Raw genomic sequence first — 288358 nt, 5'->3', positions numbered from 1 at the left:
AAGAAAACACCCCACTGACATCACTAAAGAAATAAAATAGTCAAACTCGAAGATGGTATCCCGCTGGGCGTAGCCATCCACATGTTACTTAGCAATTAAGTTAGGAAAATTTACCAAATGTCCAGCTGGACACATTGTAAAGTACAAATTAAATAATAATAAAAAAAACCGTTAATATCAACAAACGAAAAGAAGTACGGCCATCTATTCCTCGAAAATATGGTCGTTTCTCGCAATTGTTCCAGACAGATGAGCACATTAGTTATTTTTGTGAAAATTAACGGTGATTGTCGATTTTTCGATTAGAACAGGGAAGAAATTATCAAATTCATCGTGAATGCTGGAAAAACTTGTTGCAGTTTTAAAATAACGTGTTTGTCATACACACAGTTAAAGAAGTCAAATTAATTCCGATACTGCTGATATAAGAGCAAGCTAATTCATTATCTTCTCCTTTGTTTTCCATGAATACTAGCGTGTTCCAACGTGAATCGCGATCTGGCCGATCACCGATACCATCAATCGATTTTACATACAAAATAATTTAGTTGGCCATCTATTCTGAAATTACCTCAGTGAAATTTGACCAGGCGCAAGTCACAAGAAAATTAAAAAACGTACAAGTAACTCGATTATTCTATTTGATGAAATATTATGGAATTATCAAGTTATGAGGTCCCTGGAAAAGTTTGTAATAAATAAACTGCTTGATATTTAGACAATTCCATGCTTTTGTCGATGCAAGTTACGCGCATAAAATTACGTTTTTTTCATCGCACATTCATCGAATTAAAAAACACTAACAATCTAAAAGTATTAAAGAAATTTGTCGTTGTCGCTACTTATCACGAACGATCGTGATAATTACCACAAAGGCGGAAGAAAAGAGCTGGTTTCAGGATTGATTTCCAGATAGGGGAAATTACGATGTTTTACGAGAAGCAGTTTGAAATCGGATAGGGGCGTGTTTAAAACTATTCGGGTTTATGGAACGGAAGTAAACGGAGGGCAAATAAATGTTCGTGCAACCTTTGAGCGTTACGACAATTGCCTCCTAAATCACCGTAATGAATTAATTACGCGATAAAGCTCGCTAGATTATAGTGGTTCGCATTGAACGTCGAAATTAAAGGCAACTAAACCGTGAACGTAGTTGCGGTACGTCAGATCGATAGTCACCAAGTACCTTTTCCTTCTCTTCGGATCAACGTGCTTTTTTACGTTTGTCGTGGAAAAATCAAACTTCCCTTACTCTTCGACTAACACAGTTTCGTCCTTGCAAGCATATATTTTCCAAGGTTACGTCGTACGATAAAGTATTTATCGGTGAACAGAAACAAGAGTAAGGCCGCCTGAACGATGCGCACGGATTTAGGAAACGGGAATATACACTCTGGTTGATTTCTTCGATCCCTCGCGGCTTCCCGTAAATCTCAATCCTTTGTTACTTTACCAAGAAAATGGAATCGTTCAGCACAGTATAATTCCTAATCTAGGAATGTTTGTTTGTAGGCAGAACTTTAAATTATATTTACAGCGAATTATAAAGTGAAAATTATATTTGGCAATGACAATACATACGATAATTCTCGAAATTCCATCCTTTTTTCTTTGGTCGTCGTATATTTCTTGTTTGAATTTAATCTCGAAATTAAGATTAATAATCTGTGGAAGACACAATGTTTATGCTGAAATAATATTATGTGATATTTATTAAACAAAATTACAGAAAATACAAGTGAGTGTTGTGGAATGTTGACAGTTCATATTCTCTGTTGACATATGTTGACATATTCTCAGGCTGACTGACTTGGTGACCCATGGCCCCTGAAAAAATTTTGAACCCCACTCTCTATACAGTAATGAGTGTGACCTGTGTAAGTGCCCTGTTCAAATGGCTGTGTAGATGTCTGTGTGACGGTATGTGCCACGGAACCTTCCAGCAGCGAAAATCTGTGCAAGCCTGTGTTATACTAAATTACGTTGACATAATACATCACGTTATAATTACATTACATTAATATTATATTTCAACTATAATTCATAATTATTGATACAATGTATCGGCGTTATCGTTCTCTGCTCCCGTATTCCAACTGTACTCCAAGCAAGTACTCCAGTAATTACTACCAAGTACTCTAATAAAACTATTCACTCAATTCTCAGTGACTCGTCTTCCATACGAGTTTTCATTCTCCAACGATCGATACATTCTACAACGAGTACAACGGTGACAAATTTCTGGAAAATTCGCGTGTTCCACGGAGAGTCGCTAACGAAACTGGGTCTGGGCTCGATATTTCAAGCGGTCGAAGATTCCCATTGACAAAAGTTCGCCCGATACATTTGGAACTTCCGAGCGACGACTTAATTACTTCCGTCCCGATCAGAAGGAGCGCCGTTAGCGATGGAAACAGAGCAACAGTCGCTCGATACGTTCCACCGACCCTTTTTCTCTCCCGTAGTCCACCGCAGCCAATTTAAAACGTAGTTTTCCGCGCGATTTCATTTAGCCGGACGACAGGAAACGGTCGTTCGTGAAGCCGGGAACCGCAAACCGTTCGAAAAGTTTCCGTCTTCTCTGAATATCTCGATTCTCTTCCGCGGATCGTTTTCCCTCTTCGATATCCACTCGCGCGGACCAGTCGTTCTTCCCGCGTTCCAGACGCGGCGAACTTTCCGCGACGTTTCCGATCCAACTTCTCGATGCTAACATTTTTCCGATCGACCTTGCTCACTCGATTCTTCCGTAGGTAGCCATCTCTCCTGCAGCCATAATCGAACGCTCTTTATTATCGTAGAACCTGTTCTTTCGCGCAGAATCGAAGAAACACGTTTCTCGAAGGGAACTTTCGTCCCTCGAAGATCTAATTTTTTTTTTATTAAGTAGCTTGCTTTTATTGATTAATTTAGCTTTATTATGTGGTGGATTGTGTAGAGGATTAATAAAACGGGAACGAGAGATTGCTGTTGCAACCCGTCAAATATATTTGAAATAAATTAAATAAATTAATGAATATAAATACTGTCGAGAGACAGTGCGATCGCTCGCAGATAACTCGATAATTCGTATAACTCGTATAACTCCGCTAATAACTGTTAATAACTGATCGACAACTGACTGTAACTGTAACTGTTTTCCTTACGATCTCGTCCGCTTATCTATACCGGTCTGGGGAGAGTCGGAAAATTCAAATTCGCCTTTGTTCGGCCCGGTTGTTTTGCCCGGAGTTTATTTATCGTTTTTACGTTTCGTGCGTCAAGGCGGTGTCAATGTCCCGAGGCAAAATAACAACATGAGTCGCTCTCGATTCGCATCGTTCTCTGACTCATGTGCCACTACACTAGACTTTGAATTTTCGCTCGGTAGGCGTGCACTTTATCACGTTTCGTTATAACGGATCTCGCTGTAGATCGTTGTCTCGATTGACGTTATTTTTAAAATTTTTAAATTTTTAAATTTTTAAATTTTTAAATTTTTAAATTTTTAAATTTTTAAATTTTTAAATTTTTAAATTTTTAAATTTTTATTCTATAACCCCCTTTCCGCTTGTAGCACCAGTTACCAACCACCCTGTATAATTCGGAGAAAACACTGTGCTATGGAAGTAACTTTCTACAGTCTTTGTTAATGGATAAAGCATAGATCGTAAGAAAAAGTTGTAAATACTTGACTTGCGACAAATGCTTCTAAATTATTGAAATCATGTTGTAGATTATGTATATCAACTTTTTGTTATAGGCTACGAGTTTCCATCGTTTTATCGTAGTTTACCTTCGTTCAGCTGATCCATAACATTGTCACTCCGTTTGCTCTACTGACCATGTCTCTAACGTTCGTTACTACATAGATCGAGTTGAAGGCAAGTTGAGATCTTTGGAAATGGTGTTCTGAGTGGTGGCGACAGTTACGAAACTTGCGTTCCTGGTATTAATTCCAGTCAACGGGGCGGTCGGCTCAAGGTTAACTCGACCAGAGTAAAGGATTAAGGCCGAAATAGGATAAAGAGCGACAGTTGCCTGTTGATTAACCAAAGTCGACAAAGTTAGAGGTAAATTGGCATTTTGCTAAGGTGTTCGAGTTTAGGGTTGCTATTTCTATCAAACTGGGATGACTACGTTTCGTAACTACAAACCATCCTAAGGATTTTCTATTTTTATACACGAGGCATACACAGGATTTAATACAACAAAATCTGATGAATTTTTGTATATTAAATGTTGAGGATCAGGTTGATTGATTGAAGAACGAGTGAATGAATTTGTAATAGAAAAGTATATTGAAATAATTAAAGATATAAGTATAAGTATAATGTACAAGTATAAGTTTATGTTGATTCAGATCTTTACTCTCTTAGTGTTACTAAACAATGGAATAATAGGGAGCACGTTCATATATTTATAGCAAAAGGACATTACCAAAAAAGTTGAGCTTGTAGCTTTGGCTAGAGGCTACAGGGAACATAAATAGAAATTTGTTTATTAGTTTCTTTATTCCTAGACCTTGCAGCTCAAAACATAATGTGTACTCAAGGATACAATAATATGCACCGCTCCTTATTTAGAATATTTCTGCGTAATAGTAATCTCCAGGTTACGAATATACATAAATAAAGATGTAGAGTTTTTCTTGAAGTAATTACTTCAACATTAAAATATCCGGTTCAGATGATTTTATAGCTATAAAGCATGAATAAATTTGTTTTCTATCGTCTTCCATTTTTTCCAGTGAATATAATCTATCTTTTCTGAAGAATAGAATAAATTGCTTTTCAATACGATTTCATATATGGCATACTTTGTTCCTTGTCACTGGACCGCCGTTTTCTCTGTATTTTTGGAAAATTTAAAGACGCAGAAATGTGCACGTAAAATACACAATACATAATGTCTATTAGATCGAACAATTTTCCACGTAGGTTCGATTTTTTAAATTATATTTGTAAGAATATATAACAATGTATTTATTAAAATTGAAAGTACTCGCGTAGTTGTATAGTTGTGACACACGGTATATTATCTAACCCATAAAAGGTACAGAAAAGGAAAAACCATAACTCGTGAATTTTATTGTCGGTTCTCTCTACCAGATAGTCTTTTTCTTAAAAGAAATGGAATTATTGTAGATCAGAAATAGGTACAGATGGAGATCAATGCAGATTGAGGCAACTTGTTTGGAAGTAGCGAAAAGGCAGAAGGAATGGAAAGGATTCGAGGGTGTAAACGGAGGTTACGTAAGAGATCGGTTGTCGTCTGATTTATAGCTAACAATGGATTGTCTTCACTCGCTGTTTACGTCGTCGTAATTTTTCTCCAGCGATCCTCCATCGATCGTGTTTTCCTCTGTTATTCCATCGAGTTCCGTCTCGTTTCACTCGCCCTTTCGGCGTTTCTTTTTCCTTGCGTTGCTGTCTTCTACGTTGCGTTATCATTCATTATGTAAACATTTCTTACAAATGTTTACATTTTACCAGCAACAAAGATATAAATACCATACACATGGCCAACTCGATTTTTAACCAGATCGCGAATTCTCGTCATTTTTTTATTGGCCTTAAAAACACACAATAATCTTGTAATATTAAAGTTTGATCAATGAAATCAAACGTTCAAATAAAAGGTTTATCCTGGGAATATCGTACCGTAAAAGGATTAAAATCGTAGTTAAACCTGACAAACTATCCGATTCGCAATTTCGCGAGGCGGAAGCAGGGAATTGTTCAGCGACCAATTCGGCCAAATCGAAGTATTCGGCGTGTCCCGCGAGGAACGTCACGGAAGCGTCGGAGCGTTCACCGAAACGGCGAAGCGTTTCATCGGCTCCGGAAACATCAACAGCGCCGATCGAAAGGAAACAAAAAACTTGTCCAAGAGCAGTCCCCAGAGTAGCAACGATTCAGCAATCACCTCGACTCGAAGCATTTCAAAGAGAGACGCGGGTAAAAAGCTTACGAGGAACGATGAAATCCATGGAAGGAGCCGTCTGGCCGAGATTCGATCTCGTAGACGGTCTGCAACAATTTATTTCCGAGTCGCAGAAAATCCGAGTGAAAAACGAAGCAGTCAACGTAGCTGCTGCTTTAATTAAAATTCGAGTGACCCAGATCGAGCAAAAACTCGGTCGCTGGTCTTACAAAATTATAAGCCGCTCGAGCGTGACCGCGATTAACAACATCCTGTCTAATAACCGTCATCGCGATCCATCTCTGACATTTCTGCGGGAAAAACGTATCTACGAGAAGCATCGATGATTTGTTATTGCAACGATGCAATGGCTCGGAACGACAGAGCGATTGCTCTATACTCGTCTTTCTGTCGGTTGAAAAAAAGAGGAAAAACGGGAAGGAAGAGAGAATGTGACGCGATTACCAAAGAACTTTTCACTGGAAACAGAGAAAATATAGTCTGTCTGAACGGTAAAGGGATTGTTATTATATTCGTTGAAATAGCGATCATGATTGCGAAAATTGTTTATTTTATTCAAAGTGTACCACCTGTTGAATTTACCTGTCCATTGACAATTGTATTTCGTCACGGTAAAGGCGAGGTAATTGAAGGAAATATGCGTAAAAATACTTAATACGTAATATGAAACACCCCTATTGTAAACGATCAAAAATTAAAGCACCTTTGTGCACAAGCTAGAAGAATATAAAAATAAATGAAATACATCGTACGAGTAAACACGATGGGCATAATTCAATTGACACATTTCCATTGAATTTGCAGATCACAGATCGTGTCAATGACCTACGTAGGTCAATCCTAAAACAGATTTAACGTTCTTACGTTAATGACGAATTTAGTTTTCATGTAAACGTACGTTTTTATAATGATCGAGATCGAGAGGTATAAACATACATAGTAAAGAAGAGTACAGTATTTCTAAATATTCTTTTGATTTCTCATAAAAAGAACTGCGTCAGCGTATTCTCCAGACGAGAAAACTCGAGTTTCTTCGGTCTATCGCAATGGAAGCGCATCTTTTGCACGGTACAGAATGCAATAAGCGGGTGTAAGTGGCGACAGAAATGAACGGTTTCATTTGCAGGTTGGCGCATTAGCGGTCTCTGCCTTGGGTCACTCGTTAGAGGCAGCTATCTCGTTGCTAATTAGTGACGGCACAACCGAAGGCGCTACGCCATGAGACTCCCGTTGACCGACTACATTAGTCTGGCAATTTCACGGTAACGATGATTGTAACTGTCAGGTTATAATTATCGTCGGCGTAATTGACTTACTACAGTTTCGAGGCACGCGCGTTTCCTCTAACGTGGCTGGCTAGCTTCAAGCATAAATCTAAGACGTTCGCGGTAAATTGGTTGTGCGGCGAGGTATTGGCAATTGTTTCCGAACATTAGTTACTTGGCAATCTATGATACTGAATGGAAATCGAAGGATACATGTTCCCTTTGTTACAAATAATTGGAGATTGTTAATGGACTGCTGTAACACTGTACCCACGTTATTGGTCAAAAGTATTTGGATAGTTGCTTATTTGCAACGAGAAATATTTTTATCCTAAAATTATGAATTATAATTATACACAGGGTATAATAGAATAGTGAGTTGGCTTTTAGGAATCAATGTACAATAGTAACACTCGTATTGAAGAATTTGTTTGTTACTTGACAAACACTCCATTTCCAGATTTTTTAAATTTTAAATTATGAATCGGATTAAAAAGATTCTTCTAAACTGGTAGAAAGATTCTCGACGTAAATGCAGGCGGTGATATCTAAATAGCAAATGGATATAATAGTATATACCGTAAATAGTAAATTATATTATTGATACGTGTTTTAATTGGTAATTTAAATTTATAGTGTACTGATTCCATAACAAGGTAATATAAATGCTTTTTAATTGCTAATTCATCGTTAATTTGTACACGCGATATTACAATACTATTATTATATATCGATCGAAATGTCCGTGTAGATAGTGTACGTCTATATAGTACAATGGAAAGTACCTGTATAGTAAAAGGATATATTTATTATGTAGAATGGCGCGGCGGCCTTACAGTAGAAACGGTCGACGCGCTGTCAGACACGGTCAAACGCGATCGATTCGAAACGCGGTGTATTCTGATGCAAACGTACGGTTCTCATATTTGGTTTTTTACTAGTGTTATTATGAGAAGAATTTTCCAGGATTAAACATGAAAACAACTGAAATAAAATCACAACAGAGTCTCTGTAACGAAATATACGCGTACCATGAATAATTAAACTGTTAGGAACGATGATTACACGGGAGAAACATGATAAATCATATTTTCTCTTTTATCGGAAAGCCATTTTAAAATTCCATACGCTTCCAATTAATTCTGTATTACCTAAATTGTTTTTTACTTGATTTCATTTAATTTTGATTGGTTTTTACTTGATACTTTTGCCTCCCGAATATTCAAAAAATATATATTTGATCATTTTCTTAAGTTTATATAGAACTTTATGATGGTATCATTAAATTTAAAAGGTCACTTAGAATAATCTCTTATAACAGTGTATTTTCTCTTCAAATAAATCGATTAGCTATCGAGCGATACGTAAATAAAAAAAACCAACATACACTTATTATGTTTTCCCCCATGTGGATTTCAAATTACAAATCTATTGAACATCCGTGCTAGTAACACTCCTGCTACAACCATAAACGAACGTATACGTAAGAACAGATACACGAATCACGATACTATATTCGCGAAACTTCCACAACTCCACGAGGACTCGTTTCGTTTCTTATTCCTCGTCGAAACATCCACCGGCGTTGTTCGCTAATCGGCGATTTTACTCGCGATAAAAACCAACGAACGTTGTTCGTCGTGGTTCGCCAAAGAAAGCAACTAATTAAACCAAGCTCGGTAAAAGCCAGCTTTGATGTATGGCAGTTTCGACTCTCGTAACAGTTCTCTGTCCACGAAAACTTACTCTGTTCAATTGCGGTTTCCGTTCCTCTTATATCTCAGTCACAGAACTGTATTTTCACCTGGCTGGCCACCGCATTCACGTACAGTTCGTCGTCACGACTTCCATGTGGCGATGAAGATCTGACACGAAGGAATTCGTCCAGCTACCCTCGAGATACCACGATGAAAATGTCGATAATGAGCGCACCATCCATTCTCCGATGTTCATTGCTACGTAGCTGCAGCTACACGCTACTCTCTGGTTTGCAAGACGTTCACACAGACTAGTGAATCAGCGTAAACAGAGGAAATATTTACCTTTTTGTGGCGTGAAAAATATATGGCTGAAATAACGGAGTGTAGTTCTGTCAAGGGATAACAAGAACGAGATCCTCTTGGGTTTAGCTAGTGTCTTGTTCAAACGTGTAGTATATCTAGGGTTGGTAGTTTGGTGATGTTTAACACAAATATTTTTGTTATTCGTAGGGATACATTAAATTTGCAAATAACTCCCTGTAAGAGAGAAACATAGAAGATAAATATCGATATTTATGCTCGGTAGAACTCCGTTTATATAAGCCTGTCCAAGTTGATTCACATACATACATATAAATAATATAAAGCTTCAAAAATGCACAGTGTTGTAATATTTGGCTTACGATAAATCCTCCTCTTCTATCGTCAACAATAAACTATCGTGTCTTAGATCATGTTGAATATCCGTACTTCAAAACATTATCGTAACAAAATTCAGTGAATAACAATCGTATTCGCTTGAACACTCGACGTTCTATCTACAGCTTGATTGACACCATCTCCATAACAGAGTCGCGCTATCACAACGCAAAATCGCAACATCGTTGTAACCTAAGAAATGCTTCGCGATCAAATTTTCTAAGAAACATAATTCACTTTATCCATTCTTTTCCAACGAGATCGTGTGACTTATTGATTCGCCTGCTTATTCGTACGCCGCGGGCTTTGACGTTCGTTTAACGCGATAAGTCGTGGCAGTGGAAGAAACAACGAAAGGCCGGCCCAAGAAAAACCAAGTTACCATGCGGCGGACTTTAATGTACCAGCGGGAACCGTTGTCGCATGAAATATCGCGCGTCTTCCTCTGTCTTTCTACCGTATAGCGTCCCAACGAAAACGAACAACTGAACGTTCGTACGATCGTATCGCGTTTCGTGACTGAAAACGATGCAACGGCGATACGGATCGCCGCGCGTTTATCCCCGAACCTTCTAAATCGCGGGTAGGATCGGTCGATGCTGCTTGGATATTCCGTACGAGTTTTCTTCTCCGTCCCTTCCGCCTTCGTTTCTCTGGGTCGATTGTAAATAGCACGATATTCGTGAATCTATAGCCGAGAGCATAATAGGTTGGCCGTGCCGAGCGGAGACGCTGTCGGAAGACGCGAAAGAGAGGATAAAAAACGAGTGTACAAAAATAAGTGTACGAAGGATCGCGCAGCGACCGATTAGTCAGCTGGTATTCGACTGTGAGTTCTTATGCATTTACATTTACGCAAAATACGCGAAATTTAAGGGCGTAGAAATGTTTATAATATACAAAAACTAAAAATTATGAAGCTGTTAAGTAGATTTTTTGAAGTAACGTGTAACGATATAATTGACGTTTATGATTGTCCAGCTTCGTAAAAATCTCCCTACTCGACGATTTCTTTATCTCTAGAACTTTTAATCGTTGAATTGTAAATCAGATTAAGCGTTTAAGCGTGTAAATCAGATTAAGAAGATGTGAACGCAAAGGTTCGTATTTAAACAGTAAGTGTACACATATATACTAGCACTATTGTACATATTGTAGATCAACATACATCATTGATACGTATTTCAGTGGGTAATTTAAATTTATAGCGTGTTGATTCCATAATAAGGTAGTAAATACTGCTTCTAATTAGTAATTCATCATTAATTTGTACATTTTCGTTAAACTCAAATACTCTTGTTATATATTGATCAAAATGTCCGCGTGTTTATGAGCGACAGCTTATGTCTGCGTATAAGCATTGTGGAGTGCCAAATTAGTTGCAAATGTAATAAAAAGAACCGCTTGAGCCCGCAGTAGAAACGGTCGATGTGACATCAAACACAGGCAAACGTGCTCGACAAACAATTTCTCGTACAAAAATTTCCATTCTCTCGTATTTGGTTATTGAATACTGCCATTATCGAAAGAATGTTTCGAGATTGAACGTGATGTGATGGGAGCGTAATGGCGCGGCCGTGCCGACCGGAGACGCTGTTAGAAAATGCGAAAAAGGGGAATAAAAAAAAGTGCACGAAGAGAAAGAGTTGAGACAGTAGGTTGGGGGTAGAGGATACACGAACGTATTCGTCACGCGAGCGGAAAATATATCATACGTGGAGGGTACGGCTCGCTAATGTAATCTCTCAGAACGCACACATGTTCTCGTTGGTCAGCCTGTACTGTCGAGCAACTTTTCTACGCTATTATTTCGATTAATCCGAAATTTAATCTGGCTACCCGTCGTTTCTTTGTCGCGTAAACAAGGGATAGACACAAAGAGGGAGGAAACGAGCGTTTGGTCGAATCGATTGTGTTACGCGAAATCATTCGTTTGGTCGAAGCGATTGTGTTACGCGAAATCATTCGTTCAGATCGAATGATCATTGTTGGTGAGTTTTGTGTTTCATTTAACTCTTTTCCGGCGATATATCGAACCGGTCTTGACATTCTATTTCATTCTCGATTCTTCCAAGCTTTAATATATAAAATATATTGCATGTTTCGTGAGTTTAATAGAAACATACAAACATTGATGTATCGTTGTATCATCGTATTATGAAAATTCAAAACAGCTTATTAAGTATAAATCAGTCGAGATGAAATGTTAACTAACGTTCCGGCTACAGAGGATTAACTGTGACGAATTGTATCATACTGTGTTGTTTGGGAAGTTTGTAACGAAATTAAGAAACATTTAAAGCAACTTTGACTGAAAAAATTTTACAAATATAGAAATAATTCATTTTGATACTGTGTTATATTCAACGAATAGATTCAATATCTTCTTGTTGAGAGGCGAATTTTTCTCTTTCCAATCAGGAGCAATGTTTGTTCAGATTTTATTAGCATTTGATTAATATTTCAATATTCGATAAAGATTCATGATAAATAATTTTCCACCGATCCTACCTATTCGACAATAGATCATTTATTTAAAACAAGGAATTTGATTGATTCCTTTCCTTCAAACAAAGACGATACAGTTATTAATATACATTATTATTACAGATATTACGTTGGAATATTTCACCATGAAAGTTGATCATATTTCCAACGAAATTCTGTACAAAGGAGAATAGTGTTCGAGAAGAATATCTGGTCGTTAACCGACATGTAAATCGACCGTTCGATTCTGCATCCGGGCAGCCAGAGAATTTAATACCTCGCCTAAGAAACTCTATCCTATTGACGAAGAGAAGGAGGGAGAATATCCGAGAGAAGAGTCTGAGAGAAAAACGAGAAACGCGAAATAAAATGTCGACGCTGCTAATGGGCTTCGCGCCGCACTCGTGAAACGATTTACAAGAAACGTTTACAAGAACGCGACGAACGTCTTGAAATTCTTTTTCTCGATTCTTGTTCCGACAATTTCCTCGTCGAATGTGCCGATTCGAACGTTATCCGCTACAAGATTATTTTTTCTCCTCCTATTTTACATATTCAACTAATTATTCCTAATTATTTGAACAACAGTTTCAATTTCCATCCCTTTACCGATTATCAGAAAATAATATCTGGAAATATTTTAATAAACGTATAATCATCTGGATGTGCGAGCGATACCGGACGAGCAACAGTTTTCCACAGTTAAAAGAACGTCAATTAGAATTTTCGTCAAATTTTATCCGACAATTACGTACCCGTGAGTTATTCCAGATGCGTTTGACAAAAATGTAATTCACGGTTCGTCGAACCGCTTTAATCATCGACGATGAAACAAAACGTCGCTGCCAAAAATATTGGACACGTATAAATCGCGACAACAGGAGCAGGGAATTTCCCGAGTTTCCAGTAATCATCCGCACTTTTCGTACGGTTTTTTTTTTCCTGGAAATAACGAAGTCTTGTTAACGAAAACGATTTCCGTTTAGGGACGGATCTCAACTTTCCCAAGTCGTTTCTATTATTCGATTAGCATCAATTCGTTCGAAGGAAGAATTCTGCGGAAACAATTCCGTAGCCCAGGTGGGACATGGGCGTGCCAATCGTCCTTGGAATCTTTCCCAGCTGGTCGAATTATTTTAGCGAGCTTAAAACGATCTTTGAAATATTCAACGACAAACGTTCCACCTGTGCAAACGGTGGTGGGAACGTTCGTTGGAAATAAACGCGTGAAACTGTTCCTCGTTACGGGGCTGTTTATTTGTTTCAATGTACGATAACTACGGTCTTTAATGAACATTGTTTTAAAATGATTATTTGATCGCTTGAATAATGAACAGAATAACAACGACGATAATGACAGCAAGCTACGGCTGATATCGATTGTTATCGGATATATTTTCGTGCGCATCGTCGAAAAAAGAATGTACCAGTCGATATCGTAATTCGAAGTATACGCGAGGCGAATATCGACTAGAGTATCAGTATTTATGGAAAAAGTAGCGAAGAGACAAATATTAAACGAATTTTTAGAATTCTCTTTCATAGCCATAGTTTTATGTTCATATTACTTTACGAGAGAATTTATAGAAATCGATATGAATACCAATGGAAAATTTTTTTTTATGAAATTCATGGTTTTACCATAACCGAACAAACGACATCCCTACATTCTCACGATTAAGACCGGTTTGATCGAGAATTAAATCGATAACTCTATCAAACATATTATTCCACGCTTCATCGTTAAGAACAGAGGCTATCGTTAGAAACACAAGATTCAGCACATCTTCGTTATAAGAAAACCCGTGCATGCTAATGCATATTTCCCTTGACATAGGCAGCAGTATCAGTCAGCATTTCTGCACCATGCTAACGGCGACAAAACGGGGAAACTCTCGCAGCGACGAAATTCATGTTGGCCAGCAGCTAGATAAATTTTCGATAGTTCGCTACAGTAGCTTTCTTTAAAGGACCGACTACCTCTACATTAAAGGTTCAAGTCCACAGAATATCTTCCACGGAGTCGTTTTCCTACCGTGCAACCTAATACTCACGAAGGTTGTTCGCGTTGTTTTCATCGGGATTTTTATTTCGAAGATCTGCGCGCTTTCTGAATTGACTCGCGTTTGAATTTCAAACGACACCACCGTCCGCTTAATGCTCCACCGAAATGTCTCGCGGTTCGAGCAGTGTTTCGACAGAAGGAATGCAAAAAGGAGAGGGAGAAACAAAACGGTGAGATATATGTTAATGACTTAAGCGACCTAAACGATTCGTTCAGTGGGCTGGTTACTTGCCAGAAGTTCAAAGTTCTCTGACTAAAAATCTACTTGGCAAACGAGACACCATCAACCAGTTAATCATTTAACGCGGTGCATTTACGAAGTTTAGGAATAACTTTCTTCACAGAATATTATCGATTAATGGCTAATAATCAGATTATTATTTATTATACGAATAAAATTTTGCCTAACCCTCGGGTGCGTAGATTTATAAGGAGATTATGCTGGAAAGAGAAATAAAGTTGTTTCCTTCGGAGTTTCATGTTTTATGAAGTCTTAAAACTTTGTAGACGCACCGTGTACTTTGGAAGTATATACACCATATGGATATACACTATGGAAGTATACGCAAGTGTATGCACCATAGCTGTATACTTCTTTTTGCATCTTCAACGAACGTTCCTCAAAGTAGAATTAGCGACAGTATCGACAAGGAAACTACGAGATTCTCTTCCAACGTCGATTTCGAGAGTTTTACGAAAATTGGTACACCCTTCGTCGACGACCACTTCCACCACGTCCACGGAATTCTGACCGCAAGAAACGCCACGAACACGAGAAGAAGATGTCGGGAAAAGGCAGGAAAAACGATGATGGATGATTGAGAAGTTGGATGTTGATACCACGCTGGCTGCTATACCGGAGTCGAAGAGGTAAAACATTTACCGGTTACTTCTGGCTGTTGTATTTTTTAGAGATCCTAGCTGCAAAAGGTAAATAATTCAGAAGTTCTCGGGTGAGATGGAGAGGTTACTGCGTATAAAAATTTGGTTGCTTGAATGTTGAGGAAAAGCGCAGAATTTTAATCCGATAAGAAACGATTAAGTATAACATGGTAGAACTTTTGACAAAAATATCCGAATAATAGAATTTTTCGATAATAGAATAAATAAATTTATTTAAACAGAGATGAAGAAATTTTGCAGTTTGTTTCGATATTTAAGAAGCGTACTTAGTCCTCTATATTTATACTGTATCTTTATCGCATATACCGTATACTTATTATATTTTTGGTTACTGAATTATCTAAATTTGTTAACATAGGTAAATTTGAAAAACAGTGTTTGTACAGGAATAAAAATTTTTGTTATCAGCAAACATTCTCTTCGGATAACAGACATTCGGATATTAAGGTATTTGAATAATGGAGATTCAAACGTGAAAAGCTCTAATTACTTTTCTACTAAATGCATGATGTTGTTAATCTTCAATATCCCCCTGCTATATCATACTCCTTTGGTTCAACAAATATTTACTGTTATGTAGTTAGAATGAAACGAAAGCAATTTATGCTTAAGTCTAGCTCAAATAAAATTTACTTGGAAAAGAAAGATTAATAATAATACTATCTATCGTTGTTAATGTCGGTAATGAATTATAGAATTAGGAATTATAGAATACTGAATTATAAAAGTCATATTGATAATTCAGTAATTCTTTCGCTGATAGCAGAGTATGGATGGAATTATGGAAGGAATAACGTCGCTAAAAATATTTTTAGTTTGCAGTTCTACGTTCTTCCCCGTATTAAAATTTATATGACACGACAGCTTTAAATCTGTTCCAATTCTGGGAGAAAAAACGATCGCATTTATTAATAAATTTGAAGTAATATTAATAATTATTTGAATAAACATAAATAATACTGCTTGCTTTTGTCAAAAAATTTCAATATATATTTTATATTTAAGGTAAAAGATACTAAATTCATTGACGATTTATAATTAATTTACTAGGTAATTAATTTGTTTGTTTTCATATTGAACAAGAGACCTTTCATTTAACTTACTGTGCAGTACTGCTTTGTAGTACATAATTTTCGTGGAAAAGTGACTTCAAAGGAAATATTGGGAGTAAACCTTCGTGATTGTTTGTAGTTTAAACGTTCAAAAACACAAATAACTCTTGAAAAGTATAAAACCTGATAAAAAAAATCAATTCATTGTAACACAAGAGTATACCTCAGTACTTTTTGCATCTTGTGAATTTTCTCCTGTTACTTGGTCCATTCAAAACATCATAAATCGCAGAATCAAGGGTTGAAGCTATCGTAATTTATTTCCAATTCATAGCTATCTATTTCAATATTATCTAACAATATTTTGTCCTCTTCAGGGTCTTAAATATCGCTAATTGAATTTATAACGTCATCGAACAAAATGTTTCGAAAATATTCCCCCAATTTTCCCCAACTTCGTCTAAACCAAATGACTGGCACTCACTGATCGAATTCAAAACTATTCCAATTGCATCGAACTCGCTAAATTATTTACATCGCGGTTACGAAAGGTATTTGCAAGTGTCCCGAGCAAAACGTTCCAGGGCATCTGATCCATTCAGAATTTCTCCACCTCGTTTCTCCAGCTGTTTCTGGAAAACAGCAAATGAAATTAGTCGTCGTTCTGACACCATCAACAATCCCTCCCTCTGTGTTTCTTCTTTCATTCAATCGATCTCCCTCTAGTCATTCCTTCCTTTTACATTGAAAGGTCAATCCCACAAAAACCTCGCACGCCTACGAGCACGCATGTCGTCTCTCCCTTTGCTGATTCACCCCAACGTACATGAAAAAAGATGTCTTCATTATAATCATGTCTCTACACTATCTGTTGCTATTTCCTTCTCTTCGATTTCTCTTCTGGTTTCTTCGTCATCTTCGTTCGTAACTCACGTTATCTTCTTCGTACCACTTTTTTCTTCATCTTTTCTAATCTGCTTACTTTGCGCAGAAAAGAGCATACCTCGTCGATTTAATTAACCAATTTTATTCTAGTATTTTATGGTAGAAATCCTGCACAACGTGTATTTTTCTTTTTCTTCTTTTTTTCTCCTTTTTCTGCTTCGTTCATATTCTCTTCCATTTCTCACTTTTGACGATTCACTTTCCTTCGCTTTCTCTGTTTTTATCTTCTCGCTGGTTATCTACTCTTCCTCCACTTCTTCTTTCATCGTTCTCTCTGTTTGCGCTTCTCCCTTCTGCGTTTCTCAGCGTCTCTAACTTTTTGTACAACTTCTACAATTTCCTCGCTGTTTCAACGGTTCGTTTCTCTCTCGCTCTTTTGATACGTCGAGTAAACCAGATACACGAAGCAAAACAGAAAATTATCAAGTTTCCTGGGTAATCTTTTCAAGAATACAAAGTCTGGTCCATTCAAATGTGGTGAAAATAACGTACAAAGACGAGAATATCAAACGTGAGAGAACTAACGAACCGTCTATACGACAGCTAGCGAAAATAAAATGCACTACACCGGAGAGGATTTCTGTTTTCGGATTCCCTGGAGAAGCTGCTTTCGAGAACCTTATAAGGACACCCGACAAGTCCAGTAGGGCTTATTGTGGCTTTCAAGAGTCCTACGGGCGATAAATAACTACGGACAAAGCTGGGTCCAACTGATTCCTTCCACTCTTTCTTTCTACATTTTTTTGCCTTTTTCTTCGCGCCCCCCTTGTTCGTACGATATCTAACTTACGATTAGCAGGAATTTACGAGCCGTTCGATTCGTATGTTCTCACTGTTTGTTTCGAGGGGAAAGTAACATGTGTAACGCTGAAATCGTATATCTTTGTCAGAGAAAAGAAACTAGTTTTGCACATGCGTCTTTCCTTAAATCCTCTGAACCTTGTCCATTCAGAATAAAGGAAAACCTTTCAAAGATTCAATAACAAAGTTATTTATAATGTAAACGCGTCGCTTAATTCTTAGATAGCGTAACAAGAATTTTACGTTATCGTATTATTCATATAAATGGACGTTTTAATTTTAACGATCACTTTTATTATGATTAATCGATGTACATGAATAATGTATGTGAATTTTTAATTCAATCGCGGACATTACGCGTGTCTTACACGGTATACATTATACAATATATCATCGCTATACGAATGTGTAACGGTATTGATTAAGGATTCGCGTTTCATCAAATCGATCAAAAATACATCCATCGAATTTCATTTCTCGCGACACAAGTCGCCGAGGGGTTAAACTCGAACGAATTGACCATAACAAATCGTGGTATAACATTCGTGGATAATTTGTTATAAATAAAAAAAAAGCTCTAGCAACAACTTTTCGTCCCAATAATCAACCACAAGTTTAATTTCGCTCACACCAATACGCGTCACCAAAGGGTTAGATCTATGTACCTGTATACAGCGTATCTTACAATTCACAGACATGAGAGTACGTACAACATGCGAACAGCGGATTAAATTGAGACCCTTTAACAAACACATTTCGCTTCTCGTAACCAAAAAATATAAATCCCAGATAATCCACGTCGACGTAACTCCTCTCGGATTTTATACCATACGCCACCCATACCTCGTGTTACGATCTACGTATACGCGAGTATGTATACACATAGTATACAGTACATCGTTCACGGAACGTCCCTCAAGACGATTCCACCAATACTCGGAAGACCGTGTACGCCGCGTTAAGATCGGCAAGCAACCGATAGACCCGCGCGCGCTTTACAAGTCGAGCAAGAGGCTGATTGCAGCGTTGAAAGCAGCGCAGCATGCAATCTCGCGCACGCCCCTCTCGCGTTTACTCGCGCTTTATCGCAGCCCGAGCATAATTCCACCGGATTCCACGGATCGATTCCGCTTCCATCCTCCGTGAACTTTTATCCCTTAAAAAAGATTCAGTCGTCGATCGATGTTTGTTTCTGGCGTTGTCGACTCGACGTCGCGGCTCGTAAAATTCTGACAGTCGCGAGTTTACGAGCCACAACAATTTCGTCAGCTTCTGAATCTCGTCCACTGACGACCGGCCATTAAATCGTGCGACAAAAGGAAAAGGTTAAGGGATAGGGAAATTTCCTAGAGACATTGTTATTGCCGGTCGTTTGCCGGATTTACTGCGGCCTCTTCGTATTTTACGCATCTTTCGAGGACAGTTAACCCGCGAATTTTTATTTTCCGTTCCTGCAACGCAATTAATCTAATCCTTTGATCGACAAGATACTATCGTGGCGGTTACGACGGACAAGGGTGTGTGAGCGGGGTTGTTACTGTCAGGGACGTTATAACGGTCGATTGGTATTACGGCAATTTTTATTTCTACGTGGAAGCTTTAATTTTCAGCAAGGTTCATCCTATCGCGGTTCTTGAATTTTTATAGCGCGATTATCGATGATAAACTCGACACATTTGACGATAAACTCTGGCGCAAGATTGACAGTACACAGTAATTCACGCGTGTCGACGACGTTGCTTTCGTGTTTTCTTCGCGTTCGAAGAAACGTTAATAATTTATGTAAAATTATATGTAAAACTTAAGAAACGTTAATAATTAGAACGATTAAGAATTTGTTAAAAATCGAACGAGGTGAGAAAAAGATTATTTACATTACGCGTTGAAATTATGGTCGACGATGATCTATTGTGCGGAACGCTGGAATATGAGAATTGTTAAAATTGTTTAGCACTTCGTTCGACCGGTGTTCGTTAGACTCGTTGGTTAAACGAGGAAAGAGAAACGTTGCTAGAACCTTTGAAGCGTTGGGCATGAAAATTAATCAAGCACATTTACGCGAGTGGCGATGGCTGGAATTGATGTGACAAAGCGCGGCGAACAGAGGTTACTTTAATTCACAAGTAATATAGCATTCCTGCTACGGGAAAATGGAAAAATATAAGCGTACGAGCAAATATTGTCGTAATACTGGAAAGGAAGGAAAACGCATATATTTGCAGAACAGCTGCTAGCGAACATCAAAGCACGCAGGATCTGTAAAATATTTTATTTCTTCTACGATACAGAAATAATTAACCGCGATTTTGTTTAAACGTGGCCGGCTAAATTTACAAAGGTAATCGGCTTTTAACTCTTCAACTCCCATTGGCATTTACAGGTGCTATTATTTATTCTATACACGAATAAATTGATTTTACTGTTACATTTACGAGAAATACACAGATAACAGATCCGTATGGAATCTCCATATTTGATATTTGAAATGGCACCGGCAGAGATACCTTTAGGCACACTGATGCAATACTGATACGATATTGATATTGTAATTTAGCGTACCTATCGCTATTTGTATTGCCTTATCCATTTTTCCATCGTAGAACTAGGCTTGTTATTCGGTAAAACGAAAGATGGTAAAAATATTTGTAATTCGTAACGAAAACAAATATTCCAAAATAAACTCTTAAAGTCTGTCTTACATGAACAGAGTGTAAAATAAAAATATAGACTCTGCCACGGTGCCTTATAATCAGAGGAAATCTACAATGAACAATACGATAATTCGACGCTTCGAAAACTTCATTGCATCCTCGTCCGAGTACGTAGCGGTGATTCAGTGATTAATTAACATTAAGTAAACGTGCTCCGTGCAACGTATTGTAAAATTTAACCGTTCCATTAGCGAGCTCTGTTTTCCATCGTTACATCTGTCCCATATTCCCCATTAGCGAGTGAAATAACGATCGGATCCATACAGACAGACAGATTGATCGAAACAAAATGAAATTCTAAGTATCAGGTGAGGGTAGAGAGATAATTCTGCTGGTGTTCGGACCAGGGAATCAATTAAACGTGCTCGTTTCGGGGTATTAGCAAAACTCGCTAGGATTCATTAACGTTCAACATTCGTGCAATCTACGTTCCTATCAATTAACGTTAAACCGATATCGCGTTATACGAGGCTGTACGCAATTCCGATTATACTCACGTTCACGGGGGTAGACGGTGGCCAAGCAGCGGCAGCTCGAATTAGAGATACCTAGTAATTACATTATAACGAATTAATTTCTGTTAGTCGTCGAACAACATCACCCGCATTCATGGAATTACCTGGCATTTCTGTTTTCCTTTCCGACAAATTACACGCGTAATATCGTTTCTAGCGGTGGACTAGAGGATTCCACAGCTTCTATAGGAACCGTGCGTCTACGTGGTATTCACCGAACCACTGCCACCCTTCAAGTCGAGGATGCTTCGTGACGCATCCAGCAGCACCGACGTTCCCAGGCTGTTCCAAGCCGGGATCCTGCATTCATCCTTTTGTTCAGGTCCTTGGCATTGTCTATGGATCCAGCTTGGTCTCTCGAATCTCGGGAAATCCCGTCCCCGTGGCGCTTTCGATTCCTGATATCCCCGGGGAACGAATCGTACGTACGTACATACGAGCAATAGGACTACCAGTTTACTGGCTGAAGGTTAAATATTTACCTACACATGCTTCCCTCCTCCCAACCTAAACAATGTCGATGACTGGTACGACCTTTGGGAATAAGTCACGTTACTCCCACCAGTCGACAAACCGATCCTACGCATCCATTTAGAAATTTATCCGGCAGGCTGAAGCTCTGAGACGCACAATGAAGTCTGGTCACGATGGCTGTAGACTGATTATTGTTGTTGAGTTATCGAACTCTCGTGAATCGTCTACGTACGCGCCTATGTACTACGTACTACGTACTACGCGCTACGTACTACGTTATCGCTGACTGTTCCGCTGTTTTGACAACAATTCCGCGGAACTCTCTGTCAACTATATTCAGCTTCTTGCATTTAATTGTATGCGTATATTTTTGCTCGTAAGGATACTTCTCACTTTCACGTGGCGTATGACGATTGGTTCGATTGATTAACCAACCGTGATTTTTATATTCGCGCAAGATAACGATGTACGAGTTTGTTCAAACTATTTGTAGAAGCCGAAGAACACATGTACTGTATAAATTAAATGCACAACTTAGAGAAGCTAATCTAAAATCGAAATTGAAGTTTGAAATTATATAGAAACATATTGTAGGATCTTATACTACAATTAATTTATTTATAATAAATGGATTAAACAGATGTTGATTAAACAGGAAACGATGGTTGTTTAACGTGAACTAATCACAATAACGTGCTATAATTAAAACGACTAGATAGTTAATTTGCAACTCTCGTCACCACTGATCCAACGCTCTCTCTCACACGAACCACACTCTCTCAACGACGCAGTTCGCACTCTCCGGCTTCTCCACTGACACTGACTGTTAATTCGTCTTTCTCCCTTAGCATCCCTTTGTCTTTTGTCTTAGCCCCACCACGCACGTGTCCCGCAACCGCTCGTGGCCAGAATCACGTAGGACTTTTGCACGAAGCTATTCGATTGAAGGACGGACGACACATTGATGGGCCTGTCGGCACTTCGGCTTTCTCGCGACATTGTTTATGGTTCACCCGATATCTCTTAGGCCTTTCGTCCACGATACTACAATATTAATAACACGAGTGCCAGAATTGGTTAAAGCAACGTTGGAGGAACATGCTTGATGCGAACCAGAAGAGATTTAACGTCGTTAGACACAAAGATACGATTTTTAATATCGAATATAATTATCCTTTCCTACTTGTCGCTGTTAGTGCGTATATTCCTAATTCAGTTCTTCCTTCCTCAAGTCCCTACACGAAAAAATAACAACAAACCGTAATCTGTATGCACCTTCGCACAAGTCGTGATATGAGTTCAGTCGAGTATGATCGATTTCTACATGCGAATGGAATAAAACCGAAATAAGGAAAGAACGTCAGGTTCGAAGGTCAAGGAGCCGATTTCTTTTGAAAATCGATATCGACGATTTACAATTAAAATCCAACGAAACCTTCCCTCGGAGTATCTTTAAGTTTGAATCTCAAGATGATCCTTTTCTCGTCCTCCTTCTGGAAAGAAAAAGTTTCGTTTCAGCGGCTAGGTGGTCGATCTTGGATCCTCGAGAGCTGACGAATCGCCGAACAGTCGACTTATGGACCTCTCGATTCCAGTTCGAGTCGAAATGAAATATGCAGGCGGATCGCTTGCCGCGGCTACCTGGGACGATCGTCGCCCCATTTATGTCCGTCGACCGGAAGCCAGCGGTGCATTATTAATGCGCGGGCCCGATAGTTCTCTGCCGCGGAAGCTGCACGTGACACGTACAAATGTCCGTAGCCGCGTCATTAGTCCCGAATACACCCGGATATGCTGTCTGACTTTTCTCCGCAAACATCCACGCCCTTCCTTCAAAAACGTTTCGTCTCGTGCTTGTTTTCCCTTAAAGAAAAATTCTCCGCAAAGTTCAAGAGTCGATGACACAAATACCCACCTACCTGATCGAGCACAAGAAACAATCACGTTTGCAGTGAAATTTTAGCGATTGACAAACACGATTCATCTGTTTGATAGTTATTTGCCGAATCAGGAATAAACAAGTAACTTCCGGTTGATTTTCGAGCCACTGTATGTGTTACATAATAATACATTTGATTAATACTGTATTTAGTCACGCTCTGATAACAGCGGAATGAATATTTTTGCCACATTTATGTCTTGTTTTATACCACGTACAACTCTCTTTTTATTTATACCGAACAACTTATATTTCAATATTTATTAATGTGAAAAAAAACAACACACGTTTATGAATTTATTAAGTATTGGAAAATTAAATAAAGTGATTCGATCAATCGTCGATTACATTGCAATTCTATTAAACGCGAGGTATCACGATAGCTTGCGCAAATACAGGTAAACAAGGGAAAGAAGTTTGCTTGGTATTTGAGCACCAATTATACGAATATTAATAACCGTTGTACTGAAAGTATTTTATTACAGTTGAGGAAATAACTGTTATATTCATTCGTTACTCTTGTCTACTGTAATTCCGTTCCATAAAATTGTAGCGTTCTTCTCGAAATTTCCTTTCTTCCCTGTTATATGTTCGTATAATAGCAATTACGAATATTGGTAGCTTCTGAGAGATTCCTAATAACAGAAGATATACTTACAGATATGAACGAGAAAGCAAACTTCTTGATTATTTCAAAGTTGGAACGACCAATGAAATGGATAGAAATAATCAGTAAAGTAGAAAGTTAAATATGTAGTTTCGAAGAACTACGCGTTGTGATATCACGCGATATTATTACGAGAATCTCGACCAGAGCGAAAATACCAGCGAATTCATTCGCGGTTTCATGCGGATCCCTAATAGAAACGACGAACGATGACGTTCGATATTATCTTAGACTTGATCGAAGAGGAAGGCACGTAGATGGCCCCGAGTACTTTAATCTTTACCATTCAATCGAGCTCTGGCAGAGAGATTCGACATTACGGGCAGTTACTCCCGAACTTTCCTTCTAGAGAAACTCAGCGCCTCGGAAAACTTGTTCGTCCGTATTTATGACAGCTGCGGCGACACTGGTGCGGCAGAGAGACTCTGATATTCCCCTTTTACCCCCTTCCTCTTCTCTGATCGGCGAACCAGAAGAGAAAAAAAAAGCCGTGAGGGTTTAGGTGAAGAATTATCCTCTTTGCGCCTCTTGGTTTTTTCCCTCGTGGCAATAAAAACTTATCGTGGTCTTCAATTTGTGACATTTTCCGCCACCATAGGGCACTGTCAAGTTGTTTCGGGTAAAAAGGAAATCAAATTTCTTAGGAAAAAAATCTCCACTTAAAATAGTTTAATCGTACACACGAAGAAAATCGTCTAATATACATCTATTTATTCTTATTAATTTTTCAGGGCGCTAAATGTCTGTGTAAAAGTGCGTAATTTAAGAGAAAAAATAGACTTTCATCTATTGTGTTTTATGGTCAATTCAAAATAACTTCACAAATTTTTCATTTTCGTAGACGAATAAATAATAATTATCGTATTATTGAAACAGTTTAATGTTAAGAAGAATGTAAACCACGTAACCAAATATGACTGTTTATAGTTAAGAGAATTAAGTAAATGAAGTTTCATTTCAAAAACTCTTCGAAGGCGAAAAGGGATCATGGATGGACAGACAGGATTTCCGGCGACGTCGTTCGTCTTCGTTACATTAATTCAACGCCTCTGGATCTCGGACCTGAAGCCTTTAACCCGCTCTTTCTTTCGTTCTGAACCGCAGCCTTTCATCAGGACCTCACCTCTAATCATTCATTATTTCGTAATTCTAGAAAAGAACTTTGCGAAGGGAGATGCAACCAGAAAATACAGAAAGAAGGAGAGATGCTACTGTTTCTGCTTAATGAAGCTATCTTGACGACATTTCCTTTTCCTAATCTTTTCTTCAACTTGTAATTCTCCGAGGTGAAGTTTTATGTCGCCACTCAACAATTCTAGTATATCCTCGTGAGAAAAGAACTCGTAAATATTCCATGTTTATGACCACCATTTCTTCCCCTATTTCGCAGTTGCTGATTTTGCTTGTGTGGAAAATGTGCTTGTAGAATAAACAAACGATGGTAGGATTAGGCATAGTTTGTTTTCGTTTAATATTGTAAAAAATGACATCAAGCGTAGCAATGTGAAAGAATTATCGATTGCAAATTCAAGCGTGAAAATATAAAGAAAACATTCTACTGCTGAACAAAAAACTGGAGAAAAGATCTCGTTGTTTATAAGGAAATATCTCCATCATGAATCAGCCAAACCAACATCGTTCCTCCTTTGTTTCAACATTCGCTGAAAACATTTTTCGATTACACCGAGTCTATTGATCAAGTCCTGTTTTTCTATCTAACACTTGCTTATTTTATTTCCGTGAAATATACTTGCGAACAAAGAGACAGATGGTAGAGTTGCTAATAATTTTCTATCCTTTAAGGTTATAAAAGATGATGCCAACAGCAACAGTACGAAAAAATTACTTGTTATGAATTCTATCGATAAATACGTATAAAGAAAAGGCATTTTCATGAAATTTTATTTCCAAGGAAAGATTGTAAACATTTTACGATTACATCAAATTTTCTTCGATCACGAATAATTCGTAATTCCTGAAACTATTCGGCGCCGTACCGAGCGGCGACTACTTCTTCGATCCTAGTTAAGCCGCGTCAAAGTCATCGAGCATTTCACAAATTCCCATCTCTTTCGTTTTCGCCTAATGCAAAACTCTACAGTTTCTGATGGAAGAAGAAAGGGAGGATGGGTGGATGGGATCGACAAAATGATTCATTGATTCAACGGTGTTCTAGTCCTCGGTCGCGTCCTCTTTTTCCTCTTCATTTCGTCGGAAGGCAAGCTTCCACTTCTGGCCCTCTTCCGCAAACTTTTCCTCCTATTCCATCTCTTTGTCGCTCCCGGAGGGAAACGAGGACGCATAAACGTCCCGGAAGAAATCTTTGCTTCCCTCTACTCTCCGTAGTCGCCTTCTATAGGCGCCTGGATCGCGATTGGATTACATGCTAACTGAATCAAACTGGCGCTCGTGAATTACGATTTCGCTGGAAAGACGATGGATCTCGAATTGGGACGTAGGAATTAATATTTCCGCGGGAAAAATTCGCCAAAAGGAAATATAGAATTTGTAATCCGCTGATGGCGCCCGATTTTGTAGTCTGAGAGACAAAATCTCATTTGCTTATATCTTTCCTCTCTCCGCTGCGAGCTTTTCGTTAGAGTTTGACAGTTTTCACCGATCGATTGGCGTAGAAGATGAGACAAGAGGGATCCAGTGTGTTGTTGTTTCGTGTCGGGATTAATATTTTGCTTGGAAGCTGCTGCTGCTATTGGAGAGAAGCAAAAGCGGCAGGATCAAGGAGAACGGGCCTTCGAATAGAGACGAAACGCTCTCACTGTTCGGTGCATTCATTTTCATTGTAGCAGAAGTTTGCGCGCGTTTTTTACAATCACGCCCTTTCTATCCACTCTCCATCCTTTACAATTTCCGCGACGATTCTTCGAAAGAGCAGTCTTTTTTCCATCTCCGTGTCCCAAAATGTCTCAGGCGACATTTGAAGGAATGAAACGTCGAAAATACTCGCCCACTCACCTTTCTCGGCTCTTTTTGCCATCGGTGTCGTCCTTGTCGTTCTGTTCTATTCTTTCCTCGCGGAACGTCCGATAAAATGACGAACCGGACCGCGTCACGATTTTGCCAACGTCTCTCGCCCATGTTTCTTGCGCTCGTCGGCAAAACGACGACGCCCCCGTTTGCGAAATCTTTTTACGAGCGCTCTTTCTTTTCGTCCGTTCATTCTATTTTCCCCGCGGAAAACCACGAAACAAGTCTGCGTAGCAATTCCTTCCCTCTTCCAACGACTCCGCCAACCGATAAAACCTTACGAATTAGTATTTTCTTGAACGATATAGACTGTAGCTATTGGTGGTGACACCGCTGTCTGGCTGGAAGGTTTTTTATTCTTTATCTTCTTTTCGCTGAAATTCCTTCTTAAGTGTATTATTTTGTCCAAGTTTCAGATTTATTGTTCCTTATTGCCTCGTATTAGGAATTTTGAGCGATTTTTTATTGTAAGCGTGTCTCCGTGCGACAGAGAAGCGTCGATGAAGCAAGTGTTTGAGAATAGGGTGCGAAGGAAGAGGGCATAACCATCCAATGAATGACTGAATAGATATACAGTACGACTGAGTAAGTTCATCGCAATAAATGAAAAGGAAGAAATCCGATAAAGCTCGGAGAAAGTCAATTTGATTCAGAGGACGAGTATCGTTAACCAACAGATTAAGAAGAGCATTACTTTGCGTTGCAACTATCGGTCCTTTCGAGTCGAAGAATGATTGAAAGAACATCAACTTCGTTATAACTTCGAATTGTTTTAATATCGTCCCATCCGTGTGAATTACAGAAAAAGTCGCAATTAGATCACGGCAAGTGGTTGTTGAAAAGATCCCAAGATTTTTCAATCAGTCACAGAAGTCAGTAACAGTTTGTAGGCACTGGCGCGTTCGACTCTCGTTGAGATATTTGCCGTATGTCCCCGTCTAATTCCAAATGTTACCGTGTTAGCCCTGTCAACAGAGCAACGGACAGAGCTCGCGATGAATCAGCTGGACGTGCTTCACCGGTAATTTTGGATGAAGTACGGCCGCCACGGGAAATCTGGCGACGAGTGACGCCTCGCGTCCCAACGGAACGTCGGAAATATCCTAGTTCTGTCCTCATCATTGGGCCTGCGCTTCACCCATCGTTCCTTCTACTCGAAACTGTATCGGACGTGTTCCCATCATCGCCATCGACATTTACTTTCCAAAAATATTGCGTTCCAATTTTCACCAAAATTTTCTATTTGACCGCGTAACGGAACCGTTCAAAAACACCGCACAAAAATACCATGTACGTCCACGAGTGCAAAGTTCTGAAGAGATCAACTTGTTCCTATTCGAGTCGGATAGTTCAAAACGCTTTAACTTTCCTCGAAATTTCCCAGCATCTCGAGTTAAGTAAAACAACACGTCAGCGTTAGTCGAGTGCCTGGAATTAAATATGGAAATTAAGCGATTCGATTAACGAGGCTAAGAACAAGAAGCAAGGACATTTCAAAGCGAGCGATCTTGGTAAACATGTTTCAAGTTGCTCGATTAGTCCGAACGAAGCTTCCCTTCTTTCTTCTCGGGAAAAATCTTCAGAGAAGAAAATTCATTTCGACCTGCTCTTCGCGCTAAAAAAAAGGTTCAAATTCTTCGAGTACGAAGAATTACCGTGTCCGTGGAAAGAAGGACGCGTCATATCCGGAAGATTGCGCGGCTATAAAGTTCTACGAGCTCTCTATAGTCAAATAGCAACAAGGAAGCCACGGAACGACGAAAAGGAAGGACAATCGAGTATTCAAGTATCCCTCGACGTGGTATACACACAGAAGAAAGGACCGCTGGCAATTCGGGAGGGAGAGAATCCCTCCTTCCCTTAATACCTGAACAATGCGTGCACGGTGTTTACCAGCCGAATATATCCGACAATGGGAACACTTTATCCGGTCGAGCTTCTTCGAGCGTTTCCGTTTCAGCCGCCATGCACCAGCCGCATCGTCTTCGAGGTTGCGCATCCCGCGTAGCAATTCCATTCGTTGCGCTCCACATGCCTGCCCGTGTTACCCCATATTACGCCATATTACCGTGCTATCATACACCGGGGCTAAATTGAACCTAGCGTTCCACGGGTATGTTCTTCCTCTACCTTCCTCTATTCCCTTTCACCAGTCTCTTTCATGTTTCACTTTATTTTTCCTATGCAATGCCCGTTATGCGAAAGTACATCGAACTTGGCCAGATCTTAGGCGAAACAGAATTTCTTGCCCAATCTGGAGCTCTTAAACGTTTGAATAATTTTTCAAAGCCGCAAGCAAGAAACCAGATAACTCACACTTCCCATGCTTTATAGGAGAACAATTTCAAAACTCAATATACTGTCAACCGATCCTGCATTAAAACTACGTTTACGTTTGATTTTGGATTATTTTTAATAATATTCGTCGTTGCAACACACTCGTGGATTTATCATTTATTATTAAAAAGCTTACATCTTCGTCGAGCTTACTCCATTCCGCAACAACTTCGTGTGACGTAAAAATTCCTTTCAGCCACCGAGTGATATAAAAGTAAAAAGAACCAGAAAAATGAACGATTAATCATATTGCTCCGGTATGGTCTTTAAATAATAACATTGTATAATTACGTATGACAGAGCGACGATATTAAGACAACACTCGTACGAAGTGAAATTTCATCCACGATAGCTCTTAATGGTTAAGTTTGATCCTGTGCTGTGTAAATTCACGAGCGAGGTTGCTTCCAGAAGGAATCCTTCTTGCAGCGAGTCAATGTAAAACACCATGAATCTGTGTGTAATGCGCGTTCCAACGTACCGTGAAACGGCTGGATGCTTTTTCGCCTCGCTCTGTCTTCCTCTTACATTTCGTTGATGGTGAAACAGAGGCTTTTATTATGCGCTCTGTTCGTTACTGAAATACTCGCGAGGCGATTGTTCGCGGCGAAAGCGCGACTACGAGCTGTAAAATAGAATCGCGCGAATACCTCGCGTCTCGCGAGACGCTCCTTTCTTCCATCGAGCTTAATAACGAGCTGCAAATGAGCGGAGAGGACACGTCACTTTGAGTCTGTTAAAAAACGATGACTATAATTCATTCATATAGCGTTTAAAAATTCACTCTATATCTGTACGTTCCATTTCTTTAATTGTATTCATAAAAATATGAATTTACGTAAATATTCGCAATTTAACCGTCAGAAACCGTTCACTGTATTAATCATTTCCACGGGAATCTAACTCCGTTTACGCTTGAATGACCCTACGAATTTTCCAAGAGAAATTCAGAGGGAAACCATCTTGTAATATCCAGGGTGCATTGAAATTTTTATGTCTTTAAAAAAAAAAATTTCACGTAGTACGTTTCCCAAGAACGTATCAAACACGTTGAAAGGAATCAGAGAAGAATTTAAAGGAAAGGAACGCCGTTCCTTTGGTAAAATAACGGCCGAATTAAATATTTAACTTGCACGGATTCTACCCTAGGTATTATCAGACTGTATCCTTTTATTCGCAGCACGAACGAATGAAGTTTGAACCTCACGTACTTCGAAGGAACCGTGCGCAGCTAAAAATTTAATAAAGGGAACAACAATAAAACAATCGCAGCGGATCGTCCTTCGGCTAGCTAGCGCGGTTGCTATTTGCATAAGAAACGCGAAAAAAAAAGAAAACGGTTAACGAACCAAGTAAAAATCAGTTGTAGGAAAATAGGATTTTTTTTCAAGGCTATATCGAGAGAAACGAGTTCGTGCATCCGAATTAACAAAATTACTCGTACGACAGGGCTCTGTTATATAGTTTGCGTTAATACATTGTTTTCCGATTGAAGTTCCATTGTTTTCTGAAATCGATGCGAAACATCTCTCGCTGTATCCAGATTCTCTGATCGTTGAAATTTTCAGAGAAAATGATCACTGTTTTGTAGCAGGGGCGATGATCGAAAATTGGATTGGTTGGAGATTTCCAAAATTTCGTAAAAATAGAGATGGAGGAACGAATCTGAAGATTTTCGAATAGTTTCACTAAACGTATTCGTGAGATCATTTATTGATACATCGTGTAAACTTGTTGGAGTAAGTTACAACCTCCATTCTAAACTCAAGTCTAGTCTAGTAAACTTGTTGCAAACTTCTTTGCTAACTGTAACTCTCGAATTACAAATCCAGTAGATCGTACGCTTTTAGTAGTCCGTGTCTGATCAAGCATGTCCGTTGCTACTTGTAACCGGACTTGATCCGACAGCAGATCCAACCACTTACCGCTTTGCGAGCCGTTTGCAAACTAGCAAAATCAAACAATAAAAGTCACGTAAGAGGAGGAATGATATTCGCTATAGTTATCGAATCGAGGAACACCGGTTTTACGATTTCTGAAAAAGCAAACTGTATGGAGGGAACGAAACAACAGAACAATGCCAATTACCTTTCAGCAGCCAGATCCCAACCCCATAACTCTTTCTGAAAGTGTTCCAATTTTGTTTTCGTAGTACTATACAAACAATCGAAAAATAGCGTTTCGTTCCTTAAAATTTCCTGCATTTTATATTTTTCTATTAACAGATTCGTGTTTTGAAGAAAGTGTAGTTTTCAGTTAACTTACAACTTAGTAGTATTGCAGTATCGTAAATATAATATTATGATTTATTTACAATAAATGGATTGTACAGATGTTGATTAAACGGAAGAACGATGGTTGTTTAACGTGAACTAATAACAATAACGTACTATAATCTAGACAACTCAATAGTTAATTTGCAACCCTCGTCACAACGGATCCAACGCTCTCCCTCTTTCACGCGGACCACACTCTCACGACAACGCAATTCGCACTCTCTGACTTCTCGATTCACACTCTCTGGCTTCTCCGCTGACATTCACTGTTCTAGCATCCCTTTGTGTTTTCTTAGACCCACCACGCACGTGTTCCGCAACCACTCGTGGCCAGGGTCACGTAGGCCTTTTCTACGAAACTATTTAATTGAAGGACCGACGACACATTGATGGGCCTGTCGGCACTTCGGCTTTTTCACGACATTGTTTATGGTTTAACCGATATCTCTTAAGCCTTTTTGTTCACGATACTACAGTATCATCTTTTTAGTTTCTGTTGGCTTGGCAACTAAGTGACTGCGGATTTTGTCAATACCGCCTAATGATAAAATCCGCAATCACTTAGTTGCCAACCCAATACTACGTTTCTACGACTGAAAAGATATAATGAATCTTTCTATGATAACAACACTATTCGACGAAAATTAACAACCATGAATTGGCTCACGTTATGATTTTCTACTTTCCATACGTGAATCGTAGCAGCGTTACCATAACTTTATAGCGTGAATAGGATTAGTACAAAGCTTTATAACATACGATTATTTCTCTGTTTACGTATATTTCAATTACTCGAATGTATCAACCCCACGAACCTTTCGTTCGAATCCTACAACCTATGAACCCTACAATCTCTTTTATTTCCAGGGCAATTCTATAATTACTCGCTTGAAAATTGCTGCTCTAATAGTCACGAATTTCTTCTCCACGATTGAAACCCGATTACCTTGTCCTTCCTTGAGCCCTCTTCATTCCATCGCCCCCAACTTTCTCCCGGAGCATTGTACGAAGAAAATGAACTGTAACCCCTTGGTTTCGTCGATTCGCCTTTAATTCGAGCTCGTGATGGCGAAGAAACAGCAATCTCCGGTCGATGGCGCGCCGCAAACCAGTGTTAGCTAAGTGGAAAATCAAAGGTAACGAGAAATCGATTCCCCGGACAGCCGGTTTGCTTGTGCCGCGTTCGTACCTCTGTTCCGCGAGATATATGGCACCGTGTCGGTGTGGGCGGAAACTCGTGTCGGGCCATAGCTGATGAAACAAGAACGAGCTTGGACGAACCTGGCTGCGTTGCTAACATCGGGAACAGGGAACATCGCCGAAGAAGATGCTCGTGTAGAGAAAGACGGAGCACGATAGAACGACCGATAGAATCGGAACTGTTTCAGAGTTTTCGTTCGTTCGTTCGTGCTTTGAAAATAATCACGGACAGACGCCTGCTTGTGCTCTGTTTGCGACTCCATTTCGTTGAAATCTCCGATTTTATACGTAAAACGTAAATGAAATTGAATTTCGACGCGTAATCGTTGCGAGTTACATAGACGAAGGTACGAAGTGGTGTATAGCGCTTGAGCCTTTGACGGTCGAAGATTCAAAACTCGAGTTTTAATCCTGTTTTAATGGCAACATTTTTAAGATCGATATCGTGTGAAGTTCAGCTTCTCGAAGTTTCAGGTGAAATTTTAAAGAGAAGCTCGTCATTCTCGGGCGTGTTGAAACAGCTAAAGTTTAGACACTTTTTAAATGAATAATCGCGAAATCTCAAGTTGAAACTTTTCCAGATTACATTAATGTAGCTTTTAGCTTTACGATCTAATCATCTTAAAAGTAAAATATTACAAAACGGCGGAGCTGTTCGATGTATTTGAAGATTCTTCTGCTAGAACTTCGGGAGGCTGTTGCTTCCATTTACTTCCCACGACGATTAGAACGACTTAAAATAGAAAGCTCTTTTTGATTTATAAATTAGAAGGTAACATAGTTCTCTCCTTCAAGTTCAGATCTCGGTGCTTTTCGTATTATAGACAGAGCTTCTAATTTAATAGTGGCCGATGGATTTTAATAAACGAAATGGATAATCGATATGACGAATTTTTAAACATTTATTATAATGTTAGTAATTAATTAATATAATTATAAATTATGAATTATTTATTTACAAGTCACAAATTATTAATTATTTTTATGAATGGATAAAAAATTATGAATATTCAATAATAATCTTTTTATTCTAAAAAGATAAAATTTTGTTTACGATGGAACGCAACGATTGATTAATATGAAAATGGCTAATATACAGATTCAATTTTAATGTTATACCGTAGAGACGATTATTCCCAGTTTCGTTTATCTTTAAGGCTTGTAATATAGAAGACGTCAAGAGCAATCTACGAGACCCGGTGTCGAAAATTGCTTCGAGACTCGGATTTTATTAAACATCGAACGTCTCAGGGCGACGCGTGTAACTAAATCAATTTTACCACCGTTGCAATGTGTGTTTCCGTATCGCGACCGTGCATGATCCTTCCATTAGAGTTTAAAGTGTCTGAAATTCTGCGAACGAAGCCGAAATGCCCGACCAGCTTCGACGTAAACTGACTTCTATTAAAACACAACACGATAGTAATCCCGTTCCGAAACGCGTGAGCGCGTTTAGCCCTCGAGCGACTCTTCGGTGGTCGCTTTCAACGGCTAATGAAACCAGACAGCTGAAACAAAATCCTACGAGGGAAACCTAATCTTCGACGTTACCAACACGAGTGAAGTAACGAGGCGGAACCACGCTGCCAAGAGTCTGTTTTACTAAAAGGCGCCGAGCTCTTTAGGAATTACGGGTGGAAGACGATAAATCAACTAACACGAAGCATGGAAAGGGGTTTGTTAGTGTTGGACGTTAGGTCGCGCAAACTTACGATACGGTCAGAAAAGATTGCTATGTTTGAGGAGTAAATCTTCCTTCTTTTACCATCTTAGGCGTCAACGCTCAGATGATACGCGACTCACAGAAATTCTAACGGATTTAAACACTATGCTTTCCTAATTTTCGCATTTTCGTGTCTCGGTATTAAATACCGTACTATACAGTGCGTCAAAGAAATATCTTCGCAATTTTTTCTTGTGACACGCAAAGGAAGAAAACAGAATTTCTAATTAAACGTTAAATTAAATAATTTGCAATATTTGAATAGTACATTAAACATTTTCCCGAATGAAAATTCTCAGAGTTTCAAGGGAATAAATTTGAGTTACAATCAAGTTTCAATAAACAATTATCCAACAGTCAAGCGTTATTTCTTCGCGGCTCTAATTCCGTAAAATTAACCGGCTTTTTTTTTGAAGGAGTTAAGAATTTTAAGTCGACATTATCGTGCGTTATTGCGGAACAATGTACTTGGAGAAGGGAGTCTTTCAATTTTGCTTTAACCCTCGTGTAACAAATTCCGTTTCAACGTGACGCGTTTAATGAAAAGATATTAATTAAATAAGCGAGACTGTGCGTCGAGCTTTTTACGAGGACGGCTGTGGGTTTTAGGTTGTTACGACGCTTGCGTTAATTACAACGCGTAAATAAGCAGCGTTGCCTTCCTCGAATTAATTAATTAGGGCAAAGTGTTCAGGGAGAAGGGAAAATACGGTAGCTAGAAAAATGGGTGTCTGTCGCGTGGAAAAGGTTGAGTAAACGCGTAGCAGATGTTCGTAATCCGTGGCTAAGCTCCGGCGAGCTTTCGTTTCTTTCCGCTTGTTACCGATTTCACGTTTGAGAGGTAAATACCGGCTTGTACAGGTTATATCCATTTTCGCGAGATTATTATCCGTCAATGTTTCCATCTGTGAGAAACGGAAATTAAATATCTCGAGTCTGAGTGGCCCTACTCGAATGTACAAGGAACAAAGGAGAACTAAGAAGGGCGATAATTGAAGGAACGAAGAACAAAGCTCGGCGAGTAAAAGCTTCCGCTTGTATCGTTATTTTCATGCATTCGCGTAAGAAGTACAATTACGATCCCTTCGCAACTGAATTCTCGAATATAGTTTGCATTTTAATTTTGACTTTTCTAGCGAAATTTAACCTTCTCTCTCAACGTTACACGTTTCGATCGAGATACAATCTCCAGCTGAAAAATGTAACGAATACACGAATAACCATTAACGCGAATATAATTATTTATAATTATATTACTATTTTATAAACTCAGCTAAGGAAGTGGGACTTAACCAGAATCTCGATATAATTTCTGGCGTCTGTTTTTGCTTTCGCGCGATGTCTTACTACTGCGCCGGTGTCTGTTTTCACTTAACGAGTAACTTCTTCCCCATCTGTCGCGGCCCATTAATTGCATCATATAAATTCGTACGTTGGTGTTATTAAATAAATATGAAGCTCTGATTTAACGAGTTCTATTACTTTTCGTTGATGAAAAGTGGTTGAACAAGTTATAAAAAACTGGAATTCTTTACTCAATAATAAATCATTCTGTATTTCCAAGCATAACGGGCGACAGAAAATACGTTTTTGAAATCCACAGAGAAGCCAATAACGGACTGGAATATTCATTCTACAAAGCGAAAATAAACGAGAAACGAAATTGCAGGATGCTTCACAATGTTTTAACGGTTTTCCACGTTGTGAATTCGCATATCACACGATAAATTGTTTGGAAAACGATACATCGTTTATTAATCAAGCCTTACTATCGACTAGAAGCGAACCCATGTTTTCATATCATCCAAAACAGAATAAAAAGTCATGCATATGCCTTGTCCAAAGGAAGCATCTTTTTTTCAGCGTAACCGCACTATTTCAGCATTGATGGATTTGTCGCGACGCTCACACCGATTCGGATATCGTGAACACGGTTGAACACCGGTTCTACCGGCTCCATTTCACGCGTATTGGGTTATCCAGATTTCCAGTGGCGCGGAGCAAGCGTCGCAAAAATCTCGCTGGCAGGAAACAAAGTTACAACGACGCGTGAACGGGGGGACTCGCTTTGAAGTTCGATGAAAAGAAAAAAAAAAAAGGAGAGAAAAAAGGGAAGAGAGGAGGGACGGGGTCGTGTTCGAGCGACATACGATCTTTGATAGCAACGTGGAATCGAAAACGTTTGCTATTTAAAAGAACGATGGAAAAGAGAGAAAAGAAAGGGAAAGAGAGAACGATCTCAATCAACGCGTGTGGAGATATCGCGAAGAGAAGGAGAGATCAAACCATCGAAAATTACCGTTTCGCGATGATCGCGTCGAATACGTGATTCAAAAGGTTCCCATTGTATGCTCGTCGTGCCACAAAATCCCCGGTAAAAGACCTGTTACAGCCTAGTCGAGACCAAGTTTAAGCTCTGCTTTGAACCAGGTGCCAACCGATGCATCGCGATATTCGAATTTTCCCGTTCAATGCAAAAAGCTATTGAACGCTCTTGACCAGGCGGTTGTCGTCGCTCGTGGACTTGTAACTTGATCACAGTCTTGGTCAACGTACTCGAAATTCAAACCGTGTCATATCCTCGAAGATGACCGAGTTGCCTGCGCGTTAAAGGCGATTTAATCACGCAAGTTTCACGCCACTAGCGATTTCTAAGAGGAAGGTTCGCGTTGAAGACACCGAGAAACTTGACGGGGGTCGTTATCCGAGGCTCGTTGAACGCAAGAATCGATTCCAAGGACGTGTCGTTCTCGAACGACGACACTGAGTACTTCTGGCCATTTGCATTAATCATTGCGTGCGCGTCGCGTCGTATAACTCGTCGTCCCGACGTGGTCTCGTGCAAACTCCATCGTCGTTCCTGAAGAACGGGACTAACCGGACGGCGTATCAATTATTTACGCGTTGTTTGCTTCTTCGAGAAAGAACGTTGAATTAAAGATCGAGTTTCCAGATTGCTTGAAGAACTTGCACAACTTGTGTCTTCCAGCTGTCGAATTCATCTAGATGGGATCTCCAACTTGAAGACCTCTATGTCGGGACGATGTTTTTTTGATAAAAAAAAAAGTTTCTTCCTCTCATCTGAAGAACAGAGAAAGCAACGTCGATCTTTTTCACGGATTTTCAAACGCCTGGTGATTTTATTTCTCGATAGTATACCACAAAATATACGGATTATATCAGAGAATATTAATTTAGAAGGTTGTTTGTAGACATCGAAACGACGAGACAAGCACGAAGATATCGTTCGAGGCGTATTTTTCAAGTTACAAATAATTTCATTTTACGCTAGAAACGTACTGACATCAGTCAGACGACCAACCTTTCTCTGTATCTCACTCGACATTTCATACTTCTCACTCTGATACAAAGGCGAAATCTTATCGATACCCTGTGTCAAAGTAAAACGGACTTTCTTCGTCGTTTCGTCTGCGACACTACGTACATGAGAAACGAAGAGTGAAAATGAATTGTTGCACATCCGACGGTTTATCTAAGAGAATACCTAACTTCCGGTAATTGCGTCATCAACTTCGAACGAAGTTTGTTAACTGGCCGAGAATTAATCACTCAACGCCGACAGGCTCGATGTAACGAGGCCGCCCCACGAAATCGGCTCGCTGGATAAATTGAGGAAGAGAATAGGAAAAGTAGTAGGAACGCGATTTCACGGTTGTAGAAGCGTGTCGAGAGAGGTTTGAGCGTCCCTTCGTGTCTGCAAACTTACCGAAAACGATTAAGGAATTTGCATCCGGCCCACCTAGCCTCGAGTGATGTCGGTCACCATAACAGCTGCTTTTGACGCCGCTCGATAGTTTGCTTAATCGCTGGTGTAATGGTTAAATTGCTTCTAATTAATGCATCAGCAACCTTGCCCCTGGTGGATCTTCGTCCACCAGTTCCTTACGATGAATCTTTAATAAATCATCGACCGTCCAATGTTTGTTGTAGACTCGCCGGATATCAGCGATTGTTTGGATTCTATTACCAAACTATCTATAAGTATAATATATTAAACAACTTCTGATTTGGTAAATAGCATTCGAAGATTTGGAATTCTGATGTTTTAGCATTAGGAAAATTGTTTCCTGGTAATATGGAATAGAGTATAACAATTTTTATGGCAAAATGATGAAGATTCACGATTGTTTTCACGTATAATTAATTAGCATCCGGTTGTAGTTTCTTTCCCCAGAATTGCACGACTTCCTCGTTAATTAAAAGAAGAATAAGAAGGAAAGATGGTGGTTTTGTGGAATCCAATAACAATGGATGAATTTCTTGTCCGTTAATTTCCGCTTCGAAATTAATTAGCACGGGGAATCGAAACGTTCTCATCGATAACGCGATCTGCAAACTCGTCCCAACTTTGCCTGCGTAATCGCCAACTCGACTCTTATTCGAGCCACTAATTCACCTCGCAATGAATGGCTACACGGCGAGCTGATATTGGAAATCGGAACGTTGCGCTTGATAATTACAAACGCTTGTAAATTCGCGCCGAGTTCGTGTCGGAATTTATAGGGAAACGCTACTTCGAATCACATCCGACGTGCGAATCGCAATTCGGAAAACACTTGAACTTCGAAACGAACAAAGAACGAGGATGCAGGAAATTGGCAATCGAACCGAGAAAAGCATCGTTTGTAGGCACAGAGATTCGCGAAATTGAACATTTGTCCGATGTGATCGTCGTTATAATACTATAGCAGCCCATGGCGGCAGAGAAAGTTTCAGGTTTGAAGCACATGTGTTGGCCACATGGCCCGCTAAACGACGTCCGAGCACAGGACGTCGTAAAAGAATAAATCCTGTGACTTACTAAAAAACTCATGAGATTTCGAGGAGAAAATTTATTGTTTTATTGCCTACAGGTTTTTCCATCCCCGCCTCGGAAGACAACTGTCTCTTCCGAGGACCTCGACACCCTATAAAAAGGGAAAACGAGGAGAACCTCGAGATAGTCGTTTAAAGTCGTTCGTAGTCGTTCATAATCGTTCATAATCGTTTTATAGTCGTTCATAGTCGTTCATAGTCGTTTTATAGTCGTTCATAGTCGTTTTATAGTCGTTCATAGTCGTTCATAGTCGTTCATAGTCGTTCATAGTCGTTTATAATCGTTCATAGTCGTTTATAATCGTTCATAGTCGTTTTATAGTCGTTTTATAGTCGTTTTATAGTCGTTTTATAGTCGTTTTATAGTCGTTTTATAGTCGTTTTATAGTCGTTTTATAGTCGTTTTATAGTCGTTCATAGTCGTTCATAGTCGTTCATAGTCATTCATAGTCGTTTATAGTCGTTTATAGTCGTTCATAGTCGTTTGATAGTCGATGATAGTGGTTCACGGTAGTCGCTGGTAGTCGCATGGTTAGTCAGTCGGACAGATAGTCACTGTTAGTTCGTATCGAGTCTGCATCGATTCTGTATCAAGTCTGTGTCAAGTCCGCATCGAATTTGTATTAATTCTGTATGGTCATCGCTTGAGCTCGACGTACGTCACGTTACGATATAAAACGACATCAAAATAAACATTGTTGAAATTAGACACCGGAGTACTTTAATAACAGCCAACATGTCCTACCACCTCAATACAGTAGAACTCGAACGTTCTGAACGTTTTGCAATATTATCTAAATAATATATTTTCTATTAGAATACGGAACTTATTCTTCTCATAAGTTTCGCAACTTCGTTATTCAAGTTCAAGATCAACGTTCAATTCTAAAGAAACGAATGATTTACTTCCATCAGCTCCTTTCTTGCAAAAAGTTGGTACAGATCCCAATGTTTATAACCTCATCGCTTTCCTCTGCTTTACAATTTTGAAATGGGTCAATATAGCTTCTCAATTAAGAACTCGCGTCATCGATTAAATCCAACTTTACTCTTATGCTGTTTGAATAATGCTTGGTCCGTTTCACTGCATTCTGCTAATGAGAATTAAGAGCTACCAAGGCACAAGAGTATAAAAGAAAAAGTCGTTGTTGTATCTTCTTATCGACTTGAATATCCGAGATATTTGATCGATCAATAGGATCCATTCCGAATCTCGAGTATACGTCAACTAGCACAGTGAAAGCAAGAACCAAAAAATATTTCTCTTTCTTTTCTCTCAACTTCTCGCCTTCTCCGTCAGACTGTAAATGCTTTTGGTTCAAAGCAACGATCACGCGGAGTAGCGAGCGTTTCTATCTGCAATCCGAAGCCACCCATGTGACGAGTGAATAAACGTCGATAAACGAGGTCGCTTTATGCTCAAACACCGTGGACGTTATACGCTGCGATCATTTAAACGCTTCTATCGCTCGGACGATCGTTTTAATAACCGTGAACGAGCAATCGCTATCGGCCAATACGAGCTGCGAATTTTCGGCCAAGATTAACAACGAACCGGCGGCGATGAAAATCGCGATAGAGAAGTATACGACGATCTTAGGAATATTACCTCATGGACCAATTACGAGCTTTGCAACAGCGTTGCAAGATAACCGCGATCCTCGTTCAAGATTTATAGAGAAACTCTGTCCTTGCGACGATGTTGAACCCAGCGCAAACCTACTCCGACCATTCTGAATTTCTTGGTGCAAATTTTGGCCGCTGTGACGACGTTTCGCGACATTGTAAACCGTCTCACTGTATTGTACAATGCTCGTCGCTTGCCCGCAAACGTCTCAACAACGCTTCAACCGAATGTACAATTACCATCGTCTGTGCAACGAAACCGAAGCATCGATGCATAGCCTCACGAACTACGAGTCTCTGTTAGCACTAATTATGTTTACGTATATGTACGATTTGGCTTGATCGAGGATGAACAATTTTGAAGAAACTCACTTTGATAATATGATAAGGAAGAAAATTCCATGGATAATGGAGAATTATGGATAAAGGGGAAAGAGATTAATACAGAATACTAGCGACTGCACGAAAACGACTAAACGTTCGCGAACAATGCTCCGACATTAACGGCCGACTCATAAGTTTGGTCTAATTTAATACAGTGAGACATCGCTACGTAAGTATGTCCCTACTGGAACAATTCCACTTTCGTGAAGAAGTTACCTTGAAATGGAAGTTACTAAGAGACCAGCAAGATTTTCGGAAACTATAAAATAATGACGTTCATTTACATTTCCTAATGTATTTAATTAAGACTTCGTTTGGAACAATATATTCTTGCTTGAATATTGAATATTCTTTACAATATAGTTTACATAGTGCAAATATAGTTTACATAGTGCAAATATAGTTTACATATTGCATGTGTATGCGTCATGGAAATGGGCGTAAGGAACATGGAAATGGAAGAAGAGTCTCTCGGTAAAGGTTTTGCTTTTGTACTCGTCTAGAGTTAAGAGAGATGCAGCTACAACGAATGGTCTCAGATGTTTGGTCCAGATACGAGCCTTAACCATCTTAACTGCGACACGTATATTGTTAACTGTAAAACGACACAATATAGTGTAACATCTCCTGCAATTTACCTTAACAGATACTAACATATTTTAAATAAAAAAAATAATATTCCATTTATAAAAAGATTAATTTAACCACCGAAATCTCCCGAAGCGCTTGCAACAAAATCATTCCTATCATATACCGCGGTCTTAAATATAATTCCGAAAGATCAACGACTGTGAAACTAAAGATTCGCAGGTCCGATAGATGACGAGAACGAGGTCCGGAAGATCGTGCCGCAAACAACGGTATCGCCATCCTAAAATTTCCTAAGAACAATTACACGAACCACCACGTACGCTCCATCCAATCAAACTAACAAAAGATGATGCAACAACTACGGAACTAAAGATTCGCAGGTCAGATAGATGACGAGAACTTGGGCCGCAAGATCGTGTCGCGAATAACGGAATCGCGATATCAAATGGATTATTGTCCGTTGCTGTGTCCTTCGAGCGTTTCGTGTTCAGCTACGGCGCAAACGTTAACACCGGCGTGGATTTCGAGTGGCTATTACACGCCAGTGCCCTTTACAAATTCCGCTCGTGCCGTGCCACGACCTCGTTCACGTTGCAACTTGTAATCAAAATTACCGAGGGCCGGGACCGTGTTGGCCGGAGATCTACGCACGTTGCTGGCAAGTTTACACGTATGTAAACCCGATCGGCATTTGCATCGAGTCAACCACGAAACGCCAACCACGATGCTGTCTCCCTCCTATGCGACCAACCGAGACTCTACCCCGTATCAACTGTGTTTTCGAGGACCTCGCGCTCCAGTTTCCCACTCGCGTCACCCTCCTTCAGTTACTTTTCAGTTTTATCCGCGATCCATCTCGTCCTCTATTTCTCGTACCGTCTCTGTTTGTAATTAGTTGCGTACATTCGCCGATGGTGATGCCGCGCGAATTCGCATCACCAGGATCGCGTAGATTTTTAATTGGTTGCGAAACTTTATGGTACGATGGTTCGCGAAGTGTTGAAACTTCAAGTTTCAACGATAGATAATGGTTTAGAATTTTTGATTGGATTTTTTTTGATTTATCGGATTGTTTGATAAGTTTGTACCAATTTTTAAATAGTTTCCAATCTTGTATTATGGAAAGTACATTTTAATACAATATTTGTCGTTTTGTTCTATTACTTTCTTATCGTTCTACAAAGAACATTCTTTCGAAACCTTTTTTGCTTCCTCACGGATACAGTTGTCGAGATATCTTGAAAAGTTTTCGAGATATCTTTAAAAGTTGTCGAAAGAATGAAATTTTTTCCAGTTAGAGGATTTTGTAAGGGAATTCTTTGGTTCTTTCATGAAAACCACTTTCCTCGTACGTAGTACGCACTTCGTTCGCTATTTGTGTTACATCTCCCCTTCGGAGAAGAGGAAAACATCAAATACGTTTTCTAATTTAATTTCTGTCACTTTAAATCTGTCACAAAATTCGTGTAAATCGATTTATTTCAAGTATTCCTAATGTACCAATTATATGCCATTTTTACACTATTTTATGCCATAAACAAGCACAGGTATTCTAAGAGCCACTAATCGACAAAAACCGATAGAACACTAATTCGAATTTCGCGCCAATAGATGAAATTCGGATAAATGGAATTTTGTTGCAAGTTTTCTTTCGATCGTGATTTTCAAATTTTTTATAGGAATTAAAAGAGCAACAACAGATTCATATTGGAAAGCGACTATACGTATACATACATATACAGACAGCTCTTAAAATAAATTATCACATATGACAATTTACAAACGCTACGTGCAGATAGTATACGCGATCGTCCATCGAAATTGTATTTTCCATCGCGGCTATTATATGCAGAACAAATAAAATCCTTCAGGGCTTCGATTGTAACCATGTGACGGTGGTTAAATCGCAATAACAATTAATCTCTCTCGTTTATTATCGAACATTCTAAAACACAAGTGTCTCCGCTTTGATTAACAAATTAAGTAACGAACAAAGTTGACAGTTAAGACTTTCGTTGATCATCAATTTAGCGTTTCGTATAATCATCAAAAATTACAAAAATCTTTCTCACAAATAGATTTATGAAAATTTGTCAAAAGAACGAAGATTCGTTGTGTTTAGAGAATTCTAAATAGCACACATCTGTAAACAAAAATATCATACAATAAATCTCTTCGCTTTAGACTATTTTTCTTCCCAACCGATTAAATAATGATTAGCTCGTGTTTATTCTCAAACGGTCAAAAACACCAATCAACTTGCCAAGTATTATGGTTTCGATTAACCACTTCACTCATATCCAAGTAGCAAAAGGAAACTACGAATGTCGTTGTAGATCTCGAGAAATATCAATAGAATCTCTAATACCATAGCTCTTTAATTTCCGAGGATTTTTCTCCTCAACTGATCAAACTACCGGCTCGAGCTTTTCGCATTTCTCATCCACCATCCCTCGTGGTCAGATTAATCTGCGGAAGAAGACTGGCAAAGTTTAAAACGGTTGCGATTAACCGACCAACGGGAGCATCGGCTTTTCGGGTTTCAAACCTCGCCGTTCGATTAAAATGCGAATTCCACACGGTCCCATGTGGAATCTCGCGAATCTTCTCTGTCACTTGCCACGGAGAAACTTTCCCAGCAAAAGAGAAAACTGTTCTTTTTCTTCCGCTTACTGCATAACGGACTACTATCATGAAAATTCAACGTCTCTGTCCGCTTTCTTCTTCTTCAATCGTATCACTGCGCTCCACTGACGTGTGAGTCAACAATTGAAAGCGATTAGATCGCGTACAATGCAGCTGCTGTTGTTACTTTAACACGAAAAATAGAGAAATAGTTCAGTTGGAGATTAGGACGTTGTCTTTTGTTTGAACAACAGGGTAGGTTATTTCCTTTGGAATTTTTTAATCAGTTTGGCAATAATCAGCTTAGGCTTCTTTTAATTTGTAAGAATAAGTAATTGTTTCTTACTAATTATTAATAATAAGAAGATATTTTTTTATTTACCGCAGACAAATACATTTATCGTTTTATTATTTAACAATTTATCAATGTACAATTAACATATCCTTTAAAGTTGTTTTCTTAAACAACTCTGTTAACCGTTTCAAGATCGTTCAGTGGCGCAATTTTCTTTCCACGCGAATTTTTTCAAATTTATTCGTAGATTGATACACCTCTTGATTTATTCATAGATTCTATCTGTATAATACTAAAAAGGAATTGCTATACGCAAAGTTCGAAGCAGGAAATTGTTTACTTGAAACTTGAATTGCTTGAAACCCATAATTAGTCGGCGTTTCGTGAAAGCGTTTGCAGCGACGCACTCTATAAATTACGTTTAAATAATATAGAACAGAGAGAGAGAGAGAGAGAGAGAGAGAGAGAGAGAAAACAAAGTGAGCGGAATGGCCAGGATAGGAAAGGATGAAAGGGGTGAGTTCGGTCATAGCCAATTACCGCGAAAATTCGCCTCTGCCAATTTCGTTTTTCCCGCGATACCGGATTTGATAGTGATGTAGTGATTGCATCGATGCGATGGATACAACGCTACGTAAATTGGACCGCTGGAAATAGTCGATTAAGCTAATAATTAGCACCGACATCGTGACATCTTTTCAACCAATTCTTCTTTCTTCGATTCAGCTATTTCGTTATTGTTTCCTTAACGGCCGCGATCGTAATCATCCGCAGAAGAAGAGGAAATACGAAGTTTGTAAAATTGCTGCTCGAACGAACCAAGACTTTCTTTTGGCCTCTTAACTGCTTCCTGGGAGTTTCATCGAATGCACCGTAACCAATATTCTTTTAAATCGATTCACTTGTTCCAGAAGAAAAGAACATTAAACTACACGGTCTTTCAAATTATATTTCTACCCGTTCATACAGGGTGTTTTACTTAACTTTATCGCCTGAGAATGTCTTTCGTTATAATTCAAATTTTCTAAAAATGTCCCCTTAAAGATTACACAGAGCAAAGGTGAAACTGATCTTTATATTTAAATAAAAAAGCAAATTAACAAGAATCCTGTTTTCGTTTGAAAGTTATCTATGTTTTCATATAACGAACCATATAGTGTTGTGGGGAATAGTGTAGGGTAATAATATTTTGTTAGAAAATGTTAACCAGATAGAAAGATCAGCTTTGCTTTCTTAAATAGAATGAACATCGTATTTTATTTAACACAATAGTCACGTCGATGATATACAATAACAAGTAAATTCTTCGAAATCTCCAAAAATTGTATAAACAAAATTTTCTCTTAACTTTCGTACAGAATATTGTTATAAAATTTTAATTATATCGATGATATTTTAAATGATAAAATTAAATAAAATGTTCCGTATAGCAAGAGACCTCTTTCACAGTATTGAAAAATAATTATACGTCGAAAATGTATTAAGCATCAAACGAAACGCCAAGATAATCCTGCACGTTAATGTTTAAAATCAATAGCTCGTATCTGCATCGAATGCAAACGGCGAACAAAAGCGAGAGAACAACCTGGTTGGAGAGCGACGCCCGTACGATATAAAGAGCGCAGCTCGCAGAACAAACACACGTCGTTAATCCCAACTATACTTAGATATTACCAAAGCCATTCAGTGACTTGTAAAAAAGGGATACAGGTTAGAGAGACAGGTATCGGATATCACATAAATTGCAAAACTATTAATTAAAAAGTCCGTGGAACGTTTCATCGAACTAACACAACGTTTAATCGAATCCTGGTGATTAAAGCGTAGCGTAAAGACAAGCGCTGTGAAAACCGAACGAAAAACGAAAAAAACGAGGAGAAAGAGGAAAGAGGGACGCAAGAAACCGGAAAAGAAATCCGATGGAATAGGAGAGCAAAAGAGTTGAGTTATCGGTAAACATTGTTTACCGATAAAGACAAGGAAAAGTTACAGGCAATGGGTAACGCCCAGCGGCTTTCTGTCCTCGGGAACGATATCGGGAAACTTCAAGATCCTCTCTCTCTCACTCCCTTTCTTGTCTCTTCTATTATTTCCAAGTAGCTAACCTAATACGGGCTATGCCCGTTCATCTAATACGGGCTATGCCCGTTCACATAATACGGGCGTACATGTTACCCATTTGCCGTCCACAAAAGTCTCTACTTTGATTTTTCCTTTGCCGCACGCATCCATGAACGTACCATCGCCTATCTTTATCTTCACCGTGTTGTCGAATTCTTCGAAAACGCTAAACCATTCCCGTCGTCCTGTCGTGTAATCCGTAGCTCCTGAGTCGATTATCCAAACACCAGGGTTTGTCGCTTGTATCGCTGAGGTACTTCCTAATAGACCAATTCCGCTGTGATCTCGATTTTGATTTCTGGGTTCCTGGTTGTCTCTACTGTTGCTTCTTTTATTATTTTTAAAACAATTTTTACTGGTGTGGCCTTTCCTTTTGCATATAAAGCATCTAAAGCAATCCTTCTTTAGATAGCCATCTTTTCCACAGTTGAAGCAGCTTGGTCCTTGTTTCTCGTATTCACGTTCACTTGACTGCTTCTGCTGTTCCCTTTTATAATTATTAACCTTTGTTACCAGTGCCACCGATGTTTCCTGGTCGTCTTTCTTCCATCTGATTTCTTCCGTCATCAGCCTGGTACTAAGCCTGCGAGAAAAAGAGCCCGAGAAACGCTAAACTTTCTCTCTATCGAGGCATTAAGAAGAACGGTCCGAAGTGCAGCGCAATTTCAACCCTCCCCTTACTTCCGGCATGGCAAACTGCGCGCTAGAGTTCATCCTGTGTCGTCCTTGTGTCATATGAAATAATGAAACGTCCAACATCCGAGGGAAACTTCTGGCTTCTTTTCGGAAGTTGGCCGTTTCGCGGTGGCCAGTTGTCTTCGACGAATTATTATCGATCGATAGTGAACGTTTCCAATATTGAACTTGGAAAGACCTGGTTGGTGAAAATTATTAAGTGTAGTTAAAATTGCTTAGAATGTCCTCGATGTAATAGGTATGTACCGTGTTTCAAGGAACAGGATCAGATTACGAATTCGGATGTTCAGAGGAGATGTTTCAATGCTGAATGACGAACGTTTCTAGTATCGGACTCGAGCGTACATATTTAGCTAAATTATTTATTAAACAGATTATTCCTAGATAGATTATTCCTGTCGTAAATAACATTGCCATTGCAAGAACAGCTCGTTATTCAGTGAACAGCAAAACTAGCAAATCTGTCAAAATGACAGGTTTCAGATATAGTACTTTCACGGTGACTGAAAACGTGCGGATGCTTTTAACAAAATCAATCTTGACTTTTACCAAGATTGAAACGTAGCTATGCTTATCCATTTATTTTGATCGTATCACCTTGTGGATATACTCTTAAGTATAATGTATATTACATAAAAGGAACGATATAATATAATACGTCTGTATTAAAAATTTCTAGCTTCAAAGTTACTAATTTTCGTCAGAGCGCGTACAATGCGTAAGATGATATAATCTTTAAGTTTCCACGATCTTTGCCACGTGAAATCAAACGCCTGTTGGAAGAAAGGATTTCATATTATTTTCCCTATCATTTTTGCGGAAACTGTCAAAGAACGTCGAAGAAACAGGGACGAAAGAAGCCCGAACCATCCATATCCGCCATCGAGTGCCTTTGGACACATTTTTTCCGCCTATACGATCCGTTTTTGCTATAACGGCAGAGGGAAAGGGAAAGCTGTGGACAGGTTCGAGTGCCTGTTCCCACTGCATTCTCGTCGTCCGGAATTTATGATCGGCGAACTATCGATAACGGACCGGATGGTCCTCGTGTGAGAACGTTTCAAACGACATACACGTGGACACGATCGATTGCATTCGAGTAAGTGCATTCTTGGATCGATTAAAAGCATTAGAAAAGAAAATTTTATGCATCTTGAATTAACTTTTGTCAAGTGTTATCGCATTATCGATAGTGACATCGCTAGCGTCTATAATCAGATTAGCTTTAGCGCGTATAGTTTTACACGCGTAAAGGAATTTGTCGGCACGTAGACCAGTCAGCGTCTGAAATATATTAATTACTCGCAACATCGCTCTCATCTCTGCTACGTTTCTCGTTCTGAACGTTTCGCGGTATCGTAAAACGACCGTTTAATTACGAAACAATCGTCGTACATTATGCAGACCGATATCGTCTGGGAAACTTAAATGCGTTTCTTCCTCTACAAGATCCGTGGTACATACAACAAAATTCACTGCAAGTATCGCCTTTTACTAGAAGAAGATACATTGATCGTTAAACAGCATATTCTTTAAGACAGTAGAGAGTGTCTTCTGTACTTCTGTGTGTCCATTTCTGTGTTTGTATAATTTTCATAGATAAATAGTATTATATAATGTAGTATTCTAAGTATATATAGTAATATTATAAATTAAAGATTCGTCAAAATATAGAAACTTATGGGGATTGAGAATCAAGTAATCGAATAGAAAATACTAAAAATTACGGTCTTTACTCAGCCAGACAGCTGCTCTCAAACATTGTACGTCGTAAACGTGTGAAGCGAAACGAGGTCACAAGATCCGAAGGGGTTAATCAGCCATCGAACGAGTCTGAGTTTCGAGTTTTATCACACACGATCAACACGTGCCTCGATATCGATTCGTCCATGCCAATCTCGTCGATCTCCTGTTCTTCGACCAATAAACGATTTATCGTTGCGTCAGAGAAGCGAATTTTCCACACTTATCCTCTCCCCTCTCCCCTGTCGCAACAACGTGATTTCCTTCCGATTCCATGTGTTGTGTCGCACGATCGAAAACTTCGAAACGAGAAACAATCGATAAACGAGTATGTCATCGGTAGAAATGTATCGGACGTAGGTGAACGTTTCGCAAAACCATCGTCAGCGCTAGAGGGGCGAAACGATAGTAAAATGTTAATATCTGCAGAAGGCGGGGGTGTACGACGTTGCGTTCGATGCAATCTAATCGAACCGAGATATTCGATCGGTTTAAAGACGAGTAGATATTTTACGAGGCCATCCACAAACGTAGCCTCATAAAATACGCTCTTGGTACCGAGCAACCGTTCGGACCGCAACACAAAAGGGCTCGCGTACGCTGGATAATGCAGCGTTAAAAGACGAAACGAGCTAGCTAGTCCCGGCAACGGTTATGACGCGCGATGTTCCATCGAATATGCATTATTCATCGTAGCCTGTTACTCTTTGTTATCGCTACGTATGCAGGATAAATATTTTTCTGCACTTTGGCTCATTACTTCGCTCACCGCGCGCCACTATCGAAAAATTCCACCAACACGATCCTCTAACCTGTCCTCTTGTTAATTACGCTTAATACATACTTGAGAAAATACAGTAGAATCTCGATTTCTAGACTATCAACTGCTGGAACGATCAATTATCGAAGTATCGATTAATGGAAATTTCGAGGGTAGTCTCTTATAGGAAATATTGTACAATAAGAACAGGGATTGCAAGGAATTCCTATAAAATATGATACTTGACAAGACGCAATAGAAATTCGATCGTCGTTGATTGACGGAACGATCAATTATGGGAACATCGATTCATGGAAATTTGTGGAATAGCCCCTTGTAAGAAAGGAGGAAAACAAGAATTGCAGTCGAAGGAAATTTCAATAAAAAGTAATATCTATTTGAGGAACTACCTACTCGGTGAAAAAGAAAAAAAGAATGAACATTCTATGTTCAACGATACGAATATATTATTGATACGTGTAGGTGGAAATATCATCGGAAAGGTTCTTGAGAAAATTCTTGTTTTCAGGACGGTAATAGTAATCCTAAGGGACCAACGTGTCGTGCATTCTTGAAGGATTGCACTCTTTTGCAATGAGGTCTGAGAAGAAACGACATAGTCGGAGGAGTTATGCGTGTTTGTATGCGCGTCAGTCTTGATTGATACCGAGAATGAATCATGTCACACCCTCCTACCAGCGCTATTTCATCCATATACTCTCTCGATCGTGCCAAAAGATATTCCTATCATTTTTTATGTGCTTTTTATCTGACTCAACTTTGTTCCTAAAAACGATCCTTAACCCTTCAAGATCGATCATCCCATAAGGAACATTCAACGGCGTGGAAGGCGGATTAAAAGGATCTCAAATATAGTACATATAGGTAAATATTGTTCTATATTTATTTCATTATTTTTTCGGAAAATATTTTTAAGCGCCAGTCTACGTAGTGCGATTGTTTGCGCTAATCCTTTTAAATCCAAAGTCATTTTCTTTAAACCTTGTATTTTATATTTTTCAACGATTAAAAAACATAGATTAGCATTCAGGACATTTAGGGTTGTTTGCATTCAAATAGAAAATATTTGCCATGTACATTTATTCCATTTTCGGTACAGTCTATCTTCTAGTGCAATTTGAGTAACTCAACACAAACCAACTAACAAAGTACCACAAATTACTCGTAATAATAAACCTTTGCTCCTTGGAATATGAAACTTGTGCTTTCCCAATAAATACAATTTAAATATTGCAGCTGTTTTCTGTTACTACAAATCCTTCGATCGTAACTTAGAAGTGGAACAAAAATTATAAAACCGTAGTCAAAGGATACAAAATAATAAAACCGAAATTTAAGATACCCAGTTAATCGTTACAACGATATTCGGTGCAAAAGGACCGCATAACTGTCCAAAGGTTAATATTTAATACCAATTACTCCGCCTATAAGATACATACGAAATTTTCAAATAAAATTCATAGCTCCTCGGAACTCGTTAAGTGATCGAACCTGCCTGCGCCGACGGTGTTATATCATCGTTGTTTCGTCATTCTCTCTTTTGTTTTTCCTGTTCTTTTTTTTTCTCGTTCGCAAACGCAATTTTCACGAGGTGTTGATTCACGATCCGCGCAATCCTCGCGGAACGTTAAGCCCACTTACAGTTAGCTGGGAAATTTCACAGCGTACGGGCTCGATACGTCGACACGTAGCATCCGCTTGGTGGAAATTGGCCGACGCTCGGTTCGTCTTTCGGTTGGACGATTCCGCCCCGAAATCGGCGCCCCTCCCCCTCGAAAATCGATTAAACAGGGAATCCCATCCCCGCTAACTCTCTTTCATTCTGTTTCTCTGTTCGTCCAGCACGTACGTGTCTGGCCTGACGATACGATTATCGATATCGACTATGCGTGTAGGATAACGCGCGACGATCACGGTGACGCGCAGCCGATTTCAACGTAAGACAAATTCCATTAGAGGAATCCTTTGAACCACTACTCTAAACCGCGAGACTATGAATGGTTCACGGAAAAGGTTGACCTATCGACGTGGAGACCGTCTCGACACATCGATCCACTCATCAAACTGTACCTGCATGAAAATCTAATAGGGTCAAGTAATTTTTGGCTCGCATAGGATAAAATACTCGTGATAAGATAAAGGAACGGCTGGTTATAAATATCGCTAAGCGTAGGTATAGTGGAAACGATAACGTAGGAGAGCGGTTTATTGTGATAATTTCAACGCAGAGGTTTTCTGTTGGTTTTAAAACGGGACGATTTATATAGTAAATACAAAGAGACAGGGGAATAATGTAAAGGGTGTTTAACCCTTAGGTGAACGTTCTATTTTTTCGCTCGTAAGTGGATTTTCAATCTTAACCCTCAAGTGGATTTTGTATTTTTGTTTTTAAGAGGATTTTCCATTCCATGCGTTAAATGGAATTTTCATTTTTATCCCAAAGTACATTTCGTACTTTTACTCTTAAGTGGACTTTTCATTTTAATTTAATAGTTACATTTTTATGTTCTGCTGCATGCGTAATTATATGAATAAAACGATCTCTTTATTCTACTTTCTGTATACAATGTTTCTCTACAACAATGAATTGTAAATCGTACGGTACAACTTCTAAAGATAATAATATTACAGAGTAATACTTTAGATTTAAGATACGAGAGATAGAAACTACGACTGGTGTTCAGATTTGTTCCTTCACGTAGATATCTTTTATCTTTGATAGTAGATGTGAATCCATTCAAATATCCAATAAAAGAATATATATATATATGTATTTGTAGAGTGCAATAATTAGCGCGGATATATAATTCACAGAAATCGCAAAAGCATTTAAATATTCAGTTACCTATTAGATTAATAAACCTCGATATTCAATGGAACCATCTTTAAAATTGATTATATTTTCAAGATGATTATTTACGCTGTATATTACATTTTGATTAAATAGATACTCGCAGGAAATATTTTATAACTTTTATATAGATCTTTCGATCGATCCCAAATCTTATCAATATGATCATAACACTCATATCTAATTATAGTGCTGTTGGGTTGGCAACTAAGTGATTGCGAATTTTGTCATTAGATGATAAATCACTTAGTTGCCAACCCAATAGTAAGAACACGATTTCTAAATGTTTCACATACGACACAAAATTATACTATACATAAAAGTTTTCTAAAGTATGTGTTTAAATACTTTCGTGAGTCAGTGTATATTTTAGTAGCAGTGAATACGCTCAACGCATCATGAACACGAATCAAGCAATATCGCATAAAGTCTTTAATCCGTCAAAGATGCGCAGGATATTCGATTGCAGCTGTGTACGTCGAGAGGATCTGCGAAGAAGGTGACGAAATTTACTTTAAAAGGTAAATGAATTCCACTAAGAGGAGGAAAGCACATTGGCTGTGTGGCCTGTTTACATATGTCACAAAGCTTCTCCGGGGATTTCGCTATTGGCACACATGGATCGGACGTTGAATTTCTGGCGAGAGTGCCAACTGCAGTTTCGTTTACCGCATTTGCTTACGTCGGTTACGGAATTGCGTGTCACACGCTATAAACGAAAGAAACGAGTTTCTCGGAGTAATACAAATCTTCGAAATCTTTAAAAATTCACATCGAAGAAAGAAAGATCGTTTTTCCAAGAGTATTCCAACGTCCAAGGTTTTCGAACAATCGAGCTTTTGGACGATCCGCGAAATAATGAATTTAATTAACATCGATCACGCGCAATGTGGCAGAAATTTCACGAATAACAGACTGCTTGAAAATATATACAAATAAGGGACAAAAATCGATAGCGAGACAACCGGTGAATAATTGTAGAGACCGCGGTTGGCGTATTTCACGAGCCCGGTAACTGTTTCCGTTGTCCTCTTTACCGAGTCGGTGTTAACATCTTTCACGGGAAAAGGAAAGGAAACTCGTAAAATCGAAACTTACAGGACATTTTTATTCTGAGACTCGCTGTCACGTACTCGCGGCTATGTAAAGTGTGGAAAATTCCGCCGAATCTACCATGTTCTTTGAATTCTAAATTGATGTTGTGTAAATTAAATTTCCGTGGTTCGATGGAAAATTTAATTAATCGGATAAATGAAAAATTTAATTAGTAACATCTTCATGTATATCATATTATTAATGCAATACAGAAGATGTGTAAGATTGAAAGGCTAATTTTTCTTTTTTTTTTCTAATCGTTTGAGACGAATCGCGTTTCAGAGGGATACAAGTTGTCGATCCTTTTTCCAATGTTCATTGCCAACGTTCGCGGGCAACGGAATTTACCAAGAGATATCCAATCGAAGCTGACCCACGTGATTTACCTTTACACAGCGTGCTTCATCTTGCCGTTTCGGCGCAATTGGCGAATTTGCATACCCACACGAGTCCCGATTATTGAAAAGTCAAAAATCCGTCGAGAATCCTCTGTTCTCTGCAAAAACACCCCAACTACGAATGGATACAGAGATTCTGACTACCAACTTGGGATCACGCTCATTTTTTCACCTCTGTTATTTAAATAAATTGAGAGCTATAGGGCATATATCTTATACACAGAAATTGTTGAGCAATAAATCAAGGACCTGATCGACTCCATTTGTTTCATAATTTGTCTATGTTATTATCCACATAGGTTGTCAGTGTTGGGTATCTATCAGTTTATTTATCATAGAAAATAACGTAACAGTAGTAAGTTCCAAATAGAATTGTAAAGCCGTTAATGTTCGGCTTGTCGGAAAAGCAATGATTTATGACAGCGAAGAAAAATCTCCGAATGCCAGCTAACCTAATAAAAATCACAAGGAGAAGGATTCGAAGGCGTAAATCTGTGTTCCATCGTGGAATCAGAGCGTTCTAACACTTTAATGCCTAGAGAGTACTCCCTTTTATCACGCTCATTATCTCCCCATTCAAGTTCTAACACCCGCGGCAGGGTTGTTCACGTACCGATGAGCATCCGTGCTCGCTGGGCCAAAAACGACCAAGCCGGTTGCGCCGTAGTTTAGGGTCAATTAATAAATAAGCTCCAGATGGAGGAAGGAACAGCAGCAACTAGGCCAAATATCAGGACAATTACGAGCAGGTGGAGACCGACCAGCAGCTTAAACTCAGCTTAGATAAACACCATCGTCCCATCCGCATGGGTAGCGGTGGTGCATGAACCTCGCTGTTTGCTACCTCGCGAATTATGCTTGCAGATTTCGACGTCTTTCTACGCTCCGAGAATATTTACGATAAAGAGCACCTGCGCTAGAGCCTCGATATTTTCATGGAAAAACGGGGAAGGCGTATCGAATTTCACAAATTCTTGGATTTGCGTTTAGTTGTTGGACTAATATTTGGGATATTGATATTTTGGTGTCTTTGCGTTCAAGCTATTTTGTTGTAATTTTTTGAAAGAAAATGGCCTGGGTAATTTGATTAAAATGTTGCGGATGTAGAAATTGTAGAGAAACACTCTGATTTCTACTAGGTCGATGCATGTGAAGTGTTTCCTCAAAGGAATCGTCAACCGTATGTAGTTTGCTTGAAAAATGATATGTAACTTTTACATGATTTTAATGCGCTTTCTTAATAACTCAGTAATTTCATTACTTGTCGTACTTTTATTGTTCCTATTACAAATACTTGCCATAACGTTACAGTTTTACATATACATTCCTTTGTTCGTTGCTTTTTTCTACGTAGTTTGCACATCACGAAGTTGTGTAAATGAAAGAAGGAATGTTTTTCATTTTCTCTAGAATAGGTATTTACATTCTTTCCTATTATTTTAGCCTCCGAAAGATCTTGATAAAATTCAAAAATACATTGTATAAATTACTTTAATATGATATTAAATTATTTGTATGTATATGTATATATATGTAACTATTACATCGTATAAATAACAACCGAGATGTTGAACATTCTTTTTAATCAAAATAGGAATTACGAGTAAAGAAATTCAAGATCGTTTCGCTTGGATTTTCCAGCATCTAGTTTTCCTATAGATGTTTGCACATCGAAGAAATTACATTTCATATGCACGAACCTCGTAAAAGAGGAGAAAACTCGGCAATCGTACTCGCTCTAATAATTTTATTACCTTTAACTAGCCTTCTCTGCAACTAATATAACGGATGACAAGCATTTGCCATATAATTATAACAATTACAAGGATAGTAGTTAAAACGAGCGACGTTCGATTAAATGACAAAGATACCGCGAAGCATACCGCAGAAGCAACATTACGGTTGCAAGGTATACGCCCCATACTAGTCATGAATATAGAAATCGGATCCCGTTTTACTGCTGTAAAGCGTAGTTTCGTGTAGCGACATACTGCTTCGTAAACCTCTTACCGTCGTAAACGGTTTACACGGTGCCCGTGCCGTCACAGCGTTTGTCGCGGCGCGCGCAAGGCAGGCCGAAGAATTATGGCAATGGACAATTGGTAACGTTGCGCTGAAACGGTGCCGTAAAACCGATTCTGTTCACTTTAATTAACGTAGGAAGGAAAACTGCGCGTTAACTTTATTTAACCATCCTACCGCGCATTAGCAAAGAAACGAATCTGTACATGGAAGTTTGTATTGTTTTATTTCTTCCTTTCTTCTTTCTGTAGTAGAATTATGAAAAGAAAATAAGGTACAGAAGATATATATATATATATATATATAAGTACACCTAATTGTAAATGGTAGTTGTAACAAAAAGATGTAGTTTTTCAGGGTTTTATAATTAGGCTTTCATTTTATTTTTCCACAAATACTTTTACTCCTGTCGATTATTTTACATATGTCATTTGAAAACTGAGAATTTTCTCTTTCATATTAGTACCTGATCTTTGATTTGTTATTTTTATATATAAAAGTGCTTTTTTTTAGGAACTAGTCAAGTACGAGTGATTAAAAATTGAACATTTCACGTGTTACGATGAAATAAGATGCTGAAACATTGCCATGCGATATGATTACGTTTTGACACTAATTTACACGCATTATCCTACCACGATAGCGGAATTCCGTAATTCAAGCACAATGATACACCGCAGGTTAATTAATGTAGAACGGCTACGAAGCGAGCAGTCGGTGTAAAAAGTCGCGGTCATTTCGCTAGACCTCGTTCATTTACCGATGCCTGCCACTCGTTCATTGGATTTCCACTCGAATCGAGGAGTTCTCGAGTGCGACACGCGATGCCAACCGCAACCGGAAAACCGCGTGAATTTCCCCTCATCGGACGATTCAACCTTCTCGTTCACCGACAAATTTTGGTTTCCCTTTTTGTGAATGGAAAAGTGCAACGAAGACAGCAAACCTTCGTAGGTCACAGTATAAGAATATTCTCGATTCGAATATTTTGTATTTTCGCTCATAATGGCGATAGGTGGAAGCAAAAGTTTTGGTTTGAAAGCTGAGTTGCGTAAAAGAATGCTGTTTGACGCTTGTTATTTTTGTTCTGTTTCCTATAACATGTATAGTATATAGTTCGAGAATAGAAAATTATGGAAGATATTTTGCAAATGGAATTTTTCGGCGGAACGTGAAAGTCAATTTTGGAATATGAGGGAAAGGGGTGGTTATTTCGAAAAACTTTTAGCTGTAACCGATTTGACGCGATTTAACCCCACCCCCTCTCCAACCCCCGGGGATATCGTAATTACGTACAATCCTTTACGAGTTACGATTCTTCTTCAACTGGCTGATCGAGTTTCCACTCGAGTTCCGAACAGCTCACTCGAAATCGGTTTGTTTCGAATACTTTCAATTCGGTCAACCTGCATCTGCTTCTTTTTTTTTTTCTTATGAGTATTTTTCGACGTGAAACTTTACGAATCGCCCTCGAATCGATCTTAAAATGAACCTTAAAATGGACTTTAAAATGGACCTTAAAATCGACCTTAAAATCGATCTTCAAATTAAACATGAAATCGCGTACTTCGTTTACTCGTAACAAGTAGAATCATCCCGTAACTACCCAGATGTTCCGTACTTGATCAGCCACGAACGATATCTATCTATCTATCGTCACAATTATTATTTTATGACTTTACGAGTCGATTATTTTCCCGATCTGTTCTACCTTATTCTCGATGACATTCTCGATAAGAGACTAATATAACTTGTATCGTTCAGCAATTAAGGGAAGATAATCAAGAAAAAGTTGCGATAACGACTTTAAGTATTTAGAAGTAAGCCTGTCACGCAAAATGATCATGTCATTTACGCGTCCATCTTCGTAGGTTTGCCCCATATCGTTCGGCAGCTATCGATCGACAATTAATCCGTTCGATTGAGTGAAACGATGGTCGGGGTAGGACAACGTGCACGATTTCGCGCGGGAAAGGGTAGCGGAAGAAAGTACAGGGAAAAAACGGGGAAAACTAATAGGGTCAGTATGAGGGGACTTTAATGGATGGCAGTTTCCGCGGGGTAATTGGTCTGCCGTGAACGGCCCGTGGAATGTTTTCGCGTCCGACTTCCAACCGTTTTCCCCTCTCGCGACTATTTCCGTTTTCGAGTAATTTCCCCGGCGAACACGAGGAAACTGCACGGGTTTTCACCAGCGTGGAAACAAAAGGGAGCAAAATGTAGGCACGCGACCACGTGCCGTTAACCGAACCGTTGCGCGTTGCTTGATTTTATTTCGATGAAAAACTATCGTTACCATCGTGCGTTTCGTGCAAACGAAAAAAAAAAAAAGAAGAAAAAGAAGAGAAAAAACGGCGAACAGGGAGAGGGTCGAACAGGAAAAGGTTTTCGCGCCAAGTTCGCGATAGAACTAATATTTACTAGGCTCATAATTTAATACGCGCCGACGTCGCATGTTATCGGCGATATCGGGGCTGAAAATTTTATTTCCTCGTCCTGGGCGCCTAGTTCCCATTTATTTCCGTTTTCGTGCTCTCCTTCGCAAATAGAAACGTCGCGTTTCTCGAAAACGAACGGATAAACGTCATGCCGAGAGAATTACGAAAAATCGGACGAGATTCGAAAAGAAAATCGAGTCGATGGCTGAACCATGCAACGTTATTACGTTGACGGTTCGCGCGAACACGAACGATCTAGCTAGATCGCAGGATGCTAGGTTACAGCCCGTTTCTCGCTGGCTTTCCAACGGCTTCCACGGACGCAGCCAATCCCCATTTAATTGGGTTATTAGGCTCCCATTAGATCGGACACGCGTTGCCACTGGCATCGATCAGCCGTGTGCGAACGTCCGCTTCAAAACATCCAGTCAGACGCAATTAAGTCGCTGATAGGGAAATCGCGATCGAACCGTCGCGTCGTTTCAGCTTCCAAACCTAAACGATTAATAATCACTCAACTTGGAATTTCGTTCTGCGCGCCTGTTTCTCGGTAATCGTGTTAACTTGGCCGATTAATATTTACGTTATTACATCGCGAAGATATTTGATGGAACGAAAATGCGTTCCCTGATAATTATGAAAACGCCTGGAAACATTGGATAATTATGGAAATTTAAGAAGCTTATGCTTCACGTTGCTGCAGCTAAAAGAACGCTTTCTTTCGGTTTCTTGCTGTTTCGTCGTTCATCATTTAAACATTTCAATCACAATTTCGATTACAACGATCCTCTGGCTACGTTTTAGCTTGACGTTAGTTGAGAGGAGTTAATGCATCCTCCATTAAGGAGCATATGAGAAGAAGAATGTTACGTACAGTATCTGTCTAGTGCAAGTAACTTCGAAGTGTACTTTAACTTTACTCTTAAGTTTTAATCTAACTTCAAGCTCGAACCAGGCTTTCTTTAATCCCACGACCGTAACTTTCGATACTTTTAACTTGCTTTCGAGAATCAGTTCGGTTTAACGATAACATAGTAGCACGCGCATCATGCTACGGAGAAGAAAGTGGGCATTTCGTGAGAAGTTAACAAGGAAAGAGCCATTCGATCTCGCGAAAGATTCGAATAATCTCCTTTTGACGTGATATCTGATATTCGAATGTTTACGCATGGAAAATAAAAAAAGGATACGTAAAACCGAAATTCAAGATGATCTGCATTGAAAATTCGAGTCGGTGTGACATGCAGCACAGCAACGAATGATTTAGAAAACAGATTTTTCGCCAAGCGTATCCACCGTGTGGTTTGTTCAGGGAACGAAAACAACAGAGCCAGAATATTTTTTGGTTGGCCAGAGGAACGCTGGTCACACTGTTTTCCGACAGAACAACCACGAATGTTTTCGAATATTTGATTCGCACGTTGGATATACCACGTCGGCTATATCGATTTTCTATAAAATTACCATAACACCCGTGTCACCGACAACGGACTTGTTTGGTCAGCTGTTTGTCGTTCAGCCTGACTTCTTCGACATAATCGGACCACGTATTAATCGGCTTTTTCCTTCTCTTTCTTTTATCTTCTTAATGGATCTTTCCGAAATTGTGCCACGCATTAGGTTCATACGACATAGGAAATGTCGATATAAAACCACAATCCTATATGGTTGTTTCGGAAAGTCATATATTTAATCAAAGTAATTCCTATGTATAAGATTCAATGCATCAATTTCTTCTATGACTAATCCCAGTTTCGCTATTCTAAGATGATAAAAATTATCGGGTTTAAAATACAAAAATTCTTGAAACGAAGCTGTCACAGTTTCTTTTAAATCAATTTGTGTATCAAAAGATAATGAGCAACGATAAAATGTTAATTTCTCTAATATTGGACAAACTGTTAAATTTAACCTCTCGAAGGAAACGTATTTTTTGAACGATCGATACGCAAACTGGGTAATTTACGTTCGAACCTAACTTTTCTATCGTATTAGAGTTTAAGAGAATCTGAAAGAAATCCGAGGATATTCATCTGTGTCTACGTTACATCATACACCCTTTTGTTAAGTAAAACACGTTGGAAATTTTGTTTAATAACGATAAAAATTACGAGCAGAGAAATTCAGGACTAAAATGTTGCTTGAGTTTTCAACAATCCAATTTACCTTTGAATTATTAAACTTCGAAGAAACGATATTTCATATCCAGCAATTTAATAAAAATAGGGCTGAACCGAATAACTCTGTCAAGATAAATCGTTTGGTTTCTAGAGAGTCGAGCAACAATCATTAGACTGCGGATGTTTATGCATTTATGGAAAATTGCAAGATACGAAAATATACATAATGCACGTAATATGCAAAAATATATAAAATATTCAAAGTGTAGGATGCATTATGATATTTAACTGGTAGAATAAATCTCTGCTTAGGTTCTGTTTCTTTGGTCGAACAGTCGTTAGTGTTCATAGAAACATGAATTAACATAAATATCAGCACTCTGATAATCATGTACCATGGTAATAACACTTTATCGACGGTGCACGCCTATCGACGTATTATTTCCTATGGGAAATATTCATACTGCGATGTGCAGACATTAATAGCGACTCGACTCTTGTATAAAAGAGCAGAAATTTCAATGGCAACGTATTTAATAATTGTTATTCATAAATTATTGTGGCTGTATGAAATATTTGATGAAAATTGTGGCAATCGGAAGTTAAAGCGATTGTTTCGCGACAAAATATGTAGGTTACTTTCTAGTGGAAATATTGGACATTTAAATATAAATTTTAATAACGGTATACAATGCATAACGAAAAGTAAATTGCATCATTCGCATCGATAATTTCGTCTCTATGAAAACTCTTGGCGGATTTCGAGCAACATAACGTAATAAAAATATCAACTACAAAAAATGGATCAGAAAATATGTGTTTGCTTATCTCATAAAGAAAAAAGCATTCAATATACAAAGAGCGTAAAGTTTCTTTACAGATTGATTACTTCTGTTCAACAGCGCGCGAGAGTTGAATAGAATAAATTATTAATTAAATGAATTTTCTCAGAGATATGTGTTTCAAATAAGAAATATGTAACTGTAAAACATAAATTATACAACAAACAATAGCGAAAGCCAGCCTATTTCGCAGCAGTATTCCAATTCTCTTAAAAGATACAGAAACTCGAAGAAAGCAGTCAATTTTTGTTCCCATTTTCTGCAAACAACGAGGAAGTAGAATTGTAATACAAATATTAATCCTACGAAATTTATCCTACGAAAAATACTAAAAGTGCCACATAAATTTGATTAGATTGTCGCCTAAATTCATGCTGCTTCTGTACAGACATTACATATACTGTAACAAATATAAAGACAGGACGAGTTTCTGTTACAAAGCAATGCTTCACGAATCGAAATGATGCTTTTTGGATGTACACACGACGTAACAAAAATTCATACAGACGTAAAAAGCAAATATCTCAGGTATATGTAGTTCGATACCAAAGAGAACGTGTCAGAAGATCGAAGAAATTCCAGTTTTCCTTTTCGCGAATGGTACGAGAATCTCACGGTTTCTCGCTGATAAAGTTCCTTTCCGGAGAGGGCGCGTAGTTGAAGCATTCTTTGGTCGTTAACGAAAGCCCATTACGCCGGTTTCGGCGAAATAAGGATGCAGAGAAAGTTACAGCCGAGAATTTCGCGATCGCGTAGACGCGCGGCAACTTTCCGCGTTACGCGCCACTCCCGGCGCATCGAAAGCTTATAAAGCTCGCCTCTCCCCCGACAACTTTCCCGCTAAGCCACGATCTATTCCCAGCGAGCCAACACGCTTTTCCGACCAAATCCCATCGGCACTCGTCCGCGTTTTCCCTGCGCCAATTTGATTGATAAGGATTACTCCTCTTCGAATTTCTACTCGCGCAACCAACGAATCGGGAACAGACTTAACCTGATTACACTCGTTTCCACAGACCTTATCGTTTTTTCGATAATTATATAGAAAAGTGCACACCTCATCGACTTTGATAATTTTGAAATATGTTGTCGAAGTCAACATTCTGAACAACTTTTTCCTATACAGAGATTTATAGGAAATTTGTTTTCGTAATATTCGCAAAGAATTTCGATTAAATTCAGTTTCTGCTATACTTCATTCTGACATAATAGATAGATGGGCGTATTTTTATATAGTCCAACCTAACTTTAATTCATCGATGCTAATCGTCTTTGATAGACATAAATGAAGAAAGATAAATGAAATGGTTTATAGCTTTTTACAGTAGAATTATTTGAGTCACCTAAGATTCAGCAGTTTAAAATTTCAATCTTGGATTGCGCACAGAATTGTCAAGTTTCTTGTTATTTGGAACAATCAAATCGCGTACCAAGAAGAAAAAGTATGACAAAGGAGTAGAAAATGATTCGAATAACTCTATGGTAGGATCAATTTAATATTATCTCCTGCTAAATTAAATGCCATCGAACACGAGGGATTTCATTTGGATTTTAAGTCCGTTTTATATGTAATGAAATTCATAATCCGGAATAAAATTAGCGAATTTTTTAAAACATTGATTGGTAAACAAGCTGATTGATTTATATGGTGTGATTTACGTATTTATTTCTTAATAATAATTAATAATAATTAATAATATTTGTTTGATGAGAATAGGTATTATTAATATTTATTAATTTGTATAATAATATGTATGCTTTAAGCGAGCGAAAGTGGAATCTTTAATGTGAATGACTGGAATAAATAAACGCGTAATGTACCAAAATGATTCCTGATATTTCATGACCTCACATAGAATTTTTGGTTGAGACGCTCTCCCTTTTTTTAGTGACTTGTTTACTCGATCAAACATATATATAACGATAATCATATATACAAATATACAAAGGCGATTATTTATTTATCAAATGTTCATCAACATTTTCTACTTCTGTACACCTGCTATAATTTCAGGAAACAACCGATGATATACAGACTGAAAAGTATGGTGAAACAAATACGTTCAGGGAGAGTTAACACTTTACCGACCGCTAGCGGTTCAACAGCATACGCACGTCCGATCGGCAGCTCAGACGCAGATTCTCCCTGGCGCCGGCTCTCTTTCGGTTTAGACTCTCCAATACCATCCTTTTCGTTCATCGCGATCGGTAAGTTTTTCAAACTTGTATAAAACTGTGGGAGCTTACAAAGCGACGCAACTGAGCAAGCTACCTTAGTGCTAAATAACAAATTACTGCTCGAATAATGAGAAAGATCGTCGGCAACAAAAAGCCGATTAATAGGCTTTCAGTCGGTAAGCGTCGGTGATAAAAAACCGATTAATCGGCTATCGATCTGTAAAGTATTAAGAAACGCCAGTAGAGTAACGAGTAGAATCGCTCCTTTACGAGTCAGACATCCTATACTGGGTCAGCCACGAGCGTTATTGGTCGACGCGCTACGATTAACTATTCTATTACTTTATAACGTGAACATTTTCAATTTATTTTCTCCATATATTATTGTCCTGTGTTATGTTCTTTTATATTTGTAGTATTTACTATTACATTAAACTACTTTAGAAATTGTAGTGTAAAATATGTAACGAATATACATTTAGTTTCAGTACATTCTACGAATGTTATAGCTTCTTCTACTCGACTAAATGAGATACAAAAACGCGAGATACATCTCAAATCATTTTCCTAAGATTTTGTCACGTATAGATTTACAATTTCAAAGCGTTTTACCACATGTATCTAGAAAAATCATGACTATAAGGATAAGGGACGATCCAATCAGCAAATTAATAGAACGCAATATAAATGTAGAATTATTCCAGGAACGTAAGAATCGAATCGACGTTGCAGGTCGTAGTGAATTGTGTACGATCGTTATAACGACGAATTTGGTGACGCATTCGCGAGTTCATTCGCTTCGTTTCCGGAGTAATACCCTCGTTAACGATCCTAATTGAGTTCGCCCCACCAGTAATTCGCGCGTAGTGCTTGGTAGACAGCAATATCGTGGAAAACGCAGCAACTAATGCGTTCTTCGTGTAGAGTATACAAATCGTTAAAAATCGAGCGAGAACTTCGACTTTGCTATCCGATAAACATGACTCGCGGCTGAAAGTTGCAGTTGAATGTTTGGCCAACACTGATCGAACGCTTTGAGGGTGTTATCTTGCATCCGCTACCTTTGTATAAGAGGCAAGACGCCTTTATCGAGGTCAAAGATTCTCTTGAACTTCACGAACTTCGATTACCAATAGTGGAGAAGTTCGAGTTATCTTTGATCCAATCATCTTTAGATTAAAATGTTTAAAGTACTAATATGAGACTTCCTATCAACTATGAAATTAAAATACAAATATCTGACAACTATTACTTCCAACTTTCCTACATTTCTAGTTCAAATTATTAGAATATCTAATCTCTACAGTTATTCTCTGATCAGTGATTACTTTTAAACTTGATAACAATTTTGCTCTAACTACTCTTACGACTCTTCAAACTTTAGAGCGTCTCGTTTTCTTTCTTCTTTTTTTCTTTTTCTTCTTTTTTTTTTGTTGAGGGATTGAACATTTAATTTACTTCGGATTTATTACTTTGACTAGTGAGAAAACACTCAACGTTATCGTTTAAACGTTCGACGTTTTCTGTTTAAATGGTAGACATATCGTAATTGTATTCTTAGAATTATAAATTAAATGTGGCAAAGGCAGCACAATGGACAGCTGAAATAACTTCGAGCGCTGGTAATTGATTTTCAAATGCGTTTAATTAACCTGTCCAAAGGTACTCGAAGCGAGCTATTGAAATCATTTCTATAAAAATGCAAAACAGGTTTCAATAAGTATAAATAAAATTAACAGCATGTTAAAGCTTTTTGCTAATAATTTTCTACAATTTATGTAAAATCTTATCGTATATTATTATTATACTTTTCCATGCATTAATTAATTTTTCGGTTATATGCAAAAATGTCTGATTAAATTTGTATTAAGCAACATATTAATGAATAATCGCATAATACATTATTAATATCCTTCCTTATGCTTCTATTTACGAAATAATAGATTACACAAATTTTCTAAGGATCGATAATTTCTCTCTAACCCTTCGTTCTAGTCTCTCCTAAAGAAAAGTCTCACAGTTTGCATTTCAAGTTTGAAACGACAGAGTATTCGAAAGATTTACCAATTAATTGGCGCATTCACGGGTAAAAGCGAGCACATTCAGGTTCACCGAATCGACAGAGGGGGTTCAGTGGCACAGAAAGTTGGCCGGCTCTGGGGGCAAAAGGCGACCAGGTGGCGACCTCCGTATCTAAGCGGCAAGGCATTCGACCTTTCGCCCCAACGACGCCAGCGAACCGCGAAATGAAAATTTTATCGGCGCATCGAACCAGCAGACGAAATCTCCCGATATTACTTAATAACGAGCCACGATGGATGAGAACGCCGGACGTTTGCAGCTGCGCGGAGAAATGAAAAGGCCGCCGTGAATTAAGTCCCGATCGTCGTTTCTCTATCCTTCCGTGTGCTCTGATTCAGAAACGTTCGCAACTATATAGAATTTTTCTGATTTGCATTTGAACCATATGTACGGTAGATTCTTAAGCAGTCTTTTATTCAGCTCCTATGAAACTGATATTAACGAAATATTACAATTTACAAATTATAAATTAATTATTGATTTTCTCATAGGATTGAAATAAATTCGATAATAGAAGAAATGAAATGTTTGCAAATGACAAACCATCCGATTATATCGTTAGGTTGTCGGAAAAGTGTCCTTCTTTTACAGACACGTCTTTTACAACGATGCATCTTTATACAAACATAAAATCTCTTTAATGTTGTGATCTTTATCTTGATAGAAGAAAATGGATCATACGTAATTCGATAAAATAATATAAAACGGAATATATCGTGCATTCATTGTTTCTTTATAAAACGAAAGAAACTTCCCGGACGACCTAATATTTAACATATAACTGTAACAAAAAGTGTAAAATCTATAATCGAAATTTGTCGATACATTGTCAATACACTGATACTGTTTAATATCCATATCTTTTCATCCCTCCAGAGATACTATATGATACGAGTTTCTATATTCTTCTTCTTTTTTGCAAAAACACGAGTAGATAATTATATTTGCCCGTTTCTAAAAGAAACGCATTATAATTTCCTAAATGGAAGAACAGACACGTTTTGCTTTAATGCATGCTGCAATTACGGCTCTTTCATAACGAGATCACTTCGGCTGTTAACGTTCCGAGAATTATACAGGTGACTCGTATCGCGTTTTTCCCGCTCGTATCTCAAATAATCGGTAGATTACAATTTCGTGGCTGAGCGACGAGCGACAAAACAGGATACGCAAAAACCTGCTCGTTAACATAATTTTCAATCGGACGTATAAATCAGTGACCATCCCCCATTCGCCTGGCCTCATCGCCACCAGACCTTATCGAAATCAATGGGTATTTTGTATCGGAATTAAACGCGTGTTATTTGCCTGCCACTGATAATTTAATTTCGCGGTTTCAGCTACTTTATGTTGCGATTCCTATAACTCGATGCCCGTAAACTTTCTCCTAACTGTCGGGTAATTTCATTACACACGTCGAATCTCTCGCTGAAAAACAAGTAACACGATATCCGATTATTGATATGGTGAAACGCAATTATACAGTTTCACGCAATTGAGTCAAGCTATAACTCTGAAGGGATAGAAGACGCTATGTTGTAATAAAATAATATATTCGCTACAGAGGTGGAGACGTCTCGAAGATTTTCAAATCAGACTTGTGGCCTTTTCGATGCAACTAAATATTTTCTTACAGATTTTTCACGATAAATGGGTCGTGTTCGTCTCTATAAAAAATATATTAAGGCACTCAGCTTGAAAATTCACTAGTTTAAAAGGTACTTTGCACAACTTATCACGGTACAACAGATGTACATAAATTTGAATTTTAAAATTTAAATCGCAATTTAGAGTGGCATAAGAATAAATAAAACAGAAGGATTAATAACACGAGTAACAGAATTGGTTAAAGCAATGCTCGAGGCACATGATGGATGCAAACGAGAAGAAATTTAACGTTGTTCGATGTCACGAAATCAGCTGATGATCTCTTAAAATATATTTTCCAAAAGGTATTTTTATAATTTCCTAATCATTTCCAGGATTTATCTGATTTTTTGTAAATTTCGGATACTTATGAACCGGAAGGTATGTCGATGTATCTCAGTGTTCCTCTGCTACGTAATTTCGATGGATCGAAATTCGTTACAGGAGCGTATCGTAAATCTGTTTCGCGGTGGTTACGAGTCGAATTGCAATCTCCGCGAAAAATAAAATGTTGCGGTAGACAGAGACGTTCTGTTGCTTTCGATTATAGGAGAACGTCCGCGTTTTTCGTTCGGCCCATAAATCGCACGGGAATTGGTAATTGGCTTCCAATCGAACACGGAACCAACGCCACAGGGCCAAACGGATTCCAAATTTATTTTCTTCCCCCACGCTTCTCTGACCAACGTGATTTTCTTTTCTATTTCATATACATATTATGTATTTTGGCGATTCATGGAAAAACTGCGCTAACAAAATCATGTGAATGAAATTAATCGAAAATAGAAATAAACTGTTTGAAAGTACTACGATCAGAATAACAGAAGAGTCATTCGATAGAAATCAAATTTCCTTAAGACAAATTGCCAATAATCTTTGAATTGGAAGATTTTTAAGAAACGACAATAAATGTAGAATCAACATTATTCAAATGAAAATCTCTATATTCATTCATGGAAATTAAACATTTCTATTTGATAAATAGTCTAAAACTTGCATACAGTATTGTATATTCTTTGTCAGCGGAATATAAAAGACAGAATAAAGATATAAATAATGTATCAGCTGTGTGGTACATAGTAGAAAATTGACTTGTTATAAAAGGATACTGAGAAAAAACAAGGATTTTATTTTATTCTCGCGCAAAAGCTTCCTTTGTAAAAAAATTAATTAAAAATTTCGCTCTACACTTTCCGCTTATTTCCCGACAAAGAACAGCCGCTCGTTCTTCGTGCGTTGTAGATACACGAGAAACAGAGAAACTCGCACGAAAGAATCGCAGGACGTTCGTCGATGGATACAGGAACGGAGAACGGTTTATGGGTACGCGGTGACGGAAAGAAGCGTGGGCGACATAGTTTATGCAGACGCGTGGAAACGCTGAAAACGCATAAATATGTTGGTAGACGCGAGCAAAGAGAATACGTGCTCGGTGGAAACCAAAAGCGCCACGTTCACGTCACGATTCTCGCATTGCCTCGTCTTCCTGTCTCTTCTTGCCAACTACATTTCACCGTACGATTTACGAAACTTCGACTTTAATTTATGAATTAAACGTAGGTGTCCTTCCGCTAATATTTTGCAATGATTTTCGATCATCGTGTGCCACGATCACGCTTAATCGTTACAATTTTCGTTACAATTTTGAAAGCAAATTGAAACCGTGTAGCTAATCAGCTATCCACTGCAGTTTCAAGAAATTTTGATAACAAGAGATCATGGCACTATGTTGATAAAAATGTTTAGCATTTTTTTACGTTGTTATTATTGAGATATGTATAATTTTGTGTGCTAGAGTAGACTGGCCGCGTAGTAATTACACACGTATGTGAATATGAGTGTGTGGAGTAATGTGTTATGGAAAATGGCGAGACAAAGAAAGTACTGAGACGCGTGCAAATGTATATCGACGAAGATCCTGCAAATCGTTTATTAAATAAATCTAAAACTATTTTAATATGAATTCTAAGTGTAACCTTAGTGTTCCTTTACTTTTATTTCGGCAATTAAGATCCACAATTCTCAATAGTTATATTCGTTGGAAAGTTAGTGTAACAATCTGATTTGGGAATCAACGAGAGTTTCGAAAGAATCAAATATTATCTTGAAAGGTATTATTGAAATTTTGTTAGGAAATATAGTGATATTACTTTACTTCAAAAATTTCTATGGTATACACTCGATCTTTCACGAGAATCTAGTATAAAATTTGACCGTGCGAAAATGATGCGATGCTAGAAAATATGATAGAATCTATCATTTATCGTAATACACGAAGATCGGTCCACGTAGAAGCAATATAAACACGTCGGTCGTAAAATACGCGAGTATTCCGTACGTGCTTACGCGGACACCAAAAATGGCCATTTCGTGGCTGGATTCAAAGACCACAGTGTGAGATTGGCCTTATCTACGTGGCCAAGTTTCCAAGGTCGATTTACAGAGGTCGAAGAAGAGGTTACTTCCCTTCGCCGCAACATTCCGCCCATTACGACTCGTAAAACAGTCGAAAGGGATATTAAAAGAATTTACATGAGAAACTGATCATAATTCCTCGGTATTACAGGCAATAAAGATTTTCGAAATCGAAGCTCTATTCGAACATAAAATCAGACCAGTGGCAAATATTCGCACGGTATCAAGATCGAGCTAACTATACGAGCGGTTTAATCGTCTCTAACACCATCGATATTCTAGGTATAAACATAATGGTACTTATGGGGAAACTTTTTGCAAAGTGACGATACCTTTTTCTATGAACGTTTCTCCGCATGTGAAATCGAAAGCTGTGACTACGTAACAAATGTAGATGTAAATTTATGTTTTTATGAATACGGTTATTGCTATAGAATTATTAAAGTGGTTAAAATAATCAATTGATAGCGAAATTGATAAAATTGTAATTGTAAATTTTATAGATTTACGATATTGTTTTTCGGGGGATTTGAATGATTTTTTGTAAAATATACGAACAAAAATATTTCTGCTAGATATATTGTTTTCAATTTTTCATTCTTTTGGTACAAATATCAAACTCGTATTTTGATGGCCTGTAATTCCATTCCTGAAGGGAATTCGTTTCACCCATTAAATGTTATAACAAATATTTTATTTTAGGAATATTACATATCTTTTTATTTCACGAATTCTAAACTTCCTGCAAATATTTACAAATTCCCGGAGATACAAAACTAAACCAAAATCTAATTACATATAACATCAATAATAATTCCGAAAATGTACTTTAATCTTCAATGTTGCCACTATTTAATTTTCCGGTTATTGTACGAATAATTATCTGCATTAAATAAACAAACTGTTATGTTTCTATTAATCGCGATAGGTATTTTAACGTACTGAAAAGCAATTACTTCGATAACACTATTATAAACAAATATATAGTGCAATAATATCCGGATATCGTAATGTATATAATGTTCTAATATTAATAGAAATCGACGTACATTAACGTCCATAAAAGATTCCTAAAGTTCTTTTACGCTTCGTTTCTCAAAAATCTACCTGGAATTCGAATACATGAGAAGCACGTCGAGAAAGTTCGCTCTTTGCATTCTATGCAACGCAGGCTTTTTAAGCGCACGAAGATCTTTTTGGTGACACGTTCGACGTGTAGCCAAGAAAATGCGGTGCTTCGAGTTTATGCCAGCGAATTCATCGGTATCGTCCTCGAGCAGCAAGCCAGACAATGGAAATAGTGGAATATTCGTCGCGTTAGAAACAATGCGTCGTAGCGATTCTTCTTTTGCATATCAGCGTGACTCCCACTTATTGCATACCTTTCAGCACGCCATGAAGAAATAATACTGATAAAGAGAGATGAGAACCTTTGTTCATCCACTATTATGACGTGTGAAGCGATTGAAAAATAGTCTCGAGAATTCTACAGGTGTGTTTTCGAATCGAACGAGTTTCACTTGATATTTAATGTTCGAATTATGAAACGATATGTACGAGACACTTTAGTGGCGTTTAATTTGCATGTGAATTTAAGCATTTAACGACTCCTTAAGCTTCATATTTTCTACGAGATCCATCGATATCCTGATACCATTAATCTCCATCGATCGTAGCCACGTTATTGGAAGATCTATGTTTTCGAATATATACGAAAGATTTACGAAATGCACGACAAGCAAGTAAACAGAAGAAATAAAAGTATCGAAAGAATCCAAATACATTGCAAGCTGAATGATACGTCGCTAAAAACTTTTTTACGAGGCTTGTCCCTCGAGCTAGCTTTCACGTTGGTAGTATGTCAAATTGCGCGCGAAAACTGTCGCGAAAATGCGTCGCAACAGCCTCGTAAATCTCGGGTATCTACGTATTTCGTGTGTACTCGCATCAAACAGCTCGTGGAATCGTCGGAAACGAGCAGAACGTTCTTCTCTGCTACGTCTCTTGAACTTAATTGAGTCAATTAAATGTCTAATTCTCATAAACCTTCATTACCTTTCGTTTATTCTATGATATCATATTTCACTCTGGATTCGTAAATACACGTGTTTTTCGTGTTATTATTTTTTCATATTAATACGATGCATTAGTATTATAACAATATAATTTCAAATTAAAATGCAGAAATTCTACACGGAAAATGGCATTCTTAACTTAAGCTGTTTAGTTAAGATAATAAAACGTCATGGAAAAATTTATATTTTCTAGTAAAAATAAGGAGAAATGAAATATTTTACAGCCACTTACATTAATTAGAGATATAGATTAACGAAATTTCAGGATTAACACGACTATGGGATAATCGAATTTGTGAAGTCGACTGGTGAAGTTGAGGGAAATATTGAAAAATATTTAACAACTACGCGACGATTACATTTTTTCAAATTCCTCGCTTGCGATTATTTTGTTATACCTTTTAATGTCGCCGCCAGAATTTTATTAAACTGCAACACGTAAAAACTTTCGTTTTATAAGGGAACACTAGATGCACATTTTTTGTTCTATATCATTTTATTGAATTGTGTATGATGCATTTAGTATGTTCCATAATTCAATAAAATAATATAAAACAACAAACGTTGTGCATCTATTATTTCCTTCTAAAACGAAAGGAACTTTTCGGACAACCTAATACGTATAACTGTTATTTAAGAGATGGATAATTTATATTACTAGTGTGTTTATGGTTGCCGCGTATAAATTGCAACATGGTTCGTAAAACTTGAAACGGAGAAAGAAACTGCCGTAACAGGATCGTTGGTAGAACTGTCGGTAAATCAATGTACATGTAGATTAAAGTGTAATGGGGGATGAGTAGTACAAAAAGAAAGATGAATAGAGCTAGCCAATTTAAAATTCCAGTATTTCAACCGCGAGACCATTACAAACATCACAATTCAAAATCTTGTTCGTTAACATAATGTTTTTCCCAAACACGAGAGAAGGACCGATCGTTTCAATTAATTAAGTCGAACAAGGATCTTGCGGTATTCTATCCCCCCATACGCCGTATGGGATCCGACGATAAAACGGGATCGCGGTAATTAATTGAATGGCTGCAGGCTTGCGGGCACGTTGTAAAATTTATTAGGCCGACCAGCTGAGAAAAAATGTTGCCCTCCCCTCCGAGGAAATTTTTCTCCCGATTAGCCGGCCAGGATTTTATTCCCCGCACTGGATTCGTGCCAGGATTTCGGAAAACCTCGGCCTGTCGTAAAAATACTCGGAGTCGAAGCCGAGCTTGTCCAGTACGAATTTTATCGGGACGACCCACTGACCCATATCCCACGGAATTTCTCTTCTTCATCGAAGATCTACCTTGTAGAGTGAAGCCAACGAAGAGATGGAGCAAAAACGTTCGTCGACTAGATGTGATTAATCATCCTCGGAAATCTAACGTGTAACGCGAGGCCTTTCTCTACGCGAATGTCCACGTCGACAGGCTAAAACGAACGAGAATGTCTCCCCTTAATGCCCCGGCTATGGCTCCGGTTTACGTTCTATTTCCGTTCGCGGTAGTAAAGCGACCAGCACGAATAAAATACGACCGTGCTTTCGCGAATCTGAAAACCGATACCACGTGGTGAACACACGGTAGTCCAACGCGAGGTGGCCTCACGTGTGAAATGGCAAAAATGTGACTCCCTCGAGTCCACTGTGCGTTCTTCTCTCCTTTAAGACTACGTCCACCTCTATTCTGCCATTTCCGTCTCGGTCTTTCGTATACAGTTGGCTTAACGAAAAAGTACTGCTCAAATAAATCCCAAGGATTATCCAGGACGAACGTGTTCTACCTTTCGTTCGATTTCCTTTCCTGTCTATTTTCTTCGTCGCCTCCGCGCGGCAGTAAAGGGACCGCTGTTGTGTCGGCCAGTGGAAACGGTCGACGCTGGTCAGACCTAATAGCAAAGATCCGTGGTACAGCGGATACCGGTGCTGGAAACCGCAACCACTTCAGCTCCTGTTACCGTCTTCGATTCGTTGGAAATCATTTCTACGTCATACTTCTTTCTCTTTTGCTTCTTTTCTTTTTTTCTGGTTCTTCATTCGCCGTTTTTCGAAACATACTCTGACACACGGTATTTGTCTTAGCCGTCATTCTTCGCGTTCAATCCCGTTCTGCGATCTGATTTTAACTCGGATCAATCCCGTTTCTGCGATCTGATTTTAACTCAGTTCCCACCATGGTGCGCTGTTTTCAATCGCTCGTGATTAATTAATCGGCAGATACTACGTTTATCTGAATCTAAAGGGATTTTTTTAATTCCTTCTGCCTGTTCCAACTTTTGTACGGGTTTATTTGTAAAAAATAAATGCGTTCTTTTATTCGCGTCATACGTGTTCTTTAATGTAAGAGACACTAAATAAAATGAAGCTTGTAAACAACAAATCTAAATGTTTAATATTTACAGTGTGCCAGATAGATATTTATTTGAATATCCATCACAATCTTCTAAAAATTTCATTGCATAGCATAATGATACTAATTTAGAAGTGAACGATACATATTTCGCGTAAAATTTATCGCCACTCTATACACGCTATACGCGCACAGTGTTCGCAATTTCACGCGTTTCTTCTCCCTATTAACCCGTAAACGAGCTCGCGAATAAAACAGCAAAAAGAGATGCTACCAACTTGTCTGTCTACAACAGAACAAACTACTAGAAGTTAGAATGATTATGCGTCCCTTTACGTTCCGCGATGCTCCAAACTTTTTAATTCCGCTTTTGATCTCTTTTACACCTTCCTGCAACCTGGGTACAGACGTTCCTCGCCCACACCACTTTTTACACGTTCACCGACATCCCACAAACTTTTTCTACGCTTCTCAAATACGTTCTAACTACCTCGCCTCTCGCGGATACATTCTCCTTCCACTGCGTTTCAGATTCACGACCAGAATCAGGTCGAAATTAATTATTCCAGCAGAAGCAACGCGCGCGTGTTTCGACATTCATCAACCATGAAAGACACGGCATAACAGAAAGCCTGAAGCGGGGCGGAAACTGCAAAATCAGCGTGAACCGAGGCGCCATACAGTCACTGATTTATCTGTTTACCGAGCTCCTTCTCGCGAGCAAGATTTCACGGATGAACTACGATCGACCCGCGACAAAAATTTCTCCAGGGTACTGGCGCAACTTTTTCAAACTTTGCCAAGTTTTCGCGCGTCGCGTGTTCCGCGAATCTCGATTCTCCTTGGCCTTCTATCTTTCTTCGATTCGACTGCCCTTCGTCCGCGAGATCTTCGATTCCTTGGAGACGAGTAACATTCTGTCTCGAGATTTATCGTTTCGTTGATCGTAACCCAGTTTCAATCGCCCTCTCTCACTTTCTCTCTCTCTCTCTCTCTCTCCTTCACTCTCCCATACCCCTTTCTCTTTCTTCTTCTACTCTGAGTCGTTGGAGTTTGCTGAATATCTGTAATGGATCGTATCCGGAACTTCCATTAAGCGCTCTCGCGTACCGCGTTTTGTTCCGCGAAACAAAACTCTCCCTTCGCGAGGAGCATGAGCTTGAGACTACGGTTTTTACTCTCGAACGCTTCCAACTTGAGATCCACCGTTCTGCGGCGATAAGACCCGCTTAGTGCGGGAGTGGAAAGTTTGCCGCGATTTTTTCCCTGCTTTTCTCGATCGGCTGTTCTGTGTTTGATATCCGTTTTGCTTGGATTTTTTCGTTATCGAATATTTATTATTGTGATTTCTCTTTTTTTTTTTTACGAATTTTGGAACATGCGGGAAATTTTGTTGGGTATATTGGAATCGATAAAAAATATATGGTCAATGTATGCATATAGTCGAAATGCTATTGGAAATATTTTCTCTCTCGTTGACACATTTAGCATGGTATTGATAGAATGAACGAACAAATCTGTATTTGACAGCCAATATATACACTATCATACTGTTCATTCTTCACTTTATCAGAATAATTTTACAATTTATTTACATCAAGTAAAGAGAAGATTTAACGTATACTGTATTTTAAGTGCAATGTAATCTTACAGACAAACAAAATTTAAGTCCCTCTTGACTGTTAAACGAAGACAAGGCTATAAGTTAGAAATTTTGGTAAGAAGCTTAGACGAGATAAGGTGCATTTACAATTAAAACTCTTAGTTGAATTATGGAAAACAGATTGAAATCTTATTCCATTTGTCCTTCCCTCCCGCCTTTCTTTACAACCTATCTCTATTTTCTCTCTCTCGTCTTTTGCTTTTTTTATTCTCATTCCAGTTCTCTCCTCTCTCGCCTATCCTTTCTTTCAACTCTTTCCCTTCCAGTCTTTTTATTCCTTTTTTCTTATCCTTCCTACCTTTTCTTTCATTCCTCCTCCCATCATTCCCTGTTTCCAACTATTCTGTATCTTCCCTTCCATATCTTCCCACCTTTTCTTCTTTGTCCGCTAAAAATTGCTCTTCTCCTTTCGTTTTATGCTCAATTCTTATTCCACTCTTCCTGATCTTCCAGTTCTTTGTTCCTCCTCACCTTCTTTTTCCATATATTTCCTTTCCTTCTTCTTCTCGGTTCTTTACTGCCCTTTCTACCTTGTAGTCCTACGCCGAAAATGACATTACAATGACCATATCTCACAGGTAAATGACATAACATCGTGAAAATTCGAAACACGTCGGTTTTATATATGTGGCCAATGTGGTCATGCGAAAGTTCTTGCCGAGTTGTTGCTATGTCACGGAATTTTCACGGTGTAGGATGAAAGACTCTCGTGGAAATCGAGACTAACGTCTGACGAAATTTTCAACGGAGGATAGGAAAAGTTGTCGGCGGTGGTGAACGTTTTAATCGTGCCCGCTGCTCGCCTTCGGCCGCCGGCGTTTTCTATTAAAATTAGCGTACATCCTAGAATATTAAAAAGTGTCGGATAATCCGCAAGATTCCCCTGAAAATTCCATGGAGGGTGGAACGTTTCCATTAGCAGTACGGGCGGTGAGCAAGCCGCAAAACTGCACTTTCTACCCCCTGCTACCGTTAGATTTCTCTTCGCTTGGCTAGCCTCCAGGATTTTTAGGAACATCGAGGACGCCGCTTCTACTTACTCCACCGGTTATACAACATCCTCGTTGTGCCGTTCTACAGTTAATTACACACGAGTATATTACTTGGCGAGAATCAGGAGATCGTCTTTTCCTAACACCAAATTCAACATCTTCGTCACTACCATTTTCGCCTATTGTAAGATATTTTTCGTATTTTACGTCCTATTGACGTTTGATTATTAAACGACGGATTTTTAAGAATTTAGCAGAAATTTAAAGTGGCGAACGTATACACAATATACACATAGTCCGTAAAATTGTATAAAATGAATTATTGCAAATATATTATTCGTTGGAATATTTATCGATTGAAACGAATCTTTCTATGTTTTTCGATGATTTTGAACTACGCAAACTGGTAGTATACCAATTGCCAATTTGTCACTGATTTCCGTAATTCGGTGTGTTCACGTCGCTGTAGTAACATTTGAACATAAATTGAGTCGTACAACAAGATTTTTCAGTTTCTTTCGACGCTTGGGAAATCCTCGATCCCTGAATCACGTCAGCAAAAAAATTCAATCTTCGATTCCAGAATCGAAGTCAATTCGTTCGAATCTGACCGCAAAAACTTTGTCGCGATCCCCGATGGAAGAAGATACCTGAATCGAGAAGAACATCGGGAATTTCAATCTCGACGAGTCGATAAACGGAAGTCGGCACTGCGACGCGGAAGTTCACCGGGCGAGGACCGCGTGTTGGAAACAATGGCAGCGGAGCCAACCGACTTCCCACCACCTCTGACAACTTCGACAGTTAATACGATTTCTCGCGTGATGGGCTTCTTTGTGAAATTCTCCTCATGCTCCTGACAATTATCGCTGGATTCGCGAATTATGCGAACCACGGAATGCTTTCTATGAGGTTCGAGGATTGTCGTAGAGTAATTCGGAGAGTAATTCATTTTTATATTGCGTTTCATTCAGCATGAATTTGTTTGAATGTTACTCTTGCCTATATAATGTATCGTATCAGGACAAAGTTAAAATTAACTGATTCAGACTAATGAATATTGTAAGGATTTTCTTTCTTTCAGAATTTTATTGCACAATAATTTATCAATTACTGATATCTGTAAATTGACAAATTACGAATTGTAGATTTTACATTTACAATTTTACAATTTTGTATCAAATAGAATAACCAAATGACTAAGTAGTGTTTAAAATTTAGTTGCAAAGATGAATATTATTTTACGAGTTTTCAATGTAACAGACGTTTTCTTAAGTGAAATTAAAGATTTTTTATACCACAAGATACACATGTTGTATAGACTTGAATGGCGCCAAAAGTAATTGTTATAGAACTGTCGTAGTTTTTTTTTTTTTTGGTAAAGAATATACATTTTTATAAAATATGTTTTTATCTTGAAATATAAATGTATTATTTATTACCTCCTAGGATGATGATAAATGAGGTGTTAGCGAAGGAGACACAATTTAATATGACGAGAATGAAAACGAATAGTAAATGCAAAATGTAATTAAAAACACGTATGTACGCTAGAAGCAATAAGCGATGAGCACGTAAAAGTTATCGAGATATCGAAAATATCGCATTATCGCATACACTACGTTCTTGTTATTACCGGACGACTGACAAAGTAAAACGCGCCAACGAGTATTTATTAGCTGATTGTACATATACGCTGTTGTTATATCCGACCGATCGTCAATCTCGACAGAAAAAAAAGAAAACGAACAACCGCATACATTTGACGCAAGCTTGAAATAATTATACAGATAAAGATGAATCTTTCAATCTCAATTTATAAAAGCCGGATGTGAAATGTTTCCCATATCGCACGTTGAGCCGACAACAGAAAAGAGAACACGCTGCAACGATGAAAAAAAGGAAGGAGAAAATAAAAAAAAAAAGAACGGGGCACTTTTAATAAAACGTCGCCCTCATCCACGTCACGAACGACCGAACTCGCCATTAGAACATAAATCACCGGATTTTTCCACAGCCGCGCGATAAACGTCCTTCATACGCGATTACGTAACGCTAATGCAAACTCAATTCGCGAAAGCGTGCTACAAAATATCGAAACATTAACGAATCGAAGAAGAGGCAATCGTTTGGTAGCCATTTGTTTCTCGTATCGTTTGTCACGAGCACCTCTTCGAAGCCATTTTCCGTTTAATTGAAACGCGATCGAGCACGCCTGTAATTAAAGCGCCATGATCATCGAAATATTTTTTCCATCTAAAGCGATACGTTTCACCATTGGTTATTTCGTGCAAGCCAGCTTCCCGTGTTCGTTGCCATCGTTACCATTATCGCAGCCCGAGCAATTATACTTTCTCCTTGTTTTCTAGAAGGAAACGACTGGTCCGTGACACAGAAATCGCCCCAATTTCCACGAAATTTAATGCTTCGAGACACGCCACCATCGCCACGGCCAAAAATACCTTGCCAGTGGAAAAATAAATCCTCGTTTCGACTTCGTCGCACACAGCTGTGGTCGGTGATTCTTCAACGACGATTTGCATGACTAACGACCGTTATACATTGATAACATATCTTTACTCCGTGTTATCAGTCTTAACTGTATTCTATTGTATCTGTTCTGATATACTGGATGAAAGGAGAGCTACGAGTTCGAAAGGAAGTGTCGATAACTGACATTTCCCAAGAGCTCTTATAGTGACAAACTAAAGCTTATAGTGACAAACCAGAAGACAATCGAGTAAATTCGAACGGACAAGAGATTGACTTATTTATTTGCCTGCATGAAAGACGCGAGCAATCGGATTTCCGTGGAAAACGTTAGTACGTTCCGTCGCATGGTTGCCTTCCCTTTTTTCTCTATAGCGTGTAGCAGCTAAAATTGCGTAATGCCTTATACTCGAACAGATTGCCTAGTGCGTAATGGCACTTTAATTTTAACGAACGAGCGCGCGCTACTGCGCTACTACGCCATTATGCCATTCCATGAAATAATTTCCTTCTTAATTTCCTTACCTCCTCCTTTCCTTGTCTCGTCTACGTATTCAATTTCTTTTCTTCTTTTTTTTTTGTTTCTTTTTTTTTCTCTCTACAACGTATCAATTTCATGGAACGAGAAACATGTAGTTAAAAGCGACAAGGGCATAGCAGTTCTGCAGTCGCCAGTTGAATTCGTAATTTCTACCATCGCGTTCCACGTTAATAACATTTTCTTCTGTGTTATTTGCAATGCTTCTGAACCAATTTCCTGCTCCATTAACGATCGTGTCCGAATTTTCTCTCTTATTTTATTTAATTAGTATAGAAGTACAGTGATTGAGATACGTCTGACCACTAACGTGCCTAATCTACTGTGCTGACTGCCACTTTCGCGATCGATGATAACACCCGTGAACCACACTTATTGCAAATAATTATTTAAGATTTCGTGCTGTAACCGATCAAAGGCGTTATGTTTGAAATTTTGTTGAAAAAGAGACTATTTCTTATAAAGAGCAAAATAAATCGAATTCTAGGTTGATTGAGACATACACGCGATGAATGAATTCTAAAATATTTTAAATAACGTCTGTTTCAACTCTGTTTTATCAGTGTGTTTTATCAATATTCCTACCTAATTATTCTTCTATCCATGTTTTTATGAAGCTATCTTATTTTACGATTAATCTGTATTTTGATTACTGTCGTTTTAGTGGTTCGATAGAAAGAGAAAAAAATTTGTGTCTTTCCCTTTAACAAAGCTTAGTTCGTATAAATATACGTGGTGACAGTAGCATAACGTAGCATCAAAATTATAATTTCCGTTCACGTGCAGCTTACCTGACCAAAGACCTAATTATTCAGGTTTAACTAATCCGCTAATCTAACTACTTTGAAGTCTATGAATGTTAATGATGTCAAGTGACTAAACGGCCAAGATTGTCCTACGTCGAAACGAGATATTTTAATTTCAGATGATTTAAAACAAAAAGTCAAATATTCTTACCGAAACACCAAGGAATCCGAGGAGATAACGCGTCGAACGTCTCCGAAACATCAAGAAATACAACAGGATGTCGTATTTCGGACCTCGTTGTGATAGATTTCTCTTGATGACTCGCATAAATTACGAGCACCTTTGTTCTTGTCGACACGGTACGTGGTCGGAGTCACGCTCGACGATCCTGTGATTGGAACTCGATATTCCAACGATATTATCGATTATCTCCCCTTGTCTTCGGTAAGATTAATGGAAATTAGCGCGCGTCTCACAGCTCGCTTCCCTGTCAGTCCTCCATATAACTTCGACTTCGATGAACAATGTACCCGTTAACATATACGTTTATTTACATTTTCTGGTCGACGTACACAGGCTTACGAAAGTTTTCGAGTACCCGTAGACACCGTGAGTGGACGTATTTTATGTGAAATATTTTGAGATTTCATTAACCCTTTGCACTCCTACGTCGAGTGTGACTCGACATCAGTTTTTATCTCAGGAACTTCTTTGTCGAGTCCACTCGACATTCTTTCAGTCCCGCCCTTTTTTTGTGAAACGTGCGGAAGAAAACCAGGATTGCATCCTGGAAATTGTTTCAAGATATATCATAGACTTAAAAATTACAACAATAGTGTGAATAAAACTGATATTTAAGTGAATTTATTTCTTCCTTTATTTATTTAAATTGTCTTATTTTTTAGTTAAAATAAATTTCAAATAAAACACTTAAAAGCGTTGGAAGCTGCTGGTAACGAGATTGAAATAAAATTCGGAGTGCAAGAGGTTAACGCTATTATGAGACTGGATTATCACGATTACACGAGTAAAGTTTGAAAATGTATTATAAATATTTATTTAGTGCGAGTATACGCATATTTTACAGAAATCACAAAAGTATTTAAACAGAGAATTATTCGTTGTAATGACAAGTGTCAATTTTCAGTGAGATCATCTCTGTCGTTGAAGGAAATTTCGAAATAACATGTATGACATAGACGTACAAATTTTCTGTGATGAATGTACAAATACTATCGTAGTATATAAAATGTATATGTTTTAAATTATCCTTCCAAACTGTCGTATGCAGAGTAACGATGTTTATACGTGTTTATATCAAAACGAAATTTTGACACTGTATCGAAAAAGAATTCTTTTAATCGAGTGCCACCGTTCCGTGCTGTAAGTTTCATGAATATTAAACGAACATGAATATTTATAACGGTGTTGTAATTATGTTGACGAAATCGCCGACGCAACTAAATACTGCGAATAATTACTTCGCAAATAGCCGATTTAATGCATGCTCTACGCAACTGTATTCAACAGACTCTTTGTATAATTATGTACATGGTACATAACGATAAACTGGCATTGTCGAACATTTCAAGCGCGTCTATTAAATGTTCCTCCTAAGCTGAATAACTTGAACCCTTAATTACTATTCTGTGGCTCTGAAATACCAAACGCCGCCATAATTTAAATCTCTAGTAATACGATGCTATATCTTAACACACATTCCAAAACATGATTAACATTTTAAATATGGAAAATGAAGTTTGCTAATTCCAATGTCTATAATAATGAATGATACAAATGACAACTAAACGATTTTGGAACCTTTAATAATTATTTCAAATATTTTTGCTATATTTCACATGAACAATGAGAAATTATATCCCGTGTGTATTGTAGAAGTGAAAAATTATTCGGTCCTACATAGGTTTCATAGTAATAAGTATAATAAACGCACGCTATCAGACGTCCTAGCGCTGAAAGGGTTAATCAAGTAGTAAATTTTTCTCGAGATCTTACAATGAATAGACATGTACTGCATAATTATATAACTTTATACTTCAAAAATATTAATCGTTGGTACATTTATTTCTGCAAATAAGTATGTTCTCCTCGTACTCGAAGATACGCAATCGTTGCAACAATATTTTTATTTCACCGTAACTATTAAGGCTTAGCCCTCGTTCTAATATTATCGTAGTGCAATAATACTATCGTAATGTTATTTACAACCATGCAAACGGTAACTTTTTCATCTTTGCTTCATAGACATTCCATCGTTCTTTGCTCTAGTTGGTTTCTAAAATAAGAAGAACGTACTGTTGCGCAAAATTTCACCTGTGGCAACATTAACCGATTAATTTCCTTCGAAAGCTCTTTTTAAGTGATGAAAAAAATCAGTAAAAGGAGAGAAAAAGATATGTCACTGTTTCCGAAGCATGAATTTGGGAATAAAAATCACACGTCGATTTTATGGGTCGAGCCCCAGAAAGCTGGAGATCGGCCATCGTTCTTGAAACAGATTCCAAGAATTACGAGGCTTCCGGAACGAGGCTGTGCCTCGTAAATTTCCATCGTGCCGCTGGCTAGCCTCACTCTCCCCTGCAATTTCCATCAAATTCGTCTCCTTCGCGTGTAGCCGACACGAATTCAATGAATCTCGTGGCGATCGAACGTGCCACGTGTAATTGACGTTCGGATACTTTTCTATTTCCAACGTGATAAACAACCATCGAAGCTTCGGGATGTTACACACTGTCTATTTGCAACGTAACGGAGAAATATCGATTTAAACAGGACAAGTTTTTAGATTAATTTGTCCATTCTCGATATTATAGAAAGGCAATTATAAACTGCTGGCTATAGACGCTATAGATACGCTTCTCAATATTTCGTTGGATGTTATTTAAACTAACTGGAAACGACTACCTATTGAACCTAATACGTATACTCGCAGCGTAATGTTAAATATTTAACAAAACGAAATATTTACACCGCGTATAAATAATATTCCGTAAATCTCTGCTTTACATGCGAATGAATAACAAAGTAAAAAGATTAAAGGATTACAGTCGGTTGCGTAATTCCAGAATTTATTTTAGCTATCGAAAGCTGCTACACAGTTATACAACTTCGATGGCGAACGAAGCGTCGAATAATACGAAAACGAGGAATTTCACGCAAAACTCTGTTCAACCCCGAACGATGAAATATCAAAGGCCTTCCCGAAGGAGCATCTCCAACACAGATCTCGCCGCTTCATCGACGTAAACTCGATTCCAGAATATAAAATCCAAAGTACGAGTATTTTGCATGAAGGTTTTACTACCAAATGGACGGGAGGAAATAGAACGAACGTCCTTTATGCAGTTCGACCGAGGTCTCTAGATCTACGAGGTCAAACGAGCATCTTCGCAATCTCTGATTCATCCAAAGAGAGAGCGAGAGAGCGAGAGAGAGAGAGAGAACGTCCAAGTAACTTAAACGAACCGTCCCTTGTTTCTTGGCTCCGAAAATGAATTCTTCCTTAAACGTAAAGTAGCTCGCGGTCTAACATTCCCCGAAGACTTATCAGGCCACGAAATCAGTGGGTACGACACAGGACCTTAGGAAATCTAGTTTCCGTGGGATCTACGGGATTTAAATAAATTCCATTCGCACGGGAGTGGCAGTTACAGAACGGACCCTGAGTAAAATGCAAACGCGGCTGAATTATTCTTTTTTTCCAGGAGAGAAAAACGACAGGCAAAAAGAGAGGGAGAAAGAAACGTGGAGAAAGCAAGGAGAGAATAAAGAGAGAAGGGCAATTGTATTCTATCTACGGTGGGGCGGCGCACCTTCCGCTGTTTCATAAGCAACAATTTCGTTTTCGAGGCTGGGAAAAAAACCTTTGCCACCTTCGTAATGCGGACAAAGCAGGCGGACAAAGCAAATCCCACGCGAACCGTCACGAGAACGGTCGAGTTTTCCCTCTAGCAAGACGCATCACGCTCGTTCGTGCAGACCGCGTATACACGTCGGTTAAACGCGAAGCCTACAACGCACAGAACGACGCGAGTCGACTACGAAATTCTACAGTACAATTTATGCTGATTTATATGCATCTAGCGGTCCAAATCGGTACCCCGTACACACGACCCTCCACTGTTCTCTCCATTTCTACCCGCTGCTTGTTTCCACGCATTTCGTTTCACACGATTTCTATTTTTCTTCCTTCTTCCTTTTACTACAAATGTATGTGCTTTGTTCGAGAGCTAACATCGAGTTTCGAAGCTTCTATTCCGCAGTGATATTCTATGAGAAGAATGATACAAACTGTATAGGATCTGTATAGGAACTGTATAGGACTGTCGTATAGGATCAATAGGAAGTAACGCTGTTAGTGATATGGATCTAAATTGAATTAATTTTACTTTCTTTCGTCAATTACTCAATACTTTCTATTCGTCGCTTTGAATTTGTGGTTTCGATTTAGAAAAAAATGTTGTAATGTTATTCGACTTCGTGCCACTTGTTTATATTCGTTTAAATAATTTTTCAATGTGCAAAGATGCGTGTTTACAGAATAGGGAAGATTGAGATTGAAATTCAACTTATCATATTTATATGTTTTCAAAATTCGTAAAACAATGTTCTCTTAAACGGTGATGTACGCATAATTCGAAACTACCTTTCTCAGTAGGATTTCGAAATTAACGTCACTTACGCAATGTAAGATTCGAAAAGATATTCTAAATACCAGAAGAGACATAAAAACTATCACTTACCGTGTGCTTCTCCTTTCCGCCCTTCTGTTCCCTTTCCGCGAAATCTCCGTCGCCAAACTTCTTCTCGTATCACAACACACTCGCGAACTCCGACAAAACAATCGACCAATGTACACACTTATACGAATATGTATATCCATCCAAATTTCGCGAAGAAAATCTTCGACATTAAAGTTTCTCGAGACCGTGTCGGACCGAGGACGTTTTAATCGGCACGCTTTTTACACACATCTACCCCGTGTCTTTTTTCTAACCCAGTTCGCGTCGCGCTGTCTCAGCTTGCCGGGAAACTTGAGCAGTTATCTCGTTGGCACGACTCCGCGATTCCGGTACTGACTGTCGGCACAACAAAGGGCGAGCTTCCCCCGTGAATGCTAATCGTCGCTGGGTCGTCGGATTAAAGCGAACCCCGTTGATCCCCGATGTCTTTTCAACGTTTCTGCCCCCTTACAAGGGATCAAACGTGACTGACGAGAAAACGCTTCGCCTCTCTCGTCTCCTTTTTCTTTTTTCTCTCGTGCAGAAAAGAGCGTGGTTTCTAATCAGAAGTAAGCGACGGGTGGAGAGAGGGAACGATGGATAGAAGTTCGACTGCTACGCCATAGAGACAGCTTCTATTGTCGATGACGAACAAAGGCTTGGGAGTAGCGTGGTTGTAAGATGGTCACGGTATCGTAGGTGCATTGTTGAAATAAAGCCGACCTGAGAGTTACGCGATTATGAACTTGCTCGGGCCAAAGTTTGTTAGACTGTTGCGCAAATCGGAACGTAACTACCAACTAACTCGACCGCGACGCATCGGTCGAAGACCGACGAGAACTGAACGATTTCCTTTCCGTGACCTTCCGATTAGAAGTCGAAATGCACGGAATTTTGAATGTTATTGGTCTACGGAACGTTTCCACAAAGTTTCCTGATTGGTTATCGTCGACCGCGTAAATGTCACGAGTTTCAAATCGCCTTAAGCGACACGTTGCATGGTGCCTGGAACATTTACCGCGATCGATGGACCGAATAACCTTTTGTATTATATTTTAACGAGAAAGGTTTTAATATTAAATCTACCGATTTACAATGTGTATGTAAATGTACTATATATATCGGGATGATTATAATTAAAGTAATATGATGAAGATAAATAGGTACGGTATTATGTAAAAGTCTTAAGCTACTTAAAATGCAACGGTATTTTCTTTTCATGAATGAATATAAGGATACTTGATATTATTATTTTAAATTTATTTCAAGTCCGTTGTTGCTTCTTAATAAGCGTAATATTTCGAAAATTGTTGGTAATTTGATAAAAAAGATATTGATTAATGTCTTGTCGTTCTTTCTGGGATCTTCTCAAATAAATTTTCAATAAACACACGTTATATTATACAATATTTTGTTTTTAGTATTTCAGGCGATTTATGTATGTCTTTAACTTTCTTTTTTCTCATTTTAAATCGTTCGACGTATATGCCGTGTTACGTAACATTTATTTTACCCTTCTACTTGTTGAAATAATTTTCAAAGATCTGTGAACCGGAAAAAATTACAAACGAATAGCGTCACAAAAGAATTGGTTTCTACGTAACGTTGTGTAAAAATATTCCCTTGCTGGATCATCTATCATAGGTAATCCAAGACTTTTGCCCGATACTAGTTCAGTTTCGATGACGAATTAACGTTAATTCCATCGGAAACGCTGTCATGCTGTTATCAATTGCAAAAACCAGAAAAACTTTGTTAGTTCCAGTGTTAAGAACTATTGAGATATGCATAATTTTGTGTGCTAGACTAGACTGGCCGCGTAGTAGTGACACACGTACGTGAATATGAGTGTGTGGAAGTATGTGCGTGCGCGGTGTCTCGAAAAACAAATGAATGTTCCGTTAATAGCGTGGTGCGGAAGATGGTGAGACAAAGAAAGTGCTGAGACGTGCGCTAAAGTATGTCGACGAAGACCCTGAAAATCGTTTATTAAATAAACCTAAAACTATCTTAACTTGAATTCTAAGTGTAACCTCGGTGTTCCTTTACTTTTATTTCGGTAATTAAGATCCACAATTCTCAACAAGAACGTTTACACTTTGCCCGTTATTGTCCATCTCGCGATAACTCAGCGCAGAAAAAAAACCGGAAAGTAAACGATAACGGGCTATCGAAGAAAATTCTACTTCGCGAATACGTGAAGCAAGATTTGCAAGACAAAGGCGGAATACGATTAAAAGGGGTTACGAGCGTGCATTTCCGTTGTTGGACATGAATTATTCGCAAGTGGCGCGAATAGATTCCAGCGAGCCGATAAGCGATAAAAGGGCAAAGCAACGTTTTATCGGGAAAACGTTACTAATGCGGTTTACAAGGCGTTAACGACGATACCGCGTCTCTCCTAATTATCCCTTTTCAACGGGGAGCGTGAGCAGCAGCGTCGAGCTGCGTGTCTCGAACAATTAAGACGCGACTGCTCTCCCTCCTTCTATTTCTCTCGTCCTCCTTCGTCCTGTATTCTCTCGCGATGCTCGCGTTGCAGCCAGCACGAAAACTCGATGGAATAATTTCGTAAGTTCCGACGCGTTATACACCTGACAAGCTGCGCTCTTCCGCTCTCCAACCCCTCTACTACTCAGCCCCTTTTCCCGGAGTAATAAATCAGCTTTCCTCCGTGTTGGAAACTTCTTTATCCTGCGTGCAGCTTACCTCTGTTCGCTCGCTCTGTATTCGATGGAAACACGCATGGTTGGTGTTTGTCACCCCCATCGACTCGACCCAATCATTCAGCTATGTACGTACTTACGTTTCTTTGTCGCGCGATGTACAAGTTTCTTGAAAAACTACCGTACATCGCGAACTTTGCCGAAGCAAATGGGGTAGAGCGTTGGTCCAACTTCACGTTCGTTCGTGTTGCTCAAAACGCGTTCGTTTAACACCATTTTAACGTCCTTCGATCAAGTTGCTGGTGTTAGGACGCGTCGTTCGAACGAAGACTCGGGACAAAAATCAAAATTCGCGGGCCACGCGTTCTCCCGTTCGACGAGCCGCGTACATTTTATGCCACGATACAAAAAAAAAAAAGAGAACGTTGGTCGTTGGAAGAAAAATTTTACAAATAGAAGGAAAATGGAGAATATGGATCGCACAGATAACGAGGAAAGTGGATTTGTTGGAAATACCAATCGGACGCGCTGATTTTTCACAGCGTATCGAAAACACGCGCGTCTTTTAATTTTCGCGCGAACAAACAGCAGGTGATAAACCTGATGATAAACGTTAAAAGCTTCAGCGGATAGACGCAAGTTCCGCGGCGCGAATAAATGCGTCGCCGAGGGATATAGATTATAAATGGGGGACAAAATGGATGAAACGGAACGAATTTCACGATTTTTTTCGGTGACCGCTCCCACCGAAAACTGAATTCCCCTCGCCGCCCGTTCATTTAACAAACTCGTGCGTACTTTTTTTTCACTATGGTTCCATTTATTTTGTATATGACAGCAGTACGATCTGCTTCGTTTCTTCTTATAACAAGAAAAAAAAAAAGACGAAAAACATTAATACTTCCTCTTTGTCGTCATACTGTCTGGAAAATCGCTTGTATAATTACAACTCGACACGCTTTCGATATATAAACAAAAAGAAAAAAAAGGAAAGGAGACGAAGAACAAAAAACGAAAGAGAGAAAATAAAATGAAACACACGCTGCTGCTTTCTTTCGCCGTTTCAAAACACACGCGTGTTGAACCAAGCGATCGTCGCTCGTTCACGTAGATATTTTTGTTTTAAGATCTCTGCCCTTAAGTTACGCTGGCCGCAGCCTTAATCTTAAGCAACGATTTTTCGATATCTTTTACACACTAAAGGTTATCCCTCTTTCTCTCTCTATCTATCTATTTCTCTCTCTCTCTCTCACACACACTCACTCACTCACTCACTTTCATATTCATTCTGCCGTCTAGTGCTCGATCGAATTCTTACGTAATATGTATATCTGTATAATATAATAGTATATTCTCTTTGAAAAGTACATAATAAACCGTAAGCTGAATTTTGATTGGTACAATAAGTCTGAGATGATTTGTTCAACGAATCGAGCACCATGATCGCGATTCAAACGAGAAAGGACATCTAGAACCGTGAATTTCATTAAACGAAATGTCCGTCGAAACGATGTGAAATGATCATCATACGTCATTCAATGCGCTGATCTGATTGTACTTGTTCGTTCTCCCTTTCGATCCGCTTAACATACAGGGTAAGTACACGAGTGAAGCACAACATCGTCGGGTTCTTCCGATCGTACACGGATCCCGGTGATCGTTGTATGCTTGATTCGCAAACATCAGAATGGCGTTTCGATCGCGAAACGCTTGTTCCTGGCTCGAACACGTTCTACATCTACTACGCTGTATTGTCACTATGTTAATAAAGCACTGTTACTTCGATCATCGGGTGTAAATTTTGATCGTAGGCCTTCTTTCGATCGCTCCTTTCGAGATAAATTAAGTACTCTGCGTGGACAACGTCGTTGAAAATCCTCGTACGATCACGCAGGCGCGAGAACGCGTTTCAAGTCTTACTCCTAGATATTAATATTTAGCTGAAGTTGGAAGATACTTTACTTCGTAATAGAGAGATAAAATTTGACAATGATTATTATTAACATTTTAGACAGGTGGAAAAAGTTGATACCGTCAAGTTCTACGAAAAATTGTTATCGTCGCGCCGCGTGTTAAACGTGACCATTCAGGTGGTAAGCCTCGAGGGCAGCCGATGGAATCTTATCGCTAAGTATACCAAGTATGAAGGCACAAGTTCAAGGAAAGTATCTGTCGCGAAGTTCGACCACGGAAATCCAACCACCGCACCGGATGGACGACTTGCCGACATCCGGGAACGCCTCTCCACGCGAACGATACGCTCCTCCTCCGCTAAAACCATCCAACTTTACAAAGATTTCACGTAGTACATCCTTTTGATTCCTTACGAATCGGTGAATCGATCCGAGCCATTTCAAAACTCAACTAGCTATCCGTCTGTCACGACTTTGCTCGTCTTCTTATTCCTGATTTAAATTCAACCTAAGCCCTCCCAGTTCTCTGTTTCCTCCTTTTCCCATCGCGTTCTCTATTTCTAACTATCGCGTTTTTCTTTTTTTTTTTTTTTTTTAGTTGAACACGGAACACGGTTGCTGTTAAGGCACGAAAATTCAACGATTTCTAGTAACGTTCGCCCGATTGACGCAATTGACACGTTGTCCCGTGGATGAATTCGTGTTTTGCGAGCAAGGCAGAGAAAAGAGCGGGATGTATCGCGACGATACGTTCATACATTTTTCATACGTTTGGACGTAGCCCGAAGATTATCGAAGTGGAGGAGGACATCGTCGAGTCGTGCGCGATGTGCCATTTTTCGAAACACCTGTCGCCTCTTGCTCGTCTCTGTCGATGTTGATCAACCCCATAAGTCGATGCGAATATCTTCCTCTCTATCCCACTTTCTCCTTAATTCAATGCACGCGTCTGACTCGCGCGTTTCTTCCATTTCTATCGTATTTATACTGCTATCCTATATAGGAATTCAACAAACGCCTTCACGGTTTCTTTCGGATGGCTAGTTTGGTATTCCTGGCCAACAACGAATCGTTCAGGGGATCGTTCGAGGCCATGCATCGAATCTGATCGCGACTACGTGCCATTCTACGGAATCTTCTCCGTTCGAATGGATCGAGGACTATTGCGTTACTGCGATCTCGCGAGCTTCGCATCGTAAAGGCTATGTAAAAAGAACGAAGACGAAGGAACGGGAATATCGTTTTGGAAAATACAGGCGTAATGTCGATTACGTGTTATCGACAGCGACGCGTTTTATCGTTCGCGCCGTGGTGATTGTTGTTGCGTAACGCGCGAATCGAAAGATCGCTGGTAATCCATCCGACGCGTTTGCGCTACGATTATTCGCTGCTGCGACGCGAAGATCTGTTCCCTGTATCGAAGTTTCGCGTTTCTTGGATCCGTGGCTCGTTCTCTTTTAGGTTGGGCGCGAGAACCGGCATGTAGAAGAGCAAGCACCGTGAAAACGCGAGTGTTTCGACGTCTAATGCACGAACAAAATATCGACGAGACAGCTAATGATATTCAGAGTTAGCTACGAACATCCTCTTCCTTCGAGTTCCTTTTATTTGCCATGTAAAATTGATTCTTAGCAATATCGAGGCACACGAAGAAATTGAAAATACGTATAAATAAAATTGTAAGAAAACTATCGTTGAAAGTCTATGACAAAGTTAAGGGCCAGCTGAGAAGATAAAAGAAGCGTTTGCCGATGTGAAAATTTACGAAAGCTCCGATACGCGTGTCCGTGGACTTTCGTCCGGCGAGTCAATAAAATCTTTGCTATTCTTGTTGCCTTGCTGGAGTTCCTCCATTTCTTACTGCTAACTTCTGACCTACAGGCCTCACACGCCTCCACTGAAACTACTGTCTGCTTCGTCGTTGGGCTGTTTCGCCTCCGAAGCAAGGAGCGTCGATGAGACGCGACTTCACCTTCGTCTCTACTCTATCGCGCTTTCTTGAAGAGTATGCAGATGAGAGTACAGGCCATCCGCTGAAAGCAAATCGTCGTGAGTACCCATCTCCGCGACAGTTCCTTTCTCTAACACGCAGATCACATCGGCGTTTCTTATAGTTGCCAAACGATGCGCTATGGTGATGCACGTCCTGCCCTCCATGGCCTTGTCCAATGCCGCTTGCACGACCTATACAAAATTATCGTTGAATAATAATTTGATTAACTTATCAAACATCTAAGTTACAGTACCGTGCAAAAGTCTTCAATTGTCTATCAAACGCAAATGTTTGACTTTTATCGATGAATAGGGAGGTATTTGATGTTTTAATTTTACGTTTATTTGTCGGAAAGCAATAAATCGAAAAAATAACGTTTGTGTCAAACGATATCGATTAACGAAAAGATGTTTCGAAAATACTGTCAAATAATTATTTTGTATTCAATTCTTAATGTTCATTTATTTCTAGTTCAAACATTCGACCAACTATTTCCAAAAGCTAATAACTTTTACACGATACTGTGTTTTGATTTTTCAATAAATTTATCAACAAGTTCAATGAATTTCTGATCAAGATTAATATGTATTAGGTCGCCCGAAAAGTTTCTTTCGTTTTATAAGGAAATAATGGATGCACAACATTTGTCGTTTTATATTATTTTATCGAATTACGTATGATCCATTTTGTTCTATCAAGATAAAGATCACGACGTTTGGCAGATTAGGTTTTATGTTTGTATAAAGATACATCGTTGTAAAACACGTGTCTGTGAAAGAAAGACACTTTTCCGACAACCTAATATATTATCTCTGAAGACCAAATAGATAACGAAAAGACGTGGTTTCTAAGGATTTCTGATCGTATAAACAACGCGTACAATGGAACCTAAATGAAACCTATTTTCCTATGGAGAATGGCGCACCAAAGAGGAAAACACGGTAGTCAGTAAGCAGCCGCGAAACAATAATTGCCATGAAATTCGTTCGGCACGGGCGAACCGCTTTCCGTCCGCGTGGACAACAATCGAACTCCCTCTCACCGGTTCAGGGTATTTCCGATTGTTACCATAGATAATACTGTTGGATTGTCCTCGATTGTTGGCGATTTTGAGAGGACCGCCACGCTACCGCCAACCTAGAATAATCGATCTTCGTGGCTCTGAAAATTAAGCGTCGAATCGAGATAATCGTTCGACAGCCTTTCGAACAACAATCGCGTTTCGGAATACATCAGCGACGAAAAATACAACAAGCGACGAAAGACACATTGGATAAATCACCTTAAACTAAACTGCGAATATTTACGCATTTGTGAGAAATTTTACAATGCAACAATATATAGAATGCATATAACATGCAAAAGTATCGGATTAAGCAAAAGAGTCTGTTGTTTCTGCCCTTCGTGTTGATTTAACCGAAATATTTATCGATTAGCCTCGAATATAATATTCACTGTTACTTATCCTTGTCTCTCGTCCATCTCTGACAATCTATCTATTCTGTCTATTGTCGATATTAAACATTTTATAAAGATGTGCTTTATTGATAAAAATGTTAATTTCTTCGACAATCTCGTCTCGCTTTTTCGTAGCTTATGTTTCGACTATTAAGACACGTAACGTATAAATTTGCAAATACGTAAGTAAAATCTGATAGAACTTTCCGACCGATTTAATGTACAAAATATCCGAAATAAAGTACTCGTTACAACATTCAGTGTGCAAAACAATTCTCTGTTTAAATTCCATTTCTTTGCTTACGTTCGTAAGAAAAATTTGGTAGAAAGTCTGGCGAAAAAGATCTCCAGTGATAACATTCGCGCATGCAAATTCTGTTCCGCCTTTCTTTATCGTTTTTTCTGTTTTCCTTCATTCGCATCCGTGTATAGGTGATGGAAGGCTGTTTTTTAACTGTACGGATTATCAACAGAGAAAACGAACAGCAAGATATAATATCGTTGTAATGAGATACGATGGCTGAAGCAACGTTTCAATCGTTTACGGTGCCCGAAAACATATGAATTTTAATTTCGGAAAAATTAGCATGTAAAGTATGTCCGTCGCATTGCGTGATGCAGTACGACGGGAGAAACATGGCTGCGGCGTATCTTCCTTCTTTTTTTTTTTTTTTTCGTCGACTTTGGCTCGCGCGTTTTTTTTACTCGTATTGTTCATTAAAATCCATCAGGTTCCATTAATATTCATCAGCCGGTGCGGTATACTCGTAACACTAGCGTTAGTTTACGTTGCTTAACCTCCGCTGTTATTCACATTCGTCGTTCATGGTAACAAACTATTTTGCTGTGCCTTTGGTGCTAGATTCTCATTAAACATCGAAAACCCACGGCTGACATAAACGAGAAAATTTCGCGCGCAAACTTGTCCTGTGCCAGCTTCGTGTAACGTTTTAAGAGATTATTTAGACATCATGTTGCGAGATAAACTTTGCTAATATAAAGTATCCGCTTTAGATTAGCATCATGGTTAATGTAGTAATATTTATGTAACCTACTTATTCGGTAATACGACACAAGAAATTCCGAAGCAATTAGTTATCTCGAGCAACGAATAAATTAAACATTAAACAACACCATCTCTGAGTTTACGTTTCCTTTGCAAATTTTTCATAAGTATTATCTTCGGCCAGGTTACGAAGACGCATAAGCTACATCCAAAGGAGAATTTTCAGATGCTTTTATTCAAGAACGAAGGTGGATTGTTGTTCAAAAGATATTAACGACGAACGGAAATGATAACTGGGCTGTGAATTTTTATTGGAAATTTCAATTTCTTGTCAATTTGATAAACCGTGTTTTCCTTAGTAACCTCGAAATATTGACCCTCGAGGGTCTAAAGATGCAAATATAGTCACATAATACGCAAAGCAATATAAAATATTCAAAGTAGAATACTTGTTATAACATTTAATAAATATCGCAATTTGCATCTCTTCTTTTTTAATTGTATTCGTAAAAATGTGATGTTGCATAATAATTCGTTGTCTAATGATAACGAACATCTGTATAAAATTTCTCAAACGTAATCGTACTGGTTCGATCATACAAAATTCCTGGTGGAACGTCGCGTTAGACAATGACGACGAAAAATGGCCCATCAAGTTACGGGGCTGTTAATTGGTCACGAGGACGAAACAATGCAGCGCGGTGGTAGCGAGACTGGAACGCGAGGCTTTTGTCCTCGTGAGAATTCCTCGCACTTCTTCTGCCTCTCTAGAGGAAGGTTGGTCATTTTTTTCGCCGGCTTTCTGCTTCTGTCCGCGACTAAAAAGCGCCACCGCGTTCCATCGCGTATTATATTACTGAATGGGCGCCGCATCTACTTCAGCCTGATTTCACGACCCATTTTCTCGGTTTGCCTGCGGTGTTTCTCGCCACCATCTCGACGACGGTTTTCGTCCACGGTATTTCTCGTTTAAGCGATTCGCGGAAATACTTTAGAAGAGGATGAACATGCACTATGCATGCGGTAGACGAGAATTGTTGAGACAACGAGGAGACGATTTTAAACGAGCAAACTTACCTTCTCGCTCTGTGTGTCGAGAGCAGATGTAGCCTCGTCCAGAAGTAGAATTCGAGGATTCCTGACCAAGGCACGCGCGATCGCGATACGTTGCTTCTGTCCTCCGGAGAGCTGTGTTCCCTTAGAACCTAACCTAGTGTCGTATCCCTGTAACCAAGATCGAATAACGTGTTGTTGCATTGTTTAATATGCAACTTTCTATCGAAACGATTCAAATTTCCATTGGAATTATTTTGTGTTACGTTGCATAATGTAAAAGTTTCGTTAATTAGTTGGTGTTATCGCGATCGCGTGATTCGAGAAAGTATTGACGTTTCAGTTATATGGAGAACTTTCGTGAATGTGTTACGCGTGTTATACAAAACTTTTAGAAACTTCATTAACGCTGTAATGAGACACGTTTATTGTCGCCTTGGTAAAGTTTGAAACAAACCCGAAAATGTACACGCGAGTTAGAAACGATAGTTTGCAAACACAGGATTCGCGTTCAAGTCTCGCTGGGTACTAAGGCTTATTAATTAATACAATGAATATTATACTATTTTTGTGGGTTATATATTTCCAATATATATGTTGTAAGTTTCTTTCTTTATATATATTTTCATATTCGCTTCAAATTCGACCAACATAATTATGATAGCTACGATGTTTCATCAAAGTACTAACGAAACTTCAACATATAATATATTTAGAAAATAGGACTAGAAGAGGTGAGAAAAGGAGGGACGTAGATAGAAACAGGAGAGATAGAAACTACAGAAACATAGTCAAAGAAAAATTGCCAAAGTACTTAGAAGGGAGGATGAAGTGGAAGGACAGAGGAATACTGACAAGATTCAGATGCGGAAACGAGACCAAAGCAAGGGAATACTGGAAAAAAAGAGGGGGGAAAAGATGCAGAGGAAAAGAAGAAGACCTAGGACATGTAATAGAAGAATGTGAAATAACGGGAGGACCAAAGGACATAGGAAAAACGCTAAACGAGACTGGAGAAGGTTTAGCAGAGCTGAAAGCAATAATAGAGAAGAGAAGGGCAAACGACAAGAAGGAGGCACAGCAAGGAGGCTAAAGACCAAAGTTGCAATAGTTTTTAGTCGTTAGTTGCTAATTTATAGTTCCTAATTTTTAGTTTTTAGAGGTAGAATAAGTAAAGTGCAATAGAATAGGGTGGAAAAGAGGAGAGGTAGACATATAAGAAGAGAAATAGACATAAGAGATATAAAACCGAAAGTTCGTCCAAAGTCGAAATTCACGGACGAAGCAATAATAAATAAATAATAAATAATAATATTTATAAAATACATTCATTGTAAATCTTCAAATCGCTGTACGTAAAAATATATTTCCTTTGGTAAACGATCAACTAAGACCTTAATCCACGGCCAATGAACGAAGCACTACTGTGTTTGTCTTCTCTGAACAGCTAAGCTCCGAGAATACCAATATCAAACAAGAATTGTGCTACTCACTAGTGGTAGAGAGCTGACAAAGCTATGTATGTTGGACTTCTTAGCGGCTTCTATGATTTCCTCCATCGTTACAGTTCGGGAGTTGTCCCCATAAGCAATATTCTGTGCGATCGTTTTATCGAAAAGTACTGGTTCTTGACCGACCACACCAAGCTGAGATCTCAGATTGCGCAACGAAACCGACGAGATGTCACGCCTGTCCATTGTCACGGTACCAGAAATCGGATCGTACAATCGTTGCAACAATTGGATGCAGGTGGATTTGCCACAACCACTTTGGCCTACCAGGGCGACCATCTGGCCCGGTTTCACGATTAGATTCAAGCCTTGTAAAATTTGCATCTCAGGCCTTGTCGGATAATGGAACTCGACTTTCGAAAATTGAATCAAGCCGTCCGCTTTCTGAAATTATACAAATTTCTGATTCTAGATAGGTCTTTTACTCTAATCGAATGTAAAGTGAAAAAAAAATGAAAATTCTTGAAAGATAATAACTGTTTCAAAAGCCTGTCTCGCCTCTCAATTATACTGCACTTTTAAAAATAAAGTTCCCAAACTTTTCTTTATCTAATTCTATTACGCGATATCCGATATGATAAACTGCTTGTTCAATGTTTAACCAGTGATGTATTTACGTTGACACGGTTCTATTAAATAAAGTTATAGCGTGAAAGAATATGCGTTTTATGTTAAAACTGGAAAACATGAAACGAGGTTCCTATCTCCAGTCGAATCTCGTACACTTTCGCCACGTGCGATCAAATGAGAAAATGAAATTATGCATGCAAAATGTCTATGTAAATATCGAAATTTAAATCTAAATCTAAACGTTATTTATAAATTCGAATATCGCTATATTAATTCGTTGCATTACGTTTGTATCAGATAGAAACAAGAATGCATTATAAATATTTGCTAATCAATCGAATTATACGTGGCAGTCGCTTGAGTAGGATAAATCCGAAACATCGTATCGTTTATTTCGTATCGCTTCATTAAACGGTTTGGAATTCTAGAGGGATAATCGCAACCCCAATCAAACAGAGTTTCCCGTTTTGAGTGTAATTAACGTGCATAGCCGGAGGCGTTGCTGTCGGTACGTCATAAATTCGTCGCTTTGCTAAACAGCCGTAATGAAACCTGTCGAAACGAGACATTTGGCCAGCTTTGCCAATCTTTCTCTATACTTTACACGTTGTGTTTACTTTCTTCCTGATAAACTCGCAAAGTAATTGAACTACGTTGTTTCAACCACAGCGATATAATTGATCAAACACCTTATTACTCAATACATCCAACAACGCAACATTAACTACGATAAGATAAAGCTTCCTATTTATAATCTCTTATCAATATCGCGCAATCGGAGTTATAAGCTGACTTATAAATCGTGCACTCACCCAATCCAGATCTTTGTCTTCCGAACCCGGTGGCGAGGTGATCTCCGGAACTCTGTCTAGAAGCTTGAATATCCTTCCGGCCGAAATTTTCGCGGTATTAAAATTGGGAGCGAAGGCAAGGGCTTGTCCCAACATCCAGGATCCAAAGATCAACGCTTCCGACACTTTGATCACGTTCTCGTACCTCAAACCTTCGGTAGCCACCAAAGCACCACCATAATAGAGACTCAAGGCATAACCGAAGAATGGTATGGTCTGACCGCACGAGAATACCAATCCCCTCAGTCTATTTCTAATTCTTGTCGCTTTAGCCACGAGATCCAGTTCCACACAATAACGCTGCAAGAAGGCTTCCTCTTTCCCAAGACTGGCTACAGTTCGAATGTTCGAGATTGCCTCTATGGCGATTCTCGTCGCGGCCTCCATCTTCTTCTTTTCTTGCAGACCTTGGCCACTCATCACTCTCGCCTCGAAGAAGACTGCACCCAGCACCAAAGGTATCGAGACGACGGATACTAACGTCATCTTCCAGGTATAATACATGGATAATCCGATTCCAAGGACTAAGGTCGACAGAGCCTGAAGAATCGCACCGACACGTGTCCCCGTTGCACCCTGAACAGCACCGGCGTCTGTGGATAATCTGGCGCAAAGGGCACCCACGCTATTCGTATCCTCGTCGTACCAGCCCATTTCCTGTCGCAACATCGCGGTGAACGCCATTTTTCTAATCCTCGCGGTCATACGCACACCGGCCAATCCGAACATATACATTTGTAGGAAGGTACCAAGGCCCGTAACAACTCCGACCACTAGGAAGAGAATCGAGAACTTGACACTCTCGTGGCGTACTTCTTCGTCATCCTGAAGACCCAATACAGAGTACACTTCACCAAAGAGAACAGCGAATGCTGGGAACGAGGCGCCCACCATGCCTGCTGCTAAACACCCTGAAACATGGCAATTTTGTTCATTAGTTTCGTTCAGTAGAACTCCTTGAATTGATAAAATTGTACGATTTATGATAGGCGAGGCATCCGATGAAGAGATGGATTATTTTTGTTGTTAGGTATTCTGAAGTATTGAAATGTAATTTCTCTTGATAAATGTGTTAGGATTGCAGAAGCTATAGAAGTTAAAAGGATTTTATCAATCCATGGAGAGAGATTGATCGTTTTTATTGTTGGACATCTTGAGATATGGGAATTTCTTCTTCTTTGTCGACTTTGTTGAGATTGGAGAAATTGTATGATGTAGAAAATTTTTGTTAATAGACAGATAGATTGATTGTTTCTCGTGTTAGATACCCTGAAGTATAGAGATTTCTGTTTTTCTGTCGATAAATCTGTAAGAGTTGTATGGCCTAGAAGAATTATATTCATCGGTGGAGAGACTGATCCATTTTCTCGTTGAAGATGTACGAGTGAATGGTTAAATGAATAGTAATCGAGCTAACTATACCGATCAAATTGTAAGGCCATTCCGGTTTATTGAGCCCGAATATCCTCATCATTGGCGCGTCGTACGGCTTCTCGTGTTCCTCCAGTTGATTCTCCGAGCACTCAGATGCGCCGGCTAACGACAACCGATGAGAGTGCATCGACAGAGTGGAGAATTGCCTCTTCAACGGTGGTTTCTGCTTCGGTATGGCTGCGGTGACCGTCTTTGCGGCTGATGCCGTCGCTTTCGCTGGAAATTCAATCGACACGAAAGCGTAACATCATGCCGTCCGATGTTAAGAGAAGAAAAATATTACAGTTTTATTATCTTAAACTCTGGGACGCTCCCATCGCTCTCAATAATACGTGAAAGTCTATAAAACAAGCTCTTCCTTTTTTTTTTTTTTTTTTGCATTATCTGAAGATCAAGTAACGATATTTAAATTATAAACCAGTCACGATAATATCGCAACGAGACTATACAATTACAACGTTGATACTTTCTTTTTAATTCTTTTTTGGTGAAACTCTAAAAAATGAAAAAAATACTTAGTTACTCGAGCAACAGTAATACGTTATATAATACGTCTATACATTAAAATCCTATTTATACGAATCGTACTTATTCGAACGAAATTTTAGTTGGCGATTAGATAAACTTCTGCTTGTTGAATTTATTTATTTGAACATGAATTCCTATTATATGAACGAGAAGTAACAGATGGTGGGAGAGAACGAATGAACTCTAATTATAGAAACTCTAATCCAGTTATATGAACTTCACCTATACAAACTATTTTGCCCCGAAAATTTCATACATAAAAGCAATTACCTCTAGCAGTGGCACTGGCGTCAGCAGAGACCAATCCGTAATAATGATTTTTCAAGGCGAGCAGTTCCTCGTGCGTACCCTGTTCAACCACCTGACCCTCCTTTATAAACACTATCCTATCAGCATTTGTTATTGTCGACAGCCTGTGAGTGACGACGATCGTTGTTCTACCCTTTGACGCCGCGTCCAAAGCTCTTTGCACAGTGTTTTCGCTATGAACGTCCAGAGCAGACGTAGCTTCATCCAATAAAAGTATAGCCGGTCGTCTAACCAGAGCTCGAGCAATCGCGATCCTTTGTTTCTGTCCACCGGACATTTGCGATCCTCTCTCTCCCACGGGACTATCGTAGGCCTAGAACGAAGACCGTTGATAAAGATTCTTTGATTATTTGACAAGAGTTAATCAATGTGGACATTTTGACAACTTGAAATTTTAATTAACATGTGGAGGATAGATACTGATGTTTAATCAAGAATAAAGATTAATGGATATTTAAATGAAACAAGTTTTAGGTATAATCATGTTCGTTGATAATTATTAGGAGAACACCGTCCGCAAGTAATTTGCCTATTCGATTGCCATACTCGTGGAATTTAATTAACGAAATTACGACGTGACACGTCTACAGTGTGTACGTACCGTGTTGAGATTTAATAAATTTACGAGGTACATCACTTCGCGTACTACAAGTTAAGTCGAGAACAGCAGGAAAATATTTGGTGTTTTATTTAAATACGCATAAAATACTTAATACGATTCAATAACAAACTACATGCCGTATACTAATTTCTAATTGAATATATGTATATTGTGAATACGTTTACAATTACTTATTTTATGATTTCTCGTGATAGTCCCGTTAGAAGTGAAATTTCAAAATGCTTCATAAAACACGTGGATATAAAAGTTTTCCATGGTGAATTTTAATATATATACACTGAGCAAAGTATTCGAAAATAGATTTTCCTGTGAATAAATAAACAATGTATTTAAAAAAATCACAATGCTAATACCGTGTGTGCCGACGTAGTTTGCGTAACTGTCTAATATATCTGATCTCGTAACCAAAGCTTCCATTCATATAAAACCCAATATTGTTCGTCCATCAACGTGCGTGCAGCAAACGGTGCTCGGTTTTCCCGGGTAAAATTTCACGTGCACGATCGTGCCGCATCGATCCGTAAAATAAACTGCCTGGCCTGCACCATAAACTGGAAAATGTCTGGTCCACTTGTTTCCGCGGATCGTTACGGTTCTAAACGCGTCGCGAGACACAACGGATAAAGGCCAAACACACGCGATACACATTCACGACGGTATATACCGATGGGACCGCGGATGAAACCATCGCGAGCGTCGAATACACCTACCGATAATTCGGTAATAAACGCCTAATCGTTGACGCAGCCGTAATCTGGGATACCGTTATTTGCCCGGGCACGGTTTAACGGGTGTTTTATCGTCTGTTTGCACGCGTGTTTCGCGGCTTGTCGCTCACACCTGAGACTATTGTTAGCGCGTTACAACGAGCCGAATTTGTTGAGGGTCAACATGATCTCGATATGCAATAGAATAACTGATAATAGACATTGTTCGATTCTCATAATTTGTCAAACTATTAGATTGTAATATATGAATTATCTACAATAGAACTACGTTTATCCGCATCTCGTTTATGTAAAGAAATTCAGACCCGAGTTCAGATATACGAACTCCTAAGCGAGCCTCTATTATCCGAACTGAGTATTTCCTAAGACTCACTGGTACATTAGGTTGTCCGAAAAGTTTCTTTCATTTTATGAGGAAATAATAGACGCACAACGTTTTATATTATTTTGTCGAATTACGTACGATCCATTTTGTTCTGTTGAGATAAATACCGCGACATTTTACAGACTTGGTTTCACGTTTGTACGAAGGTGCATTGTTGTAGAAAACACGTTTGCGAAAGAAAGACACTTCCCGGACAACCTAATATTTCGTCCTTACGTAATTTTTCCAGAATATTTGCCGTGTAATACGGACATGTGTACATGGTGTAATATTCAGTTACAAGGTAGGAAATATTTAATTTTTAATAAGAATAAAAATCGTAATGAAAAGGTCACTTTTCACCATGGCGAAACCAAAAATCCTGTGATCGTGGAAACGAATTAAAGAAGCTCACATAGCCTGACGCCAGTCTCTCGCATCCGAATTTGTAATATTAAGTTGTCTGAAAGGTTTCTTTCGTTTCATAAGATGATAATAGATGAACAACAATTTCTATTTTATATTATTTTATTGAATTAGGTATGATCCATTTCGTTATATTTCCATTATTATGTTCGTGCATAATTCAATAAACTAATATAAAACAAAAAACATTGTGCGTCTATTATTTCTTTATAGAACGAAAGAAACTTTTCGGACAACCTAATAAAGCCTAATTTTATGAGCCTGTGTCATAAAATTATAAAATCGAAATTCTACGAGAAAGGAAAAATTCGCAGTTTCGATCTACGAGAAAGAAGGTTTAGAAGGAGGTTTAGAAATCGAACGTTTCGAATTTGATATTCTTAAGATCAATATAGCATATATGAAGATAATGATGAAACGCAACGCACACTTGTATCAATGTTGTTCAGTCCGTACCATTTTTGCATTTACGTCAGTGTGTTTTGCGTTGTTCAAAATTTGCTCGATAAATTGCGATTAAAAAAGATTACAACAGACAGTCTTCTTGTCGCAGTTTAGTAATTTGCGTAAATGTTTATAAAACTTTCAGAAATATTCAATATTCTAAATCAAACTGTAGAGACACTGATAAGATATTGAAATTTAAAAAATGGAAAATTCAACCGCAATGGCCATTAAGAAAACGTGCCCTTCCTTATCTCCATGATTAGAATCATCACGACTGCGATGATCAACGAGATAGAAGAGATGGACGAGAGGATACGCAAGGACGAGATTAAAATTCCAAGCGAATTCACGGTTCCTGGACATGATTTTAATTAGACGACTCTTTGGTGCCTGGATCCTAGAGATCCATCGGCACGGAAAGAGTACCACATACCAAGAGCAAGAAAATCTTTCGACATAGGTCTATACTATGTGAACGTAACTCCGCACGCCTAGAGGTTCGAGCGACTGGTTGTTGAAAAGTGACCGAATCAATCGGTTCTCCGTCTGTCACGAACCACGAAAAGGGAAACTGAAATTCCGTTGGACCAGAGAAAACGGCAACGGAATGGAAGAATAGGTACGAAGCTACTCACCTCGGGCAGTTTGCTGATGAAGTCGTGAGCGTTCGCTTCCTTCGCGGCTTTGATCATCTGCTCCTCGGTAATGCTGTCATTTCCGTACCGGATATTCTCCCGTATCGTTGTGTCAAAGAGCACCGGTTCCTGGCCGACCACGCCTATGTGCGAACGGAGCCATTGAACGTTCAACTTCGCCACGTCCACACCGTCCAGTAAAACCTGTTCGAACAGAGAGATCGACGCGTGATCGTTGTGAGAATTGTCTTTGACATTGACCAATGGTGGTCCAGGAGGAACAGGACCACGACGATGCGATGCGAAGAGAAAGATAAGGGCGATCGTTCAACGTCGTTGTCGGCCGTTTTCCTCGGATGAGCGAATTTTAGGCGAAAGCCCCTTTTATCGGCTACGGCGCAACAATGCTATGGAAAATGTAAGTGGAAGGGAAAAGGAGTTCAAGAGCCAGCTCGAAAACATTATGCCAAATATACGGCGTAATATTTTTGGCAGGAGAAACTGCGACGGATGCAGAAACACGAGAAAATTTTACTAGTGAGAGAACTCAGCCGCCGCGAGAAACGCTTCAAACTTGTTCCCTAAAATTCCCATCGCCGCGTTCACGAATACAGATGTAATAATGGAATATATTCACGGTCGGGATATTGTTAACTCGGAACGCACTTAACAAATTCACCCTCGCGAGTCACGCTTGCCTGGATACCGTGGAATTTAATCGAGTTGGAATTCGATGCTACGAAACGGGAATGTTTCTGTATTTTATTCCGAGCGTCTCGTGAAATCTTCATGCGAGATAAAAATTTCGATCGTCTTATTGGCATAGGAAAAGTTCTATCGTTTTGAACAATAATTCTAGCAAGAACGAACGATAATGCTCTTCTGAACGATATACGCGAAAACCGTAATTGCGCGTACATCGAGCTCTCGACGCTCACCATTGTGACTTTGACCGAGAGAAAAACTTCATCGGGTTAATCAGCGAACTCATCGCTTAACCGTGCTCGTTGCGCAACGTCTGCATAAAAATATCGCCAGTTTCTACATTTTAATAAACTACTCCCGTTCCCTCGGTAAACAAACAAATTGAGGAGACGAGTCTACGATTCTCGTGGGATGGAAAATTCATGGCTACCGACCGTGGACATAAAATTACTCTGGGAAACTAAATTATACGGATTAATACGAATAATAAAAATACGAATTATTATTATTATTATTTAATTAACGCGACAGCGAAAGTACCAGCTCGTTACAGTTTTCTAAATTAACAAGGGGAAATCTGATACGAGATATCATTAACGGAAGGCGCCAGCGCAACGGTTCCTATCTCAACAGCCCCGCGATATAATTTTTTAATCGCAATTATAAAAATTTAATATGCAGTTTTTTTATTCTTTAGTTCTTTTCTTCGTCTCTTACTTTTTTCTTTTTTTTTTCTTTTTTTTTTTATCAGCTGTGTAATAAGCACGTTTCGCAGTTCTCCAATTTTCACTGACGCTACGCTTCTTCAATATCGTTCCCGTTTCAACACACACAAATGGAATGTTTCAAGGAAATCTTGAACACAGAATTGAAACGTACAAATTACGCGTATCAATTATATATTCCTTAAATTTGAGCGTCCTTTAAACAATAAAAAAGTTTAACTCAAAGTAAAATGAAGAGAGAAATGCGAACGATCTAATCGCACGATCCAAACCGTTGTTTGATCCAGCGATTCTCTACCTCCGTTTTGCTTCTCGCGCAAACACAAATTTTTCTTTTTACTTGCCTGTCCCTTATGAGGATCGTAGAGACGTTGGATGAGCTGGAGACAAGTAGACTTGCCACAGCCGGACCCGCCGACGAGTGCCACGGTCTCGCCCCGATTGATCTTCAGATTCAAACCTTGCAACACCTTCACGTCCTTTCTAGCGGGATACTGGAAGTGTACGTTCTTGAACTCGATCTCACCATTGACGGATGGAAGCTTCTGACCATCCTTGCTCAAGCTATCGATCGTTGGCACGCGATCAAGCACTTGGAAAATCGCCGCGGCTGAACCACGCGCCACCGCGAACGCTTCGAGATGCGGCGATGTCAGACCCATGTTCTGAGCGCCAGCTAGCACACCGAAGAACACGATCACCAACACTGCTGGTGTATACTCCTTCACATCCTTTGGCCTGTCCTCCAGGATCAGCTGAACTCCGTACCTGGCGAACGATAATCGTCAATTTAACATGCGTTCTAATTTTCATCTCGAGAACTTGTCGTGATTTATTGCAGTCGTTCGAGATCTCCTCTTCCTTTTGACAATGAAAGATCACATAGTGTACAAAGATAGAAGGATGACCAGTGAGGTAGCACAGAAACGAAAGGTATCTAATTTCGATGCTCTCAAAGTTACCATTGTTTAACTTTGGCAATACATCTCGGCACGACGACAGAATAGATCGCGTTGCTACAGTGTTTGTGTTATGTTAATGGTTAAAGCTGTTTACATACACCGAAACATGTTACGATACATGCAGCGACTACGAGGTTTCATAGTGCTAGTTGCAATATACGTAAACTTGTATCAGCGTTATTATCTAGTTACGGTTTGCATCGACTCAGACGGGATCAGTGTACCATCTGATCGTATACCACATGTCTAGTCGTATGTAAACGGCTTAAAACTCTTAATCTATTCCCATCCGATTACTTTGATATTCGCATCTCTCACTCTTGGGCTACGGTTACTCTGCGAGTGTGTCTTTCGACGATCTAACTTTTTGACGAATATATCACACGCATTTCGTTCTTCAGATGTTTCCTCGGAACACTTCCCTTTTCCATCGCGCGATCCTATATGATTCGATTTAAGATATAACAATAATAGAAATTCGTGTGCCCCATCCTACGATCGTGCGAGGGAAAATTTGATTTATTCTAACCAAACCTGTGTTCCTTCCCTTAGCCACCATTACGCGCAAACTTTTTCCCTACACTGTACGTAACTCGTCCATTTTCGAAAAGAGGAAACAACAGAAAAAGGAAGAGTTCCAAGGGAAGATCGTTTTATATCGAATTAGAGTAGCCAAGACCGCCACTTTCCATGGCAAACAAAGGAACACCCCTGTCTGATGCTTCCCTTTTAAAGCAAACAACTTTTACTTGAAACACCTCTGACACAATGCGGAAATTACATGGCTGACCCGTTTCTACCCTTCTCGTGCCTGTTTACCCGCGTCAGAAGCGTTTATTCTGAAAATACTCGTATTTCTTTCATCTATGCTATAGTACGCAAACGCATATCCCAAAAAGCGTACAAATATTTTCACACAATCTTAATATAGACATACCAAAACGCTATTGCGTAGCTGATGTATATGATGAACCACATCACGCCACCACCAACTCCGGACCACATTCCACGTCTTATTCCGGTTCTCTCGGCTGGTACTAGTTTCTCAGCGTATCTCTCCACTTCCTTTTCCTCTCCATTGAAGGCGATCACGGTCCTGATGGCGCCTAATACTTCCTCGGCCACTCTACCGGCTTGCCCATAAGCGTTCAACTCCTGAGCTGTTAAGGAGCTCTGAACTTTCGCTACTACGGCAGTGGCTATGACGATGATTGGTGCGCAACTTAGTACCACCAGCGTTAATTTCCAGCCGTATACGAACGATATGATGATGGAGGAGATAAAGGAGACCGTGAGGTACGTGAACACGCCCAGTTTTTCTCCTATGCCTTCCTTCATCTTGTCCAAGTCTCTGCAACGTCATGACAACTTTTGGTTACATTCGTTAATCCATAAAATGCTTAATATTAATATCTGGTAATATCTCGTACCAAGAAGTGAATTATCAATTATATCGAAAAGTAGGTTTCTATCAAAGCACACGTTTACTAAATTTTGTGTGGACAATTTGGTGTTCGGGTACCGGGTTACCCATCAACCGTGAATATTTTGATTGTCCGCGCAAATGCTGCAAAATTAAATTAACGAGACGGCACACAATAAAAATAAAACTGGACTTTGACATATGATCTTCAATTTAAATTTCTCTGGGATGAATTTTCACCCGATTAAGTATTCGAGTCGTGAATAAATTTGTGGAAAATTCTTTCTTCGTCGGCACGTTTGCCAGGCTTCTCGTCGTTGTACAAGGTGACCACCACCGTAATTAGATACGTTCGTATAGTTTGGTGTCGGTTCTATCCAAAGTACCTGACGAAAATAACACGGAACCGCGGGCAACCATTCAGAATGAATTAATTAGAGTTTGCCTTATCTTCGACGATGCAAAGGTCACCTTGCAAAAGCTCGGGGAGTTCAGTTTCAACGAATATTCAATTTAGCTTCTCGCTTGTATCGCGCGACCATATTATCCGCAGTTCCATTATCTCCTCTAATACGATTAAAGAAAACAAGCTGTCAAATAGCGATCGGAAAGCAAACTAAAAATAAAATCTAACGGTGTGTACGTTTTAGCACGATATAAAGAAATGATTCCTCAAACCGTATATATAAATGTCAAGGAGAAGTGTCACTGTGTTCGTGGCATTTATATTTAACGTTGTTCATCCTGCTTCGCGTTCTAGAATATTCGTGAAAATGTTGCGGCGCCACGTTAAGACATTTCCGGGTGATTACACAGCATTTACGGTACAATAACACATACTCGCGAATGTCGTGTAATCACCTTCAACTAAAATCAATATTGTCTCAAATTATGCGAACTTTATTATAATTCCGTCTTACAGTCATACAACGTGAAATAACGTTTTCAAACTGATAACGGCAATATGTAGCGGGAAGTTGCGACACGAGAAACATTTTTACAAAATATGATTTTTATTCCTAACGATGATAGGAAGAAACGAACGAGAACAAGTTGACGCAACTGCGACGAATGTATACGAAATGATTTACGATGATACAATGGATTACGAAAGTATTTGAACGCGTATGATAGACAATTTTTACGTATACATTGTACGTGTTATATAAAACATTTTGGAATTTCATCAGCATTGTAACGTGACATCACTTGTCGTGAGTATATTGATAAAGCTGGAAACCTACCTATATGAAAATGTACACAGCATTATTATTTTTTTGTCAGATATCAAACTGTGCCAATATCTACCGATCGATTCTCATTGCCGTGCTAACTAATGAAATTTCAGAACGTTTTGTACGATACAAACAATATATTCACGAAAGGCTCCAATAAACGTTCGAATACTTTCGTCAGTTACTGTACGTAAAACCTGGCGCATCGTTGCACTCGATATGACAAAGAAAATACAGGAAATCCGTGCCATTCGATGATTGCCATTTAAGACAGGTGTTAAGTCGAGTTTACGTAATAGTCGTTATAAATGCGGACTATGAGCCAAATCGTTTTTAATGCCAATGGGTCTTGTAACTACATCGATATATACGCGTATCACGGTGCTATATTTACGATGCAACGAGATTTATTGTCTCTGCAACAGTGTAAGGTAGCGTGATTCATTCTGTGTTTCAATCGTCTGCTACAAACCGGAAACGCTACCTGGCGACAAGAAGAAAAATTTAGCCACCGTGCAACGTCGAATTTCTTTCATCGAAATTGCACGCGTGTCTATGCAATTATGCGACTTGCGCCACGGATATACTATTGCGGCGAACATTCTCGTCCCGAAATAAACAGATTGCACAAGGAAATGCTCTAGTGGCGACGCTTTAATTGGTCCGTTATGAATCCATCCTTGACTTTTCGATAATTACGCGGTCTGAAACGCAACCGCAAACAGAGATGGACTTTGTATCGGGTAAGGATTTCGATTCTCACGAGCGACCACCTGTTGATGAGCAGAGATCTCGTTCCCTAAACTTTGCTTCTCGCTTCTCCGTTATACATGATCCGCGCTACGTTTATATCCGCGGAACTGGGAGAAATCGAAACCGCAATGTTCGCTTGAAAGCCGGATCGACGTAAGAAAATATGGCTACTCGAGGCTATACATCTCCGGGATATCCTCCATCAACGAGTGAAACGTGTCTATCGTCCGGACAGTTTCCATACGAAAGGAAAGAATAGAATTTTCGAATAAAATGGAATTGATTTGAATTCACAGTTTGAATATTAATTAGCTGTGATTTAAATTTGGATTTTAACGAAACTATTATTTTAAAGTGAATTTTAATGGAAACGAAAGTCTGGCTGTTAAATGTATTTCAAGGTTCAATCTGAGATCTTTTGTGTAAAATCTAATTGCCTTCTTTTAACGAGTTATCGATTAACAGCGAAGTATACTTACTCGGTAATTCTACTGGCGAAGTTGGTCGACGTGTTGGTATCGTACCACGTCATATCCTGTCTAAGAACAGCGCGAAGGAACATCTTACGTACTCGAGCGATTTGTCTAGAAGCAGCGACATTTAATAAATCGACCGTGAACACGGCAAAGAAAAATTGGAAGGTAGATAGCGCCGCGGAGGATACACCAAACGCAACCGAGTCGTCGTACAGAGCGCTCATCCTCGCTTCATATGTTTCATTGGGTCCCCTGCAATCATAATATTTATCTCATAAATACGTTATATTATTCATCGAAAGGAAAGCGTTTTTCTAAATTCTCAATTCGGAGTATCGTTCCGTGGAACAGCATCGACGTGGAAAATTACGGAACTTCGTAGCGATGTACCAAAGTAAACTAGACAGAATAAACTAGGCTATATTCCCCTCGAGCGATCTATTTTCTCGTTAACGTAACGCGTCAGAGGCGAGTCTCGCGTCTCGGTTTCGTGCTAAAAATATGCAATTCAGGTAGTGTAGGCGTGTCTGTCTGAGTACGCCAAGACTTACAAGACCTTTCCTCCTCCGAACCACTTCAATATAAGCGTCGGTGTACTGGATTGATTCTCCGTATTACGATCCACCAGCAATGTGGTGAATTCACCATACTGAATCGTCGAAATAGGGATGCACAGGCCTGTCAAAGTTCCCATGATCAGGCCACCAAGAATCAGCATCAACTCCCCGCATGTTGCAAATCGAAACTGTGAACAGACATAGAGCGATTTTCGTCACTGAGTTTGGTCAAAGCTTTCGCGTACGCCGCGATTAAACTGGAATTCAAAGTTTCGGCGAAGCAGAGAGAACTGAGGGGAAAGTGAGAGAAAAAGGGGTAGCACAGGGGAAGCACCGGTGGGCAACAGCCATGGCAACGGACGTATTTTAATTAATTGCGCGCGAGCATCGACGTTATGTTAATTTTCCGAATGATGGGTTCGCCGGGAATTCGCGAGATTCCGGTGGCGTCGACGGAGCAATTTGTCGCCGAACTAGTCGAAAATTTCAGAAACATATTCTCGAGTGATTTAGTGCCGGCAACTTCTGCCTTTCCGGCAGATTTAACCCCGGGGAAAATTAATGCTGGCCTAACGGTGATTAATGGACGGAGATCTGACTAGTTCTAAACAAAAACAAGCCCGATCGATCGACAGAATCGCGCTCGTTAAGTTTGTCAAAGACAAAGGGACTCGATAGCCAAACCGTTCGGCCGCTAGAAGATCGATTTCGTCGTTTGATTCCAAACTAACACGGTGATATTTCAACTGTAACAGGATGTATGTGGAATGTTTGACAAATGTCGGTGACGTTCTCTGCTTTCTTTGTATTTTATTTCGTTACTTCTTTTTTTTCTTTTGACCGATGATACTTACGAGTTTGAAATAAGGCACTGGTGGCAAGGATTGTTCCGACGCAACCGGCTTCTCCTCCTCCTTCGTTTGAGGTGGCACGAATTCACTGTGGACACAAAGTAATATTGACTTTTAATAAGAACATCTTTAGATACAATTGCTCGTCGATGTGCTGCCCGTTATCCATTCTTCTGCTCTTTGTAGCAGCACGAGAAAATGATCGGTTATGGAAGAGTACTTCCGGATGCAAGAGAAAAACAATTTTCCCGAGAGAAAAGAAGCTTAAGAATCGGTTACGTTTCTTTCTTCTGCCATAGAAATGCAAAGTTCCGATTGTTTAATTTTCAATCCGAGAATACTCTTACAGGATATACTTGCTACAATTAAGAAATCATCATGAATAAATTTATACGATTTTTCCAGTCTCTAGGGCGATCAGGATATCTCCTAATTAATTCCGTAAGTTCCTACAATCATTTTGACTCCCATATTTACTCCTCCTATATTTCTCTTTCTAATTATTTAACAAAATCTCATTCATCTGTAAAAATCTTATTCGTACATTGGATCGCCATTCTCTTGTAGCATATACTGAGTTTCCTCTTTATCCTTCTTCGCATCTTGGAGCGTGTCTGAAATGAAATATACAAGGTTCCGTACACTGTAGATCCTACAGCAATATTTTCATATGCATCAGCAGGGAAGACTTAAATATACGTTCGTCTCCTGTTTATCCGATCGCGAAACCGGACTTCGAATCCGGTATCGCGTCGACGATTGCACCTCTGCGAATGTTTTCACTGATAAACGCATTATTATCGATGAAAAATCATTTAAGATTTTCTTAATTATCTTCGTTAGATATTTCTCAATTTACTATCGGTCAATGCTAGAACTACCACACCAGTGAAATTGACTGGTTTTGCAATTTTATTTTAAAATTTCTACTTCGTGTTATATTTTTTTCCGCAATGATGTAATGACTTTCGCAACGATAACTAAAAGAATAATATAGTGAATTTTACTTTGTTTTTTATGTATTCAAACTGAAAATAATTTGGTATCAAGGCTACTTATACCAATATCAGTCAAAATGACTGGTACCTGTCGAAGTGTAAAAAGGTTTTGCAATCTGTTTATCGAACCCCAATTAACCAGTTTCCTCGTTTCGTACAACTTCCCACACGTTTTTTAAATTTTTACTGCGTATCATTCAATATGACGATATCAGTCATCAGGAAAATTCCGAATCGATCGCTAGATGCTAACACTAGAAATACCACGCCAGTCAAAACGACTGGTTCTACAATTTCATAAATATGTCAACCCCTATTTAGGGATCATGGTCCCAACTGGATTAATAATACCAAAAATATACTACATAACATGGAATTCCTTCTGTAAGAAAGTAATAAGTCGAAAAAAATAAAAATATTCTATTATCGCATATTTTTTAAATAACCAGTCATTTTGACTGGTTGTGGTAGAAATAGCTTCGTGTTAACTATCGGTAGTTCCAGTGTTAATTGCAAATAAACTCGTATCATCGCAATAATTTCGTAGGTTGTTTATACAAATTATTATTTATCCGGACTTGGAGAGTTTCGAATTTCCTGATTCTTTTTCTTTTTTTCCGAGAAGTTCCAGATTTCGAGACCCTATTCCTACTTAAGATCGACTCGACGCTCGTAAACCTAGTTAGCTGAGAATTGTTGCACAAACGTGTAGTTAAAACGTGTGGCGAACTACAGTCGTGAAACCAGTGACGTAAGCGACCGTTCAGTTAATTCAAAGCGCGTTGCTCCTCGACAAACACCGATAACGATCGGCACGCGTTCCTGCTCGTTCAAAATGAATGAAAGAAATCGAGTGGCAAAAATGTTAAAACGCTTCGCGTTCATCGACCAGCAGGATCATTTCCTCTGGGAAACGACTCAATGTGTTTTATAAAACAGCGCACTAACGTCTAAAATACAAATGGAAGTTCCGCGACGAAGAAACCAACAGTTTCTCTCTTTCGCCTGAAACACCCTGACAAACGATCCAACGACTTCAGAGGAAATGGCCCCGCTAAATTGTCCAAGAATCTTTATCCTCTCGCAAATGTTACCCTACGATAATAACTCTTCTTCTTGATCGTTCATCATCATGTTCCTCTTCTAACTCTAACAAATGGTTTTTACAAATTTCTGCGTCGTTATCTCGCATGAATGCGAAATTATCGTCGTCTAATTTCCTTGACAATTTGAATTAACTATTACGTTTCACATGAAACCAGGAAATGTTCTGTTACTTATGATATCTTGAACTACTCGCTCTGGGTTTCACAGAGCCAATAATTTATGAATGCAGAAAATGAAACATAGCAAAGAGAAGCTTTTATATTAGGATTGACTTGAATTAATGTTGAATTCCAGTCGAATGAAACTTAATCCCATTGCTATCGAAGAGTCAAGGTATCCAAGCTTTTCACGATTGTACGAAGATTTAGTAACATGGTTGTTCGGGAATCGATTCCCATTATTTAGCATCGTAATAAACGAGTTAAATGGCACGCTGTATTATACGAGATCATAAATCTGCCGGGAACACTATGTAAATCGTTGGTTGGCGGATCAACGTAGACAGCCAGGACGTGAAGGATCGTCGTCGGCGTGTGAAAGGAAAAGCGAAGTTTCCGGTTTCCGTCGCGACGACCCCGGCAAGTGTCGGGCTTCGACGAAGTCTGGATCTTCCCGTAGGGGCTCCATTAGCGGAGTAATTGCTGTTCGAAACTCCTGCGACGAATCTACGATGGGTATTTTATACAAGGAACACGAGACTGCCATCGTAACAGTACGATGCATAGATGAATTTACCCCCCGGTGAACGAATCGCGCTCGACAAGTCCGATTTCGGTAGTTGAACGAGCAAACTTTTCCCTTCGATCCCTATACGTTAATTCGATGAGATGGTGTAATTGTATTTCTCAGGCTGACAATTAATTTGGATGCTGTAAACCAAGTTCCAAACAGAATGAACTTAACGATTATTATCGGATTGTTATACAGGATTGTTACGTCTTGTAAGAACGTGACAAATTTCGTAACAAACGACAAAACTATGCTAATCGAAATAATTAAAAGACTAAATAATTAAAACTTCTATAGTGCGGCTGTATCGCACTAACCAAATAAATAGAAATAAAATCTTATGCAACACACGATATGGTCACTTAGGGTGAGAATTTAATGCTTAAGAAAAATCAGTATCGGTTTTTATATGTATGATGAATTGTATATAATATATTTTTTCCAGTTTTCACTTGCAGTGATTTATCGGCGTGCACGTTTCTAAGGAGCATTAATCACGTTTCGTTTCGATCCATCTCTCAATATGAACGATTATTTCCTACACGACGAGTTTTCTTGAATTATTGCGGGCACGAAAATTCGCGAAACTATCTATCCAAGAAAAATTTGTACGCGCCTCCTTCGTGTCAGTAGTTTCCGTCATCTGTCGCCACTCGAATCGATCAATCTCTCAACTTTCTCGCCAATATCCTCCGGCCACGAATAAATGCAAATTTTGCGAAAACTTGCGAAAGAAGCACGACGGATCCAGCGTAAACGCTGTTTAAATTTTCCTCAAACTATTCTCGTTTCTATTCTAACCATAAAAAGAAGGTTTAATAAACCAACATCAGGGATGGAAACTCTGATTTTTGCAAAATATCGTTGCTATAGATCGGATGAATTTTTATGCAAATTTCTACTTTTCCAATTGTTCGTTCTAATAATTCGTTCGTTTTATTTATTAAAAGTTATAACAAGCAGATATAGCATTTATGCATTTTCTACACCTCTGCGCCTTTAAATTTCGTATAAATGTGCATAAAAATCCGCATTCTAATTATCACGGCGAAGCAACATTGTCGATTCGCGAAATCTCGAATGATTATTGGTTAGCGATCGATCAGGAATGATCGAGTGTCTGGACAACGAAACGCAGACAACGAGCGGTCGATCTTAAAGAAGGGAAAAAAACATCGCAATTTTTCATCTCATCGATCATGAACATTATAACCATCGATCAGTAACGGATAAGCTCGCCATTTATCCCCTTCCCTATTTCTCTGAGCTATTGTACAGAAACGAAGTTCTTCGAAATGTTCAGTCACCACGTTGTCGATAAAGCGACCAGCTTGTGTAAATTAATTTTTCGCGCGGTGAAGTTTCGTCTTCGGAGCGGTTACTTTGCTTTTGGACTACTTGTCGCGAAGGGGAAAATTTAAGAAGCAGACGAAATCTTACGTACTTAATATAATCGAAGAGGAAACTACGTATGTACATGGAATTGTTATGGTACTTACACTTCAAGAATATTTTTTCCTGGCGGTGAGAGTTTGTTTTTTGGGGTTCCATTTCCATACCCTGCGCCTTCTCGCGCGGATTTGCTGTCCACTGACAAATTCGCCGTGTCATCGCGCATTCTTAATTAACAACTCTGTAATTAAAAAGAGATATCACGATTTTAAAACCTTCTACAAATAACTTTACAATCATAGATATTTCGTTCCACTCGACATTTTAATTGATATTAGGTTGTCCGAAAAGTGTTTTTCTTTCGCAAACGTGTTTTTTACAACAGTGCACCTTCATACAAACGTGAAAACGAATCTGTAAAATGTCGCGGTGTTTATCTCAACAGAATGAAATGAATCGTACGTAATTCGACAAAATAATGTAAAACGTTAAACGTAAAAAAAGGAAAGAAACTTTTCGGACAATCTAATATACAGGGTGGTTAGTAACTGGTGGTACAAGCGGAAAGGGGGTTATTCTATGCGAAAAAAGAAGTCGAAAATATAGAATAAAAATTTTTCGTTTGAGGCTTTGTTTTCGAAAAAATCGACTTTAAATTTTCGCTCGGTACGCGTGCACTTTATCACATCTCCTTTTCGACTTCTTTTTTCGCGTATAATCACCCCCTTTTCGCTTGTACCACCAGTTACCAACCACCCTGTATATTTGAATGATCCAACAACTTCAGTGTGATACAAGATTGAGTATTTGAGATGACAACTCCGAATGAGTACGAACTGAGATTCCTTTTCGTGTTGACGACAGTGATGATATACCTTCTGTCGATTGACTGTCTTGTAGATTATCCTTAACTTTTGACTCTTGCTGTTCCTAACCCTGACCACTGACTCGAGTTGATTTAGACTAACTGATGAGCTTTAACTGTTACTTGAATGTTATTGTGGAACAAGTCTAGAGCGTAAGTCGAAGAATTTGAGTTGGCTGTCCTGATGTCGTAGAAGAAGGATAGAAATGAAGTGACTGATGTGTCGTGATGAGAACAAGTCTAGAGGGATGAAGTGACTGCTCTGTCGTGATGAGAACAAATGAAGTTCGTTCTTGTGTGATTACGGAGGAAAACTCGATGTGGGTGTGTCTTTTGAACTAAGGACGTGGATTCGTTGTTCACACTTTTCGTTAGAAAAGTGAGGGTAACGAACCGCGATGCCCATTGGTTATAGCCAACGTTAATAAATGAAGATTGGAGAAGAAAGCCCCCTACCGACATGGCTCAGGGATGACCTGGCTCCTGGGAAAACCCGGCTTTTCCGTTAGACAAATATCCGCTTTCTCCATAATTTGTAAGAACGTGTAATAAATCTAAGGATTGTATTAGGTACAAACTATAAACCGACAATATTTGCAGGATTAAAGGTTCCCGCAAACTAATAAGATTCGGTTTATGGCGGGGCCTTAGGTATATCGAGGGTCTGTAAAATGGTGCTTGGGTCTTGACGGTCAGACAACGAAGGACGTCGGACGCACGGACCGTTTCACGCGATGTAACGATGGTTATAATCAAAATGGTGATATACAAAAATGAATGAATGTACGTATAAAATCTGACCCAATAGAAATCAACCTTAACAGTATATTTTCAATAACTGCAAAGACAAAGATTCTGTAATCCCTTATTTTAACAAACATTGTAACTTAATAATAAGAAACACTTTGTGAATAAAAATCTCTGTTGAATCAGAAATAATAATTCTATAATCGTTAATTATCAAAATCGCCAATTTCCTCAAAAAACCAAATAAAATGGAAATTCAAACGAAGCCAAACGTTCGGTACAACTAATCGAACCCTGTCAACAACCGCTCTCGAGGTATAGTGTTGACAAAATTCGCGTCAGTTTCTCACGCCTCTTACACCACGGTACGCATCGGCGTTGTTCCGGTATGTTGGTTGGGAAGTGGCGTTTGGAGTTTGGAAACGTCACGCGCAACCAACGGGCCACACGTCGAGCACTTGAGCTTTCAATAAACGCGGTACAATCGACATGGCATCAGGTTGGAAAAACGCAGGCCGCGGCGGGGCAGCCTTGCAGGATCGCGATAAATTAAGCCGAGCTGACGTTTTGATTGTCGGCCCGGCCTATATTTGTTGCGGTCAATATTTGCGTCGGCCGATCCATTGTCGCCGTTCGATCCGTTATAACCGTCTGTTTCGTTGGACGCGGGAGAGCAGGGATCCAGAGCTTTGCGCAAACTGCAATTAGCAACGATAATCCAGGGACAACAAACTCTATTTACCTCGGTCATTATCCACTGTATCATACGTTTACTATACAGGATATCCAATCTAAGCGATGACTAGAAACTCCGCTAATCCGTGTTAATTAATCGATTGACCGATAGGACCTATGATTAAGTTTGAAGGGTGGGCCTAGTAGTCACATTTCGATTACGCGTTGACAATGACGAAAACATTCGTTCGATGATTCAGCGATCATTCGCTGGTCGGATAGGCTGGTTGTCCAATACTTTAGATCGCTGCTTTTTCTTTAATTATCTTTCACGGTTGTATTATTTATTCGAAATTAACGTAGGCAGTAATTTTGTTTAGTTTGATCTATTTTTGAGTAGAGGACTTTCCAAGATAGTAGAATTCTAAATTCACTCGTCTTTTTTTTCGAATTCCTGATTCCATGATACATGTAACGATTCCAAATTCTTCGATAGCGCGTGTGAATTATTAAATTACATTTATTAAAGGAATATTATTAATTAAACGAAAGATAATAACGAATAATGAAAGTAGGACGAATTTATGTTATAATCTAATAGTTTGTGTGCGTGAGTAAATTATTTATTGTTTAATTGCGTTTAACCGAATGCATTCCTTAAAGAATAACCGGTGACAGTTAATAGATGGTAGAAGGAAAGTTCTGTTCCCTGTTCTTGCAATGGCCGAGATCTTTCTAAATCTCTGGCTGCTCAACAGGCTATGGCGCGAACTAAAACGATAATTCAGCGCTCGGGGTGGCTATCATTTCTTGCTCGTGGTATATTACTACGTCGCTACACCGTAGAGTCGACTGCACAGGGGACCAGACAGTCCTGCCGTACGTATCAGCTCAAGTTTCAAGCGAAGCTTTTGCGTGCTATTTCTCTTTCTCCCTATTAAAATTCTGAAATGTAAATATATGAGAACATCATAGTCCAACGCGTTTCAATTTCTGAAATCGAGAAAAACTCGTCAAATTCTTTTTTCTATTTGTAACAGGAAATAGTTTTCGAATGGGAGAACGAGAGTCAGAGAAAGACGAAGATGGAAGAACGAAAATATTAAACCTTCCATATCCGAAATTTTGAAAGTTTTAACTACGTATGGAACGAATATGCTCGGTGATTCTGATGGGTCACCGCGTAAAAATGCATGACAGCGAAACTTTGGCGAACCGGTGCAAATGAAACCGCGACAAGCGACAAAGCGTTAATGTTAAGCAACTGCAATTTGCCGCTTGCGTTCTACAACGCTCGGTCTTTCTTGCATCCAATTGCTGTTCTAATTGTCGAATAAACGGCGCGATAAAAACGGCTAAGTCATTAGGTCGTGTTGCGGACTGAGTTAGTAGGTGGTCTTTAATCGCGAAACAGAGTTGCTGTTCGGTGACTTTTTTCAACGAAAAACCGGTCCACCCTTTTAATTGTACAGACACGTCTTTAATCGTCGGAAGAAGGATCTCGATGTTGCCATTGTTCGTACTTGGAAGACGAATTACATCGAGATAATTCGATCAGACACGGTACATTAATTTATTCCTAACTCCATAGAATAGTCGGTGTAATATGATTAAAATCTTTTAAGATAGCGTTTTCTCCTGCTCTTTCTCTTTTTCCGTACATCAACGATGGGCGAGAGTCTCGGTACCCAGTAATAAGGATCAAAAGCACTCTAAACGAGACTTCGTTGAGTAAACGAGAGAAAGCCAATAAATGGAAAAAAAGAAGCCACCGTCCTTTTTATTCCCATCGTCCGTATCTCTCATTACTTTTGCTCTTTGATCAAGCGTTCTTTTGTTATGTCGTCTCGTCTTTCGCCGACGAATAGAGGGCAACTTTGCCGTACCTTCGCTTTGGTAACATGAAGCATAACGACGCAACGTATCAATATATATATGTTTATCTTTCTTCTGGCCGAGTACTGACCATTTCTTAAAGCGGTCATCCTGTTATAACAAACTATGTATTGCTCGTACTTCCATTTCTAAACACTTTACTTTTTCCCAATCATAAGAATCATAAGAGAAGACAAAAATCTGTTGTCAAAAGTTGCCATAATGATTATGGTCTACCCTTAATCTCTCTGGAATTAATCACTAAAATAACGTAAACTCGTCTCGCTGATGTTTGTGCTCAAAGTTCGAAATAACTGCATCGTCTGTCCTGATATTCCTGATTTATCGAATCTAGTACTCGATCTTTAGAAAATCTCTGTTATTCCACGCATCTATGCGCGTAACTAATACTAACGCAAACAATTGTATCGACTGAATCCGAAAACAGCACAATTTTTTCTCTCGCCAATCGAAATTTATACCACTATGGGGAACAGTATCAATGAGCCATATAAGCAAAATAGAAACAATGCAAGCTAAAATTCTTAGAACAATAGTAAACGCTCCATGGTACGTTAGAAACGAGGACATTTGAAAAGACCTGGGAATACCAACGATCAAGGAGGAGATTAGCAGATGTGCAAGAAGGTACAGAGAAAGAATAGCAACGCACCCGAAATGGCTGGCAGTGAAAACGGTCAACACATCGAGCATAGAAAGAAGATTAAAAAGGAAACACCCAACAGATCTCACAAAGGACATAACCAAACAAACACGATGATGGTACCCCGCTGGGGGTAGCCACGCACATGTTATATTAGTATACCGCTATAATATTTTACCAAATGTCCTACTGGACAAATTGTAAAATCCAAATAAATAAATATAAAAAAAAAAACATCGAGCATAGAAAGAAGACTAAAAAGGAAACGCCCAACAGATCTCATAAAGAATATAACTTAACAAACACGAAGATGGTACCCCGCTGGGGGTAACCACCCACATGATAATCAAACAGCCAAAAAATTCTACCAAATGTCCAAATTGGACAAATTGTGAATGTGAAATATTAAATAAAAAAAAAACTGAAACTTTTTCGTACCTTGCTAAATTCTATTTAAGAGCTAAGCGAGATTTACAGTTGACACTAATCTTTCGCACTTATCTTTCTTTATTTACCTATACCTATATTATTTATATAGGAATTTTTTATTTATCCTATGTAATAAGTTTATTGATCAATAGATCTATTTACAATGGATTAGACAAGAAACACAAACAGTAATGTGCTATAACTAAATAGTTAATTCACAACTCACAATTGATAGTTTACAACTCGTAACAACTCGGCAAATCGACGACTCTTCTACTCGACTGCCCGATAAAACTGCCAGGCCCTTTTCGACCTAACAGCACTTAGGCCTTCCCGCGATATTGTTTTATGATTCGCCTAATACGACTGCCAGGCCTTTTTTGACCTAAAGGCACTTAAACAATATTACGGATAGACCTAAGTGACGATGATTCATCAGATATTTCTTAGGCCATTCGTCCACGATACTACATTTACAACCTTCATCAAACGTTGTTGCACCAATAGAAAGTAAATAAATAAATATTATCTTATATTAATAATATATAATATCTTTCTATATATTTATATATCATTCTATATATTTTCTATATATATCTTTCTATATATTATATAATATCTTTCTATATATTTCTATATATAATAATAAATAATATCTTTCTCACCTACGTACGACATTCTCGAATTCGATTGGATATCCTCGCGAAATTCAGTGAGAATCTAATGGGCAAGAAGCTACGAGAACGGAAAGTTCTCTGGAAGTTGAGCTTTTATTAACGAGACGGTTGCTTTCAAAGCTGGAATTGAGAAACGAGGAGTAATAAAGAGCCGCGAGGGATCGGCGACATCGGGGGACCGGTCAATTTCGAATTATCCTATTTCATGCGAACGAGAGCTTTCCGATTTCATTTGTCTCCGTTCCAATAACCCCTCGCCCTTCTCCACCGCCGGGTACACGCGATCCAATTTTTCCTTCGTTGCCCTCTCGAAAGGCAGTTTATAAAATTTCCCGTTCGTTGCGGGATCGATGCAACGATAAATTGTCTCTGAAGTTGCAAGGCCGACCCTCTCGTGCCCGGGACACGTCTTATCCCCGGTGCTCTGGCCGCTCTTTTTCGCGGCTCGTAAATCATCGATGAGCCCGTGGAACCGGAAGTCGAGCGGAAGGCCTTGCCAACGAGATATGGACTCGCATTTGCACCGTTTTGTCATACCGTTCGCAAACTTACTCGTCGAGTATTATTAACGAAATCGAGAGATTTCGTCCTTTGAACAAATTATTTCACCCTGAAAGTGTCCACAGTCCGAAGTCTTCCTGTTACGGTCGGGCGACCGTCTACCTAGACCAGATGCCCGCTTATCCTTACGACGTACCTTCAATCGCCTTAAGTACCCATCATAAATCCCAGTAATTTGCTTGCGAAGGTCATTCAGACCGAACAAATATCTTTTTCTAAATCACTTTCTAAGGACTATTGTCTACCACGGCTTGATAAGGGAAAGTTAGGTTTCCCACGTACGATGCTTCCTAATAGCAACTTTCTATCGCGGACGGCTAAGACCCTTCCTAGTCTACCAACCTCCATTTATCCAGTCAGAAGCAATGCATACTGCCCTCACTTCCTGACCAAAAACGTTATGAACAAGTCCGATGGTCCCGTGCGCTAGACATACCCATCGCTAGCTTTCCTCCGACACAGCATCGTCACTCAACTTTACTTCTTCTACACCGCTAGAAAAGTCAGCAACTAAGTACAATTCTAACGTCTAAGTCTAAACACGAACAATCACTTCCTCTATTAAGTATCCTCTAGTGCTACGTCCACTGACATACGAAGTTCCATTATAAGAGCCTTGCTCTAGCGTGCATATCTATCTTACCTTCGGGCGACAAGTTGTCATCTAGGAATCATATCTACTCAACAGTGTAACTTAAGTGTTGGAAATAAAACCTTATAATTCTGTGAATCACGGTGTTATACTAACTCAATCACCCCTATTATCATAACGGAAATCAGGGGATCGATCAACTCGTGGTGTCGATTGCTATAATCGTAACGGGAATTTACGACTCCCGTTGACGTCTCTCCTCGCGATTGGTCGAAAATACACTTTCATTTTAAAAGAATGGAATTTCTTTGTCGAATAATTTCCATAATATTTCCATTGTGATACACGTTTTTGGCAATTTATTGCCAGAAGATTAGTTTCGTACAGATAATGATCCAAAACCTTGAAGAAGAGAAAATAGAGAAGGATATTCGATATTCTGGAGGATCGTCGATGTTTTTCTGTAATTCTTCCCAAATCATTTTTATGTAAGAAAATTGTCCTGTATATGGACAAAACGAAGATCAGTTGGCGATTAAGCGTAAATCGCTGCGAACATAATGACGTATAATGTCATACCCAACAAAAATACCTGAAGCATTCGTGTAACGTTAAAGTGAAATAGTGAAAACCATGGAAATTTCTAGGATAATACTGTGAATTAATACTGTGAATCGATTTGAACGTGTTTAGAAATAGTAGCTAGCTCGTGAAGTTCGTAGTGATTGAAACAATTTACAGCTTCATTGATACTAATCTTGTTAGAAACGTGCAAGTTCCATGGTTCTATGTTAATTTCCCAGGGGAATCGTAATCTTTCTTTCGAATTCGTGGACCAATCTTTTCGAGATCCCCGTAACACGGCGGAGAACAAATTTCGGCAAGGAAAACAATCCGTGCGAAGTTTTGTCGCGCTAATGTATTCGCGAGTCGGTCTGCTCGGATATCGTTCGCCCTCTTTCTTTCTTTCTTTACTACCGCACCAGCAAGGCGATAAACTTCGTCAGGAGCGTGTTCCGCAGCTGAAAAATCGCGGCTAATGGGAAAAATTGCTAAAGTTACACGGAAAGTTCGCCGACGACTTTCGTCGTTCGTCGCGGCACCTTTCGCAATCGCGAAACTCCATTAAGCTTGGAAACTAATTTCCAACGGAGTTTCCGCGGTGAGCGTCGCATAATCCTTGCGTGGTCACCGGTGACTCGAAAAATTTTTTCCAGGAACAATGTTTCGTGTATCTTCTGAAATTCTGCCAAAGATCGATAAATGTTTATTCGCAAAATTGCTGTTAAATCTGAATTACAGGCAAGTCGTTGCGGAATAAGTCATCGAACGATGAATTAGTGACTACATGTTTGGATAATCTTCAGGTTGCAGTTAGAGCGAGCGAACAGAAGATCCGAAGATCGCAATGCATACGTCCATTAGAATCTATACGCGCATTTGACGGTTTGACGTACTGAGTTTGTCACAGCGCCAGTTTGTGCGGATTCACGTCCGCTGTAGCTACGGTCTTACTCGTTATCCATCTGCTTAGTTCCATGTAAATCTCGATGCATCGTTAATCGCGTGCAGCTGTAACCACAGCCTATACGTCGAAAGCAATCTTACGGTAGAATGTATATGGACAGATACAGACAGGCGTAGCGATTAGCGTTGGCGGTTTCCAGTGCTTCTGACCATAGAACGTCCGTTACGCGCTCTTCCCTATGTGTGTGAATGAAACTGTATCTTTCTCATTTATTTAGTCGTAAAAAGCGAAAAGTTAAATCTCAGAAAATATCAGATACCAGTTAAATGTTAATTTAATAAAGTATAAAATAATCAGTACAAGCAAAAATAAATTAATTTGCACTTTGCAATTTGTGCTTTTCCACAAAAGTTCGAGTCATTCTCATAAGAAATTGAAAACATCGTGACTTGTACCCTATTCTTTTTAAACCTTTTAATAGCGTATCCAAAAATAACAAGCTCTCGACGTTTTGTTTCCTTCTGAATCCATACTTAAATACATTAGTTCAAACGATGAAACGAACGAAACACCTCGCAGATAGCAACGCGGGCCAGCCAGCATTGAAAAAAGGGATACCTTTTAATCCAGTGGTATCTGTCAAAAGCACGCGTAGCCAGTTGGCCGTGGTTCGCGTATTTACGATCGACGCGTAATTTACGGAGGCTGCGGCCGTTTAATTAGTAACAAAAATATTACAACACCACGAGCTGAGATCATCTCTGACTGATAGCGGTACAAAAGGTGGGAATTTTTCAGCGGGCAGCTTTTTCGCTAGAACAGAAATCGTGAATTATAAAGCTACCGCCGACGAGATCCTCGACCGAGGAGAGTTATAATTAAAGCGATTCCGCTTTACCGTGCTCGGCTGCTTTGTGCTCTCGGAGGTTCGTTAAGTCCGACAAATTAATTTCCATTGTATTTTCAAACGGCCAGCGGGCACACTTCTCGCGGCCTTAAACCCGACTGCATGTGGAGAGTTCGAGAACCGCGCCATCATCTAATTCGTGACGGTTGTCGGTCGCGTTTCCAGATCCGAATCTAACGATGTCCCGTGGAAAAAAAGTTCCTCTGGAATTCGAGAATATTTTACCAATGCTCTGTTCGACCAACGATGAATGCTTGAACCAACTTTTTCCGCTCGGAGGAAACGTTTCATTGAAAAACGTTCGTCCCTTTCCAGATTGTGAATTTTTTATTAAACGGTAGAACTACCGACCGAAATGTATCATACACACAGATGATTATAATTATGATTAATAATCGCAAAAACAAAGAATTTGAAATCTGTCGAAACGATAAGCGATGAATTAGTTAATTCTATAACTTTTCATTTTAATCCATATTTAAATAACAATATACCGTGCGAACGAAAATGAAACAATGGAAATAATATTATCAAAAGTACAAAATACGAAATCCGTCACTTTCACGTTAATTCTAGTGTTAAAAAGCTAGCACATTGAAATGGTGATCTATGATATTCATGTGAAAACACAAGTTAGTTTATCGTTCAAATGGTCGATCAATGGTATGATGACTTATTTTTCTTCGTCATCTGGTTTCAATATTTATCTTGGCCCGACCGTGTTATTCGAGAGAATTTATTTTAAGTATCCTTCGTTATTAACGATCACGATTACGCGTTTCGCGGCCTCCTTTTCGTAGTCGACGTCTAGTCGGCGAACCAACGAATTCCGTAATCGGCCGCCGACTAATTTTAGACGTTCCGTGGACCTACCGCTTCTACCGCTTGTACACCGCGTCTCCGACTCGCTTTACAACGACTGGAACAATTTAATCGACGTTTACGATCTTTCCGCTTATTAAAACTATCCAAACAAACGAATATTTCGTTTCGATAGCACACAGAGGAACCTTTTCTTTCTGAGCCAACAAACCGCGTTAAATCGTAAATGTCGTTTCATTCAGACGATAAATTTATTATAATTCTATGCAACGAGCATCTCACGAACAAGATAGAAGCGCTGATCCAATTCTACGTAATAGAGTCTCGTGAATCACCAAAAATATCCAAAATATCTGCGTATCTCTAGATTTTCTGTGAGCGATAACGTTAGTCAATTCGAGCTTCCAACTGAGCGTCTTTCGTTTATTGAACGATTATTCTGGATTTCTGGCGTAAGAAGCGAATCGTGCGATATACGAGCCAAGCTCTTGGCTCATTATCAATAATTCGATGATGTTTTCTCTTAGAATGTAAAGGGTTGACAATGGAATTCACTATCTTTTCTTCATGATGCGTGTGTTTTTTATATCTTGTGACTCTTCCTGATTATTTTTATCGAATATCATGTCACGAAGAAGTTCAAACGAAAACCTGATTTTGCCAGCTCCTTCGAGAAAGGACTGCGACAAGGTAATCCTCATCCGCATATTGTATATAAAACTTTGAGAAACATAAAAGAAGATGAGTTGAGCACGTCTTGACATCAAACCATCCACTGGCTGGAGAATGTTTCTCCAAAATCGAAGACGCTAGAACTCATCTTGTATATTTTGCTTCGAAGCGGGCCAAATTTCACGAGCGAAGATCAAAAAATGATCAAAAATACAATAAGAGTTTATTAATTCGAGCGGAGTTTATTTCGACTGAGAATTGTCATTTGTTCAATTTCACTGAACTCTGTTTATGAAAATGAAAAGATCACGACCTAATATTTGCGGTCGCGTGAAAAATGTTTGCAAGACGAAGTTCGTCTGGCCGAAGATAAAAATTACAGTAAATAAGAAGCCCCATTTTTTCACTCAAATATTCTAACTAGCGAACTACATCAAACGTTGAATCTCATCTCGTGTATAACCGCACGATTCGTATAAAATGTAGGAAAAGTATAAGAATACGTCATAGTGGAAATTACGACTCGAGTGACGCAAACTGAGAAACAAACGCGTGCCTCGGCGGCTATTTTGAGAATAAACCGTACACTTGCACGCGCCGAGCGGCTCAATTTCTTCGAGCATAAACGCTAAACAAAAAAAAAAAAAAAGAAAAAGAAAAAGAAAGGAGTATTTCGCAAAGAATGTGAGGAGGTTTGTATCATTCGCGAGCAAATCGTCTGGTCGTATTTTTATATACACGCGATCCGACGTCCACGTGCGTCGATCGAAAGGCTAAATACGTGGAGGACCTGACAGACGAGATCGTCTGCAACCTTGGGCGAGTCTGGCCAACACCGCCCACTCTTTTGCCAACTCGATTTCGCGGAAGCTTCTTCGACGTTGGCAGAAGACGTACGTCTCGGATTCTCCGTCTCGCCCCGTCCTTTTCTCTCGCTACATCGACCTGGTAAACCGAAAATATCGCGCGATAATGGCGAAACGAGGGACGCCTCGTTCAAAGGCGCTGATTTTCTACGAGGTCACCGAGCAAAGTCTTCTTTAAGCACTAAAAAGGTACATTCTCGTTGCCAAGAACGACGATCGCGAATGGAGTTTACGTTGCCAAGAAAAGCATCTGGACATCGAATAAAGCGAGTCTGAGTCGAACTAATCAGTACGAGACGGCAGAAAAATGTGCAGATTGCTAGGAAGCCGAATTGAGAGTACAAGCAGTACTCTGAAGTACATTTTTTTCTGAATGTTCGTAGTATTCGTTTATTCCTATAATCTGTATTAATCAAACAAAGGTAGAGCAGTTTATTTTTCCTAAAAAAAAAAAAAAAAAATCCAAATAACGAAACTGAAGACAAGAAACAACCTTGGTCTATGTTCGCCTTTTTTCAAGAAAGCGAAGTCTTTCATTTCTGTCCAATATATTGCAAATATTTTTAGCGAAATATTCATCGTATAACATAATTGAATATATGGATGTATCAGTAATTATAGCACACAATATAATATCTAATTAAATCATGAAGCTGTGAGCAAATATCGTGAGAAAAGTTTTTACAAATCGATTAATTTCTACTCGAAAGTAAACATAGCTTCCGAGTACTAGAACGTACACTATTATTTAAAAGGATGATAAATTCTAAAATCGATTAGCTGCTGTACTGAATATTTGATTAGACTGATATCTGCTCTAGATAACGAAACATTCAATTTGTCGTGTATTGAGATTAATCTATTGTTGGTCGCAATGCCTCGATTAATTGGTACAACGTAAAGCATTGGAAGAACCCGGTGATATTACAGTGGCGGTGTTATCAGAAAGTAATCCAACGTCAGACTCAGTTTACTCATTGGTGATCGTATCTCTGTGACTAATAAGAGATACTAATAAGAGACTGTGATCGATCGAGATACGATGATTGTCGTTTATTTCAATATTGCCACAATGATTCCGAAGAAAAGTTTCCTCAGATTGTAAGCATTGGCCACCAAAGAACGTACACTTTGTACCATCGTGTTGCACCACCGATAGAAACGGACGAACGAGGATCGCGACGACGATGTGTTCCTTGACGTATCGCCGAGGAACGCAAACACACGGTGTGTTTACAATCGTCTCGTTGTTCCGTGATTTCGACGATTCGAGTTGCGCGGTGAAAAGCATCGAAGATTTCCTAGCGTCAAAATGATGTCAAAGAGAAGAAGAGGAGCGTTGCTCCTCGAACTGAGAAGCGGAAACAAATGTTAACAGAGATTTCGAGAGCGACAAAGTGGCGTGAAACGATTCATGCGACTGGGAATTCCGTAAATGATCTTAAAGATATCGCGAAATCGATAAGCCATCCATCTATCATTATTTCGGTTTGTGATATGATCGTGCCGCGAAACATTTAGATTCGAAACTTCATCGAATTATTCGTTTGTTTATTCTCGAGATAAATCTTTTGGCACATAAAAATAACAGGTGAAAGAAAGACGTTATTGTACGGGAATGAGTTAAAAGCATATTACGATAATATGCTAATCATTGCTAATTACTCTAAATTGACAGGACACAGATTACATCGTTGCAGCAGATAAAATTTCAAATTCGGCGGCGAAAAATTATGATAACGAATGAACAATTATATACATAAATTACATACAAGTTGATAGCTGTAAAATTGTTGGGTACAAACGTCATTGGAAGAATTTCGCTTGAATTAAATAGCCGAAAATAGGCCAACATTTGAATCTGACTTATCATTTATACGTAATAAGCACTCAGGCAGCGAAGTATAAAACACAGTAAAATATTTGATATAAATAAAAACCTAGTCACAGAGTGTTAAACGCTCTTAATAGCGAAGGGGCCGGCAGAGAAAAACAAGCGAAGACGAGGGAAAACAGATTTCAGTGTTCAAAATTCGGATAGAAAGGGAAGCGAAAAAAGAGAAAGAGAAAAAGAACGAACGAGGAAGTTCGTTTTCGCGCGACTGAACTAATCCTTTTCGTGACAAATGGGAAGATATTGCCGCGCCGCGCCGAGTTCTTCTCCGTATCCGACTCGAAACCGCTTAATCCCTTTGTAAAAATTAACTCCGTCGCAGAGAAGCTGTTTCCAATCGCTACTTCTAGGTAACGTCGATATCACAAAGCCGAAACTTGACACTGTTCCAACGCTTCTTTCAACCCTATCGTCCTATCTCCTTTCCTGCCAACGATAATCGAAGGAAGAGGATCGAAGCGATAAAACGGCATAAAATAAAACCTGGAAAAAGATGTAGATCTTACCGACCAGTAATCCTTAGGACCGATAGTTTCTCTAGGATTGGCGTATTAACTTGCTTCATAAAAGAAATCTGGGAATCTTCGACCATCGGCGCGCGATAAAGCGAGCGATATCAAGTGGAAACAAATCACAGCTATGCAAACAAACCATCTACCCCTTTTACTATATCGAGATACACTGAAACGAAATCCAATCAGACAGTTGTAGAAGCAATAGAAAGTTTAAAAAACACCTCGTATCAACTTTTTCGAGCTAACAATTTCGATTAACACGAGCTTTCGAATCCGCAACGAATAATCCCACTCAGCGTCCGATCGTGGGTTACCATCCTCTAAAGCGCTTGGCTGCTTCGTCGATTCGCGTCCAATTCTCCCTAGTTTCGTTCCGTGTACACGAGGAGTCTACACGGAGGAAAGACGATAAAAAAAGAAAGTTTTGAAAAGAGGAATTTAAAAAAAAAAGAATAAGGAAGTGATAAAAAAGAAATAGTGAAAAATAACGATAGCGAAAACTCCGTGGATCGCGGGTGACGATAATTGGAAGGGGACGGCCACGTTTCACAGGAATTTCGAGTCATTAGAGTCTACACGAGGAGGTGGAGAATTCGCGTAACAAAGGAGATTAAAGCGACCGGGGATCTTGTCAACGGACGGGGGCTGGCAATCCTTTGCGCAACAGCTGCCGCTAACTATCCGCGGCTCGTCGACCGTCCAATCCAGTTAAGGGAGTTTAGAGTTTAACGCTGTTACACGAATCAACACAGAAGGTCGCGTCGCCGCGAAAATCTCCGCTCCGTATCCCTGCGCCCTGTCGTGATCGGACCCGTAAATTTCAGCGTCGAAGGTAACGAGCTTTCGAGTCTTCGAGCAAAGCCTACCCTTTGATCACTGCCAATCGAATTTTACCACCTTTGTTCTTTGATTCGTCGATCCCATTACGATGATACTCTCGAGGACGAGTTTTTACGAGACAACATAGAAAGAAGCATAAAGATACAAATTATTATTAGACACTCGTTAAAGTGTTTCGAATTATTTGAAATCAATTTACTACCTGATTCACGAATACACAAGAATAGGAACAAAGGATACATGGCGTCAAATAAACGACAGATTTATGAGAATAAAGAAATGTCGAGTTTCTTGAATTTAGATAACCTGGCTAATCTGAACAAGATTTTAAGCTTTCGTGTAAGCAAATATTCATGAAAATATAATCTTATGCCGTCAATCAACCGTGGAGCATGGATCTTTCTTGCTATCTCGTATCATTGTAAAAGACTTAATTAAGATTATACACGTGGGGTCTTGATGATATATCATTGCATTCGATCAATGAATTGTTCCAATCAGAGCTCTTTAATGCAATAATTTAACGATTGTAACAATATGTTACACATTATAGACAATAGACGTCTCTTTTACAATTTCATATTTTTTCGTCAAACATAGTATTCAAATTACTTGTAATTTGTACAATTCGCTAGTAAAATTTCATTTTTTTTTTTTTTTTACTACTACTATCAAACTTGTTAATGATGTACAAGGGTGTTAGCCAATATCGATAATTTGTAACTCGTAACTGGAAAAATTTGGTAAAAGTTCGATTATATAAAATGTCTTAAACAAGTAATGGAAAATCTCGATACCCCTTACGGTTCGCAATAAATCTTCCACAAAACAGACGATCGTTGATTTCGTATCTGCAATGAAAATAACCTGGCAACAGTGGTGGTGTAACCGGTGGTGCAACTCACAAATCAGTTTATTGATGATACCAGACAGAGACAACAGGTATTTATTTACACAATACACGGATGCACGTTTTATAATCGTCGCGGTAAAGTTGCACGAGCAATTGTCGTAGACACAACAATTTCCTATAATAAATGATAATATCTTTTTTGCGTGATTAACCTTTAGCGTTAATTACGCGACGAATCGATCGATAGGAGTAGATATCTCGATTCAGTTGTCTCATCGTCAGGAAGCAGACTACGAAAAAGTTGTGCTGCGAACGAATCCAACCAATGTCAATTGTGAAACGGTCGTCGAAACAACTCGAAGAGATTTGATATCGTCACCGTCGAGGCTACGCTATTGCGGTTTCGTTGCTTATATTGAGAAACACAAAAGTTGTTTGTATATCCGCGAAAACGTCGACAGACTTGTACGATCGTGTCAGAGATAATGACGGAAGTTCGTGGAACGACGATAAAAGGAGGAGTTATTAAACTTCCATCAAAATGTCAACGCGAATTCTCGACGTGTCCAGACGAAAAAGCAAAATAATACGCGATAACAACGTTACTCTTTCATCAAAAAATCTATGCTTTCTCGTAAACAATCAAAACTTCGTATCCTATTGTACACAATTGAACAAGTACGATACAGCGATTGTTTATCAAATAAATTAACTGCCAAACGATTGCTGTCCTCGCAAAAGCGAAGATAGCCAGAAAAAAGTAACGAAACGGCGCCAATAATACAATCTATAATCTCATATTGTTTGACTATTGTCGTTAAGATAAGGGTCGATGAAAAATATGACTGTGACATTATATAATCGTGCCTTTCCCACCTGCGGGTGGACCTACATGAATTTCGAAAATTCCCGAAGCAGCATTACGTCACACGATTAAAAGCGGAAGGGAGAAGTGCGCGGGATTCCGGCGACGACTGATCCACTTTACAGATAAATAACGTCGCAGCGAAATTTTATTTTGCTACGATAATGAGTCAAGCGACATGATAGAATCGACAGAATCCTTTCGATCGTCAAGTTTCAACCAAAATAAATAAAAGAAAGCAATGTAGAGAGCATTTGCGGAGTGAGAAGGAATAACGTCGATAGCCGAACGCCATTCGTCGTCGCGATGCTGCTGGCACACACGATAAAAAGCTCGATAAAACATGGAGAAAAAATATACCGGCAACCATTCTCCGGGTGGTGAAACGCTAGTAAATATTTCCGATTACACTTCGATATTTTGTTGCCCGGTGCAGCGTTCTATACATCTTCGTGCTTCGTCGATCTTCGAGAAATATACTTTTTCGAAGACGACAAATCATCGTTCCGTCTTAAACACGCCAAGTAACTTGCACCACGAGAGATCGTGTCCCTCTTCCTTTTCCAACGACCACTTTCCATTCTGTTTACAGACAGAGACACTCGGCCAAAATTTGGCAACCTACCAGTTTACCTCCATAAAGCCAATAATGGATCAACGAAGTTTATTTCGAGTGTGATAATAATGCTACAACGCAATAGCACCCATCCGGTTTGGGTTTCGTTCTTGTTGGTAATAACCACGAGAATATAGAAGCGAGATACACGCGATTAATACGAGTATAGAATAGCAAAACCGAGTGAGCGAATTCCCGTGGAAATTGGTAAATCGTGCGATTTCTCATTCATGTAGGTCAACGAACACGACTATCCTAACAGAGCCTTGTGCCAGTTCGCAGCCAACGCTTTAATAAAAGTTGCGCACGAAGATTATTTTGGTACAGCGTTTCTGTTACTAGTTACAAGCGTTCCGTTGCTGCAACTGCCGGTCCTCCGAGATTTGTTTGGTACGTTTGAATTTTTCAAGCTCTATTCAAACGAACCCGCCTACGTGAACGTGGAAAAAAGGAACGACGAACAAATAAATAGAAACTGTGAACGAGAACTGCGGACGATAATTATAGAACTGTTGCGGAATTAATAGACACAGGGAAGAAAGGTTGAAAAAATTAAATAACGCTAGAAAATACAAATAAAATAATTTCAGGTTGTCCCGAGAGAAAATTTCCCTCTTAGAAACGTTATATTTTCCTGGCGAGTTCGTTTCATCGAATCGTACGGAGAAATCGGCAAATCTGGACGTACGATGGGATGATGATAAGCGATACAGCGACGTACGATGTTCCTTCTAATCGTGGTACCTCCGTGCCATTTTGACGGCAACAGGTCGCGGAAAAAAGGTCACGGAAACATCGACGAACGGAGACGAACCCGCTTGTCGGTGATTCAATTTTAAATAGGATTAAGCGGCGACGCAGGGTTTCATTCCGTCGCATTCCAACTACTTGGTCGTTTACCTTTCGCGTATTCGTTAGGCTTCGTCAAAGTTCAACGTTAAAACGTTAAAACGACAGATGAAACTTTATTCCGCTTATAAAATTTCTTTTGCTTCGAAGCGAAACAGTCTATCCACGAATCGTAGGAATAATAAATTAACACGGTACAAATGCGTCTGACGAGGGATCAAGGTAAAGCACGCTTCAAAGATAAGTGATTTGACCCGTGCGTAGAACATAGGTCAAAATCAATGCAGGCTATGAATTCCTGTTGCATCAACTTGATATATTCTAGCGTATTCTAGCGTTTGATATCCTCCGCTGATTAAATCGACCCTTTTCCAGGATCTCGCAGATAACCGTGTATTAGCCAACGGTGATTAATCGTTGCCATGTAAACGTATCATCAAACACGTGGTTCCTATACCGTCTATATGAAACATCCCATAAACGTGCACGATTCTTCTCTACTCTGAGCAATTTTTAACACCCATATCTTCCAAACATCTCGCTGTTTGAAAAATATAGATCGTCCAAAAATATCGATACTCTGCAGACGATTGCGACGACGCGATACTTCAAGTCCAGTATATTAATAGAACTCTATGGTCGCCGAAAATAAAAGAAAAATATTATCGACGAGTTCAATGATCACGATCGTCGCACAAATTCGCCGAATCGACAAAGAAGATATCAACGTGCGATAATTAAATCCACGAAGACCCCCGGTAGCACTTTTATCACGTACCTTGTACCAAGCTACTGTTTCCAATCGTTATCCCAAATATATCTGTTCTGATCAACGATAGGCCTCGGTGCGTTGACGGACCCCTTCATAAGTGTCCCTCGCAACTTCACTAGGCTTCACTATGCGGCTTGTCAATGCACGCGTATCCCACGGCCGTGCACGAACCGCGTGATCCAACGAAGATCGATCGAAGATGTATCCAAAAGTTGGGTGGAAGCGTCGGGAGCCAAGGGGATGAAGAGTGCAGAACGACGTTGTCTATGACCTTCGACACGCACAGCACCAAACAACCGTGTGTTCGTGGGGAAGGTTCACACGCGACGTGGAACGAGAACTAAATCTGGCGGGATCGGTCGGCCTCGCACGAGTATGAATTACTGAAGCCACCTGTCGAAAGAGTCCGTCTTTTATACGCTCGAGGTGACATCGGCGAGATAACGCCGTCTCCCCGAGTTTACATGCGGCTGGGTTTCCTCGTTCTCGGTCGTAGCACCCGATCAACCGTCACCGCGCCACCGATCGTAATTTACTATGCCGTACAATTACTGATTGCCAATACGTGATTAGAGACAGCTGGATGAAACAGGAGTTCGATTATCGTACGAATTTAACTTTCGAGCAATTTCTGTTGATCTTTCGCTATTTTCTAGGGATGTTATGGTGAGAATATGGCAACAGTGGATCGAATCGCAGATTTATTTCGAACGTGTCATGATTAAATGATAAATAATCGTGTAGTACGTGGTTGAAAATTAACCCTTCGTATTCTACTTGTGGCATGCAATTTGTTGCGCCCTGTTTTCACCGATAAGAAGTGGAGATGTACAGAGGACCACTCTATATGAATAATTGTACTAATCTTCTTAGGATTTAGAACGCGCAATTTTCTCGCAGTGAAATAAAGCTAATGTAGATGAGTTTACTGGTAGTATCAAAGAATTACAACGTAAAGGAAAACGCGAGGGATTAATGCAGAATAGAAATGCGATGGATGGCACACGGAAGAAACTCGTGATCTAACAAACAAGTGCAAAATATTTCAATCAAAACGATCTCGTGACATCGGGTGAAGTAACGACAATTTTCTTCGAATCGATCCGTATGTCATATATTATGCATGCACGTGCGGGAAAAAACGTGTCGCCAATATCGACGAAACCGTCGCAAATGCGAGAAAGAAACGAGTTTTTCCTGAATTACGAATTTCCTTATTCGACATAGCTTCGTTAAAGCTACTTCGAATACGCGTCGCGGTTCTTAATGGATGAAACAAGGAAAACACGTGATCGAACAATGAGAGACACGATCGAACGGAGAACGAGGAAATCCCGGTTTTCCCCTTAGAAAGTTCGCGGAAGACCGATCGTTGTTGCTGCAAGCTTTGCAAAACGCGACTGTTGTACCAACGACGATACCTCAGGAAAGAGCTATGATACTCCATCGGAAGAGTTATCCCCGTGTCACGAAGCTGCATGAGAATGGAAGAAACATAGGCGAATAACAACACTCGCCAGGGTACGTCACTTTGCACCGCGTGCAAAATGCAAACGTCCAAGTGCAGTTGCGCGAGTTTAATAGGAGAACCGGGTGGTGAAAAAATTCAAGCGTGGAAAATAACGCGCCACCTTAAAGCAGACCAGCCACGGTATTAGATGCCACGGTCGAGTTACGTTACACGTGCTCCCGAATATCGGGCTATTTATTTCACGTTGTACTACGCCTTCGATTTATTCAATACGAGTATTCGAAACAAAAAGATACGATTATCTTTTATAGTTCACAAAGATATATCGAAGAGGAAGGTCGTTTGTAGATGAAGGTCACGACGAAAACAAACCCTCTCGATATATGTACTTGAAAGACGATGCCATCAATCCTTATGTAATCGGTAAACGTTTGATCAAAGATAGACGAGAGGATCGATGAATCGAAGACAACATCGTACGACTGATTCGCTACCGGTTGATCAAGAAGCGCGAACAGAAGATCATTCGACATGGCTCCGTCCCATAATCACGTATCGTTCGCGTCGTCTGGGCGCCACCATAAAATTCGATCTCACGGCGCGGCTGCGCGCTCGTGTTCCTATTGTAAAGCGACGTACTGCCATTGACCTTGAATTTTCCACCGTCAAGGTCTGTGGCAGAGAGAGAAGCACACTCGAAATTCGCGCGGCGATTTATGCGGCGAAACGAGATGATGCGAGGCGATGTGACCTTGAACGGGAGAGGAAGCCAAGCGCAGTCGAGACGAGGCAAAGTTGAAAAGCTTCGGTGATGTGCCGGCTTTTCGCAGATTCTTTCTCGACGGCGATTATTTTCTTGAGAAACTCACTAATGTTGCAAGAGCGAGCGCTTATTCCCTCGGATTTTTCGTGGACCGCGATGCTTAGTAGCTTTCGAACGACTGACGCAACGGTGCCTCGACGTCCAGACGCTTACGCAACGACGACGCGTCCCCTCTTTTTCATCCCTCTTGGACTGAAGCAAACGCCGCAAGTCGAAAAGGGACGACCACGGCCGGACGTGCACCGTGTGTGTTCGTGAACGTGGTCGAGATCGGAAGCGAGCCAGCGGGAACCAGTGCGAACCGGATATCGTCGAAATTCTGGGGACGAGATTCGCGCCGCCTGGCACACCGTGGCGTCGCGACGCTCCTGTGATCGAACGATGACGTCTAACGTCGCTAGTCTTTTCGGCCGCCCGATGACGTATTTCGAGAACCTCTGACGTACTCGTCTAAAATGAACGGAAGTTGCATCGTTCCGGTATTTTCCATCTCGAACATCCTCTCTTCTCTCCGTCTAATCGGCGAGTAATGCCAAAAGTTTATTTTAGAGCACCGCTCCTCGTTCCGTTTCACCGCTCGATCTCGTTCTCAATGATCTTCGTTCAATTCACCGTCGTCGATCTTACGACCTCTCAATTAGGATTGGAATCGATCGGTCGATTCAAGGATTATATACGAACTGTGTAACGTTTCAATAAGAGTGTGGTATTATTTCTCGAAACAATAGATGCGTGGAAAGTAAGATCGATCGAGGCACGGACCAAACGAAAGTAGGAAAAATTCTGCGCGAAGACTGACATCCGTGGTCGGATACGCGGCCTGTGCAAAGCGCAAATACGAAAGCGCAGGCTTGGCACGAGATAAATGTGGGTTGCTGGAGCACAACGGCTACAAACATACTGTTCCCTCGATCTGATGAATGGATATAATCCGAACGATTTATCAGACGCTGGACTTCGACCGACAGGTTAAAATGTTTCAAATTAAAACCACCCCTTTAATGGGCTTCTGCACGTTTGTGGATCCAAGATATACCTTTCACTTTGACAATTATATGTATATCCTATAATTAAGTATAAATACACATAATCTAAATATCTCTAATTTTCTGCAACTTTAAAATTATATAATTTATCTGTCTGCGCCTCAACAATTACTTATACATTTGTTACTATACTATTATTTTACCATTAATTGATCCAAGTATTGTTGTAACAATCATCATCTTCTCTTTTTCTAGAGTAAAAAGTTGAACATTTTTTATCTGAAGTGAAAGAAAAATGCAATTATAGGAAGCTAATAATTTCCATACATCTGTATCTCTATCTGCAATACAAATCGAATCGTAGAAACAATCGTCCATATTCTTATCGTTTATACTATTCTGTTATATCATTGTACCAACTGATCCAATTATAACAGTCCTTATTAGCTTTTATACCATAGTGACAAATTACACATTTTTTTATCTGACAAACAAAGGAAAATTTGATTATAGTGAGTCAACAACTTCGACACACGTCTATCTGCAATATACGTTCAAATTGATAGGGACAGACGATCGTATCTTGAAATTAATTCCTGAAAGCTGAATTGATCTACCTTCAATCATCGATTGACTCGTCTCCTCTAATCCTAGCTGTTGTTTAATATCAAATACCAAAAAAGTACAGTATTACGCGTGACCTTTGGATTCTGATTGGTACAATCTCTGTTTAACGATACTGGCAATCAAGTCGAGTTCAACTGGCGTACGCCCGATTAGAGGAGTGCGCTTCGTGATAAAAGCGCGCTGTATCAGTTCCGAGTTTCTGTTGAGGGAAGTGATGCGACGATCCGCTCGCAAACATATACTCAGACATCGATTATTCGACGTCTAGCGTCTATACGCAGCGTGATCTCAACCACTGCAAGATGCAGATGCAGCGGCTGCAACGGGATCGACCTCGACGTCACGGTAGACACAGTGACCCATTTCCGCTGCCAGAAAATTTTCCAAGAACGTTCTCAAGACGGTGTTGCGCTCAGTCTATAAACGACAAAACTCTATTCGACGTGTATATCGTCGCTCCATCCTGGACATTTTCGAAAATTTTCTGGCACGAGAATATTTATGTAATGAAACTTTCCAACATGTTGATCGTAGTTGTTGAATTGCCAGTGAAGTTCTATAACGCGTTTGATAATCTTAATTAAAAACCTAAGTGAAGAACTGACACAAGTGTGTTTTTAAACAATACGTAATATTTATTCATGATTTTCTTACGAGTACATTCTGTAAAGTGTTTTCATCTTCAGAAGCATTACACGAGCCTTTAGAACCCACATTGGTAAAATCCAAAAATTCAAAAATAGATAAAGCTGATGCTGCAAACATCATTCTTTATTTATACCGTCTGCTTGCTATAAATAAACTTACGAAAACAAATGATTTGTTTCTTAACAAGTGAAGATTTATCATGTATCCGTGCAATGAAATTGAGAAATATACAAAAAGTAGAGCAGAAAATTTCACTTTTTATACTCCTACGTTATAGATATATAAATTTCTGTATCAAAATCTATTTTTATCTACAGTTTTCTCAAATTGTAGGTTTTCTCACTAATACTACTTTTCCTATCAACTTCTCCGTTAATGATTCTTAATAAATGTCCCGCTAAAATAACAGCATTTTTAAACTTGTAATTGGCAAAGAAAATTGCTCGTTATTTTTTTTAGCCTTTCAATTAATTCTTGATAAACGTTTGCCTCGAGTCAAAGTATCCTTAAACTCTTAATTGATAAGTAGAATAGCATGTAATTTTTTCAGAGAACAATGACGCCGTGTTAAACCAACAATAACAACGAGTCACAATATTTTGCGATATCATCTCATTGAATGAGCTTAATTCTTACCAGCCCGCTAGTATGGCTGGTTAGGCAGTAACGAGCTATTGTGAGGCACGATTAATTGTACACCACAGGGCGATACAGTTTCCAGGTAGCTTGGAGAACAGCGACAATAGTAGAGTAACGGCAGTATTACCTGACCGGTGGTGTGGATAACTATCGACTAATAAAGCTGCGTAAACCAGCCAGCTAGAATAATCGACTCGGCGGCGAGTTCTCGGATCGCCAACAATTAGCCATCGACAAGTAAACAACATCGGTGAAAGTAGATCGAGCTATCTATCAGTGACTTGGGCAGAGCCTCGAGCCTCTTTATCTTCGGTGATCGAATGCTAAATTAACGAGCAAATAACGATACGGCAACGATAAATGGTGCCATTCGAATCGTCACAGGGATTTCGTTTCTATAATACCGACCTTTATCGCTTACCAAATCCACGCCGATTTGAAGTTCAAATTGTTGCGATATTACAACAGAAACGAAAACATTCGACTCCTATCGATAACGCGGCAACCTACGACTTGGTTATTGACCGAAGTGTCTGTAACAGATATGGGATACTATAGATCTTCCGTTTAATATTAGAAGATTATGTTAAGTGCATACGATATGTTGTCTTAGTGTCGACATGGATTTTAGCAGACCAGATCATCTATTAAATTTTGTCGTCTATTAAATCGATAACTATTGATTATATGAAGGAAGGATTATAACAAAGATATGAGAGGGGGGGAGAGAAAGAAACATCAATGTCAGGAAAGTTATTGGAAACATAAATTCAGCATTTGTGAAAGATTGAAGATCTTTCGCCTACGCAATATTTGAATTGGAGAAATTATTTTAGAAGAAACTGTAACAACTCTATTCGAGGAATTTTACAATTATAGAACCGATGACTCTTATAAATCTAGAATAGTAGAATAGTCATTGGAAAAGTACAGTGATTCATAAAAATTATTCTGACATTTCGCATACACCGACCTAACAGCTCCGATGATATTTCTCAGTAATTCACGATCCAATAATACCTTTACACATAATTGAATGTTAACCTTCAACACGACAACGATCCAGGCTCAACCATAGATTTAACGTTGGATTTTTCAACGATTCCCAAGGCTCGATCGAACTTTCGTTTTTTGAAACGAAGCTGTAACGTTTCGCTATTAACTGGAAGATCGATAAGACTCGAATGTTTTGTTATAGTATCGCGATAATTTAAACTTTCGGAACACACACGCAAGCTCGACATTGATACCCGCGAATCGTTTAAAAATCCAGCGTCGATCCACGGTCAAGCATCGCGAGTCTACGTATTTATCGCAATAAATTCGTTGGCCTTTCAACGCTATCCATGTTCTATGCTCGAATTGCAGGCGCATTGTATCCCCTAGTACCTTCTTCGATTCACATCGAGGTCGCTCGATATTCTACGGCATTCAGAACCGTGACCTCGTTCGGACCGGCATTACTTGGAAATCACGGAATCTGGCGTTGGCTGGTATCGCGACAAATCACGACCTGGACTACGAAATCGCTTCGAAAGGCCAGTTTGACTATTACAGTAATACAGAGCCGTGCATAGCCAAACAACAGCACGGAAAACTAGGAAGCGGTACGCAAGAGGAATCCCGGCGGAGGTTGGAGAATCGAGAAAGGCCAGTAACCTCGAAACTGCAAGACCGAAAGCCGGAGTCCCGCTTCCTCCTTACGGCACGATGTCGACGACGCCCGTAATAGTTCAGTGGAATTTAATCGAGACGGCAATTGTTTCCTATTAACAGTTATGAAAGCACTCCAACGACCTCTGAACCCCCTTTGAACCGTCGCCGGCCTCGAAGCCGTACATACCCCCGGCCAGTTATTTTAATTGGTATCCATTCGAGGAGATTGTAGCCGAGCATTGGACTTCGAATCGACCCTAAAATTACTAGCAAATCCGCCTGTACGAAATACGTAAGCGACAACGATACCGTGTGTGAGGAAATTACGTTAAATTTAGGGAAAAATTTTTGGTTGCAGTAGATTGAGTTAAGGTCGCGTAGAACGATGGGGTGGACAGAAATACGAGATACATGGTTAAGGGCAACGACTTGGCAAACGATGAGTGATTGATCTTCATTGAGATTTGATTGAAATTGATACGATTGACAGGATGGTTATAAATAGTATAACAACGACGAGATAATAGGGCAGATGGTGTAATAATAGATGCTAGCGGAGAGTTTTATATAACATTGCATAATTGTTGAAAAATAGATGGAAAGTGTTAGTGGTCGATTAACTTGATTAGAGGAAGTAGATCGCCTGGGGATAAATAACGAAAATTGAAGGTGGGAATAGCTCTCGATAGCGTAATTGACAAACGTTTTACCTACAAATCGGGAAGATTTCGGGAAGAGAATAAATATTCTTCTCAAGTGGTTTGAAGTGCTTTTTCAGCTGCAAATTGCAGCGAAACTTCCAAGAAATGTCAGCAAACAAGGGAAGTTTGTTGAAAGATTATTCGTGATGTCTCTTGTTCTGTTTATTTTACGACAGAGAAGAATCAGAAAGATAAACGCGATTTCAAGAGAAGAAAAAAGAAGGTACAATTGCACAATAAAAATACGTTGTGACAAGACTCTTATTACGAAACGCGTTATCAAAGTCGTCAAACGCTTCGAGTTCCCAGAACGGCGAAGAATTTTCGTAACAGATATCGTAACTCGAAGGACCCCAATAACGTACGTTCCATGGTGGAACAGAAGAGAAAGAAAATCTTTAAAGAGTTCTAGCACGGAAAGAGCACGTTCTAGGTAAAAAAGAACCAAGAGCAATTTACGATTTAAAAAAAAAAAAAAAGGGAGTAAGTACGTCGTGCAAGAGAAGGCAAAGTACGGACAGTGTTTTCACGGCGGAAAAATGGGAGAGAAGGCAATGAAAGATAAAAAAAAGATGGAATGAAGAACAACCGAGGGATCAGACGGTGGAGAGCAAAAAAAGCCTTCGGAAGGCTCAGAAACATTACGAAGGTGTGGGTGAAGCAGAAAAAGCCATTTAATAACATCAAGATGCAACGTCTGGTGCAGATCCTTCTTCTTTTCTCTCCTTTAATATACGTTTTACCTCCTTGGCTACCACATCGTTGACGTTCTTCGGCTCTCATAACTCGACGGTGTATATTTTCCGTGTCAATGTCAAACAGCTCGTTTAACGAGAATCAATCGAAAAGCTCCGTATAAACTATAAACTGTTCTCCGGCTCGAAGTAAGAAAAAAATAAAAGAACAGAGAGAAAAAAAGGGAAAAAGGGGCAAAGTGTACGAGTATCGGTGTATTGTGTCAAGAAGCTGGAGTTTGCGAAAATTACGATTCTAATATCTCGCTGTTTATGATCGTTAAAAAGAAAAACGGAGGATAAGATTGCAGCGTTCTCAAAGAACATCGGATACTCTTGTGCCTTTTTCTTTCTCGATCGTGAAAAACTTATTTCACGCTCAACTAGCAGCGATCGCTTTTCCATAGAAACTCCCCTGTACGCGCTGATATCGTAGCGGCCACGCGCACGACAGATAATTCATAATTAATGCAGGGACTCGACATTGCTTGTAATTTATTCGATGTCGGCAAACCGTAAACAGAATCGATTTGTTGCGAGACACTGGATATTTACAACAACGTTAATTAGATGCAATCGAGATCGTCTATTTGCTTTCTCCATTCAGATTCTCCGACACTCTTTTGCTATGGTTCCCGACAAACGATTCGTGTTCGAAAAGAAATATCGACGATGCGTTGCATGGAAGTCATAAAGGAGACGTTCACTCAGACGTGGCAAAGGAATATTCTCGGTCCTTTAATTTAAATTACGATCGAAATTAAAGGGAATAATCAATATTATTAATTCCGCGTATCTCGCATTCTCGCATATTGACAAAATCCATCGGCATGGAAACGCGAGTTTTACAGTACGAAAAGAGTCGATTAACGAAGGACAGAGTGGCTCTTCTCCTCGCTACGAATCAAACAGCGGTTGCCTACCCAACGAAGGTTACAATACACGCGTAGACAGCCTTTGCGATCACTCACGGCTTACATCCGATGATTTCATGCAATTCGAACTTACGCGGTCCGTTTATACCGTTTACATCGACGAATATCTGTCTTTATTTCATTAGTCAAAATTTCTGTATCTTTCGTACACGCGATTAACAATTTCTACGCTGTGAAACGACATATGAATTTTGAGAAACGACCCGCTATCATCTACGACCTCATATTTGAACCATTTAAAAATCGTGCTGATCAAGTTTTGAAATTGACAAATTTTGAAAAAGAATGAGAAATACGACAATAACGCAGTATTCAAAAACCTTGGAATTTACGGTCAATTATTTTACCGTTTTACGATAAAAAATATTTGAAGAGTAAATAATAAGTTGACAACTAGGATATTTGTCATTATCATCTAATGACAAAATCATTTAGTTACCAACCCAATATATTGTTTTCTTTTCACAAATAAAGTGACAATTATGTACCTGGCTGATGGTATTATGAAATTTACTGAAAGCAAAAGAAAAAGTAAACAGAGACGTTAATTACCGTAGCCTTTGGAATAATAGCTCAATCATCATTAAATAAGCGATACCACTTCATTTTTCAGATAAAAACGAAATTAGCTACAACAAAATGCTTTTATGCTATAAACTTAAGAAACGTCGAGATAAACAAACTTGTTACATCTGACAACTCGTTCATCTTTATACGATGTTTTTTCTCTAATAGCCGCCCGCCGATCCTCCTGAGGGAAAAATCGCGGGCTGGTAATGTCACATATATTAAAGCGGACGAAAGACACTTGACATAACTACGCTATTTAGTGTTTATCTGCACAGTTCCGAAACATAGTTCTTCTTCTTAAGACGAGCGACTATTATCGTATACGTACTGTGCAAAATTGAAAGGAAATGTGGCTGGAAGCAAAGGAAGTACTACATTGTTTTGTTTGTTTGTATGACACTTTCGACCAATACGCGTGGTTAACTTTACGATTACGTTGAATCTGTGAAAAATCAATCAGGTTGGCGAAGGTCTTTCCAACGGATTTTCTTCGCGATATAAAAGGATAAGAAAGAACGTCAAAAATTGCTCTATAATGCGACCACAGAGGCAAAAATGGAAATACAAAAACGCTATTCCAGTGACTAATTCAAATGATTTTGATCAACGATGAAAAATACAGTTATCCATTAATATTTAAAAGCTGTTTTAAACTCGTGATGTGACGACCCGTTTTATAGTACGTTTAAACGTAATTCCCTTTAAACGACTATAAAAAAAAAGGGGTGGAAGAAAAATCTGCAACTTTCGCGTGTCCTTGCTAGCAGAAATGCAAAACACGTTAAAGTTAAACTTCCACAGTTTATTGCACCTCTCTTTTTTCAGGAAAAGCTCGTTGCGCTCGTTTCGATGTTTCAGGATTTGAATCTCCGGGTCAGACTTTCTACTTACGCGGCCTGATGGCGAACACGGGCCGAGGTATTAAAAGTTCGCACGCGTCCGCAAAGCGGATTACGCGCGGTAGCCGTGCGGCGACAGGCGGAATCGAAACCCGAACCAGAAATGTTCATCTCGCATCGCGTCACTCCCTTGCGCTCTTTTCTCTTTCCATCCCTCATCCGCAAATTTTACCTGACACGTAATCCAATCCGCGTAACATTCAACGTTCGTACTATTTTTTCCAATTATGAGCGTCATGCAATCGCGCGCGTTTGCGTTCGCTCTAGCGAAGACTTAATCCTTATGTTGGCAATTTGCTACGTTCTTTTTGACACAAAACCACGCTAAATTTCCATTTCTTGGATATTTTTGTCAGTTACATTTCTACAACAAAATCGTGCAGAGAAATTCTAAGTATACAAACTTTAGATATATTTAGAAGCTTGTCTGGCGATGAGAATATATATCGTGAAGCATAGGCAAGTTCGTAATGAAAATAACATTCCCTTGATTAATGAACCGAAATATACAGAGCGGGAAATTTGAAAATTTTCGTATGTGCGAAAGAGTGATAAGTAACTTTAGTATCAGACTATATTCATATAGAATTTTTTGACATCAATTGTTTGTTTACGACTGTACTTGATGAACTACAGAAACGAAAGACTAACGTTTTAGGGAAAATATGGAATTGAGATGAGAACTATCATTCTATATTTGATGTGTAGAAAGAATAAACTCAAGGCGCCTAATTATAATTACCAAACGAGTATGGAGATTTTGGTTGCCAACATAGGAGTTGAACAAATTACAGATTCGCGAAATATACCTCACAAAGTATCACGATAACTAATTTTAAGCGATATCGTCGGCATAATACGAAACGTATTGCCATAACTACATTAACAGCTAACGACAGTACAACATTTGTTATCGATATGGTCGCGTAAAAATGATCGTCGTGTTGCGAGAGCGTTGAAATTGCAAAGCTGACTTTGAAATAACAATCAGCGACTGGCGAGCGAAACGAGCAGCTCTCAAAGAAAGATTCCCCTCGGCCGCAGTTTCACATTCGATTTTATTTTCGCTAGAACGCTAACCCTTCTCACTATTTCACTTCTCACGAGCGTTCCTTTCTTTGTTTCCATTTTTCTCTGTTGCTTTGTGTTTCTCTTTCTGCCCGGGGGATGCACAGGCAACATCCATAAATCGCAGCACGAGCATTAACGCGATTCACGGTTGCGGGTCCGCGAACAGCCCGCAACCAGGAACAAAACAGGGAGAACAACCCCTCGGGAACTAGTGGAGAAAAGGTGCGACACTGGAAACGTTGCTGAAAAGGGGTTGAAACGATTTTTTACACACCCTTTCGAGGGGTGCACTCTCTCGTTGCACACGCTCGTTTAATTCTACCCGAAGAACGCGAGATGGAGAACAGAAGCAGCAGAAATAATGAAAGATCTTTGAATTATCAACGACGATGATCGTGCTGTTTCTGAGATCTTTTCAGCCCCGAGCAACGTACGGTTGAAAAACGATTCTGCAGTCGAGTATCGCGATTGTTTTCGATGGTTCCATTAAGATGTAGTAGAACTTTGAAATGCATAAAATATCCACTCGTTTATAGTGGAAGAGCGCGAGACCGAGGTTAAAGTAAGAAAATAAAAGCGTCTATACTCTTGTTATTAGGATTAAGATTTCTAAAAAGTTGCGAAAGTTATGAAAAATTCGTATGACTAGCCAACACCTGTATATCGCTTCTCATCTATCATCCTTCGCTCTGCGAAACCTTGCATATACGGTACGTTTAAATTGTTCACGAAACTTCGGTATCCGTCTCTGTCAGGTCAGCCTGTTCCAAAAATACGCCAGTCATGATCGTTCGCGAAATCTCGGCGTCCACTTTTGCAACGGAGCCCACGCTGCAGTGGAACGATCGCGTGGAAAGAGCGGTTAATAGAATAAGAGCGGTTCGAATTGGTTCCGGGCGTAATCAACGTGAATTATTGAAACGAAGTCAACGCACGACAGGTCGCGTCGCTGTGGTCGACAGAAATAGAAGTCCCTGCAGACCGTCGTCGCGAAGCCATTCTTGAACGATCGACCAACGAAACGCGACCTCGGGACCTCGAACTAGACGACGACGCGACGTTCGATCGGCGACATGCAACTACGCATTCACGAGTCACGCACGGATCGTGACACGAACCCTATGAACCGATCGGAGCGTATTTCGCAACCAAATGAAATCATGACACTCGGATACGGTCGCTCGTGAATCGATCGATCGTAAGCGATCCGCACGGGTCGAGTTCTATTGACATCGTTTAAACCAAGTAATAGCGTGTGTTCTAGGGGATAGATCAGAATTTCAACATTGCACGTTATACAACTAGTAGCATAGATGATGACAGATGATCGCCTGAACGATGGAAAATCCACGGTAATAGGAGTAATTGAATAAAATTGTTCGATTTTCCTCAGCTTCGTGAACTCCATCGTTGGATAGATTCTTAACAGACTCTTAACTGGTACGATGGTTGGATGATACGGCTAATAAAGAAATCAAAGCTTGTTAACGTTAAAGGAGAAGATATTCACGAAAAATTATCCGATGCTTGATTTTTACTGATTTTCTTAGTGATTAGCCAAACACGATGTTTGTGTTTTGCTTGCGTTAAATAAACCGGAGTGCGCCCGAAATATAACCGCGTAGCGTTTTCAACGAAGGATTTCGTAAACCGTGTCGAGTAAATCAGAAATAGACCGAACCGAGATTCGCCGAGCAGTATCACCGTGCCACAGACTCGCGTGGTCGAGCTGAAAAATATTTATCGCGCGAATTATCACACTTCTGTAATTTTCTCGCTCGTCATCCACGTCAGCCATTAATACCTGATATGATAATAGAATAAAGTAAAAAAGAAAGTAAAGCAACGATATGCTTATGACTCATGAAAATTCAAATAAGCAAACACGGTGTTAAATAACATATATGCGACGATATGTAAACGCTTATTAGCGTGACACGGTACGAAGACGAGTTCAAAAGCTTTGTTTATAAAATGAATCGATAGACGCAACTTCCAAATTGCTGACGAATAATTTAACAATTTCTTTTCTCTTTTTTATTGCTTTATTGCCGTTTTTAACGTCGATACTCTGTAACGATGCTCCTATTTTTGCAACGGACCGTGGTGGCAGTTTATCTTCTTCCAGAATTTATTGACGGATTACAACGGTGAAAAATAGAGGCAATGAAAACGTACGAATTGATGGCCAACGATATTTTATCGCTTGCTTAACCCGCGCCCGACGAAAATCATAGCCGTTATCGCGAAACGAACGCTCCATCTCCAGTTCACTGGGACGTTTCTGAACCGCGCATCCACTCATTATTTCATCTCTTTTATAGAAGTACCCAACCATGTAATCATAACTCTGTAACCGAAACAAAAATTTCCTGTTCGAACGTACCAACGTTCGTTTCTCATCCGCTTCAATACGATTCACGAGTTCGCCTCGAGTCGAACACTATTCGTTGATATTTTCGGGTTGATGTAATGACAACAGCTATCGGGAAACTTGAAATTGAATCGAGACACAAATTTGAATTTAACGAGATTACTCTATAAATTGATTAACTACCTTCGATATTTGAAGCATTGCGTTACAAACATTGATTCGATGTACGCGCCACGGTGATATCTAACAACACAATAGATCATTGATAAAGGCTCGAGCGCAACATACAGGATCGTGAAACGATCGGTTTTCTCTTAACAATACGCTATCAGATAATCCATCTTTTTATTAGAAAGCGTTGGTTATTATCGAAAACTCTATCATATATATTCGAATTAATGATCCATATTACGGTCTATTCGAGCCAAACATGGAACAAAAAGGAAAGCTGAAACGACGGCCGTGCTAAAGCTCGGGAACAATTTTTACAATCGTCCGTACTATTTTCAAATCGCAAACACAGAGGAGAAAAAAGCGAATCTATCGACGTGAAGCGATTCGCAACGAACGATGGATCGTACTTCGAATTCAATCACTCGCTATACAAGCTGGATATAGAGTCCAGCACGGAGTTTGACACGAAACAGAATGCAGACGACTGAAACAAGTATACATATATAGAACGAAACAAACTCCAGGACAAATTGGAGGGTTTTCACTCAACTAGCCACGTCGCGTTTCCAACCTCGTATAACGTCATGCGACAAGCATGTGCTGGCTAATTAAACGACATTATCGTGGTACTCGCCGCGTACGCGTATCTTTTTCCCCCGTGCTTAATCGCCGCAGCGGCATCTATTATTTCCAAACCGATTAATACTGGTTTCGTGAACCGTATCACCGCTAATTATTCTTCACCGGTGCAGAGTTTGGAGACCCGGGTTAATCGCGCTCTCGCGCAACACCGCCGGAAAATGCGAACTACAGCGGCTAGAGATATGGAAAACCGCTGATACACGCGAGTTTTCCATGTGGTCGAGCGTTGAACGTCCGCTCGGCTGCGGCTTCATTTGCCTTTCGGATTCGGGTCACCCTCGTTTCCTCCGTATTATTGTCGCGCGTTTTCTTTTTTTCTCCCGCGAAACAGACGCCCCATTGGTCTGACAAGAATAAAGGAATAAGCACGGTTCGCTCGATGTGGTGTCGGTGAGACGCGTCTTTCTTGCGCCATATTTTCGCGCTCATTTCGAAGTGAATACCATGAAACTTAGAAAACTACGATGGCGACGAGGATGTTGCTTTTTAAACGTGCCCGCTAGCCGTTGCGTTAACTGGATATTTTATTCCAGAGAAAGTACACATTTGCTGGAAGCAGCAGGATGTTAACCTAGTTTAGTATTGAATGTTATTCTCGTTCGCAGTAGGAACTTGCTGGTAATAAACGCGTTACGCGGTTCGTCTCACAATGTATCAAATTGATCGAGCGCCTCTTTACTCGTTCCTATAAATCGTTCGAGTTTAAAAGAAGAATTGTGGCGAATTAACACTTTATCCTTGATACATAACAAGTATGATTGTAAACAACGTTCGCTGCTAAGTGGACGCATATTCTTCCATGTGCTTTTTGTTGCCAATGGTTAAGAGTAATTTATATACATTAAATTATCTACGTTTTCAAATAGAACGTCGTAATGTGTACGACTTGGTAAATGAGACGTTTTGTTTCGATAATATCGACTCATGATGAAATCCTGTGATCGCTTGAATTAGATAATGAATCAACCGGAAGCGGTGGTGAATCGTAAACAGGATATAAAAGCGTGCATAAGTTTCACAAGTACGCTTCGTATAGTTTGGCAGAACCATTTGGAAATTATTACCGACCTTCCACTTTTCCTTTTATTTTTGTACTAAGGGTGAATTAAAGTTTCGACTGTAAAATCAAGCGTTGCAAATTGCTCGTTTCTCTGAGAAGTCGTTGAAAAGATTATGAAACGAATATTCCCTTCGTTATAAACTTGCATACTTTATAAACTTTCAAACGCTTATGCGACTATAGGCGACGAACGTGCCGTGAAAATAAATCCAGGCAACGCACAGGTCGATTCATTAATTATAATTAAGCGCGATGGACCGAGTCGAGATGCGCCGGCATCGATGCAGCAAAACAATTGTGTAGCTGCCAACACATCGCCTACCATGCTGATATAAATTGAGCGCTTCAATGAAAGCCTCGTGACTCTTCGCCACGATTATTATCTCTTTTTCTTCTTTTTCTTTATTCGCTTTTCATTTGTGGCTTGCCACGATTTCACGCATCGTGTTCTGGAAACACTGGAGAACGCTTCGCGATTCTTTCGAGACAGTCAGCGTTAACGCTTATTTCCAAAACGAAGTCAATTTCGTAGCAATAAGATACAATATTTCGAAATAATACGATAAACGTTGCGCTTTTAAACGACTTCGTGATACTCACCATTTTGAAGGAAACCTGCCGATGTCGGCGCTCGAGTCGTAGAAAAAAAATGCAAAAATCTCTCTGGTGTTTAAAAATTCATCCAGTATATTAATATTCTTAATCCTCTTAAATTTTTCAACAAATACGACTCGTTAGTCACTTCTTCTCTCTTTCTCGCTCGCTTTATTTCGTTCACAATAATGGAAGAAAAATACTGCATAAAAAATATCACTGGTTTACTTTGGCTTGTCCTCTATCTGTTTAAAAATACTAGAATCGCTGGAAACCTAAGAAAAACCTGCAAAAAGGATTTGGTACGTTAGTAAGACGCAATTGAAACAAGGTAGTTAGTAGGTAGGTCGTAGGTGGGCAGTACAAATAACGATTCCATTGTCGCGAGATCCTCGAATACTTGAATAACGCTACTCGGAAGACGACAATTTAATAACGAGAACTCGGAATGACGTTCGAGTGGAGTTGCCGCTAAACGATGATAAAGTGCCGTTGAATAAGCTTGACGTTAACCAATATTTAGCGGAAGGTCTCTTACCATTTGCTTCGAAAGCATATTGCGATAGAACACCATTGAGATGGTACCACGCGCATGAAATGTGAACGGGTATATTCGCCGCGTAGATTTCTTCGCGTCTTTTACCCTTCGCTATTTCAAATATCCATTCCCCAGTCGGATTCTCAATCGATCGGAAATTCCGCGAGTTTCGCATCGTTGAAATTCCAATTCGAAGCAAAAGGCGCAAACCTTCCCGCTTGGATGCTTATCGAGGAAATAACGACCGTTTCAGCGATTCATTCTATTCTGACCTTTATATAGTTGCATCGCTTTCTAGATTCTCTTACTGTCGCTTTCTCGTGAAAAGAATTACACCCATGATAGAATCGCCAACACGTGAAAATCACGACAAACTCCTCGCCATTCTCTCGTCCGGCCATAAATTTTCCACTGTGCCTGGTCGATCGCACGAGGACGAATGTTAGCGGTACGTAATCGCCTCGTTGAGAGAGGCGACTTTCACCAGACGATTCGCGATTGACCAGCCACAGACGAGAGAGGAGGCGAGAAACCTGGCGAAAGATCTATCCCTTTTCTTTGTAGCGATCAGAGGCGTATTAGAAAGTACGTCGATGGACGTATGTACCTGTCTAACACAAAGCACGAACTCGCTGAGCAACAATTGCGTGAACGAGCATACACGGCAGCTGTATCAATAGTTGATCTTTCTTTGCAGCGCGTGTTACGAAGGACTCATGTTTTCCTCGTTCTTTGTCTCAATTTTTCTTCGCTGTATTTTATCTTTAACACGCTTCTACGAAAACCTCTTCAAATTCGTTTCTCGTACGAACGCTCGATAAATCGGATCTGAAACGACAGAGACATGAATTATTCCATACTTGTAGCGTGGAGGCGAGTTCAGAATATGAGCAGTTACACGAAACGTTCCACTTACCTGCGCGTGAAAATCAAACATCTCGCGAGAATTATGTAAAAATGAGAAATCAGGCTGTTATCGCAGAGGCTAATCATAACTAAACGTACGCGTATGTACGCGCCGCTGCTGTCGTCCTCTGAAATCTATCGAAGATCGTTTATTTTACATTCACTCTGGATACCTGGGCAGCTCACACGTTTTACAATTTGTCGCCTATCGGAACGTGACCGGTTGCGTCGTGGCTACGAGGCCGTGTGCTCTCCTTCAGCGGCATGCAAATCGATCCGCGTGTTCACTCGTCGTTCACTGATCCTATACACCGTGTATATGGACACGTATATATTCCACGATTTCACCTAAAAAGCCTATAAATATTCTCGTATGTTGATCATCTTGTTATTCGTATTTCCGATAAACCTCCTCTGCTTCACCATATGTCCGCCTGTCAACCTAACCTGTTCAGAAACAACATTTATATCAAAAATAGTATTCTAAATACGATTATCGAATTACATAATCTCATATTTATATGGATGTATCGAGTTGTTCGGAAATATTGACTTCGTATCGTATTGGAAAATCGATATAAAAATCTGTTCTATATTTAAGAAAATTATAGAGAAATAGAAGGATTATTAAACGAGAAGCGAATGATTCGATAAAATCTTAATTCCATGGAAATATTTCTAAATTGCTTTAATTGCTTTATAAATTTCGCTATGAATTTTCCAAACAACCTAATAATTAAAGAAATGAATATACCTAATCTAAGATCTGTTTCGCCAATTAAATGGTGTAACAAATACTTTACTTTAAATATTTTCCATATTTTTGCATATTAGACGCGTTCTGTTTATTCTTGCACTTTCAAATTTGCATAAACATTGAGTAGCTAGCAATTATCAATACGTTTCTCGCGAATGAACGCAATATCTGCGTCAAAAGTCATGCGACGCTCTATCCCGGAAATTCTTTTTATTTCCACGATTATACTTACTTTGCATCGCACGATTACGCGGTGTCGCGTGACGTAACCGTCCCAACATCGTTCTAATTAATTTATGTGCTGCTTATGCGGCCTACGCGGCATCTCTGAATCCGATCATTTAACCGAACTAAATGAGCGCGCCTCGGACGCAGAACCGGCCGCGTTTTATTAGACTTAATTCGACCGGGTCGTTTTAATTTGATACGTCGACTCGGCTAGAGAGATGACACGACTGACTCTCGTATTTACGAAACGCCTCTCGTGCCTTCCTCGTTACATGGAAAAAGAATTGGCAAACATATGCGAAACAATCGAAAAATCGACGTCGCAACGAGCTATGTAAAAACGCGTCGAACATACGAGCTGTCCGTGGTTTTCGCGTCACGCGCGCGGAAATATGCGACGCGGCGTCTAACAATGAACTCGTACAGGTCGACGAACTACGATCACGAAGGATAAAAACCGGAACGTTACGCGAATAACGAGATTCCACGGATCGGGAATGAATATGAGCCCGATCGATTGATACTTACACTCATCGGTTACGGGCTGTATTATCGCACTGGCAGCACGAAACTTCGTTAAACGGCTCCTAGCCGACGACCCTGGCAGCCATTAACGTGCGCGATAGTCTATATAAACAGAAAAATGCCAATGTCAATAATCCGAGTTTCTGAGAACGAGCTCGATCTCAACTCCACCCGGGTTAATAGAAAAAAATAAGGAAAGCAAGAGTGAAGAATTCAAGACAATTGAATTGTTTTGCCCGTACTCCATAGAGATAATAAAAATGTTTTTATCTTAATTCTCGTGAACGGTGTCCAACTGTGCTACTCCATAAACACGACTAATTTCTAATATATACCAATTAAACAAGTTCTATAGTTAGCAAGACCTTCGTATTAACTTAGATCTATAGGCCTACGCTGGCTCACGAATGTATTTAATTATTTACAACTCGTATCATAGACAACTTTTACATGCATATTGTATACGTTATGTAAAACGTTTTGAAATTTCATTAACACTATAAAAAGACACGCTATCGTGACTATATTGGCCGAAATTTGAAACCGATCTGAAAACGTACTCGTATACAAAGGCTACGCGATATCTACTGCAAGGATATCTCTTGCATATATATCTAATAAAAAATTAATATACAGCATGAACAGCTATCTGAAGCTGTTAAATATCTTCAGATTGGTTCCAGACTGTACACTCGTGATAGTTGAATTTCATAAAAGCGCTAATGAAATTTCAAAATATGTCGCGTAACGCACATAATGTATTCATAAAGCGCATCTACAAATGTTCGAATACGTTCTTGAGCCTGCGCGCGTGCATCGAAGACTGCAGAGCCACTGTTTTCGTATCCTTCGAGTCGTGTTACTAACCGCACCAAGAACGCGGTAGAACGAGAAAGTCTTTAAAAGTTTGTTGCACAACCAGTGTGCCTTCTGCATTTGCATCTGAATCGCACAGGTGAACGCGAATTTTATTCCAGCCAGCTTATATTTCTACCCTAGGATCACGATACGAACGTGCAACGTTGCCCGTTTCTATCAATCATTCGGGATCCCGTTGCTTGCCACCTCGAGGCTGTGTTCGAAACTTTCCTTCTCCCACCCCTTGCTTCCCTCCTCCCACCCGTTAGGCGACGACGCTGTGTCGCGACGCGGACACTGGAAAAAGGGGAATGGAGTTTTGGTGCACCGTAGTCGGAGAAAATTTCAGTTTTCCCTCCGAGCGAGGAATTCCGACGACGCCTTGGGCGGATGAAACGCGAAGGTACGTCTAGACATGGAGAACCGTTCGAAAGAGTCTGCCACGGAATATTTCCCTTTTTAGGGTCCCGTATTGCCTCCACTTGCATTTGCATGGGAATATTTACTGGACTCTATCGAAAGATTATTTCAGTGAAACGATAATATTTTCTCTTTGAGGGCAAGAGAATGTTGAATTTGATGAAATATTTTCAACTTTTCGTATCAGAGGTTACGTATGCATAGACAATGGAAGAAGTTCGATCGACTCTTTCGTACCCATCGAGAACAAGCGTACTTACGAAAATATCTCGAAGAAAGTAGCATTCTTGGCAGCTATAGAGATCGCGAAGAAAAACGGCAGACCGGCTGTTACGCGATTTTTCTTTACCGAAAGCCTCTCTGGTTTTCTATACACTACGCGTCTACCAATCATCTAGCTTAGACCGAGTCGAACAAGAAACGCTGACATTGAACAATGAAGGCACTAGAAAACTACCGTGCAGCTTGTTTAGCTACTGTATACTGTCGAGCGCGACCGGTTTCGCAGAAGAACAGAGGGAAATCGTCACACCGCGAGCTTTCGCTTCTCTTAACTGGAAAAGGAATTCATCGAGATCGACTGATAACCTTGTTGTTATCAGGAAATTGACGACCATCGACGAAAAGATAAAAAACAACCGATCGAAACGTGCCATACTCGTGATAAGAATAGAACGTTCTAAGCTTTTAGATACGTTAAACTTTGATAAAAAGACAAGTTACAAAATTAGATTAGCGACTTCGCTAATTTTCGTAACAGAAAATTTCGTAAAGTTCTCGCGTTCGAAGTTTCGGCTCTCAGGAAGGATTATCGTGACCAGCGAACCGTACTACTCTGGCCAGCTCCTTCCAGCAGTCTCTTTTTGCTTCGTTTCATAATGAATTTTACCGCTAATTGACCTTCGCAGATGGCGTTCAATCGGTCGAGCAACCGCGAGCATGATTCAGGTTCGACTCCGATCCGACACAACGGATCGTTCGCTCTAAGAACAGGACAATAAATTGCACGAAAGTTCGAGCTAACGCGAGTACGTCGACCTCTGCAACGATCGATGGTGTATCTCCAGGCTATGTACTTAAAGGTGCACGCACACCGATCGTAGCTTTCGCTACAACGCGATCGATCGCCTCGTAGACTCCGGTGAATCTCCCGACCCATTGTGAGATTGCCAAACCGCTTGATAGTTGCTGGAACGTTTCTCCGATCTTGTTTCACTATCTTTCAAAACAACGCGTGGGTTCGGACCAACGATTTATCGACGTAATCGGAGTACTTGGTGAAACGTTTATTCAGAAGAAATTTTATTCTCGATGTTTCTAAAGGCCTACGTATGGCAAGTAGATTTTTACCAGGAAGTTGCTCACACTCGTTCGACCTAGTAGATTTATCGGAAGCTTTCGCGATAGCAGCGGATCCCAGCTATTGCATCGACTCACAGTGTGCTGACGTTCTGTAAACATCACGGCACGACGCTGAAGAGGACTGACACGTTGAAACTGGCGAACGAACGAAACTCGAGCCGGAACACGTGGAGAATATGCTATACGTGGAAAACGTCCTGTGTATGTAGATTTATCGTAAATGAGTATTACTTCGAATATCTGAAAACAATTTGCTCCAAACGAATACCCCAGTGTCCTTGCAAGGAAATTAAAATAAGAAGTTTCACCTACGCTACACCTTCGAGTCGGAAGTGGAAGGATCTGGTACAAAAGCGTTGAACCGCGGAGGATCGATAAGCTGTGCAAATTTTCAGGCAAGAAACGAATCGCTCGAAAGCACCGACTCGACTAGGCCGACGATCATTTTCTCTGCTTGTTTTCTGGTCGCCTGTTCCGTGCATACATGCACGCCGCGCAAATTATAGAGGCTACCCTTCCACGTGTATTAACGCGGCAACCATTAGGACGCGGTCGGAACTTCTCGATCGATCCACCTAAAATTGCGCGAGAACATCGGCAAGAAAGGAAAGCCGGGGGAACGTGGCTAAATGGGAAGTCGTAATTGCGTACGCTGGATAATTCTGGGATGCGTGGTCGTAAACTCGATCGATTGGGCGCCATATCGACGTTTCCTGCCGACTAAATTCGTAATAGGAATAATATTCGACTTCTGAGAAATAATCCATCAACAGTGAAAATCAATCGCGTATAATTTTTTGTAAATGGATATTATAATAACAATGGAGTGAAATTGAAGAGTGTTTACGTTTGTGAGAGCCTCGAGTGACCGACAAACGGAAACCACGCGAGATATTAGAAGTCCGGCTATGTGATTACGAGTCACCAACGATCAAACTATCAAATTACCTTGGGAAAGGCTATTCCACTAATGTTCCATATATACAGTAGGTCATTAAAGTATTTAAACACTTATGGAAAGTTTTCCTTAATATACTACGTGTGTTAAAGAAATGATTACAACATTGAAATACAACTGTGACGATCACACCGGTAGAGTTTAAAACAAATTCGAGAATGTACATAGAAGGTACACGATATTTTAACGCGTTCAGTCACTTTTAGCACATTTAGCAATTATATACTTAAGGGAACTGTTCGTACGACATATACGATACGGTTTTATTAGATATATCATTGTAATAAACGTCTTGTAACTTTCATATACAGATCTACGTTGGCTCTAAATTCTACCACTATAATCACGATAATCGTGTGTCATTTCGATGCTAATGAAATTTCATGAAAGATTTACATAATACACATAACGTATTTATAAAACTTTGTTACGGTAATAATTCGAATATTTTTCACAGTGGCTCTACGTATTTACAGGAATCGCGATCTTAATTGTTGACTATGTAGCGAACGAGTTTATACAAATATCTCTCGATTTAGCTATCAATTCTCTTATGTGATCCGAACCCGGTTCAAAATTACAACCAATCAAAAAATGGAGCAACTTATGGGATTACACGAGAAACTACAGATGTTTAATTTCCAATAACTATTGCAACGTTCAGGAAAGAGGAGCTTATCGAAATATCCAGGACATCGAATAACGAGCAACTCGGAAAATCAATATCAACAGTTGCTTCACGGAACGCCATGGATGCGTCAGTGATATCGATACGCGATTCCCAGAGTCGGAAATCACAGTTGTTAAACGCATTCGTGCAATAAGTTTGTCGAGTTGTATGCAGATACGGATGCATGTGCACGGTTCACGTTAACTGGCGTTTGCATTTTTCACGCGGCACCTTGGAACGAAATCTTCCGATTGAAACGAGTTTCATCATACGATCATGTTCAAGAGACTCGTTATTACCCTCCACGGGATAACGCGCCGTTTTGCAGTCGGAAAAAAGAGAGAAAGTATCGTAACTTTAGATAGGCGAGGGAAAAAAGCATCGCGACTCTACATCGATACAAAATCGTTCGAGCTGTTACCTGTTTGATAAACTTTCCTCGATATTCCCTATTTTTCATTGACTTTTTTGTTTTTCTCTTTCTTTTTTTTTTTACGTGACGCTTATCGCGATTATTTTATTCCGGGCACCGGTTGTGCTATGTTTTTCTTTTTTTTTTTTCTTTTTCAGGAATTTTAGAAGATAAAATGTATTATTCAGGTGTCGTACAATAGCACGGCGGAATTAATGTTTTATTTATTAATTGAAACATGCGATGCGTCAGTGTAAATGAAAAAGCTCGAAAGCAAGACAAAGAACCGGGCGGCTGGTCATTTTCACAAGCAATAAAACCGTTGCCCATTAACGTCAAAGGGGAGGATGCAATTCGTATTTTTATCTACCTCCGTGACTCGGTATGCGTTATCGTTATCTGTAATAAGACAACGAAGAAACTGTCTGCACGAGCGATGCGAGCGAGCTAGCTTTCAAGGCTGCACTTCTGCAGGATGCAGAATCGAGGTACAAAAAACAGGGTGAAAAAAGATAGACGATGAAACGTTGCGCAGTACGTTTATCCCTGCAGGCCCCGCGTTCCATCTATACGAGCCAGACACAGCAACAGGAAGCATCGATCTTTCGAATAGAACGTCTGACAATCTGGTAGACGATCGACGAAGGCGACTTTTGCAAAGTGTCATCTAGTTCCGATACTGAAAATTCTCCTGAAAAATTGAACGCCATTCGCTTGAATAATTCAGCTTTAAACAGATAACGAATATTTCCATTTAAAGTAAACGACAGAATACACGTCGATTTGGGTAACGCAGCGGTTTATTTCAGATCGCTGATGTCATTCTTATTATAAGCAAATGCTTACAAAACGTTGCAAAGGTGAGAGCCTCGTTTGGTCTTGAAACGTCCAAGAAACGGTCGCATATTCATCAGCCAGTGTTTCATAGAATGCAACGGTAGCGCGTCCAATACGTAAAACAAAGACGCGTACGAATTGAATGTCTTGTATAATATGACACGTTTAAAAACCGATGAAAAAGCGGAAGATCTGCAGAATCGTCGTGTATATATATACATCGATATATATCGATTGCTTTTAAGCAAAAAAAAAACGACTGATCATCGAGCGCTTACTTACGTTGATTTATTCCTTTCGTAGAGGAGGTACGCGCCGCGCGTTTTAAAAACTAAATTAAACACGCGAACCTGCATTTTCAAAGGGAGTCGCGCACGATCGCCATAGAAAGGCCGTTTAATTACTTGTCAAGGGGCAAAATGATGCATCGCGGCCGAAACACAGGATATACATAAATTTCGTGGTGAACGGATCGCCAGGCTTGGCCCGGCAACAAATTTCATTATCGCGGAAAATATTGCCCCGTGGCCCGATTCGATCCTCTAAATAATTTCGATCCCGCTAATGCGGCCTGGACGTTGGTAGCCTTCGATGGAAAATCGCTACGAGCGTAATTTGATTTGCATACTACGTCCCTGGCCGATCGGATCGTTCCAACCTAGCTCGTTTCTGTCGTGCTTTTTTATTCATCGCGCTCGTCGTTTGTGATAAACGTACTTGACTTTAGAATTCTCGCTATCCAAGCGTCTTAGAAACGTTAATCATCTCTGGTGACTGTAGTGTCATAAGTAGAGCTACACACACACGACTCGTATTTAAATGAAACGACGCGTTTCGAACGAGACACCACGGAACTTTCCGATCGACCGTGACGGGTACGCGCGGCCTCGCAACACCCAAGAGACGCTCTCTTTTCACCCATGTCTCTCTCTCGACTCACCTCGGGCGTTTTTATTTTTGGCCGATCAAAGAGGAGCGGACGCGTACACGCGCAAAGTAACTCGAACGTCGCAGAGAATAGCTCGTTCATGATGACGGCGAGAGTACATAGAACGGGTGTTCCCATGCGGTACACGTTCGCCAGCAGAGCAACGTTCCACGGGATATAGGGTTCCGCGAGGAAAATATGCGGCCATTCATCTGCCGGGAATGACAATGAACGGATAGAATCGCGTCCACGCGTTTCCAGCCAACTAATCGACTTCGTTTACCTTGCTCCATTACGCTGGCAGAAAAATCTCTTGCACCGCCGAGATAATGTGCACCGCCTTTCGCGTATCTTGCCGCTTACGTAAGATTTTGGAGCGCGTTCGTACGACGTTTTTCTCGCCCACGGGACATTACTCAAGCATCGTGTAAAGTGGAAAACCAAGTTGAATCGATTAAGCAGACTGGCGTCAAACTCGAGACGCGGAAAACGAAACTCAAGTATGTGTAAATGGGTGATGGCAAATGACCTGATGTCATGCTGCCTAGGCCTTGAAACTTGAAACGAATGCTGTGTAAGGGTCTTGCTCGGAGTGGGGAAAGCGATAATGCTTTCTGGTAAGCCGAAGCATCGCCACAACGCGACACTTGGCCTGAAACCTCGGTCAAGAATAGATTCTTTAGAAACTTGTATTATATATTCCGAAGAATCTTCTACTTTGTAAACAGCAGATACGTAGATATCGTTCGTCCATGCAGAAGAACCAATTTTACGTTGTACACCACGCGGTATACTCTTTGAAACTGCAAGTCGACGTATAAGCTACGTTTGAATGTCGCGAACACTACGTTGTTGTAAAATGGGCTGGGTTTAAGATAATAACATGGTCGCTTAAGCTGGTGAATTTCAAAGTTGGCGTGCAGCTACCTTTGTACCCGGCTATCAAGCTGACGTAAGATTTGTTTGTAGACCTTTAGATAAAAGCGCGTTCGACTCTGAAGGTGATTCCTTCTGTTTCGACGATCGAAAAGCTGCTCGCGAGCCTGCTATCTCGCGTGATTCACGATCGGCGGGCTATTTTCTGCACGAAGGCCATATCCACGCGCTCGAATCGCGTTTTGGAGCGCTCGACGAACGCGATACTCCGTGTTCGACACATTTAACAAAATAATATAATACGTAGAAACGGGAATCTCTCGCGCAATGTCTGTTTATTTTACTCTAGTCGAATTCTGCTATACGAATTTCATTTTATGCGACGATGCATCGTACACGAATTCCAACCAGATAAAGAATCGCGAATGTTTACACGTTCGCTGCTCTAAACACGATTGAAGCGCGGTTTTCTACAATCCCAAACGCTTCGTTCCATCCAACGCTATTCGAAAAATGTCCGTTGTATTTTGTATCACGGCCATACGTGTTCGCAAACGAATCGACGAAACTTTTCTTTCGAAAGTCCACATACCAATAGTATACCGTGTCACCGATTACGCTTCGTGTTTAAAGCTGCGCAGTACAATGTCGTCGAAAATATCACGATATTTCGTTACGTCTAATTACTTATTTTCATATGGATAACTTCTTAATTTAGGTATAAGTGTTTCTAATTTATCAATAGTTATTCGTGGACAGCACGCTCGACATAGTTACGACTGCTCTCCCCACCTTGAGGCCAACCAGGCGACCTTTGTTACATTTTTAAATTCCTCTGGAAACAGTCATCGGATTAGGCGACGATCAGTGATAACAATGACCTCGTTTAAAAATACGAGTCAGAAAGTATAGGAACAACGGCGAAATAGAACGCGCGAGATTCAAACCGGAAGCGCACATGTTTCGGCCACGCGGATTCTGAAAAATCGATATCTCGTCGTAGAACCGGTGGCGTTGCGTGCATCCTTAAAGCAGAGCCAAGACTAAAACTGGTAACACTCTGTGCTACCTGGCTCGACCAGGTCAAATACGACCAATGGGACGAGTCACGCATACAAGTGTACCAAAGTATCATACGCGAAGCTAACACAGAGCAGTTTTACCTGGTCGTGTTGGGCGATGGCTGGAGTAACTGGTTTCGAGGTTTCACCAAATTTTAAATTCCACGAAAACACCTAACACGCGAATGAAAACATAAACACTCGTAACATCGTAGGGCGACGTAACAATCAGTGTGCCCTACGCTCGAATACGTCGTTTTTGAGAATAAAAAGGGGGCAGGAGGGATTTGTTGACGAAATTTTACGAGATTCGTACGGGAAAAAACTTTCTTCTACAAAGAGACGACCTTTGAGCAAAATCTAGACAACGCAGACTTCGATTTTCGACATCTGACAGATCTTTTACACAGCGAATCGACACAGCGAGTATTGCGGAGAAATAAGAGGCTCGTGTTTTCAACGAAGAGAGAAGCATGTTTCTGGAAGCTACTAGAGAGAACGCCTAATTTTGTCACCAATGCTGAGTACCGCTATACTGACCAAAGTGTCGTATGTGCTATGTCTGAATAAACAACGCTATAAGAAAAGGCTGATATTCCAATGAAATTTGAATCAAATCACGCGTTGTACACTGTTTTCGGACGAAAATTCTAAGAGGGAAGAGATGTCTCGAAGAGACCGATAAGATCAACGTTTAACGAAATGGAGTCTCGGTTGCATTTAAAAGACGGGAATGCCGAGAATTCGTTAACAGGAGTAACGCGTTGCTTAGCAACTGGAAAAGAAGGAAAGCGGTAGATGTTGATACGGAGCAACGTGCAGAAAATACGCGGAAATACTTTTGTATGTGGCGCGTGTTCCGGTTGGTGGAAATCGCGATCCAGCCCCTATATATCTCCATCGATTTACCTTTAATCCTCGTACACTGCGAGTCAGCGTGTTTTATCGACGATGGCCACAACGTTTCGACACTTTCTGTCGTGTTACCAAACGACGAAACGATCCACTCCGGTTTCTGGCTGTGGGACGTGTTTGTAAACGAACTGGAGTGACACTGCGGCAACTGACTCGCTTATAGAAACGACGTTCGACACGTTGCGGACAGAAGGCCGTTTTACACTGACCCCCTGCCACTGGAACTTCTACGTATAACCATCGTCTACGTCCTGCCACACTGCCACGGTTGCCATGTTGCGTTCTTGCCTATGTGTGCGTTGCCTATAGTCTGCTCACCGCCGGTGTGCATGCCATCGCAAGTGTCAGGTTCTGCCACGAAACCGTGCACACCGAAACGCGTGGAACACAACAAAGAACATTACATTTTCTTCTCTTTGTACGTTCAACGTGATTTCCTATACGGTTAAGGATTTTCGTGAGCGAAAAAGTGGAAGACAATGATCGATTGCCGTGAATCCGGAACGATCGAACGAGATCCATGCGATTTAACTCTGCACGCGATGAATCGAGTGGAAAATCTTGGAAAAGAATCGCTGATTCATCGGAAAATGTTTGAAAATATGTAGATCGATAGAAGGGATTGTGACGCGATGCAAATGGACGCGAGTGCTATTTTAAACCATGATACGATTTCTATATAAAAATGACAAATGTTTTCGACACGTTACATAAGGAACTGATAAGTCGACGGTTTGCGGTAAGCAAAGAAACGGTCGTTGAGACTCAAGAATAGCGAGCTAATCTTTGCAGAAAAGAAGTAATCAACGAAGGAGGAAAACGCAGACCGCGTTGTAAAACCAAGGAGATTGATGGGAGTCGAGTAGTATCTTCCGACTGACAATAAAATTTCCACGAGTTTAATTACGTAATTCGGATTTCAATTATTCGCTAATAAGTAACCGCGATAATTCACTGATTACTAGTGTTCGCAGCTGACTAAACAATTTTCACAAACGGCGAACTAATGAATGGGGGAGTAAAGTAATAACGCCACGTGGTTTATCGCGAAATAAATTCGGCCAGCGACTAACACGGTAACCCCGCTACAACGATTGCCTATTACAGGAAAAAGGGATTTCGTCGAAAATCCAGTGTAACGTGATAAAAGGCGAATCGAATTTGGTTGTTTACGATTTCCATTTACGTTCAATTAGATAACAATATTGACGTCACAGGGCTGCACTGAAAACTCCACGATTCGGATGATCATCGAGGCATTAGCAAAAGTGTTGTTTGAAATGGAGTTATCGCGTTTCTCGCTAGAAACACGTAATCGTTTCAAGATCGTCGTGAACGATGGCTCTCAAGGTTGATTGCTTTTCCAGAGAATCGTTCGTTCGTAGCGTGTAAAATAAATTACGAGACGGACAAACCTATTCGATCCACGACTCATGGTAATATTTTTTGCAAATCAATTTACATCACTGACCGAGGATGCTAAGGAACTCAATGACCAAGAAAGTCTCGTATTATCTTTAATCAGCACGAACCATACTTACGTAAAATTCTCGAGCCTCGGATGACTGCTTACGTAACTACCGCTAATTTGTTTTTCGATCGTATCTACGAGTTTGATACGAGTAAGAAGCCGTGACACAATGTCTTTCAAAATTCTGCAGCTATAACGATCACATCCACCATTGTTTGCTCGTATAACACCGGTTGCCGGAATCGATCGGCCGTGAATCATCGAGTCACGAGGGTTGAACGCTAAAAGGCACGCGTTTCCATCCGAAAAACCGTCGATTCTACCTCGGGACCGCGCAATACGCGTCACGTTAGCACCGGCTCGTAATTAAATTTCAATGGCCGTATATTTTGTGCGTTACAGCCGCAGCTTGTACGCGCGGATACGCCGCGAAAAATTTTACTGCTGTGCGAGCAGATTCTAGATAACAACGCGAACGAATATGAAAAAAAGAAACAGGGAAAAGGGACAACGTGAAAAAAGGATAGGAAAATCGGAGGGCAGTGGAAAAAATATCGTTAATTCGACCGGTATTAACGCGTTGAAATATTCAACGGCATTGAAAGCCATGGAGTATGACGAAACGAAATTCACGCGACGTTTCATGCATTTTGCAAACGCGAACCATCGTATACTGTCCCCGTAATTTATCCGTTGTTACGGTTATTCACTCGCGGTCAGGATCACAGAACGACGGAGTCCTCTATGAATAAGTCACGCCTTCGTTCGTTACCGGTACACTTTTGCCTTCTCGATTCGGTAACTCGACCGATCACTTAACCCACTTGCCTGGCATACATTTCACTAAAGTTTATCTGTGCGATAAGGCGAATCACCGATGAAACGGATTACTCGGGCCCACGAATTTCGTTATCAAAATCTGTTAGACGTAAAAAGTCAAAGTTTAACGTAAAAAATTTATATTAATATCATACGCTTCTCGTCTAAGGATAAAGAAATTGAGGTTTATAACGATATAATATATGTAAAATTAATATCACACATAACACGAAATTACAAATACGAATAAATCTCTTATCCATTCGTTTGACCTTGTACAATCCGTAAAAATGAAACGTCTGAATAATTTAATATTTAATACTATAGGATTTATCTATTCAGAAATATTAGAAATTAGGATTTCCAATGATTTCTATCCTATATGATAGGTTTATTGATAGACGGATCTATTTACAATGGATTAAACAGGAAACGATGTTTATTTAACGTAAACTAAATACGGTAATGTGCTATAACTGAAACAACTAAATGGATAATTCACAACTCACAACTAATGGTTTACAACTCACAACTAATAGTTTACAACTCACAACTAATAGTTTACAATTCACAACTAATAGTTTACAACTCACAACTAATAGTTTACAACTCACGATAACTCGGCAACTCAACTCTCGACTCCTCACAACTCGGCTCTTAGTTAACGACTCCTTACAACTCGACTCTCAACTTACGACTGCCTGTTAATTCGTCCTTCTCCTTTAAATATCCCTTTGTCTTCTCTCATAGCCCCACCACGTACGTGTTCCATAATATCAACAACGTTGTTTATGATTCGCCCTATGTTTCTTAGGTAATCTGTCCACGATACTGCAATACTTTCATCGAAACGATTTAAGAAAAAATTGAATTAAACCCTGTAGCTTTGTAGCGACGGTCCACCATAATAAATGAATCTCGTATTCCCAATTACTTTTTTATCCTTCCACCCAAGTGATCTAGAACTACCCCCACCTCGTCATCTAGAATTGCTGGGGGGTTGCCCATTTCCCTGCATCGAATCATTAGATTGGTGCGTGTGAAATTTCTGTGCATTCTGTTTTGTAGATAATATGTTTTAGAGTTATAAGACATTTCATATGTGTTGGAATACAACGATATTAATCGCATACAGATGAGGTGATTGATCGAACGGATTCTTCCCTTCCTTGTCCAGCGATATCCCCACTAGCGTGCGTTCGTGAGATGTACCGCGGCGGCTAACACGTGCATGCTCTTTTGAGAATTCGGCGGAAGAAGCGTAAGGATATGGATGGAACATTGGGCACGTCGAGAAGCTACTAGAAGGTTCCGTGGCACATGTGACGCCACACAGATATCTACTCAGGTCACGCTCTTTACTGCATGGGGTCCAAACCTTTTCAAGGGCCATGGGTAACTAAGTCAGTGAGTCTGAGAATAACTAGTCAACTGTCTACATTCCACAACACTCACTTATATTTCCTGTAATAATTGTTTAATAAATATCCCAAATAATATTATTTCAACACAAACATTGTGTCTTCCACAGATTATTAATCTTAATTCCGAGATTAAATTCTAACAATATGCTCCAATTTAATGATATTCAAAGATCCATGCAATTTGTAACAAACGAGACGAACATGTTCCAATTACACGAAGTAATGGCACCAGGTCTAATGAAAAAGATGGAAGCAATTCGTGGCAACGAGACGCCTTCCACGTCTCTAAATTCGCGCGTAACGAAGAGCAGCAACGCTTGGCCGATGAATCGAAGCTACGTTCCGCATTCGAAACGAGATCACGACGTCCCATGCAAATGGGCAAAGATTTGTCAGGCATCGACGGCATAATCTGCCGGGCCTATTTTCAATTACCAAAATCTCGGATGATTCTATCGTCGTGAGAAACAGCGTCATACGTGTCCCTGAATCTCGAGAGATCTTCCCTGCGGCACCTGGGTAATTTACATACGATTAATCTTGATCACTGCTGCCATCCTCAGAGACCTGTCTTCGTCGGCGTAACGACGGGAAGCAGGTTAAACGGAGAATACCTAGCGGAGATACATGATCGATCGTTACGTTCGTGTATTCGAGTTGCCGCAGGACGAATTCTCGCTGAAACGAGAATCGATTTGATTAGATACATCCTTTCGGTTCTAAGCAGCAAGCAATATATTCAACTTGAGTCCGGAAGATCGACGCCTGCGAGGCTTCCTGCGAACGACGACCTATTTTTCGCCAACCGATATCCACATGGTGTTCTTTATCCTTGGAACACTTAAAGGAGACGTGGTCAAAAAAATTTCGTTTCATCGCCAATTGAAAACACGATGGAAATTCTAGAAGAATAGAATGGAATTAGCAGAAATAAAATTGCCAAAATTATTGCGAGTGATAGATGGAAAAGATAGCAATGTAACCAGTTAAGTCAAAGCGCGTACAATGGCAAACAATTGATAGATTCGAGCACGTTTGCGCGGAATTACCACTTGCGGCTTTGGCAAGGATACGTAGTCGATGAAATTAGACGCAGTTCTCTATCAGTGCAAAGTGAAGACATTGGCAAGCCGAAAGCGGATTAAACTGGTTTTCACGAATACTGCGTTTCCTACCGAAGTTCAATATGCGATGTGCCACGATCGGATTCACAAAGAAGCAACTTGCCAAGTCACGCCTTTCTGACGCCGGTACAGCACCGAATCGATTAAAATTAATCGTTCATTATATCGGAGTCAGCCCAATTAGACTGCGGCTTCGAAATTGAATTAAATGCCAAGCCATTTCCTCTCTCTCTCTCTCTCTCTCTCTCTCTATCTATCTATCTATCTGTTCTCCCTTTCTGTTACCCTCTATTCGGTGATGGATTGTTATGCCTACGTGTGAGGCTCACCTCGAGACATATTCGGTGGATTAATCTAATTAGACAATCCTCTCCATCAGTTGGTGCAAGGGTGGAGCAAGGAAACTGATTGAATTGCTGCAGTTCGCGACCTGCACTCCTCAAGGAATCGACGATGCTGCACAATATTCGATCAGACGCGATCACGTTCCACTAAGACGTGTTCTAATCAAGCAAAGCGGTTTATGTCAATCGGCTTTCATCGTTAGTTTCTTGGCATGCACCCTCGTTCTGATTAGAACACGGATTCTATGGATCATCGTTGACATAAGATCTCTTCGCTGTTCGATTAACGTCAACGTGTCTGTCTCGTTGTTTCCCTATTCGTTTTCACGAGTCAAAGACAAACAAGTATAAAAGATACCTTTGCCGGCGATAAGATAGAACGTGTCACGCTAGAGTAATCCGATGAGCCAGCATTCTCGCGAGGTATTCCTTACGTGAGCATAAATTCGAAAACATGTTTTCATTGGAAGATCTTGACATGAAACCGCTATCCAGCAATCCGAACGTTCGAGTGGTTTATCAGTTCCGAGTGTTCTTGCACTCTGGTTCCACAGTGCTTCGAAGTTTCCACTGGATGTTCCCGAAATTTTCCGTACAATCAACCTCTTCGATCCGCGTGTATCGGTATAATATTTTCGTTGCACGGCAGCAACGATGGAGAAGCTAAACGAGAATCTACGAGAGGGAAGGCGAGGGTGACCGAATAAATTCAGTCCGTTTCAATTTCCGATAGTAATGGCTACGTCGTTTCCCACCTCTGCGCCCTCTTTGCCCATCCCTATTGCACGCCAGAGGCTACGTTTATTCTCGTTTCGTTCTGTATGAATTATTCGTACGGAACAACGATTCCGCTAGCATAATTTTCTTTCGGGTCTGTTCATTGATCGCTGACTCGCGTATCGTGACTAAACGATGTTCATTCACGAGGCTAAAATCGCTCTTAATTAATGGCCATCCATTTTCCTTGGCCATCCAATTAATGAAATTCTTTTAGAAAGAAACGAAGACCCTGCGAAAGGTTAATCGATTCCTCGATACAAGAAAGAACGCAGTTTTCACGATGTGCATAGTTTAGCGTTCGCGTGAAGGCATGTTGATTCACATAGGGTAAATAAGAAACTGGTTTTCAAAATCATTTATAACCGGTATGTCAATAAAAATCGCGTTTCAAAGTGTCCGGCTCGCTAATAGCCGCGAGATAAATCAACTCGCAGCTCCATCGAGTCTGCCGAATTATCTGATAACAACGAGTAACAGAAATGCGCGGATTGTCTTTAAGTTCTTCTTTAGCCGATAACATTCGCCACGCGAATCGATCGCATTTCGCGTGATAACAGAGCCCTTGTCGAGTATTTCGATCTTGGCGGGAAAAAGGATCGATCGTCTGGCACCGGTAACTAAGCCGTGTCGAAAGTAAATAACGGGGAAATTAAATTGTTGTTTGCCGGGCCCTGGCAGCCGACTGATTTTCAAGTGTTAAACGGCGGTTAACCGTTAAACGATGACAGGAAGATCGATAAACCACCGTGCAACAAACAACCGATCCTCCGCGACAAACCAATTCCTCCTCCACCCTTCCGCAAACGTCACGTGGCGGCATTTTTCCGCAAAAATTACTCGAACCACCGAATCGATTTCTACGCGCGGTCAAATCGCAGGTTTGCATGGATTACAACTCGATTCACAGCATGTTACGCGTGATTTACACGTAGCAGCAAAAAAAAAAGCAACGAGCATTTTACAAAATTTCTGGTGTAGGTTCTCGATCAACGAACGAGTTTTATGGGATTCTATATCAGAGACTATTGCGACCTATCAACTAGGTGGCCATCGGTCAAGTTGCAACTGTTCTGTTGAGGTCGCCAACCTTGAACGATACTAACGCCAAAGGTACATTAAAGATTTCTAGTAAGCTTGCGATTAGTATGTTTATTTAAAGTGTTTGGTATAAACGTAAGAATATGAAACGTAAGTAGCAGAGTTTAAACATAGGCGAGTGCATGATGAGTCTCTTTCCCTCGAAGCTCCTGGTGTTTATATTCTGTCAGTCTAGGGGATGTGTTTTCGTCAACGTCTCCTGTCAGGTGGTAATCTGTGCGTCCCTGGTCGAAGGTCTAACGTCCAGTTGACGACGTCGTCCTTGGACTATCGTCGAGTTCTCATCAGATGTCAAAGTTTATGACACGTCGAGCGCTTAAAATATACCAATTAGCTTCTCGATGTGATCCGATTTGTAAACTTTATAACGTGTAACGTGGGAAATTTCAAAAAATAGCAAATGTGTCGTCTGTATCGTAGATTAAGGACAACGATAAACCTTGTTCGATCGTTCGCGGAGAGACGCGACCGCGAGGAAGCGCGCCAACGGGAGTCGTAAATTCCCGTTACGATTATATAATCGATACCACGAAGTGATCGATCCCCTAATTCGGTTAGGATAATAGAGGTGGTTGAATTAATTATAACACTGAGAATAACAGGTTACAAAGTATCATACTCTTTATTCCACGAACTTGTAGACAAGATAGTTACGCTCGGTGCGTATAGATATAAGTTAAACAGATGACTGATCTAGAGATGGAAAACCAGTCAAGAGATGTAGACTGATCTAAAGATGATAACTAGTGAAGAGATGTTGACCGATCTGAGGACGATGAACCAGTGAAGTTCGATGACGACGCTGTTGTCACGTAAAGTTGGTACTTGGAGTGTAGTAAGAAGGCTGAGTCGTGAACCCAACTACTAATTTTCCTTTATAAAACTTTATTATAAATGTTAACACTTACAAGAATAACACCGAACCGGAGAAAAGGGGTTGTATGAGTACAGCAACTAGAAGAAGAACAAGAACTGCCCGAGCTGGATGAAGTCTCGGTTTATATACGTTTTAGTTTTAGGATGTTGAGGGGCTAGGTGTAGGTTATGATGTGGAAAAGTGTCTGAAGGTCGGATATCCTATCTCTGATGTGGACTAAGGTGCGTCACAGTCTCGGTGTATGCTATGATGATAAGGTGGTGATGTGTCCAAAGGAATCCGAAGTCGGCGGTCGATGTCTTATCACTGATGTAGGTTGAGATGTGATTGATGTCACACTGTTGTCGCGTAAACTTAAGGGTTGGTTGATGAAATAAAATAGCTGAGTCGTAACACAACTATTAATTTTGTTTTAATTAAACTTTATTATGAATTCAGCAATCGCCATGTAATACACACTGAATTAACATAAATCACAATTCACTCCAACCACGTTATGTAAAACTTAATTACGATGATACGTTAAGTACGCGATTGTGATAAGGGTAGAGACCGGTGAAGATACGTTGACTATTCTAAGAATATAGAATAAGTAAGTCTTACTGACGATATTGTGTCTGAGGAAGGCTAGGGGTGGGTGTGTCTGAGGACACGGGATTATCGGATTTGTTGATGACAATTTTGGTTAAGAAAGTGAGGGCAGTAGACACCGTCTCCGATTGGATAATAAGACGGTTGATGGACCAGGAAGAGTTTTAGCCGCCCTCGCGAGAAAGTTGCTAACGGAACATACCAGATGTGAAGAAAACCAACTTTCTATGCTAACACGTGGTAGACAATAAACGTAAAGGGAAATCTAAGACAAGAAATTCTCGCTTGGTCCGGAGGACCTTAACTATGAAAATTCCAAGACCCCTGGTGGGTACTTAAGACTACTGAGGGTACGCGCCAAGGATGTGCAGACATCTGGGTTGCCATCCTGTCCGCGGTGTGTGGCCTGGTCTCCGATGTGAATTGACGTTACACTGTCGCAGAGGAAAACTATTGCTGTGTGTTGGTCGCCCCACTACTGGTCACTCGCGGAAATGACCGTTGAACATGGGAAAAACGCGACCTTCCCATTTTGTACGTAATGGAGCAATAATTTTATAACGATTAAGGACCCCAACGATAAAATACAAATGCTTAGTTTTAATACAGTTCCTTAGGATTATTGCGACCCGACTAATTATATTTGCACGGCTAATGGCCGCCTCGACCGAGGGGTAGATTCTGGGTGAGGTAAAGGGTCACCGGACGTAACAAACTCTGAACAGGAATTTCCATACCGAATAGACCAGAACTCAAAATCGTTGACCATAGCGAAACAACCATTCCGAAGATGAAACACTTCGGCTTAATTAAGTTAGAAAAATTTACCAAATGTCCAGCTGGACAAATTGTAAAGTACAAATTAAATAATAATAAAGAGAAAACCTCGGCTTGGTCCTTTAACCCGACTTACTGTCGCCGACTGAAGAGAGATATGTTCGGGAAGGTGCTCGAAGAAGGTCGATAGAGAATCAGCATTGAGCGGAACGGTCTCGTGTCGTGTCGCGAAGCCTGCTGCGATCGTTCTCTACAAGTGCATCCGACGCATTGTATGCACTGGCTAATGGCTGGGTAACTGGCACACCGACACGGATGAACTTGCGTACACAAAGACGAGAGATTTCTCGGTACTGGAACAGGCCATTTGCATTCTGTCGTATTTTGCCATTTGTCGATCGTCCGAAAGTTTGAACAGCAGATCGTTATCTGCTTATTAAAAACAGAATACCTGTTTGTTAAGTCGTTGATTGTTCGATGATCAATTGGACCGACTTGTCTATATGATCAACGTAATCAATGTGTACTCGCGCCTCGAATCACGTTAATTCCGTGAAAGATTTATATTGATCGATCGAGATAACGTTAAATGGTCAAACAACCGGTGGAAATTAGTCTTGAAAGTGCATGCGTTTTAATGAAAAAGGAAGTAAACACGCACTATGTTGGTACTCGGTGCACGCACCGAGACTACGCAGTCTCGTTTTCTTATTCTCCAAAGTAAGGATGTATATTCCGCGAACGTCGCCCGGTCGGTGAGCGCATCTGCAAATGACAGCAGTTGTTTCCAAGTTTAACCAAAGCTTCGCAGTACGTAGCCGGTTTTCCGATTCGCTTGGTTACCTGTATTCGCGACAGTTCCCTATGCGCCAGTAAAACGCTTGGAATAATTTCGCGCCCATTACTTCTACCAGTCTAGGTCCTCTAGGATCCTCTCCGCGAGGGAATTTTATAAAATCAATCGGTAACTTTGAATGCTTTTCCTGCAATGTTCGTTCTATTCCCAATCGTAATCGTAATTGTAATCGAAATCGTGTAATCGAAATACTTTTTAATCGAAATTCACAGAGAATCGTGTGAAAAAGATTAGAAAATAAAAAGAAATAGTTTATACTTTTTGTTTCGTATCGGTTCTCCAAGTTTCTATAATTCCTGTTCGAAGAGTTACGCCTGTCTCGGCGGCGACGCCTTAAACGATATCCTTTACATCGATTCCATGTAAATTGATGGCAAATTGATATCGTTATGATACATAGTTAAACAACATCGATCATCGATCCATCATCGTGTCTACCGTCGTTAACAATACGGATAATTTGTCTATCTCTCGGACTAGTTCGAAACTAAAGAGCCACTATAGGTTCGACGAGGTTGAAAGATTACGGGAACCAATTTAATCGGACCGATCGTTTCCTTCGTTAGAAAGAATATGGAAATACGATGTTTCGAGATTTGCAAAATATTACGTTACAGAAGTACCCTTGATAGTCCTGGCCAAGTATTCTCGGTTGTTTCGCGTTTCTTTAACAATAGACGCGCGCATTACTCTAATGATATTCGCGAACGTTTAGGTATAAAAATATCTCACGCGACAATTGTATCGATCTGTTGACGCCTACATTTCATAAGCCATGAAACACTTGTTAATTTTAAACGTAGGCTTTAATAAAATATCTCGATGTGAGCATAACCTACTCTTGGTAATAATACACGCGGTGACTAAACACCAATTTCATCTTGTAATTACAGCATTCATTTATGCATATCTTAATTGCATTAAATGTTTCGTAACGTACAAGCGATGATGTATGCGTTTCGCGAAGGATTTGATTAAAATACTGGCTTTCACATAACACGGATAAATATCAAATAATTTTCTGAACGATCAGTTTATTGCTTTATTAATAAGCAATGTCACAATTTATAATATATAATACACGAAGCTCCTATAATTTGTATTTAATTATTACGCTGGACAATGTAGCTTAATTATTGCTCGTTCGAACGAAACATTCTTTTCAACCGTATTCAAAATAATTACGATTCTCCTTCTCACCTAATTTCATAATTTCCTCCCCTCCCGAAAATATCGATACAATTGTAGGTATACGAATACAACGAATCGGATATGAAAGAGCAACGTTCAGCGCGAAAGCCGATCGAAATGCAAGAGAACCGGTTTCATATCGTCGACAACAAATTTCTGGTACGCACGCTCGATCAGAAACGACATTATAAATCGTGAATGAAACATGTCTCGATTTGATCGTTAGCTTATGCCACACCCCCGATCTCGATTTCTCCTTATTGATCGATTTTTGCCGCTGTTCGACAGTAGAAATGAAAATCCGCTGCCGTGCAAATGGAGCCGATAAATCGTCTCCTCCGTATTTAAATCCCGGCGCCACGTGAGATTCCGTTCCGTACTTTCTCGAAAGTTTAATTCAAGATCAACCCCGTCTAATTCCCCATTCTTCTCGTAAAGCAGCGAATCCAGCCGAGCTAATAACGTGTCCCTCTGTATCGAACGAAATCGATGAGACTTAATCCCTGTCTTCGCCTCTTTTCCATCCTAAATTCCTGTCGACCGGAGGTAACCGAGTCTTGTCACGTAGCCAATTCGGTCCGAGTGCTCCTTAATATTCACGCTAATTCGAGCCGAATCCTCGATCAGCCAGATGAACGTTAATAACGTTAATGCGAGTTTAATACTTGTTTGATTCATCGAAAAATATATATCTTCCTTTAATCTCTCTCTCTCTCTCTCTTTATCTACTTTTTTATTCCTTTTTGTTCAGCGTAAAAGCAAAGTTTTGTGAATTAATCGAGAGCCACTAGATCGATCCAACTAGTGTATATACTATACAATTTAAGAGATACCTTTAATCTGTAATACATAATTTTCTAACGAAGTACGAACAAATAAATTTCAAGAAAGATTCAATTTCAATGCGAGAACAATGTTCTTATAGAACTGAAGAGCCTCTCGGTAAACGTTGATTCGTGTTTCGTCGGTCGAGAGTTACTCTTCGTATCATGCATCCTTACGGATGGCTGACAAATCCGCGGATACTCGTCATTGTAAATAAAATAGAGCGCGGTATGCGACTATAGAAACAATAATGAGGGCGTCGGAAACGCAGGAGTTGGTTCGATGAAATTACCGTTCCCTACTTAACGAACAGAACGGAGAAATGATTCTATCCCCGCAGATGCTTCCTCTGGCAATAGGTATAATTTCCGTCCTCTCGTTGCTTTCTCCGTCTGCACATGACAAATGTCGCTACCTGGTTTTGCTTTAAAAGGCCATTTTACCCTCTATCGCAACGTTTATTTAATCGAGGAAATTGCACGAGAAGTCCGTTCTAAAACTTGTCATTCTCGTTCGAATTAGAATTATCGCGGAAGTATTTCAAGATTCCACCAGCTATCGTTTACATTTGTATCGGGTTAGAATTTGGTTCACGGAGATGTAGAAATTCTACAAAAAGAAAAAAACAAAACGACGAATGAAACGCTGGTTCTAAAACGATGTATGGCCAATAAAATGGAACGATTCAACGACCGTTTCCACGCGTACTCGAGAAACAGTTGCGATTGCGAATCTGGAAAAGAGCCATTCGATACGATATAAACCGTGGAAAGCCGAAGGAAGCGAAACGAGTGACCAAACACCGATTCCATTCCTCTTCGATTCTAATTAGCTGCTAGTATCTCTCTGTTTACCTCTTTTGCGCAAGTATCCACGTTCGATTTACCGTCTGCCGATCGTAGACGCGAACAAAGACAAACGGCTGTTCTCTATTTCAATTGGAAGATCGCACTGCGAATAGAATCGAACGAATCGAAATACATGGAGACACCTCGCTCGTGTAGCCACGAAAATACAGCCAAATATTTCCTCTCTTACCCGGAACGACTCGATCGTTTCGCTGACACCGATGAAAATTCCGTCGACACGAGGGTACACCGAGCACGAATCAAATCGTTGAGAACACCGCTAGAGAAGAAAATCAAAACCAGGATATTCCCAGTTTTGCGAATATTTCGCTCAGGTCTCGGCAGCGTCAACGTTTCATTTAGTGACGTATAGACAGACGGTTCACCGACGAGTACGTAATTTAAAGGGAATGAAAGGTGGCTGACGTGAGTCTCATCGATGAAATGCATCGTTCGCCATTGTTAAAGGCTCTTTCTCTTCTTTTCTGCAATCGCAAGTGTTACCGGTACACGTTTTGATTTGACGTGTTCGAATTTTTTCGCGACTGTATGGTTATAGCCCCGCGTTATCGATAACGACCACTATCAGTGGTTCGATCAATTACGTGGTGCGATAAGGATAGAGATTTCATTTGCAACGTATAAAATGTAGCGTATCGTTTCCGTACGTGCCGATTTTTACTGGTATAATCGATAAATACTCGAATCGCTTTGGGTTAACGTAATAATTACGAAACAGTTTCACCTTGTTTTATCGGTTTTCGCGAATTTTTCAATTATATCTAGCGTAATAAAAAGAACGTGTACTTAAGAGCGATAAGAATCAATTTATGTACTCGAAAGATATCGTTGTTTAACTTTAATTTCATTTTTTTCGCTCCTTATGTTTGACGCCGCGTCGGATAATTTCTATTAATCGAATATTGTGAAACTTGCTTAACAACGACGTTTTTCTTTTCTCTCTCTCTCTCTCTCTCTCTCTCTCTCTCTTTACATTTAATAAGGAACTCTAAACTTGTACACTTAATAACATGGAAAATAGTAAAATCTTATACACATATTATATAATATTTATCTATAATACAATTAATCGTTGCATTAATTAATCTGTATTGGCATACAAGGAAGAGTGCTGACAAATATTATGTATCTGTCGGGTCGTGTGGAAATTTTTCAATAGTTGACCTGATTTCTTCACTTTATGCAACGCGATCCAACTTTATCTCGGATGAAGTAAACACTTATCCGTGAATGCCTCTGTATTCGAACAAGAAGATGATATACATATGTACTAAAATTAAAGCTACGATTATCGTACACGCGGCGATCAATTAACGGCTTATAGAATAATATTAACGCATATAACGTCGATTAAACATCTATTAATTATAGGTAACGCATAACCGGAATAATAAATTTCGCGTAAACATTTCGAATGGAGTAACTTTGTAAAATGTCAAATGTATATAAAAATTTGTATCATACGCGAGTTGTATATATATCTATATATATCGTAACTAATCAATCGTGTGCACTTGTTTGTTGATGCGACAGTCGAAAGCCCTTGCAATACGTCCAACATAGCGCTATTCAACAGAAGTAAAGCTATCACAGAAGTCTCCACGAGATTCACGCGTCGATAAATGAACTACTAAATTGTGTAAAAACACGCATTAAACAGAAATTTAAAATCAATAACGATGTATCGATTGTAGACACGAATGAACTAAAAATCTATCAAAATGTTTCCATATGTATGGTATCCATGTTGGTATAAATATTTGAGATATTGTTGGTACTGCTCTGCGCGTAAACTGATCCATCGATTTCATTGTCCACGTCCTCCGAAAAACTCACGAGCACCTGTGGAAGCAAAACTTTAATTAATTTCTCTTTCTCTCTTTTTCTCTCTCTCTCTCCCTTCTTTCCCTTTTTGCGTTGTATCGCAAAAAAGGCAATTGCCGGAAAAAAATCGAAACATAAATTGATTGGTGAATAAAATAATAGACACAGTACGTAGACGCTATAACGTACGTTCATATATAGCCACTATTTCTCAATTTCCTCGTTGTCATGTGAATTATCGTGACATTTATTGGAAGAGAACTTTTGCTGAAAATTTATCGGCTATTCGATGCCGGCAACCTGATTGTGTCAAATGTATCGTAACGAGTAAATTGACAATTACTGCGAATGAGAACCGTGAAAGTTTCACAAGTCTGTGCACGCTGCTCCCAATGAAAATGCTTAAACTTTCGATCGTTGCGTCGGTATATCGCTGCGATCGTTTATCGCGTCCTCCGCGTCGAGATACCGCGCGCGAGTGAAGGGGAATAAAACAGGAAGACAAGGGACTGGTATGGAATAGAGGAATCGAGGACAGGACGCTTTCCCTTCAACGAGGAACCATAAAAATCTGGAAAGTCTCGCGGAACGAGCCGAGTCTTCGCGGTTTACATACAAGTTCACCCTGGAGAAGCAAGAACTGCATGCCGGTTTCAACTTTTTTGCGGCTAGAATTTGTCTCGCGTTACCGGTTGCTTCGTGAAACATGACGTCGCCATCGGGGGTAACCTGATATCATCGATTCCTTATTTTTGACCATCTTCGACGTTTGAAAATCGCAGCACTAAAATCTGAAGGGACAGGAGTATCTTTTTGTTTTATCTCGAAAAGAATGGAAAAATGTGCATTCATTAAAATCTGGAAAACGTAACTTCTAATGTGCTTTTACTGCAAGCACGGTATATGTACGCGCAGATAAAAATCAATATACACGACGTGTAAATTATTTAAGAAGCTGAAATATCTCACGATTATATAGAACGTTTTAATTAACGAACAAGTCCTGAATATTCGAACGATCGGTGCATGTAGCGATCTTAATTCAGTTAGTTTTCCAAGACACTATATTAAAGGGCGCTGGGAAATCCCGCTGTTTCGCAAACGCCTTTGGCAATGGTACAATTTCGCCGACTAAATTATGCGGGCGGTGTGTTCCTGACTATCGAAACGATCGTTGCTCGAGTTCTCGAAACGCGATAAACACGGTCGACGCTTACTTTCCGCGTCGCCAGCAATTAAATTGCCGCCGTTCGGTCGCCTTTGATAGCGTGCGATTCTTCGTTTCCAGACCAGAATGAATTTACCTTGCTGTGGATCTGGTCAATTCTGGTCTCCAAAGAGATTCCTTTTCAATTTCTTCTTTTTACCAAAGGGAGAAATTCGTTTTCAGATGTGAACGCCAGCCACGAACATAGAAAAATCGGTTAGAATAGGAGCCACGTATTTTCAGGGACCACGAACTCTATGTATATTTATCTCTACGATCTCGTCATGTCGGAGATCAGCCTCGTGATTTACGATCCTATCTTTCTATCGCTTATAAAACGTCGTCGTAATTATCTCGTATTCAAATTCCATTGTTCGTCCATGAACTTCCCTGTTATTCCGATTATTGTTTAATTCAAGCAATTTCAAGTTGCGTCCTTCTCAATTTACGAAAATAAAGAGAAACTGGTAATTACAGTTAAACGGTATTGCGAAGAAGAATGGGGCAATGATATATGAATGAATAAACGGTTCACGCAGAACACTATACAAAATAATGCACGACCCCCTGATTATTAACGATAATAATCTCTCTACGATACCGAATTTATTATTCAAGCGGTTCGTATCGATGGTTGTTTAATTAATATTCTCTCGTTGGATCAACATCGAGTCGAGTCACACTCGGAGTACCAGTTTCTTCTAGTTATCTCCTGCTGATCGTCGATTAGGTAACTCTGTGAGAAAATTGTTGCAACAAAAAGATGAAAAGTAGTCGCTTCTTTCGCGTGTGAAGCAATTAATTAAGTGGTTCAATGGTCCGAATAGAAAGGTCTTTGAAGAATAGGTGGATCGTGCAACCGGTTGCACAGATAACGATTAATTAAGCCAGAAGGTGTTTGAAATTAGTTATTCAGGGTGAATTTTGGGGTTGGCACCAGGGGCAACCGTTTCAGACTAAGAAGGAGCAGTCTCTCAACCGAGTTAATCTCCAGGGATGAGCTTTGTGTACGGGTAAACATAACCGGATCAACAAATCCCGTCATAGCCACGTATATAGACGGTCCTTGGAATCTTATCTCCATTAAGGAGACAGGACGCTGTGGCGCGAGACGCGGACAAACGATGCGAACGTGATTCCATTGAATGGTGGTACGAGGGCCGTGGAATCTCCGCTTATTCCGGCGCCAACCTCGTAATCGCTCAGCTATGAATTATTTAGGCGTAACGTGGATCCCCAAGCGGCGAGAAAAACTTTAGATCGTTTTTCTCTTGCGAATTCGAGGCGTCGGACGACCGTATGGAATTTGAGCCAGTTTGGCCGTATACCAAAATAATCGCGGCGATGGAATAAAAATTTTTAGCGAAGCAGGTAAAACGAGCTACGAGTTCAATGAAACTCGAAACACAAAAGACCCGGCTGAATAGGCCAGAATAAATTCCTAAACGGCGTTAATCACAGCGAACGCTGGCTATGTCCACGAACTTCCGAGATGTAACTTTTTTAATTAGCGTTCAAATTGCGCTTCCTTTATTAACAGGCGCATGCAAATTCTCGACACTTTGCATGAATCTGCCAGGGAATTTTAAGCAAATATCACTGGCCCTCTAATCGACAGAATCCGACGTCGGGAAACAGACAAAGGTAGAATGCAAATTTTCTTCTTTTTTTTCTTTGCCCTTCCTGTATTTCCACCGTGATACGCGTTCCCAACTTTTAATTATATTTCACGCGGTACACTAACCGCGGTGGTTGCGTAATACCTCGGGAAATGAAAAAGACAATCACGAGTCGAGAACATGTAATTCATCTCGAAGGACGGAAACATTGTTTCGCACGACGTGGAAAGTGAACGTCGATCGATCAGAAGAGTCGATTACACGCCGCTGCTTGCCGTTACTTTCAACACAATTCTTCGCTTAAATGAAAAATTCCTCTGTTGCCACCCGGCGAGAAAAAATGGCCAAAGGTTGATAGAAGCTCGCAGAGGAGCATCGGTGTTGCGGCATTAAAATTCTCCCAGCTCGCGAGGAAGATTAAACGGCTGGAAAGTTGCTTCGTTGCGCGTGAATGAAATTGTTTCTGCGGAGAATAATTAATTATGAATAATTCCGTACGATCTCGGACACAGTGGTACAGTCACCGACTTAAAGGCGTAATAAAATATATCAGAAAATGTATAAACAAGCTTACATTGTATGCAGAGGCAAACAATGATACAAGAAAATTGGCTCTTAGCCTGTTAGAAACCACGAAGGAAGGTTGGTGCACGTTGTGCACCAACGTGAACCGTAAGGCGACAAATCCATTAATATTCCTCAGGCTACGTGGTACGTAAACGAGGATCGTCCTTGATCGAACAGCCTGATGGCAGGCAGCGTGCAGGCTGTGCATCATCTGCTCGAGACAAGACTATTGTATAGTGCGCTCAACATTCTCCCAGTATTTCATCGATACGCGTTCGATTCGAAACATCGATAAGCAACTTGTTCCGCGAACTTGAAAGTATTTATCAACTGCTATTCTAGTAATAGAATTCCAAATCGAATTAGTTTAAACGTTGATGCTCCTTTTAATCTTAAGCTCGGGCTTTAACTTTGGTATTAACCTTTATAATTAATGTCGGTATTACCTTTTAGCTGGAAGTGTAATTTAAAACGGCAAAGTAAAACATAATCCTTGAAACACGAAACTATATTTCTCTGGATACGCTTGAAACTTTTATGATACGTACCTGATCCAGCGAACTTTGTGTCAACGTGTAGTCCGTGGCTTTCAGTTCCTCGGCCAACAGTTTCAGCTTGTTAAAGCTGCTGCTCACCAGCATGTCCTGGCTTCGTGGTACCAGCAGACGAGCTGCGCTGGCTTGTCTCGAAGAGACCACAGCCCGCGGGAAATACTTTAGAACGGCTCTCCTTAGATCCGCGGATGAAATCGGTTGCCGGAATCGTAGAAACGCTACGTAACCTTCGCCAAATCTATGAACAAAAGTGCAAACGAACAAGACGATAAATCCGGGGCTAAAGTAAATGATTAAATATTCGAAAGACGTTGTTCGAACGAAACGCACATCGATCACCGATACCGAAGATGCCATTGACGGCAACGAGATCGAAATACCCAAGCTTGTCTTTAACAAACAGGAATAAAGACAAGAAGCAAATGAGACCAAGAGGAATGTACACGGGCGAGATGGAAATAGTCAGGAAAAGCGCCGTAACAAATATTTATTGCACTATGCGAGTTCACCGGCAAGTCCATCTATTTGTATTCATTTATATCGCTATACGTATATCAGCATCGATAAATTATGCCGTGAGAAAGGATAGCTTGCACGTCGACTGTTTCTCTGTACAATAACCGTTTCCGAGTAAGTAAAAAGAGCGAGAATTGCTGGAAGAACTCGATGTGCATCGTAGAACCGATTCGACTCTAATCGTAATTTTCTCAAACAAACAATCTTTTCTTATTACTATTGAGATATGTATAATTTTGTGTACTAGACTAGATTAGCCGCGTAGTAGTGACACACGTATGTGAGTATGAATGTGTGGAAGTATGTGTGTGCGCGGCGTCTCGAAAACCAGATGAATGTAACTGTTCCGTTGGCAGTCTGGTATGGAAGATGGCGAGACGAAGAAAGTGCTGAGACGCGTGCAAATGTATATCGACGAAGATCCTGGAAATCGTTCGTTAAATAAATCCAAAACTATTTTAATATGAATTCTAAGTGTAACCTTAGTGTTGCTTTACTTTTATTTCGGCGATTAAGATCCACAATTCTCAACAATTACCATCAGCCATTAGCTCTTATCTTCGAACGTATCTGAAAAGTATGGCGATTAAACGGCGATTTGAATACGATAACCATATATAAACTGAATACGATAAAAAAAGTTACAACGTACGAGCAACGATATAGAAGCCGAAAATCTGAACGAAATTTCGGCAAGAAGAAGCTGGTTGCAAACAGAAGTTTATAATGTCCTGCGGTAAGTATATATTGCACACGGTATTTCATAGGGGTACACGAGAATATCCTACTGTTTATGCGATGGGCAAAAAATCCGACGGGGACAGGTTCGTTTCTTGCCATCCGACGTTCTCCGGAGAATGTGGATGGATTACCACACCGGGGAATACTGTATAAACGTGGTGTGCACACGTGCACGCGAGATATCGTAAATTCTTTGGCGCTCGATGGCGCGGCGCAAAGAGAAAATAGGAAGGGGATATAAGAGGGACATTTTCGCCGAGTTACTTCCGGAGGCGAAAGGTGCAGCCAGAGCTAAATATTTATGGCGTGCTATGTTATATTCCGAAAAGGAAGTTAAAGGGGTGGCGCACGCGTTACAAGCGAAACAGAGAGAGGTGGTTGGGGGTTCGTGGCACGGTTGGTAATACGACGCAGTATCATTGTAACCGAAACGTAATCTCCGACCGGTTTCGTCGAACGGAAATGAAATTTTATGAAATTCCCGGCGGAGGGAATCGAATGCGCGGAAAATGATGGACGAAATTAAAAATCAATTGACCAAAAGGGAGAAGGCGAGAGGGAATGGCAAATAAATTGTCGCGTTACGGATTTTGTCAGAAAGCTATCCGTGAGATGAAACCAACACGAACGATCCATTAGTTGGAACAACATCATTAAAATACGTCGATCGAAATAAATCCTATCCGGATATTCGAACTTGCATATTCGTCCGGAATGATTGAACATTCTGCTGTAACTGTTAATAGTATATTAATGTCGAATGGAACTTTTAAATCTTGCTGTATGTACAGGGACACGAATATGTGAGCAACGAAACGAAAAGCATTATTCGATTAGTGCAAGTATTTATGCGTGTACCTACTTGTGCTTTAAATGCTGTGGCGTCCCTATACATCTGAGACCAGCCTTGGCAAGAATACCGACTCTATTGCACAGATTTTCACACTCTGCCACGCTGTGCGAAGTTAGAATTACGCAACTTTGATTCTTCGTCATATGCCTAATTGTTTTGGCTACCAGATCTTTCGTTGCAGGATCCATTCCACTAAACATAATTTATATAAGTAGAATTAGACTAGGTAGAATTAGAAGAGAGTAAGATTAGAATAGGTAAATGTAAGGAAAGCAGAATACATAGAATTTATAATGATTATGTTTAATTCTAAAAAATAAGATTATGTAGAAAATCGAAAGCCCCTGGTAGCCAGAAGGCAAATTGTAATAAACGCATACATTCCACTAAACATAGAGAAGTAAGGAAATAAGTGGAATATGAATTTTGTGCTTATTAAAAAGGTGCTCTTAATAAACCGTTTTACGAAATACCTCGTTGGTTCGTCCATAAGAACTACGGGCACCGGAGCCATTACGCTCAGGGCAGTACATAGTTTCCTTTTATTACCTCCGCTGAGACTGCTCACTCTCTTGTGCGCGTATTTCAGAAGATCGAGTCTCTTCAGCGCTGACTCGACCGCCTGAAACAAACAATTTTTCACGGGATAATATTAAATTCCTGCAAAAGGGAGTGGCTTAAAGAAGGTTCTTAAAAGAGCAAGTTCTAAAATTCATCCGCGTGGAATTATTTGTCTTAAAACAAGGTGGAAAAAAGGCAGGAACACGTTGAATTTTCACCTGCTTGCCTCTGTATCGTCTTTACGCTATCTGCTGGAAGTTCGAACGGAAAATAATTAAAAACAAGATCCTTGCGCCAGTGAAGTGACGATGGAAGTTATTCAAAGGTCTCCGAGAAAACTCAGAGTGCGAGAATTGGCCGAGAGTTTGAACATAAATCAACCCTTACCTTGGGAACGTTGCTCAACCCACAAACTTCCCCGTGAATCGTTAGACACTGATGCGGACTAAGAAAACCATCCAAACCGTCGCTCTGAGGACAATAACCGATTTCACCGTTGCACAATGGTCCTGAACCGATTTCCTTGCCTCTCAGTATTATTCTGCCCGCTGTCGGTATAATCTCCGTTGTTAACATGCGAAAAGTGGTACTTTTCCCGGCACCATTCGTTCCCAAAAGACCAAAGCACTTCCCTGCTTGCACTCCAATGCTTAAGTTTTGAACGGCTACATTCGTACCATAAACACTTCTATACTCCTTGCGAAGTTTCACTGTCTGCAAGATATCGTCTGACATGCCACCCTCCACCCTCATTCTTTCCTTCGACACGTCGTCGTCCTCTTGAAACGCTTCGTACGGGCACCTCTGTCTATTCCAATTGGGAAGAAATCGGCACTCGATCATTAAATTCAAAGAGAAAAGAACGGCACCGACGACAGTCAGGAAAACATAATGAAGACCCAATAACTCCCAACCTAAGGGCGACTGATAAGTATCCATGTGGAATTTTTCTAATAATTGAGCCGTGATATCATTCCGTGATATTTGTACTAGAGCATCACCCAGTACATATTGGGGAAAGATGAGTAAGACGTAGTGCAGGATATCTCGTACATCTTCTGTAGTTTTCGTTTTCCCTAGAATGTCGAGTACCAAAATAGTGGCCAGGGAGGCTACGCCTATAAACGTGTTGACGCAAAAAAGGACCATGTTCGACATGCTTGAATCGTCGAAGGCTTTTTCAGTCAAATGTGAAAATGGTAACGCTGCCCACCTACAATTTAATAAATTCGATTAATCAAAATTGAATGAACACAGCAGTAAATTGTATACGATACAAACTTACGCAAAGAGGAACAATAATAAACAAATGCCAGGCAAATTGTCCCTAGCAACGTACGCAGGAAGTCCGAAAATTTCGAAAACCACGACAGCCAAAGCAATGGAGCAGCCAAACACCTAAAAGATTCGAATTCAAATTGCCTTGCAATTTTTCTTCTTTTCATTCTCACGAATGTTTCGTTGATCACTCACGAAGAAATCCCAAATTAATACGGTGATCCAGTAAGTGACAGGATGAACGCCAGCAAGAAACAGGATTCTCTTTTCTTCCGATAATCTTTCCCTCACCAATTCTTTCGACCCTTGAGCAGCTACCAAATTGAACGCGAGCAAAAGTACGAGCGCCACGCCAACATCAGCCACATGCTGCAATCTGAATCGACGTAAATTTCGTACGTTTCGGATCGTTAATATTGAATTAGTTCAGGCGAGAAACGCAACGCGAAATCGTTAAGGAGATTAACAGACAGAAATAGGATTCGAATAATGAAAGCCACGAAATCCGGTTGAAATGTTCAGCGACGCGATTGTATAGGCGCCAGGAGTTAATTAAAAGTAAACGCAACACGCGCAATTTTATTATGCACATTTTCCGCTTCATTTTACCAACATGGTAAGATCAGCGTGGCATGCTAATCTTTTGACCTTAATTGCGTTTGGTTTATCAAAATATAACAGTAAGTGAGAATACGAGTGTTATTTCTTTTTTTTTCATTAATATATGGAAATTGGAACTTACAATGTGGTTCGGTTCAGTTGATCGCTGGATAGCTTTAAGGGATGGTTCAAGGTTGTTAGACGACCTTGAACACCTGATGCTCTTAAGATTGCCTCGTTCAATGCGCTTAAATAAGATGGCAACGCATGGTGACCTTTATTGTTGTACCATACAACAAAGAGTGGTTTGTCGTTAGAATGGAACAATGACCATCCTCCATATCTGCGAAATATCATAATTAAGCAAATATCAATTCGTAAAATTAAATTCTTCGATAGTGAATTTATTTTTCTTTCTGCGGTACCTCTTCTCTATGTATTCTTGATGAGTCGACACTATCCAATCTAGAGTGGGCCTGCCAGGTAATACTTGTAAAAGACCTTCAACGGCTTGGGACACGCCGTGACAAACCTGTTGGCCGTCCTGACATTTACAAGTACCAGTGTCCTAATGAAACAAAAAATATTTGCCGTTGAAGTTTAAATATTCACTTTGCCAGTATACACATGTTTTTAGCGTAATTCTATAAAGGTCATACATTAGGCAATGTTTGCCATGCGCCAGCATAGTCATCCCCGAATCGATCGTGAAGCTGAAGTGATACGTGTTGTAAAAACGAATCGTCACCGTTATCGATGCTAGGAATAAATTTCACGGTTAATATTAACTCCACGTATCAGCAAGCACTTTGCATACCTGTAGAAATAGGTCGGATGTGTGTCATATAATTTCGGCGTAAGAACCAGCGGTGGTTCATCCTCTGATGGAGGCCTGATCAAAGAGAATCCCATAGCAACCGCAACGAACATGGTTGGCAAGAGGAGACCGGCTAAGAATGTCAACCAATCCTTTCTGAAGTGCCATATTCGTTTCTTCAGCAGAGCTTTGATTTGCCTAATAGGGCAGGGATTCAAGGATGGTTCGATATCAATTAGATCAACGTTTTTGGATACCGTAGGACCTGTTACGAATTACATTTAAGAATTAAACTAACAAAATTAACTAATTAGCAAATATCAATAAAAAATATCATCCTATAGTTGACATCGTCTCACGTACCAACGTTACCCATACTAATAACACTATCTTGAATAGGTGTTATAATGGACGAACCGCTCTCTGCCCTAGAACACAGATCTAGAAAAACCCTTTCCAAAGTATCACATTCCAAGGAAAAGTGGGAGTAACCCAGATTTCTGCGACTGTCTTCCAAAATCTTCGCAGCTTGTGCGATACTGAAATATAATTTGTTTCTAAAATCTAATAACAGATAGCATCGACCGATAAAGTTTCGAACAATCAACCTACTTATTATTTAAACCATTCTTCCCTTGGAAAGGCAACGTGACGACCACCTCTGTACTAGAAACTTCATTGGTCACCGCATTAGGCACCACTTCTTCGATCACGCTCTTTAAAGCTTCCACCTTTCTTCTTTCGATCGAATTAACATTTTCTTCACGATCGGCAGAAGGGAACGTTACGAGAAGTCTGTATCCACGACCGTGCATCATTTTCAGGGATAACGGAGATCCCGTGCAAAGTATCCTTCCCTTATGCATCACGACGACGGTGTCACTGAGTATGTCAGCTTCGTCCAGATGATGAGTCGATAGAATGACGGTTCTGCCGATCCTGTGTTGATCGATTAGACGCCAGATCCTACGTCTCGCGGCTGGATCCACTCCGGCGCCTGGTTCATCGAGGATCACCAGCTTCGGTGAGCCTAGAAATGCTAAAGCCACGCAAAGCCGTCTCTTTGTGCCGCCAGAGAGCCGGTATACTGGTTCGTGCTCTTGTCTGCCTAGTTCCAAAGAGGTCAACATCCTACGAGAACACATGGCTTGATAACAACAGTTGAAATCCAAGGAGATTAAAGATAATCGAAACGGAAAAGGAGTTAGCATCTCGAAGGAGTCGACGGTGAATGAGGATTTATTAATAATGTATATACTAACTCGTTCACGCTTCGTTGCATATCTACATCGTCAGGATGTTTTAGTTTCGCGTAAAACATTAAATGTTCTCTGGGTGTCAAAGTACCGATAAGTACGTTATCTTGAGGGCAGACCCCTATGTCAGGCTTGCAACCCTCTTCACCGTTCAAACAGATCTCACCCGTGGTCGGAGCCAGCATCCCCGTCAGCATCTTACTGAAAAGAAAGTACACCCTTGAATAACGAGAATGAATTCAAATACCCGCCGCTTACGAATGAAATTATCAAAATCCCTTTAGTCGATGTTAAAGAAGATAAAGCAGAAAAGATTTTTGTTAGAAGAAATCGTGTTATTCACGTACATAATGGTGGTTTTTCCAGCGCCATTTCTTCCAAGGAGGCTCGTCACCTCACCCTCGTTAAGTTTCAAATTAAAGTCATCCACTGCTAAGACCTCACCCTGGTCTGTGTTGTAGATCTTCTTGACATTTTCAAATCTTACTCCTGTTTGTTTCTCGCTGACTGTCAAGTTACTCGCGTCGCTCTCTTCGTCTGTATTCCATGCAATATAAAGAACACGTATTTTTAATAGGAATCGACAGTGATTTCTTAAGCAAGCTCTCTTATCTTTTATACAGCTTTACCTAATCCTAGGAAAAGCAGATTAAAATATTCATCGAATAAAGCAGATGCTTCCCGCAAAATATAACTTTTCTCTCGACTTCTTTAGATTTCTATTATTTAAAAAAAAAAAAAAAAAGAAAAAGAAAACAAATCATATTACCTATCGTGAATAGAAGCGAATTCTCTAACTCATGCATCGCATGCAGTATCAGCATGCAATCTATACGTCAGTCACCGAAGAAGTATATACAGAAACGCGAAACTTGTACAAGACGCGAATATCTGATATCGTTGCATAGTCGGACGGTTTGCGTGGAACTCAAGCAAACATGTGCATAGGTAAACTATCAAGAAGAATTCCTACCGAAACACCCGTTCCATGATGCATCCGAACTGCAACATTGAATAGATTAAGCATTCACGTGTGAATTCCCACTCTCATGGAAGTAGCAACAAACATTTACATATTCAGTGCAAACCAAATATTCGAATAGCTCTTTCCCGTGCAAATTTTACGAAATAGACGGATGGTACCGCGTTTATGCAGATTAGATTACGTTTCACCTTTGGTGTTCTCGCGATATCAAACGATTTAGTAATTTTCCCAAATATCCGTATCGAGCGAATATTCTCGAGTGGGATAAAAAGGTATGCAAGAATAAGACAAAGCCATGAGATAAATGACAATCGAAATATACACAACTGAATATTTGAATAATGCGAACGAAGCTCGAGTGGAATGTAAGAGCACAACGTAACATAGCAAAAGCGAGAAAGAAAAAGAAAAGCTGAAATATCGTGCAAGAGCGAAAGAGCGAGCAAGTGCGATACCTTGGTAAGTGGCTGAAGGGTGGAGAACGTCGTTAGTGAAATAGAGGTTGTTGACGAAGGCGAGGTAACTTGGTCTGCCATAGAGAGAACGTTTATCGGCCCACCATAAGCTACGGGACCTCAAATCGTGAAAGCCCCTGCCTGGAAAATTATTCGCCAATGCTCGTCCGTTTCCAGAAACTCACCAGGTCATCGAACTTCTCTCGGGGACACGCACCGTCTTTTCTTTTCTTTGCGAATGTTTACCGCATCTCGAGACCGCCCTCCTGGCGTTTCTCTTTGCAGCATCAGTGGCGATTATATGGGGGAGGAGGGAAGGTTTTGGTGAAATCTGTGCGCAAATTTGCGACGATGCGAACGAGAGGTGCGTGTAAACGTGTAGAATTCGTAACAATATTCTTTTCGTCGTTTCATTGTGAACACATGGAGGATGTCACTAACGAAACGAAGTAGCATCGTGCATGTTGAATAGATATTTTCAAAAATATTCTATTACATCTAATAACATCGAATAATATTATAACGATGTTATGTTTAACCTTAATGATACCATCCTTGTGTTCTTTTTCCATGTTTTCTTCTTCTATGTTTAGTAATGGTTATAGACAATAGAGTAATAAATAAAAGGGGTACACAGACAGGATACATAGAAATATTGAATAAATTCGCGACATTGCATGCACCAGAGATCCCAAGTGGTCTCTCGAAATCTTCGGAACAAATATCATGTTAGAAAGTTATTTGGATAACGTTGTTGCGTGTAGTTGTATAGATCCAACAAATTTTTCAATACGATAAAAAAAAAGGAAATAAATAAATGTAAGAAAGTAGAACAAGTTGTAGTAGACTCTAAGCTGGTGACACCTCCACCGAACGATGAAAGATCGATTCTACAAAGTTCTAAAAGTTCACGTGAGTTCCGTTTAGAGAGGCGAAGAAGTTTAACAAGTTTCTACCTGAATTCGTATATCTGGCGACGAGATAACCGATTAAGGCATAAAGGCAGCCGTCGAAGGCGATCATTAGGAGCACCCAACCCAAAGACATCGAATCGCCGGGGCTAGATTCCTCCCACATCGCGCTCCAAGTTAGTCCGATGCCTTGAACTTCCTTCCTGGCCGCGTACAAGCAACCGTAACAAAAGCTGGTCGACATGCTGAGACACTAAGGAGAAAGGCGTTGATAAATCGTTCTCTTTGCTCGCAGAATGTGCACGGCATTAACATAATTTTATAGGAAATGGTGGTTTTATCGTGAAACCTAACACGGACGCATCGTTCGAACGTGTTATTTGTCACGGAAATGCTATTGCTACGCTAGGTGGCGATAACTTACGATGAGAAGCTTATACCCGAGACCAATAACGGCCTCCATAGCAATGACAATGACGTATGGCATGAATGTCAGCAAGAACATAACCACGGTAGTGATCGCGGCTAGACTCGCTGAGCTGCACATCGTTGAAATCATGTAACTGAAAATTTGTTTTAGTAGAATAAAGTACGTTGATGATCAATTAATTTGATAAAACTTACCAGAAGGTTACGATAGAGAACGCGTAATCGACCATCATGATTAAAATTAAAGAAGCATCAGATTTTGGTAAAATTTTTCCGGCAAGCAGAACTGTTGCGATAGAGAACAACACGATTAAGAGTTCTATAAATGTCGTAATGAACCAGGCGACAGTGTTTCTCCAAGGTTTCAATCCCATTACGCTCATTACCTAGAAACGGAACTATGGAATTAACTAATGCCATTAGTTAACTGAAATGTTAATGTTGCGATATTTCCCCTGTTACCATTGCATTTTGAGATTCCCTTTCCCACACAACATGCCTGACAGCTGCTCCAACACACATCATTAGCGCAAAAAAGAAACAAACTTGAATACCTTGAGACTCGTAGAGAGTTGTTTGAAAGCTACGTGATACATAAAATGATTATTATTATTATTAAAATTGTTTGTAAGTATAAAAGAAGGGCAAGAGATTATACACACGGTACATCTTTCCAACAAGGATATGGCATCTGTTGCGTCATAGTTTTCCAATCCTGATCTTTCTGAGTTTTCGTTCTTATAATTGCTCGATCGATAGAGTCCTGGAGCTGTACGAATCCTCTCATATATCTCAGGTGTTCTATAAAACTGCTCTCCGGACCAGGAATCCAAAATTGATTTTTTAATCTCTTCGTGGACTGCACGTAGTCCACATCCATTCGAATTTTGTACACTATATTATCGGGCAATTCATGCTGCAAAGATCTGCTAGATCTCTTTGGGGCTTTATCCAAAAAGACAACACCAGCTAAAAATTCTCGCGTTTCCATCAGAACCCGTGCTTTCGCTTCCATTTCCTCCTCGGACCGAAATCCTCTTATTCGATCTACGAGCACGCACTCCAATAAATCATTCAACATACCAACCATCGTTATCAAACGTTTGGATCTCTTAAGTCGCCACGAAACCTCGCTGAGATCCATATCGGTGAAATCCCCTGGAAGAGGATGAAACATTTTAGAAAAGGCACGTTCGCGTCTTTGTTTTGAAAAAGATGGAGCGAACCGATTTATTCTATTAAAGAAATCTGAATAATCCAAGAATACATAGTTGTTTGTTTTACCTTTTCCTAGGACAACTTACCGCCTTCGAAATTGCTTCCGCCAAATGATCTAATGGCGATTTTTATAACATCTGAGGACATTATGTCTCGAAGCTCCCTTAAACTGTCGCTCATTTCGGTAAGATTCGCCAATGAGATTAAAGTTTTCTCGAAACTGTTCATCAATACGCCGAAGTGTTCCATTTCCACGAATGTTTTATTTGCTAATGTCATTACATTGTTGATTACTGTGGTATTGGGAGCATAAAGTATTTTACCACGTAGTAGAGGTTTCACGTAAGACCATATAATTTTCCCGCCTCCCATGGCCACAACACCTTTGTAGGTGTTTCTGCAAAATTCAGCTGAACAGAACAAAATTCGAAATTTCAATGTTTTAATTTATAATTGTCAATTTTCAAGTTCGAAAGTGCAAAAATTCAGAGGTACAAATTTTCAGTTAACTGGTGAAAAATTTCAAATTCAAAATTAATATCTGTCGTTTGGTCGATTACACATACTGGGTAAAGAATCGAGCTCAGCCTTATCGAAATCTTTGCTATTATCCTCGATCTTCGAGATGATTTTGTACAAATCACCGTTATCAGAGACCATCGGTTGCCCGCACAGCATCTCGCTAGAATCTTGAAGGAACTTGGAAGCTACGAAATGCATTTGAATATTTATTAAATACGCAAATTGCGTTAATTTAATTCCAAAATTTTGCATAACTTACTGGAGACTGTCTGATCCGGTTCTTGCGCATCTGTTTCCAAGGCTTGCGCCGTTGGCATTCGAGAGGAAAGTTTGTCTTTGAAGAATGGCAATAACTCTGCGGCCACTCCAAGATTATTCAGTACCATTTTTCCCTCTGTTTCCGTCAAATTTGCGTTGGCCAATATATTTTTCACGTTCGCGCTCATAAGCTAAAATAACGAACTAGATTAAACTCGAAATTTTTTATCGTCAATGTTTATTCATACGATTATACTCACAGTCTTAAAAATATAATCGAAATTTAAATTTTTAATCAACGTTATGGTCACGTTCTGTGTCTGCGAATCCTCGAACTGGCAGATAGCGGAGCTGACTTCTTCGGCGGTGATTCGACTGCTATTAAAATTCAACATTTCACTGAGTTTCGTCGGGGAGCAAATGATTTCCTTCAAACTGAGAGCTCTTCTTTCTTTCATGAAAACAGAAATCATATCTATCTTTGCTTGGCTCAGCATCAACGCTACATTATTGGAAATTCCGATCTTATCCACCAAATATGACTTTACCACATCCCAGTTGTCGAACATATCTCTGATAACGTCTGAAAATAAAAATATCGTCGCACCACCGAATCGAACGTCACAAGGCATTTCTTTCGAGAGGAAACACGCAATGAGATCATACATTTCATATCGAGCAACCCTAAATTCTTGAAGATATCCATCGACTGAAACGCCACGATTATTCGATAAACGTCGTCCATCACGTATTGATCCTCGATGAACGGCTTAATATCTTCCGCTATCTCCTTCATTCTAAAAAAAAAAGGAAACGACATAACAGAACCTTTATACGATGTCGGATTAAAAGTGAACGTCAATATTCGAAAACTGAAGCAAGTTTCAAACAACTTCGGTCACTCAATGTCTCGCGTCCAATCTCATTTCTACGATCAAGACATTCTTACCCGTCGAAAAGCTTGTCCACCGTCTTATCCTTTAGGATATTAACCACCCCGTCGACGATATCAGGAACTCCTAAGACGCTCGAGACATCCTGGAAGTCTATTTTACTGGCGACGTCGAGCAGATTGCCGCTCTCTCCGATAACGATGGACAAGTGCCTCAGGATCTCCTTCAGCCACGTTAAATTCCACGTGGCGTCCATTTGCCACTGTTTCAGCTCGCGATAGATCCGATCTAGATCCAGACTTACGGACAATCGATCGGCGATCTCCATCAACGTGTGGTAACCTAACGCTTTTTGATCATACTGGAACACTTTTCCTGCTTTCTTTGAGCTCAGATAGTTGTACAAAACCGTCCGATTCCGACATTCTAACTTAGTCCGACAAAGAGACCCGTTTCTGTCGTTCAGCAACGCGTTCACGTTAATCATCGCCCCTGGCAAAAACGCCTCTACGTCATCGACGTCCGACGCCTTTACCACATCGCGCACGGGCTTCCAGATCGGAACGTACTTCTCCGCCATTTTGGACAACGTTTCGATGTTCTTGTGATTCCGGCCCGTGTCCAGGATGAACACGTTTTTCTGCAGGGAGTCCAACACACCGAGAACCATGGTCACATACCTTAAATGAAACTTGTTTTTATTATCACGTCGCGTAAAAAGAACGATCGATGCGTAAGACACTTATCAATTAATCTAAGGGATACAGATATATCTCGAATGCTTACAGTCCGGGTCTAGAATAAGCGGGACGTCCTACGAATCTATGAAAACACTCGTTGATCTCGTCGCTGTAAGTCTTGTTTTGAAAATTCATTAGAATCTCGGCGATATGATAGAATGTGCCTTCCAAAGTTGTCAGAAATTCGTTTCTATTTCGTTTGACGTTTAGATACTTGTAATTCTTTATCTAATAGGAGAAATTTCAAATTATATGGATATGTTTGAAATTAATTAGTTGAATCGTGATCGTAGAGTTATAAATAAAATAAAGCATTACCATACTAGCAGTTTTATTCCAATAGAAATCATGCATTAATATATCGTGAATCTGCGATATGTTCAATTGAGTCAACTGACATAAGAGTTTCGCGTAGAGTTGATGGTTCAGCAGCTGAGAATTCAGAATTTCAAGGGGGAACGTGACGCACCAGGAGCAGTCTCTGAAAGAAAGTTTCCTAATAAGCGGCTGCAGCGTTATAAACAAATTCCGCAAATGCTAACAAGGAACCGTAGCTTACTCGGTATTCCCAGCGGAATTTAAAATGTTCCTAGCGGTCGTGAAGAGCTTTTTCACCACCAAGTGAGCGAGCGCTTTCAGGTCCTGAAGGATAATTTTCTTCGTAAAATCCCTGACGCTTAGATAAACGACAATTTCATTGAAATTTTAGCGCTTACCTCCTTTTTATAAAGCGTCAAAAAATCCTCGAAGGTGCCTTCCTTGAAGGAAATCCACCATGCTGGAACCTTCGGGTCCTTGAAACCTTCCGAAGCAGCTCGAATTATCGTCGATTCGATATGTTGCAATTTTTCCAAAAGATAAATCTCGTCGTAGTTTCCCGACCAATTTCTTGCTATTCGACCTTCCTGTAAACGTCCGCAAGTTTTAACAACGTCACGCGGCTAGCAACGTCATCATCAACGTTGTGAAAGTTGTATAGTCTAGTCGAACGTTGTACCTCGTACTTGACATCAAGGGGCAATATATCGATCAAAGTCAGTCGTCCATCGGCGAGAACGATCTTTTGGCAAAAGTTGGTAATGCTTGACAAGAGGACCTTCTTCCGCACGAAGCTGGGCACAATCAAATATTTGTCGATGTCGCAAGGGTGTAGCTTGCCAAACGAGAGTTTCTCCACGAAATCGTTCAATCTCTCTGACTTCACGAAAGTGTCAACACCGGTGACGATGAGATTCGGCAGGTCTTCTATTAGAGTTAAGATAGGTTTCACCCTTGAATTCTCGTAGAGGATCCGAAGCTTTTGCCAAATATCCCCGCCGGCCAGTAGCTCGATCGTAGCGTCTAGAAGCTGATACCCTCGGGCCAATTTCGCCAGCGAATCTGTCGATCCGTTTAATTTCGTAGGATTTTCGTTTTTCGCATATTTCATGTACCTCTCTATCCAGATTTGACCAGCTTTGCCAATGACAGACCAGGTGTCGTTCGATAAATTCCTCCAGGTCGTCGCATTGAAAATTTTCGAGTTTATAACGTAATCAGACTTTTGTTCTGCGTGAAAGCGTAACGCTGTATCCAACAGTTTGGTAACGGAGGCGCTTAAGTGTGTTGATTTTGACATGGTAGTTGTTTGACCGGTCACAAAAGACTGTTGAGCATTCATGGTATTAGAGGTAATAACAAAAACGATATATTCAGTGCTATTTCTATGATTTGGCTCTACTTACGTAGTATTCTGCACTGGTGACACCTTTCAGTAATTGGTCGGGATCGAAAGAACATATTTCTTTTATGAATCGAGTTCTGTTCGGAGTGGACCAATAGTTCGAGTTAAATCGAAAGCTGCACATGGTTTTCCTTACATCCTCGTACGACATGAAAACATTTGTCGGCGAATTGAGCGTACTAAGCGTAACCACTAAAGCGATCGTTTCTTCAGGATGATTGTCGAGGATCTTCAACAACTGGCGTGCATCGCCATTTTCAACGAAATCCCAAATATTTAAATGGTTATTTTGTGTCTTGATATTTTTTATCGCGTTCGTGATATGATTCAAACCTTCGGCAACACCCTCTATAAAGATTCTGTAGTTGCTCCTTTCCAACTTCTAAAACGTCATATTAATCAGAAAAATATTAACGAACTTCTGAAAACTTGAATACTTAACGAAACAATTGATTCACCTTCTGGCTATTGGTCTCCGTATCATAAAATTCGAGAACATACTTGAACTTCTGAAGAGTAGTTGAAACATAAGACATGGAAAATGGCACCTCGATTTCTATCTTCTTCTCCTTTATATCCTCCATCAACCTCAAAACTTCAAACGCGAAATCGTATATGTCACCTATTACCGTGATCATGGAAGATCGATATCTGTTAACAGGTTGCGTCCATACATTAGCCTCGACCATGTACAGATCAGTGTAAGCGTTGAAGTTATCAGGATCAAGGTCACAGGTGAAATTCTTCAAGGTTCTATATTCCTCGGGAGTAAAGCCAACAACAGAATCTGACCACCATTCGAATAATCGAGAACAAGTGATATCAGTATCTGGTGAATTGAATATGCGATCACCGACATTTGAATTCATCAATCCATTGACCAATGTGACCATAACGTACGATAGCTTATTGTAATAAATCGAGATGGGTGATTTATCGTCGAATCCCAACAACGGAAATAAATTCAGTTTTATAGAATTTTCCGAAGGCTCTAACAATACAGCTGGAAACCAAGAACAAATTTTAGTAACTTTGTGAAAACAAAAGACTCGCAACAATTTTACAGACTATTTGCTACTTACCATTGCGCAGAATGTTAGTTGCGGTCTGTATCATTTTCTGAACAGAATGTGAGACAAATTTTACTAGGACGAGAATGCGATTCTCGATGGAGATTGTCGGATTCCAGAGATTGCTAGCCGAAAGATTACTTTGAAAGGCCATCACTGTCTTGTCTAATTCGTAATCAACGTATTCAAGGGTGTTTCTAAATCATAAATACATAAAAAATATATTCTCCTGCGAGCTTCTTTGATACTAATCGGCAATAATGACTCTCACTTGGCATCGTTCTTCATATCCGGCCACCTCTTATCAAATATGTTTTTAACTTCCGGCACGAGAGACGTCCAATGCTCCCAGAAATGCGGTTGTTCCGCCAGGATAACCTGTGTGGCGTCGTTAACCAAATCATCGAGCTTCTTAGCCTGCCGGCGGAATGTTATGTAACCCAAGGTCCAATTGAAAGGCGGAGATTGAACAATTTTATCGTGCTGCAACTGACATATATTTCGTTGAGTATCACCAAACGTTAAGTGAAAAGAATAAATTCTAAATAAATAACATACGATCTTCCTTGTCTTCGCGAACACGGGATGCTCGTTCCATTCCTGAATAAACAAAGCTGGATTACATGATATTCTCTCGATCTCTCTGATTATTTCGCGAGTGCCTTCTCGCATCTCCATGGCAGATCCGGCGCTCTCGTTTCGTACGCAAGGCCAATGTTCTTCTCGCGATTTGTAATCATCGAGAACGGATATCTGGCGAAAAAAACACGTATTTTCAAGAATTTTTAAACGAAATTTCGGTTCGAAATATAAAATGCTCGAATTATATAGCTTACAAGATGAATCGGTTTCATAGTTATGATGTCAACGACATCGAGGATCAAAGGAGATAAATTTCGTAGAATGGCGTTTAAAAGAATTTCCGTCTGCGGCATGTCCTGCAACAGCTCGGAGAGCTTCGCTCTATACTCGTTCTTCTGAATTTGATCAACGATCTTCTCGATATACTCAAAGATCACCGAGGACGCCCAGGCAATCGCGTGCGTCTCCTTCCATACTCCTTTCGACGAGAAAAGAGAGCTCTCCATCAATTTGAAGAACTTGCAGATCAAACCTACGCTGCAGAAAGATGTAACGTGTCACCAAAGTAAATATCTGCCATTTAAAAAGGTAATGAAAAAGGAAAGAGAACGTTATTTTTGTTGCTTGCGTACCTCATCTCGAAAACATCTTTGGCGCCAATATCGATGCTCCAGGATGTTTCAAAAGCCTTCCTCGCCTTTTCTAATCTAGTCATGTCGTAATCTGGATCTTCTTGATGGACCAGAGTATCAATGTATCGATAAATCTCGATCGTTTGCGTGTTAAAGTCTGTCCAATTGAACGGTTCTTTCATTGAATTGAAATGAATGGTATTGCCATAACGAACTTCGTCCATTTGCTCGATATTCGACATGTCAATTTCCAAGTCCATTTGTACGGATTTCGAGATATGACAAATCAACGCCTTCAGCACTGTCTCGTTCGAGTCTTTTGGAAAATTTAGTAAATCCGGCGGATCTGGATTCGTACAGTAGATATCGGTAAAATTGTCATATTCTAGAATTTGTAAAGCCTGTAAAATAGAAGAATAGTTCCTTTTTCTGTAAACAAACTATGCTGATATAGCGTGTATACTTTTGCGTGTGAATGGTAGGTCTCGCTGTAACCGTTCTTCCGCAACATTTCCTCGCTACCGGAAGAAATGTCGATTTTATGAAAGAGTTACGCGATTGTTTACCAACCTTATCCTTATCCGTTACGGTCAAGTAGAACGATTCGACCAGCTCCATTTTCCTCTGCCTAAATTCATCGATCCAGCTCGTAGGATCCTTCTTCAAGTTATACAAAATTATCTTCGCGAGTATGTTCATCTTCTTCAGATCAGGCTCGATAATAATATAAGTCACGCTACGAGAGCCGACCATTTTCGCTATGCTCAAATGGATCGCCAGACTATAGAGAAACAAAGTAAAAGTCGAGTAAATAATTTTTACAGGATGTTCTCTTCTCGGGTGTAAGAGGTCGAAGAAATATCTAATGGCGCCACTCACAGGTTCAATCTTCCTTGAGATCGAGTTTCTTCGAAAGCTTCATACCATCTTTCGTCAAATTTGAATACGGACCAGTCGGGGTCTGGCCTTTTTGGCGATGTCAAGTACGATATCAACTCCTTTGTGTTGCCGACTAGCGAAGTTAGATTCGATTTCTCGACGCTGACCACCTTGTGCAATGCCATATTGAACACCGTGAATAAAGAGTCGCTCACCTAACAACGTCACCCCCGGATTATGAGAACACGTTTCGAGAATCGTCCACGTCAATACAAGCGAAACACAATGCTTACTATGCTTTCAAAGTTCCGAAACTCGAAACTTTCGTACACGTCCCAGATAAACTTCTTTCCGGCATCGCTGCACAATAGTTCCTTGACGTGTCTAGCTTCGTTTTTGCCGTCTATGAAAAGCTCAAAAATTTCGTTCAGAGTCCCCTCCTGACAAAAGAAGTCGTCGGGACTTGTGCGTTCAACTGCATCCACGAATTTCTGCAACATACGCAAGAATCGTTTCGTGCGTTCTACAAGCGTGGAAGGTTATACAAAAATAATTAAAACGCTTGCCAACCTCAACGAAGTCCAGTCTGGAGAATGATTTAACGAGTTTTCGATAAAAATTTGGATCGACGTTCGTTAGCAATTTTTGCACCGTGTCTTTGTGATTTATGGAAATATCGTAAATTCTGTACTGAACGTCCTCGTGAATAATGGCAGCATGGTGTAACATTCTGACGATCGTTTGCATGAAGGACAAAATGTAACTCAACGTGGCTAGGATGTTATCCGATAAAAAATCTCTGAGTCCGTCTAGAATTTCAGCTGGTCTATTAAAAAAAAAAAAATCATTTCACAACACATACGTAGATACATTAAAAAGAAAAATACTGTGTAAGTAATGGAAAAATCTCACAGCTGAATTTCGTCCTGGTGGCCGTCCAAAATCTTTTGCATCAATTTCGCGCCATCGTGCAGAATGGCGATACTCAGATCTAGAATTTGAGTAAGATTGTCGGGATTCGCCATGTTTCCGTACACAAATCGTGCTGTGCTGGACAAACGTTGCACTATCGCGAAAAGGCTGTCGGAGGAGTCGATAGTTTGATCCTCCACCATCCGTTTCGCTAGATCCAGTAACTTTTGCAATCTCAAGAACGTTCGACGGACGGTCGCCCAATCACGCTCCATCGAGAACACCGGATCCAAAACTTGCAGCGATTTATTCACGCTGCGATTAGATTCGAGAATATATTTCTTTTACTTCCTATTTATTTATTTTGTAATCTTTACTCGTTCGAAAAAGATTCATTTGAAATTAAAATTCGACCGAAGCTACTCACAAAGTTAGGTCAATTTCTTTGAATGTGACGTTCTTGAACACCATTATCATCTTTGGTACCCATTGACGTAACTTTAGGTACTGCGGAACGAACTTCTTCGTGGTTTGGAGGTCCAGAATCGTTTCGACCGCTTTCCTTAGGTCGTCGAAAAAATCATAATCGCGAAACTTGGCCATTACACGGTCTATCATTTCCAGCAAACCGGAGAAATCAAGGTGCTTGGACAGACTCTCGAGCATGTTGGGTATCATCGCCGAATCGATGTCACAGAGAATCTTGGAAATCTCCAAGTAGTTCTGCTCGTTAGGTAGAATCAGATACTTCTTCAAAATTTCCGGAGAACAAATCGCGCCGTCGATATTAGACGAACCGAACGCCTCGATAAGCTGAAAATCGGTCCAATAAAAGTTGAAAACAATTGCATCGGGATGAATTGATCGATGAGTTCAGTTTGTCTGGCTTAATAATACGATACTGACGTATAGTAACTTTATGGACGAGTTAAACAGTTCGTCGATCAATCCGCTTCGCGCGTACGGCATCTGAACCCTAAGAAGATTCTTGATTTCCTCGTGGTTGTTGAACAGATCGCCCAATCGAATACCACGATCTAGTTTGACAAATTCAATACTCGATGCAAATTCCTGAATACCCACGATAGTAAATGAGGTGTTGAGCAACTCGTGCATACGTACCGAACAGCGCTTTGATTTCTGGTCTAGTGAGTATCTGCGCCATTGATTTTAGAAGCTGGATGCTGTTCGGTAACGTGCTGATAGCGGAAAGAATCGTTTCGTTGCCGAGCATCGGCTGCAATTCTACCACTAACGGACCTAGACTGTTGTAAAAATAAATCTTCTTTACATGCTTCTATCGAAATGAAATAAGTGAACGGACTTAAGAATCATTTGGTGCCGCTTCGACTTTCGCTATTTTACTTTAACGATTCACAGAGTTATTTAAATCAATGTTTAAAATAGTATCGAGTCGTTAGACGTTATAAACGGTTACAATGATTAAAAAGAGAAAATGTTTAGGAAAGAAAATTCTGTAACTCGCTGAACTAACGTGGCATTTTTGTAAGAAGGAACTTCTTCGTATTCCGATAGAGGATCACAGGGATTTCCCACGCTGCAAATGAAACTTTGAACGAATGGCAGCAACCCATCCTGCGGCATAGACCTCGCAGGAAATTGGCAAGTTGGATAATACTTCGGATCTACATTGTCGCGAATCGTGTATAGGATCATGAACACGACCACAGGCCATACGAATACCAGAGCCAATATACCCTATAAACATTGAAGTTTGTGCATGTATTTTACATATCGTTTCGCTGCTTGTAACTTCGTGTAAATCTCAAATTATGTAACTTTATAATTATAATTACCGGTTGACGTTTTCGGACGATGTAATTCTTCCACAAGAGGAGCCCAATTTGGTCGACCCTCATCGCGAGAGCAGTTTAGATCTGCAAAATGAATCGTCAAAATACTTTACTGTTTATCAATGCTTTCAATTCTTCGGAATATTTTGTCCCTCGGATGACTCCGGTTTTTATCTTCTCCGCTGCGGAGTCTTACACAGCCACACACCGAAGTATTCGTAGCTCTATTATCTATAACACTTGCACGAGTGTTTCGTTCCGGAATTCGACGCTACTCGCTTTGTTCACCTAACAAGAAAACCGAGATTCGTCAAACAGCTCTTTCGGTTACGTAGTTGACTTTCGTGGAGATTTCGAAAATGTCGGTGGAGAAGGATCGATGGTTGGATACATTGGAAAAGCGAGTCGCGATCCATAAATCAAGATTGAACAGGCGAAACCGATCGCTGATATATCGCGTAGGGCAGAACAAATATTTGAAGAGCGTAACAAGCGCGTCTGTCGATACATCGACAACCGGAAATGCGCTTCACTCTGTCGCGTGCTGCTCCGGGATCCATTGCGGAGAAACGGAACAATGAACCGTGCGGATTGCTTTTCGTACGAAAAACGAAGTCGATCATTCGTACGTGTCGTATCAACGTATGGATATCATAGTTGCACCTTTATTTCTGGCCGAAATAACCAATTGAAAGTGAACAAGCTTGGAGCGTTTGATGTATTCTAATTTCCAGTGAATAAATTATGGCTGAATATTAAATGAGAATTTAATGCGTGTCGCTTGGAAACGCACGAAATAATCTCCAGCTTTGACATCGAAGCTTCTAAATTTGATTTGAACCCGTTATTATCATTAATATGTACGCGCCAGCGTGTTCTCGTTTGTACGCTGTTCATTTTGTAGGTACATAATAGGTGCATGGTATCGGAATATGTAGAATGTAAAAAGAGCGGCTAATTTATTTGTCAATTTTCTCTTAATTTCACCGTATTTCGTTCAAAGCGTCGTTTCAATTACGAAATTAATGTATGGATCGACCAGCGCGCTACTTTATCGCAAATTGATATGAAATTAAAATGCTAGACGAAGGTCGTCGACTATTTATAACTACTGTTGGATCTTGACATAGTGGAAAGATATCGAAGATCACAGATTTATACTGTACAATGTAGTTAAATAACATTTCAGGAAATCATCGATTTACGATAGACAAAAACCGATTAATGACAATCGAAAATAAATATTTTAAATGGCGCGTTGGCAATTACGATGGTTGACCTCCAAATTGAGTAGCATAGTCACACATACACACGCACACGAATTCTCCAGCTCTTCCGCACACTTATCATTATTCCAATTCAAGATTACAAAGATGCGAAGTAATTATTGATTTGGAAATACGTACCATCTTCACTCTGTCATTTGTATAATCGCTGGCATTCGCGGATGCATTTACGAAAATTGTCGGGAGCTTCCCGAATGTCATAACAATGGGAAAGATAAGAAGAAGAAAAAAACAAATTCTTTCGCGTGAAATTATAAAACGATTAATGTCTAATGCAAGACACTGAAGCAAAATCAAAGTACTCGTGTGTCCGTGAAAGCGTAATAAAAATGTAAATACAAATAACAATCCTCCGATAAGTAGAATACAAATTTTCATGATGTAATCCAATGCAGCTGCGCGTAACTATAAATTTACATTCTGCTGTTTCACCTGATGCTCGTTGTTTGTTAAATCAGTGATTATAAAGAAACTTGTTTGAAGGGAAACATTCCGGTCGGTGGATGGTTTCATTCATTAGCACGTCACAGATTGTGTGCACTTTCACTGCGTTTGTAAATTATGTCTCTCAGCTACGTTGCACAAGCGAAACGCGTGATAGATCATGTAGGCTCTGGAGAATATTTTTTACAGTATTGATTAGAATATTGATGAAGTTCTAGTTTGATCTCCTCCTTCGAGAGGTAACGATAATAGCAAAGAGGATAACGTATTTGCAGAAGATTGAAGAGACACCTGACGTAAGAAAGGAAGACCAAACTTGGACAAAGAAATCGCAATTTACCTTCTTCGATATTAGATAATCGATAAAACGATCTCCGATAAAACAAAGGCATTGTTTCGGTAAGATTCGATAAGATTCAGTAGGATTAATGAAGAGAAAAAAATTCAAGGAATCTTTGAAGGAGAATCTAAAGATACGCGATTAATGAACGTAATTCTATCATAATCGTTTCCTTAACCTCTTCCGTTTCAGACACCTGACAACCTAGAATTTACTTCACAGTGTAATTTAAAGTTCTAAATAATAGAGTATTGCTAGCAAAATCGATTCTTTATTATCAAGATGTTCTCGATCATTAAGGATCACGAGTTGCACGGTTCAAAGTCGACGAGCCGACGCGGAACGATCGAAAAGACAATGATTAACACTTTTCACGATACGTCAAAATCCTTGCGTGCTAATTTTCAAAAGTCCATACATAGTAATATCACACGTACAAGTAACAGAAGGAAATCTTTGAATACGAAACGCGTTTCACAACTTTATGAGAGATGCTTGCTTCCTTTAAGATAATTTAAACGTGGTGCATCATGAAGCGTTGAAAGCATGTTTTGATCAATGATCGATAACAAAAGGCAATAGGAAGAAACAGCAGCATCGTTTTTCTCAGAAGCCTAAACAGATTGCAGCGGAGCGTAGCTGGTCGAACAAGTTTCCCGATGTCATAACAGCGCGTAGACCTTGCCAATGGGAAAAGAAGAATAAAGGAATCTCGGAAGGGAACGACACTGTATTACTTACATTCCTCAACGTGTACACCGCAACGAGAACAACAAGTTGGAAGCTTGTTTTACATTGATAGACGGACGAGCCGAATCGAAAAACTGATTGGTTGAATTTGCAAAGCGCTCTTCGAGCATCGCTCTCGAAAGTTCTGACCGTATGCGAACCGAAAGATATTTGCTGAAAGGGCAACAACGATCGAGTTACGAACAGGAAGCCGGATATATCGGAATATGAAGCGTTTGCGCAGAACAAAAAGAAAGAGAGACATTCAACAAAGAGAAAACGCTGTCGACGCCATCAAAACAAACCGCTTTGACGCGAACCTCAGGCCCGATCGTTTTGAATTTCAATCGAACGTTTTACATTTCATGCTGGCACATAATTTCTGAAGCGTTCCGAGAAGGAGGCAACCAGGGCCCCCAAAGATCCAGGGAAACATGAATCGGTAAACAACGCGGTTCTCCTTGCGTAACAATGCAATCACGTTGTAGTACTTACGTTTACTTGCTCGGTAATTTCCTCCGAATCGCGCAGTTCGATATATTAACCTTCGTTGCTTGATCGTCGAACAAAGCACAAGCCCGAGGCTTCAATATCGTTCGAACCTCATCGATCTGACGGTTTTCAAATTCGTGAAAATGCAGTCGCCAATACCGCGTGTTGTCAACACACCGTCGTCGGACGCGGGAAAAAGGAAAAACACGGAAGAACGTTGCACCGATCGTTGGTCTTACGATTACGTCGATTGAAACGAGCAACTTCGTGATGTCGAGCGTCGATCGCGTCAAGAACTGATCGTTATTGCGTCCAAGCGACGATATGCGATACAGTTCAGTAGCGGACGAAGCGTTCCTTTGCGCAAATTTTTGGCAAATGTTACGTTTAAACGGACAACCGCTATCTCCTCCACGAGGCGCGTTCGAACGAAAACACCAGTCGAAAGGGAACTCGCCCCGACCTGTTCCGTCGGTTCACGATCTTCCTTGCTCTTACTGTTCGTCTCGCAAAAGAGAAACACACCGACTCGCGTTTATGCACACTTGGACGACGGTCGGGGGCCGACTGTTGCCACCACCGTGATCCACGACCACGTGGACCTTAGCAATGCCTCAACATCCGCTCGTGAATATGTATTTATAGGTTCGTATACAACAACATGGTTGTACGCGAATGTTTCTCGCCTAAATGATCCCCGTGGACCTGATATCCTTCAACTTCATCTCTTCCTTTTCCTTTCTTTCTGTTTCTTTTTTTTTTCTATCCTTTCTTTCGCGATTTCGGCTCCGACCTTTCAACGAAATAAAAGCAATCGTTCTCGCTATGGTATTCAGAGACACGGGATAAACCATGGACGCCTGAGGTGTGATTTGTTTTTTACCTAGAGCGCCCTATGGTTCCCTTTCCTTACTTCCTTTATTTTATCCTATTCGTTGCATCGCTCTTGAAAAAGGTAATCGAATTCCTCTGGGAGAATCAGTGGAGCGGTACTGTTTACTCAGATTTGTTTCCTGAGAAAATGAAAGAGGAGAAAGGGATAGTAAGCCGCGTGGAAAATCTTGTACAGCTATTGATATTCATTTGTTCATCGGACGTTCAGAAAATAGGATTTACATATATGTAGGTATATTTTAAAAAGAACAAGACACTGAGACAAGGATTCGCCACAGGAGTTCTTGTATAGTGATTCAGGAACTCTTTCGTAGAAATCGAAATATGTTGTATATATAAATATCTTGATACAAAAGGTATAATGTATAATATATAACGATACATAATATATAGTGATTCAAACTCATACACGATTAACATGACGATCTAAAGTGTATTGAAATTCGGACGATTAAAAATTCCAACAATTTTATAAATAATCCCTAACTTTATCTTCAGCGTTATATCGTCGAACTATTGTCCACCCATTTATTTTGTTGCGAGGGTCATTGACATTCGAGCCTGTTAAAATTGAATAACCTCGCGTAATCAGTGGTTTTTAACGTTGCAATTTAAAACAACAATTTTGTATTATTAATCCTATCGCAGATCCTATCGATCGTACAATTCGTTAATTCCAGTGAATTGTCATCTAGTGAATTGTTACCAATACTTAAATTTATTTACTTGCGCAGAAGGAGCGTCAAAGCGACTTTTGACGACCCGATTTGTTTAGCAAATAGACGCATACGGGATTTAAGACGAATAGGTCGATCGACTGACCTCTTGTTGTATTGAAACGTTCAACTGAGACCAATCATACGCAGTTGCCTATCATTTCCATTATCGAAACTCATCCTCTCATCGGTCAAACGATTGCTTCGGTTATTAATTAATATTAATTAATGGTATCTAGACGGAGGAAAATAAATGAGCGCCAAAATTGTAAAATGATGAAATTAATTATCGTTCGAAAGAAGGAAAGTATCAGACCGAAATTTATACATTATCGTCAGACAGAATAAACACTTTGCGTTGCGCGATACATCAAACCACGTTTTTCGCCGATTAACTACGTCACGACTTAGTTACATAATACTAATTTCCAGAATATACTTAAAATGGTCGGTTTGCGATTTTTCATAGAAATTTTAGAAATTTTCAATGGTGCATCTCTGAGAATTTGATTAATTTCTTTTCCAGTAAATGAATAAAAGTTGTTCTTCTCGCATTATCTATTTTTTTATACACACCATTAACCATAAGCGTTGGTGCATCTTCTAATCGTTATATTTATTGAAAAATCTTAACAAATTTTACTGTATTTAAAATTTTACATTATATGGCATGTATGATGCGAATAAAATGACAAATTTTTACTAAAATAACTGGCGAGTAAAACCAGTAAAAATTTCAATTTGTACCAAATACATATTAATACATCTAGTGGCATACTAGTAGATAATATCTTAATACTTATGGTCGATACTTTCATGGTGGCTTCTTTGATTCAAGTTTTATGCGTTATAACCAACCATAGAAGTAAGATCTTAAGAATACACTAACGTACACCTAATCGCGATCCTTCTTACATTCTCAATGGCGAATTTCTCATCATTTTCTCTTTCACTTTCATCACAATGTACCTAAGGTCTGCCAGTGTTTCGTTAACAATTGCCATTAACATCGTATAAATCAACACCTATCGTAACGAATATACGAAAAAAGAACCTCTCTTCGTTACAAATATCAGTGAAAAACTGTGCGAACCAGTTCCAGACAGCGTTTCAAAGAATTTCTTCGTTCGACAGGAGCAGATGGATCGAGGATTTTCGTGTGGGGACTTCGCCAAGAAGTTGATACGATCTTCTTCGTAGAACGATTTAAACGATCGTTCGTTTATCGTATTTTCTGAAGCAGTATATAAGAAGAAAAATATTGATCGACGGGGAAATATTCGATCGAAGCGAATCGAAGGTTGTCCAGGCAGGAACTAAATAGATTCGAGAAGACTTGGAGTGTGTAATTGAAAGTGTTTTTGCCGCGGGATGGTTCAGGTATGTAGAGATGACTTTAAGGGAGATAGACATCACAGAAGAAAGAAAAACGAACAACCGCATCTCCTCGTTAATATCCTCAAAGCGTGAAGAGAAATAAATGGCTCAAAGGCGATTCCTCCGTGGTTCGTAAATATTCTCGCGTCTCTAATATAAAGAACGCTACGTGGAAGGGAAACTGAAGATGCTTGATCCTTTCCTTCATCTTCTTTCTTTTCTTTTCTTTTCTTTTTCTTTTCGAAAACGGTAGGTCCATTCTGGTTGACTGAAATGAGATTCTCTTCTTTTTTCTACTCTTTATCAGTCACGGGTGGTAATCCTATTAGCGGACACGAAAGAGGATAGCGGATTTCCACGTAACCGAATCGACGATCCTATTTATCTGTATTTTTTAAGCCGCATAGCTGAATCTAAAAATACGAAGCACGTGGTATTTAAAAAACGAGAACCAAAAAGCGAGAGAACCTGTCCGACCAGAGCTCGCCCTCCGCGTCTTATTTCGTAGAAATCGAGAATGCTGGGGCTGCATATGCGTTGCATTATACCGACGTAGTACCGGCCGATGCGGTGACTATATCAGAAAGTAAAGAAATGGTTGCATGAATTCATGCCAAGGGGAGATCCCACTGAAAAGAAAGAGTGAAAAACCTGTCTCCGTCGTTATATCGACAGTTACCTAATAAATACAGAGAGAGGCAAGGAGGGAGAAATAGGTAAAGTATGACGCATTTGCGAGACGACTAAACACGGTAAAGGAAGAAGTGGTGGCTAATTAATCGACTTCTCGTGCAACGCGTGCATTTCCCGTAATCACGTTGTTTTCCATACAATATCCACGCATAGAAGACAATGAAAGTGGTCGTTTAGACAGATCGACGATATTACAAAACGTGCAGTAGTCGAGCGTGTTAACCGAACAAGGTAATAATTTCTTTACTTATCGATCTCCCATACCTGAATACATCGTTTCATTGCTACTGAAAATAGATTACATAATATTTTATATTTGAAAAGATTAAAATCAATCTATTTCAAATCGGTGTGTCTCCGTCAATTTTCAATACTTCATGATTATCGAAATTTTAGAAACCAACTGGAAACAATCAAATTCTCGTCGGTGGTTCTTCCAAACGAGATTGGACGATTCTTGCGAAACTTGGAACTCGTTCAGTTCGATTCCTCGAAACCACCTACCGAGTGCAATAATCTTCTAGACGAAACGTAGATTCCGATTTGCAGAGAGATCACGTTGATTCGCATCTATCTTTGGACGAAACAACGAGAAACAAAAAGTCTCGTGCGCATCCACTGTGCCATATACGAGATTGATCTTAAATCTGTGCAAATCTACAAAACGAATCAATATATAAAATCAAATAATGCTAAACAGAAAAGCTAACGATGTATGCCAAGTTACTATTATTGGTATTATTTCTTGCAATTTTCTATCAAACATATGATACACCGCGGTGTAATGATGAACTATTACAAATATAGTCGCAACCAGTTTCAATGGAGTAACAAAAAAGTAGGCAAAAAGACGTTTGTCCGTGCCATAAACAGGTTCAATGTCAGCGATTGCGTAGGTTCCATCAAACCGTTGGCAACACAGTTTTGACCTGTCACTGTAGACCATGAATTTTCTTGATTACCAACCTTCCTCGTTTCCATTTCCGCATACGTCATAACGGCACACAATTTCGTGAAACTCAAAACTCCCAAGTTGATTTTTCGTCTGCCATACAAATAATTATGAAACAGATGAAAATGAAGCGTCTCGAATACTAATCGAGAAAATGGATATCAGCCACGATTTACACGGTTACGAAACGGCGTAGAGGCATAGCAAAATCTGATGAAGGCTTGCAATTTATAGATCCTCTGTGTAAACGTATCCAGAGTCCAGAGCAAACAGGACATGTCGTAATAATCATAGATACGCGGATTAAAGGACGTCAGGCCGTCGATGATATTGTCTCGGCGATGGTGGTGACGACAACGTGTAATATTTGGCTTCTGACAACACCTCTTCTTTGACCCTCAACGCCAAGTAATCGTATCTTGAGCCATACTGACTCTTTGACATGGTAAGATAGAGTTGTTTGAATCGCCTAACATCTCGAAATTCAATCTTGAACTTTTTATAATATAATTGAACTTTTCATAATATGATTAATCTAGTTGAATATTATGAGACACGACTAGTCTTTAATATAATAATGAAAGAGTGTAGGTGTAGAGAATATCGCGTGTACTTTAGATCCAGCAAGACCAAAAAATGCGGTGGAGTATAATTGTACGAATCCTCTAGCATTCTTTTGTTTATTTATCGACCTATGTCGCATTGATAACAATGGAGAAATTCTATGGCTCACAATCGTTGCTCCTTGTGTGGTCTTCACGGTCGAATGTCGATCATGTGACCATACAGATATCTTTGATAACACTAGAAATCAGAGAGAAAGATACAAAAGGAATATCGCAAAAAGACAAAAGTGAAAATACGCGAAAAAAAGACATATTAATCAGAATACGAGTTATCTACCCTTCCGGGAAACATCGTGTCCGGTGAATGATATGCACTGCATGTTGACAATAATGAAATGAGACCTTCGCTCGAGCGTTACTGCACGCCATTCGACGAATAATGCGTCGCTAATTAAACGACATTTTGTTTACGTTTTTTAAGTGAAGCTAAGAGAGAGAGAGAGAGAGAGAGAGAGAGAGTTTAAAGTGAATCTGATATAAGTATATATGTATTTTTATTAGTATTTGTCATACAACTGTGTATAGAACAAATTATAGCAAAATTACAAATTTAAAAAATGATATATAAGAAATAAGAAAAAATTGTTAGAACTTCACACATATTATCAGAGCAATCACCTCACTCTTCCACTCTGATTATAGATATATTTATTATATCTATATATCTATATATGTATATATGATACTTATTTATCTATAGATATAGATATATATATATACATATATAGGTATATTTTATATATTTAGGATTTGGGGAGTGCGGAAGTAAGAAGTGGATGTAATTTTTTAAGCCCTGGTACATTCCATTCTTTGTAGCTTAATATTTCTTCCTCGCAGCTTTTTAGCCAAGCCTTTACATTCGGATATTGATCCATATCCACCAGAATCTAGAGAAAACATTCGGAAAGATGTCATCTGATTCTCGAAACGTTGTGATATTCGTTTTAATAAAAATTAAACAACTTACAGAGATACTGCTGGCCAGAGTTACGCAACTAATATCCGCGACAGTGTAAGATTTGCCGACCAACCACTTCTTCTTGCCTTCCAGAACCTTATCCAAGTACAAGAACGCTTCTTTACATCCGTTCAACTTTTCTTCGGTGATAGTAGACTCTTGTCCCAATATTATCGGTAGCTATGACAGTGAAAAATTACAAATAACATAAAAAGGAAAAATACATAAAGTGTAGAAAATGTAAATTTAAATGAACGAGGATATAATAGAATTGTAAATATTCCGAATTAATGATGTGGATATCATCAGCCTATGAAATTATCTGTCACTGCAGAAGGTTTGCGTCATGAGCAACTGCGTTATAGTCTGCACAAAACCAAACTTCCGGACGCACATTTATTTCCAAGGGTCGAAGTTAATTCGTATAACTTCTAAGTCTATGTACAACGTACATGTTCTACTATAATCAACCGTATCGTATGCTTACAACATCAACGCTATGGGTTAGATTTAGGTTTTTAGTGTGGATTCTCAATTTCTAGAAAGAATCTGTATATTTTCTCAAATTTATTCTCATATGTTGCTTTCACGTTAGCTTATTAATCACCTGGATTCCTAACTAGAAACGTCATATAGTGATCGTTCGAAAATTTGCTTGAATTCGAGAAAAACATAAAAAAAATCATTATTGATATACACGACTCTCGTTTCTCTCTCGTGATTCTTTCAAATATATATCAATGATTCTCTTAAAACATTAAAAGTCTTTTTTACTTGCTCGAAACCGAAGCAAGATAGAGTCGTAAAAAAATTCGAAGGCCATAGCAGAATTAATATAACCCTCTTTTTTCAATTTCTTGCCGAACAAAATCTTTCATCTTTTTCTCCAATTCGCATAAACTTAACTAAAAACGCGCTTCTTTCTCCTGTTCGGAAAGCTTAAAACTTGCTTAATTACATTAATTACACATTACAACATTAGTAACATTAATTTGGCCTTGCTACTAGTTAAAAGTGTATATGTATAGAAGTACACGTCTGGAAACGAGTCGCTCGTAGTTGGCCCATCACGGACAAAAATGTACAGTTAGCTGACTTTATTAGGCGCCGTAAAAGGTACATAGGATGCTCAAGAACTTCCTGCCGGTATCACATAATGCTCCTGCGTGTACATACGCGCGGAAAAGCGAATCGCATTAACCTCCTTTCGCGCGACTTAATCGGCCTCCCCGATGACCGCCTTTGTCTAGTACAGCATCATCGATAGGAGTGCACGAACTAACCTATGTAAATGCGCAACACAAACGTTTCCTTCCTGTTTGTTTGAAAATCTGTAGCGCGATGAAATTCTTTTATCTTACTATACGAGTCGTGGTGAAAGTGAATTTGGAAAACTGGCCTTTGGATGCTTGACTATACAAGTATTAGCAATCACCATTGTTTTATACGTGCAACGGATTTCCCAACGATGGGAAAAACGTAAGCCGATGACACAAATGGATAAGATGACAATAAGATGTGAAAAATCTGACATACACCAAATAAACTTCACCACTCACTCGAACAATGAATTACTCACCAAAGTGTGTTTCACAAGAGGGAACATTGTCGCCGCTTCGAATACGAGATACTGTTGAATCTGAGCTCGCATCTGCAGATCTTTCGGGTATAGAGAATAATCATAATTTGACAAATCATCAATCACATAACAAACGATAGCGTGACTGAAAAGAAATCGATGTTAATTATTAAATAAATACATCAAGAATTCAAAGTAGAAGATATAAAAATGTTTTACCTATCCATAAGAACAAAGTCGTGCTCTTTTAACACCGGAATCGTGTGCAAAGGATTTATCTAGTAAAAAAGTTAGAAACAAGTAAAAATTTTAATTCCATTTTAACGCGTTTCGTTTACTGGTAAGCATTGAATTTTTTACTTTTAAAAATGCCTCTGATAGATGTTCCTTCTTCTCCAGGTTAATCTGACGAATATCGAACTTCAGCTTAAGTTCACTAATCACCATTAGAACGGTACGACACTGTGGAGTAATGTCATTTACGTATATGGAAATATCCATCCACTCCTGTAAAAATAATTCATCTTTTACACATCCTGATACATCAGTATACTTTCAAGAGAAAATAATATCTTTACATCGATTTTACATAAAGTAATGATCGTGTAACGTAATGTAATTTTAAATACGTACAAGGAGAGGGCTAAATTGTTATTTTAAAGAATGACTTACATCACACATTTTCTTAAATGTCTGATGTACACCTGATGTACTACCAGAAGATGTAGACCTCTTGATGTTTTTTCAGCGACTGGCTAAAACAGATAATCGATGATTCGATATTGGTTAATATTTTGATCAACGGCGCTCGGTTCGCCGCGACACCGATACCTGACACGAGTTCTCGAGACAGGTTTCCGTGTCTTATCGCCCATATACGATATATGTAAATAACGGGAACCAGGTATCTGTGTGTAATCCATTAGTGTTGGTCCGATTTCTGTAACGTAACGTAATACGTACGTATCTGGTATATATGTACCTCTTTCCTCACCTCCTGCTATCCTTTTTCACGTATTGTTACACATACACTATAGAATAAAAATCACCTAACCACAGCAATAATAATCACGATTCTATTCGTTTCATCGATTTCTACACTATACAAGTATACGTTAACAGCCTTCACTGCGGTTCCGATTTTTACCTCCTACGTTGCTATGTGCTAACAAATTACTTTTTCTAATTTTTCTAAATCTTTTTATAATTTCAAATTTCCTTTAATATTATATCTTTGTCCTTCTGCATTACAGTCGCGCAAGATGTTATTCAAATAATCATCTTTGCCCATTCAAAACTATGGCAAGGAAATAAATAGGTGAAAGTCACTGCCGCGAACGAGCATTAATTCTCGAGAGATTGATAATTCCATCCGTTAATTAGACTGCGAATTTCTATATAATTTCATATCTCTACGCAGGAAACTAAAGAAATGGTACATACGTATTAATTTATCTATATAGTACAGAATAGAATCTACGTACTAAGAATTATGACGAATACTCCACTGTGTCTGTAAATTGATCGTAAATGCATATATGGCGTTGTATGGATGTATGCTGCGATTCATAAAACAAGAAACATTATCTATTCTGTTCTAATTAGAAAAATATACACGTATTCAAGTTTGATGTTCTCTTTATCCGTAACTAATAAATTAGATACTAATTGTCAATGAAAGTTGAGTTATATTATTTCCATATTAAGTCATATGATATACAGTTAAAATTAACCGAGTACCAAAATGAATTTGGAAAGTTTCTTTATTTTCTTTCCTGTCTTTTCACTTTTATTCGACGAGAGTTCCATGTTTCACACGAAAGTTTCAGAAAATTGAGTTAGGAAATTTGATGAAATAAAATAAAAGCACGTATGTATGTGTTATTTGCCGGATCAGACCTCTACCCTTTGCAGTCTCCATGGCAAAACAAAAATAACGCAAATGACTTATTCTTCTTGAAATTAAATAAAATCTTCGTTTGAATTACACGTGTCGTTATGCAATAGAGAAGACATTGACTAGTGCAAATACGATTATCATAGAACTGGACAAGTAACCGTGGTAATTAGATACTCGAGAAACTAATGACAATGATCTTGGGTTCAATAACGAATCCGCGGTCGACGGGATGATAAGAGGAACGTGCTCACAAAATCTAAGTCGGACGCGTAATATTCACGGGTCGTAAGGTGTTACTCTTTTCGTCGATGAGATCGCAAGAAGGAATGAATTTCCGTCCCGATGATGCCACAGAAGAAAACTATAATGGGGTGTGTCTAAGGACACGAGATCATCAGATTCGTTGAGGATAGCCTTCGTTCAGAAAGTAAGGGAAATTGGCGTTGCCGCTAATTGGTCAATCTCCACATCGGTGGTTAGAAAAAGATGCTAGCCGCCCTCGAGGGAAAGTTGCTAGTGGGAGACGTCGTTCGTTGAAAAATAGGTCTCCTCTATCTTCTCGTAGTTGGGACAAAGACTGTTTGTTTGAAGGACTTTAGTTAGCTAAATCTTAAGATTTATAACGGGCCCTCAGGCTAGCTGAACATGTACTGCGGAGACGCGTCGGCATCTGATAACCATCATACTCGAAGAATAGGATCTGCGTGTGGCGAGCCAGACGGGACAGAAACCGTTGGAATGTATACCGACAGTAAACACAAAAACCCGGTGTTTACTGTCGCGTGCCGCTACAAATATTTCTTTTAAGGAGAGCTATAGAATTACTCCGTACCTTTGTTAGACAAAGCGTTCATCCCGTGACCGCGGCCACGTTCGGCGACTGGCTGTCGCCTCGAGCCCAAGCTCATTATCACAAATTTCGAACAAATACAATCGGATCGAAAGACGACAATTGTTTAATTACGCCTATGATAGAATCTAGATTACGGTGTTATGGGATTATCCCGAAGTTCCAAAAGGGAGGCTTCGATGTCCTTTCATCTCCGACATATAAATATAAATAAATATGTATATATCATACATGAATATTATATATATATATATATATATATATATATATATTATTATCTTTTCTATATTCAGAGGCAGGATCACAATAGCTATTATTTTATTCCTTGGATAAATCTATCACACCGTTCTGAGCCAAAAAAATCTTCTTTGCACATTCTTACATGGACTAGGGATAAAAAAAACAAAAGAACATCTTAAACTTATCGATTAAATCTATCGATTGTAACTAGAACTATCTTCTAGTTACTATTTCTTGTAACTAACGCATCTGCATATGGATGCAAATTCCAATGATTCCCTTTTGGAAAATCTCACGAATATAATGATGGCGGATATCTATATGTTTCGTGCGACCGTGGAACACTGGATTTTGAACAAACTTAGCTGCACTCTGGTTGTCACAATATATTTCGATTGCTCTTTCTTCAACCAATATATCAAACTTGCTTAGAAATCGTCGCAAGTATACGGCTTCTCTAGTGGCTTCTGTTAGCGCCATGTATGTAGCGGCCTCGGTGCTGGAAATTGCCACACTTTTTTGCTTTCTAGATTTCCATGATATAGCACCGTTCGATAGTTTGAATATGAAGCCAGTTCTAGATTTTATATCATCAATATCACCTCCCCAGTCGGAGTCGACATATCCTGTTAGATCATCACCAATATCCTTCTTTGGTCTCCTCATTTTGATAAAATTGCAGGTCTAAACAAAAATTTAATTTTCCAAGATCCCTTATTTCGAACTTTTTCATTAAGTTCTCTTTAAAGTAAGTAAACAATTTATGGTCGTTAGTGGGTATTATTAGATCATCCACATAAACTGCCAGTATGAGGATTTTATCTCTATCAGTTATTGAATAAACACAAGGATCTTCTTCAATTTGTTTAAGGTTAAGTTCTTTCAAGTAACCATTTAATTTATCAAACCATTGTTTATCGAAGTGCTTCAATCATATAAAGATTTCTTTAAATAGTATACATAATCTTCCTTGCCCGGTACTTCAAAATATTTGACTTGATGCATGTAAATATCTTCATTCAAATCACCATAAGCATATGCCATGGTTATATCCAATTGACATAAATCCAATTTTAATTTAGCAGCTAAGGCCATTATAACTCTAATGGAAGTTAATCGTGCCACGGGAGCGAAGGTTTCATTGTATTCAATACCTGGTTTTTGAGCAAAACCTCTTGCTACTAATCTAGCTTTTCTGCATTTAACTTTTCCATTTTCTTTATATTTGGTCATTAAAACCCATTTTGATTCAATTGGAGATCTATTCACTGGACATTTTACTAATTCCCAAACGTTATTTTTGATCAAGCAGTCATATTCCTTTTTCATAGCTTCTTTCCATTTTTCTGCATGAGGTCCAGATAATAATTCATCTATTGACTCAGTCAAATTATCATTGACTAATTGTACAGTTCCTTGATTTTATAGTTTTATAGGGACAGTTTTATGAATTTTCCTTGGTCTACCAACATTTCCTGTTCGCATTGTTTAGCCTTTCTTGCCCCCTCGTGACCACAAATCTATCTTGAACACAATTTTCATTTTGATTCATGTCTTCACCATCATCATGTTCTTCTTCATGAATCTCTTCTGAGATGTCTTCGTCAAATTCTTGATTTATCAGTTCATATTTAAATTATTCAAGTTCATTTTCAGTTTCATCATTGTGGTACTCAATATTTCTTAAGAAAGAAACATCTCTACTTATTATGACTTTTCTTTTACTTGGATCCCATAATCGAAACGCTTTTGATTCATCGGAATATCCAATAAAAATACACTTCGTTGATCTTGCTTCAAATTTACTTTTATCGGGCCGCTTAGTTAATACATAAGCTTCGGTACCAAAAATTTTAAGATGATTCACATTTGGTTTCCTTTTGTGCCAAATTTCATATAGTGTTTTACCATGAACTGTTGGGCACCTATTCCTAATATATGACACTGTATTAACAGCTTTCACCCAAAATTGGATAGGTAACTTTGACTGGATCAACATACATAATGCCATCTCCATGAGTGTTCTATTCATTCGCTCAGCTACTCCATTTTTCTGAGGTGTATGGGAAGTTGTAAATTCCTTGCAAATACCACAATTTTCCAATTCATTTGTGAAATCCTTTCCTAAATATTCCAAACCATTATCAGTTCTGAGGGTTTTTATCTTTTTACCCGTTTGTCTTTCAACTAAAGCTTTAAATTTCCAAAATGCCTTTTTAACCTCATCTTTTGTCTTAAGGATATACACATATACAAACCTTAATGTGTCATCAATAAAGGTGGCAAAATACTTTGCTCCATCCAAAGATGTTTGTCTTATAGGGCCACATACATCAAAATGTATCAGTTCTAATATTTCCAACATTTTTAATGTTGTTTGCCTTTCAAACATATTTCGCAAGTATTCATTTTACTCAATCTTACGTTAGGTAGGCCATTTACCATATTTTTATTTATTAATCTCCGAAGATCAGATTCATTTAAGTGTCCATATTGATAGTGCCAATCCATAAGTATATTTCTGTTTTCATATACCATACCAATATATTCAGATTTTGTATCTACAATATATAAATCCCTTTTACAAATAGCAGTAATAACGATTTCATCCTTCTTTCCAAATATTGTAGCCATTTTATTTGTAAATATAATCCTTTTTCCATTTGCTGTAACTTTTGATACTGAGATCAAATTTGCTTTTAATTCTGGTACGTATAATGCGTTTTCCAATCGAAATTTCTCAAGTTTGTTTTTTATATAACTAAATAATATTGCAGTACCTTTACTTTTGATTTCAGCTAATTTGTCATTCGCTAATTTTACTTTTTGATTTCTGATTGGTTCTATGGATTCAAAAAGTCATTGGAATAAGACCTGATTTCTCGTTTTATAAAACAATATTTTACAAGTCTTGAAAATATAAACAATTGGAAGCATTCGAATTGTTGCAAAAACTGAAAAGGATACCAATGGAATGCTCTGATATCGAGGATAATGAATTCTCTGAGTGTGAAGGAAGTGAACCAGGGGAAAAAGAAATTGAAATTTGTAGTGATAACAGTAATAGTGACATTAGTGACAAAGAAAATGAGTCCTCAGAAAATGAGTAAGAGAACATTTTGAATTTACGCAAAAGATGTGCTCGGATGCTTTCAAGTTCTGAAAGTGAAACTGAAAGTATACAAGCTAGTCCAAATGAAATTGCCATAAACGGAACTAAGTGGGAAAGAATTCAAGAAGGGTCAGCTTCTGGGAGATTACTCTTGCACAATATATTCAAAGACAAATGGCAAAAAAATATAGCGTGAAATCGGGATCAAGAAGATAGCCACTTCAAGTATTTTTTAATATTTTAGATTTAGCTGGCATAATTTCCTGGATTTTATATAAGAAAACGACAGGTGAGTAGATATCCAGAAAAGATTTTATGTTTCGATTAGTAGATGAACTTGCCGCTGACAATGAAAAATCACGGATAGAACATAGCGCATCTGAGATCCGAAGTACGTCAAAGAACTCACCTTTTATTCTCGCAAATGGTGTCAGACACGGTACTGTAATAATAATAAGACCACCACCATTTACAATCTTTGTAAAAAATATGTAAAAAAATGCACGCAGAAGAAAGCTTATGTTTGTAAGAAACGTGATGAATGATAAATTTTGTACCTAATAATTTAAATTATATTTGTATTTTATTTATTCTATTACGCTTATTATTATATTCTTATATTATACTTCTTATATTTACCAATGGAAATTTATTTTAACATTCTTATTACCAAAGGTTTTAGTACTGAATATTCTTCATACTTATTGCACTTATTGTTATTATTAAAGTTGTTATTATATAGTTTTTATGATCTCAGAATATGGAGTTTCTTTTGTAAGATAATAATAGATCAATAAATATAAAAATATTCTACTATTACGTATTTTTTAAAGAGCGGCCATTTCGACCGACTTTGGTAGAGGTAGCTACGTCTCAAATGCCGGTAGGCCTAGCGTTGCCTCCATTTGCAATTTCCACGTGTCGTAATTTTCTTTGTTCAGTTTTTCAATACTTAAACTCGCCCCGCTCGACTTTTTTTATATTCTTTTGATAACTATTATCACGTAAGCAATTATTATATATTCGATAAAGCGCCCTTATGATATTCAACACTGAATCATCGATCATGCTTTTTTTTTTCCTTTTTTTTTTTTTTTTTTAGGTTATCTTCTGCACTCCTCAATATTATTACTATTAATAATATTTTCAATAAAAATAATAATTAATTATTGAACCTGGGTCTATAACTTGTTCTTTTCTATATTCAGAGGTAGGATCACAATAGCTTTTATTTTATACCTTGGATAAATCTATCACACCGTTCTGAGCCAAAAAAAACCTTTTTCGCGCATTCTTACATGGATTAGGGATAAAAAAACAAAAAAACATCTTAACTGTAACTAGAACTATCTTATAATTACTATTTCTTATAACTAACGCATCTGCGTATGAACGGCGAGCACGAACTCACGTTATCATTTTCAACATATATTTAATTATCATATTTAAGAAAACGTATTTCTAATAAGCGAACCTATCAACTTACCAGCGTTATATAGTCGTTATAATAGATAATTCGATATTACCACGTGATGACTTAGTAATAATACTTACTTAAGAAATATATGAACAGCGTCGTCGAGAGCTACAGACTGTCTATAATAAATAATTGTACTACGTGTATATATGAGTAACATAGTAACGTTCAACACTTCAAGTTACCTATCCTGTTTATCGGATTGTACTCCTCTCAGAAGTAAACTACCAACTATAAATGTTAAAGAACGAGTTATTTATTTATCTTTGTACTCTTTTCAGAAGTAAACTACCAACTGTAAATATTCAAGAACAAGTTATTTATTTGCTTCTATTATAATTGTACTACATGTATATATGAGTAACATAGTAACGTTCAACACTTCAAGTTACCTATCCTGTTTATCGGATTGTACTCCTTTCAGAAGTAAATTACCAGCTGTAAATATTAAAGGACGAGTTATTTATTTATCTTTGTACTCCTTTCAGAAGTAAATTACCAACTATAAATATTCAAGGACGAGTTATTTATTTATTCTCTATTATAATTTAATTTGATCATCTTCGACGCACTTACATTATTTCGTTGATGACAATTTTTTGCATATTAAACATTTCTTTCTTTTTTCTTAATTTTAATACAAGTATAAAAATTTGACGTTTAATATGTAAATCTCGTAATACAAAGATCTCCTACCTTTCTAAACAAATGTAACGATTGATGCGCTTGCGTTTATGGCCGACAATGTACATTACGCACACAGACCAAATTCATCGTGTCAATGGAAATCAAATGTATGTAATCGTTACACGCGATAGAGATTATTTCAATAACGTTTTACCAACTATGGTAAAAACTTTACATTAACTTTCTCACGAGATACACGCTCGTAAATAGTTACTATAACTGATCGTTCTCGGTCCATTAATAGAAAAGAATATTCGGTACGAAGGGACAAATATGGTGATAGTCAAAAATATTTTCTCGGGGCCACTTTTTTTCGAGATTTCAAATCTCGAAAATGATACTACATATTTGCATTACAACAGTCTTGTAACTGATAAGAAAACAAATTCAACGATACATTATTCTTGGTATTGCACTGGATTACATATCGACAACGAATATAACCGAGCATAATTTCAAAAGCGTCACGGATTCGTAGCACAAAATAATCTGATAAATGAGGACAGGGTCAATGTTACGCAATGTTACGCAATACGAAAACAATCGATGTTCTAACCGTTTATGATAACGCGTTGATAAATAGCGAAAGAAAAAGCAATTAATATATTACGAAAGATTAACGATCCCATGAATTAAGAATATTTCAATACTCTGTAGAAATATATGTAGAAATGTCTACTCGGAAAAATATCTTCGATTCCTATAATTTGCTAAACTCGTTAACAATAAAGAAATGTGAAAAAATTAATTTTATAAATTTGCCACTCAATTACACAATTTGCGAGATCGATCGTCTAGATCATGCAACTATGCTGATTTAAAAAATTCATTCTCGCGACACCTAGCATTCACATGTCTATTTATGACTATTAATTTCGGAGCAGGTAAACGAATACCATTTTTGTTTCTAACAGTCGTACAGGTAGATTTTGCATTATCGATCAAGATATATATAAGCATATCGTAGGATAACTTAAGATGAATTTCACAATTTATGAAATCGTTTATAATTCTGAATCATTTTAGTTATTATGCCATCTTTAATATGATTAGAGACCACTTATCAATGATGAAACTTCTAATTTTTATATATTTGATATTTCGATGATCGATATTCTGTAATCGCGGAAATAAAAACACGTGTAATAGAAGGATCGACTTATCGATTAAAAGACTCTATTCCTTCTATTCATATATACATATATGATAACCCGTAGAAAATAAAATTCTTTTGTCAATAATCAAACGAAGTAATGTAATAACATTCTTCGCAGATACTAGAATGTTTATAGATAGATTTCTAATATAGAAAGACAAGCAAAGAAGCTTAATCAACAATCGTTCATTCACGTGCCGTCCAACTTGCAAATATAAGAGGGATAGTTTCGCGAGTCGGTGGTCATTCAGTTTGTTCAGTTGTGGCTCAACCACCTAGCTGACAACATGTATTCCTTTATGTTATTTGCAACTGAGTGGTACTCGTTGAAACTTGACAAAATGTCATCCTGAACTGAGAGCTTGCCTAAAGTGAATTGTTAGCATTGCAATTTATCGTGACATTTATTTATTGTTCAACTTTTAATTGTTGTTTCAAAGTGACACATTATCTCCATATATAACTATAGTATAATTCGACAAACAGAATTTGAAGCGCGCGTGATACTTTCGGTAGAATAAAAGATGGCGTGTCCCTTATCAGGTGGTATTGCGTAAGTAATCTTTTAAAAATATTTTCTTGTTATATCGAAATCTATGTAATGCTTGCTAATTCTTGATTTAAATGATGAAATTGTACATTCCTCCGACAATAATCATTTTTTCGATTTAAAAATAAATAATCATCAAAATTAATCGTTATACGAAATGATATCTGTCATTTTGAATCAAATAATTTGCTTTACATTTTGAATTGAATATGCAGTGCTTTAAATAACGTATAAATTAATGAATTTAAATTTAACGATAAAATTGAATTATTTGTTTTTAGAGAAGATCATGAGACTGATCATCAAGAGACTGATCAGTTGGCCGAAGGTTCGGGTATGCTTTACGGTGAATACCTTCGATTGGATAAAATCTTAACCGCACAAAGGTTACTGAGCGTCGAATATAACAAGGAAGTGCATGATGAACATCTTTTTATCATCACTCATCAGGGTAATAATTTTTATCGTTGCAACATTCGTAACAAATTATGGACTATATTATGCAACAGAGGTTTGACTTTATCCATTTGAATCAAAAATCAATTTCCTGTTCCTCTATAGTAATATATGTAGCATGAATATATTACTCATGCCATTAAAAATTATTTCAGGTACTATACTGTCATTCTTAGTTAAAATATCTTATCTAGCTTCTTTATCGTTTTTCAATATATGTTCCAATATTTCATGATATTCGTCTTTTTTTAATAACTTTATAGATAATAGAAATTAGATACTTGCAATTGAATGAAAAAGGATAAAGATAGCACAAGAAAAATGATGAAAGATCAGTTTTCTTCAATTTCGAAATAGTGTTTCAAATAATAATAATTGGTATATTCTTTTTAAGTAAAAAGGGCAATACACGAAATTTAATTTGATAAAAAGAATGATTACCAAAGGAATTATATTTTTCTACTTTTAATCCATAGCGTATGAACTCTGGTTCAAACAAATTATCTACGAATTGGACTCGGTCAGAGTACTTTTCAACTCCGAACCAAGCAGCTATGATTTCAATGGTACCTCTAACAATCTCACTGCTCTCCAGAAGACTCGAATTTCCCAAGTTCTGAACGAATCAAGAACGCTGGAAATCTTGAAGAGATTAAACCGCATCGTTCTCATATTAAAAGTAAGCAAAGTCGGAAGTCCTTGAGATAATCCTATCTCATGGATGTTACGATGAAAACGGTTGAACGATAAAAGATTGTTTAAATAAAGAGGAAAATAACGGTAAATAGGTTTCCCGCGCAACGCGCACATCGTCGAGTAATCCTATACTCTAGGAAAAGAAGGCCAGTGGCCATATGTTGACAATGACAGTGATGGAAGGAATGTGAACGACCCTTAATCGGAAGCCAATTAGAGCATTGATACTTATGACAAAGGGTGCTTCAACGTTACATCTAATCACATTTCAAACGTTACCTTTCAAAATTGGCATACGTGCTACTTTACAAATCGCAAGTAGAAAATACTACAAAAAATATTTGAAACTTTCAAGACACGATAATACGCAGATGGCAACACGCATTTGCAGAAACAGACATATCGTTCCATTCTCACGCGACATTTGCATTTTCAATTAATTAAATAACGAAAACTTTTATATTTATCAAATAAATTCAAATAATCAAGGAAAAAATGAAAAATCAAGTTCGACTTGCGCTAATAGGATTTGTTCTCTGTAAACTCATATTTCTTTCCTTTTTATAAGTCACACAAGCTCGTCTGTTTTAAAAACAATGTTCTTTAAAATATTGTACGCTTTTTACGATTGTCGTATAATCAAAATCATATGGAAGTTTGCTAAGCGGATCAAGGTTCTTAGCAATGCGACACTTTTTCATTACTATCACTTTTCTCCTCCTCTTTCATGCCGGAATAAGAAAGACTGTGGGAACTGTAGAAATAACAGTGGGATCTAAGTAAGTTAATACCGCTGGACGATATGCGACACCCCGCACTGACACGCATAGATCAGTTAGGTAACAAGCGCATTGGCGCTCTTTCCATACCACAGAATACAGGTGTGGTTACCACGTTTTTTTCTCGTTCTATTGAAAAATTATGTAGCAGGGTTAAGTAAGTGGGATTTAATACGGGATACAATCGTGTCCTTTCAAAGCTGCTATTCAAAATAATGTTTCCACCAGAAACCATAACAAGACTAGTATTTGGGTTACGACCATATTCAATGTTATTGATTTTTTATTTCTCTTTCATGTCTCTGTTTTTAAATTTGATTATTAGAATAACTGTAAAAAAGTTATCACTACCCATCTTAATGATTACTTCTTCCTCGTACGATAGGAGCGTAAACGCGGAAACCATATAAATGCAAGTACGGTTGCTTAGACGTAGACTCGGTAAGATCGATTGAACGTCTGTATACAAAGACAATAAATAGACCTTAAAGGTGTACATATTTTCGATATTGAAAATGTCTAATATTCAAAAGATGACATTCTTCGATATTCATACGAACATGTATCTTCCAGTTGCTAGTGGACCAAGTAACAATTTTGGAAACCATGACGCCGCTGGATTTTATGGCATTTAGAGACTACCTATGCCCAGCTTCGGGTTTTCAATCGCTACAGTTTCGTTTATTGGAGAATAAGTTGGGTGTGAAACAGGAGCACAGAGTCAAGTATAATCAAAGTTACGCCAGAGCGTTCGGAAGGGATCCAAAAGCTATCGAAGCGATTAAACGTTCGGAAGATGAACCTAGTCTCAGTTGCCTTGTTCAGAAATGGTTAGCAAGGACACCGGGTCTAGAACCTCATGACTTTGATTTCTGGGGAAAATACAAAAAATCTGTCGAGGAACTCCTCGTCGAGCAGGAGCAACTTGCTCAAGTAATCATTTGCTTTACGTGTGGTATGCAAATAACTTTATTTTGGAGAAGCGCTAATACTCCTCATTGTTTTCATAGAAACATACAAAGGAACAAGTCAGAAATTATCATTTGGCAAATGTACGTTCTCGGAAAGCAGTATTCGAGACGATCTTCAACGAATCTCTTCATAATGCGCTCGTATCTCGAGGAGAGAGAAAATTCGTGTTCGGCGCTCTTCAAGGTGCGGTGATGATTACGTTATACCGCGACGAACCAAGGTTTAGTCAACCTCATCAAATTTTGACCGCATTAATGGATATCGATTCTCTAATTACCAAATGGAGGTGTAAGAAAAAGTATTTACTTGATCTAAGCCTTTTATAAGTGGGTAAAATACTTGAATTTCTTTTTTGTCCGCCAGATAATCACGTTCTGATGGTTCAAAGAATGATTGGTTCCCAACAACTTGGAACCGGAGGATCTTCGGGATATCAATACTTAAAATCTACTCTAAGGTTGGTATATTTATTTATATGTTTTTATGAAAAATATTCTAAATGGCGTGTTTCATTAATAACTTATATTTTTCGTTGATAGTGACCGGTACAAAGTATTTTTAGACTTATTTAATTTGTCCACATTTTTGATCCCTCGCCATATGATTCCGCCGTTAACGAAACAAATGAAGACAAAATTATCCATTGACTGTAACGGATGGAATCCTGATGATAATCAAAACTCTGGATGTACAGTGGATGATACATAGAAAAATAAGACTCGATACCATGAATGTTAAGATACGTAAGTAGGATGGGTAATGAAGTATCAAACGCATAAATATAGAAACGACGACATAAATCTATTTTATTTTATTTTACTTTAACATATATATTAGAATATTTGTAAAAAATATACAAATGGCCGCAATTGTATAACAAATATTGGAAATACAATCTTACGAATGTTATTGTTATTAATATTATAGTCACTTTCTAACACATTTATACATCTTAGGATCGATATATAAAATACTTTTTTCAAACATCTCCATTTATATCGATCACCTTAAAGAATATCTAATGACGAAACTTGATTCGCTATGCCTGTTAACAAAAAAAAAATTCGATATAAAATTAATAAGTTTCCATTATGTGTAAATACAAGATAAAAAGCCCATACCGCATAAATTATTGCCTATTCCTATGTACATATAACCTTTATCGCCGAAGTTTGTTCCCCATGAATTTTTTATAATATAATGTGGTATGGCAGCTGATTTGTCGTATCCTACTATCTGCACAGCGTGATTCAGATTATCAAAGGAACTATCACAGTGATATTGTATTACACCGCCTAAATAATTTTGCCAAGATAAAGCGTTTACTGCTGCCGCCACTGGTCCATGAGTGGCCACTGTTATCAACAGCTCATCTTCTGCATCTACGAAACTAAAATCCGTTAAACCTTTAATCTTCTTAACGACAAACGCTTCAGGCGAATATTATTCGTTATAGATTCTAGATAACAGCTATTTAGTTAACAAATAAATGAAAACTTTTTTTTTTAATTTAGCAAAATTTGATTAACTTTTCAAATAACTTTTCATTCAATTAGATTCGTAAGAAGAAATGATTCTTTCTTAATAGTATCATCGCATACATGTCATACAAATAACACTAACCGGTTAGCTTATGTAAGAAAGACATTTATAGCTAATTATACATGTACAAAACAACACACATTTATGCCATAATACGTTACGTCTCATTTTTTTATCGATTGAGAATGTCTAATACTTAAATATAATCTTTCATTTGAAATTGTTAATGTCATGCAGTATATAATGCAATTTTCTTACTTATCACAATTAAAATCCCGTATTTTTACACCGAATGCCTTGTCTATCATTCTGCAACAACAGTATCTTAAAATTAATTGTTGTCCGTGTTCCATATCCTTTAAATATATTTTTATTTATTTCAATATACTTACTTCCCGAGTTTACACATACCCGTCTTTCCTACAAGCGGATAAGTTGATTCTTGAAATATTTGAACTTTAGACGCTAACAACCACGAGAGCAAGCTACATATGTCCCCACCCTCGCATCCAAAATTACTGTTTTTCGCACAGTCAATCATCTATCAAAGAAATCAGAAAAAAGATTTTTACCTTCATTTTTTACCTCAATTAAGAACATATATTAAATATCCTACTTCTTGTATGCTCAGCATATGCAAAGTTCCATTTTTGATTGCATACATCGATTCAACCACTTCAACGGTACTGAAAGCCCAACAAGCACCACAAGATCCTTGATTTCGTACTGGCGTAATTACTCCTTTATCTCTCCAATCGAATCTCAAAGGTATACTAACCGATTTTTTCACCCGGTTAGTAGATTGTAACAAATGATGTCGGCGATAATAAGATTCATTCACGTGCTTCTCTCCTAATGAATTATTTATTTATTCACATTAAATATCTATGCCGTATCATGACTTGTTTGTTTATATCAATGTAATGAAATCAATATCACAAAATTTTTAGTATGAGCTTGTTTTAATTTGAATTTCGTGTTTCAAGATTGCTTTTAAAAAATCGCGTTACTTTCAAAAGATTTTATTGCTCACCCCGTGCTGGTAAGTCAGGTAAGAGAGTTAGCGACAGAAATTCATCTTCTGACATATCAGAAAATTCAGTAAGTCCATAATAAGCGCTTTCTTGTGATGGTCGAAGACCATTCATCTTTTCTATATGCCGCAACGACTTCTGTAATAGAAACATAATTAACTTAATGTGCTTTTTTCAGTTTCAGTTTAGTTTGAAAAGATAATTTATTGTTTCCTTTATTTTGTCATACACGTGAGTTCTATTATGAGCACTGGGTAACTTTTAGTTTTATCAAACATGATGTTGCTTGATAATAACTTCTGAATTTTATAATTGATTCTCAATTCTGTAAACATACTTAATATTACGTTATCAAACTGGTCCATTTTTTATCTAAATGAATATCATCATTTCGAAAATTTATAGACAAAAAAAATAGATAAAAAATAGATAAAAATAAAACAGGAATGATCCGTAAGGACGCGGGAAATTTTCAAAACCTACACCCAGTAACGAATGTGACATAGCCCATACTTACAATCATGCGAATTATTTTACCGATTATATAGTAGCTTCACAAACAGTAATCTCTAGTAGCTTACCAGAAATCGCTTAAACCGTTCTTCGTATTCCGTTGGATCGTTTCTATAAGATTTATTATAGCGCATGACATAATTTTGAAAAAGCTTAAGATCTCCGTTGCTAGTATCAGGGCTCACCCTAATGGGTATCGCCAAAAAGCATAAACTCACTACCAACACTATAACTGCCACTGTCCTCCACTCCATATCGAGGGTACAAGATAATTACGAAGCAAGGTACTTCACGAGAAAGCAACAAAACCTATACACATGTATATCTTTATTGCATCACTCAATATAATGTACGTATATAACGTTCATATAAAGGTGTATCACAATATGTATGAGTATGTCGATAACACCAGGACCGTAAGAAATAAATTTAATTAGTATCATAATGGTGGTCAATATCTTCATAATTTCCGAATAAAGAAGAGTAACTGACAAATACAATATTTATACATTTGCAATAGTTATTTATATATCATGTTATTCCAAAGTGTTCTTTCATTACATTTATGCTGTTACATTACTGTTTTACGTAAAATTGTGCTCAACAATATGTTTGTCCCTTTTTTACATACAAACAAGTAACACGTTAGGGGTAAGCGTTATCCAGTGAACTTATCGTTTAACGACATGCATATTTCTTATAAGATAATTATTCCAAAGAATGCATTTAGATATTTCGCTGTATATTGTATACAAAAAGTATGTTTGAAAAATCTAGTGTTTTTCTTAACTTCCTTCTATTCTCATGAATTCTTCTCATGAATCTCATGAATGATTCTCATGAATCTACTAATAATATTAAACTATTCCGATTTTAATTTTCTTATATTGTAAAAAAATGTTAACATTTTTTTGTGAAAAAGGGACACCTGTTGTAAATATTTATAACCAATGTCTTTTTACCAGGAACATTAATTTAAAGCTCGCATGATATGTACAACGTGCTAAAGTATTATTTCCGCTTCCAGTTGTGCCTTTTCCGTCTTCGACTCCTATCGTGTTCTCAGTGTCAAACATGGACGGCCGTTCTATCTCGAAAAAAAGAAAGGTTTGCTATATTTTCATAATTTATGTTTAATGATTTGTGAAGATATGATGTCCGTTATGATAATTAAAATTATATAAGGAATATTTTGTCCAAAAACAAACATAAATGACGTATGAAATGAATACATTCGTGGTGTTTTCGTTTGATACACGTAACCTACACCATGTGTCTCAAACATTTTTAATATTCCTTGGACATTGAAATAATTTATGTGCATTATCATATTAAACGAAATATGTTAGCCAATGTTCTACTTTACATTCGGTTAAATTACGTTTATATTAATAGACGCGTACTTACTTGTTAATTTACAACCTTTTATAATCGTGTATATTAAATGTAATTACCTCTGTTTCTTAGTTTGTCGGAGACGGTGTCTTCAAAGCAGAATTAAACGAGTTTTTAACTCGTGAACTTTCGGAGGATGGCTACTCAGGGGTAGAGGTACGTGTTACTCCCCATCGAACAGAGATAATATTGCTGGCAACGCATACGCAGAGCGTTCTCGGGGAAAAGGGTCGGAGAATAAGAGAATTAACTTCTGTGGTTCAGAAGCGATTTAACTTTAAGGAAGCACAGAACATCGAGTTGTATGCGGAGAAAGTTGCGACTCGAGGTCTTTGCGCTATCGCGCAAGCTGAATCTCTGCGTTTCAAGTTAATTGGAGGTTTAGCTGTACGAAGGTTAGTTTAAACATTTATATAATTTATGTAAACTTCTCGTACATAAATTGTACTATTTCTATGCAATTACAGAGCCTGCTATGGAGTTCTCCGCTTCATTATGGAATCAGGAGCAAAGGGTTGCGAAGTGGTTGTTAGTGGCAAATTGCGTGGACAGAGAGCAAAGTCCATGAAATTTGTTGATGGTTTGATGATTCATTCTGGAGAACCAACCAACGAATATGTAAATACAGCAACCCGTCATGTCCTGCTTCGACAAGGTATGTTTGGCAAAAAATTAATGATAAAAACAGGTTCTAACTTAATTTGTTATTTCTTGTTAGGTGTACTTGGTATCAAAGTGAAGATTATGCTGCCTTATGATCCTCATGGCAAGACAGGCCCTAAAAAACCTCTCCCAGATTCTGTGTCGATTGTTGAACCAAAAGATGAGGTGTTTCCTTCACAACCAACATCTGAAGTGAAAGCATCGAAGGATTTGCCACAACCAATACCACTTGCGGTGTAATTTATATACAAATGTTAAATAAACTTTATTCTAAATAGCTTTTGAGGATAATTTTTAAATGACATTCATTTGTAATAAAATTATTTTAAACTATCTTTGAAGAATAACTATGACTGAGACAACTATCCACTGCTACATATCGCTTTACCAGGAAATCCATGGAATGACCCATATTTGTGTGAAATAATGAAAAAATTATTTAGTTAATATGTTTTTGATACTAATTGATTCCTTCCCGAATAAAGTGGAGGGGGTCAGTGTAAACGATCAAAGACGCTTTAAAAAATATGAAGATATATCTGGTGATACAAAATATTATGTATTATGTTATAACATATAAAGTGTCCCCTGTTTTTAATTCAAAGAGTTTTAAAGTAAATACATTTATACACGTAAAAATTAAAATATATAAAATGATCTGTCTTCTATTGTAACTCACATAAAAAAAATATTTATTCTTTTACAATAGTTCTTTATATATCATGTTATTCCAAAGTGTTCTTTCATTACATTTATGCTGTTACATTACTGTTTTACGTAAAATTGTGCTCAACAATATGTTTGTCCCTTTTTTACATACAAACAAGTAGCACGTTAGGGGTAAGCGTTATCCAGTGAACTTATCGTTTAACGACATGCATATTTCTTATAAGATAATAATTCCAAAGAATGCGTTTAGATATTTTGCCGTATATTGTATACAAAAAGTACGTTTGAAAAATCTAGTGTTTTTCTTAACTTCCTTCTATTCTCATGAATCTGCTAATAATATTAAACTACTTCGATTTTAATTTTCTTATATTGAAAAAAAAGTGTTAACATTTTTTTGTGAAAAAGGGACACCTGTTGTAGATATTTATAACCAATGTCTTTTTACCAGGAACATTAATTTAAAGCTCGCATGATGTCATGTACAACGTGCTAAAGTATTATTTCCGCTTCCAGTTGTGCCTTTTCCGTCTTCGACTCCTATCGTGTTCTCAGCGTCAAACATGGACGGCCGTTCTATTTCGAAAAAAAGAAAGGTTTATTATATTTTCATAATTTATGTTTAATGATTTGTGAAGATATGATGTCCGTTATGATAATTAAAATTATATAAGGAATATTTTGTCCAAAAACAAACATAAATGACGTATGAAATGAATACATTCGTGGTGTTTTCGTTTGATACACGTAACCTACACCATATGTCTCAAACATTTTTAATATTCCTTGGACATTGAAATAATTTATGTGCATTATCATATTAAACGAAATATGTTAGCCAATGTTCTACTTTACATTCGGTTAAATTACGTTTATATTAATAGACGCGTACTTACTTGTTAATTTACAACCTTTTATAATCGTGTATATTAAATGTAATTACCTCTGTTTTTTAGTTTGTCGGAGACGGTGTCTTCAAAGCAGAATTAAACGAGTTTTTAACTCGTGAACTTTCGGAGGATGGCTACTCAGGGGTAGAGGTACGTGTTACTCCCCATCGAACAGAGATAATATTGCTGGCAACGCATACGCAGAGCGTTCTCGGGGAAAAGGGTCGGAGAATAAGAGAATTAACTTCTGTGGTTCAGAAGCGATTTAACTTTAAGGAAGCACAGAACATCGAGTTGTATGCGGAGAAAGTTGCGACTCGAGGTCTTTGCGCTATCGCGCAAGCTGAGTCTCTGCGTTTCAAGTTAATTGGAGGTTTAGCTGTACGAAGGTTAGTTTAAACATTTATATAATTTATGTAAACTTCTCGTACATAAATTATACTATTTCTATGCAATTACAGAGCCTGCTATGGAGTTCTCCGCTTCATTATGGAATCAGGAGCAAAGGGTTGCGAAGTGGTTGTTAGTGGCAAATTGCGTGGACAGAGAGCAAAGTCCATGAAATTTGTTGATGGTTTGATGATTCATTCTGGAGAACCAACCAATGAATATGTAAATACAGCAACCCGTCATGTCCTGCTTCGACAAGGTATGTTTGGCAAAAAATTAATGATAAAAACAGGTTCTAACTTAATTTGTTATTTCTTGTTAGGTGTACTTGGTATCAAAGTGAAGATTATGCTGCCTTATGATCCTCATGGCAAGACAGGCCCTAAAAAACCTCTCCCAGATTCTGTGTCGATTGTTGAACCAAAAGATGAGGTGTTTCCTTCACAACCAACATCTGAAGTGAAAGCATCGAAGGATTTGCCACAACCAATACCACTTGCAGTGTAATTTATATACAAATGTTAAATAAACTTTATTCTAAATAGCTTTTGAGGATAATTTTTAAATGACATTCATTTGTAATAAAATTATTTTAAACTATCTTTGAAGAATAACTATGACTGAGACAACTATCCACTGCTACATATCGCTTTACCAGGAAATCCATGGAATGACCCATATTTGTGTGAAATAATGAAAAAATTATTTAGTTAATATGTTTTTGATACTAATTGATTCCTTCCCGAATAAAGTGGAGGGGGTCAGTGTAAACGATCAAAGACGCTTTAAAAAGATGCGAAAATATATCTAGTAGTATGAAATATTACATATTGTGTTATAACATATAAGGTGTCTATTTTTAATTCACTGAGTTTTAAAGTAGATGCATTTATACACGTAAAAATGAAAATGTTATATGAAATAAGTTACAAAGATAAGAAAAACTGTTAGAAAGAAAGATTTAAAAAATTGAGACCACGAAATTTAACATTTTATATGTTACAACTTAATACACGTTAATGAATATTGCCATAGTTCTCTCCATATATTATAATGCAAATTTAATTATTGTTTAATAACTAAGTAACAATATTGGAATTATAAGAACTGAAAAATACAATACATTAGATTAAATTTTATATATATTCACTGTATGGAACACATTGTACTATGCACTCATTTAAATTCTATATGATTTAAAAGTACATAATTATAATCTTATTGCAGATCGATATTAGAGATCATGAAATATTAAAAATTCAATTATTATAATTATTTATTTATATACTTATTTTGGTGTTTAGTAAATAAATCCTAAATCTAATTCCTTAATAAACTGTATGAAACAGTCCCCAAAAACCTGTTATCATTTATGATCAAAAAGGGGCACAAATATTAATTAAAATTTTTAAATATTTGGTATTTCTCATATTCATTTTGAATAACAGATCATAAGTTTGTTGTTTTTTACATTTGCACTCAATTTGTCATTCATTTATATGAAATTATTATTACATGGACCCTAGAACCCTAGGAAATTTGTTTTTATTATTTAATACACTTGTTTTAACTGAAAAATTACTGACGCACAGGAGCCATTTGTTGTGTAAGTGATAATAGACCTTCAATTATTCGTCGCACTATAACTGGCATTGTTGGTTTCCTTGAGACTGAACTTAGCCCATTTCTGATTTCATAGAAAACATTACGGGTGAAAGGATTTCTTTGTGACGCGAGACGGAATTTTAAGAATTGGAAATAAATAAATGGTGTCAATAAACCGGCACGTCCCCTGTAAGTAGTTGCTTTTATAAATTATTTGTATATCTAATTTCAGAAAATTAATAAATGTTAATACATACGTAAATACAAGAAGAACTGTGAAAGGTAAGATGATTATCTCAGATAATGCACAAAGTCGCAAAATATTTCGTGATTGAAACTCCACCAGAGATATTAACAGGCGTGCTCCCCACCAGCTATTTTGTCCTAAACACTTAATTAAAAAAGAACAAAATAACTACTAGTTACCACAATGATGACTGTGCATCATAGAGTTATGTTAGCATGATATGACTCAGCATTGAAAAATGAAATCTTTTTACTTACATCAAGCAATGTAAGAGAACCACTAGCAAAATGCATCAATGCAAATAAAAATATAGGAGTTAACACCACTAATTAATAATTGAGGAAAAATAATTCTATTACATTTTGTGACAAATCTATCTAAGCCAAGAAGTGTCTTACTTTATATCTATTATCATATAAAAAGGATACATGTAACAGGAGCAGTATAGAGGAATATTAAAGAATAAAATAAATAATGGCAGGAATCTTCAATAAATAAATGTTCCAAAAATTGTCGATTCAATTGAACATGTGGCACTCTTTGGTGCAGGCGTAGTGCACTAGTTGCTGCATTACTCATTAATACTTTATAATAAATATTATAAGAATTACTGAAATATAAAATACAAAATTTAATTTTCTGATTCATATGATAAAATAATTTGTAACAACATACCCAAATATTGGAATGATATAACCAATAGTAAATATAAGAGTGAAAAGTCTTGTAACCCATAATCCAACTTTAATCTTATTATCAATGATGTGTTGCTTCAAAGCAAACCAGCCTTTCTCCATGTGTACTGAAGTATCTTCTGGTGTTGCACTTGTAGTATCTGCCATTCTGTATATTAAAGATAATTCAAACGTTACAATTTCTAGATTCTGTATCATTTATATGAAATCTTTCACATTTTCATTACATTTAAAATAATTATTGAAAAACGCATTCAAAAATATGGCAAAAATATGTAAATTGCGTCCTATTTTCTAAAGTGAAAGCAACTAATTTGAATAAAATGTTAAATATACAATACCTCCATATATAGGTTAAAAATTTATTAGTTTTACTATTATTAGGAAAAGTTTTAAATCCTATAAGGTATAAACAAAAGTGAATGCTTTTAGGAAATATTTAACCCAATTTTTTATTAGGTATCAAAATCCTATTTACAAACTATATTCTGTATCAATGAATTATTTTTCAATTGTAATCATTTAAATAGTACTTACTTTGTAATTAAACGCTTGTTCACTAAATAGAAAAATTTCAATTTCTACAAACACTTGCATAAACGAAAATTGCAATGAATACAATAACGTAGTGCATCTGCGTAAATTTGCTACCTACATATGTATAATTTCCTCAGATATCTTAATAATTACTTTGAGTTTCGAGTTAAAGATTTCTAACTTCTCTGATAGATGGTGTGGATGTGGTTATCCGTTGCCTACCGCACTCTACTGGTATTTTATTGAATTATAAAACAATTGGTTTTTGAAGAAAAAAAATACGCTATGTAAACGGTGTTTTTATTTTAACATTCTTTACATTTTAGAAATAATAACTTTTACCGATGCATTCATTACGTACATTATCTGCAACGTAAATACATATTTATTAGTATATTATTATAGCATAAGTAATCATTTATCTTAATTTGTAATTAATTTTGATTTGTAACTACACGCATTGATATTATATGCACTTGTGTTTTAATAATTCAAAAAAATTATTGCGATCTATAGATATGTATTTTTAATCAATCTTTATTAATGAAGATGTATTATAGATTGAAGGATATTTTTGAGAATTAGAAGGTTATGAGATATTTTAATTAAAAATGAATACTTTACAACACATTATTCGTGGGAACGATGATAAAAAGAGCATTTGACTCTTATTTATTAGTAAATTCGATTTAAGTAAGGAAATATGATTTGTAAAACGCTTTTTAATCATTTTTTAATAAACAATAACCATAATATCATAATCGTAAATTGTGATATTACAGTTATCGTTTAAATTAAATAAATATTAAAGTAATACCTAATGAAGATATATTTCCTTTATAATTAATATAAAATTGAAACTAATGTTTTTATTGAAAAATCGAATTATATGATGTAATATACACGCTCATGAATACATCTGAAAAACATTCTTCATTTACACTTAACAAATGCAAAGTATACACTGGGAGTATGAAAATAACGGTACAAATATTTTTAATCTACATACGGAAGTATAAAGGAGCGAAGCAAGAAAATACTCGACTTTTATTTTAACTCGATTCTTTGCTTTACCCGTAATCGTTACTTTAGCACAAGATTTAATTTGTCTTCAAAATTGTAAAAAGAAAATAAATCTTTTTAAATTGCTAAAAGTAAATTTAGAAGAATGCTGCTCATCGGCACGATTTGTACTATAGTTGCAAGTGGTTTCGTGTATCATAAGTTACGACAAAATCGCCCTTTGATAGTCGAAGAATTATTATGGAACGTAAAATATAATTTACTAGCTATCAAAGACCTCATAAATACATGGATAAAGAGCAAAAGAAATAAAAATGGTAAGTGTTAAATATGTTTGGTGCATTCGTAAAATTTTCTATAGATTTAAAATTTAGGGTATGACGTGGAAGCAGTATATTAGAATTTATGTCTTTATAAAAAGAAACTGCTGGCAATAAAAATTATAATAATCTGTTAACATTATGTAACTAAATGTATTTTTTAAGAAAAAAATAAAAAAACTATTAGTATATATTAATAAAAAAAGTCGATAAATATTAAGATAATATGAAATGTATTAATGAAATGTTTATAATTAATAAGAAATTATGATATTTTGATGTATATATATTTCCTTTCCTTTCTCAAGATTGTTTACCTCAACCAGGAAGAGTTGCAATTGTAACAGGAGGGTCTAGGGGGATTGGAGTTGAAGTAGTAAAAATGTTTTTAGAACTTGATATGGAAGTGATAATTGGTAAGTTTAAAAACTAACTAAGTTCCATTTATTTATGAAATTTATTTCTTTCAATATTTTATATAAATTTTAAAATAAAAAATTTTTCAGCTTGTAGGACACCTTCTGCAGGTGAGAATGCTATTCTTCAAATTAGAGAATCTGGTGTCAAGAGTGGACAAGCAAAAGTATATAAACTTGATAATACTTCTTTGAAGTCTGTAAAGCAATTTGCTATGGAGATAAAAAGAGACTATAAACAGATTCATGTCTTAATTAATAATGGTAACTTAATTAATAAGTAAATAACATAAATATGTAAAAGGTTATTAAATCAAAATTAGTATAATTTTACTATTTGTAGCTGGTGTCATGTTTAGTCCTTATGAAGAAACAATAGATGGCTTTGAAAAACAGTGGTCTGTAAACTATTTATCACATTTTTTATTAACAGCACTACTATTGCCATTATTGAAAATTGGTGGACATCCTGAACGATGTAGTAGAATTGTTAATGTTACTTCCTGTGCTCACCTCTTGGGGGAAGTTAATTTCAATGATGTTAACAACAAGTATATTAACAACTATATTATCATTCTATTTTGCACTTCATATTGGTTCTCTTTTACAATTCATAGATTCATTGATGTAAATTCTCTTCATTAATTAGGAGAAAGTTCCTTACTAAATTTGCATATGCACAAAGCAAATTGGCACAAGAAATATTTACAAAAGGATTACAGCATCTTCTAGAAGAAAAGCAGTATTACATACAAGTTTATTCTGTACATCCTGGAGTAGTATATACAGAACTTTTTATACATTCTTTTATTTGGAAATTGAAATCAATTACTCAATATTTTTTTAAGGTAAATGTATCCAAATGCAGTAAAACTTCGAAGCCCGTTTATAGGAACAAGTTTTTATATACCGTCAGTTATATGAACTCGTAACTGAGTCTCTATCATTTAAACTATGCTCAAGTGTAGTTTCAATTATACGTACGCGTATTCTGAAGTCAACATATCCATCTGTTTTGTTTAAATTGATATATAATTTAACACAATTTGGGTTAAAATTGTTGTTCAACTTCAGTTTGAACGTCAACTTCTATTATTGAAGCTCATAGCAGTAGCTCTTATTCAAATTCTACTTTGTCCCTCAAGCAGTTTGGATAAACGAAGTTCTACTGTATTATAATTATAATTAGAATAATAAATTTTTTTTTAGACTCCCAGACAAGGGGCTACTCCAATTGTCTATGCAGCTGTAAATAAAGCAGTTGAGAATTGTGGTGGTATATATATAGATAATTGTTGTCGCAGTGAAGGTCATCCAGATGCTTTGAATTTATCTATACAAAAAAAATTATTTGAATTATCTCTTCAGCAAGTACAGCTAAATAATTTTTTTCAGTATGTATAGTGAAAATTTAAATTATAGATACTAATCTTATTCACTTTGTACTTAAATGAATTTTATAGTACGAAGTAAATAGTAAAGTTACAATTATACATATATAAATATATATATATATCTTAATAGTATAATAATCATATTCATTTGGAAGGAATAACCTTTTAAATGAATGTACATATATTTCTGATTTATTTATTTATGTAGAACATTATTAAGTGAAATTTTGAAACTTTTACAACAAATTTATATGGCAGGAGAGCGTTGCAAATCTTGCCAATTAAGAATAATATGGAGTATACTTTCTATAACATAATTCATTCTGATACCCAATTGCAATATATTTTAATTTACATTATGTGTATATTAGATATAAAATGTGAACACATTTCGTATAAAATAGTTTTATAAATAAAAAATGTTATAGAACGAAACAAAATCGTTTGTCATTTGTTATAGTACCTTTTAAGTCTATTATCGATCGGTTTGTATAACATAGAATATATATTATCTCTATATTTTAGACTACGTTTCAAACAATACACAGGTTCAATATTTTTGTTATAAGACATCTTCTTGTCGAGTTTTGTTTAATCAAATTAAAAATCAGGCTTATTATAATTATCTTTTATCTGTACACAAACTGATATGTTCTTATCAGTATAATTTTATTGTAAATTTTTATGCATGTTTTATATTATTTAAAACTATAAATATTATTGCACAATAGTTGCGAGTAGACAGTAATTTGAAAATCTACTTACAAACTTTATGCTGTTAAAACAACATAATTATATAAAAATCACAACAACTTTAAGTAATACAATATACAATGTCGTTATATATTTGAAATAAGTTAAACACACTAAATAAAACTTTTTGAGAAATTACATGAAATGTTTTATTATTTCCCTACGCATTGTAATCTAATATTAATACAAACTATATGATGTGCAGCTATCAATACAAATACAGATAAACAATTTCAAATATGTTCGTGAAGAATATCCATACATGATTTTATTTTATAAGTATTCAACTTTTAAATTGTGTGAAATATAGAAAATAAATACATAATGTACATATATTTAATTTTCTTAATGAAAACTTATAAAAAGTGGAGGTGACCCATTATGTAATAATGTAATCATAAAAACATGAGATGGTATAAGTTATTATTCATTTTTTGTATTTAAAATATAAAAAGGTATAAAGACTAGAGTGATGTGCTAAAAAATTGTGTTATTGATATAATAGTACGAACAACAAATGTCTTATTTATAAACATAAATACTAATAAAAATCTATAAAATACAACGTCGAACAATGCATAGACGGGACAAGCATTAATTCTGCCAGAATTATAAATAAAATCTTAAAAGATACAACAAAACTTTGGTTGTGTAAATGCTGCTAACATAATCATAGTCACACTTATTATAATAAGCAATGATCAAGTAAAAAATTATTCATAACAATTTTTACTATTTATAATAAATAGTACATATATGGAACTTTGCTTTCATTTTAAGTTTCACTTGACTTTTAAAGCAGCAAACATTTTTGTGTATACTGCGGATTTGGAAAAATCTTGGACGATATTAGGCTTACATTTTTTAGTAGAAATCTTATATTTGTAATGACTTCATATTCAGTCACCAAATATGAAATACTTATTTGTACTTTCTGACATAATAAGAATATTATAGAACATATAATAAACTTCCATTTATGGGCACAACATTAAATGTCAAAAAACAGGCGTCCAACTTATTTATTATTCAAATAATGCAATCATAAAATTATAACAAAAAGACTTTAGTTAATATCTATAAGAACACATATGAGAACAAATATTTATCAACATACTTAAACTTCGTTTTAATCTTAAATATTATATATTTTTTGCAACAAAATTGTCAATATAATCTGCATGATATAACACTAGATGCTAACATATAATATCAAAGATGTTCTAATATTAGAATTTTTTTTATTTAGTGGCAGAAGATTGACTAATATTGCATTCAATCCCTGTACTCTATAAAAATTATATGATAGTGTTCTACGTACATATTTAGCAACTGAAATTATGCATTTTCTGAATGACTTAATAATAGATATAAAAGCTAGTTAAGAAAGTCGACTACAACCACAGTTACTTGTATCACCAATTGATGTTGTTTTTCCATTTATAGAAGTTGCATTTGTTTCATATCTAGGTAGTTCTTTACTGCGTGCTTGCTACAATAATATATCAATTTGATTACAGTTAAATCTTCAAATAAAAATTATTTATGAAAGAGATTTGTCATCTTATTACCTCCATAAGTTCAGCTGCTATTTCCATGAATAGCCGTTCTACATTCTCTGCTTCTTTAGCAGAAGTTTCTAAAAAGTACATCCCATGTCTTTGTGCAAAATCTTCTCCTACATGTGTTGGTATTTCTCTGTCTTCTCGATCAATTTTATTACCTAAAGAAATAATTAAATATATTTAATATACAGAGTCTGGCTAAATAATGTGTAAAAATAGACACAATATGATTCCTTGTGGATGAAAATATAGAATAAAGCTTTTTGATTTTCTGTTTAGATTTCAAGAAAGTCGAGATTGAAAATTTATCAATATAATATACTTATTATGATTACTTAAACATGGGTAATTCTGGATTAGACAAGACTAAATAATTGACAAGAAGTTACTCTATATGTGAAAATAAGTCAGAAATGTAGAACAAAACTCTTTTAAAGATGCTTTGTTTCAGAGAAAAATAAGTTTGAAAATTTATCATATATGTGTGCTAGACTGATTCTTAACTAAACATGTTCAAACTCTATTTTCTTCAGAATAAAGCCTTAAACAGAGAAATTTGATGAAAAATAACATATATTATTTACCTACTAATATCCTAAGAACTTTATTACTTGCATATTCTTCAATTTCTCTTAACCAATCTGGTAAACAATCAAATGTAGGTTGACAGGAAATATCATAAACCAAAATCAAAGCATGAGCTGACCTATAATAACTTTGTGTTATTGAACGAAACCTTTCTTGACCGGCAGTATCCCAGATTTGAAGCTAAAAGAAGAACAATATTAAGTATGCACAGCACAAAATTATTCTGAAAAAGTATATCTGTATATATTGGATGAATCATAATGCATTACATCACATGCATACCTTAACTTTCTCATTTTCTACTTCTACAGTCTTAATCATAAAATCAACACCTATTGTTGCACCCTGGCCTGGGGGAAATAATCCCTATAAGACAAATGTATATATTAATAAATAAGAATGCATATTTAGAGTATTATTTTCTAACTGGACCATCCATATAAGGCATTATCATATCACAAAAACAGATGGAACAGTTTACATAGAAAGTATGTAAATTAATCGAATTTATTTATTATGACAAATTTTTTTATGCTTTTGTTAATAACTAATATGATTTAATTAATCATATAAATGTGTATGCATATATACCTGGGTAAATCTGCGCACGAGGCAAGTCTTGCCGACACCCGCATTTCCTACGAGCACAACTTTAAAGAGAAATTTGTAATCCTCCATCACATTCGTACCGTATTACGGTCAGAAACCCTATGCAAAACTAACGAAGCATCTGCAAGCACGACACGTACAATTTCCGCAAGCGTTCACTGTAACGATGGACCGAAATTTTATAATGTACTTCTTTTTAATGAAATTCACTTTTTTTTCATTAACTTTAATGAAAACTGTTCGTGACACTATTCGGTATTTTCTATTTTTACGATTTACCGAATACACAATGTTTCATTTTGATAAAATAAACACAGAAACAAGTACTTAACAGAAATCGTGACTAACTTTCCAGACTTTCTGCCATTCTGTCAAAATGACGTTTTCTCTCGTCCCCGCCATTCAATTATGACGTTATCATGATTTAGAAAAAATACAATTTTGAAGTTGCCTATTGTACATACATATATATGTATAAACTTCAAAATTCCCTATCATTTCTTATTTTATTCTTAAATAATTTTACTCCATTTCGTTTTTTGTATGTTACAATTGTATAGATAATATTTAAATAATTGTAAAATTAAAAATAATAATTAATAATAGCTATTTGCAATATAATAGGTAATAATGTTATACATAATATATTTATGAAATAAAAAAATTATTTTACTTATCTATTACAATTAAATAATTAACAGTTAAATTCTAGAAAACATTTAAAGTATTTCTAATAATTCATTAAATAAATTTCAATAGACTTCGTAATTTCATTTTGTCGTTTTGTCTCAATATAAATTACTCATAAGAATCGTCTCAATGAAAACGCATCTATATGCTTCCATTTTGCACACTAGCGACACGTGCGGAAAATTGTGAACTTCTAGTATACTAAGCAAACTGGTTGTATTTTGCAACGGAATATGTGATTGGTTCTTTACAGAAATTCAACCGACAGAGTAAGAAATTTATCCAATCACGATGAGCGTTGTATATTTGTAATCCCGTTAGAAGGTACAAAGGAATGGTAGCCATTTTACGTGGATATCCCGTTTGGCGTAGCAGTAGTGTCCGCGTGATTATCGCGAAAAGTCAAAATAATCGTGTTTCGGGATATTTCTGTTTTTTCGAAATGCGTTAAAAAGGTAAATGTTAATCAGTGTCGCTTATAGTGTTCTCGGTAAAACTCATTATAGATCGTGAAGTTATAGTATCAATGTCGTTCAAGCTTGCTCGAGTCAGGCGTTAAGGAAATCCAGATGCGTGTTAGTTATTCGTGTACACTTAGGTATTTGTGCTGATCTTCTAGAACGTGCATGGATATTGCAATAGTAGTGTTAAAAAAAACTTTTGGAAAGTGCATAATTGCTAAAACAGTGAAAAAATCGATATGTGTATATGACGTCTATCAATCTTTTGTAAAAAGATTTCAGATAATATTACATAAATAGAGATCATAACGTATTAATTCTTGTTCAGGTTAATGCTTTAAGATTGATTATATTAATTTGTTTAATACAAGCTGAATTTTAAGACATTGTATACATGTCCAATTTTTCTGTCTTATATATATCGCAATTCAGTAAAAATGGAGTGGTCTAACCATAAAAAGTCAAGAATTAATATCAAATAAAGATTTTGTTGTGCACTACATTCTTATTTATATAACAAATAATTTTGATTAGAATATTCCATATTTTTTTGTATATTAAAATTTTCCAATTTTATTGTAATCTCACAAATATGTAACAAACAATAATTATTTAACTGTCCATTGAATTATAATGTTAATAATTTGTTATTACTTTCCAAAGTTGTAGAATGCGTACATGTGAATTTGTAACCATTCAATGTATGGATATATTAATGTTTCTATAATTTTGTAGTTTTTATATTTAGTTCTTTTTATAAAATATTTTTTAAATTTAGCAAACTTTTGTATGATATATTGCACATTATGAATATTTTAAAACAATTATTAAAGTTGCATAATAAAGAATTGATAAATTCTTGTCACTAAATATGTTATTTTAATAAAAGATCAATAAGAGTTATGTGTTTATGTTATTGCCTTCATATATTAAAAAATATGTTGTTGTTCCTAATACCTGTTTCTTTGTATTTCACAGTATAATTACCACTGTCAATTTGACCAAGATTTGTTGCATTTATCAACTGGCAACACAACATCATGACATCAACAAAGTCTAAGGAAATAGCGGATGAGTATATCTCATCGCTGTCTGATTTGACTATTAACAGTAAACCATTAATTAATATGCTTACCATGTTGGCTGAAGATAACATAGAACATGCACCAGCAATTGTACAAGCTGTTGAGAATCATCTACAAAAGGTTATTTATCTCTTGTAATATATTAGTTCAAATAGTATATAAGTTGTTTTGTACATTATAAAATATATTGTTTACATTGTTACATGCTTATTTAATATTATTTTTTTACTATCTATAAGAGATTGGTGTTTCGGAAATTTACATGTCTCATTTTTTTAAATATTTATGAATTATACATTATAGTTAATGTATAATGTATATGTATAGTTAAAACTAGCAAAGCTGTATTTCATACCGTTGTTTATTTAAAATATAACAAAAGTAAATAAAACAAATAAAGATAAATGAAATTTGTATAATCACCTTTTCTTCTTTGTTTTTCAATTGTATTTATGTCACCTTTGTGTATACATTATGGTGTGAAATAATAGCTTAAGTTTATTGTTATAAATTTAGATACATATACATTATATTATGTTCTTTTAGGTGAGAAGTGATATCAAATTACCTGTCCTTTACTTGATTGATTCGATTGTGAAGAATGTTAATGGAGCATATTTAAATCTCTTCACTCAAAATATTGTAAATACTTTTTGTGGAGTGTTTGAAAAGGTATGTTTACTAACTACTATTTGAAAAATGCATATTATCTAAAAATATATATTAATCATTTCTATTTTTTTTTGTTTAAAATATGTATAGTCTTGTTTTATTTTAAAGTAATTTGCTTGGTCTTATACTATATTTATATTTGAAAAAAAACAAGTGTATTGCAATTGTAAGACTTACATTCCGTAGATCTATAAGATAATCATTTAGTCAATATCAGGTCATTGTACTTTGTGTATCTATACTGTAAAGCTTAAAATTTTCTGAAGACAGGAGAAACATAAAACTCAGTATTATTTGTATAAATAATTAGGTGGATGAAAATACAAGAGCCAGCATGTGGAAATTGAGGCAAACATGGAATGATGTATTTCCAGCAAAGAAATTATTTTCTTTGGATGTACGAGTGCAAAGTATTGATCCTGCTTGGCCAATCACTGCCTCTCCTACTAGTGTTTCTTCTGGATCTATCCATGTTAATCCTCGTTTTTTTTCAATGGTTAGTTTAATAAACTTATTTGCTTGAAATATATGTATAAATAACGAATATGTGATTAGATAATATATTTTCATACTTGAAATGTAATTCATACAATTTTATTTCTAGCCTCAACAATCAGCAACATCTATTGTCTCACAACCAATTGTAGCACCTGTTAAGCTTCCACCAGGTGATCCTGTGACACCAACGGAAGCAGCAATGCGAGAGCAATTATTAAAGAAACAGCGAGAACTGATAGAACTACAGAAAAAAAAGATTGAATTAGAATTACTTCAAGCTAAAGCTAATTTAGAACAACAACAGCGGCAACTTGATAAACAAGCTGGAAATTTAAAAGCTGAACTGGTGAGTTAAAAAATAATCTTTTTTTAACTGCATTTTTTAATTTTAACCAAACTTTATTATTTTTTCTTTGAATAGGTTGCAGTTACAACACATATTACGCCAAGCACAGAAACTGTCACGCAAGGGAAACCTGTTGCAACCACTGTGCCAAGTCAAGCATCAAAGCAAGTAGCAAAACAGGTAGTTATTTAAATTATACATTTTCATCATTGTGCCACAAAATGCTATGAAGCAAAATTATTGCGTTATGTATTATTTTTTAACAGTAGTTTTCCTATTTGAAGTTTCCAGCAGCAGCCGCTTCGCTTCTGAAAAATGCAGGAACGAACAATGGCCCGCGAATTGCACCAGCTAGTAGTATAGCAGTAGCATCAGCTAAACCGGTATCTCGTGATCCAAGACTAAAAACTACCTCGGCTCAAGATGTACCAGTTTCAAGCGTGGATCCTCGTCAGCGAATAAGTACACCAACTCAGAAGGATTCGCGGGGTGAAGGCCAAGCGCAGTTAGCGGCACATACAAACACTGTACTTTCAGATCAATTAAAACAGCAGTTACTTTCGAAACAGGCTGTGACTAGCACTATCAACAAGTCTCCGACAAATCTTGCCGGCTCCGATACTGCGACGTTAAACGCTAGTAATAACAATAATGCTAATACGAACCTCAACAATAATAATAACAATAAAAATTTCAGTGGTAACGCAAATAAAGATGCTGTGTCGCATCGAACAAGTCAAAAGAAAGACCCTCGATTGTCTAGTAATAGTAGTGGTAACCTAAACAGTAATAATTCCAAAGGTTCTCAAAGTTTATCTATGGGTAGCAATAGTTCTTTATCTGCGAGTAATAGAGGAGGTGGAAATAACGATTCCAAGTCGAAAGACTCGAAGAGTTCGAATTCTCGAACTTCTTCATCTTCGGCAATCGACAAGTCTGCTTCCTCAAAATCCTCACATAGAAAACTAGGTAACAAATCGCGCTCTAAACAACCTCAAACATCTCCGTGTAAAATACCGAAAGTCGACAGAGATGCCAGTCCTGTTAGGTCCAAATCTCGTGAAAAAGATAGTGGAGACAGTTCACCATCCTCGCGTACCTCTCCCCAATCCTTCCAAAACTCTAAAAATCGAAAAAAGAATACAAAATCGAGAAAACGCAGTCCAAGCCCTCCATATAGAATTCCTAGGCGCAATGATGCAAAATCCAATTTAAGTCTAAGCAATTCTAGTGGTGTTACTGAGGAGGAGCAATCTGGTTCATTGATAGTCTCTCCTCCTCATCCACCTACATTTAAAGAAATCAGACCGAATGCTAGACAAAGAAATTACGTAAGACGTAATAAGGATGGCAGTCTTAGTCCCGAGCGCTCTCCAGCAAATGCTGGAAACGTTCAAACTGCTGTGGAACCAACTTTGGAATCATCCAGCAAAGATGAAGACTTGAGAGCGACACTACCTCTTCCAGGTGCAGCCGCTTCTGTATTAGAAAAGAGTGAGTTAATATTTTACGTTTTTCAACATAAATATAAATTATTTATAAACACACATGCATCATATACTTTGCATTATTTAATGGTGAGTTAATTTTTTATGATATGTGGTTATAACGATGTCCCTAGCTCTAAAGATTTGCGTCGGAACAATTTCAGCTGTAATGTTACTTTAAATCTTCAAAGGCGAAACATTAAAATATATTTTATTCATGAATAATATATTCTTTATTTCTCTGTTTCGAACAAACATTTTTTATTTCTCAAGATATAAAACTAGCATGCAAAAGAGGATGCAATGATCCTATATGTTGGTAAAATTAAATACGCATATAATTCTTGTATAATATACGAGTTATTTCACTTTGCTTCGAAATCTTTTTCAGAAGAGGACTTAGATTTGCGTGTATTACCACCAGCAGTTAATACTAACAAAAGACAAACTGCAGAACACATGGAATCTACATTAGTAAAGAAAACAAAAGCTGAAAAGTTCGATGCGTATGTATTTTTATTTCTTTCTTCCTTGGCTATACAAAATATATAGTGCACAGTTAATGTAACTCTTCTAATTTTATAGATTATTTGGAAATGAAGACGTTGATCTGCGAACATTAACTCATCCCAAAGCTGGACGACCACCTACACCGCCCCCACCCGTAATATCTGGTGAAGATGGCAAAGATGGGTGGGCAAAACTAAAGACACCATCAAAGAATGACAGAGAAAAGCAAGCTAATAATACTGATGATAAGCGTGATGCTAGAGATCGTAACAGAGATAGATTGGGTAGACTGAGGCTTTACAACAAACTTCCGGATGATCCTAAAGAAAGAAGAAGAACATTATCGAACGAAGATCAAGATAACAGATCAGGTCGAAGAGGTCGAGAAAATGATAAACCTGAAAAGAATGAAGACAGGAATATAGAAATAATAATGAAACAAGCTGCAGAACAATTGAATCAAGGATCCATTACTAAAACTCAATACAATACTCTCATTCAAGAAGTTTTACATATGAGCGAAGATCGGAAATTAAGAGCTGCACAACGAAAGGAAAAAGAAGTAGGTTCTATTGTATGGGAAAAGGGTGTAAATTTGGATATAGCGGGTCCAGGTGAGCGTACTTCTACATTTAGTCCTTCTGGTGATAAGGAAATGATGAGAAACAAAGATCATCCTATTGCAAGAAATCCAAACGGCCCTAGATGGCAAAATCAACCATGGCAACAACCAGGACCATGGGCTCATCCGCCGGGACCTCCTTATGGTGGACCGCAAGGACATTTTAATTCAGATTTTAGACCAGTTGGTCCATGGCAAAATCCAAGACACTTCGGACCAATGCGACCCGACTATCAATATCACGGTGGCTTCAATCATTCTATTGGTCCAAATCCACGATTAGGACCTGGAATGATGGGACCCATGGGACCTAATGGTCCGCTCATGTCAAATTTATTACCTAATGGTCCAATTGGGCCAATGGGCATGCCTAATCCACCTATATCATTACCGGGAATGAACGGACCTGGAATGATGATAAACAATGGACCAATGACAAGTCTTATATCAAATACAAATATGTCATCATTGAATGCTTCAAGAAACGTATCGCCAAGTTCGTCTTCGAAGTATGATATCGAAGATGGCGATCAAAATTATACTACAACGATGATAAAGAATCCAAATCCTCATAGTCGTGAATTACCGCCACCAGACTCAAAATTATTAGATGAAATTGCAAGAGATACTATGAAATCTATAGATATAGACATACAGCATATACCACGTGAAATCAGGTACTACGGTCAAACTGGAGTAGTTTTTATGAATTGGGATGATCCAAGAGAAATCGGATTTCAAGATGGTATACGGCGGATTTTAATTGATGATAAAATCACTATAACCTGTGCATTTAATGATAATTACAAAGAATTTATTTATGAAGGTGAAGTTCATAGGTATGTATCCTAATGTCGTGCACTCGACTAACAGATTTATATATAATGTAAGATATTATCGACCTGTTTATGTTTTCAGAATTAAATTAGGTGCACCAACGAGAGAGTTATATATTGATGATAGGTGGTATGAGTGTTATTTCGGTGGTATGCCAATAACAGTAGATCTTGGTGGTAAAAAGGTTAGCGTAAAATTGGAAGGACCTCCACCCCTTGTTAAGATTGGTACTGTAAAGAGAACAGACTTAGTAGTTGCCAAAATTAATCTTATTATTAATGCCCGAAATATGGTTCCTGTATTTTTAGATGCAAAACCTCAAATGTTAGTTGTGTTCATATTACTACAAACTTTAGACTAAAGATGTATAAAACAATACTTACAAATTTAAATATTTACAGATTTGAAATTGAAGGGAAACCTCATACACTTGAATTTATAGACTCGTTACAAACAGTTCTTTTAAATGGGCGGCCATTTAAAGTGGAATTCGGTGGACTGCCTAAACCAATTATTGTTAGGGATAAAAAGCATTTTATAAGATTTTCGGTACTGCCTAGAGGTGTCCGACCAGGATATGTTAAGATAGCAGGTATGAAAGGTGAAGAACCTATCGAAGCACCACCTACCCCGCCTCTATTGACACAAAAGCCGAAAGTGGATGCAGCTTCTACACCAACACAGTTCTCTGCTGTTGAACATGAATCAACCTCACAAGATGGTTCGGATCTTAGATCTACTCCTAAACCGGGTAAATATTATATTTGTAACAACACATCATGTAATATGTAAAATAGTATGTGGACCGAAATATAGTATATTTTTCTGTGTAATATTGCATTAGACTTGTAGCGAAAATTTGCTTTGTTTCAGATTTGCAATTAGACGTGTTATCTTCAGCTTTACCATCTGCAATGGCACCATCGTCTGGATTATCTTATCAAGCTGAACCAGCTGAAAATCCACCTACAACTGCTCCACCATTATCATTACCGCTGAATATGAATGAACTGTTTCAGAGATTAGTAGAGACTGGTATTGTATCGAATCTTTCTGAACAAAAGAAACAAGAAGAGGAAGAAAAGAAGGAACCAGAAATTATTCCGGTTTCATTTGATAAACCAGAAACACTTAAAGTGTAAGTATAATTTTAATAAAACACTATTTTAAATTAATTATTGTATTTTGCATTAATTTTGAATTGGAAATATTCCTTATTTTAGTAAGCAACCGGCTATTGCGGCAGCATTGTACAGTGGCATGCAGTGTAGTTCTTGTGGTGCCAGATTTGCACCAGAATTAGCAACTCGGTATAGTCATCATTTAGATTGGCACTTTAGGCAAAACAGACGAGAAAGAGATTCTGCAAGGAAGGCTCATTCACGACCTTGGTATTATGATGTTAGTGATTGGATACAGTTTGAAGAAATTGAAGATTTAGAAGATAGAGGTAAACACTTTTTTTTTTTATTATTTATAATCTATTTTGTAATGGGAGACCTAATATCTTATATACATTGTTTAGTACAAAGTTGGTTTGAAACGGAAAAACAGACGGCTGATACGGAAGGTATCACGGCCGAGGATTCTCCTCAAGAAGCCTCACAGCCTAGTGTTCCCACTGGAACTGATGAGGATTCTAGATGTCAAGTATGTCATGATGCATTTGAACAGTTTTATAATGAAGAAAAGGAGGAGTGGCATCTAAGACCAGCAATTAACTTTGAAGGAAAGAATTATCATCCATTGTGTCTTGATGATTACAAGGTTGGTTTTATCTTATATCTTCCTATATTTTCTGTTAACATTTTATCATATTTCCGATCAGTCAATCGGAATATAATATCGATATAAATATATTAATGAATTCTTCATTTGTTGCATTCTTGCAAAAAATAGGAAAAGAGTCTCGTGGTATGTGCTTCTTTATAATCCATATTTTCATATTGCACTTGCAGAAAGTTTCCGCACTTATAGATATAGTGGAAGTAATTAGGCAATGAAAGATGTAATGTACACTCTGCAATATATATTTTATTTTATTTAACTTTTTAATTTTATAGATTCCTTTTATAGAAATGTATATAACATATAATTTCTTTTTGTCATGAATTGATTTTTAATATTTTGTGCATAAATAAGAATGAAAGTCATGATTACATTTATTATTTAGTAAGATTCAAATTTTATTGAATACATACATCATCTTATGACATAAATAATTTGGATGATTAATTTAAAGTAATTTCTAATTCACATATATATGTTAGGAAGTAAGGTAATAAGAAATGTTCATTTACATAAAATTTTGTTGCACGTTTATAGTTCTTACCATTGTATATTTGTATCATTATATATTTTATTGTATTGTATATATTGTATATTAATTTATTAATATATTGCTTTCTTTACGCCATTAGAGAGCTTTGGAAAAATCTGCGCTTGAAGAAACAATAGAGGAAATGGAGGATGAAAAAAAGGAGAGCTCAGATGAAACATTCGCTGAAGAAAATAAGACTGATGAATTAAGTATGGAAGCATTAAAAAATGAATTTGAAACAGTAGAACCGTCAGATGAAATAATAGAAGATAAGGTACCGGAAGAATCTACTGAAATGGAAACTAAAGAGGAGGAAACTATAATTGAAGATAATGCAGATATTGAACAAAATGAAAAAATGGAAGAACAAGAATTAGAATGTAGTAATAAGGAGGATGTTGATATGGAAAGTATAGAAAAAGAAGATTCAGTCGAAACAGAAATACCAGAAACAGAAAATGTGGATAAATCCTTTGAAAATATTAAAATTAAAGAAGAACCAATTGACGAACCTGAGGAACAATTAGAAGTGGAACATTTCGATTTTACTAACATAGAAATTAAAGAAGAACCTATTGAGCAGGAACCAGGTACGTATTGTATGCTATATACTGGGTGGTTGGTAACTGGTGGTACAAGCGGAAAGGGGGTGATTCTACGTGAAAAAAGAAGTCGAAAATATAGAATACAAATTTTTCATTTGAGGCTTTGTTTTCGAGAAAATCGACTTTGAATTTTCGCTCGTGCGCGTGCGGTACGTTATAACGGATCTCACTGTAGGACGTTGTCTCAATGGAAAAATTAAAAAAAAAAAAAAATTAAAAAAATTTTTATTCTATATTTTCGACTTCTTTGCGTAAAATCACTCCCTTTCCGCTTGTACCACTAGTTACCAACCACCCTGTATATATACTTTAATACAATAAATTTTTTAAAAATTTGTGGGATAATTTTACATATAGATCCTGAAGAAAGTATAATAACTGAACCTGCAACGGTTGATACAACATACGCAGCTGTGAAGAGTTCTATAGACGGGAATGTAGAATTGGATTCTACGCCTGCGGCGATGCCAGCGGCTCCATCTCGAATTAAAATCAATATTACAAAACCATTGTGTATCAATAAAGAGCCAGAAGATTCAAAGGAAAAAGAAAAACCTATAGTTGAGACACCTACTGAAGAAATAATAGAACCTTTGGTGCCTGCTTCTATCAAACCTACTTTGCAAGGTAGAAAACTTTCAAATTTACCTCCTGTGGAAAGAGGGCAAGAGTTATCAGGACTCTGCTCAATTATGTAAATAGTAGATGTAATGTATTTGAAATATGTATGTATGGGAGTGTGAGAATGAATTCATGTTTAGCACTACTTAAAATTAAGTATTGTTGCATTGTATATCATATTTGTGCAGCTTGTACGACGTGATGTAGTGTGATTACAGAACTTTTTGCTTTCTTTTTTTATTGTATTATTCATTTTTCTGTATTTTACTTTTCTATTTTTTGCATTTCACATGCACAATTTTTATCTGAACATTTCTTTGAACTGCTAATGTAGTAAAAGGAATTAATCACATCTATTTTCAAATATCACGTCGTATAAGCTAAAAGTACGTGTTATAATGTGTGATTGTATAAGTGTATGCGTGTATTTAGTTTTTAAATCTTAATTAAGGTGAAAAGAGAACAAAAACTGTACATATTTAATGTAATCGAAACAGTCTAACTAGAAGCGAGATATGATATAGTAGCATTCCCAATAATATCGAGTGCAATCGTGTTTCGTGACAGAGAAGTGTCAGGAATGTAATACTGATATGCACAAGACTAACTGAGAATTTCATACCGTTTGTACTTTGTAAAAACATTTGAATGGTATTCGATATATTGTTTTCTAGAAGCATCATCCCCAATTTGATTTTACAAAGCACGAAAACGAGGTCCCGTAGAAATGATGGAAGATTACCCAATTTAGTTAGGTGTACAAATTGTGTGATATAAAATTGTTGATTATAATGTACATAATACCAACATAAAATTAATCCCGACGATATTGGGTAAAGAAGAACAGTTACTACTAGAGAAGAATTATTTTGTTGTATAAAAAAAAAATCTTGTTAATCATTCGGGGTCTGACGTCCTTTGGTTGCTTATTTATGATCCTACTAAATTTACCTCTCTAAAATATCCCTTATGATAATCGCTATTGCTGAAGAACTTTAGAAATTTAAATTTTTAACTATAAAAATATTTGAAGAAATAAACAAGTATTAATAAAAAGTTACTCTTTAGTTGAGATCTGTTTCGGTATTCAATAAATCTTATTTTTAGAAAAAAAAAAACTGATTTGATGTTACTGTTTTCTCCTTATACTTAATCTAATAATTTTGTAATATTTGACGTTGAGAGCATAATAAAAAACTAATAAATTTCTAAAATAGTTTTCTACACTGATTATTCCATATAAATGTTTGTTTACGTTTTCCCTAAAAGAAAATTTATTTTTAAATACTTTAATTGCATACAATAATTATATGTATAGTTATATATTTTGTTATGGGATAACCATGTAGACAATAGGTCTTGAGATTTCTATTTATAAGCTACAATTATGGGGCCACCTTGGGAAAGGGATTGTATCCTTAATATTTGGTATATTAAAAATAAATTGTAAAAATCTTTCAAACCCCATTCCAAAACCCCCAGTTGGAACATTACCATATTTTCGAAGTTCTAAGTACCAAGAAAGATTAGACATTAAGGGTAACTTTAACTTTAACTTTTCATAATCATCTTCACGTATACTGCCTCCTACTAACTCCCCTACAGTAGGTACTAAAAGATCTATTGCATCAACCTTAAAAAAAAGGATCATATATACCTTTACAATGACTATTATTTGAAAAGATATTTATCAAATTCAAAATTTATTAAATTCACTATACTCACCTTTGAAGAATTATCTTTACATTCTTTCATATAAAAAGGTTTCATTTCTTTTGGCCAATTTGTAATAAATATGGGAATATTATCGTTATGTTTCACTAGAAACAATTCATGCTCTTTAGATAGGTTTGCTCCGTATTTAATAGGAATCTCTAAGCAACTTGTATTATTTTGTAAAATATTAATTGCTTCATCATACGTTATACATGCAAATTTTTTATCCAACCACTGTACCTCACAACCACCTATTGCATGTATATCTGAAGCACATTTTACGAGTATATCTTTAACCACATATTTTATTAATGATTCAACTTCAATCATTATATTATCAATACTATTAATAAATGCTAATTCAGTTTCTAACATATAAAATTCAGCTAAATGTAATCTTGCTTTACAATTTTCAGCTCTGAATACTGGTCCAAAGGTATACACTTTTGTAAATGCTCTAAAATGTTTTATGCATACTTTAGGTATATAATTTTTCTTTGCTTAAATATTATTCATAAAATCCTATAATCTATTCACCTGGCAGCAGCTTCTAAATGTAATTGTCCTGATACTGTTAAAAAAGATTTAGTATTAAAAAATGATTCTTCTTCCTCTATACCTTCCCTTTTCATTGATTTTAATAGATCTTTACAATCTGGCTTAACTAAAAATAATTTACCAGCTCCTTCACAGTCATTTGAAGTTAAAATTGGTGTATGTATATGAATATAACCTTTACTCCTCAAATAATTTTCAATAGTTGCAGATGTCATATCACGTATCCTTAATAAAGATGAAAATGTTCTAATTCTTGGTCTTAAATGAAGAAACTGTCTAACATAATCCACATGATACAGTCTTCTTGGAACAAAAGGATATCCATCCATAACATCACACATACCAATTACAACGATATTATCTGTATGTAGTTCAACTTTACCATTTGGATTTAAGGCTAATTTTCCTTCTGCCTTAATACTACTTCCAAAACTTAATTTGTCTGGTTTATTTGATTTTGATACAACAAGTTGGAACATATTAGGAGTTGATCCATCCATAATATCAATAAAAATACTATTTTTCATCTTTCTCAGTGCATAAACCCAACCCTATTTTTAATAAATTGTTTCAAAGGTTAATATCACAAATAACAAGAGATATTAATAATCAACACTATATAAAAAAATATTTATAATATTCAATACAAAGAAAGAACATGACTGAATCCGCAATTAAATATCAAAATATTAAAAAACTATAAGATACAGCTAACCTGTACTTTTACATGTTTTCCAACAATAGTTTCAGAATTATCATTACATATTTGCAACATACTGTGGACATGACATCTTTGGACTTTAAGGATAGCAAATAAATTCCTGTTAAACTTAAGAAGTGACATCTTTCTTTTGTTTTTGCGAAATTTGTGCAACTAATGATAACAAAATCACAAAGTTATTACCACAAACAAGGTATAAGATAGACCTAACATACAATATAAATTTGTGTTCCGCGATCCGGGGACTACGTAGCCCAGGTTACCATTTTCATATCAGATACGACATTATCGGTTTAGAATAAAATATGAAATCATCGTTATTGGTATGGTAGGAATGATAATTAAATCTAGTGGCAGTTAATTATTTTCGATATAATTAGTAATCAGAATTGATATACGTATTGATTAATTGTAAGAACAGAAACTCTCAGATTCTGAAATACCGACCTAAAAAAAATCAGAGTGTTTCTTATGCCCTCTGCGATTTGTTACAACGAAGGTAGAAATTAGATATATTGAACTCAATCATCGGAAGCGATAAAGATAATACATTATAGCAGAATCGTATGTACCGTGTATATGCCTATAGAAAGATCTATATTTGTTAAATTCTCGAAAGGAAGTCTGTTACTTCAACTTGGTCTAAGTCGATACGTTCTACTGTTGTTTTATAAAATATTTTTTAATCCTTTCTTAATTTTTAAGTTTTTAATTAAATAGGAAAACAATATAATATTTGTATTTGAATATTTTGAAGAACTGATTTTCTAGAAATTTCAATTGAGAATACGTATTCTTATTATTTTCAATTTATTATTCCAAGATGAGCAAATAAGAGATGGGACATAGCCATTTTCAGCAGCTCCTTACACAAAATTGATCAAATGTTAATGATTTTTGCCGACGACATGAAGAATGATTTTTATATTGTACTACAATAAATTTTAGATGTTATAAATTAATAATTAAATTGTCAATAAGTGCAAGTTTATACTTTTTTTGTAGGCTTTTGCCTTTTTTTAATTATCACGATACAGGAGTTGAAGCAAAACTGAGCTCGTGTACTTCGCTTTTTTTTTAATTTTTACCCTAGGAGTTTATCTAGGAATTTAGAGTTGTATCTATTAGTTCAGGGCCAATTTACCAGCATAACTCGTTTATGTTTTTACCTATTACAAGGTGACTTTTTCCTAAGGTCGAAAGGTGACAATTTTTATCGATGTTATGAAAAGTGATGTTTCCTTTATAATAAAATAAAATTTAATAATTTTAAAATCTTTATTGTAAATTGACGCCATCAACGATTTATTACAATAATTATTTTTATAATTTTTATATTTCTTATCAAGTAAAATTAAATTTGCACTCCTATGGTACTATTTTATATTAAAGGCCAGTTGCTGATAAGAATAATTCTATTATAATAGCCAAACATAAAGTTGAACAAAATTTATATAATATTTCAATTTGTATTAATTACAGATATTTAGCAATTCTTTTACAAGAGTTTTAGTTTGATAGAAACACTCAGATTTTGTTTCAAGACCAGTATTTTAGAACGTGAAGCACGAAATCTCATATAATAGCGGGTCTATCCTGTATTTAGATAATGTTGTCATATGATTCCTGTATTTAGTCGATGTCATTATTACAGGCAAGGTACGGACATAGACCAATGTTTCGTCTGCGTCCTTAGTTAATATCCCATATAATGTCATGTCTACTTCGTATATTGTATATATTTACAATTACGTAGTCATGATATGAAAAGGATTGACTACAAGACTGTTTGATTAATATTTTTCGAAAGTAAATCACAACGAATTATATTTTTAATGATTTATTTTACATATAGTTTTATAATCTATTTAAAAAGTTTCTCTTCTTCACAAATATACATTTTCCCTGTAGTCAAAACATATGTATATGTATGATTATCATTAAACGTGTAAGTTAAATCTATTTACAATCTTAAAGTTCAAACAGCTTAATGTTCGTGAAATTTTATCCTAATATAGGACAGAACTATACTTTCTTTCTTCTGTTTCTACTTCATTAATCAATAAAACCTAATTTAATGCGACGTTAGTAATTTATACAAGTATCTTACAACTTACAAAAATTAATGTTGAAAACATATAATATAAATATCATTATTATATTTGTCATTGCTTTTGCTTGTGTAACAGAGGATTCGCCGTTATCAGTATCCAGAGGGGGATGTTGGGACATCGATGCAAGTTGTACAGCTACGGAAAGAAATGATTTTTTACGTACGATATTTTATTATAGTATCTTCAATTATAATTATTCTGAATAACTAACATGAAATATAAAGTTACCTGGTGCGATTTTATCCTCTTGTATCGCGTTCGTTATGTAATTATCTTTGTCCACTGAAAAAAGAAATTATACAGATTAATGAAATCACGTAAATGAAATGAAATCATTTTTATGTCAAGAAAGAAATTATTTGCAGTACTTACGAGCACCTTCCGTTGCGAATCGTATTATTTCCGATGACTTACTCCAGCCATAACGATTTTTCGATAAAACAAGCGCCTCATAATGCGATGCTTCTTGCAATCCCGTCAATTTGAACGAGTATGTGTGTATGAAACTGTTTCCATCGTTGCCGCTGGGTATGTACAATTTACACCATTGACCAGGAACGCCGTTCTAAAGATTGAAAAATTCACGACGGTACAAATAATACAATGATATGATAGAATACAAGCTGATAGATAAAATATACCTATATTAATTATAAATTAACCAGTATTGAAAGCATTGAATCTTACCACGTATTTACGAAATCTGAATTCGTACTGAACTATTGGACTGTAACTGTGAACCTCCCAGACGAAATTGTACGAGGTCTTAGAGAGGCTGTGCGAAGTCTTTTTAAAGACGGGCGGATTCGCGACACCCGATAATTCGACCGCTGCCTCGGTAATTCCCAAGGAATTAGAAGCTCTGCAGAGGTAGAAACCATAATCCGTCGTCCTAACGTTTCTTATCACTAAACTGTGATCACTGCCTGCGTTGTGCTTCACTATCCTCGATGAATATTTCACGCTTCTATTGTTGAAATACCATTCCACCTGTAGATCGGATTTATAGATCCGATGACATAAAAAGAAAAAACAGTTATATCTTTTTGTTAAATCATCAATGTCATTAAACTTTTTCCATCGGTTCAAGTAGATTTATCGAGAGTATGATGATGTAACTGAGAAAATCGTTCGCCAGAATGCACCACGGTGATCTTTTCCGTTCGAGACAAGTGTGGATGAAATGCCGCGTCAGCAAAGAATTTAACCGTAGTAGCTATTTTTTTTTTCTTTGCAAGAAGAAGTATCGCGAGTCACGTTTCCCGTCGATCGATTCGTCACGCGTTATTAACTTCAAGGGATAGGTTCAAAGAAATTGCTCTACAGGCAGAGTCAGTCGAAGGTTTATGTATTTGTCGTGCGAATTATATATTTCTAACCATTACTTCTCGCGCTAGATTTCTTTCTACATATCGAGAAAAGACTCGTTAAGCGATGACATCGAGATGAAAGTTAAACGAAGAATACAGATTCTTTTTTCTTTATCAACAATGGCATCTAGTCAAAACAAATGCAAGCGCGGAACTGGGAAGTAATTAAACGTCCGATAACGAAGATATTCCCAGCCAAGGTGAAAACGGGCTTGACTCCGAGCTACACCCATTGTTGCACGGGCTGTTAATTACTAGCGTTGTAATTATATCGTTTGCAGTCTCGCAAAACTGCTCACCGTTGCCTCCGGCCAGGCAGTCACCCCGCAATGTAGCTGCACTCTTATCCCAGCGGGTGCGTGCATCCATGTTTTCGTCATCTCGATCCTGGGTTTGTCTGCGTTGTTTTCGATCGTAACATCAGATGCGTTAAAACAGATAAAAAATTTTGTTGTACTTTCTAATCAACGAACGCCACAGATGGAAAATATAAGTCACATTTCCTCCCTTTTAGTCAATTAAAATTAAATAAACTTATTCGATACATGCTCAACCAATTCTATATTAAAACCGTCTTTATATTTGGTTTTAGCATTAAATATGTGTTTTCGTTGCTCTTTTGAAAACATTCGAAGCATGCGAATATCATTAGTTATGCAGACTAATATTAATTAAGTTAGTCTAACATAACGATCGATCTAATACAATTCGTTCCTTATAAAACATTTCTTTTCAAAAGACACATATCTCCCAATTTATCGGGTTATGCTCTTTTCAATTATCTCAATTATTTTGGAATAGTTCTTTCCAGCTCAGCTTTAATCTTTTCATTCAGCGACATAAAAGTCGCAAAATCAACAAAAACGGGCGTATTGTATTTTCTCTGATATTCGGACGATATCGAACATCGTACGAAAGAGACATAGTTTGAAGAATTAAATATTTCGCAAGAAGTTCATTGAACATCTCTATCTAATAATAATTCTTGCCAGCAAATTCTCGGAATAGGAAATGTACGTATACAAAACACTAGCTTTTCTGAAACAGTTCACTGACATCGGTGCTTACATCAGCGGCCCTTTTAGTTATCGTCGCTTCTAGTTATCAAATCATTTAACCCGATGAATCATTTAATTATAGGTTGAACGTTTATCAAAGTAACCTGTACGTTTTATTGGAAGCAAAATATGCACGAAACGACGCACTGTGATTTTCGATTACAATTATGATTGTCACGTAGAACGATTACTGCGCATAAACGATTTAACGCATACATGCATCGCGGGATTACAATTAGATCGTGCCGGCGTTTGATTGGAATACTAAAGAGAGGAATGCAATTTCCTAATATAATTACGACCGTTTAACAACGTATGCAGAATGGTGTACGCCGTTACTTCTGTGCATATAGGCGTACATAAAGTCAATTAATTCGAACGTAGGCGGGCCACGAATTTGAGTTACATCCGCGCAATCATAATCGAATGCTATTTATAAACTGTTGTGACGTGGTCGAAGAAAATTACTCGAATTTGATAAAGCGGTACCTACATCTAATGTATAGATCTATAGTGGCCATGGCAGGTTCACCAACGTCGTTATTTGCCACGCAAGTGTACCGTCCAGCGTCGCTGGGGCTTTCAGCGTGGAATCGCAGACGTGATCTATCATATAAAAATGGTATTTCCCCGTCCTGTCAATAGATAAATATTTTCATTATTTTTTATGTTTAATATTCGTGGCAATTGTGTCTATCGGAAGATATCTCGTTTTCTATTTTTGTGATTCGAAAAGATATTGTTTACCTTGTTCCTCCAGGATATGATTGGAACTGGAACACCCTTTGCCACACAGGCCATGTCCACTTCCTCTCCTAAATTCACTTCCAGCTTGCCAGATTCTGGTATCGGATGGACGCTGGGTGGATCTGCAAGTAACGATATAGTCCGATCAACGTTCAAAGACGCACATCATTCTCTGTATTTTATATTCTAGACTCGAGCATCGTTCTCTATGCTTACGTGTTTTGACATTTACTCTCATTCCTTGTTTTATAATTTCATTCATAACTACGTATGTATTTAAATGAGCGTTAGTTATTCGCTATAATATGTATAATTTTACAAGAATTGAAACTCAAAACGCACAATTTAATGTAAGCTTGGTTAGGAATAAAGCATTTATTGGATAAAGTCTCTATTGGATTAAGACTATAATTCTCGCCACGAGTTTAGCACGATGTATAAACTAAAGGGTTAGAAACTGTGGCCTTACAAATTGTTTCATAAAAATGACTTTTATTTCAACATTTGTGGCAACATCGACCGTTGAAGGCTTCCGATCGAAAACTATTAAAAGAATCGAAATATTCAGGAAAACCATCTACAAAATATATGTATATTTCCTTGGAATTAGTCTCCGTAGTATTCCAATACCATCGGCATTCCTAACGGGACATCCAATAATATTAATTATACCCAAGTGAGTTCTAGCGATCGAAACATGTTCGAATGTACATGTAAACGTGTGTATCGTTGGACGACAAGGCACGGGCGTTTCCGATCTCATGGGACATAAAAAAAAGAAAAAAAAAATTGGAAAATTCGATTCGCGGAGCAGTCGAATTGGTAGGGTTCTTTCTATTTTTACATGTTGGATTCCGCGAAATGGAACCGAAATCCTTATGGCTGGGAAAACTCCGTGGAGGATTCCGAGGCTGAGGAAACTTTCCCGAATTTGTTTGCAGAACGACGTAGAGCTCGAATGTACTTTCGGGTCATCCATAATTTCACGCCAACGACGATACGCGACAGAATCGATATCTGTGTTTAAGTTATCTACGAAACGCACGCGGCTTTCTTTGAATCTTCTCAACTCTTAAGTTATCGATTTCGATTAATTGGCACTGTACGTCTTATTGATTCTACCGAACCAATTAGCGATAGAGGAGAAGGAACGTTGTTAAACAATTTTCAACATTGAGATCGAACGAGATCTTTTGTAGAGAATTTGGAACAATTCTTTGAAGCGAATTGTGGCGTATCACCGATAGATTTGCGTCTGTGAAGTAGAAATCTTTGCTGGATTTACTCACACATTACTTCAATCTCGTGTACTTGCGTGGCATGTCCCCAGGGAGCTGGTCGAGACGCTTGGCATACATATTCTCCGGTATCGTTCCGTTTCACGTGAGAAACCTCCAAGCTTCTGTTTGAGTACATTTTAACTCTTTCAGGTGGTTCGTGTCGTGGTTCACCGCTGTCAGCCAGAAGGATGCCATCCCTCCACCACCTCACTCTCGTCTGTACGTTATCTAGGCATATGAGTTTGTTGTATGCACGAAAGCGGTTCAATCTATCTTAAATTCAATATGAAAAACTTTCTGTTAACTTTCTGGATAAATTTATTACTATATGCGTTCGCGTATAACGAAGTTATGAAGTTACTTGGCAACTCGGTTTGTACGATATTCAATCGTCTAAAAATAGGGACAACGTATACTGACACGACTCTATGCAGTTTGGTGAACTCTCAACCGATAAGTAACCAAACGGGCAAACCAAATACCTTTTCTCTGACCCAATTTGCCATAAATCCTAGCTCGATAGTATATCGAGGGCATAGTTCGGCAACGGTGGTCCCGTAGTTATGCTAGAAACAAGGAGGAGCGAGGCGTATAATCCGAAACAAGTCCTTAATCCGTGGCGATCTTACGGTCGTTTTAACGTTCGTGGCCTTCTGTCTAACTCGCGGCAGGGTAAAGTGAATGTCTGACAGGCAATCCCGTTAAGCGAAACCATCGATGACAGGTCGATCGATTGTACAGTAAATTGTTTGCGTTCTATACCCGTACACGAGTGTCGCGAGTGGACGCGTTCCTGCTTAGGGAAATTAACATCGATCGTTGTCCGAAATTGCGGCACCGTCTCTTTACCCTCGATTCTCGATCGAGTTAATAGTAAATGTACCATATAGTACCATATTGGTTAAAACGAAGGTCTAAACACGCGATCTATTTCCTGTTAAAAGTATCTTCCGAGCGTTCGCTATTATTAAAACAGCTATGTTGATAATTACATTTGCCATTAAATAAATAGGAATAAATATTATAACATGTAGATACTTTTCGTAAGTCTCACTATTGAATTTGATCAAATTATTGGTTGATAAGAGATTCATTTATTTACGTTGATTATTTTATTTTATCACGAAGGAAAGGTTCTTGTTTTCCCTCCTCTGCATACGAAAAGAGGACAGTCGTGATTTAACGAATCTAAAGTTACACCGTTGTTATGGTTTACGAGATGCAACAGGTGATAATTGTTTGCAACTGTCGCACCGGGAGAGTTAAGTTCTTCATAATCTTTTTGTGCACACCTCGACCGTTTTTAATTCGCTCGATTTTTCCAGCTTGTTAATACATAAAACAATCGATCGCACTTGTGATCGTCTTCGCGTGGCAAATATTCTTCTGTGACTTTAATGAAAGACACTTAAGGGTGGAAAATATATCGAAGCGACTTACCAAGATCTTCGACGTAACAGGGAAGCAGGACCGTGTCATTTTCAAAGGTCTTCACCGTTGTAGGATAACTTTTGAAGCCATTGTTTGCTGCTGCCCGACTACCTGTAATAATAAATTTAACAAATTCGTACTTAACGATTGGAGGATTTGCAACAATAAGAAGACACCAGCAATACTTAAATTGTATTTATCGGAAGGGCGAAGAAAGACGTCGATTTTACATCCAAAAGTGTAAAAGTTCATTACCACGAACATTAGTTGACTATGAATTTACAGCACATTTCAAGAAGTCATTTGATTTTGATCGATATTGAGTAGGTTTTTGTTGGTTTACTTAAATTATTGGAAAGTGAAGCTTCTGTTGATCGATAAAAAATTGCAGCAACTATAGTATATCGAAACAAATATTTTTATGATTAACTTCAGTTGCAATTTTCACTTTTTATTGATCCTTAACAACTTTGTCAAACCCTAATTGCAGGGTGACGTTATAAAATTTGCTTCGTAGGTTCTATAAAGGCAGTGGCGCAACCGTGTTTTCGCGCGGCACGTTGGAAAGTTAAATGCAGATTTCCTATGCATTATGTATGCGCAATTTTCGCGCTGCGTGCAACGGCACGCCGTCGGGCTATCAGGTAACCGAACGTGAGTACAATTCACTTTCTTGTTCAAACGGGCTGGATTTCCGGCAAACGTGGCAGATTATTTATTTTTTTAATTAAAATCGCACCCCGCTCTCATAAAAAAAAGAGAGAATATTAGTAAAGAGCGAAAACGGGAGGGCAGAAACAGTATGGAAATGAAATAAACAGAGCAGAAACAATTTCGCGAAAATTACAGCAGTTATTGTAAACTCATTTCTGTAGCTATCACATGGCCGCGTTCGCGAATAACAAATAATCCCATTGCCTCGAAGTGAACCGAAAATAAACGTGGAAACAATCAGTTCGACGGTGAATTAATTTTAATAAATTTAATCGGGGAACCAGTAAGGAGATTGAGCAAGTTGCCCGAAAATTGAACAAAGCTTTAAATTTTGAATTATATTCAATTTACAGGATGAAAATTTTAGCCCGTCACCATGCATTGTACGAAACAAAAATTACGAATTGCACGCGCCTCATGAAATTGTCTGTCATTTTGATCTATTTTCCCGAGGATAACAACAGGGTGTTCAAAAATTATTTGTTATGGCTTTGAGAAATAATTCTATCCCTTCGGATCGGTGGAGATCTGTTTAAAAAGGTGGCCGAAAAATTGTACTTGAGCATGATTTTCAAGGTCGAATTCTTTTTTCTATTGCGACGCGTAGTATTCATCACGAAGAACAAAAGTCTCAGAGGAACCATGGGTCGTAGACGAATACCGACGAATACTGCGCGATTTAAAAAAAGAATTTCAAGTTGAAGATCATGTTCAAGATCAGTTCTGCGATCGCTTTTTTAAACAAATCTTTATCGATCCGAGGATGTAGAATCAGAATAATAAATCAAAATAAGTTTTGAGCACCGTGTATATGTGAATACGTACGATTGTGCTCGATGTGCCCACTGATAGAAAAATCCATGTACTGTCGGAGTTACGCGTGTCAAAGTTTTTTCACAGCCAGTTGCTTGATCTCTATTATTGTTGATTTCAATTAAAACAATGTCAGTGGCAGAGAAAGATGGAAATTTAATCTTTTTCAGGTACATTTTCACGTTTCGACGATGGTTTCTTCGATTTGTGCATGAACGATCGTCAAAGAACAAACAGAAGATAAATACTGTAGTTTGAGAATTATGCTTAAACGCAAACAGTTTTCAAATAGCCGATTACGTAATAAAACCAATGAAAGAAATTATTCAGTTATTTCGAACTAAATCTACGTACCGGTTTTTACAAACAACATGGACGCGTGTATATAGATTTACAGAAAGGTGGAAGCGCAACTCGGAAGGAAAAATACGTGTGTTTCGTGAAATTTACTGCTCACCTATGATAAAAATGCAAAACATCCAGCCAAAGACCACCATGTTATAAAAAAATGCATATACGTTCCACCACCCTCGAACCGCGAGATATACGGAGAACAGGAAACGATTCAGAATGATGTCCGTGGTATATGCGCGAACTCTTCGACTTTTCACGAGACACTGATCTTGTACTAAGATGGTGATCGTGTTCCTACGATCTTAACGCACACACACGCACGCTCACGCACACTTGTCGTCCAACGTAATTATGACCAGTGGGCCATTCTGCGATTCAGGGATGCTCATATCGTCACCCATAAAATAATTTGTCTTCTCCGCTTGACCGTTTAGAAGCGTTTCAAGCAACGATGTTCGGACGAAACCTTTGGAAGGAATCGTCGAAATATTAAAATCATCGTTTTAAAATTACATTTTATCATTTTATAGAAATTGGCATAATGATACTTTTCTTCCTAAATGGTTAACGAGTGTCTTGTACTGAAGATTATTTTATACCTTCAAAGCATCGATTTTTTTTTTTTTTATAAGAAAATGAAATCGCTTGGTAATGCGCGTGAAGTTAGAACAAGGGATTCTATTCTGACTGAGAACCGTCACACCCTATTGCAACGCTGCCACTATGTGCACACATGCATAGGGTGTCCATTTACCAACACCAAAGGCATTCTTCTATAATTTGTTCAATTTACGCACCGACACGTACCATACATAGAGTCATTCATCGAGTTATCCATTAAATCGTTAATCTAATATGTGAATCGACGGCCCGTTTTAAAAGGAAGCGACAAACCGTGTACTCTGTCATGATCGTAAACAAATGAAAATGTCATCGTCACTGTTACGCCTTAATCCCAGAGACAATGAAATAGTCTTAAGCAGGGACGAAATTAACCCTCCAGTTGAGGGTAAAAGGGATGATTTGTCTTTTGTGAGTATTCACAGAACAAATGAGCTCTCTGCTTTCAACGTAATAACATTTTTTCCCTTTATTTTCTTTTCTTCTTTCTTTCTTTTCTATTTTTTTCTTTTTTTTTTTTTTGTTGGTTGTCAAAAAGTCGTTCACAAGTGCACTTTGAACTGCGTAAGTTGGGAACGTGACCGACGTAATCCAATAAATCGGCGAGGCTGATTTTACTTTCCCCTGATGGAAGGAGTAACAAAAAGAAGTTGAAGTGAACAACAAAAAAAAAAAAAAAAAAGGAAGGAGGAAATCGACCATTTCGAGGCACTTTGAAGCGGAATCATAAAGAATTAACAACGAAACTTTTGCATAAAGATTATGTCTAATTGCATTTTAATCTTCCTCTATTCTTGCTTTGACGACTTATTGCCTCACCGGGACCTGCATAGAACGTTCTTAATTATTTAACGCTGTTCTCTATCATAAAACGAGCACGTAACATTTACGCATCGGAACAAAATAGAACGAACACAAGAAAATTGTCATATCTTTATTATTTTATTAACTATCATATCTTCCTTGATCTCGAGATACATTAATTCATTGTTCGCTCGAAATATATCTGACAACGAAATTCACTGAAACGATATTTGTTTCTATAATTGATTATGAGTGACGGTTTCTCCCGCATCTGACAGCAATCCTGTAGATCTTCCGTTTCTATCCAAATAACAGGTCGGTATATAATTTCCACGAAAATCGTATTAAACGCTTCGTTGTTTTCATATCGTCCATTAAAATTGGATGTTCCAAAGTTTATCTGTATCTTTTGTACCATTTACTCGTATTCATTGAAGTCTGCCAGTTTCTGTGATATTTTTCTACCATTGAAATGATAATAAAGAATGTAAGGACAAAAGGCAGGGGATTGTATGTACCTATCGAAGATATAAAAGTGGTTGGTTTAATGGGCATCGTCGACGCAGATAATGCCACCGCATCGCATTGTTCACGCATTATAGACCGGGTAATAAGCTAACCAACGCTCAGTATGATGCGTTGATAATATTATGTTAGGCAGAATGAATTTCATTCAGGCATTGACGTTATCGGTAAACGGGGCAATCCGTTCACGATGGACAGTCGACTTCTACAAATAACGCAAAATTAACGGAAGATTTTGATAAACGTCACTCAATGCGTTCGGAACGTTTTGAACAGATCTGTGCAAACACGTCGCGCTCCAGTGACAGATTTAAATTGGCCATACGTTTTAACTGTGCAACGCGAGATTAATTCCGAATAATGGTTTAATAGTATAGAGTTTGTCGTTCGCAAACGCTGGCGAAAAGTCTCTGATCCTTTTTTCACATTCTGACGGACACACATTGATATTGAAAACGCGTATTATCAAAAAAAGAAAAAAAAAGAAAAACAATGAACAAGTAAATAGCATGATAAATCGGTACAGTACACGGAGAGGGATAACAGATTTTCAACGGAAACCTACATTTTATTAAAACGTCGTTAGACATCGATCTTAATTTACAATTCAAAACTCGTGAGCGATATTTTATGCACAGACATGAAAGTTCTTTAGGTAAGTTTTTACGCTCATTTTCCCCGATGCTTTATGTGCCTTAACCTTTTCATGTAAATACAATAAAATTTTATATGACCATCTTTCCACCATATATTGTTATTCGGAACTATTCTCGCATCTGGATAATTTAAAAAAACTCGTTTAGGATATTTCAATTTAAATCTTCTACAGAGGTCGAAACTTTCTAGGATCTTAACGAATTTCCACGACTTTTTCTTGGAAGTTACGATATACAGTAACTTTGGAAAATAGTCAGATTCTTTTATGAATATATCGCGTATGTTATACGAAACATTTTGATACTTCATTATCGCTATAACGGACTCGACTATCATGGTTATATTGATAAAGTTTGAAATAAATCTGAAAATGTACATAAATAATTGATTATCCACTATATTAACAAGTCTCGATATTCAGTGAGACATTTATATTACTTTACTCATATTATTATATATGTTATACAAACCAACCTAATCCTTGTCTTTTGTGTATAATTTATATAGGTAGTAACTGTATACATTTACCCAACTGACGCTTCTACTGTAACATATATACTTTCACGAGCCACTATAAATTGTACCTCTATAAACAACGAATATTCCGGGTAAGACATTGTTTCAAAGATACTTGTCGCGAAACATCCCGAGGCGTTCCTCGCTGATAAATATTCATAGTCTCAATGAAATTCGTTGCCACAAAACGTAGCTGAACAAATACCGTCAGACGACGCGACGTCGCCGCCTTTCCTTTTCTTCGACGTACCATCCAGTTGCCACTGACAAATTGCGCAAATCGCCTACAGCGACACGCGTTCTCGCTTTTTTCTCGCCCCGAAAACCAACGCGTTTCTCCTCCGCACGCGATTTACTGACACGCTGTCGATCATTTTTTCAATTGTTCACTATCCATAACGTGACCCGTAATCGCGCGTTTTTATCGTTTTTGATGGCATCGGCGGATTTATCGTCGAATAGATGGACGAGAATGTTAAAAAGTTTCTTCCGCATCTTCCTTCAACGATGCTTTTTTTAACTTCGAATTTGAATAGGTCTCTTCGTGCTTTAATAGACCTTTAACAGAATTACGTGTGTCGTGCACTTTAACCGCTTTATTGTGCCGCGCTTATCATTGTAATAATCGAAATAACTCGTCCAGTCGGAGTTAGTTTCCACGTATCTCGTCTAAGTATTAAAAACTGGTCGAAGTACTTTCACGTAATAAGTGGCTCGTGCAATCTGACCTCATGAATAATGCACGCGGTGTACACGAAAATCGGTTTGTAGTTCGCTCGATAATTCGTCGTTTCATGGCTTTTTAAATCAATCCTCGAACGCTGCACACGTTGTTCGCCTCTTCCGTCCAAATTTTCGAAACGTTTATCCTTTTAATTTCTTTTGTGCACCCATATGAAATATTCGCTCGACTAGGGTTCTCTGATTACTTATGCACGTTTAAATAATCCCGCGTATATTCGATATTTCCGGCGGAAGGGTTGTAAGGAAATATCTTGGACCCTGTAGACTGTATGCAGTTGTTTTCGATTCAATGTTTGGCCTCGTTGGAGGAAGAGAGATACGAGAAGGTGAAACGTAGGGCGAGAATAATCCTCCCCTCTTGGCTTGGGATGATTGCACGCGTGTTCGTACGAATCCATGTGAATATGCTTAATCCAACGTGAAGAAGACACTTTAGAGCGGTTCTCAATTATCTGATACGTTCACTAAAGTGACATAGAAGGCCTGTTAAGTTGATTGAGAAATTCGCTGAGAGGTCAATGAATTCGAAGTTGCGTATTTTTAACGAGACGTTGAGGGATTGTTGATAAATACAAGAGATAGAGATTTATTCTAATGGTTATCATTTAAGAACAGCGATAAATATTTTTTGCAAACAAAGCATATTTTTGTCAACACAAGAAATAGAATTTATGCAGAAATTTGTTTCGTCTATTAAATACTACAACGAGTACTCCACTTTAGATATTTTATCGTATAGTCTCATACGTTGTGTAATATTCTGTACATTTTCGCATTTTTTGAAATTTCCCATAAATGCCTAAAAATATACAATCCAACGATAATTTAAATAATGTTGAAATTTGCATTTCGTACGGTTTAAAAATATCGGTTAAAGCTTCGGTTGTCGTAGTCGTCTTGGAAAATACTTTATTCGCATACTGCTCTCTGACCCTGGTGCGTTTCGTTTCGCGGTTGACAGTTGCACAGAAAGTTGTATGTTGTCATCGAGTATACGTGCGAGACCAGACAGTGACTAAAAACTCATGGTTTAATTAACGCTAATTTACCGAAGCGGTAACCCCAAGCGAGCCATCGTCGGCTGAAGCGTGTTTACAGAGGGCTCAAAGGAATATCTGCTAGTTAGGGTCGGAAATGGGATTAATTGCGCAGGTCATGTTGGCACACCGGAAATTTTTTACGCGCCGATTCCTCAACAAGCATTTTCGAATGTTACAAATATCAAATAAAACAAAAATACGTCCACGAGTATGAAAAACTCTCACTAAGTGAAAAATATTTAAAACGCGAATGAAACGCGTTTAATTTTGATCGATCGGATAGCCTATAACTAGATTTTCCATTAAGCACGACGCGAATTGGGAATACATGAAATAAATGATACCCGTATAGTTATCATTTTTCTGGCAGGCTTTTTTCAATTTGTATCTCGACGAGCATCGTTATATTTGCGTGATATGATATCGTATCTACTGCAAACAATATTAATTTAAATTGAGAGGAAAAGAGGAGGATGTTCGAGCTGGTCGAAGAGACCAACGCTGTTTCCTAGCAGGTCACATGAAATATTTGAGGAAAACGAACCAATTAATTTCCTGCCGTGAATTAACGCAATCCTGTGTAGCTAGATTTTATCAACGTTCCACGCTAAATGGTCGACTTGGTACGTGTGGCAACACGAACGATATTTCGAGTTGTACTACGTGTACGCGATGCATCGTTTGTTTCGTCGACCGCAATTCCGAAAGCACACGCAAACGCGTAAATAAAACTGCGTACCAAATGAATAACCTCGACATATTTCCAGAAATGTTGCACACCCATGAATAATGCAATCTTCCTAACTTTAATTGACGGTGATTTAAAACAAACCCACAGACTCTCGACTGATAGTCTTATCCATTAAAATCTTCTTTCCTAACGTAAAGATATCGCTGTATAATATATGTATAAGGTATTTAAAGGTGCAATAATGCACATAATGCATAAATAAATATAGAAAAGATTCGAAGTATAATACCCTCTGTAATATTAAGCGAGTGTAACATTTTTCTAACTATGCTCCATCTTTCCAATTATATCCATAAACATATGAATTTGCATGATATCCACAGTCTAGTTATCGCATTATGAATGTAATAAAATTTCTAGCATTCTTCGGTTTAATAAAATTATTCAACTTGAGTACTTTCCATTTTTTAAGTATGCATTTCTTCCTTTATACGGCGCATATGTACGTTATCTATTGGTACAGATTTTAAGCAGAGCATACTGATCGAATTATTTGGCTCAAGGTGGAAAATGCAACGGCGAATCAAGATAAGGAGAACGAAGGAAGGTTGGCACACTTTTCAGGGTGAAACTTCGAAACACGAAGAAAATACAGGAAAATCAGCGAGCAAAGGGGTCAGTACAAAGAAATTGCCGTCTTATGTCACGATACACAGCTGCAAACGATTTGAAGATCAACGTAGGTATATTATACTGACGCTTATACTGACGAAACAATTGTTAAGCGCTTGGGCAAAGCGAACTTTTGTCAAATGGGCAGTGGGAATTTAACGAACGTGATTTCGAAGATGCGACGCACTGTCAATGGAATATTAATTAACTCGTTAGCTGTTTGTCTTCGTAGTTGTCGCGTTGATGTTATCGGAAAATTAATTCTGCTTGAAAATATGAAAAAGCATTGAATCATCTTTGGAACGCAATAAAAGACTTTAGTCGACGAAAAAAAATGGGAAGCAGTTTGTTAAATTATAACTCGTTTATAATTAAATTATTTAAACAGAATCATTAAACATTAATTATATATTTATGGTATGGTTGCAACGTTTTGTAACTTTTACATTAATTTCCATATTGTTTTCAAATTATACTACTATGATCATGACAGTCTCGTTACAGTGCTAATGAAATTCCAAAAAGTTTCGTACAAATCACCTAATTATATTCGTAAAAGGTTTCTATAGAAAGTAGCAGAATATTTTCATGAATTACCGTGCGCTTTTGACATTTTAATCTTCCTACCGCAACAAAATGTCGCTTTGATGCACGGTGACCGTAAATTCGAGACTGTCGAACAGAAATCAGCGCAAGATACGACGTGAGTGCATTAAAGCTCGTGTACAGGGCATCGCGATGTCTCGAGTGCATCACATCAACGCGAAGTGCATAATTTCTCGCGCAAAGCCACTGCCACTAGAATATGCGATGGACGTTAATGAATCGTCAACGACGTCGTGATATTGTTCTCGAGATTTGATTACTCGTGATACCGGCTAATATCTCGAAACGGCCTTTACGAAGTTCTCAATTGTCTGCTTTGTACTTGCCTTGATTAATCTATCTTTGTAGTTATCTGCGGGATCTTCCTGTTTACGATCTTCGATATCGGCGCAATCGTCGTAATCCAGGATCCACTACTTCATCATTTATTTAGTGGACAAGGGATCGATGACACGTTCAAAGCTTTCGCTGTTGCAACGTTTCACACGTACAGATGCAAACTTCTTCTATTGTACATTGATTTCTAGAAATAAATGTCATCTTCTGGGATTTTTCTATTTGTAATTTCGTAACCAAATTACACTTTATCAAGAAGACAAAAAAGAAAAAAAACAAAACAAATGTCACATACTTGTGAGCAACAACATACTTTATTTTATCAAAGTATCTTTGCACTTAACTTCCTTATTAACCGTTATTTGGACAAATCAGTTTGGACAAATTACACCAATTAATGAGTAACGACACGAGATAAGTATCAGTGCGACACAATATAAACTAATATACGTATGACACTTTTAAATACGAAGTGTTAAATGACAAAAACATTACTGAAACCATTGGCGAAATGCAATGTATGTGTCACTAGCAGCTATATCGAAAACGATTTTAAAATCCTGAAGAACATATTACAAAATTTAAAATACTTTAAAAGTACTCCCAATGGACAGATTTCAATCAGACCGCAGTTCTAAAGTTCTCAAAGTACTTGTAAAAATTACATGCACGAGCGATAGGCGGTCACAGCGTGCCTCTATTATTGGACTTCTATTAATCCACCGATGTTAGAACGCAATACGGAGCCGACATATTAATCAATGATAGTATTGATCGGTATCGAAATTCCATTTGTATTTAGTAATATTTTATTTATATTGAGATTCTCATGGATTACGTCACTATCGCAATACAGAGTAGAGTATAGAGGTATTGGATGAAATTTTGACGATGTCATTATCGAATACATCGTAGCTCACATGTTGGTCTACGTGACAGAACATGTCACTCGTCCTATTTACTCATCAACGGGTATATTCCGCGTATTACGTCATAAATTAAAGAAAAATACAGGAGACGGAGTGGCTCGTGTATAATTGCACGGAACAGAGTATACCTCGTTGAAATAATCTTGAGATATTTTGCCAAGATCGATGTCCACGGTGTGTAATTTCACCGATACGTGTAAACCCCGCTAGATATTCGCAAAAGTATTTTCGATACTACGCGTAATTCAGAGTTACAGGCATCAGTTACACGTAGATAAGTTAGCTCGTACATAGTATCGAAGATACTTTAGCGTATATCTCTGAAATTAATGCGTCTGTCTGTCTACTAATTGTAAGATCGAGCAGTGGTTTATATGTATTGGTGAAATTAATTAGGAGACCATACGGATACCTTACCTTGACCTCAACGGTGAATGTACATATTTCAGAGTAATCGAAATTTGTAAAGTATGCCATATTTTGTATAATTACCAGTTCGTGATATTTATTCTAATGCTCGCTTGGTATTAATTCTGGCAAAGAGAATGTCTAAAACAGTTAAGTGGGCGATGTGCGTGACCTCGTGTCAGAGTATTGGGCTCTATGGGAGCTTCGGGATCGTTGCGAGTTTGCTTGTAAAAGCCATTAGCACGGTCCTGTGAACTCGACTTATAAGCCAATCGACTAATGAGATTCGAGATGAAATCCGATTTGAACAGAAAGCGCAGGAAAGTTTCGTTTTCACGCGGAACATAACGAGTGCGGTGCGGTTTGTCCTGCGATTTTTCTGCTTGATACCGTCTAATGCGTTTTCGAAAGTTTGCAGAAGTTTCAAAGCAACGGTTTCACGAATTCTCTAATTATCCTACTTTGGAACACGCAATAAATCTATTAAACGTTGAACGAGGATTTCAGTGAATGTACTTTTGAGATGCATTCTCTTGTCGAATTGAGAATAGAGTAGGAAAAAAGAGTAGAAGTGAGCAGAGTTTTGAAAGCCTTCGAACTTATTGTCGTTCCTGAATAACTCAACAATGCATTCAAGTCACGGTGGCTGATGATTAATCCGACTCTTTGCGATGTTCAAGTTTACCAGAGCAAAAGGCTTACGGCATAATAAAGGCAAGATTATTATGGCAAATGCAGGCCGCTGTACTGTAATCGTCAAAGAACAATGTAAACACGATGGTTCCTTCCGTAATATCCAATTGTGATTGAAGTAACACAACGAGTATATTATAAATCTCAATATTATATATCTTATCAAAAGTCTTATCTCTTCAATTACTTTGATCATCTTTCATTCGTGAAGATGTGGAAGTAATGAAGAATAATCAGACATCCTTTATTTTCAGCCGACTGATCGTTACATCATTCACTCTTCCCTGATGATTCTTTCACGGGTATCGCGATGATAAACAAAATCTTCGATGATCGTTCGAGGCTAAATGGTATTGTCGGGAAGTAACGAAGAGCCACTATCGATCGCGCTAAGAAGGACAAGAGTGTCGTAGAGATTCTCCAGAGAGACCTGTTCCTTTATCAACTAAAGTATCTTTCTCTGTAATCTCGTAGATTCTCGTACTGTTCATGGTTTTTCGTAAACTGCCTAGGAGATTGCTTCAGATCCTGTCTACATTTTCCCATAAGAAAATCCACAGGAATGCAAGAATTGAATACCATTGATTAAACATCGTCTGTTAAACACGCTATGAATTTTCCACACAACTATACAATTTAAATATAATAAGGTTATTCGAATCACTTAAGTTTCGACCAATTCGGTGAATTACAAGACAAATTACTCAACTTGTCTCAAATATCCCTCTAACTCGAATAACTTCACCTTACTCCATTGAAGTTACGTTCTCATTGCTGCAAATCTTTCAATTATTACGATGTCGCGTTAGAACGTAGAACCACGATGAGAAATATCATTGACTGAAAAATCGTGACACACGTGGGATGAAAATTTGCAGATTAACGAGAAGACGAAAATCCAATTAACGCGACGTCATGGTTTATATAGAGGCGAAAGAAACTCTGGTAATCTAAAACAAACCAATGACAGAAATAACAACATGTTTCCGGTACCTTGTTCCGTAAATCGGCAATTTCACTGGCAGGACGAATCGGTAAACGAAGTTTATGCGTAGTTACAGGCCAACAGCCGTGAATTGTCTTTGTACAGCTAATCCGTTAACGAGACATCTCTCTAACGAATTTGTTTCAGCTCGTTGAAAGATCCTCGGTGGAAGTTCCTTACTGACACGGCATAAACTTAACGACGGAACTTTCCGTTCGCGTCTTGAACTGCAAGCACCAATCTCCACCGATTACGAGAATATTCTCGCTCCAATAATCTGGCGCGTGAGTTTCTAAATTGTTAATTACTTGTTTTTCCCAATTTAACACGGCCATCGAATCGTAGATGTCGATTTAATTGCGATCAGATGGGCAGAAGCTAACTATACAGGATGGAGCGGTAATCGTAGCACAATCGGGCAGAGGGTGACTCTATGAGAAAATGCGAGTCGAAAATATGGAAAACAATTTTTTCGTATGACGCTCCGTCTCTGAGAGAATTGAGTTTAAAAATTTCTGAAAACTTGGCTTAAATTACCGACTAGATACGAGTAAATAATCACTAGGAGATTATTATATCCGTGAAAATAAATAAAAATTGTAAAATAGAATTTTGTTGTTTAAGGCTTCGTATCGAAGAAAATAAAGTTTGAACGTGTTTAATTACAAACTGATCTGGCATGATACATTTCCAAATATATTTTTCTCAAAAATGAAGCATCTTTGGGAAAAATTTGATTCTACGTCTTTCACTTATTCTCAAATGTAGTTTAAAGTATGCTTGTCAAATCTTTAAAGTCGAAGCTTTTCTCGAAAACGAAGCTTGGAATGAAAAAATGTTGTACCATCGTTTTTCTTATTTTTTTCACGTAGAATCACCCCCTCGCCGGTTGTGCCACGAATACAGTCCTACCCTGTATATCCGTGCTTTCGGACGATGAAAATTGCTACGGCAAGCAACGAAACGTTGGTCACAGTTAGCCGCGACTCTCGGGCCCTTCGAAATAATTTAATGTCATTCTCAGACGTTTCTGCCTGCAATAATGAAAAACTTCTTCCCAGGAGAGTCGTCGTCTCGGTCTAGATCCGAAATAACAGCAGATTTGAACGTTTCAAGAACATTCTTCGTCGTTTTCCTTATTATTAATTATTATTTTATTTGACGTGTTTTGATCGACATGATAGAAGTCTTATACACATGTATCACGTTTATTTGGTTTTACGCTTATTTCATTGAAAACTGAAAAATGAGTTCAGGAACGTATCTTCAATTTGTTTCTGTGCGTTTAGTATTTTAGTAAGAAAATCACTAGTATGATATTTACACCTTGGATTCCATAGCAAAGGAAAGAAATTAAAAGGAGAATAAGACAGGAATCAGAAAAGGAAACACAAGGGAGGAGATGTTGAATGAGACAGAACACACAAGTCGTGCAATCCTTCGAGTGATTTATATGTACTTTATATTCTACGCCAGCGAAAGAAATTAAAATGAGAATAAAAGAAGGATCACGGGAGAAGATACAAGGGAAAAAAAGTTGAATAAAGAAGAACACAGAGATCGCGCAACATTTCGAGTGGCTTGTTAAGCGCTCGAGGGAAAAGTTTAAAGTGGAGGCAAGAGAAAATAAAATCGCGAATGGCGCAAAGTTCATAAGCACAGCTTAATGTATTGCAAAGATATCCGTAATTATTCGATTTCAAAGAGTTTGTCTTCGTTGTTTTATCTTGATATTATTGGCGACAATGCGGTAGCATTTTTCATTCGCTTTCTAATTATCATTGTCGATCATCGCATCCTCAACTCCTTACATTGTTCTCCTTCCACCCGCTTCATCTACATCTTGCCTTATTAGCCTTGCCTTTCTGTTATTTTTACTAAACCAAGCGCTTTGTCTCGCATGCTTCCACCTACTTCCTTTCATTTCGAAAAGTAAAACGTTGTGCAACGACCATGATCCTTTCCTCTTACCCTCGATTGACCCACTGACACACAAATTTAAACTTCCGCTCTTTCTTTTAACTCGTTCGTTCGGTTAACTGCACACTATTCCACAGAGACTGAATTTTACAACCGAATCCAAATTTCATTCTGCTCTTCCTAGGAAAGTTTAATCTTTCGGATATAACGCGAAATTAAGGATTACCAAACTAAGGAACTAACGAATGAAATTCATCGATGCACAAGATACAAATTTTGAAGATTTACGCTGCTGGAGCATACGTATTTAAATACTTAAGTTACCGAAGTGTTTAATCGGTTTCTCGAAGTAAGAAAATCATTTTCAATTTTGGTAGACCTTCAACGAACTTAAATAACTTAATTACAGGTTATTGTATGTCTTGATATGTGTCGAAATATATTATACACAGTTAAGTAGAATTAAAATAATGTGACGAAAATAAGCGTATATATAAAATTAATATACATTAATATTTCTAGAAACACATTTGCATATTTCTTGGTCATTACAGGAACAACAAGTCTAATACCAACTATTTTAAGTAGTTCGATATTTCTAGTGTAAGAACACTTTATTATATGTAGAAGAGTCAAAATACATTACTATGTATCATTCTATCGAAGAAAACGATGTTAACCTTCGTATTTCCTCGACGTCTCCGCCTACAAAGACCCTATTGACATCAGATTATGTATTCCTTGAAAGCAGACAAGATTGATCAGGCGAATTGTTCAGATGGCCTGTTTTAGATGTCACATACAGTATAGTAGTATTCTGTAGAGTAGTATTACATCGTATATATAGGGTGCGTTACGCAATTGGGCCAGGTTACATCTCGATGTCGGTAAAAGACAGAAAAAAAACTGTAGAGGTTGAATAGTATAATAAGATCTATGTTCGTAGGTATTCGCATATTTTTATATACCGAGAAATTGTAACCGTACTGTTTTTTTTAATGGAACTCTATAAGCTTTCGTTAACTGTTCGACACATTTTTCAATTTTCTAGGACAAAGTATGAGAATACGTAGGTCGAAAAAATCAAAAGATATTTCAATTTTAATTTTGTAAAACTTTGCATACGAGAAACAACACAATTTTATACATATATGAAATTAAAATTAAAATATCTTTCGAAGCAAGCATTTTTCGACTTAATTAGCTTGATAAAATCATACAGCTCGATTTAAGAAAAGAGTACAATTGCACTTTCGCGGTGCATCGTTGCATACTAAAAACAAATGAGCACCTACGAACATAAATCTTACCGTATCATTTAACTTTTCCCTCGACAGTTCTTTTCTATTCTTCTTACTGACTTCGAGATATAATCCGTTCAATTATATAAGGCACCCTGTATAGTAATGTACAATAAGATGGCATACAGGAGTATGCAACGTGGTATCTGCAATGCTAGATCACTTAAGATCATTAAAACTCCTTAGATCATTTTTTACATATACCTAGGAGCTAAATTGGCATTTCTGACTCTACGCGTCATAGTCCTGATTCCATAGCCCACTTTCAGTCAGTTTTTCTCATGTTTCTTTTCACGAGATATATAACTTAACCATTAACCTCCTCACGCTATCGTTTTTAGGCACGAACCTCGTTCTCCCTATCGTTCATTGTTCACTCGCACTCCTCATTCGACAACGTTTTTCCCCTACTTTTTTCTTCAATTATACTTAGTCTTACATCTGTTGGTATTCAAGATTTTGATTACGATACGATAACTTACTTTGTGAAAATACACGCTTATAAATTATACTTATCTATAATAAGTATTAACTTATTATAAATAATCAGCCGTGTCACTGCGCCACGCCAGAAAAATTACTGAAAATTCTCAACGCGTGAATTGATTGTAATGTTAATAAATAAATACAAAAAAAAAATACACGCGAGTTGAAGAGAATTTTGCGATAGACAGAGATTTGCTTAAAAATTTCAAGTAACACGTCATCTGTGTGTCCGATCTTGATTTCCAGCTCCATCCACCTCCATGTACTCGTAGATACTTGAATATCGGTACTGTGGAAATTCGTCCGCATTTGCATACGTATGATCGATGGTAAAATATTCAAATAGAAGGCTGGTACCAGCGCTGAAAAAAGAATTTTACGAATGCATATTTCGCAGTAGAGGTCCAATAAAATTGTGACAATATATTCGTTCTTTATGCACGAGTTTTATTCATTGTACGTGATCACGAATAACTTCTGTTCATGGAAACCTATTGAAAAAATTAATTGGGGAATTAATATCGCGCAATGAATTCATTGTGAGAGCATTTGTTAATATACTGATACACCTGAAATACGCAAGTACAGTTTTTCTACGACTCGCGAAGCATGAAAGTTCGAAACGATAAAAATAAACGCGTGTTTCGCTTGTTATCAATTCCTAGGAATTCACGGAATATCTCATTTTATATATTCGCGTTTCTTAAACACGCACTTCGATTTCTACTTCTGAATTTAAAGGCGAGCATACTAGCCTACGTTAGTTCTACGCTATTTTAAACTGTCGTTGCTTCCTTTGGGGGGAAGGTATGATTAAAATTATAATAAGTTAAAGTGGTAAACGAGCTCGTGTTCTCGAAACACTCGGTCGAGACGTTCTTCGATTTACATTTCCATCATGTAGTCTGGAATTCTCTATTATCGTTGACCACCGTTCTGATTTTTAATGGATGCAAAACGAATGCATATATACATGCAAAGCGGCATGCAAATCACGGAATACAACGCAGTTGTCACGTTTCGCTCAGCGTGTGTGAGCTGAACGACTGAGCGACTAGATCGAGGAAGAACGAAAACCGGGATATCTCGGTGAAAATTTGATGCCACTTAAACGGGATTTCCTCGTTATCGGGACAAATTTCTCGTGCGAGAATCTTCATTTTATCAGAGGTGTCGCGTTTCTTTCTCGCTTTCTGTCTGCTAATTATCGACGTATCGACGAGCAAGCGAACCGATGGACATCAACGATCGCCCCTTTTATCGGTTTCTGTTTGTCAGGCGTCGTAAATGCTCACAACCTCAAGACGCATCGGTCTATGTAAATGTAAATTGACATCTGGCGTCAATGTATCATGCGTCAACGAAACAACGCCAGCACCGAAAATTAGGACTGATGTTAATAGACTCAGAATGAATTATTACTATCCCGTTTATTCCTGTTATATGTATATGCTACGCAGGGTCAGAGCGAGCGTTCATACGATACCAAAGTCTGAATTTCACTGACAAATTCGCGTCAGAAACGCTTCTTACCAACTTACTGATAAAGCTTGCTCGATTAAACTGCTCGTTCCATTTTTATATCGTTGATCGTAGTTAACTTATTACAAATCCAATGTACCTTGAATCGCAGAGAAATTAAAAATAGAATGAAAATATAGAATTTCATATATTAAAAAATACACATTAGACGCGCGCCTCTGCCAAAACAGCGCACTGATTAAAATTTGAATTTAGTTCGATAAAAGTAGCGGCATATTGAATATTCCACTAATAATATAAACTTTTTTAATGCACGACATGTCCGCCAGAAACGTGTTCACTTCCAGAGCAGAGCAATTTCGAATTTTAAGGGTTAATGTCCATATCCAAGAATTGGTCTTACCTAAGCAGCTCTTTTCCTCGACTTTAAGCAATAAACGACAATCATTCGCGCCCTCGTAACTCCGTTCGTTTCCTTCCTCCCCGAGCGTTCTCTTCCGTTCTTTCCACCACGACCATATACGTCCGAAGCTTATAATTTAATCTCGAATCGGTGCATGTATCTCGTTATTGAAAGATAAAAGATTGAAATGCCACGAAGAATGTGCGGCCCGCCCACCAGGCCAGATTAATATTTGAAGGGGGCAGATACCGTGCCGCAACTAGCACTCTACAGGTTGAGAGTCTCTATTCTGCGCCCGACGTTTACGACACGAAATTTGCTGCAGATATCCGTTTTCCTGAGGGTCGTAGAACGGCAGCGTTTGTCTCTAAGCCTTCATCTCTGTTATGACCGTGAAATGGAAAGCCATCTCGTATTGATGGAGCAATAAAACCTCATCACGTTTATAGAATATGAAATCTAGCAGTTTTTATATTTATGTTGGGTGTATGATTAATGCGCATTAATCACGAAGAAACGTAATTAGCAGATTATGCATGTTTATGCAAATTCATATTTTTACACGCGTAACTAAGAAATATAGAATCTAAACGGAGATTTATTTCGCGTAATAAATATCATAACGAGCATTCTCTACATTGGATATTTTATGTGTATGTATCCTTGCAAATATACAACAGTGTCCTCTATATTTTTGCAGCTTTAAAATTCTCATAAATTTCACGTGAAAATCCGCTCTGTCGGGTAATCAGTATTTAGAAAAAGACACGAAAAATTTCGTTTCTTTTTATTGCTTCTCTCCATGTAAATGAAATTACTTCTGAGATCAAGTAGTTTAACCAAGGAAAAGGGAAGACCAACGCTCCTTCGACCGGACCTATTTTAGAAATGGATCTCACCCGCGGCCTGGTAGAATTTATGTTTTCATACTCTCGGAGATTAAAAATCACTGGCATAGAGTGAGTAAATGGAAACATTTTAATAACGAAGAAAGAATGGGTCACGCACTTTGCTTTTTTCGGAGTACGCGAACGTAATGTACAACGTGGTTCACTCTAATTTTCTGTACGAGTATAATACGTACATATAGACCGACTTACATATATGTGTACATGTAATGCGATAAAGTCCAACCTCCGTTTTATTGCGAACGACTAACGTCCTGTTCCTTATCTCATCGCAGAGCTAGGAAAATCTCGATATTTCAGATAAGAGAGAAAACCTCTTTAACTCGTTAAGAGAGATAACCTTCTTTTCTAGCAAGGTAAAAAGAGAAGCCTCGTTTGACGCCGACAGAACGAAGCGACGGAAATAAGGAAGAAAATTCTTGCCGCGCGTACTTTCGCCCGCGAAACTTAGCGATGATTGATGTCAAGGGCTCTCATAAATTCTAGAACCGCGTTGCAGATTTCGCTCGTTATCGGGGCTGTTCTGACAGCCGTAGAAAGCGTCGTGGTTTACCATCGTGTGAATAAACGCAGGAAAAATGGTACAAATATCGTTTCGAGAGGGGAGGAAAAAGGAAAAAGACAGAGAGTTGTTAAGCAAATCAAATAGTGAATCGTCTAACGACGAGCGATCAGAAAATATTAATTAACACCTCGATTAGAAGTTGAACGTGTTTCATTCCATTTTAAAGTTAATTGTTCCACTTTGATAAATTAATTAAACGTTTTCGGAATGATCCGCCGCGTTAAACGGGTATCAAGCTCGTTCGCGTAATAACTTTATCGACAAACGCGATCGATACACCTCTATCGCTTGATATCATGGAAATCGCCAGAAAAATATTTACTTGCCCGATTCGTAGACATTATGCTAAATTTACTGGTTAGTTAGCTGCATCGCGGTAAAATCAATCTTCCTGCTGTATTTACGTAGTACGATGCGATTGGTACATTTAACTGGAGCCTATATTTAATGCTGTGCCGACCGACCAATCCTTCATACAGTTTGTCCGAAGTTAACATTTACGCAACCATGTACGCAATTGAGGAACTCTATCTTAACAGATATTTAATCGATATCAATTACTACTTGGATAATATACTAGAAAAGAATAAAATTTGACTGGCCAGTGTTCTCAATTAAACACTTAAATAAATTAAAAATTATATTAGCAATTTCCTCTACTTTAGAAATATATTTCTAATTCATTAGGTCGATTCAATACAGATTATAAATATCAAAGAGTAAAATCATAATTCGATTAAAAAAACTTTTTAAATTTAAAATAAAAAATCACGTTAGAAATTTCCTTTATACCAAGGATCTCTGCTTTTAAGGATCCACGTAGGATATTTCAGTAGCCATTAAGTCGATCACTCGATGCTACAAAATGTAAAAAGAGATCTCTCGCAAATGCGCGTTAATACGTGTTACACTGTGTTCCGGTAACACAAAGTCCTTAAATTTCGTGTCGATGATCCCGTGGTAGTCGTACAGCGATCGGGTCGATCGATAAGAGAATCCTTCACTTTATCAGTATAGCGCGGAGCTATATGATTTGATATGTGCTTTTAATCGCGCATGCACCCGGTGATGCTGCTCTAACGCGAAATTGGCCTGTCAGTTCATCGCGCCTGTTGCTAACGACACAGTTTCGCCCCCTCCATTCCGTACGCAGGTATGCCTGTTACTCCGAAGAGCAACCGTTTAGTTGCTTTCGATCAGCGTCTTGGATCGGAAGAGCAGAGGGTGTTGGTTTTTTTTAAAAGGACACGATCGCAAGTGAATATTCTTAGTTACCATGTATAGCATTTACCTCTTAGTGCTATACCTGATCTATGTTATCTATCGTATCTACGTCTTAATTCGTTACGTGGTCCTCTAGACCTCACGTACATAGACTTCGTAAAACATATAAATAGTGTTAACATTACATACGAATCGCACAAACTTTGTTTCATGCTCATCATCGTCCATTTACTTTCGTAATTGTATTTGATACTTGGCTTTATTTCGTTCGCTTAGAGATAAAAAGAAAAAAGAGAAGGAAGGAAGAGAGCGATAGAATTTGAGGATCCATAGTAGATCGTTAAGAAGCTGATAAAAATTATGGAACCGATCGATGTATTAGAGTCATTCTACGTTTTCGAAGCTTGATCATGACATATAGTTTTTACCTCGTTGTGTTATTTGTTATATTTATATTGCTATATTTTTATCGTATCGTCGCTTCCCTTTCGTACAATCTGTGCATCTTTAACGAGTGCAAAGGCTGTAGTAGCATAGTGCCGAACAAGTCAGCCGTAGAGAAACGATCCTTAAGAAAGAGCTGAAAGCGTCCTTGTCCTATTTTGTTTTTCATGTGACAATTTAGTGAAGATCCTATTGTCGAGTTATCAATAGATTCACTGACCGTTACGTGACGTCTTGTAAGAACCTATTATTCGTGCTCTGAATGAAACGAAAATTTAATAGGATAAAGTATTTCCAACTTACAGTACAATTTTTTAAATTCAGAACAGGAACATCGCAGAGTCTAGATTATACTAGAACTTGATGTTCTAATCTCGGCTTTAAAATGATTTTGATATTTGTGCAGGGTAACAAGTTATAAGTGTACTAACGAAACGAGTTTGGCGTACAGTAGTATAATGCGAAACGAGTCAGGCAACCAACCTGTGGCAAAGCTTATGCACTGCTCTCTGGAGCGTAACATTTTATCACTGGATGCTAGTTTTATTTGCGATACGATTAACAATAAATTCATACATTTACATCGAACTTCCTTTATTTTATTTCCCGTTTAAATTAAACGGATTTACAAATTTTCACGGTATATTTTATCGACAGGAAATAAATTAAAAAGTTGTTGTTGTCTAGACGCGCAAATTTTGGTAATTTCCTAATAATTGGAATGTGACCAACTCTCGACATGCAGATTGCTTTCAGTTTAAGCACAGATTGTACAGAAAAAGTGATTCAATAAAGAATATACTTTAAATTAATTATAATTATAATAATACTATAATTATAAATAATAATTAAAAAATAATTATAAATAATATTATAATTATAATTACATAAATTATTTACAATTAATTAATACTAATTGTTTCTGCTGATCAGTGCAAGCTGTTTCAATCAGTTTTCCAATTAGCTTTTTCAATAATAACGAAATGAAGTGATATAAAAGGTAAAGGGTCTGATTTTCGATTACCAATAGTCTGTATAAGGTATATCATCTTCATTCGAAATCATTTTATATCTGATATATTCCGTTTGTTATAATCTACCTGCCACCTTCGATATTCTCATCGTTTGCTCTAACAGAGATTGA

General features: G+C 38.1%; 13 protein-coding genes and 2 long non-coding RNA genes across 25 annotated transcripts; 7 read left to right on the top strand and 8 right to left on the bottom strand.

Moving 5' to 3' along the window:
- Nucleotides 1-90041: 90041 nt before the first annotated feature.
- LOC117206721 (multidrug resistance protein homolog 49) lies at nucleotides 90042-164614 on the bottom strand. Of its 5 annotated transcripts, XM_033446305.1 has the most exons (19): nucleotides 164348-164614; nucleotides 155060-155158; nucleotides 153557-153993; nucleotides 153248-153468; nucleotides 152109-152388; nucleotides 116582-116715; nucleotides 112793-112862; nucleotides 112252-112336; nucleotides 111392-111585; nucleotides 110844-111092; nucleotides 107891-108304; nucleotides 106336-106759; nucleotides 104562-104765; nucleotides 101301-101652; nucleotides 100491-100718; nucleotides 99030-99979; nucleotides 97630-98031; nucleotides 96161-96307; nucleotides 90042-92810 (listed from the first exon to the last, which is right to left on the bottom strand). In XM_033446305.1, exons 6-19 carry the CDS (start codon nucleotides 116691-116693, stop codon nucleotides 92607-92609), a joined length of 4035 nt encoding a protein of 1344 aa, XP_033302196.1. In that variant the 5' UTR covers nucleotides 116694-116715; nucleotides 152109-152388; nucleotides 153248-153468; nucleotides 153557-153993; nucleotides 155060-155158; nucleotides 164348-164614; the 3' UTR covers nucleotides 90042-92606. The 5 variants fall into 5 exon arrangements, with proteins under 5 accessions (XP_033302196.1, XP_033302199.1, XP_033302197.1 ...); XM_033446308.1 differs by lacking the exon at nucleotides 112793-112862; XM_033446306.1 differs by lacking the exons at nucleotides 155060-155158; nucleotides 164348-164614 and adding an exon at nucleotides 154536-154551.
- Nucleotides 134226-135559, top strand: LOC117206722. Its single transcript, XR_004487428.1, has 3 exons — nucleotides 134226-134267; nucleotides 134468-134948; nucleotides 135102-135559. It is a non-coding gene; the product is annotated as an uncharacterized LOC117206722 (long non-coding RNA).
- A 14501-nt stretch (nucleotides 164615-179115) lies between the features above and the next one.
- LOC117206493 (ATP-binding cassette sub-family A member 13) lies at nucleotides 179116-203881 on the bottom strand. Its single transcript, XM_033445879.1, has 49 exons — nucleotides 203819-203881; nucleotides 203497-203720; nucleotides 203124-203266; nucleotides 202908-203038; nucleotides 202429-202814; nucleotides 202002-202316; nucleotides 201660-201915; nucleotides 201383-201580; nucleotides 201090-201304; nucleotides 200781-200991; nucleotides 200211-200611; nucleotides 199833-200115; nucleotides 199555-199749; nucleotides 199268-199485; nucleotides 199009-199193; nucleotides 198385-198929; nucleotides 197928-198308; nucleotides 197201-197848; nucleotides 196920-197108; nucleotides 196763-196845; nucleotides 196522-196684; nucleotides 196250-196431; nucleotides 195520-196143; nucleotides 195237-195367; nucleotides 194831-195153; nucleotides 194572-194761; nucleotides 194357-194497; nucleotides 193877-194200; nucleotides 193235-193730; nucleotides 193035-193155; nucleotides 192768-192958; nucleotides 192568-192706; nucleotides 192189-192396; nucleotides 191233-191373; nucleotides 190140-190329; nucleotides 189799-189993; nucleotides 189149-189667; nucleotides 188900-189075; nucleotides 188537-188801; nucleotides 188379-188478; nucleotides 188145-188287; nucleotides 187862-188062; nucleotides 187315-187495; nucleotides 187127-187239; nucleotides 186229-187054; nucleotides 185754-185902; nucleotides 185290-185472; nucleotides 183165-183408; nucleotides 179116-179241 (listed from the first exon to the last, which is right to left on the bottom strand). Exons 1-49 carry the CDS (start codon nucleotides 203879-203881, stop codon nucleotides 179116-179118), a joined length of 12255 nt encoding a protein of 4084 aa, XP_033301770.1.
- Nucleotides 203882-210325: 6444 nt separating this feature from the next.
- Nucleotides 210326-213012, top strand: LOC117206553. Its single transcript, XR_004487414.1, has 2 exons — nucleotides 210326-211017; nucleotides 211183-213012. It is a non-coding gene; the product is annotated as an uncharacterized LOC117206553 (long non-coding RNA).
- Nucleotides 212844-223294, bottom strand: LOC117206552 (glutathione S-transferase 1-like). Of its 5 annotated transcripts, none has more exons than XM_033446014.1 (7): nucleotides 223177-223294; nucleotides 215574-215656; nucleotides 215262-215408; nucleotides 215121-215179; nucleotides 214902-215046; nucleotides 213332-213502; nucleotides 212844-213251 (listed from the first exon to the last, which is right to left on the bottom strand). In XM_033446014.1, the coding sequence occupies exons 2-7, from the start codon at nucleotides 215580-215582 to the stop codon at nucleotides 213108-213110; spliced, it is 675 nt and encodes a 224-aa protein (XP_033301905.1). In that variant the 5' UTR covers nucleotides 215583-215656; nucleotides 223177-223294; the 3' UTR covers nucleotides 212844-213107. The 5 variants fall into 5 exon arrangements, with proteins under 5 accessions (XP_033301905.1, XP_033301899.1, XP_033301900.1 ...); XM_033446008.1 differs by lacking the exon at nucleotides 223177-223294 and adding an exon at nucleotides 222558-222599; XM_033446009.1 differs by lacking the exon at nucleotides 223177-223294 and adding an exon at nucleotides 222490-222571.
- Nucleotides 223295-224504: 1210 nt separating this feature from the next.
- LOC117206549 (tryptophan 2,3-dioxygenase) lies at nucleotides 224505-228695 on the top strand. The gene is made up of 7 exons (XM_033446006.1): nucleotides 224505-224876; nucleotides 225155-225324; nucleotides 225806-226008; nucleotides 227378-227737; nucleotides 227815-228064; nucleotides 228140-228233; nucleotides 228316-228695. The coding sequence occupies exons 1-7, from the start codon at nucleotides 224848-224850 to the stop codon at nucleotides 228482-228484; spliced, it is 1275 nt and encodes a 424-aa protein (XP_033301897.1). The 5' UTR covers nucleotides 224505-224847; the 3' UTR covers nucleotides 228485-228695.
- On the bottom strand, nucleotides 228566-231153 carry LOC117206551 (cathepsin O-like). Its single transcript, XM_033446007.1, has 7 exons — nucleotides 230934-231153; nucleotides 230352-230490; nucleotides 229935-230170; nucleotides 229711-229859; nucleotides 229577-229627; nucleotides 228898-229166; nucleotides 228566-228821 (listed from the first exon to the last, which is right to left on the bottom strand). The coding sequence occupies exons 1-7, from the start codon at nucleotides 231117-231119 to the stop codon at nucleotides 228784-228786; spliced, it is 1068 nt and encodes a 355-aa protein (XP_033301898.1). The 5' UTR covers nucleotides 231120-231153; the 3' UTR covers nucleotides 228566-228783.
- Nucleotides 231154-231865: 712 nt separating this feature from the next.
- LOC117206537 (40S ribosomal protein S3-like) lies at nucleotides 231866-233298 on the top strand. The gene is made up of 5 exons (XM_033445985.1): nucleotides 231866-231972; nucleotides 232333-232655; nucleotides 232728-232915; nucleotides 232979-233170; nucleotides 233254-233298. The coding sequence occupies exons 1-4, from the start codon at nucleotides 231940-231942 to the stop codon at nucleotides 233161-233163; spliced, it is 729 nt and encodes a 242-aa protein (XP_033301876.1). The 5' UTR covers nucleotides 231866-231939; the 3' UTR covers nucleotides 233164-233170; nucleotides 233254-233298.
- A 790-nt stretch (nucleotides 233299-234088) lies between these two features.
- On the top strand, nucleotides 234089-235416 carry LOC117206538 (40S ribosomal protein S3-like). Its single transcript, XM_033445987.1, has 4 exons — nucleotides 234089-234188; nucleotides 234549-234871; nucleotides 234944-235131; nucleotides 235195-235416. The coding sequence occupies exons 1-4, from the start codon at nucleotides 234156-234158 to the stop codon at nucleotides 235377-235379; spliced, it is 729 nt and encodes a 242-aa protein (XP_033301878.1). The 5' UTR covers nucleotides 234089-234155; the 3' UTR covers nucleotides 235380-235416.
- Nucleotides 235417-236130: 714 nt separating this feature from the next.
- LOC117206536 (Krueppel homolog 2) lies at nucleotides 236131-238127 on the bottom strand. The gene is made up of 6 exons (XM_033445984.1): nucleotides 237957-238127; nucleotides 237400-237567; nucleotides 237153-237334; nucleotides 236982-237049; nucleotides 236735-236868; nucleotides 236131-236664 (listed from the first exon to the last, which is right to left on the bottom strand). Exons 2-6 carry the CDS (start codon nucleotides 237564-237566, stop codon nucleotides 236451-236453), a joined length of 765 nt encoding a protein of 254 aa, XP_033301875.1. The 5' UTR covers nucleotide 237567; nucleotides 237957-238127; the 3' UTR covers nucleotides 236131-236450.
- A 73-nt stretch (nucleotides 238128-238200) lies between these two features.
- LOC117206535 (retinol dehydrogenase 12-like) lies at nucleotides 238201-241219 on the top strand. Its single transcript, XM_033445983.1, has 7 exons — nucleotides 238201-238329; nucleotides 239121-239296; nucleotides 239608-239715; nucleotides 239806-239979; nucleotides 240059-240266; nucleotides 240365-240563; nucleotides 240925-241219. Exons 1-7 carry the CDS (start codon nucleotides 238301-238303, stop codon nucleotides 241117-241119), a joined length of 1089 nt encoding a protein of 362 aa, XP_033301874.1. The 5' UTR covers nucleotides 238201-238300; the 3' UTR covers nucleotides 241120-241219.
- Nucleotides 241220-242268: 1049 nt separating this feature from the next.
- On the bottom strand, nucleotides 242269-245050 carry LOC117206539 (ras-related protein Rab-30-like). The gene is made up of 5 exons (XM_033445988.1): nucleotides 244607-245050; nucleotides 244298-244381; nucleotides 244012-244195; nucleotides 243434-243585; nucleotides 242269-243354 (listed from the first exon to the last, which is right to left on the bottom strand). The coding sequence occupies exons 1-5, from the start codon at nucleotides 244691-244693 to the stop codon at nucleotides 243244-243246; spliced, it is 618 nt and encodes a 205-aa protein (XP_033301879.1). The 5' UTR covers nucleotides 244694-245050; the 3' UTR covers nucleotides 242269-243243.
- A 573-nt stretch (nucleotides 245051-245623) lies between these two features.
- LOC117206505 lies at nucleotides 245624-256434 on the top strand. Of its 3 annotated transcripts, none has more exons than XM_033445908.1 (17): nucleotides 245624-245769; nucleotides 246754-246980; nucleotides 247407-247532; nucleotides 247843-248028; nucleotides 248137-248376; nucleotides 248452-248556; nucleotides 248661-249870; nucleotides 250255-250369; nucleotides 250449-251834; nucleotides 251914-252156; nucleotides 252234-252583; nucleotides 252706-252970; nucleotides 253056-253282; nucleotides 253358-253599; nucleotides 253732-253746; nucleotides 254253-254742; nucleotides 255115-256434. In XM_033445908.1, exons 2-17 carry the CDS (start codon nucleotides 246816-246818, stop codon nucleotides 255453-255455), a joined length of 5706 nt encoding a protein of 1901 aa, XP_033301799.1. In that variant the 5' UTR covers nucleotides 245624-245769; nucleotides 246754-246815; the 3' UTR covers nucleotides 255456-256434. The 3 variants fall into 3 exon arrangements, with proteins under 3 accessions (XP_033301799.1, XP_033301800.1, XP_033301798.1); XM_033445907.1 differs by lacking the exon at nucleotides 245624-245769 and adding an exon at nucleotides 245776-245912 and having other exon boundaries at nucleotides 255115-255455; XM_033445909.1 differs by lacking the exon at nucleotides 253732-253746 and having other exon boundaries at nucleotides 255115-255455.
- Nucleotides 256435-256581: 147 nt separating this feature from the next.
- On the bottom strand, nucleotides 256582-258596 carry LOC117206506 (probable asparagine--tRNA ligase, mitochondrial). Its single transcript, XM_033445911.1, has 4 exons — nucleotides 258368-258596; nucleotides 257632-258203; nucleotides 257104-257551; nucleotides 256582-257011 (listed from the first exon to the last, which is right to left on the bottom strand). Exons 1-4 carry the CDS (start codon nucleotides 258494-258496, stop codon nucleotides 256751-256753), a joined length of 1410 nt encoding a protein of 469 aa, XP_033301802.1. The 5' UTR covers nucleotides 258497-258596; the 3' UTR covers nucleotides 256582-256750.
- Nucleotides 258597-260279: 1683 nt separating this feature from the next.
- On the bottom strand, nucleotides 260280-268532 carry LOC117206604 (limbic system-associated membrane protein-like). The gene is made up of 10 exons (XM_033446081.1): nucleotides 268358-268532; nucleotides 266383-266484; nucleotides 264952-265170; nucleotides 263663-263784; nucleotides 263409-263550; nucleotides 262157-262254; nucleotides 261175-261477; nucleotides 260860-261052; nucleotides 260716-260769; nucleotides 260280-260622 (listed from the first exon to the last, which is right to left on the bottom strand). The coding sequence occupies exons 1-10, from the start codon at nucleotides 268395-268397 to the stop codon at nucleotides 260480-260482; spliced, it is 1416 nt and encodes a 471-aa protein (XP_033301972.1). The 5' UTR covers nucleotides 268398-268532; the 3' UTR covers nucleotides 260280-260479.
- Between the last annotated feature and the right edge of the window lie 19826 nt (nucleotides 268533-288358).

The sequence above is a fragment of the Bombus bifarius genome, unplaced genomic scaffold (assembly GCF_011952205.1).
Source record: "Bombus bifarius isolate JDL3187 unplaced genomic scaffold, Bbif_JDL3187 scf7180000008008, whole genome shotgun sequence".
Lineage (NCBI taxonomy): Eukaryota > Metazoa > Arthropoda > Insecta > Hymenoptera > Apidae > Bombus > Bombus bifarius.
The sequence above is the reverse complement of the archived record's forward strand: the minus strand, read 5'-3'. Positions and strand labels throughout refer to the sequence as shown.

Excerpts from the sequence above, each read along its gene's own strand:
- LOC117206721 (XM_033446305.1), bottom strand. The coding sequence starts at position 116,693 with ATGACACGGCGAATTTGTCAGTGGACAGCAAATCCGCGCGAGAAGGCG. Across the intron at positions 101,653-104,561 it reads TCATCAGCAAACTGCCCGAG|GCCTACGATAGTCCCGTGGG; the intron begins GTGAGTAGCTTC and ends TCTTCGTTCTAG. Across the intron at positions 100,719-101,300 it reads CGCCAGTGCCACTGCTAGAG|CGAAAGCGACGGCATCAGCC; the intron begins GTAATTGCTTTT and ends TTGAATTTCCAG.
- LOC117206493 (XM_033445879.1), bottom strand. The coding sequence starts at position 203,881 with ATGAGGGTCGACCAAATTGGGCTCCTCTTGTGGAAGAATTACATCGTC. Across the intron at positions 203,039-203,123 it reads AGAAATCAAAGCGCTGTTCG|ATCGTGGTATTCGATTGGGC; the intron begins GTACGTATGCAC and ends TTGTCAAACTAG. Across the intron at positions 197,849-197,927 it reads TCACCAGTGCAGAATACTAC|TCTTTTGTGACCGGTCAAAC; the intron begins GTAAGTAGAGCC and ends AATGCTCAACAG.
- LOC117206552 (XM_033446014.1), bottom strand. Across the intron at positions 215,180-215,261 it reads TATCAGAGGCATTTTTAAAA|ATAAATCCTTTGCACACGAT; the intron begins GTAAAAAATTCA and ends CTTTTTTACTAG. Across the intron at positions 215,047-215,120 it reads GACTTTGTTCTTATGGATAG|TCACGCTATCGTTTGTTATG; the intron begins GTAAAACATTTT and ends ATTTCTTTTCAG.
- LOC117206549 (XM_033446006.1), top strand. The coding sequence starts at position 224,848 with ATGGCGTGTCCCTTATCAGGTGGTATTGC. Across the intron at positions 224,877-225,154 it reads CCCTTATCAGGTGGTATTGC|AGAAGATCATGAGACTGATC; the intron begins GTAAGTAATCTT and ends ATTTGTTTTTAG. Across the intron at positions 226,009-227,377 it reads GCATCGTTCTCATATTAAAA|TTGCTAGTGGACCAAGTAAC; the intron begins GTAAGCAAAGTC and ends TGTATCTTCCAG.
- LOC117206551 (XM_033446007.1), bottom strand. The coding sequence starts at position 231,119 with ATGGAGTGGAGGACAGTGGCAGTTATAGTGTTGGTAGTGAGTTTATGC. Across the intron at positions 230,491-230,933 it reads AACGGTTTAAGCGATTTCTG|AAGTCGTTGCGGCATATAGA; the intron begins GTAAGCTACTAG and ends TTTCTATTACAG. Across the intron at positions 229,628-229,710 it reads GGTATGTGTAAACTCGGGAA|AATGATAGACAAGGCATTCG; the intron begins GTAAGTATATTG and ends CTGTTGTTGCAG.
- LOC117206537 (XM_033445985.1), top strand. The coding sequence starts at position 231,940 with ATGGACGGCCGTTCTATCTCGAAAAAAAGAAAG. Across the intron at positions 231,973-232,332 it reads CTATCTCGAAAAAAAGAAAG|TTTGTCGGAGACGGTGTCTT; the intron begins GTTTGCTATATT and ends TCTGTTTCTTAG. Across the intron at positions 232,656-232,727 it reads GGAGGTTTAGCTGTACGAAG|AGCCTGCTATGGAGTTCTCC; the intron begins GTTAGTTTAAAC and ends ATGCAATTACAG.
- LOC117206538 (XM_033445987.1), top strand. The coding sequence starts at position 234,156 with ATGGACGGCCGTTCTATTTCGAAAAAAAGAAAG. Across the intron at positions 234,189-234,548 it reads CTATTTCGAAAAAAAGAAAG|TTTGTCGGAGACGGTGTCTT; the intron begins GTTTATTATATT and ends TCTGTTTTTTAG. Across the intron at positions 235,132-235,194 it reads TCATGTCCTGCTTCGACAAG|GTGTACTTGGTATCAAAGTG; the intron begins GTATGTTTGGCA and ends ATTTCTTGTTAG.
- LOC117206536 (XM_033445984.1), bottom strand. The coding sequence starts at position 237,566 with ATGGCAGATACTACAAGTGCAACACCAGAAGATACTTCAGTACACATG. Across the intron at positions 237,335-237,399 it reads TATATCATTCCAATATTTGG|TAATTCTTATAATATTTATT; the intron begins GTATGTTGTTAC and ends TTTATATTTCAG. Across the intron at positions 237,050-237,152 it reads CTATACTGCTCCTGTTACAT|TGGTGTTAACTCCTATATTT; the intron begins GTATCCTTTTTA and ends ATTATTAATTAG.
- LOC117206535 (XM_033445983.1), top strand. The coding sequence starts at position 238,301 with ATGCATTCATTACGTACATTATCTGCAAC. Across the intron at positions 239,716-239,805 it reads TGATATGGAAGTGATAATTG|CTTGTAGGACACCTTCTGCA; the intron begins GTAAGTTTAAAA and ends AAAATTTTTCAG. Across the intron at positions 240,267-240,364 it reads TTCAATGATGTTAACAACAA|GAGAAAGTTCCTTACTAAAT; the intron begins GTATATTAACAA and ends TTCATTAATTAG.
- LOC117206539 (XM_033445988.1), bottom strand. The coding sequence starts at position 244,693 with ATGGAGGATTACAAATTTCTCTTTAAAGTTGTGCTCGTAGGAAATGCG. Across the intron at positions 244,382-244,606 it reads TCGTGCGCAGATTTACCCAG|GGATTATTTCCCCCAGGCCA; the intron begins GTATATATGCAT and ends TTTGTCTTATAG. Across the intron at positions 244,196-244,297 it reads TAGAAAATGAGAAAGTTAAG|CTTCAAATCTGGGATACTGC; the intron begins GTATGCATGTGA and ends TTCTTCTTTTAG.
- LOC117206505 (XM_033445908.1), top strand. The coding sequence starts at position 246,816 with ATGACATCAACAAAGTCTAAGGAAATAGCGGATGAGTATATCTCATCG. Across the intron at positions 246,981-247,406 it reads TTGAGAATCATCTACAAAAG|GTGAGAAGTGATATCAAATT; the intron begins GTTATTTATCTC and ends ATGTTCTTTTAG. Across the intron at positions 248,377-248,451 it reads GAAATTTAAAAGCTGAACTG|GTTGCAGTTACAACACATAT; the intron begins GTGAGTTAAAAA and ends TTCTTTGAATAG.
- LOC117206506 (XM_033445911.1), bottom strand. The coding sequence starts at position 258,496 with ATGTCACTTCTTAAGTTTAACAGGAATTTATTTGCTATCCTTAAAGTC. Across the intron at positions 258,204-258,367 it reads GAAAACATGTAAAAGTACAG|GGTTGGGTTTATGCACTGAG; the intron begins GTTAGCTGTATC and ends TATTAAAAATAG. Across the intron at positions 257,012-257,103 it reads GTAAAGATAATTCTTCAAAG|GTTGATGCAATAGATCTTTT; the intron begins GTGAGTATAGTG and ends CTTTTTTTTAAG.
- LOC117206604 (XM_033446081.1), bottom strand. The coding sequence starts at position 268,397 with ATGGTGGTCTTTGGCTGGATGTTTTGCATTTTTATCATAG. Across the intron at positions 266,485-268,357 it reads GTTTTGCATTTTTATCATAG|GTAGTCGGGCAGCAGCAAAC; the intron begins GTGAGCAGTAAA and ends TTATTATTACAG. Across the intron at positions 263,551-263,662 it reads TCATATCCTGGAGGAACAAG|GACGGGGAAATACCATTTTT; the intron begins GTAAACAATATC and ends ATCTATTGACAG.